The 280,048-nt window shown below is 40.3% G+C and overlaps 36 protein-coding genes and 3 long non-coding RNA genes across 73 annotated transcripts; 18 read left to right on the forward strand and 21 right to left on the reverse strand.

Moving 5' to 3' along the window:
- The first annotated feature begins 4,289 nt into the window (after window positions 1-4,289).
- Window positions 4,290-9,535, forward strand: LOC108611018 (transmembrane reductase CYB561D2). Of its 2 annotated transcripts, XM_089465824.1 has the most exons (5): window positions 4,290-4,522; window positions 6,317-6,343; window positions 8,129-8,520; window positions 8,581-8,773; window positions 8,830-9,535. In XM_089465824.1, the coding sequence occupies exons 3-5, from the start codon at window positions 8,164-8,166 to the stop codon at window positions 9,138-9,140; spliced, it is 861 nt and encodes a 286-aa protein (XP_089321950.1). In that variant the 5' UTR covers window positions 4,290-4,522; window positions 6,317-6,343; window positions 8,129-8,163; the 3' UTR covers window positions 9,141-9,535. The 2 variants fall into 2 exon arrangements, with proteins under 2 accessions (XP_089321950.1, XP_017858939.1); XM_018003450.2 differs by lacking the exons at window positions 4,290-4,522; window positions 6,317-6,343 and adding an exon at window positions 7,531-7,691.
- On the forward strand, window positions 5,023-6,257 carry LOC108611020 (uncharacterized). The gene has a single exon (XM_018003453.2). It carries the CDS (start codon window positions 5,358-5,360, stop codon window positions 6,024-6,026), a length of 669 nt encoding a protein of 222 aa, XP_017858942.1. The 5' UTR covers window positions 5,023-5,357; the 3' UTR covers window positions 6,027-6,257.
- Window positions 9,536-11,384: 1,849 nt separating the features above from the next.
- On the reverse strand, window positions 11,385-20,545 carry spi (spitz). Of its 6 annotated transcripts, none has more exons than XM_089465825.1 (3): window positions 20,330-20,545; window positions 15,922-16,269; window positions 11,385-12,938 (listed from the first exon to the last, which is right to left on the reverse strand). In XM_089465825.1, exon 3 carries the CDS (start codon window positions 12,643-12,645, stop codon window positions 11,911-11,913), a length of 735 nt encoding a protein of 244 aa, XP_089321951.1. In that variant the 5' UTR covers window positions 12,646-12,938; window positions 15,922-16,269; window positions 20,330-20,545; the 3' UTR covers window positions 11,385-11,910. The 6 variants fall into 6 exon arrangements, with proteins under 6 accessions (XP_089321951.1, XP_089321954.1, XP_089321952.1 ...); XM_089465828.1 differs by lacking the exons at window positions 15,922-16,269; window positions 20,330-20,545 and adding exons at window positions 18,765-19,116; window positions 19,187-19,852; XM_089465826.1 differs by lacking the exon at window positions 20,330-20,545 and adding an exon at window positions 17,069-17,202.
- A 217-nt stretch (window positions 20,546-20,762) lies between these two features.
- msb1l (protein) lies at window positions 20,763-22,013 on the forward strand. The gene is made up of 2 exons (XM_018003447.2): window positions 20,763-20,951; window positions 21,006-22,013. Exons 1-2 carry the CDS (start codon window positions 20,763-20,765, stop codon window positions 21,888-21,890), a joined length of 1,074 nt encoding a protein of 357 aa, XP_017858936.1. The 3' UTR covers window positions 21,891-22,013.
- Window positions 22,014-22,125: 112 nt separating this feature from the next.
- Pmvk (Phosphomevalonate kinase) lies at window positions 22,126-23,178 on the reverse strand. Its single transcript, XM_018003454.2, has 2 exons — window positions 22,725-23,178; window positions 22,126-22,669 (listed from the first exon to the last, which is right to left on the reverse strand). The coding sequence occupies exons 1-2, from the start codon at window positions 22,796-22,798 to the stop codon at window positions 22,183-22,185; spliced, it is 561 nt and encodes a 186-aa protein (XP_017858943.1). The 5' UTR covers window positions 22,799-23,178; the 3' UTR covers window positions 22,126-22,182.
- Window positions 23,179-23,298: 120 nt separating this feature from the next.
- Window positions 23,299-24,962, reverse strand: Hakai (E3 ubiquitin-protein ligase Hakai). The gene is made up of 3 exons (XM_018004926.2): window positions 24,499-24,962; window positions 23,948-24,438; window positions 23,299-23,887 (listed from the first exon to the last, which is right to left on the reverse strand). The coding sequence occupies exons 1-3, from the start codon at window positions 24,860-24,862 to the stop codon at window positions 23,375-23,377; spliced, it is 1,368 nt and encodes a 455-aa protein (XP_017860415.1). The 5' UTR covers window positions 24,863-24,962; the 3' UTR covers window positions 23,299-23,374.
- Window positions 24,963-24,993: 31 nt separating this feature from the next.
- Window positions 24,994-28,993, forward strand: Mtr4 (exosome RNA helicase Mtr4). The gene is made up of 3 exons (XM_089465818.1): window positions 24,994-25,134; window positions 25,330-26,585; window positions 26,653-28,993. Exons 2-3 carry the CDS (start codon window positions 25,463-25,465, stop codon window positions 28,725-28,727), a joined length of 3,198 nt encoding a protein of 1,065 aa, XP_089321944.1. The 5' UTR covers window positions 24,994-25,134; window positions 25,330-25,462; the 3' UTR covers window positions 28,728-28,993.
- A 430-nt stretch (window positions 28,994-29,423) lies between these two features.
- Gli (carboxyl ester lipase-like protein Gli) lies at window positions 29,424-37,229 on the reverse strand. 6 transcript variants are annotated; one of them, XM_089465822.1, is made up of 9 exons: window positions 37,152-37,207; window positions 36,097-36,243; window positions 33,911-34,092; window positions 33,719-33,851; window positions 32,567-32,995; window positions 31,080-32,299; window positions 30,650-30,961; window positions 29,907-30,589; window positions 29,424-29,842 (listed from the first exon to the last, which is right to left on the reverse strand). In XM_089465822.1, the coding sequence occupies exons 3-8, from the start codon at window positions 34,084-34,086 to the stop codon at window positions 29,992-29,994; spliced, it is 2,868 nt and encodes a 955-aa protein (XP_089321948.1). In that variant the 5' UTR covers window positions 34,087-34,092; window positions 36,097-36,243; window positions 37,152-37,207; the 3' UTR covers window positions 29,424-29,842; window positions 29,907-29,991. The 6 variants fall into 6 exon arrangements, with proteins under 6 accessions (XP_089321948.1, XP_089321945.1, XP_017858811.1 ...); XM_089465819.1 differs by having other exon boundaries at window positions 36,062-36,243; XM_018003322.2 differs by lacking the exon at window positions 36,097-36,243 and having other exon boundaries at window positions 37,152-37,229.
- A 1,358-nt stretch (window positions 37,230-38,587) lies between these two features.
- Window positions 38,588-41,173, forward strand: LOC108610942 (leucine carboxyl methyltransferase 1). Its single transcript, XM_018003326.2, has 4 exons — window positions 38,588-39,065; window positions 39,715-40,140; window positions 40,197-40,501; window positions 40,574-41,173. The coding sequence occupies exons 1-4, from the start codon at window positions 38,811-38,813 to the stop codon at window positions 40,608-40,610; spliced, it is 1,023 nt and encodes a 340-aa protein (XP_017858815.1). The 5' UTR covers window positions 38,588-38,810; the 3' UTR covers window positions 40,611-41,173.
- Window positions 41,148-43,711, reverse strand: Ku80 (X-ray repair cross-complementing protein 5 Ku80). The gene is made up of 5 exons (XM_018003323.2): window positions 43,560-43,711; window positions 43,399-43,494; window positions 43,093-43,334; window positions 42,902-43,024; window positions 41,148-42,836 (listed from the first exon to the last, which is right to left on the reverse strand). Exons 1-5 carry the CDS (start codon window positions 43,572-43,574, stop codon window positions 41,207-41,209), a joined length of 2,106 nt encoding a protein of 701 aa, XP_017858812.1. The 5' UTR covers window positions 43,575-43,711; the 3' UTR covers window positions 41,148-41,206.
- Window positions 43,712-43,965: 254 nt separating this feature from the next.
- LOC108610943 (alpha-tocopherol transfer protein-like) lies at window positions 43,966-45,780 on the reverse strand. The gene is made up of 5 exons (XM_018003328.2): window positions 45,351-45,780; window positions 45,018-45,261; window positions 44,568-44,943; window positions 44,321-44,495; window positions 43,966-44,265 (listed from the first exon to the last, which is right to left on the reverse strand). The coding sequence occupies exons 2-5, from the start codon at window positions 45,094-45,096 to the stop codon at window positions 44,089-44,091; spliced, it is 807 nt and encodes a 268-aa protein (XP_017858817.1). The 5' UTR covers window positions 45,097-45,261; window positions 45,351-45,780; the 3' UTR covers window positions 43,966-44,088.
- Window positions 45,781-46,226: 446 nt separating this feature from the next.
- Window positions 46,227-48,350, reverse strand: fy (fuzzy planar cell polarity protein-like protein). Its single transcript, XM_018003325.2, has 3 exons — window positions 47,955-48,350; window positions 46,792-47,879; window positions 46,227-46,723 (listed from the first exon to the last, which is right to left on the reverse strand). Exons 1-3 carry the CDS (start codon window positions 48,030-48,032, stop codon window positions 46,666-46,668), a joined length of 1,224 nt encoding a protein of 407 aa, XP_017858814.1. The 5' UTR covers window positions 48,033-48,350; the 3' UTR covers window positions 46,227-46,665.
- A 42-nt stretch (window positions 48,351-48,392) lies between these two features.
- On the forward strand, window positions 48,393-55,337 carry emb (exportin-1 emb). Of its 2 annotated transcripts, none has more exons than XM_018003319.2 (7): window positions 48,393-48,886; window positions 49,518-51,206; window positions 51,379-51,749; window positions 51,815-52,294; window positions 53,075-53,407; window positions 53,477-53,842; window positions 53,922-55,337. In XM_018003319.2, exons 2-7 carry the CDS (start codon window positions 49,718-49,720, stop codon window positions 54,069-54,071), a joined length of 3,189 nt encoding a protein of 1,062 aa, XP_017858808.1. In that variant the 5' UTR covers window positions 48,393-48,886; window positions 49,518-49,717; the 3' UTR covers window positions 54,072-55,337. The 2 variants fall into 2 exon arrangements, with proteins under 2 accessions (XP_017858808.1, XP_089321267.1); XM_089465141.1 differs by lacking the exon at window positions 48,393-48,886 and adding an exon at window positions 49,325-49,445.
- On the reverse strand, window positions 55,329-58,306 carry Naglu (N-acetyl-alpha-glucosaminidase). Of its 3 annotated transcripts, none has more exons than XM_089465145.1 (3): window positions 58,195-58,306; window positions 57,653-57,987; window positions 55,329-57,559 (listed from the first exon to the last, which is right to left on the reverse strand). In XM_089465145.1, the coding sequence occupies exons 2-3, from the start codon at window positions 57,875-57,877 to the stop codon at window positions 55,463-55,465; spliced, it is 2,322 nt and encodes a 773-aa protein (XP_089321271.1). In that variant the 5' UTR covers window positions 57,878-57,987; window positions 58,195-58,306; the 3' UTR covers window positions 55,329-55,462. The 3 variants fall into 3 exon arrangements, with proteins under 3 accessions (XP_089321271.1, XP_089321270.1, XP_017858919.1); XM_089465144.1 differs by having other exon boundaries at window positions 58,137-58,282; XM_018003430.2 differs by lacking the exon at window positions 58,195-58,306 and having other exon boundaries at window positions 57,653-58,182.
- A 939-nt stretch (window positions 58,307-59,245) lies between these two features.
- Window positions 59,246-62,390, reverse strand: LOC108611007 (uncharacterized). The gene is made up of 3 exons (XM_018003439.2): window positions 62,266-62,390; window positions 61,895-62,181; window positions 59,246-61,834 (listed from the first exon to the last, which is right to left on the reverse strand). Exon 3 carries the CDS (start codon window positions 61,826-61,828, stop codon window positions 60,404-60,406), a length of 1,425 nt encoding a protein of 474 aa, XP_017858928.1. The 5' UTR covers window positions 61,829-61,834; window positions 61,895-62,181; window positions 62,266-62,390; the 3' UTR covers window positions 59,246-60,403.
- Window positions 62,391-63,352: 962 nt separating this feature from the next.
- Window positions 63,353-66,317, reverse strand: ms(3)K81 (male sterile (3) K81). Of its 2 annotated transcripts, none has more exons than XM_018003442.2 (2): window positions 66,237-66,317; window positions 63,353-64,658 (listed from the first exon to the last, which is right to left on the reverse strand). In XM_018003442.2, the coding sequence occupies exon 2, from the start codon at window positions 64,508-64,510 to the stop codon at window positions 63,935-63,937; it is 576 nt and encodes a 191-aa protein (XP_017858931.1). In that variant the 5' UTR covers window positions 64,511-64,658; window positions 66,237-66,317; the 3' UTR covers window positions 63,353-63,934. The 2 variants fall into 2 exon arrangements, with proteins under 2 accessions (XP_017858931.1, XP_089321275.1); XM_089465149.1 differs by lacking the exon at window positions 66,237-66,317 and adding an exon at window positions 64,754-64,944.
- Akap200 (A kinase anchor protein 200) lies at window positions 65,013-82,109 on the forward strand. Of its 6 annotated transcripts, none has more exons than XM_018003427.2 (5): window positions 65,013-65,299; window positions 78,215-78,449; window positions 78,531-78,935; window positions 79,012-80,856; window positions 81,861-82,109. In XM_018003427.2, exons 2-5 carry the CDS (start codon window positions 78,261-78,263, stop codon window positions 81,936-81,938), a joined length of 2,517 nt encoding a protein of 838 aa, XP_017858916.1. In that variant the 5' UTR covers window positions 65,013-65,299; window positions 78,215-78,260; the 3' UTR covers window positions 81,939-82,109. The 6 variants fall into 6 exon arrangements, with proteins under 6 accessions (XP_017858916.1, XP_017858914.1, XP_017858917.1 ...); XM_018003425.2 differs by having other exon boundaries at window positions 65,013-65,183; XM_018003428.2 differs by having other exon boundaries at window positions 65,013-65,183; window positions 79,015-80,856.
- Window positions 71,167-76,983, reverse strand: LOC149269981 (uncharacterized). Its single transcript, XR_016269367.1, has 3 exons — window positions 76,823-76,983; window positions 76,649-76,750; window positions 71,167-76,576 (listed from the first exon to the last, which is right to left on the reverse strand). It is a non-coding gene; the product is annotated as an uncharacterized LOC149269981 (long non-coding RNA).
- On the reverse strand, window positions 81,935-84,599 carry grk (gurken). Its single transcript, XM_018003441.2, has 3 exons — window positions 84,466-84,599; window positions 83,616-84,347; window positions 81,935-83,532 (listed from the first exon to the last, which is right to left on the reverse strand). The coding sequence occupies exons 1-3, from the start codon at window positions 84,530-84,532 to the stop codon at window positions 83,330-83,332; spliced, it is 1,002 nt and encodes a 333-aa protein (XP_017858930.2). The 5' UTR covers window positions 84,533-84,599; the 3' UTR covers window positions 81,935-83,329.
- Window positions 84,600-85,800: 1,201 nt separating this feature from the next.
- On the reverse strand, window positions 85,801-120,725 carry Lim3 (Lim3 homeobox protein). Of its 4 annotated transcripts, none has more exons than XM_089465146.1 (7): window positions 119,298-120,725; window positions 88,472-88,648; window positions 88,166-88,375; window positions 87,911-88,103; window positions 87,688-87,839; window positions 87,434-87,628; window positions 85,801-87,102 (listed from the first exon to the last, which is right to left on the reverse strand). In XM_089465146.1, exons 1-7 carry the CDS (start codon window positions 119,650-119,652, stop codon window positions 86,780-86,782), a joined length of 1,605 nt encoding a protein of 534 aa, XP_089321272.1. In that variant the 5' UTR covers window positions 119,653-120,725; the 3' UTR covers window positions 85,801-86,779. The 4 variants fall into 4 exon arrangements, with proteins under 4 accessions (XP_089321272.1, XP_017858921.1, XP_017858924.1 ...); XM_018003432.2 differs by having other exon boundaries at window positions 88,166-88,368; window positions 88,474-88,648; window positions 119,298-120,724; XM_018003435.2 differs by lacking the exon at window positions 119,298-120,725 and adding an exon at window positions 90,433-90,945 and having other exon boundaries at window positions 88,166-88,368; window positions 88,474-88,648.
- LOC108611011 (uncharacterized) lies at window positions 114,501-114,972 on the forward strand. Its single transcript, XM_089465150.1, has 2 exons — window positions 114,501-114,708; window positions 114,784-114,972. The coding sequence occupies exons 1-2, from the start codon at window positions 114,637-114,639 to the stop codon at window positions 114,970-114,972; spliced, it is 261 nt and encodes an 86-aa protein (XP_089321276.1). The 5' UTR covers window positions 114,501-114,636.
- On the forward strand, window positions 114,959-115,660 carry LOC149269982 (uncharacterized). The gene has a single exon (XM_089465148.1). It carries the CDS (start codon window positions 114,959-114,961, stop codon window positions 115,619-115,621), a length of 663 nt encoding a protein of 220 aa, XP_089321274.1. The 3' UTR covers window positions 115,622-115,660.
- Window positions 120,726-125,518: 4,793 nt separating the features above from the next.
- On the forward strand, window positions 125,519-130,595 carry amd (alpha methyl dopa-resistant). 2 transcript variants are annotated; one of them, XM_018003437.2, is made up of 3 exons: window positions 125,519-125,848; window positions 125,909-126,143; window positions 129,255-130,595. In XM_018003437.2, exons 1-3 carry the CDS (start codon window positions 125,769-125,771, stop codon window positions 130,461-130,463), a joined length of 1,524 nt encoding a protein of 507 aa, XP_017858926.1. In that variant the 5' UTR covers window positions 125,519-125,768; the 3' UTR covers window positions 130,464-130,595. The 2 variants fall into 2 exon arrangements, with proteins under 2 accessions (XP_017858926.1, XP_017858927.1); XM_018003438.2 differs by lacking the exons at window positions 125,519-125,848; window positions 125,909-126,143 and adding an exon at window positions 128,401-129,021.
- Window positions 130,596-130,934: 339 nt separating this feature from the next.
- LOC108611975 (protein anon-37Cs) lies at window positions 130,935-133,042 on the forward strand. The gene is made up of 2 exons (XM_018004836.2): window positions 130,935-131,271; window positions 131,333-133,042. The coding sequence occupies exon 2, from the start codon at window positions 131,335-131,337 to the stop codon at window positions 132,907-132,909; it is 1,575 nt and encodes a 524-aa protein (XP_017860325.1). The 5' UTR covers window positions 130,935-131,271; window positions 131,333-131,334; the 3' UTR covers window positions 132,910-133,042.
- A 1,670-nt stretch (window positions 133,043-134,712) lies between these two features.
- Window positions 134,713-141,594, reverse strand: Ddc (aromatic-L-amino-acid decarboxylase). 4 transcript variants are annotated; one of them, XM_089464629.1, is made up of 4 exons: window positions 141,323-141,594; window positions 139,889-140,022; window positions 139,692-139,777; window positions 134,720-137,052 (listed from the first exon to the last, which is right to left on the reverse strand). In XM_089464629.1, exons 2-4 carry the CDS (start codon window positions 139,985-139,987, stop codon window positions 135,687-135,689), a joined length of 1,551 nt encoding a protein of 516 aa, XP_089320755.1. In that variant the 5' UTR covers window positions 139,988-140,022; window positions 141,323-141,594; the 3' UTR covers window positions 134,720-135,686. The 4 variants fall into 4 exon arrangements, with proteins under 4 accessions (XP_089320757.1, XP_089320755.1, XP_089320756.1 ...); XM_089464630.1 differs by lacking the exon at window positions 139,889-140,022 and having other exon boundaries at window positions 134,722-137,052; window positions 141,319-141,572; XM_018004369.2 differs by lacking the exon at window positions 139,889-140,022 and having other exon boundaries at window positions 134,723-137,052; window positions 141,323-141,379.
- Window positions 141,595-147,473: 5,879 nt separating this feature from the next.
- Phb1 (prohibitin 1) lies at window positions 147,474-149,100 on the reverse strand. Of its 4 annotated transcripts, XM_089464632.1 has the most exons (4): window positions 148,945-149,100; window positions 148,283-148,718; window positions 147,794-148,217; window positions 147,474-147,733 (listed from the first exon to the last, which is right to left on the reverse strand). In XM_089464632.1, the coding sequence occupies exons 2-3, from the start codon at window positions 148,712-148,714 to the stop codon at window positions 147,819-147,821; spliced, it is 831 nt and encodes a 276-aa protein (XP_089320758.1). In that variant the 5' UTR covers window positions 148,715-148,718; window positions 148,945-149,100; the 3' UTR covers window positions 147,474-147,733; window positions 147,794-147,818. The 4 variants fall into 4 exon arrangements, with proteins under 4 accessions (XP_089320758.1, XP_017859949.1, XP_089320760.1 ...); XM_018004460.2 differs by having other exon boundaries at window positions 147,474-148,217; window positions 148,945-149,099; XM_089464634.1 differs by having other exon boundaries at window positions 147,474-148,217; window positions 148,985-149,095.
- l(2)37Cb (DEAH-box helicase 16 lethal (2) 37Cb) lies at window positions 148,981-152,142 on the reverse strand. Its single transcript, XM_018004459.2, has 4 exons — window positions 151,703-152,142; window positions 151,509-151,645; window positions 149,888-151,454; window positions 148,981-149,825 (listed from the first exon to the last, which is right to left on the reverse strand). The coding sequence occupies exons 1-4, from the start codon at window positions 152,050-152,052 to the stop codon at window positions 149,198-149,200; spliced, it is 2,682 nt and encodes an 893-aa protein (XP_017859948.1). The 5' UTR covers window positions 152,053-152,142; the 3' UTR covers window positions 148,981-149,197.
- A 244-nt stretch (window positions 152,143-152,386) lies between these two features.
- l(2)37Cd (general transcription factor IIIC subunit l(2)37Cd) lies at window positions 152,387-154,381 on the forward strand. Its single transcript, XM_018004966.2, has 4 exons — window positions 152,387-152,588; window positions 152,645-152,846; window positions 152,905-153,034; window positions 153,096-154,381. Exons 1-4 carry the CDS (start codon window positions 152,469-152,471, stop codon window positions 154,117-154,119), a joined length of 1,476 nt encoding a protein of 491 aa, XP_017860455.1. The 5' UTR covers window positions 152,387-152,468; the 3' UTR covers window positions 154,120-154,381.
- Window positions 154,382-154,655: 274 nt separating this feature from the next.
- LOC108609882 (uncharacterized) lies at window positions 154,656-155,802 on the forward strand. Its single transcript, XM_018001654.2, has 3 exons — window positions 154,656-154,958; window positions 155,026-155,542; window positions 155,619-155,802. Exons 2-3 carry the CDS (start codon window positions 155,033-155,035, stop codon window positions 155,697-155,699), a joined length of 591 nt encoding a protein of 196 aa, XP_017857143.1. The 5' UTR covers window positions 154,656-154,958; window positions 155,026-155,032; the 3' UTR covers window positions 155,700-155,802.
- Window positions 155,803-160,178: 4,376 nt separating this feature from the next.
- On the reverse strand, window positions 160,179-162,427 carry AsnRS (asparagine--tRNA ligase). Its single transcript, XM_018004646.2, has 2 exons — window positions 162,254-162,427; window positions 160,179-162,088 (listed from the first exon to the last, which is right to left on the reverse strand). The coding sequence occupies exons 1-2, from the start codon at window positions 162,285-162,287 to the stop codon at window positions 160,446-160,448; spliced, it is 1,677 nt and encodes a 558-aa protein (XP_017860135.1). The 5' UTR covers window positions 162,288-162,427; the 3' UTR covers window positions 160,179-160,445.
- Window positions 162,428-162,597: 170 nt separating this feature from the next.
- On the forward strand, window positions 162,598-163,472 carry DCTN6-p27 (dynactin subunit 6). The gene is made up of 2 exons (XM_018003779.2): window positions 162,598-162,758; window positions 162,826-163,472. The coding sequence occupies exons 1-2, from the start codon at window positions 162,742-162,744 to the stop codon at window positions 163,364-163,366; spliced, it is 558 nt and encodes a 185-aa protein (XP_017859268.1). The 5' UTR covers window positions 162,598-162,741; the 3' UTR covers window positions 163,367-163,472.
- Polr1D (RNA polymerases I and III subunit AC2 l(2)37Cg) lies at window positions 163,391-163,917 on the reverse strand. The gene is made up of 2 exons (XM_018003780.2): window positions 163,788-163,917; window positions 163,391-163,724 (listed from the first exon to the last, which is right to left on the reverse strand). The coding sequence occupies exons 1-2, from the start codon at window positions 163,803-163,805 to the stop codon at window positions 163,422-163,424; spliced, it is 321 nt and encodes a 106-aa protein (XP_017859269.1). The 5' UTR covers window positions 163,806-163,917; the 3' UTR covers window positions 163,391-163,421.
- A 542-nt stretch (window positions 163,918-164,459) lies between these two features.
- On the forward strand, window positions 164,460-202,906 carry brat (tripartite motif-containing protein brain tumor). 3 transcript variants are annotated; one of them, XM_089464626.1, is made up of 2 exons: window positions 164,460-164,598; window positions 189,794-197,664. In XM_089464626.1, the coding sequence occupies exon 2, from the start codon at window positions 189,926-189,928 to the stop codon at window positions 193,160-193,162; it is 3,237 nt and encodes a 1,078-aa protein (XP_089320752.1). In that variant the 5' UTR covers window positions 164,460-164,598; window positions 189,794-189,925; the 3' UTR covers window positions 193,163-197,664. The 3 variants fall into 3 exon arrangements, with proteins under 3 accessions (XP_089320752.1, XP_089320753.1, XP_089320754.1); XM_089464627.1 differs by lacking the exon at window positions 164,460-164,598 and adding an exon at window positions 180,687-180,839; XM_089464628.1 differs by lacking the exon at window positions 164,460-164,598 and adding an exon at window positions 200,049-202,906 and having other exon boundaries at window positions 189,926-193,154.
- Window positions 169,852-176,391, reverse strand: LOC149269983 (uncharacterized). 2 transcript variants are annotated; one of them, XR_016269236.1, is made up of 2 exons: window positions 170,583-176,391; window positions 169,852-170,386 (listed from the first exon to the last, which is right to left on the reverse strand). It is a non-coding gene; the product is annotated as an uncharacterized LOC149269983 (long non-coding RNA). The 2 variants fall into 2 exon arrangements; XR_016269235.1 differs by having other exon boundaries at window positions 170,555-176,391.
- Window positions 202,907-203,728: 822 nt separating the features above from the next.
- LOC149269984 (uncharacterized) lies at window positions 203,729-204,580 on the reverse strand. The gene is made up of 2 exons (XR_016269234.1): window positions 204,188-204,580; window positions 203,729-204,126 (listed from the first exon to the last, which is right to left on the reverse strand). It is a non-coding gene; the product is annotated as an uncharacterized LOC149269984 (long non-coding RNA).
- Window positions 204,581-205,382: 802 nt separating this feature from the next.
- LOC108611254 (uncharacterized) lies at window positions 205,383-205,968 on the forward strand. The gene is made up of 2 exons (XM_018003781.2): window positions 205,383-205,584; window positions 205,644-205,968. Exon 2 carries the CDS (start codon window positions 205,647-205,649, stop codon window positions 205,785-205,787), a length of 141 nt encoding a protein of 46 aa, XP_017859270.1. The 5' UTR covers window positions 205,383-205,584; window positions 205,644-205,646; the 3' UTR covers window positions 205,788-205,968.
- A 428-nt stretch (window positions 205,969-206,396) lies between these two features.
- gammaTub37C (gamma-Tubulin at 37C) lies at window positions 206,397-208,592 on the reverse strand. Its single transcript, XM_018003778.2, has 5 exons — window positions 208,441-208,592; window positions 208,183-208,385; window positions 207,538-208,128; window positions 206,786-207,468; window positions 206,397-206,728 (listed from the first exon to the last, which is right to left on the reverse strand). The coding sequence occupies exons 1-4, from the start codon at window positions 208,487-208,489 to the stop codon at window positions 206,941-206,943; spliced, it is 1,371 nt and encodes a 456-aa protein (XP_017859267.1). The 5' UTR covers window positions 208,490-208,592; the 3' UTR covers window positions 206,397-206,728; window positions 206,786-206,940.
- A 34-nt stretch (window positions 208,593-208,626) lies between these two features.
- Window positions 208,627-212,552, forward strand: pigeon (gamma-secretase activating protein pigeon). Of its 2 annotated transcripts, XM_018003775.2 has the most exons (9): window positions 208,627-208,803; window positions 208,874-209,275; window positions 209,329-209,630; window positions 209,698-210,906; window positions 210,969-211,201; window positions 211,262-211,476; window positions 211,540-211,761; window positions 211,850-212,013; window positions 212,127-212,267. In XM_018003775.2, exons 1-8 carry the CDS (start codon window positions 208,740-208,742, stop codon window positions 211,972-211,974), a joined length of 2,772 nt encoding a protein of 923 aa, XP_017859264.1. In that variant the 5' UTR covers window positions 208,627-208,739; the 3' UTR covers window positions 211,975-212,013; window positions 212,127-212,267. The 2 variants fall into 2 exon arrangements, with proteins under 2 accessions (XP_017859264.1, XP_017859263.1); XM_018003774.2 differs by lacking the exon at window positions 211,850-212,013 and having other exon boundaries at window positions 208,628-208,803; window positions 212,127-212,552.
- Window positions 212,553-213,110: 558 nt separating this feature from the next.
- On the forward strand, window positions 213,111-233,466 carry drl (derailed). The gene is made up of 4 exons (XM_018003777.2): window positions 213,111-213,581; window positions 230,542-231,910; window positions 232,053-232,349; window positions 232,428-233,466. Exons 1-4 carry the CDS (start codon window positions 213,458-213,460, stop codon window positions 232,537-232,539), a joined length of 1,902 nt encoding a protein of 633 aa, XP_017859266.1. The 5' UTR covers window positions 213,111-213,457; the 3' UTR covers window positions 232,540-233,466.
- The last annotated feature ends 46,582 nt before the right edge of the window (window positions 233,467-280,048 follow it).

The raw sequence follows: 280,048 nt of genomic DNA on the forward strand, positions 1-280,048 counted from the left end.
TTTTTTAATGCGAATCGTGTTCATATTCTTCCAGTTAGTTGGTTGTTTTTCCAGTTGATCGTTTGTGGATGCAACAGAATTTTATTGATTAATATTGCAGAATAGTTGAACATAATTTTAGCATTAAATATATGGCGAAGCGCAAGTGGTATTAATATGTTGGCGCGTACTGTAATTGTGCTTTCTAGTAGAAAGTCTCTACCTACTTGCCTATTTCCCTTTCTGCACGCCTTCGTGCTTGTGCGTGTGTGTGTTCGATTCCCTTGAACAAAGAATGCGAGTACTATGACAGGGTATGGTGATTCTTTTGGTCTCACACGAGCGCAGCATTCATAGTAAAGTTGTTAAGAGTATTCAGTTCGGTGGCGAGCAAAAGAAATGGTTGAGAAAAAGAGATCAGTAACGTTTAGAGCTGTGAGATGTACAGTGCATGAAGCAAACACGCCCATCCCATCATGTTTTCCGATTGGAGATTTCTCCATTGGCCAATCAACATTTGTCCATCTCGCTAAAAGTGGTGCACGAGCATGTAGCAATCAGAAGCAGATATATGTTTATACATATATACGAGACTTGTATATATAAGATATATATTTATAGAGCGCGCTCTCTTACCTTCAGATATTCCCCTACTTAGCTGCACTGCATGTATATGTATACATATACATATATGTATATGTTTATGTATTTATTGTCTATTTGCTATGCTTGCTGCAGGCTCATGCAGTGCAGCTAAGTGGGGGAATATCTGAACGTAAGAGAGCGCGCTCTTAATGTGTTTAATCCTCTCTGAACCAAAAGTTTTGCATGCATTGGTCTCTCAAGGCATTGTGCATTGTACATAGCACAGCTTGCGAGGTTTCGCTAATGGTGTTTGATTGTACTTCGGCTAGTGTCGGCTTGGGACGAAGGCAAACGAAGTTGTTTTGTTGCTGAGCAAAGCCAACAGGGGGAACAAGCATGAAAGCTTTAAAACAGTTTTATTATTATTATTATTTATTATTAGATTTGACAATATAAAGTATAACACATAATTTTTACGAGGCGGTGGAAAGTTGACCACAATTAAAGTAAAAAGGAACTCGAGTACATTTTACCCTCCGAAATTGTACGAAACGTGAGTTGTGTACAAAAATTAGGATTTATACTTGCAGCTGGAATGTGGTCATATAAAAACGGAGTCAGATTGCCAGCTCAGTCTTTTCCGGTAATTCTGAAAATTAAAAAAAAAAAGCGCCCATGATGCACCTGATCTTTGTCGCGCAGCTCTCTTGCTTTACACATTTTACGCACTTTCGCTGCGGGGAGACCTGGAAACCAAGTATTTTTTTATTTTTCAGTCTATTCCATTCCATTCTACATACCCTAGATCTAAACCAGCAAGGGTTGTGTAGAGTAAAGACTGGACAACAGAGGCGGGGGAAAAATAATCAGTACCCTAATTAGGGAAAAGTGAATCATAACTACATCTAAAAACATGTAGGAAGGCTCTAGTCGAGACTGCTCGTCTAGGAGATACCCTGAACCCTCTAAGCTGATATTCTACTCATTCTGCACTTCTTTTATGCACATGCATATACACATGCATCCACACGCACGCATAATCACGCGCTCTGCTGACTGCGCAGCTAGCAGCGACTGCGCTTGGGCTGCGCTGCAAAGTGGGCAATATTATGAGAATTTATTTGTTGAATAATAAATAATAAATAAAACTATCTTTCTGAAACTTTCAGAGCGTGATCATATGGCTAAAATGTGTGTACATTCCACAGCACAACATTCTAGTAGTAGAAATTTTTACAAATTGAGGGCGAAGTGGACGTGGTATCCAAAATCTTTAAATTACAAAATATTCGTATCGATCAACTGTATATACACAGTAAATCTGAGGTCTCTAGGGCTAAATGTGCTCAAATTAGGCTGAAAAAACAAAATCAATTTTTCGATTATTCTCGATGAAAAGTTATCCGACGAGTTATCGAAAAAATATGTTAAACTTGTACTGCGTATGGTACACACGAGTATGCATGCCAAATTTCAGCTCTCTAGCTCTTATAACTTCTGAGATCGACTCATATGGACGGACGGACGGAAAGACGGACAAAGCTACATCGACTCAGCTCGTCGTCCTGATCAAGAATATATATACTTTATGGGGTCTGCGATTACTCCTTCTGCCCGTTAGATACTTTTTCACAAAACAGCTATACCCTGATTTCCCATTTTCAATGGGTTCAGGGTATAATAACAATTATGAACGCTGCAGTTGTAACTAGCTTTAAACTGTAGGAGATATAAACTTTTGTGGTTTTCAACGTGGTTTGGACTTGGGTGGTCAACCCGTACGTATATACAAAATTTCAGGTCTGTAGCATCAATAGTGCCCAAAATATAGCAGAATTTGAAAAATCACTTTATCGTCAGGATGTCCAAATTTCGGCTTTCTAGTTCATCAACTTATATGATTTATGGTATGTCGGAAAATGCATTTTCCGATATGCCATGCTCCTAGTGGGCGGTTCGGGAAAACACTTTATAAATCGGAAATATACACGAGTATGTGTTTCAAATTTCAAGACTATTTTCAATAGCGCCGAAATAAATTGCGTTCATACGGACAGAAAGACTGACGGACGGACAAGACGGACATGCACAAAACCAATATACTCATTTCACTTTCGTAAAAAACATAATAAATGAATAATAAAAATTAAGTTTAATTTAATAAATAAAAAATTAAGAAATTTTCATGTTATTTATTCCTCTTTCATAGAAAAAAATAAATTTGAACCTAAGTCCTACAGCAACAGACAACCGACTACACGGAAAGCTCTTCGCATCGATGGACAAAAAAATTAAAGAACTGTATATAGTAAATCCCTATATGTATCCCATCTTCTAAGATAATTAAAATTTTTAACAAAGTTTACAAATCCCAGCATGCCCCAAACAAACAAAAAATTTTATTTAACCCGTAAAGAAAATTGAATGCCAAATTGAATGCCCAAATTAAGTATATGTATATGTATTTGTAATGGAGCTATCCGATTTAAATAAGTGTGTTTATTTGCCTTTCTATCTGATGTTTTATATCTGTCTCTATCTGCATATCATACATTCTGCCTCTCCGTCCGTCTGCCAAACAAAAGCAAGGGACAAAGAAGAACTAGAGAAGATTAGTTAATAGTTATATATTATATATATTATATTTGATACATTTCGTTTGTTTTCCTCCATTTTTCATCGAGCCCGCTGTTCCAGAATTTTGCCAGTTTCAAAATACTTTTATCCAGATTATTTATCCAAATTGTGTCTCAAGCGTCCGTGCCGAGCAAATACGAAGTAGTTACACGAAGTAGTTTATTTAACGAAAGCCTCGAGTGACTCAACATCTTTATGCTTTGCCAAATTATTCATTCTTTTTGAGGCTGCATTTATTCCCCCTCACTTTACAGAAGGCAGTTAGTTATGAAATCCAAATATTGAATGCTTCTCTCTCACTCATTCGTTTTCATAATGAATGCCCTCTCTTTCACGTAGGTTGTGAAGTGAAGCGAAGCCCAGAAGCCCTCTACTAAAAATCTTAAGAATAAAGGTTGTTTATAGTACAGTAACGTCATACTACCTAGTTTATTTCTAGTGCTATGTTGAAAGTGCTTTATCGTATATGCCTCATATAAACCTTTATTTATCATCACAATACTGTTAGTTTATATTTATAGTATGATGATGAATTGAGCTACTACTGTTAGTTGCTAACATGCTAAATTCGTTAATTCCTGGACGTTTAACAGTTGTTCCGCAGAAATATTTAAAAAAGTTTAAATTGATACCACTGCAAATGATATTTTATTGATCTTTAGTCACATCAAATAGTTATGTGAGTGTAGAGTAGAGCCCTTTCCGATACCGGGGCTGTTTATTATCATAGTACGTGCGCTTTTGCAGTACGATAAGGCTTAAGCACTGATGACGGTGCTCGAAATGGAAATAGTATCGGTAATTTAACAAATAAGTGCTAGACGCATTATAAGTGGCTTAAATCGATGATGACTATGCTACATTATGACCAACAATTACCCTAAGCAAGCGAGCGAGTGGAGTATAACCCGGCTAGCTGAGGAATACTCTGTTCAAATTCGCTCAACTGCATGCAATGCAATGCAATGCTTTCTTTTTTTTTTTTTTTTTTTTGCAATGCTATATTTAATGAGATTTCCTGATTGATCTTACATACAAATTTGACTTATTCATTCTATTTTATAGGTTTTATGGTTTCTTAATACATCAACACCGTCTATATACTCTATTTGCTCAAATTATCAAAGAAATCAATATACCCCACTTTACCGTAGTAAACATGGGTCGATTATATAAGGAATTCATATCAAATTTGAATGCTGGAAACACCCACTGAACGACGTGACACTGAGTGCAGGATAAGCTCTATCTCCATTGCTGCAATAGAAGATCTGTGTCGATTCTCACTGGCGATAAAGAAACTATTGGCAGTTGTTACTGGGTATGTACATAGAGTGCGAAATGCGAAATTGATTGCGCTAGGTGTATATATTATAATCCTTTAAATACTATGCATTTGATTGGTAACCGCAACCTTGCTGATAGTCGGAATATGTACATAAATAATATTATCAAGTAATTTAGTTAATTTAAAGAAACCAACGATTGTTAGTTTGCTCAACTGGAAGATACTGTTTAGAACAGGTCCGAAATACCTTACAGTTTATACCTTTGTGTTATAGGTTGCTTTACAGTTCGGCTAACAACTGCTCATATACAATTCTTATAAGGCTGTACGTAATAAGAAAGATACATTTACCTGAAGTCTATAATAGATATTTATCGAGTTTAAAAATATCGACTTTATAGCGTAAATCTATGGTAAACTTAATGTATTTGATACGAATAGGTGACTGAATGTTAAATTACCCGGCAGCGTCACAGCGCTTTGAAGTAGGACTGTCATAAGTCTTATATACCCGTTCGAACTTCCATGAAGGGTAAATGGTATAAATACGTTTTGCTATCCATAAAGAGGCCCTGAGTTGTATTTCCTTATGCATGAAAGCGGACGGCAATGTGAAAGTTCATTCAAAGAAAGACCCAGTATAAAAGCGCATTTCAAACTCGTAAAATATCCATAAAAAATACAAGTAATAATAGGTTCACATTATTATTGACTTCAAAGTGCAACGGTGAAAAGTGCTAAAATAATTTTGTGCTCGACTAGTAATAAGTCTCTTCAAAAGTTCCTTATTCTAAGGAAAAGAAAATATTTAATAAACAATTAATACAAAATCCTTGGAATCCTTGGAATCAAGTATATCGCCCTCAATATGACCGTAGCAAAAAGCAATTCAACTACCGTCCTGCAGCACATCGAAGCTGGTCTCAACGTGCTCAACCAGCTGTGCATTGGATTCGTAACAATCTGGATCTGCTGGAACTGCCTACGCACGGGTCTCTCTGGAATCCGGCTGCACGTCTGGCTGGTGTCCTTTGGCTTTGTGTTCCTCATGGCCGAGGCCATGATGTGCTTCTACGACGGCAACTGGCTGACTCTGCGCTACACTCGCAAGCGCAAGACGGCCATCCATGTGGTGCTGCAGATACTCGGTGGCGGCATGGGGGTAGCCGGCTGCCTGGTCCAACTGATACGCGACAAATGGAGCATTAGCGTCACCATCCACTCCCGGCTGGGATTCGCCGCCTTCGTGCTGTGCCTCATCTCTCTGCTCAGTGGACTCTCAGCAGTGCTGGCCCGTAGCCTGTCGAAGATTTGTTCGCCGCTGGGCAACAAGACCTTCCACGTCCTGCTCAGCATGGGCGCATTTGTTACGGCCATGTTGGCCCAGTTCTACGGCTACACGCAAACCGGAATATTCAAAGGCCAAGGCGAGGATTTCGTTATCCTTATGCAAGTTGTTACGCTCGTGTCAATGGTCCTAACCTGCATAGCACCGCTGAAGTCGCTATATCAGAAAGCTCTCAGTTTCGCCAGCTAAGAGGAGATACGATTACGTTAAATTTTAGATATAAATAATGTTAAATTTTAGATACAAATAATTTAATTAACTGACTATAATATTAATTTATAACTAGAAAATTAATAAAACTAACTATAATACGAATTCAGCATTGTTTTGATTTCAATGAAACTTTCTTCTAAATTATCCGTTTATATTTTCCATTCCTTATGAAGTAAATCCACAGTTTATTATCTTGAAATTATATATATTATATAAGTCTAGGAAGATAATTAAATAATTTAATAATGTATTCTATGTAATTCCAGGTTAGCGGATCCAGTTCACCAAATTAGGTAAGTGAAGCAGTGAAGTCAGTTTTAGACAAACTAATTTAAATTTTATTTTTTATTAGCTAGCTTAAAATCTATAATATAACGGACAAAACTGAGGTAGAAGTGAGGTAGTGTGTAGTTAGCGTCATCTGCGAATGGAATACCAAAAATATATAAGCTAATCTCATGAATACTTCCTCAGTTTTTCTATGTATATGTATACCCTGATCTTATTGAAAATACTAAATTAGGATATGGAAAATACAAAATTAGGATATAATAGTTTAATTTTCAATGATTAACTTATAGATAAATTCTATAGCTCTTTTACTATTAATTACTATTAGCAAGTTAAGTCTTTTTAAACGATTTCAGTAAAAGAAGTTGAAAAACAAAAACATTTTGTCATTCATGTTAAGTGCAAAATCTAATAAATATCAGATAAGTTGATCTTTTCTCTTTGATGTTATCTCCATGTAAAAATCTCTCATAAAGGTATGTTTTAGTATCCAAACTAAAGTCGGTTCAGCCAAATTTCTTAATGAATCATGCTGTTTTTATTGAGAGAGCTATTCATGCAGTTGCTCACGTTAAATATTAAATATATTAAGGCATTTCTGTCGGTATGTCTAACTTTCTATATATCTGTTTATCTGTGCGCCTGCCTATCTATCTGTACATCAATTTATCTCTGTGTACGTCAGTTTTCTTGAAGTCGTTCAATTTAAACTATATTTGATAACAGCATCGATAGTTGATTGCGATTATGGTTCGTCTCGAGATACAGGGTATATCAAAGCAAAGCACTGCCTAAAAGCAATTCAAATTTGTGTACAGCATCCCCAGAGATTCGTTTTCTCTTGCAATAAACAAATGTATATATATTATATTTAAAATTTAAATGCAATATATATCAAATGGAGGCATTCGTACCCGACTAGTAAATGCCCTGTAATTGTTTTCTTATCAAATATAAATATGCCTTTAATATCGATGCTCTTGCTGGCCTTGATCTATCAATGAATTTTCATATAACTTTTATATTTTGCCCCTATATGTATATTAAAAGTCGACTGTCATGTGATCTATTGGGTATATGTATGCGAATAGCAATATGGGTTATTTGCGGTTTGCGGTTGACAATACCAGTTATAGCTGCAGACTGAGGCGTCATTAATGTCGACTCGACCCCGAGTCGACTTCGCGCTGTACCCATACTGAACTGAGATTAGTGAACTGGCTATAGTCAATGGGCGTACTTCTGACTCGCGGAAAACTGCAATAAATTGTAGCTCATATAAATTGGCTATTGGCTTTTATGATTTCGGCCGACGACAAATCGAAAATAATAATTGCCGTGAATTTGAATGTAACGAAACCCCAAAATAAAAAGCAAAAAAGCACAGTCAGCGCTTTCCAGGCTCATAAAATAGTTGTTGGACGCAATTATCAGTCGGCGAGCTTGTTTTTGTTGTAGCTAATAAATTTAACACGAAAATAACATTATTGTTTCCCCACTGATAAGCATGCCGTACACACTATATCGACCTCCAGATGCTCGACTACCAGATGCCCTCTACTGGGTTTCATTGATATTCACATGCCTCCTCTCTTCTCCTTTGCCAGAAGGGAACATTTCGAATTCGATATCATGCTAAGCTTACCGATATTTCATTGAAATCGATACATATCGATTCGAAACAAACGGCTTGAATGACCTGAGCTGACTTGACTTTTGCTGCTAAATATGAATTTGACGAGCTGAAGATTTATAGCCCAATCTCTCTCTCTCTCTCTTATTTTCAGTTACAGGGTATTAAGACCAAGTATTTAGGGCCACGATGACAGAACATCTCCCGCCGGTCATCAGTAGCACGCAGAAAGTGATCGACTACGGCAGCACAAGCGACTCAGCCAAGAATCTGCTCCCGCAATCGCCTCCAACAGCTCCAACGGCACGAGCCCATCGATCGTCCGCCTTTGTGCATCTGAACGAATCTTCCGGTGGCCATCGATATTCGAGAATGTCGCACAAATTGCCGCTTAGTGAGACCGAGCAGCCGCTGCAGCGCCTGGAATACTCTCTGAATGTGCTGAACCAAATGTGCATTGGATTTGTTACCATCTACATATCGTATCTCACGCTGCAGACGGGCCTCGCAGGCACCAGCCTGCACGCCTGGCTGGTTACCATTGGGGTAAGTTGTCCCTCGGCCCGAATTGAACAGCATTTAAGTTTTCCCCCTGGCATGTCGCAGTTCTCCTTCTTCATGGCGGAAGGCGTAATGGTCCACTATGGAGGCAATGTGCTAACGAACAGCTACAAGCGATCCACCAAGACCACAATCCATTGGATCCTACTGACGCTGGGCGGTGGCTGTGGGGCAGCCGGTGCCCTGATCAAAATGATACAGAAGGGATTTCTGCTGCAGTCCGTCCACGGCAGATTGGGTAAGTGAACGGGATTCGCTCAAAGAGGAACATAAATAATCGGGTATTCTTCCTAGGCATTACCGCCTTTATACTCTGTCTCCTGGCCATGAGCTCCGGGCTGGCAGCTCTCTGCTCGGCGCGCGTTAAGAAACTGATCACGCCGCTGCTAAACAAAACATTCCACAATTTCCTGGGTTTCGTCTGCTTTGTCATCGCCTTAGTCACCCAGTATTACGGGTATGAGACGGGCTATTTTAAGAGCCGCACCAAGGCCGACTTCCAGATCTTGATGAAGTGCATAACGCTTATTTCGCTGGTGCTCAGCAGCTATGGTCCAATGAAGGGGCTCTATCATAAAATAAAATCAATTTCAAGGCAGTTCTAAATCGGACGGAGATTATTTGGCGACACTTTAAAACAGATTTGTGTGATCAGTTTTCCTTATCGCAACCGCGCGACCCTCTGTTATTCAATCTGAATCGAAAACTGCTTTAGACTTTAAAGCCGTGAATTCCCCAACAATACATACCTCATGCCGGCACTGGAATTCCCCCATAAGTAAATTGGCCTGCAGTTCACGGGGAATTATAGATAAGATCGTTTTTATTATTATATTATATAGTCGTTGCCTTTTGCTAGGCACGTACAACTCATTTGTAATACGAATCATACTTTTATGACAGTATCAGCTATGCCAAGAGATAAATGTCTTACACGCACGCTGAATTGAATAGGCTCTATCTTGAAATATATAAGAATAAAATATATTTTTTTAAACTATCTACAATCTTCAATCCAATAACAATTAAGTATGATGTTTAGGCAGCAGAATCGTATTTATAGACCTTTTATATTGTAGGCTGATCCAAAATTTGTCGAAGATATAAGATCCTATAGATATGTTTATATGTATATTATGCACACTTTTTATTGAACTAGAACATGGCTAGATACCTATACATATATATTTATATCTGAAATCTGAAGTTCTATATATTATAGCAGAGATGCAGTGGTAATTCCAAATTTGCAACGCCCCCAGTTGTGATATCAGAAAATAAATATTTATTCAAAAGAGGGTAGAGCACAACTACTATACTCTATGGGATTACTATTACTAAAGAATGTTAAATTCCATAGGACTTCTTCCAGAATAACTCGATTCGGAATCTTATTATATATATATTATATATTTTGATAAAATGTTTACATAGCTGGAATTATCTATCTGTCTTTCATAGCACTTTATTTACCAATATCTCTAGATAAACTAAAATTCTCGGCTTTCGCCGGTATTTAAGTTAAACATGTGAAATTAAAAACCTCTGATTGAGATTTATTCAGACTGCTTCCCGCCCAATTTACCATACCATACGGCTGTTGTACCCTGAATGAGTATTATACAATCGGTAGTAGCTGACTGCAATGCCCATACCTTTATCACCATTTATTTGAGTATTCAAATCTGTCTAGGTTTTATAATCTACGTGCGTACGTACACCCATTCATGTAGACTATCATAGGGTTTGTACATAATTCCAGCAACTCATGATGGCCTTATCTAAGAACGTGAACACGTCGCTCATAAGATTATCATTTCTACTTAACCGCTTATCATTAGTTGGCATTCTTAATTAAACTGAACATTGCACGATTATTATCAATTGATAAAAATAGAAACTGTTTCGTTCAATCAAAATCGTTAATACTGAAGAGCCGTTGTATATCTGTATCTCAAGGGCACAAACAACTTTCTATAGACACCCAGTCAGATAATCAAATGAAAGTGAAAAGCAACTCAGCTAGATGCATTGGATTCGCGATCATCTTCAGGAACTGCCTCGTGAAACCAAGTGTAAGCCGGCCACCCATGTAGCGCTGTAGATAACTGGTGACGACATGGGGATAGGCGGCTATGATAAGTGACCACCCATTCCCGGGATTCGCTGCCTTCGGCCCAGTTCTACGGCTACACGCAAACCGGAATATTCAAAGGCCAAGGCAAGGATTTCGTTATCCTTCGGCAGTTTGTGGCCCTCGATCTCAATATATATAGATAACTGGCAATCATCGGAATATCCAAACATTGGAGTCAGACTCCACTAATGTTCCTGATCCTAATCGTGATCCTGTTATACATACATATGTACAATACTAAATAGTGTTGACAATAATCAAAACTAATGGAAAATCAGAAACATTTACATATAAAGGAGCAAATTTGCCAAGAAAATAAGTCAAAATGAATGCAGGTATAATTAATTAAAGTCTAACAATGAAATATTCGTTTTTGGCAATTCCAGAATTCATCCAAGCACGAGTTTAAAATTGTAAAATCGTTTTTCGTGTTCTTCCCCCAATGTTTCCAGTAAAAGCCTAAAAGTATGTAACGGCATTTTTAGCATCTTGATTACCGTTAATTCAACTATTTTCATACAGTCGAGTCTCGATAATTTGTACCCCGATCAAAAACCGCTATAAATCGAAAAAGTATCGTTTTTGATAACTCTCGATAATTTGAATTTCTGCTTAAATCGAAAAATAACTGATCCCCTGCCATTCCGAATTATCATGAATAACTCATATATGAGTTTCTTACAACTGAATTGCAATCAAAAACACAAGAGAATCTGGGACCTGCTCCCTTGGCATAAATAATATGCAAGTGCAGCGCATGTTTATTTAAAAAATTCTCATTGTAATTCATACATAGCTAGTGCAATAAATAATACTTGACGTGGATCATTGTGGATGTGTTCGTGCATGTACATATATATGCTATGATATACATGTATGTATAATAGTTATAGAGTAAAATAAATATAGCTCTAGCATAAGGTATAATAAAAATACATATTCGATTCACGATAATTAGAGAAGCGAAAAATCTCATCTCAGGTCCAAGATACGCACAAGAACTTGGAATACAGAGCTTGTTACACGTAACATTTAGTAAATAGGACAGTATGTTTATGTGGTATGTATAATGGAACATTAAGCTACGACTAAAGCACATAGAAATTCGTAGTACGCATTTTCGGCATGACATGCATAACGGGCAAGGCAGAAATCATTTGAGATAGCTCAAATATATACTCGTCTATAGCTAAGTGGAAATTCTGTTTTTAGATTTCTGTGTCAGATTCAGTTTGAGTTTAGAGCTTGGTGCTGCGCCTGATGGCGAAGGACATCAGGGCGTGCTCCAGCCGCATATGGTAGGGCAGCTTGCCACGCGTCACGAGCGGCTCATCGCCCGAGGCGCAGCAGCGGTCGCGACAGCACTCGCAATGATCGCCATCGCTGCACTCCTCCTCCTCATCGTCGAGGTCGTCCTCCTGGAGCTCGCGCTCCTTGGCCGCGCGCTGCTCGAAGCGCAAGTAGAACACAAGGCAGACGAACAGCATCAAGACGAGGGCGCACATCGCACCGCTGGCGATGCTGGCCTTCTCGAGCATGGGACGCGGTCGCTTGGGCAGATAGGAGCCGTCGATTTCCTTATACTCGCAGCGCTGACCCATGAAGCCAATGGCGCACTCGCAGCTGTAGACGGGCAGCTCGGCGATCTTCACGGCGAAGCAATGGGCGTCATTCAGACAGTACCAGGCGTCGAAGTTCTCCGGACACTTGTATGTGGGGAATGTGATGTTTGGCCTCGGTGTTGTCGTTGTTGTGGTGGTTCGCATTGTCGTTGTTGTTGTTGTAGCCGGCGGCTGTGTGGGCGCCAATGCAATGCCCGACATGGACGACGAGACCGACGGACGGGGCTTCGGCACGGTGCGGCTGGAGCATGCCTCGATCAAAGCCGGACAGCCCAGGCAGCTGAACAGCAGCAGCAGAATGCCCATTCTCAATCTGTCGAATACTCTTGTGGCTGTGCTTGTGGAATGCATTTGCAGGCTTTTGTTCGATTTCTTTCTATTTGGTTTGCAACTTTGTTTGGTTTCTCTTAAGATCTTACAATACTACTATTTTGTGTGTATAAAACAATTAAATAAAACGATAAACAAGACTATCACAAAGTATTTAACAAATGTCGTTATGCACAGCGAGGCGTCGTCATCAAAGGCTCTTTGGAATTCGGTTCGGTCGAGTACAGTATCTGTATCTGCATATGCAGCAGAGTATCTGTGTCTGCATATGCGTCAGAGTCTGTGTGTGTGTGCGAGTGTGCGGATCGGCGTATCTGTGAAAAAGATACAAATGCATTAGTAAATTGTCGGAAAATCGAATTATTCGATAATCATTAACGCAAATTTTCAAGATTCAAATAAATGTCAGCTAAATGGCATGATAAATAAAATGCAATCTGAATGGCTTATTAACTTGTATCAAATATATAATTAAAGACACAATTTCACTCGAATTTGTTCAATTTTCCTTTCATTTTTGTTGATTTTTTTTTTTTCAATTGTTTCTCTTGTTGTTTTCCGTTGATTATCCTAGCTCATCAAAGCTGGCTGTGATATGCGTCGGGTATCCATATCACAACCACTTGATGAGGCTTAGATAAGCAACATCAAATTTCTTTTGATGCAGAGTTCCGATTGATTTTTTAAACTGATGTTCCACATTATAATACAGGCTGGCCGAATAAGAGCAATAGGAAAAGGAATTGCAATTGAAATAAAAACAGTCTTAAAAACATGTCATTGTTTCTGATTTCATTTGAATCTATATCCTTGTCTGTGATGAATTTGTTTTTATTTAGGCGGTCCGACGATTCCGACTCCTAATCTAGAGCCATCACAATATTATTTCTAATATCTCTCATCTCTCATAGTTTTCTAAGTTTCCTTCTCCATTTACGTTTAGCCTAATATGCAACAGAAATCAGTATTGAAGGAAGGAAAGTTATTTCTTTTCTATTTATTTCCTATTGCTCTTATTTGGTCACAATTTACTTGATGACTTGCTCCAATTCCAGGTCCGTCTTCAACGGGTGTTATTTGAGTGCGAGCTACATTATGATTGACTTGAATTGATTTGATTGATTGACTGATTGATTGATGTACGTTACATTACGCTAAGCTCATCAAAGCTGGCTGTGATATGCTCGCAAAGCTTTCAAAATGCATTTCACAGCCTCTTTGAGAGCTCAGCATGAATGTGGCCAATTCTTATGATAGAAAGAGGAACAGGTATATAGATAGATAGATAAATAGACATTACACACACATATATATATATAAAGTTTGATTTGTAAAAGTACATTTGGAGGGATCTCAGGAGGGCACCATGAATTATAATTTTGTTCAATGATTTATGTAACAGTTCATTTGAACTACGAATAAAACTAGTGCAGATTAAATTATGTTTTTGAATGTATATTTTTTTATGTTTTATTTTTATTATATTTAAAAATATTTGTTATTCATTTTTGAATTATTTTGTATTATCTTTATTATGATACGTATCGTTTTTTTTTTTTACCAGAATTTTTGTTTTTATTTTTTATGTTTTAGGATATCTTAGTTTCTTGTCTTTTTTTTAATTTTGTTTTTTATGTTTTGAATTTTGGACTGAGCATCGTGTCGCTCCTCAAAGCTGGCTGTGATATGAGTAGGCAGAAAAAGCAAACATTTCACAACCACTTTGAAGAATGACACAACTCTCTCTCTCTCTCTCGCTCTCTCTCTCTCTCTCTCTCTCTCTCTTGGTCTCTCACTCGGCCGCGCTCCCGCTCCCGCTCTCTCCCATGCTGTTCGTTGAGTGGAGACTCTCTCCCCCGACCTTTCTGTTAGTCTGCTGCAGTTTAAATATTACTGTTACTTCGTTCATTTCTGTTAGTTCTCACCGCCGGCTTTTGCTTGGACGCCGCACAAATATAAATAAAAACAAACTAAAAATAAAACAGAAGCGAAACCAACTTTATAACACTGGCAATGATGATAATGATGGTGACGACGATGATGATGAGTAGATGGGGAGCGGTGTGGTTGCTGTGCTACACAAATCTGAATGAAGCCGTCCGGCGTTATAGCTTGAGCAAAATTGAATGAAAACAAATATAGCGTACGCTATTTATTAAGCGATAATAATACGTTAACACACGGCAATAACAATAACAACAACAGCAACGACGACGACATCAATAAGCACAGACACTTAAAATAAACAATATGATAATATAACATGATCATTGCACGCCATTAACAGTAAACAATCAATATGCATACACATACACACATAAATAGAGAAGAAAAACAAATAAACGTCACTTATGGCACTGATAAACGCCAAGGTTGCCACACGTGGTAAATATGTACCAAATTTAGTCAACGTAAAGTCTACACATTTTTTTGGTAAACATATCTATTTGCAAATACTTATTATATCAATCGAAATTTGTAACAAATTGTTATTAGCAAAATAAAGATATGATAAAATATAAATTTTTTAATTTACACAAAAAAAAATTGGACTTTTTTTTGCATAAAAATAAAATCTTTGGCTCACATTAATGTAAGCTTGGTACAAGTACAAGTGGCAACCGTGTCAGAAGCCTCAATAATATTTATGTGTATATACATATATACATATATATTTATATATTGCATTTATTTATTTTTTTTTATTATGGCGCCGACACCAAAGCCCGTCAATTAGTCGCCAATTTTATGATAACAATTTCCAAATTTATATACGGACATTAAGAAATTGAATATTTAAACCGAAAAATAAATACAAAACAAAGAAACGTAAATGCAATTAAAAGCACAAATTTCGAGATTTCTTTTCATGCGTGTGTTGGTTTGTATGTGTGCATATGTGTGCGTGTGTGTATGTGATGTGTTGGATTGACAACGTCGCGTCCGTTATTAAAATTTCCGTTTTGAAAATTGAAATCTGCAATGCGAGAGGAACTAGAAGGAAGCCGCACAAAGTACAAGTTGAATAACCATTTTGAACTTGCGCGCGCGTAGGTCAAGATCACCATCCCATTTTACTGTTCTTTTGCGCTGTTGTTACTTTTTCAATAGGTATTTGCCTATCACTAATAATAACAATAATATTAAAAACAACGACGACACCAATAAAGAGCAAAACAAGTTCGTTGATCTTGGTCATTGCCAGTGGCGAAGCAATTGGTAATAAATATTACTAATAGAAAGCATAAACTACATGCAAGACAACAACAACAACAAAGTTTGCATACATATACATACATGACAATTGGCAGCATTCAAGAGAACGTCAACAACAACGCCCGCTAATATTACTGCTTCTGCTGCTACTTCTGCTGTTGCGGCAGCTTCTGCTCGGGTCGTTGCCGTAAAACTGCTTCTCTCCTGCTTTCTCTCTCTCTCTCTCACTCTCGGTCTCTGCCTCTCTCTTTCGCTTTCTCTATGTTTTTATGCTGCCGTGTTGTTTGTTGTTGCTGTAGTTTTCACGTTGCCTTATGCTGTTTCATTCTTGGGCGTCGCTGCTGCCCGAGTTCGTTGCTCGGTATCTGCTAGTATGCGTTTGTGTGTATGTATATGCATATGCATGTGTGTGTGTACATGTTTACAAAACTGTAAGAAAAGCGGTGTGTGAAAACTATGATTAACGTGGTATTCTACCACAGCGAAGATACACCAACACAAGCACACTGCATTCAGACACACATACGCACACAATGACAATTCTGTTGTTCTGCTGCTGCTATCGTCGCTTCTGAAATCTTACCGGTTTTTTTGCTTTTGCGTAAAAACAACGCAAAAAACAAGTCCTACTAGTTTTTGTTAGTGAGTGCGTGTAAAAGAGACAGCAATTGTCTCCACTTAGTGGCGACAACAACCATTTTTCGAGGTGTGTTGGATAGAGTACAAATGTTTGTGTTAGTGTGTATTGGTGTGCGTGCGTGAGAGTTCAAGTGCATGCGCTTGTGTGTGTGTTTATGTCTACACTTCGTACGACGCGTAGGGAGAGTACAATTTATATAAATGTATAAATGTATGTGTATATATATTTTTTTAATTTTTAGCTACTCGTCTGTATGTATAAGCATATATATGTGTGTGTATGCGCGCGGGAATGTTAAGAATTCTAAGAATTTCGCTCAAGCAAACGGGGCGCGGGCGATGCAGAACAAGTACAGGTTATGAAAAATATATATTGACACTATTTATGAATAGTTCTTCAATTGAAATTTCATTTTATTGTATTAAATCAATCCATAAACTACAATTTTCATGAATGATGCACAAAGAGACGATGAAAACCACAAACACCAATAAACCCAGTTAGCAGTTTTTTAAATCCTGAGTATTTCTTTCGTTCACTACATTGAAAAGAATATATATATTTTTGTTTTGTATTTCCATTGGTTACCAAAAATAATTTATATTAAAAACAAAATCACTTGGCATGAAGCCGATGCCGACGCCGTCACTAGCAGCAGCAGCGGCATCGGTCGCTCAGAAAACACAACCGCATCGCAAACGCTATGAAAGACAACTGACGAAAACAGCAAAGAGCAAGAGCAAAGCGTGGCCAGACTGATTAAATGAGAGACCAAAGTAGACGCCAACGCCAACGTTTTCTTTTCTCTTCATATGTATGCATAAGTATGCATGTGTGTGTAATTTAGGCATTGGCGGCCCGCACACATACACCTCCAAATAACATAAATAACAACAACGTACGGTACGGCTTGGGGCCTGTTGTTTTTGTTTTGGTGTTGCCAGAACGTTTCGCACGCTATAGTAGGATCAACATGTTGACATGCCGCCGCCGCCAAGTTTGGAGGAGCTAAATTGCACACAAACAAGAAGCGACGCAGCGCGGCGGTTTAAAAGCAGGTAGACGAACGGGACGAACAGGATGAGGTCCAGACTGGGACGACAACATTTTCTGCTACTTGGATGCTTGTTTTAGTGAATTCGTGGAAATCTTGGTTGATGCGCAGGCGCGCACGTAAACAACATTCCTCGAGGCATTGCATTGAGTCTGGCCTTTTATTTTCTTTATTTTTTTTCTGACATGTTGTGCGCGCCAAAAATAAAAACGAGGCTTTGTACGCGCGCGCCAAGGATTGCGGGGTTGCCAGACTGTCATAGTTATGGAATGCATATAATATTTAAATATTGACAAATATATAACGGCAAATTTCTCTCACACTAAATTCGAGACACATACATATAACCGGATTCAATATTTTATTGATCATAGCTTTCACGCAAAACTAGGATATGTGTCTATGCTAAGTTTTATCCATGTTATCATTACTTAGTCTTCATTCCTTACTAGTTGCACTTGTATTGTTAGGACATTGACCCTGAGCTAAACAAACGCACGCAAAGTATCTCGGAAGAAACATCATTTTCTACGGACTAGTGCAAAATAATCAATACGAATTAAACTGCAAACTTTTAAGCGCTACACACACAATCACACGCATTCAAGCTCAGCGTCATTTGGCGATGACGGGAAAGGTCATGTAAAAAAAAGTTGCCAATTTGAGATTGGGGCTGGGTCGTCTAGTCTGGGTCGCGAGACGGTTGTCAGACTAGACAGCCAATGCAAATTGTAACGGTAATCATTAGACGAGCACACACAGCAAGCACAGGCATTGGCACTCACTCGCTCACATTCGCGATTCTCTCGCGCATTATTTGCATGCCGCTCTCTCAGTGTAGAGTTCGACGGCCTTCTTACGTAAAGACAGCAACACAACGCGCAGCGGCATTTTTCTTCTTTCTAATAAGCAAACACAAAGGGGAACCGGGAGGATTTTGGCGTTGCCACATCGTTCAACACAGAAAAACTCGTTTTCGTCCGCACTCTCTCGCCTGTATTTGTGTCTTTGCAACTGTACAAAAACAACACAAATAACTACAACTATAACCGAAACACGGCGCAGACGCCAAACGAACGCTCCCCGTTGGATTGTCCGTCTGTCAGTCGTTTTGGCCCGCCCGTCACATTCTGTATATGTATGTGTGAGTGTGTATATACATATCGTGTATGTATATGCGTGTGTGTGAACAATTTTTATTTTTCTGAATGTAAAGGAAGTGGCACGTACTGTACATAGCGCTCCGCCGATGCCTGCTGCTTCTGCTGCGACTGCGGCTGCGGCTGCGACTGCTACCGACGAGGCATCAGACTATGGAGTGAGAAAAAATATACAGACGACAACGACCGACGCTGTGTGATGGTGGTGGCAAGCCGAGACGACCTGAACATGGGGCCCAAGCAGACGGGAGCTTCTTTGTGTGTGTTGGTGTGTGCAGCATACCTACTATAAACAGGAAATGGAATTTACACACACATATGTATCTACACACACAAACATATACAGCGGCAAATTGTTGGTGAGCCGACAAGCGGACGTGCTGCTTAATTGACAAATGGGCATAAAGAGAGAGTGGCTGAGCCTGAGAAAAAGAGAGAGAGAAAGAGCGAGTAGAAGCAGACAAAGTTGATTGAAATCAATAGTCACCGTACAAGTGTTTGTATATATGTATGTCTAACAGCGCGTGGAATGTGTGAAAAAACGCGGCCAATGGATGGCAATCAAACGACGCTCATTGCCGTCTATGTTGAATTCTGGAATGTCCAAGTATCTTCTGGTCGCGTGGAGACTTTTACTCTGCCGTTGCTTTTGCGTCAACGTCTTTGCACCTGACACACTCGCAGGCCGCGACGACACACCCTGTACCCAAAATCGACAGCAGCTGCAGTCTTGAAACTATTTAGCTGCTGTTTTCTAACGCTCGTTTGCAATTATAACATGTTGCACAATTAGATCCGTTGATTGCCTACAAATAAAGTAGGCTTGCATATATATGTACATGTTGTGTGTATGTATACTTGCATTGAAAATTATTTACAAGTAAACACGAGCATGTGTGTGTACAACTGACATTGTAATTGTATATGGCGACCGTACTACACGTAGCGTGTAGTTTTTACTCGAAAACAAGGAATGAATGAAATTTCGTTGTTTCCCGTGGAATACATACACATGCACATGCTCATCCGTATACATGCATTTGTATATATTTGGAACAAGAGAGAAAGTCTACAAAGTGGCCGCGTTGCCAACTGCGTGGACAAATTGTTTACTTTTCGCTCGCCGGCTATGAACACCAAGTGGTTTAATTGAATGAAACCAAAAAAATAAAAAATTTTAAAATGAAACAAAAAAAAAAAAAAATTATTGCTACAATATATGGGGTGACGCCTTGCTGCCGTGTACTAACCTACATTAATGTAAGACAAGATGTGGCTGTATAGGCAAAGTAGTTGGCAACATACAAACTAGTTTATTTTACGCGTTGCCTCAAAAGTCTCCGCGCCGAACGAAGCATGGGGAGTGCAGCATATATGCCTGAATATATGTGTAAAGGAGAGGGCTATTGAAAAAAAAAAAGACATATACATGTGTATGTATATACGAAACAAAATTTACTGCTGCTTTCGGTGCCTTATGCAGGGGCTACATACACACACACTCAACGAAAATATAATTTGTCTACTGCGTAAAAATTACCGAAATAATTTTCCCGGCGACCAAATTACACAAAACCGATCATTTATATTTAACAATTACTTTCAGCTCGGGGTTTGTTAATTCCAATAACTTACATTTGGTGTTCGCAATAGCCATTTAAGCTTTCGCCGCTTACAAAATATTTTTCACATACTCTGCACACACGCGCACATTTGTTATAACTAATACTGTTTAATATTTGAGTTGCTCTCTTAGTTCGAAATAATTAAAAAAAGGCACTCAATTCTTTTTTTTTTTTTTTTTTCTTCTTTATTTTAATCCATCCGTGTAGCCAGTTCAATCGAAAAATGTTATATCGATTGTGCTTTGCTCATCACCAATGTAAACGCCGATAGCAGTAGTATATTAGAGTATTGCCAGCATACATGACAAAATATAGTGATATATATTTATACAATCGATATACATATATAAATATAAGTATATCGACGCTAGCAACGTCTCCCGCATTTTTCATTTCAAATACAACAGCGCAGCATTGAAAATTGAAAATTATATTTGATTGCTATGGGCACCAAAGCAACTAAAATGGAGGGCACCTACTTGCCAGACACGCCAACTTTAAACAGATTACGTCTTGCTGGCGCTGCAACTGCTGCGCAGAGATCAACCATAGCGATTTCAATGAGCCCCTGCAGGGAAAATATTGCGACGCTAGATCCACGCTCGCCGAACATCTGTCGCACACCATTAAATGTAAGTGTATACCATATTCATGTTATTAGTTTCCTAAAGACACTTTTTCTCTAGATATTGGCAGCTGAGCCGCAAATATGCCAGATGCAGCAAACGGGCAACGAAAATGCTTTTGCGCAGCTGCGAAAGCGCCTGTTGAAAGGTTTTTCATTGAATGATCCGCGCTCGCCGCAACTCAATCGCACGCCACTGGTACTCGACGAAGCCATTGATCGCACGCTAAACATGGACGACACATTTGCCGATCTCTTCGTGGAGACGCGTGCTCCAGTAGCCCAGCCAGAGGTGGCTACTGAGAGCCACAACAATAGCTCCGTGGAAATTGTTTCTCTGCCCTACGAGCAGGAGGAAACGATGCCCTGTGACATGTTGTTGCATCAGAGAACACCAGAGCAGCCACACATACAGGATCCGCGTTCGCCCACTATTGGGGTAGAGCGTACGCCTATTATCTTTTGTGATGATGATGAGAGCGAGGCGCGTGAAACCCAAATGCTGGAGGAGATCCTTGAGACTCTCACGCTCAATTTAAGCAACGGGAGCAGCATGGCCTCGTTCGTAAGTGCCAGCGAAGAGCCGATACCAGTTAATGCACAGGCCCAGGTGCAGCCACAGTCACAGTCACAGTCCCAATCCCGTCCAGCTAATAAACACTTGGAACGCGTTCGACTGGGCAACAAGCGACGCGTTGCACCCCGGAAGCCTGCACGCGCCAACAAGCCGCAGATTTATGTAGATGCAACCCCAGAGGGCGTGACCAGCACGCCCAAGAGCACGCCCGACAGTCAGCAGCGTGGCCAGCGAACGCCCCTCAGCTGCGTCAACAAGAATCGCATGCACCTCCGTTCGCGTTCGGTTGAGAAGGATTTACGCAAGCCGCAGTTGCACAGCTTCGATGATCTTCAATTGAATTCGAGCATGCGCATACTCGAAGGTTGATGTTTCATTATCTTAAATCTTGCCTTTTATTCTTAACATTTTAGTCTTTACAAATCAACAGCTAAACAGCCCACCAATAACCAATATTATAAATTAAATATATTCATATATTTCAAATAACTAGCTTAACGGTGAATTTGATTTCCATCGATTGCAAATAATTTATCGATGATTTGCAACAACTCGTGCGTGGAAGGTGTAAGACATCTCTAGCTGCCTTCGTTCAAAAAGATAATTGATATCAAAAATATATTTGTTATATATCTATACATATATGAGAAGGCCACTTTAATTAGCTAATCTGTAGCATAGCCATAATTTGATCAATTAGCTGCTCCCCACTCTGGTCGTCCTTATCATTCGCTAGCACATAGTCAAAGGAGCTGTCATCCAAATCACATTCGGATGGCTCGTCATCCACGCCCACAGTGAATTGCCAGCCTCTCGCTTTGCGAGTCTCTGGCAACGACGTCAAACGTAGTGTTTGCACCATTTGGGGGCCGTACGTCTCACGGAACCAGCGTATATCGTTCTTACGGCGTACATCGCTGACAATGACATAGTCCACCTCACCCACGGGCGCCTGCTCCATGGCCGCACGACAAAAGAAGCCGTAATCTCTGCGACGCACCTCATCGCTCCACACGATCATGTCCCGCCTATATTGCTCCTTATAGGGGCCATCGCTGAGCATAGCCTGTATATCCAGTTGCAGCTTGTTCGCCCATTCCTTTTTAATCGGCTCCGAGATGCGAACGATCAGGGCCCGATCTGCCAGACTGTTAAATATATATTTAGCTTTTATGTCCTTTACCTTGTTTAGAATATACTCACCGGTTTAACAATCTCTCTGAAATGAAATCCTTACCACATTTTCGTTTGCCACTAATTAAAAATATTTTTTTCATATTTTCTTAGCTAAGCAACTTTCACTCTTCACTGCGCTTTTTGCTTAAATGACTACGTGACTTGTCCAATATAATTCGACCGTTAATTTATGCGAGACAGCGTGTCAAAGTTGGCATTTTCAGCTATTTATTACATCTTTGTACTTATGTAAATTAGTCTTGTTCTCCTTTTGCCCAAATTTAAATTGTTTACAAATAGGTGTTTTTTTTTTTCTTTATTCAGCTGATGGAAAAAGTTATCGTTATACCATAAGGCACCGCTAACGATAGGCCGAATTAATATCGAAATATTTTGAAAACTGCGCCCGTGTTTCTAGTATTTATTGAGTGTTAAAATTCTAGCAAAAATAATAAAATTTATAAATATAATATACTACTGGATAGTTTTTACAACTATAGTCTTAACCATGTGCAATTGTGGAGCTTGTGGAAAAATCCGATGTACAAAGAGCAATCGATTAAGTTTGCTTTGATCTACATATTTGAAAGTCCAACAAAAGTTTTCCACATACAAGTTTATTTGTACAATAAGTAAATGTATAATAAGCAAAAGTATAGATTCTGTCCATTAAATGACTATCTGTAATATTGCGCTTGCTGCCAGTTGCTGCCGCTGCTGGTGCTGCCTGTCGCGTTGCCGATGTCGTAGCTGCTGTTTATTTGAGCGGCGTTGCCTGCGCTCGCAGCTCCTCCGCCAGATGCGCTGCCACTGTTGGGTGCGCAATTCGGAATAGCTGGCGAGCTAGTCGAGCCCGGTGAAGGGCCAGCAGCCACGCCCGCACTGCCAAATGTGGCGAGCACGCTGCTGTAGTAGGAGGCATCTGCCACTGATTCGGACTGATGCGTCGTGCCCTTCTTGAGGGTCTGGTGTAGCGATGCCTTGCCCTGATGGCAGTCCTGGGCGTTCGCATTGTTGATGCGTGCCAGGTTCGCCAGCGTGAGAGTTGAGTGCGTGTGGCCAGCGGCTCGTTCGGAGGATCCCGGTGGAGGTATCGAACCTATGCCAGCGCGACTTGTGGAACGCTGTTGCATGTGGGCAGCAGCGGCAGCAGAGGAGGAAGAGACGGAGGCGGTAGAGGGTTCGGATAACTGCAAGGGCAAGCATTAGACAGAGATGTGGCATAGTTAGGAGCCATAGCAACTACTCGCCTTGCGCTGCTTATGCAACTCCAGGCCGCTCATCTCCGTCAGCTTTGGCTCCACGCCCGTCGATGCTGTCAGTGGCGGTTGTGGTGCGACGTGCCGGTGATTGATGTGCGCCTGCAGATCGCGCTGCGAGAGGTACGTACGTCGACAGCCGGTGCTGCCATACCGACTACCACCGTGCGTGCACATGAAGACCGTGCCAAGGCCGGATTGCTCCACGCGCAGCACCTTGTCGCTGCAGCGCGGACAGCTCTTGATGGGCTCGGCGCGAGCACACTTGAGACAAAAGACGTGTTTGCAGGGAATCATGCGGCCGTAGACAAGGATGGGTTTGTCGCACTGGTCGCAGCAATGGATCATCGGATTAAGCACCTTTTCACCAATGAGGTTCACTTTGTGGTTCCATTTAAGGCGCAGCATGGGCTCCGGTGGTCCGCGCGACAATGTCGTAAATGTGGGCGCTTCCAACTGGGATATATCCGCTTCCATGTCAACTGCAAAAAGCGCAAATTAGTTGCATTTTCCAGCATTTCTCGGTAAAACACAAATCTTACTTGTCTGTGGTAGCATGGGCGGCGCTACCTGCTGCTGCAGCTGCTGTTGCTGAGGCGGCGGCGTTCTGTCTGCGATGGGTGTTGCCTGCTCTTCGGCCGATGCTGTTACCTCCATCTCGTTTTCTTTATCTAGGTCGTGCATCACGGCATCTTCTGTGTGATCCATGCTGCTGGGACTATCCTCAACGGCTCCGCTACCTGACACAGGTGCAACAACAACGCCAACGCCACCTTCGTATGTCTCTAATGTGCTGCCTGTGTCATCAATTTTTTTACCACGTCCCCGGCCGCGTCCTCGGCCTCGACCCCGCGCTCGAGAGCCACGTCCGCGTCCACGGCCACGTTTAACTTCATCATTTTCCATTTTGCAACTAACCAACTCCTGAAGACTTCAGATATATCAATAGTCTTTCCTCTCTATGTCGCCGCCGCTGTTGCTAAACCATTAGCATTATTTAATCGATTAGTTTTCTTCAAGCATTATCGATTGCATGACAGCTAAAAATGCTGACATTCCTTATTTTAATATGAAAAATGATGACAAATTTGCTGTTAAGAATATTTATAAATTTGCTTGTTTATTGTATTCAATAATTTTAATAATCAATATAAAAAGTATATTTCATTAAAAGAATGGTAAGATTATAAATATTTAAAATGTGTATTTTGCGGGTATGAATTTAAAAAAAAAACACACCGACAAGAATGTTATAATATGTCACATATTATATTATTCTGTTTAAATATCAATGTCATTTTAATTTATTATTTGCAATACACAGAGTGAAATAAATAAAAAAAGAAAATTTAATATAAAATTTTTTATAACAGTGCCAAGTGAGTATTAAATCGCTGCAATTTTAACATTCTGTTAAGTGAACACAAAAATGAGTGATCCGAAACACATGTTTTTCTATACGGTGTGAATAAATCTTAAAACAAGGTGCCGAGAAAGGAAAATATAATGGATATAGAAGAGTTATTTGAGTGCTTTAAGGAGCAGCCGTCTCAAGGTATACAGTTACCGTTACCAGTACCTTTTAAAAAGACAACAGGAAAGCAGACAGAGAAAACTGAGTCAGATGACAACAAACAGCGAAAGGCGATCAAACGCGAATCTGCTGCAGCTAATGCAGATACCAGCGACAAGGAGCAAACTGATGAAAATGATGTAAAGGAAGAGGATACCAAGCGGCAGCGTGTCGATGTAAAAGAAGTAGACGAAATTGCTAATGATACCTCAGACAACGAGGTGAAAAATGAAAAAGAGGACAATGCAGAAGAGTTAGATGACTGCGCAGTGGACGCCCTGCGCGTTCGTATTGTTACCCATCAGCTGGTGTCGCCCGAGTCCTGCACACACGAGGTGGCCGCCCATCCTGACCAGGAGTATATTCCCTTGCAGCCGTTCACGGGCGTGCCTGCTAAGCAATATCCGTTCGTGCTGGATCCCTTCCAAAAGCAGGCAATTCTCTGCATTGACAACTCGCAGAGCGTCCTGGTGTCGGCCCACACATCGGCGGGCAAGACTGTGGTGGCGGAATATGCCATTGCCAAGTCGTTGGCTGCCAAGCAGCGCGTCATTTATACCACTCCCATTAAAGCGCTCTCCAATCAGAAGTTTCGCGAGTTCACAGATGAGTTTGAGGACGTTGGTCTGGTTACGGGCGATGTTACCATCAATCCCTCCGCCTCCTGTCTGATTATGACAACGGAAATTCTGCGGAATATGCTGTACCGCGGCAGCGAAATAATGCGCGAGGTGGGCTGGGTGATCTTCGACGAGATTCATTACATGCGTGACAAGGAACGTGGAGTGGTGTGGGAGGAGACACTCATCCTATTGCCCGACAATGTTCGCTACGTCTTTCTCTCGGCCACCATACCGAATGCTCGACAGTTTGCCGAATGGGTTTGCCACCTGCACAAGCAGCCCTGCCATGTGGTCTACACGGATTACAGACCCACGCCGCTGCAGCACTACATCTTCCCAGCTGGAGGCGACGGCATCCACTTGATCGTGGACGAGAAGGGACAGTTCAAAGAGGAGAACTTTACCACAGCTATGGCGGTGCTGGCCAACGCAGGTACGAAAAAATTATGGGGATATATTAGTGAATGTCTATAGTTATCTAAATAAATCTTTCCTTGAAGGTGAGGCAGCGAAGGGCGATCAGAAGGGTCGCAAGGGTGGCATCAAGGGCCACAATGAAGGCCAAACAAATATTTTCAAGATTGTCAAGATGATTATGGAGCGTCACTTTGCGCCCGTCATCATCTTCTCGTTCAGCAAGAAGGACTGTGAGGTGTACGCTATGCAAATGGCCAAGCTGGACTTTAATACGGTCGACGAGAAGAAACTGGTGGATGAGGTCTTTAAGAATGCCATGGATGTGCTCTCGGAGGATGATCGTCGCCTGCCGCAGGTGGAAAATGTGTTGCCATTGCTGCGTCGTGGCATTGGCATCCATCACGGCGGACTACTCCCTATTCTCAAGGAGACCATTGAGATTCTGTTTGGCGAGGGCCTGATCAAGGCGCTCTTCGCGACAGAGACCTTTGCCATGGGCCTGAACATGCCGGCGCGTACAGTTCTGTTTACGGCGCCGCGCAAATTCGACGGCAAGGACTTTCGGTGGATCAGCTCGGGCGAGTATATCCAAATGGCTGGACGTGCTGGTCGTCGTGGTCTGGATGACAAGGGCATCGTTATACTGATGATTGATGAGAAGGTCTCCCCGGTGGTGGGGCGTGAAATTGTGCAGGGCCAAGCAGACACTCTTAACTCGGCCTTCCATCTCACCTACAACATGGTGTTAAATCTGCTGCGCGTGGAGGAAATCAACCCGGAGTATATGCTCGAGCGCAGCTTCTATCAGTTCCAAAACCAGGCCACACTGCCCGGCCTATACGATCAGGTGCAGCAGAAGACACAGCAGCTGGAGAAAATTAAGATCAAGGACGAGCACAATATCGCCTCTTATCATAACATCCGCGACCAGCTCGAGATCTACGGCAACAAGTACCGCGAGTGGATGACCAAGCCACAGTATCTGGCGTCCTTTCTGCAGCCAGGGCGACTGGTAAAAGTCTCGGCTGGCAAGCACGAGTATGACTGGGGTCTGGTATTGAACTTTAAGAGGAAGCAAGATCTAAGTCGCAGGAACCCATTGGAGAGTGAACCGGGCATTGTCATCGATGTGCTGCTCCATGTCAGCGAGGAGTCGGCCAAAACAGGCGACACCGAGCCCTGTCCGCCCAACGAGCGTGGCTGCATGGAGGTTGTTCCCGTATCCAATTCCCTCATCACCCAAATTAGCTCGATACGCGTCTACTTTCCCAGCGATCTGCGTACGGCTGACAATCGCCGGGCCGTGTTGAAGACCATACAGGAGGCGAAGAAACGATTCCCACTCGGACCACCCTTGCTCCATCCCATCAAGGACATGAACATTAAGGATGACGAATTCCGCAAAATCATGGACACAATCGCACAGTTCGAGCAGCTGCTCGAGGCGCATCCCTTGCACAAGTCGCCGGAGCTGGATCGCATTCACAAGCGCTACATTGAGAAGCTAAAGCTGCAGAATGAGGTGAAGGGCCTCAAGGCAGAGCTGAAAGCTGCCCGCAGCTTGCTGCAAATGGACGAGTTGAAATTCCGCAAACGTGTGCTCCGGCGCATGGGCTACTGTAAGCCGGGCGATGTCATCGAGTTCAAAGGTCGCGTTGCCTGCGAGCTGAGCTCCGCGGATGAGCTGCTCATCACTGAAATGATATTCAATGGCGTCTTCAACGACCTCACCGCTCCGCAAGCTGTGGCGCTGCTCTCCTGCTTCGTCTGCGACGAGAAGTCCAGCGAGGCGCCAAAGAGCGCCACCGAGCTGTCCGGCCCGTTGCGCTCCCTGCAAAGCTTGGCGCGTCGCATTGCCAGGGTGTCCACCGAATGCAAGCTGAATCTGGATGAGGAGAGCTATGTGGAGAAGTTCAAGCCCTACCTAATGGACGTTGTGTTGGCCTGGTGCAACGGCTCCAGCTTCTTGAATGTCTGCAAAATGACGGACATCTTTGAGGGCTCCATCATTCGGTGCATGCGGCGTCTGGAGGAGCTGTTGCGTCAGCTCTGCCAGGCATCCAAGACGATTGGCAACACAGATCTGGAGAACAAGTTCTCCGAAGGCATTCGACTGCTCAAGCGCGACATTGTCTTTGCTGCCTCGCTCTATCTATAGATTAGTTTTTCTTACTTTTGCTACGAATGAAAAATTTGCAAATATTTTACAAATGAATGAGATGTAAAAATGACAGACATTTCATAGGTATGATTATATAGATGATATATATCATGTTGTACTCTGAATGACACATTTTGACAGTAGAACACAAAGCACATTATGCCGAACATTTCACAAATGAGAAATAATAATTTTTATTTGAATAAATGAATTGGACAAACTACATACGTACATACATACAATTAAATAAACTACATAAGTATGTAAATGATTATGGTTTTCTTATGTTCTCGCTCATGTAAACAATAACAAGGCTTGTATAACATTTACACGCTCCACATGAAAACATAAAAAATATTGGACGGTTTACACTGATTTTGTATGGTCATTGAGCTCTATATATGCGACGCATAAAACATATATATCTATATAGAAAATACATAACTATGCAATTTAGGGCACTTAAATCGTATATGAGTACACACATTTAATCCTAGACTATATCCAATTTGGATAAGGCACTTGTGCTCTAGATCTGCGAATGATATGGTATCTGTATATGGATGGATTACAAGTAAAAATGTTATATGGGTACTATACGAACATACATATATGGAAAGTCTTAGCAAATAAATTTTTCCGTTTTTGTTTTTATTACATTCTATATATACTGAAAGAAGATTGGATCATAAATTGTTTCTTTTTGCAGATCTCTAACATTTTTAATTGATTCCTAGCAGGCAAATGCAAAGCTTATCATTAAGAACTTATGCTAATTGTTGTTTTCGATTAAACTTTACATTGTTTTTATGTACACTTGATGATGGTCTCGCCTCTCTAGCTAGCTATAGGCCAAGACTATGCTATGGAATGTCATTGATATGGATTCGTATTCGTTGGGTTATACAACTTAAAAAATATAAAAAAAAAATAAAAGAGAAAACTAAAATAAAATATAAAATGCAAATAAAAATTGGAGTTACAAATAGCTGTCGAGATCTTTTAGATCTGTGTAAAAATAAATTTATAAATAACATAAAACTATGTATTAAACAAAACCTATAATCTAGTTATGTCAACTTTTAATACAGGCGTCATCCAGCTAGACGGAGCTGTCGGAGAGAAGAACTTGTCGTTAAGAATTTGCCTCGACTCGAAGGATGTCTGGGCACTTACCCCCAATGTCGAAGTGGCCAAATTTGTTCATTCGAAGGCTTTGCGTATTCTCTCTAAGCGCATCGCGCGCCTAGAGAGCGGTTACTTAGACGGATGTTTGGGGCACGCCCTCCACCAGCTGCGTGCGTCGTGGCTGTACCGCCGGCTGCGCCGTCAGCGTTGCCGTCGTCGTTGTGGTGCGCGCCGAGGGCACCGGCGTGGTGCTGCGACTGCTGCCGCTGATCACGCTGGCTGGCGCTGCCGGCGTTCGCTTCATTGGCTCCGCTTGCAGCTGCGCCACCGGCGTGCTGGAGAGCGGCTGCAGCAGACGCTTCTCCTCGATGGGCGCTGCCTTGGCTGCCGATCCATTAGTCTGCGAGCGAGGCGTCGCTGCGCGCTCTGACTTTACCAGGCTGCCGTTTGTCTCCTTGAGGGAAATGCCCGACTTGAGCGAGGCTTGGCTGCCCGACTTCTGGGTCATGGCCAGCGAGCTGGGGGAGCGCAGCGACGTGGTGTCCGTCTGGGCTTTGCTGGCCAGCGTTTTGGTCGATGGAGAGTCTCGATACTCGTAGATGTTGTCGCGCGAGCGCATGGCATGGTGATTGGTCACCATGTGCGCATTGTCCACGCCGCGAGGATCTGGCTCTGGCTCCATGCCTTCGCCATTGATGAAGACGTCCTCGTCATAGAACCGATCCGATTGTCTTTAATATAATCGATTTTATTGCATTTTTATTGCCTTTGAGTTAGGCCATTCGACTTACCTCTTGGCGTTGCGCCACATAATGCAGCAGATGACAACCAGCACGATGAGGAAGAAGCACGCAACCGACATGCTCCAGAAGGCGATCTGCAATGGTTCCTTGGGCTCCCACCAGTATTCCGTCGTGGGCGGATATGTGGGCACCAGCACGCCAATCACTGTTGGCAAATACTGCGTCCAGAAGGCGCACTCCGTTTGCCGATAGTTCAGCAGGATCGAAGAGTTGTAGGTGGTATTGATGTTCAGATAGCGAATCTCCCCCTGATAGGCCCGCTGAAAGTGCATTCCGAGCACTTGCTGAGGCGTCGGATTGCTGTGGGTAAATGTGAAAGGAGAGAGTTAACGATATTTGTACTAAGCGATAGTTTCTCTACTAACTCTAATTCCGACTAGTCCCAGTTTCAATGGATTAGAGCTCTCTAATCACTTACCCATATCTGGCAAAGTTCGAATAGGTCTGCATGAAGAAGTGACTCATATTGCGATCGTTATCAGTCCACATGTTGCGCTGCAGATGTTCCTTCTTGGGGAAGAACTCGGTGTCCAAGAAGGGGGCGCCGGTCAGGAAGTAGTGCTCGATGTCGTGCGGATACTTGCGCCATTGGGGCAAGTTGAAGGCCTCCACAGTGGTGTTCAGCACATACATATAGACGGGAATCTTCTGCTCTAAGAGCAGCTTCACCATTTTATCGACGGGCGCACGATAATAGAGATCGCTCAGCATATTGATGTATTGATCGCGAATGATGGTGTTGTTGTTAGGATCGGGCCAGTAGGTGTACATGTACTTGATGGCCTCGTATACCCCATTCGGATTGAGGGTGTAATTGTAGCGGAAGACATGCTCCCGCACCTTCTGCTCAAAGAAGCGACTGTCTATCTCATAGTAGGGCGCCAGGGATTCATTCTGGGCCACAAAGAAGGCCGCTTCCTGTGTGGTCACCCCCGTCATGTACTGAATGTTGCGATTGAAGCGTCCCGTGCGAATCAGAGTCTCGGGTGTCTGGGTGAGAAACCGCCAATCCTTCTCCCGCCAGCCCTCGTACCAATCGTCGCCGGGCAGCGTGAAGTTGTGATCCAGCACCGGGCCCCAGGGGAAGCTGCCGACTTGAGGCAAGAACTCCGCGTTGCCCAGCTCGTAGAAGCTGCGCCCAGTGCGCAGGCAGTTGACCAGCTTCCAGGACGAGTCTATAGAGCAGCCCAGCACTTGGCCCAGCACACGACTCGTATTCTGTGCCCTGTACTTGTCCTGGATGAGCGCCCAATCAGCCAGCGCAGACCCCGACTGGGCGATGACGCGCTTCACTATGTTGCGAGTCTGTGGTGCCACCATCAACAGTCCAGCGGAGGCAGCTCCAGCTCCGGGTCCAAACAATGTGATTGAGTCGCGATCCCCATTGAAGAACTCAATGTTGTCGTACACCCATTTGAGGGCCATTGCCTGGTCCAAGATGCCATAGTTCCCGGGCGAGTTCTCATCTGCTGTGGATAGGAAACCCAGTGCGCCCAGCCGATAATTCAGCGTAACCACAACCACATCGTAGAAGGAGGCCAGCATGTGACCCTGGAACAGGTTGGAAGCGCCGCGCACGAACTCTCCGCCGTGTATGTAGACCATGACCGGATACTTCTGGGCAACGCCAGCGCCAGTCTGTAAGAGAGATGCAGATATTGATAAATGTAGTTATAGATATAGATATAGATATAGATATAGATATAGATATAGATATAGATATAGATATAGATATAGATATAGATATACATATAGATATAGATATAGATATAGATATAGATATAGATATAGATATAGATATAGATATAGATATAGATATAGATATAGATATAGATATAGATATAGATATAGATATAGATATAGATTTAGATTTAGATATAGATATAGATATAGATATAGACTTACCTTAGGCGAATATACATTCAGATATAGACAGTCCTCATCCATGTCCATGACACCTTTGGTGGCACCTGTAAAGCGCACCGGCTGGGGGCAAGCGGGTCCAAAGTCTACCGCTTGGAGTAGCTGCCAGCCACGATGTAGGCGTGGCGGCTTAAAGCGCCCCTCGAATGTGGGCGGCAGGGCGTAGGGAATGCCCAAGAACACGGAGCATTCGCCCATCACGCGGTCCACAGTGGAATGATATGGCCTATAGAACGACTTGGGATCGGGATTGTCATACATGTAGACCTTAAAGCCTTGCACCTGGCCATAGTTCGTCGTGACAAAGACATCCCGTTCCAGAGTCAATGAATCACGGCGCTGCTTTCCCTGCAAATCCTCCCGCCAGCCGGCCAAGACGCCCGGGAACTGTGTTCGAGCATTGGGATCGTTCTGCAAATAGAGTTTTAATAGGTTTTTATTAGACTTGTTGTTGTTGTTGTCTGATACAGTTCACAGTTTGCAGTTGCGGGCGGATGGGTAACATGTGTAATTGATTAAGTCGCAGAACGCATGAAAACTTAATTAAGATTATTGCCTCGATATTGCTCAGATGTCTGTGGATCACTCAAAGCTTCTGCTCAAAGGCTTTCCATTGTTCGCAGCTGGCTCTGGCGTTCTTTAATCGTTTCTCAGTCCGTCGTTTTGGGGTCAACTCTTGTGTCGCAAATTCAATTGATCGGACTCGGAGTCAATTGATTAATAGGTGCGAACAAGTCGAATCACGAATAGCCACCGATAAAAACATTAGGAGAGTCTTAAAATATATCCATGTAGTTAGAATTGATCTCAATGCAAAATACTAATCTCTAGTCTTGGTACGACTCCATAATAGTAAACTCTATAAAACTGAAATTCTTAATGAATAGCAAAAAATTAAATTCAATATTTAAAATACGAATTACATGAAGAGTCTAGAAATTATAGTCTCTAATCATGGAATGATTTACTTTGGCATGATGAGACTTGGCTTATGAGATTTGAGCACTAGAATGCAAAATGAAAATTGTATCAAGATCTATATCGCTTAGTTTCTCTAATGATCTCCATGTAAAAGGCCAGCTATATGACAAATAAAGGAAATTAGAAAATGAATATACCCCTTTCACTACTCACCGGATCAAAACGAAAACGGTCCTCATTGGGCATGCCCTGAGGATATTGGCCAGGTGGGTTTCTGCCGGGATAATTGGCTCCATATCCATTTGGCTGATAGTGTCCATAGCGACGATCGTTGAATGTGTATGTTCTGAAAATATCGAATTCTTAATATGCCCATATTTGGGAATAGAATGTGCTTTGGCTCACCTGTAATCCGGATCGCCGGGATTCGGCCACTGATAGTCCACGCCCACACGCGAATAAAATCGCGGATCTCGAGTTTGAGCGTCAATAGACTGCGGCAGCGATTGGAGAAGAATGATCGATAGACCGATGATCGATAGACATTTCAATTTGTCACGGTATTTAAATTTCTGTGCCATTTCAAACTGCAAGAGAAAGACAAAAAAGAAAGAAGAAATGCGTTAGAAAAAATAAACAAATATTACGAAATATTTAGATATATGTATACAAATAATTATTGTTGGATAACAAATTTAATTCAATGCATTTTAAAATATTTTTGAGAATGCTTTTATAACAAAAATTTAACCCTGTTTATCTCTGCAGATAAAAGAGAAAAATGATATAAAGGAATTCAAAGAAAAATCTTCAATTAACACTCTTTTTGTTTAAGCATACAATAATAAATAAATCTCGGTGCTGAGTAAGAGTGACCAAACTGGTTTTTAAATTACGTTAACTGCGTTATATATACATATATACATTATGTATAAACATATATGTTTGACGGTGTTATGTGGTTCAGTTGAGCGTTAGAGGCGTTCGCTAGAAGTAAGAGAGGCCATGAGACCGCGAGACCGAGCGACCGAGAAACCCGTTTGCCAAGAGAAATATGCGCTAAAAATAAGTTACAGCATAAAATGCGCCGTTTGTGACTTTGTCTTTGATTCCAAATTGGAGTCAACTCTAGGCACTTTTGCTTCAATGGAGGCATTACGATTGCAATGCCGATTACCTACACTCCATTGTTTAGTGGGAGCGTTGAATGTCTTCGCAGCTAATTGGTTAATTGTGTGGTGGAAACAGGTCATGACATTGCCCCAAATGGGTTAAAGTTGACAGGTTAAGAACAAGTTCAGAATTTGAGTCGTATATGTGAAATAGGTAAAACTGTAGAATAAGTTGTGTGGAGATCGCAAGCGTAGAATAATATGATATATATAATGAGTCCACAGAAATTTAATTTAAAGTTGTAAGTAAGAAAAAACGTTACTTTTCTTAAGATTGTGGTCGCGATAATTTCAAAGTAGTAACAAAATACTACCCTAGTTACAACTTTTCTAACCTAAAACTTTACATTTGTGGTGCATTACATTTTAGGAAATAGAAAGGAGAATTACTTATATCTCCCCAAGCGCAAAATATCGGTATATGTCTCCGATATATTATAAGTTTTTAACACCTCAACGAATCGTTAAAAAATATACATTTATTGACCATTGTGTGAAAATATTATAAAAGCTAATTAATTTGTCTCCACTAATGAAATATTTATAGCTAAATAGAAAATTTGTGGATTTAAAAATTAGATTTAATCGAAAAAGCCATCTATAATTAGTAATATTAATAGACCATAATGGAGATCTTCCTAACAGCATATCTCTATATAACAAAATTGAAGGACATTTTATTACAACGTGGAAACATGAGGGATTCTGATATACATATATCTAATAAATTACTATTAATTTTATAACAGTTTATAATAATTTTTTATATAGATATATAATTCAAACAGCCTGTTACAATGAACATTTTTATAAACATTAATTCAGATATATTCCCAATTTGCTAAGTCGCAGACATTAAATTCAAGCTCGCTAAATAATCGAAATTTAATTAGAACGAAATTTCACATTACCAATCGATCTATGGTGTTCCTAATCGGCTCTAGTTCGAATATAAATTATAAAAATAATTTTGAGCCCATTCATAATAGCATCAGAATTTCATTCAAAACGCAACAAAATGTTTACGTACGTACACTCACTCGCACTGATTACTAATTGTTATTTCCGGTTAGCACTAAACTTGATACAGCTCAAATTTACCATCATTGCGCACACCTGTATTCCGATTGCAGTTTCACGTGCCAAACACCAGCACAACTCTACAAACAACAACAATGAGAAATATGTAAACAAATTTGAGCTGCACTTTTGGCATTAGATTGCAACAGCAGCGACGCGTCGTCGACGTCGACTTGGGCTTCGTCGTCAGCGTCAACATTAACTAGCACAAGGACTCACGAACACTTAAACACACACATGCGCACGAGTTGTGGCAGTTGCTGTTGCTGTTGTTGTAGCATGCAAAATATAAAAGTGCATTAACCTGCCAGCGCCACCGACTCAGGTTACGCTGCTAACCTCGACGTGTTGAAGTCCTCTTCTGCTGCTGCTGCTGCTGCTTCTCCTTTTCTTCTAGTATTCTTTTGCTTATTCTTGTTGAAAAGTGCGGAAATGCAAACGCCTGCACAAAATAACGGCTGTCGCCTGTCCGAGCCCTCTTGCAAACTGTTTGCCAACGGTAAAAAAATTTGTAATTCGCTTGCGGGAATTTTATATCAAATTACACGTTATTGTGTATATGTTGTTATTGTTGTTGCTGTTGGTGAATCACATTTAGTGCGCTCAGGCACTTGGTTAGTTTTTATTTTCGCAATCACAAAGCAAACAGAAACAATAAAACGCAACGATAATGTTGAAAGTGAAGCGTTTGCAGGTGTCGTTTGTCTGTGTGCGAGTATCTGACGGTGTATGTGTGTGTGTGCCTGTGTATGTGTGTGTGTGTAGAGTTGGCCCACTGCGCTGCTGTAGTAGTGCTCTTGTTGTTGTTTTCTTGTTGATGCCGCTTCTTTAATCTCACTTGTTTTACAGTTATGCTCGAAATGATGACGTCGCTGCCTGAGTCGACGCCAACGGCGCAACCAGTTATATATGAATATGTATTGTTGGTTCGGTTTTGGCCTTTTTGCACTATCTAATCTTAGCCCTTCACTGTGTGCCTCAACACAATTTGATCAAACCATTTGTAAATGATTAATTCTAAGCGACGAGCCACAAAAATTATTAACTTTCTTTGTGTGTACGTGCCAACGCCCGGAAAAAAACAACAAACACGGCTAACGAAAAATGCAAAGAAAAACGTAAACGTAATGAAATGACCGTTTTCAGTTTTAAGCCAGGCCACAGGTAGAGAGGCACAGCCAGAGCCAGTCAAACGTCAAAACGCAGCAGCAGCAACAGCAGCGTTATGGTTACACCAATACAAATGCAATTGGACGCACACGCAATACACAGAATGGCTTTTGGCTTTGTTAACACTCACACAGTCTGATAAATACACACACACACACATGTAAACTGGCTTACGTGAGCAGCTACGCTTTTGTTACCAACAGTTATTGCTTTGACTCACAAACCTGAGTGAATTTTCGTAGAAGACGCGCGCGCAGCTTTCAGCTCGCACAACCGTCGCTCACGAACGTTACAATCAAACTGAAGCGGCAAGTGGCTCCAGCAGTCGCAGCTAACCCGAGCGAGTGTGGGTGCAAGCAGCGCAATGAGTACGAGAGAGAGCGCGGGAGAGCGGGCGAGAGCGTAGCCACTAGCAGAGAGCGGCAGAGTGACAATGCACAGGAGATTCGAAAAGCGAAGGCAGAGGGAGCTCGCATTGATCTGTTCGATTGATTAAAAACAAATTAATATGCGACCAAATAAGAGAATAAATATTATAGTTTAATATTAATTTTGTTATCTTAATTTTAAGTTATTAATATTATTATTTAAGTTTTGAAGTTTTTCTACTTAAATTATTTATCATATGTTTCTTATATAATCCGTAAAATGAAATCTAAAATGAACAAATATTAAATATTACTAAAATGAAAAATAAATTAAAAAAAAAATTGTTATATACTTCAGCAATAATAATCTTTTAATTATCATAATTATTCCTTAAGAGCCTTTACAATTTTGAAATCATATTTCGAAATACTTTTTCTACTAATTAAATAAAAGCTTTCGAATTCAAAATATCTGAAAAGTAAATAATTGTAAACAATTCTTTTCTTTTTCTTTACTACGAAATATAGAGAATTTTGAAAATACACAGTTCACGCCCTTGACATGGTGTTCAACCCCTTAGCCCAACATACTGCCCATTGACGGAGTTCAAAAAGTCTTCAATTAATAACGTCTGCCTAATTAAGGGCCATCAACCAAAACTTTGAAAACTTTGAACATTGCGACGACGCGTCGTTGGGCAGCAAATAGTTAGTTAGATGCAATTGTCAATCCAGTGAGATGTTTTTGCATGACAAAAAGTCGCACTTTGCATAATTTGCCATTCTATCGTTAGAAGACTAATTCGATTTCGCCAGGGGGTTGTGATTCATTCACCGTCATTGCAAATGCAAAAGCGAAACAACAATTAAAGCCAGTTTACTTTTTGACCCCGACTTATTGAGTTAAAGACTCAGTGGCTTGGGCGTAGCTGACAATTTTAATTATAACAGCCGTCGCTTCCGATGTCAAAGATGCGGGAAACAATTAGAGCACTTACATGGATGATGGAGTTAACTTTGACTTGATTGTGGCACGCGTTACTTATAAATGACTGTGACTGAATTCTCCTTTGCTTGTTGTCTATTTTTTAAAATTAAGTGTCACTGTTGACCTAATAAGCATTAAGTATTTGAATGAGTGCAGTTGTAATAACTTGCAATAACTAATTGTCTCAAATACACAACTGATAATACTTTAAATTTAATGTTGGCGGGCTTTCAACTTATCGATGAAACATTTATCTGAAATCGATAAAAAAAGCGACACTTCCGAAGCTTACCAACACTTGCGGATGTCATCGATGCTTGCAGCTGTTTACGGGCTGTTTTTTATACTCATTTGCATTCACACAACTTGGTCGAGAAAATCAAAGTTACGGAAGAAGCAAAATAATCAAATATAAAAACGATTTTAAAGTGACAAAGTAGTAGAACAAAGGAAACCCGGTTGCCGTCTTCCTCGTAGGCATTTCGCATCAAAAGGTTATAGTAGCCCAATATCAAAACAGCCTCGCCATGGAGCCTCCGTCAGCAGGCGGAGGAGTCGCACATAACAATAGCACACACAAGTTTCATCCATGCGATGAGGCCGTCATCGCCACCAATGACGATGCCAGCGATTGTAAACGCGGTGCTGTGCGCCTTGGCTACTGGAAAGATGACTATATTGGGTTCTTTGTGCGCAACCAGGAGCGAAAAGCACCGGAGATAAATCGCGGCTATTTTGCACGCGTCAAGGGCGTTGAGATGTGCGTGGAGAAATTTCTGAAGGTTAGTCGTATTTACTGCATTTACAGCTGAAGGCTGCTGCACACAACAAAACAAATTTTATGGGACATGCGCGATATGAATATTCGCTGCATCCTAGTGTAGTTAGGCAAACAAATTGAGTATCAATTATTATTAATTGAAATTCGAGAAGTTTGCGTATTTTTTACTTGCTGAAAGAGCTTCAGCAATAAGCGAATTTGAAAAATTATAGCATCTGTTCTTACTGATCATGTGTTATGTGTTATCGATAAGATTCTATTTTAAAGTAGTTCGATTGTAGATGATCTAAGTAATCTCGGAATACTTGTAGCTCGAACTTTTCTTAATAATTATCGATAAATATTTCTTTTGAGCAAGGCTCAATTGATTTTATTTGAAAAGAAACAAGAGATTGAGAAACTTTTTATCGCTCACAACATTTGTATTGCCTTTGGCTCTTGCTTGCCCCACCCAGTTCTCTGAGCTAGGCAGGAGTTAAGGTCGAGGGTTTGCTTGAACTGTGGCATTGAAATTTTCAATGCTATTTCCATCCTGTTGCATTGGCAAAAATGATGCTGATGCGCATGTGTTGTGGTTATGCATCTCGCCCCAGCTACATATATAGGCATATAACCTTGCCCTTCGACTAAACTGACCATGACTATTGCAGAAAACGTCTGGAAATTGCCAAATCATCAACCTTGGCTGTGGCTTTGATACCCTCTACTTTCGGTTGCGGGACACACCCCACCAGGTGAAGAATTTCATTGAGCTAGATTTTCCCACAGTGACCGCGCGCAAATGCTATACAATCAAACGCAATAAGGCGCTGCTAGCCAAAATCCACGACGAGGATGGAGAGGTGCGTCTCAGTCCGACAGATTTGCATGGTCCCAACTATCATTTGATGGGCGTTGATCTGCGCAATCTGGACGAGGTGGACAATAAGCTGCAGCAGGCCGAAGTGGACTTTACGCTGCCCACCATATTTCTAGCGGAATGTGTGCTGGTCTATATCGAGGCTCAAAACTGTCGAAATCTGCTCAAATGGATAGCGCAGAAGTTCCAAGCAGCCGTCTTCGTTAACTATGAACAGGTGAATATAAACTTGATCTTGGTTACGTTCATACTAACAATGGAATCTCCATTAAGGTGAACATGAATGATCGATTCGGCGATGTTATGCTTAATAATCTGCGCAGTCGAGGTTGTAGTTTGGCGGGCGTTGAATCCTGTCTGTCCCTGGAGACGCAAACCAATCGGTTTAAGGATTGTGGTTGGAGCGGAGCACGCGCTTGGGACATGGTACAGGTGTACGATAGCATCTCGTCATCGGAACGCCAACGCATTGAGCGCCTCGAAATGCTGGATGAGGGCGAGCTGCTGCTACAACTATTCCAGCACTATTGCCTCGTTGTTGCCTGGCTTGGAGTTGCCTTCCAGGATCTAGATATTACGTATGTATGCCACATTCTACACAATTGATCATATATATTTTACTAAACTTTGTTTCCGTCTTCATCCAACAGCGTGGAGGAGCTAATGTCCTCACTGAACATTGACTAAAACGCACAGTGCAAAGAAGTGGCTCTTGGCTCCGTCACCAGACATATGTAAACATAATTCTTTGCGTGCACTTGCTTGGAACCTCTACACAAATTGTGTTAACAAATTAATATATTTAATGTTTATCACATACATACACACACATATGCATATAGCTACATGCAATGTATATAAATGGCATTGCTTATTTAACATCCACTTCCCATTCTTAAACTATTAAGTGTACATCTATTAAGATTGGCAGATTTGAAATTGTTCGTTCCTTAAGTCGTTTTCCTTATTAAGTTTTAATTTTTATGCTCCTCTTTGGCTAAATAATTTTACATTTTAAATTAATATATTAATATACATATAAATGTAATTCATCAACGAAAAAAAAAAAAAAAAAAATTTATCAAATGCAATTGTTCAATTGGTTATTTATTCCCTTGCCCCACACTCGTTTCGTGGAATTGTAAATGTATATTAAAATTCATGAAAAACGAAATATATTCAGTGATTGAAGTGTAAATTTGGGCAAAGACAACTTGTTCAATCTTCAATAGTTAAATATTTATTTTTAATGGAATAAGTGTTTAAATGTATTATTGTACGTGTTATATATCACTCTGAAATTCAGCATCATCAACCTCAAACTCTGGTTTTGTATAAAACGCTTTCAGACGCAGCTCATCCTCCAGTGTTGGCTCACCCAAAACGAGAGGGCCCAGCTGCTTCTCCACGACAATGGAATGCCAAAACTCTTGCAGATTCCTCTCAGATGCTTTGGTTTTTAGCTGGTTTGCAAATTGGTAGTACTCCGCAAAGCTGTTGAATTCAAAGCAACTGTCTCGGTACAGTTTGATCACTTCATTCAACTGATTGAGGTCCAATTTGTTGCGGTCCAGCAACGTATTAATAACCACTCGCATTTGAGCAGCTAACGATTGGAACTGAGCGTCCCGTTTGGTAGTATTCAACTCGGACCGCACCTTTTGTAAGAGTTGTTTGTAATCCTGAACCGGTGTCATCAGACCCACGCTATCAATAGTGATGGTATCTTCGCTCTCTTGCTTGATGGCTGGCGCTGGATTATGTTCCTGCTCCTTGGCCTTAAGTTTCTCTAGCCAAGCATAACTGTGCTCCAACGGAAACAGTTTCTTGAGTGCTGCAGCGGCCTGTTTGGACTTTTCCTCAATTGGTTCAGGCACACGCCAAAAGACATCGACGAAGTTTCTTTGTTTTAGCATTTCGTCGGATAGTTCCTCGTCTTTCTTTTTGGAGATAACCTTGTATTCCAATACATCCATCACATTCTGCTCAAAAATGCTGGGCAGCCCATCAAATGGCAGCAGATCATTCTTTCGTCGCTGCCTAGGCTGCTGGGTATCCTTCAGTGTACACTCCAAATCCATACTATCAATGAGGTTATCAACAGCTTTTAGCTGATCTTTGTTACACTCAGTTTTTTCGGTACGTAGCGAGGGAAAATCCCAGAACTGGTGCTGAGCATGATAGGATAACTCTTGCATATATAAGGTGGCCGGACTATCGTCTTTGGACTCTTGCGGAATAAGCACCACAATCCGTGGCGTATTAAACTTGACACTGAAAATCTTCCAGCAAAGTATAACACACTTTTGGGCAATCAATGCCCTCACCAAGGCATCCAGCTTCTGGGCAGATGATGTATTGCCCTTCTGATGCACAAGCATGTACAGGGAGTCGCCACAGAAGTAAGCATCGGGTATACTGCTGTGCTTCACAAAGCCCACAAAGTGCAGACCTGGCGCATGGGCGGGCGGCAACTCAACCAGCGTCTCATCATATGGCACTGGAGTGCCGCCAAGCATGTAGCCATCAATCAGGTCCTCAGGTAAGGGCGTAACCTCTGTGCCCTTAATGAAAAAACGCTCCTCTCGCTCCACCAACTCATCATGCTCGCCCCACACCTTCTTCAATTTGATGTGGCTTTCGTTTTTCATGGCTATAATGCCCTGTAAGCTAATCGAAATCTGGCTGCCAATGTGGAGCTTGGCATTCCAAACCCAGGGCCGCCTATTGGACACCTTGAAGACCGAGGCCAAGGTTTCCTTGAAGCTGCACAATACGGCATTGCAGTTGCTCACCAGCTGCAGAGCATGTTTCTGATTCTCCAGCTCATGGATATTGGACTTTCGCGTGAACTGAAATATGGCCTGAGGCTGGTTGGTCTCGGCATTGTCTATGTAAGCAATATTGTGGGAGCTGAGTAACAGTCGAAAGCGAGATTAGTACACAGTATTCACCTATTCCATAAAACTGTAGCTTACCCAACGATTAACTCAATGTTTTCATGAAGGATTTTGTTACAGATTTTGTCATAGTCATCGTATCTCTGTGTCATGAAGTTAAAGTCGTAGAGAAGCAAAATTCGCTGCCTCGCACACTTCAAGCTACAAATAAATCAATTCAATAAATTCAATATTTATTCATATGTTTATAGTTATCCTTTTAAACTTACGGCTGGGCCGAATGTAGCATAGCAATGGCTACGTCGAGACCATCAAGCCATTCGCCTTCATCGCAGGCTGTCGCATTGACAAACTTGAAGAAGCGAAGCAAAAGCTGCCATGTGCAGAGCTGGGTATTTTCATATTGAAGCACGTTCTGACACACTCGATTATTAGCCTCATATAACTCATTATTGCTCTCCTCACAACCCACTAACACAAAGGACACATAGTCCTTCTTGTCGCTGACAATCTGGTAGAAGGAAATTTTATTAATGTCTATCTGGAATCAATATATATACTTTTAATAGTCTTACTTTGTCCTTTATGATTTCAGATACGCATTTGACAGACTTTAATTTGAATTCCTCGGCGGCGCAGTTTCGTACGTCTAGCACAATAATTAGACACTCCTGCAGAAGTTATAAATATGTATAAAACTCTGCTTGCCTAATTATCTCTGCATTTTCCCAATTACCTTATTAGATGCCATTTAGCAGATTTTGATAAAGTTAAACTTTATCTAGGGAAGCGGCGTAATTTCACAATACACCGCAAGTTATCGAGAGCAAATGTAACTATCGACTTATTACTAAGAGCAACAAATGAGCAGAAAAGAAGAAGAATCAAATTGGCGCCATATATTCACTCATGATTATTGAATAATCGATATTAAATAAGAGACGTTGCAGTTATCTGCCGTTTTTTTTTTGTTTTTGTTTTTTTGAACTTTTTTTTTTGCCATTTTTAAGCCATTCAATATTTTTTCGAACACTTACACAATTAGTTTAATTGAAATAATGAAGTAAACAAATTTCGAGTCGAAAACAAAATGATTACTGTACATTTAACATCTATTCTATAGTAAAGCGAGTAATCTGCTGTTTTAAATGATTTTGTGTGGTACCTTTATTATTTATTTTCTATTGGGTTAGTCTGGAAGTTTTCAAAACTTTAATATCCATTAATTCTATTTATCGTATCTTGAATCATGTCTATTCTCTATTTCAACGCTTTTTATATTGCTGTAACTGTTCCAAGTAATCCGCACTTTGACTTAAATGATTAAAAATCAGATTTGTATCGAGCACATTAGTTGCTGGGCCACCGTATTCTGCCGGCAAATACTCAACTCCAACCATCTCGCGCAGTTTGTTTAAGTGTCGACCATCGTGAGTGAATATCTGGCATAAAATTCGATAGGATTACGATAAAATGTCGGTTTAATTTGACACTTACCCGATCTTTAAAATCCTTATTCATAAAGGGAAGAAATAGCGACGAAGTGACGTGCATGAGAAATCCTCGTTGTATGATATGCACAATTCGCTGGGAAAAGGGCAGAACTGTATTCTTCTCATTCACAATTTTCATAAACATGGGCGAGAACTGACGTAGAAAGTTTCTAGTTGTACTGCAGAAAAAGTCAAGGTAATTAGAGTTATTCAGAAATTCATTCTGGTCTGTCTCTCCCTTCAATACAAACCCCTGAAGATCACAAATCACCGTTATGCCGTTTCTCTGAACTCTCGGCAACATTAACATTGACTCAAAGATGAGATCATCCATTTCGACCAAATGCTGCAAATAATCGGGAAATTCTTGAAATGCATCCACTGTCTTAAAGATGACCAGCACACGTCCATTCTTATCCGTATGGGGCATGACAAAACGACATTGCGTAGCAAAGAATATTTTCGCATAATACTGTACGGGATGCTGGGCCACCCAGGTGGGATGCCTCAATTTAAAATCATAATAGGCATGTATAGCTTGATATGCCTTAAACGTATCCCAGTTGGTGTAATACAGAAATTTAGTCAAAAATATATCATCGGTGCCGACCTCCAACTCGTCAGACTCTGTGAACATAGTGAACAGACATTAAATATCACGGATGTTATTGATGATCATCGAGTAGAAAATCATCTCTTACTCTCTACGAGTTGACGCAATTGTTTGATTTTGAATAGCTGCTCGTCTGTGTGCTCCTCAGTAGAGCGGAGAAACAGCATCTTGATTGCAGTTCTTATAGATGTATCTCTTTGAATTTATTGTCCTATGTTTCCACAAAAAATTGACATTGAATTTTGTTGAATTTTTTTTTTTGTTTTTTTTTTTACGTTTTCAGTGTTCCGACATCGAACAGCACACACAGCGCGCCGAATGCGCACTGATTGCTAAAAAATACAATTGACATTTGATTTGGCTTTATTTATTTATTAGTTTTATAAGCCGAACGCGTTGAACATTTTAATGGGGCACTTACTGTGTTTCGGACAGTTTAGGTTCAATATAAATGGAATGTGCTGTAATTATTAGAGGACGGCCTAACTCCTTGGTTGATTCTTTGGCTAACGACTTTAAAGACACCTGCTAATGATTCTTAAAACGAGGTCAAATTGGGTCCCAAAACTCTTTTTTTAAATCTGTTTACCAAGGCCTTGCAGCGATTTCCCCAGGGCAAGTGTTTGATAAATTGCTTTCACGACTTTGTTATTCCCATTTGGATGGCTCGGCTTTGTAAGTAAGAGGCAAATGGTATTCGTATATGGTCTGAGCTGCGAGCATTGCCCAGAGTCGTGACTATGCTGGAAATGTGCAAATTAGCATTGAAATTGTTGATGGCATATTTGAATTTATAATTTGTAATTATTTTTATTAGATTTGACATCGTCGGGCTCAACACAAATACAGGTTGAAAACTGTTTACAAATCAAACATTTTCCTTATGGGAACGGGACTGGGAGTGTGAATACAATGAATATGGATGACGGGTGATTTAAGATGCGACAGACCAAAACAATTTAAATCCATTTCACAAGTATGTATGAACAAGTACAGTAAACCCTCACAAATAATAGCCTTAAGGGGTCTTAAGACTCGACTGAACGAACTTAGTAACCTGCACAAAACTTTATATATGCGTGTGAAATTGTACTTTATATATGTAGGAGAGTGCTATTGTATGAAGATTTTATTTCAGAGGTCTTACCACGAACCATACTTGTATGGTTAGTAACTCTACTGCTAATACTGTAATATTCAGGTTAATAGTTAAGGACAACGTAGAGGATCAATAGCGTAGACTGCTTATACTTACTTTTTCTTTATAGTTTACTTAACCAAGTTTGAGAGCTTAAACTTTAAAACTCTATGAACATTTTATTAAAAAGTATATTTTTGTTCCAGCACCAGTTCAATTATAAATAAATCTTAAAAGTAATTCTCTACAGTTAGAAGACACCCAATAAATTACTTATATTATGAGCACTTACACAAATTTTACGAAATTGTCTATATATTCATATTTAGGCTAACACCAGTATTACTAAAATAAAATTTGTATGTATAAATAATCGGTCAATAAACCAGCTTAAATTATAAGACATTGGAATTTTAATAGAGCTAAGGCAATTAGGATCAGTCTTATAAGCTCGTATTATACTGTTCAATAAAATCTGTTTTTTCTAAGGGATTACATGCCTCGTCAGACTTTCATATTTAGAATTCACGAACAAATATTTTCACAATTATTTTGTTCTAGCCACGAAATTGTATTGTGCAGTCATACCTATGCTCGTTCACCAGCAAACGCTTTTGTCTTGCAATAGACTAGCATAGACTTGTTTCGCAAGAAATCTAAGAAATAGAAGAAAAGAAACATTTATTGTTTCATGTCAAAGAGAAAGCGGAGTTACTCCACTTACCTCATAGTATGTGTGGGTACTGCCGCAACAAAAAGCAGAAAGATTACATTATTTTGATCATCTGCCTGGGCGTAACACTTGTGATAATCGGAGCAACTGTACTGATCCAACATAACCGTTTCATTTGATGCGTCTAGAGCGTTGCTTTCGCTTTTGGCTATCTTTAATTCGTGGATGTTCTCCAAAGTGTGATCAAAGAACTTCTTAAGCATGTCCAGACGCTGCAAATCACCCACGACAATTCGCTTAGCACTCGACGATTGATGCAGATTTCGTGTGAAGACACATTTACGCGTTTCCGTATTAATCAGGATAATGGCCAATATATGGGCATCGATATCCAGCTGTTCGGGAAGGCTGCGTGGAACACATCTTTCGACATTAGCCAGGAGATTGGCATCATTGCGATATGCATTCATCGCATTTTGATGCAGTTCCCGGAACGCAGATTCAGCTCCGCAAAGAACACACAACGCACTGTTCGCCGAAACTGGGACACTGACAAAACGAAAGGCAATATTTGGACTCTTGTTGGGCAGATAGACGGGCACATCGAGCTGTAATGCGCTTGAAGAGTTAAGCAGAAAGAGCAACAGTTCCCTATCAAGGGTGTCCAAGTCCCACCAGCCTTCAGTGGCTACAGCGATGCGCTGGCCCACAACGAGACAGCAAAACAGCGAACCACAATTGGAGCTGAACTCATTCAAACGATTCAAGAGATGAGCATTTTCCGTTGCCAACAGACAGTCCGTATAGCCCAGGAGGGTTGTGCCAGCACTAGACGCTTCCAAGGCAGCATCAACAATAGGAACATACTTCTTGGCATCTTTCTTTAGGCGTTCCATAAGTGAGGGATGGGCTAACTCATCGCGACTAATAAAAAGTGCAATCCCTCCGAATGCGAGCTCCGCTAGAGCCTGAAGCTGAAGCTCACCCATGCCACGGCCACACACAATCAGCGTGATCGCATTGTGAAAGTCACGCCAAATGTACGTCCATTCATCTGTGTGCGTGGTTTGTAATTGTATGCCGAGTGACTTGAAGAACATGTGAAAGCCATTCAGAGAAGCCACAGTCGAAAAGGGCAACTACAACGAAAGCAACGATTCGTCATAACAAAATGTGGCTTATGCATATGTACACATGTAATTGGTTATGCTTACGTTGTCGCATTCACCCTTTTTGCGTGTAAATATAGGTAAGCCGCCATTAGTTGTTAAGCAATGCAAATAAATCGACATCGTTTTTAAACAATAAAATTCTCTATATCGAAAGTTGTTTATGTTATGGACCCCTTAAAACATTCCTTTGCAATCAAATTAGGGATGAGCTAGTGCTGAATTTGATCATGCCTGTCACGAGACAATTTGTGACAGATACATATGTACAACAAATTCAGTTTTTTATTCTTAATATATGCACATTTTGCCAATTATGATTGTTTGGTACATTTCTATATTATTATTATACAAATACAAATAATAATAAACACAGCTTATTTTTTAGTTTCATGAATAATTGCAACTCTAACTTCGATAATAAAATAAACAACATGGGGACGATAAGCGAGCGATATATGCAACTACAACCGTTTTTTGGTCAGGGTTCCATGTTTGTATAATATGGAAACACTGTGTTTTGTTAATTGTGCCGGTAGATATTAATTAAATACGGGTTGACTTCATAATTTAAAAAATTTAGAATCTTCTTTAAAGGATTTCTTCCTATTTACTTTGTGGTCTCTATACCTTACTTCTGTTTATATAAACTCTACTCGATTCCGGCACCGCGCATGACGCTTGTGGTCCATCCCTGGTTTTCACTACTGAAGGAGAAGAAAAGTACTGCGAAAAAGTTTGTTTCAAACATACAAATTGGTCACAACGTCAACCGTTGTTAACCAAATAGCAAAAAATCGCTCAGCGTGCATGTATTTTGCGACAAAAGATATAAAATTGACTTGTGCATCTCGCAAATGAAAATAAATTTTTTCCCTGTCTGGACAAAAACGTTGTAGTCTTTTCACTCGTTTTGCGCTTTCGTTTTCCACGCTGTTTCTTGGGAATCGTAGGTTGCAACGCTTTTCTAAATCTAGGTAAGTGCGTGTGAAAGTTAATATAAATTAAATGTGTCTAAGAGCGCGTTTAATTAAACAACAAATGTGTTGTACAACAACCCAAAGCCGTGCGTACATTATAGATTTGTGAAATGCCGTCGCAGTCTCGAGATGCGTTGCGCTGCTTTGATTGTATTTTGCATGTGTAAGCGGCATGTGTGTGCGTGTGTATTTGTGTGTGCTAGAGATGAGCCGTATCTGAAATGACCGTGACATGCAGCAATAATGCAGATTTCTGATTCTGCCTGTTAATATAAACATGAAACACGACATTAAACACAAATCTCACGATCGTTTTAATTTATTTGAGAATAAATTTAAAAAATGATTTCAATTTTTGTTCGTCACTTAACTACTAGTGACTCGAGCACTGGGAGATGCTTGGGATAAGTAACAGGTACGCAAATATCGCTCATCTCTACGGTGTGAGAGTGTGTGTGTGCTCGTATGTGCGAAAAAAAAGTAAGCGCGCCACAAGCAATCGTTCATTGGTGTTTGTGTGTACATGTGTGTAGAAAATAAGAAAACATACGTAAATGTATGTAAAAAAGAAATATGGTTGCCTTTATGCCGATAAATGTAATTTTCGATATGTTCGATTCTCCTATAGAGTCAATCCAGGCGACCAGGCGACCCATCAACCAAACAGCAGCTGCCAGCTACCACAGATTTCATCACTGACGCGCATTCCCCACTCGTTTTAGCCGGAGGAGCAAGCGAAAATCAATCAAAATTAACGCGGACACAGCGACTGCTGGTGCTGCTGCTGCTGAGCGACGCAGACGCGAACGCTGCTTTTACTACAAAGCGATGGCGATGTTGAGCTCCGATGAAGCGAGCAAACTGCTCGACTTCAACCAGAAGCTAGACATTAATCTGCTCGATAAGATTGTGGAGGCGCTCTACTCATCGCAGGGTGAGCAGTTGCGACTGGCGCAGGACATACTAACCACACTAAAGGAGCATCCGGAGGCCTGGACGCGTGTCGACAGTATACTCGAATATTCACAGAATCAGCAAACCAAGTTTTATGCGCTCCAAATTCTCGAGGAGGTGATCAAGACACGCTGGAAGGTGCTTCCACGCAATCAATGCGAGGGCATCAAAAAGTATGTCGTCAGCCTAATCATAAAAACATCCTCGGATCCGGCCATCATGGAGCAGAACAAAGTTTATTTGAATAAGCTGAATATGATATTGGTGCAGATCCTTAAGCGCGAATGGCCGCGCAACTGGGAGACGTTCATCAGCGATATAGTCGGTGCATCGAAAACGAACGAGAGCCTGTGCATGAACAATATGGTTATATTGAAAAATCTGAGCGAAGAGGTCTTTGATTTCTCGCTCGGGCAAATAACACAGACGAAGGCCAAGCATTTGAAGGATACGATGTGTTCGGAATTTTCTCAAATTTTTACCCTCTGTTCGTTTGTGCTGGAGAATTCAATGAACGCGGCGCTGATACAGGTCACGCTAGAGACGCTACTGCGCTTTCTCAACTGGATACCATTGGGCTACATCTTCGAAACGACGCTTATAGAGACTTTGATCTTCAAGTTTCTGAGCGTTCCGATGTTTCGCAATGTAACCCTGAAGTGCCTATCCGAAATTGCGGGCTTATCGGCGGCCAATTACAACGATAATTTTGCAACGCTGTTCAAGGACACAATGGTGCAGCTGGACCAGATAATTGGTCAAAATATGAATATGAATCAAGTGTTCCTGTGCGGCAGCGATACGGAACAGGAGCTGGTGCTGAATCTGGCCATGTTCCTCTGCACGTTCCTCAAGGAGCATGGCAAACTTGTGGAAGATGCCAAGTATGTGGATTACTTGAACCAGGCACTCCTGTATCTGGTCATGATCAGTGAGGTTGAGGATGTGGAGGTGTTCAAAATCTGTCTGGAGTACTGGAATTGCCTTGTCGAGAATCTGTACAATACCGAATTCTTTCCACCCACACTGGAGTCATCGAAGCGACAGCAAGTTTATCCCCGGCGTCGATTCTATGCACCAATTTTGTCTAAGGTTCGCTTCATCATGATTTCTCGCATGGCCAAGCCAGAGGAAGTTCTTGTTGTCGAGAACGAGAATGGCGAAGTGGTTCGCGAATTTATGAAGGACACCAATTCGATTAATTTGTACAAAAATATGAGGGAAACCTTGGTGTTTCTCACCCATTTGGATTGTGCGGATACGGATCGGATTATGACCCTTAAGCTATTAAATCAGGTCAATGGCACTGAATTCTCCTGGAAAAATCTCAACACTCTATGCTGGGCAATTGGCTCAATATCGGGTAAGCTTTTAAGTTTTTATAATCTGAAAATCGATTAAATTTAAAAATATTTATTTTAATTAAAACTTGAAAAAGACGAAACAAACAAAATGAAAAGATAATTTAAACAAGAGTTAATTAATCAAAATTAAATTCAAATTAATTTATATATTTTACATTTATCTTTCTGCAGGCGCATTCTGTGAAGAAGATGAAAAACGATTTCTGGTCACTGTCATCAAGGACCTGCTTGGACTCTGCGAACAGAAGAAGGGCAAGGACAATAAGGCGATCATTGCATCCAATATTATGTATGTGGTGGGACAGTATCCACGCTTTCTTCGCGCCCATTGGAAATTCCTAAAGACGGTGGTGAACAAGCTGTTTGAATTTATGCACGAAACGCACGACGGTGTCCAGGACATGGCCTGCGACACATTCATTAAGATAGCAATTAAGTGTCGTCGCTATTTTGTTACAATACAGCCGAACGAGGCGTGCACCTTCATTGACGAGATTCTCAGTACTATGAGCAGCATAATATGTGATCTGCAGCCGCAACAGGTAAGCGACGTGGCAACAATGCACACTGACGGCCTAAATGAAATGGCTTAACTCTTCCTTTTAAGGTACACACATTCTATGAGGCAGTCGGCTATATGATCTCTGCTCAAGTGGATCAGGTGCAACAGGATGCGCTTATAGAACGGTACATGCTGTTGCCGAATCAGGTGTGGGACGATATCATATCGCGGGCATCGAAAAATGTCGATTTTCTGAAAAACATGACAGCCGTTAAGCAGCTGGGCAGCATACTGAAGACAAATGTGGCCGCCTGCAAAGCACTGGGTCACGCCTATGTCATTCAATTGGGTCGGATTTATTTGGATATGCTAAATGTGTACAAGATCACATCGGAGAACATCATTCAGGCCATTGAGGTGAATGGCGTCAATGTGAACAATCAGCCGCTGATCAAATCAATGCATGTCGTGAAGAAGGAGACCCTCAATTTGATAGCCGAATGGGTATCGCGCTCCAATGACAATCAATTAGTTATGGACAACTTTATACCGCCCTTATTGGACGCCATCTTGATGGATTATCAGGTGTGTAAATATTTCTGCTTACAAATTATATATGTATTTGATAATTTGTTATCTTAGTTTTGCATTTATCAATTTCATGGGAATAGATGTAGAGAAACAATGAGGTAGCAGCAAACCCTTGATGTTTGTAAGAAGGGAGAATAGATTAGCCTACAGAATAGTTCAATTTAAAATTACGAGTTTTGCAAACACTGATTAGCTTGGGGTGAAGAAGACGGACTAAATAAATGTATATTTTAAAAATATATATTAAAATTTAAAAGCCTGTAACTTATCTATGAACTCCCTTACTCCGCATTTAACCTACATTATCTAGCCAATATTGAAATGGTAGATAATAGATAGATAATATTTGCCCTACCAATAAGTTACTTTATGTATCACTCAGTTTGTCTCCCAAAATCAGAATTTGAGTGAAATTTAAATTGACAGACGATATAATATGCCTATGTTTTTATAAATTTTTATGTGACCAAGAGGGAATTAAATAACATAAAAATATTAATCTCTTTTATATAAAATATATATTATATATAACATAATTATTTATTAATTATTTTTCTAGTTGGATATTTCCTCATAGGCATGATCATGTATTTTTTTTAGACAATATAAGAAGACAGAAAAGCTTTTTAAATTTAAGAAATTATTCTTATTCTAAAATACTTAGCCTTAGTATAACTACATAAATGTTTCATTACACAAAGATATTCATCTGTAAGATACCTGTAAGCTTATCTAGTTTTGATTTTAATTATTTGAAATATATATTTTTTATAGCGGTGTAAAGTTCCGTCCGCGCGCGAGCCCAAAGTTCTGAGCGCGATGGCAACGATTGTGAATAAATTGCGCCAGCATATCACAAATGAAGTACCAAAAATCTTCGATGCTGTATTTGAATGCACGCTAGACATGATTAATAAGAATTTCGAAGATTTTCCGCAGCATCGCTTCAGTTTCTATGAGCTGCTGCAGGCGGTCAATGCGCACTGCTTCAAGGCGTTCCTCAACATACCGCCGGCTCAGTTTAAATTGGTATTCGACTCTGTGGTATGGGCATTCAAGCACACAATGCGCAATGTGGCCGACATGGGCTTAAATATACTATACAAAGTAAGTTGATTACTTCAATAGTGATTTAGTGATATATGATATCTATAATATAATATTTCTCGTTCACAGATGCTGCAGAATCTTGAACAGCATCCGAATGCAGCGCAGAGTTTCTATCAAACCTACTTTACGGATATCCTTATGCAAATCTTCTCAGTGGTTACCGACACTTCGCATACAGCGGGCCTGCCTAATCATGCCATTATATTGGCCTATATGTTCTCTTTGGTAGAGAATCGAAAGATAACGGTTGAGTTGGGCCCCATACCGGATAATATGATATTCATACAGGAATATGTGGCCTCATTGCTAAAGTCAGCATTTAATCATTTATCAGATAATCAGATCAAAGTCTTTGTCACTGGCCTTTTCAATTTGGACGAGAATGTACAAGCATTTAAAGAGCATTTGAGAGACTTTCTAATACAAATACGCGTGAGTAAAATGCGAAAAAAGGAGTAGAACATTATTTAATTTGGCCTTTCTATTAATCACATTCATATATCATGTTTAGGAGGCCACTGGTGAGGATGATTCCGATTTGTATCTGGAGGAACGTGAGGCAGCATTGGCTGAGGAGCAGTCCAACAAACGTCAAATGCAACGTAATATTCCGGGCATGTTAAATCCGCACGAATTGCCAGAGGATATGCAGGATGAATAAAAATATGCTGAGTAGCTGCTGCTGCTGCTTGCATGATGTTAGTTGAAGCTTGAGTATGCTGATGATAATGATTGATTGATGATTTATGATTGCAAATAATGTATGAGTGTTTTCTCAATTAGAGGAAAAGTATAAATGTTTGTTTGATTGAATGCATATGAGTATAAACGTTATATATATACACACACACCCACACACAAACACTAGAGCACACATAGCCACACACACACACACAAACAGAGGAACATCTACATGCTGACAGTTGGTTAAATTATACGAGAATGTAAGCGGTTAATGTGCGCAATTGCATACCTTAATATGATTTAACATATTTTGCGTACTTTTGCCACCAACAAGCAACAACAAAACCACGTACTCCCTATCCCCAAAACTTAGCTGTAAAACATCGTCGTCTACATTACAAAGCAAACGAAAGATGAAAACTTTATACATACATAAATACTAAATGCATATTATAATAATAATAATAATAATGATAATGTTTGTTTGAAATTTTTAAATGAGTATAATTGTAGAAATATCGTGTATGAATGAAAATGAAAACGAGCGAATACATCTCCCATACTTCTTTTTCCACATACAAACGAAAGAAACAATTTATATTAATATAAACTTTATGTAGTTTGCCCACACACACACATACACACTCACACACACACACATCAAGTAAATGATTAATTTTATGTAAACCACTTGCATAAAACCAATCCAATAAAATATGTACATGTCTGTGTAATGTGCGTTGCAACAAACTGAAAACACACACAAACGAAACACACTTCACACAATTGCAAAACAAACAGAAAATAACCATAGTAATTCGTATGCGTATGATTGATTGATGAAGATGTTTAAATTTTTACATTTAAATTAGTTTGTACAATAATTTAAATAAAAATCAATTAAAAACCCATAAAGTTCATATCTCAATGTATGTACGTATGTATGTATGTATGCAAATTTGTGAATGGGGATCGGAAAGAATGTTTTGAATTGAGGTAGGTTTGTGAGCTAAACCAAGATCAGATCATTATTTTCCTATTGAGTTTAATTTTGAACTATTTTTCATTCGTTTCGTTTTCCACATGAATAGAAATAGAAAACCAACAAAACTCCAAAATAATATTTAATGAACATATCTTAAATTGTTTTTCATTTTTACTAAAAAAGAAATAATTTTTTTTATATTTATAACTCAAACATTATATAATTATTTTTATAAATAAAACGCAACACTGAAGCTTATATTTTTAATTATTATATATATTAAGAGTTTTTATCTGTCAATTATTATAAAAAATGATAATCTAGAGAAAATTATTTTTATTATGAATGATTATCATTTCATCATTTAATGCATTTCTTTATTATTACCACTCATTTTCTCCTGATTTTTGGGATTGCGCTACCTTTACAGCAATTTGGCAATAATTCAGAAAGAGCGTATCTCTCGCATAAGCATTCCATTTCTCATAGATATCGTGTGAGATATTCCACGTGCTCCCTACTGGAGATGTGGGATATGCCTTGGTGTGGTTGCCAAATGGCAACTCAATTTCGTTCTCAACCCGCTGTTTGAATTCGGAGTAATTGAAAGACGTGTGTGTTCGCAGCGCCTGCGTCACAGCCTCCAGAAACATATTCCAACGGGGCTGGAAATAATCGCTCATCAGGCCAGACCATTGTTTCGTCGCATAGTCAGGAACCTGATAATTTGGGCCCCAGGACGTCAGTTGATTCCGTGCATTAAATTCGTAGATTGGACGCTGTTCCTCACTGGGCGCCAATCGCTTGGCGGCCTCCAGCCAGTTGCCCAGTAAATAATGCTCTCCACTGGCTAGTATTCGCTCCATATCGGCAAACAGTTCCAAAAGTTTGCCAGCCAGATATTCCACTCGATTGAGTTGCTTACTGCGATAAGCTGACTTGAGATTGACGTAAAAGCGATCGAAGCTCAGCTGGAGATACTGGCGCGTGATATCCACCAAGTCGTGCTCATAGATGGCACGCCTGTTATCATTTAGAGGTACCGTGTCCTTCGCTTCCAGCATTAGGCGCCAAGCCTCATAGACCATGGTTACATTGTACCAAACCCAAGGATAATGATGTAAGCTCGGCCTTTTGTTCAACGTATACTTTCCACGCATGCGCTCTCGGCCTTGAAAGGCGTAAACGCTATTCCGCAGAAGTTGCCACACCTGCGTTAAGCGCGTATCATTTACGCCGTAACGTGTTAAAGCAAAGTACTCGAACCATTCTTCGAGCTGCAGCTCATCTTGACTCCAGCCTTGCTCGAGAGTGAGGGCGAACAAGGCATAGTTTTGGCCAATGCCTTCGGGCGTTATGCCCACGCCCACCATACTGCTGTTGGGCATGGAGCGTGCAGCTATGATTCCACTAGGGATCAGCTGGGCGGAGCCAAAGAGGCCAAGGTTGCCACCGAAATTGTTCAGCATGCACCACACAAAGGGCTGGCCATAGTAGGAGTGCGTCCGCTCGTATTGCGGAAATTGTTCGCTTTGCAGGTCCAAGGCCAGGATGCGACCCCGTGGCACAGCGGTGAGGTACGCCTCGATGAGGTCATTTGTCCAGTAGACGGACTTCAAGAACATCCAACCCTGTAGCAGCCACACAGCATCAGCATCCACCACTTGCATCGAGTTGTAAATGGCCTTGGCTGTGTATCGCACGTAGTTCGGCTCGGGAACACGTGGCATCATCTCGTTGAACGGATCACTGAAGTAGATGTGATTGGAGCCATAGACTTGAATGACCCGGCGCAAAAACATTGCGCCCACCTGCTGAAAGAGCGGATCTTGCGGCTCAACAAACAGGACACAGCAATAGGGATCAGGAAAATCGTTCCATCGGTCGGACTGCGTGAGGCTGGCATTGGGAAAGACGCGCCGCATTGCGGTCGGCACATATCCACCAAACGCAGGCAGAGCCACGCTCATGCCCAGCTCACGCTGAGCCGCTAGTATCCGCTGTTGCAGTAGTTGCTGCAGTTGCCTGTGTGCAGGCGGCAAAGGTCCACCCCAGCTTCGCAAATTGCCCATGCGTTGCCAGGCTTGGAATGCAGGACCCGCAAAGTGTGCTTCGATTTCCTGTGGCGTTAGTCCCAGCTCTGTGTAGACATCCTGCCAGATCGCCTCCTGATTGGGGGCGATCACTAGATTAATGCCCATCATGGCCATCCAATCGATGTGACGCCGCCACTCATCAAATTGCCACCACACAAAGCTATAGCTCCATATGCAAGGATTTTGATAATAGATAAGCGGACTGCTGGATTTTGAGCGGTGTGTTACATTAGGCGGATCCCAGTCTTCCGGCAGCTCAATATGCGTTTTATACCAATCGAAATCCTTTTTCAGCACATACTTTAGATAATAATGGAAGCCCTTGCATACAGAGACTCCATTTGATCCAGTAATCAACACCTTTCCATTATCTAAGCGAGTTATCTATAATTGAAAATCATGTTGATTTCTTGATTATTCTAACTGAATAATCAGCAGCCAATATATGTATATACACAAGTACAGATTTAGACTCACCTGATAGCTACTCGGGTCCAGAATCTTGTTAACTTCCACCTGAAACCATTGCGATGCTCGAAGTCCAATAACACGCTGAATAAGCTGTTTCGCAGCATCTTCCTGTACATCGGGCGATGTGTCTGGTGCAATGCGCGCTGCCAAATCCGTTCCGAGATCGCATTTCGCCAAGGTCAAAAAATAGACAAATGTCAAGAGTGCACACAATTTGATGCGCCCGACCATGGCTGTTAAAGTCAATGGCACAAGTCTCACTGAAATTGAGCCGGGAATTGATTCTCTTGGCTGCCGCAATTGTTGATAATGAGTGTGACGTTGTGGGGGAACGAAGACCGCTTTAAAGATCGTTGTATTAGTAATTTGTGAGAGCCAATGAAAATAAAATGAGTGTGTCTCGCCCCGGCTACGTGTATATTATTGCAGCTGAATTGTAATTGAATTTATTCAACTGCAGCTGATGTTGCATATATGTATGTATGCTTACGCTATAAGAGTGCGACTGTTTATGCAGTCTGTTAATCTTGCCAATTATATTTACTAACTTGCGCCACTCACTATCCGTCGCTACATTTGAGTTTAAAACGGTAAACACAACACAGCTCCAACAGTTTATCGATGTTTGCGCTCAAATAAATTAAGATTTGTATGTGTACACACTGGAAACGTTTGAGTGAATTCGTGGTGCACAAATTACAATGTATTAACAATTTTTTTAGTTTAAAATTCAATATACATTTGTGATATCATTACCAATGGTTGTAGCTTAACCATGCACTTTGCATTTTTAAATTTTACCCATTTCAAATTCGTTTCTATACTTCAGTTTAAAACTTTCAACACAACATGGCGCTTTTTTCAATGCTTGACGCCTGTACAGTGTACACACTGGAAATGCTTGAGTCGTTTTGTGATCGATACATTCAGATCACTGGGCATCAGTTAGAAAAACAAATATTTGAATTTTGATTTGTGCTATCATTGAAAGGGAGGTTTTTCTAGTAAGAGATAATAATAATAAGCGCTAGTTAAATAGTAATAATACTGAAAAAATGATACTTTTAAATTAAATTGATTTTATTTTAAAACTCTTAAAAATATATTTAGGGTTTTATTTCAATCCGAAACTTTAAAACTTCATTTTGTGTAAAAATGTATAATTAAGTAAAAAAAAATATGTGTGATCGATATTATAAAATATGTGGGGTTGGCTGTAACTAGACGAAAAAGTGGATACGAAATATGGAATGAATATTACTAAAGGTAAATGATATGAATTTATGAGCGCTAACTCTTACTGTTTGATCAAAGAGCCTTGAATAAAGTTGATGTGTTTAAGTATAAAGTCTTTCTTTATGTTATCATTCCTTCCAATTGGAAGTCCACTGAAATCTTTTTTAATGCAGCGTTCCGTTGATTGTCTATTAACCCAATTAATTTTGATTACGCTGAATATCGTAAGCAGCCAGTCGCGAATAAGGCGATACCGTAAACAAGTTTGTAGCAGGCACATAGATATCGTATATACCTGTCTCTTTTCGATTGTACTTGACTTACTATATACTTTTTCTTTTAAGAAAACGAAAATAAAATAAATTTAATGTAAATTAATTTCGCTTTTATAAATATTTTCGCATTACATTTTTATTGCACATCTTTGTCTTAGACCCTAAACAGTAATACAAATAATATTCAAATATTTCTGCATCTAAAATACAAATCCAACAAGATACATGTATATATGTATATATATAGTATGTATAAATAGCTGGACTCATCATACATTAATTTCCAAACAATTTTGGATAACAATAAAGCAATTTATATAAATAAGATTAACAGCGATTTTTGGCAAACATATTCAATATAAAAAGCATTAACTTAATGTTCTGCATACTACAAAATATTTTGGCTTGACTACGTTTAACGAATACATGATGTACACATGTGTACAATCTACATACTTACATATGTCATAAATTATTAATGGCTTTTTAATTAAAAAGCCTAACATGTTGCATTTTCACAAAAAGAAAATTCATTTCGCACATTTCGAAAGCGACTAGCACTTAAAAAAAAAAAACAGCCCCATGTGTGTGTGTGTATGTAAAAATACTTTTGTCTGTATATGTGCACAGTTAAATCTATATAATAAATATAAATATATACGTTAAGTACATCAATTGAAACAACCTGATTGCAATTTTTGTGTTTTCGCTCTGAATACAAACATTTGTGGATTATATTCAAATACACATTTGGCCATAATTTGAATCCCATTCTGGTTTAGTGGGCAATACGTTGAACCCCTTTCTCGTTTTGTTTTGTGGCTTCTTTTCTTATTATTTTCTTATTATTTTTTTTTTTTTTTGTAAATTCGTTGTGCTTCCTTTTTAAACGTGTTGCGCGCATGGTTTCCTTGTCATTTTTATTGTGATTTTCTGTACTTTCGACTCTCTTCACTCGTTCGTTTTCTACTCGTAAATTGAGTATGCTATTCGTCTGCCCGTCTGTCTTAGATTTCCTAATCATTCCAATTGGGATCCTCTTTGCTTTCTGCTCGCTACCTAACTCGATAATTATGCACGCTATTCGTCTGGCCAGATATTGGTTTGGTTGGGTTTAATATCACTTGTCTCATTTCATATCAATTCGGTAATTCGCTGTTCCGTTTCTATTCATCTATTGTATAGGTCCTTTCCCTGGCTTCTTACTCGTTGATTGGCATCCTTCTTAACTGGGCTATTCGTCTATTTACTCGCTTATTGAGTAGGCCTTTCGCATGCATTTGCTGTGGCGCGTGCTGCGCAGCTCCCCTTCCTCTGGTCCATGGTCTTGTTGATGCTGGCCATTGGTGCTAGAGTCGACATCGTGGTTAGCTGCTGTAGAGGATTTATTCAGAGCGTAGGTACGTATAAAATCAATTGTGGAATAGCCTTGAGAGCCCACAATTTCTGTAGCTGGTGTCGCGGCTGCTCCAGCCGTGGAGTTTCTGTTATGCGGCAATGTCGTCGTATCGGATACTTTACTTGCTTCCGGCGTTAAGGGCGCTGTGTTCGAGAGCGAAAGTCCGCTGCCAAAGCTATTGCCTAGCGGTTTGGGTGAGCTCTGGGCAGGACTGCGCGGTTGATCCAAGTCAAGCACAATGTAGTTGACGCCTGGAAAACTCGTTGGGGTAACAGGCTGCGGCTGAGGCTGCGGCTGCTGCTGCTGTAGTTGCTGTTGCTGCGATGAAGAGGCAACCGAATGCTGCGAAGAGTCACGGGGAAGCAGGGGCAGATCCAACCGGTTGATGTTCTCATAGCAACGGTCGCTATCGAAGAGCAAACGATCCACGTTTGCATATAGACGCAACGTTTCAGCGAGAGCCGGCGCTGATTCCTGGGGCGGCATATCGCCCAAGTTTTGCTGATGCTGATGATGCCTACGCATGGTGCTGAGAGCACTATTCGTGGAGGTGGGCGTGGCCTGGTGCGGGGATCCGCAACTGCTCTGCTCCTGCAACAAGCGTTGCATCGGCTGATCGAAGTAGACATTGGCACTTGTGTTGATATAGGCGCCTGGGGTGATAGGCGACTGCAGCGCTCCATTGCTGACCTGGTCGGCATTGACAAGTTGCAGATTTGGCAGCGAATCGGGGGAATCCGAGGTCAAGGCGATTGCATCGCTTGGGTGGTGGTGCTGGTGCGACTGTAATGCGCTTCGTGCAAGGATCGGAGCCGGCTCCAGATAATTGTTGCTATGTGGCTGCACGTCGCTGCGTCCCATCAGCACAGAAACCGAATGCGTGGAATTTACGCGCTCCCGTTCACGTTCCCGCTCCACTTGCGCAAAGGCATCCGTATTCACCGCATTGATATAGCGTTGAAACATCGGATAGAGTTGCTCGGCATTGTGTATGCGAAACGTGTAGATGCCCGGTCCGGACATGCAGCGGCGTCCAGCCTCGAAGGAAAACAGATCTCCATTGAGACCATACCGTCGCAAGTGCTGCAATGCCCACACAATTGGCTCGCAGCCAGGCGACATGAATATCAATTCACGTGGTGTCAACTCCAAGTAGCCGCTGCGCACAATTGGCGCCTCCGGTCCGCTCGGCTGCAAGTGGGCCACACGTACTCGAAAGACATTCTCCTGTCGCAGCTCGCTCAGCTTGTTGGTGCTGGTGATGCAGCCCATCGCGTACTGTAACACCAAATAATGTAAATCACTGAAACTTCAATTAGGCAGACACAATATACACACCTTTGGCTGCCTTCTGTTATCTTTAGCATGGGCACGACGTATGGCATGGGACCTGATAATTTGTGTGGCACTCCATTTAGAGGACGACTATTGCTATTAACTGTTCACACTTAGTTGGTAGCCAATTAAGTACTCTAATGATTTTTTGGCAATTTATTAATTTATTGTTATTTAGTTTATTTCAATTATTTTATTTTGTATTTGCTGCTGCTGTTACAGTGTTCGTATGTTAACTTAACATTTTGCCAACTTGTTTTTAACAGTGCAATTCTTCAAGTACTTCAATCCTTCGTATGCCAAACAAAATATGTGTGTATTATATACTTGTATTAATTTATTTATGTAGGAGATTTGATTAACTGATTAAATACCTTGCACTTGTAAAAGCAATAACAAATGGTTAAAAAGTGTAAAATTAAAAATATAAAACAAACTAACTCTGCTAATAGCGTACTTTTGGAAGTGCATAACAGAATCAGCTGATGATGAATTCATCGTTACAGCTATGAACTATCGACTTTTTTTGCAATGTAGAAAATTGCTTACTTTCTTATTTCCCATCTATTTTAACATTTTAGTAAAAATAGTCAATTTGTATAAATATTATTATTATTAATTTTTTTTACTGTAGAAATTTCCAGAGTAATTCATATGGAAATATGCGTACTGATTCCACTGCTTTAACTATTATCTCGAATTCAGAACTCTCAAATATCTATGTAACCAAAATGTCCTTATGTACATATTTATATAAGCGAAAATGTACGTGAATTTATTAATTGCTTGTGTATGCGAATTCAAATTTTTGTATTGCGTTATGTCCTTGTTTACTTACTGACTGTCGTGCGACCATCAATCTTATCGGTCCCTAAACGATCTTCCCTTTGAGAGCAACCGAATGTCCAAACTAGAAAACCGAATACTCTCCCTCAAAGCGAGAGAAATGGAATATGATAATTCTATAGAAAAACTTCCACTGAGAGCCCAAACTGCAAACACGTGGATCCCTTTTTTCACTCTGTAGATCTAATTAATTCTTGTAAGCTGATATAGCAAAGCAAAAGGCGATCATTATTAGATATCTTTATTTTTATTAATATGCATGCTGAAATAAAACATGCACTTGAATTGCACAATTAATCTGAAAATACATGTTTGCTAATATTTATTTCTTATATTTTTTGTAAATCGGCTAATTTCAATTCAAATTTAAATCGATTAGTCCTTAAAATAATTGTAGTACACGATATTTAAAAGGACTTATATACACGACTATCGCTAGTAATCTCTAAGCATACAACCTGGGCTTGATTATAAATTATCAATAAAAAATGTTCAAGAATTTTGAATTCAACATTTGATAATCGGCATTTTAAATTAACAGAACATACATAAATCGGATTTGAAAATAATCGAAATATATCATCGATGAATCGAATAGCTAATAAAAATACATGATTATTTTATAAATACATTATTGTATTGTCATTAAATGTATCTGGAGTAAGTGTGGACCTTTTATATATAACACTTGATTTTACCAACTCTATCAATCAATGTAATTCTAAATATTTTAAAATTTAAATTAATTAAACTGACTCGCATATTATTTTTCGTATATCGTACCGCCTTTATTGAAAGGCTTTCATGTTGAAAATCTCAAAGCAACCAATTTTAATTTGAATAATAATTTAATAAAATGAACAAATCATTTTTATAAAGGCAAAGATCTGTTAATTGTATACAGAATATCACGCCTTTGATGATGCATTATCGACATATTTCTGTAGCTTTGTGCATAAATGAAAATGGTTGAACGTTTTTACTGTGCTTTTAATTGCACTTAGCTTAACAATAACTTCAGAGATTACAAAATATAATTAACATGCAAGTGCGTAATCAGCCTAATGCGTTTAGCTATAGCATCACGTTCTTTATATCTTAGTCCTATCTACAGTTAGTCTTAATTGCGAGTTAATAGAAGCTGCCAGAGAACTTCCCAAAAGAATCTATTAATAATGAACAGATATTCAATCTCTGTTACCCGCCCGTTGTACCACTCAAATAAATGTCCATCACATCTTTATTTAGGTGGACGAACTGACGACGCTTTGGTATTGGCTGTATATTTGGGAGACGAGTTCCATTCACAGCATTCAGACTGAGCATGGACTCGTCATCATCGTCGCTGCTGGATGATGGCTGCTCCAGACGTTTGCGCTTCGTGTTGGTGCTGGAGGAGACCTCACCGTTGTTAGTTGATGTTGCTGACGGACTATCGGATGTGGAAGAGTATGCCGATACTACACTAGAGCTCTGTGTCTGTTGTTGACTGGTGCTCACATCTGATATGGAATTTGTGGTGCCTGCGGTACGATTTTTAGTCTTTCGTAATTGCACAGCGTGTTTCAGTTTGACCTTGTAGATTTTCAGCAATGTGTCAAGGCAGCTTCCACAGATGAGCGTAGTCCTACGCAATTCCGGATTTATATGTTTGGCGAAACTCAGGAGTTTATCGTTGGTAATTGTTTTGTGTGGAGGTCGCAGTAGATGATTGCCCAGACCGCAGTACCGTTTACGACTGGCTGGCGATGTTCCTTTTGGTGTTGGCGGCATCCTTATATTGTTAAATCAGCCTTAAATTTTGTGTGCTTATACACGTTTAAAATTGTTTTATTGCAACGCTTCCTTTTCTCCCATTTCCCGCCGAATACGAGTTATTTATGTTATATTGTGTGCGACCGCATACGGATAGGTCGAAAATCTAATATTAGATATAAAAAAATACCAAATCAGGAGTGTGCAATTTACGCGTTTATCGATATGTAATGGTACATTGATTCGCAAAACTTCTCTAACCTTATTGAAGTGAATAAAAGTTACCAGCTTTTTACAAAATTAACCTAAAATTGCTTTACGATTTACGTTACAAACGGTAAATTCTTTACTTAAATATTTTGATCGTTAGCAGTATTAAGAGTTGTAAAAAGCCGACAGTTGCGCCACTATTTTAAATTGAGCAGCGGCCAACTCGCCCCGCTTAACTTTCTTAAGAGTGACTGCACAACTATCGATAGATATCAGCGTTTCGCTTGGTGAAGGGAATGAAAATGAAAAAAATGTGCCCATTTGTTCACACACACACTCTGCTTCAACGCATTCGGTTTGTTTGACAGCTCTACGTGAGACAGAAAGTAGTTTAAAAGAAAGAAGAACGAACTGCGGTTTATATTTGAAAAATCAGAATATAAGAATAAAGTGCGTGTGCGTAATATAAGTAACGAGCCAGGTAAATGCAACTTACAATATTCATTTCATTCAAAATGAGTTCGAAAAACGCATAAAAAAAATGGCAATCACGAAATTTGAAAAACCAAGCCAAGCTGTCTGAGTGCCTTTGTATGTGTAAGTGCTGCTGTTGAAATTCTGTATAACGCTTTGTATATGTACATTTGGAGTTTAGTGTGTGAATGTGAGTGTAGGACGAGACTTTGTGAATTATGACTTAAAATCGTGTGTATTCATTAACGTTAAGTGCAATAACAAGTAGTATTGTTCAATAAAGTGAGAAGAAACTTGTAAAACTGCCACAGACAGCTTAAGCAAAGAAAATTCAAAAAGGACGCCATGCTCTTGCCTGCATGTGTGTGTGTTTGACTGAGTGTATGTGGGCTGGATGCGATGACAGAAATTTGCCAAATATCAGCCAAATTTGATATTAATTCTGATTTAAAAATAAATGAAGCAATATATTGGCTGCTATTAATTGCAATGTTAAGAAAAATCATCTAACACATCTGATTGATAATAATATTCGGCATTATTTGCAGCCTTTTTCTCAACTTTGGGTGTGCCGCCTGCAGTTGCGTCGGCGTTGCCACTTCGTCGCCGCTGTCGGCGTCGCTGCCGGTGGCTTTGTATCCGTTTTGGCTCTGTTTCTCTCGCCTTCTCTTTCTTCCCTACTGTATACAAGCCTGTTTCTCTCACTCTTTTGTTGCCTGTTTGTGCTCTGCGTTGCTTATCAACATTCTTCGCTTGCGTGCTTCATTTATCCTTTTACGCTTTGTGCTGTCACTCGTACGCTCTTTGCCCTGTCTCTTCTTTCTTTTGTAAGTGCGTATATATGCATGCACATGCCTGTGTACTGTGTGAGCGAGCGAGTACGAGTGCGAGTTTGTGTGTATGAGTGTGTTGTCTGTGCGACTGTTGCCTTGTTCGTTCAAGTTGCCTGACTTGACTTATTTTCATTGGCGTTGTGTCTTGTCTTTGTTTGAGCATTCTACGCCTGATTACACTTGCCAACACGTTTGCACTTGGACTTGTTCGCTAAAAATATCCTTACCTAATGCTCACAGTTTGTTATACTGAGTGGCTTTTACTTTCCTCGAGTTTGAGTAGTAGACGCCCAAGTCTGCGGATCGTGCTGATGGAAAAGAAAAAAAAGCCGGGATGGACAAAGAGTGAGAGAGAGAGAGTGAGAGAGCGTGCGAGCGAGAGTGGAAGAAGAAATCACCTACCTCTGTTAAAAAAGTATTGCGTCGCAAGCTTGCAGTCAGTGAAGCAACAAAATACATGAGAATAGTTAGCCTGCTGCCAGGCAGCAGCCACCGCCCTAACTGGCGTCGCTGCTTATGTGTGTATGCATGTATGTGTATACATGCCTGTCTGTTTGTATATGTATACGTGTATGGGAATACTTTTGCGTGTGTATGCAGCCAGTACGGTAAATATTCTGCAGACTGCATACTCCGAAACAGCTAATTATTGACCCACGCAATTGAAACTAAATGAGCAAATTAATTAAAATTGAAAATGCATATTCATATGTACATACAGTTTGGCAAGAAAGTGTTAACACATAGGGACAAAATTTAAATTTTTTACTTTGAAGCGAAATAAAAGCATTAAGAATATGCATATTCAATTTTTTTTAAATGAAAATAGGTAAATTAGACTATAAACTATATTAGTAAGTAAAAAAATTACAATATGTTTCCATTAACAAAAGAAAATAACAAAAAACAAAAGAAGTAACAAAAATCAGCTGACAAGAAAGTGTTTACACAACTAAAACAATTAATTCATTATAGTGTTTTAACTACTTTTTAGTTAAAACTAATCATTTTTTTGGCCACCTTTGGCATCTATGACTGCTCCCAAGCGTCTATTCATCGATTGGACCAAGTTTCTTACATATTCCACTGGGATATTTTGCCATTCCTCCAAAACATTGGTTTTCATTTCAGTTTTATTCTTTGGATGCCTCTTAGCGGGTAAAACTGCCACAGAGATTGGCCAAATGTTTTTGATTTCTTGGAAAACGGTATATAATATACTAAGCCGAGCAAAAAAAAGAGGATAGGCTTGAGTTAGAGGTTAAAGGTTAAAATTAAAGGACGGCCTCTTCTATTATCACCCAGGGTAGAGCGAATTACGCTCAGAAAAATGGACGAGAAACCAACTATTTTGATCAGGATGCTTGCCAGTGACCTGAAGGAGGAGTGTAGCATAACCATTTCCCGGGAAAGTGTCAGAAGAGCACTAAAAAGTAACGATCTGTCGTCCCGACTAGCCCGAAAAAAAACACTGATGTCGGCAGATCACGCTCAAAAGCGTCTAATGTTTGCTAAAATGCACGAAAATCTGCCAGATTCATATCGGGATGATGTAATATTTTGCGATGAATCCAAAAAGATGGTATATTATAACAATGGTCCAACTAGAAAGTGGCGCAAGCCCCTAAAAGCCCTCGAGAAGAAAAATATAATACCGACTGTTGATTTTGGAAAGCGTTCGGTAATGGTCTGAGGGTGCATCTCAAGCAAAGCAGTTGGATATCTCTGTTTCATTGAGAACACCATGGATGTTGGACAGTATTTTCACATTTTGCGCACACATTTAGTAACCAGAGCCAACAAATTTGGATTCTTTGTCAATGGCAAACCAACTTTTAGGTTTTATCAAGACAAAGATTCAAATATAAGGCGCATATTGTGAGGTGCTGGCTTCTTTATAACTGGAAAAATGTGATGGATACGCAAGCTAAAGGCCCGGACTTAAGCCTCATTGAGAATTTGTGGGCTTATCTGAAGAAGAGGACCGCAAAGAGGTAACCAAAGAATAAAACTGAGCGAAAAACCAATGTTTTGGAGGAATGGCAAAATATCCCAGTGGAATATGTAAGAAACTTGGTCCAATCGATGAATAGACGCTTGGGAGCAGTCATAGATGCCAAAAGTGGCCAAAAAAATGATTAGTTTTAACTAAAAAGTAGTTAAAACACTATAATGAATTAATTGTTTTAGTTGTGTAAACACTTTCTTGTCAGCTGATTTTTGTTACTTCTTTTGTTTTTTGTTATTTTCTTTTGTTAATGGAAACATATTGTAATTTCTTTTACTTACTAATATAGTTTATAGTCTAATTTACCTATTTTCATTTAAAAAAAATTGAATATGCATATTCTTAATGCTTTTATTTCGCTTCAAAGTAAAAAATTAAAATTTTTTCCCTATGTGTAAACACTTTCTTGCCAAACTGTATATACATATGTATATGTATGTAAATAGAGAATATTATTTGTTTATTTTATTATTGATTTAGCCACTTTAGCAATTTGTGATACAAGAGTTTTCACTGTAGATCTGTCCTTAATGTTGGCTTGGCATTCTGAATCGCACTGAAAGCTCAGCTCGGGGCGGATTGAAGTCGGCTCAAATTACAGACATTTGGTTTTCGAGAGCGGGATGGGGGAAAGAGGATAGTTGAAGGAGGCAGGGAGGGGCTGTCAATAGTATTTTGTTATTGTTTTTAATATTGAAGCGAGGGCACAGTGAACCGATGTTGCCAACTGCGGTTGACTTAAACGAAAACAATTTCTGTGGCTAACGTTTTCAATACCGTTACGTAAAATTCGCCAAGTGCAATTTGTGGTCGACTGCCTTACTGTGTGGCTGACTCAACGTAGGTTACTTATAATCTTAGTGTATATTATAGCTTCATCATTTGAGATATAAGTGCCTTAACCTTAAAATTAATCTTTTGGCCGGGTCGTAGAAAAATGAAGTCTGTCACAGTCAAGTGGAAAGTATTTAAAATCTCTCAAGCGTTCTAGCTGCTGGGGTTTGCTGTAAATTTAGTAGGCACTTTAAAAACATTTGGAATGCCTATACATATGTATGTATATATATACATGTATGTGTATGCCTATATAGCTACGTACGTACATATATAAATACAGTAATCGCTCGAAATAAAATCTACTGAAATTTGGGATAGAATTATGTACATATAAATATTAAGAACAGACGGAAACGAAAAATGCAATATACTCTATTTGACAATTTACGAAGAAAATGTACAGAGTGTAAAATTTTGTATTTACATTAGATATTGCATCTGTGAACAGGAGGAAATACGCTAAACCCAATTGCTCCTATGAATAGTGTAAAATTTACATACATATGTAATATTTAGAGTAACTGTGAACAGAGGTAAATACAGAAAACCCGATGTATTCCTTTGGGCAATTGAAAAAAGATATTTATAAAGATAAGAAAGAGAAATAGTCTATTCAGGACTTCTGTGTGTATATGAAAAGCGAACCATTTCTTATTTGTATTATCTATCGCATGGTTGGTTTACTGAATTTTTGCTTAAGTGCGAAGTTTCAACTACAATAACAAGAAAATTCTATGATATTCTCTAACAACGCAATTTGTGACGATCCGGCAGCATTTCTCATGAGTCGCGACCGCGACCGCTTATCTGCTGCCGACCGATCGGCCGGCCGGCCGGCCTGACCAAAGCCCCTCACTCGCCCACACGGCCTACCGTGTCGGCTACGTTTACGGCTCTCGTTTCGTTTTGCTGCTCATCTTATTGCGCTTTGTTTGTTATTATTGATACGGATTGATTTTTGCTTGGCCTACGAATATTTTTGAATGTGGCATATTTATTTTTGCACACATATACAAACATATATGTACATATGCCATTGCTGCTTATTGTTGAATTGGCATTAATAATAATTTAAATTGCCCGCCAACGATAGCCATAAATAAACAAACACTTCTGTGTGTGTGTACTTAACTGTAAATGTACACACGCATGTATGTAGGTGCATTCATATGTAAGTAGTACTTCAAGTGGTTAGGTTTGATTTTTACCGTTAGGGGGAGGCTTGGAAATGCAGTGCTACGTTGGCATAAATACGAGAGTATATTTGAAGTAACAAACCACAAAATATATGTACATGTGTGTATGTACATACATACTTATATAAATATGTATAAATACGAGAGCAAATGGTAATGGCGTCTGTTCAGGAGATGACGGCGCGGCGAGCTGCTCAAGAACATCTTTCACACACATGTTGAATTTGAGTGTGTGTATGTATGTATATATATGTGTGTATTTGAAATGGGGTGTAAGCCCATCATAACAAGGCTTGTCAACACTTTGGCAACAGCGACTCATATATGTACATATTTACATATTCATGTGTTATTTAATAAATCTGCATTCCTATGAAGTATTCGATAACATTCGCACATATTAATTGATAAATTGATAAGCCATTGTGTAATCTGATTAAATTTGATCAATCATCAAACACAATATTTGTAGCAATTTACAAGAATGTCTCGCAACAGCATTTCTTATACATCTCCCCTTCTGCCTTTCCGCCTCTATCTCTCTTCTCTTCTCCGCTCTCGCTTTTCATTGTAGTGCAGTTGTTTATTTAAAGTTGCTACTGCAACAGTGCCCGCTTGCTGCCATGTGGGGTCATTGTGTGAAGTATGAATGGCAAAATAAAGCAATAAGGCGTGAATATGTATGCATGCGTATGTGTGAACACTTACGTACATACATCCATATGTATGCGGTGCCGCCGTCAAGGCTCATTAGTTTTGTTATTGACTCCTTACGCATTGTAAGCATACAGCAGCGCAACAACAGAATAAGAAGAAGGAAACAACAGAGAGAAAAAAGAATATCACTATCGCTTTTATCGATAGCTCTGATGGTCATTTGATGCAATATTGTTGCCTCTGGAGCCCGCATTTCAGCTGTTGACGCCGCTGCTGGCGCTTCCGGCCTTTCTCTCTTTGTCTACGCCTGTTTCCAGCTCTGCGCTGCCGTCGCTGTCGTCGGCTGCCTGTAGCTCTGCTTACATTGCAAACCCCTGGAGTAGAAGTTTCTTTTTGCTTTCTGCGCTGCTTCTGTTTCGCTGTTGACGCTGATCGTAAGTCGAGCGGCAACCGCAGTCGTCGTTTGTTATTTGAGTTGAACGGTTTGGTGTTCGGTTGTTCTGCGACGAACTTTGTTGAGACATTACGATTCGGTTGATTCCCCCTTGTCCGTTCATTGTGCGTGCTGACGAAAGTGTTTCGCCCGTTATTAACTGCTAACTGTTAATTGTTAATTAGAAGGTCCTCTGCTCATTATTGTGCCAAAAATAAAAAAACAAAAGAAAAGAAAAACATCTGCAAAACGAAGCAGCTCCTCTCCTCTGCTACTAATAATAATTTAGTGGCCACCCGCGCAGCTGACGCAGAAGCACACGACAAAGAGTAAGTACCGGAAATATGTAAGCAGAAGCAGCGGGCGTCGATTTTCGCCAGTCGTTTTGTCTTATGAATTATTTATGGATGTATTAAATAGCCGTTTACAATACCAAAGTGGTCTGGTCCGGACACACAGCCAAAGCGTGCAGCGCATTGAATTTCTAATCAGAATACTCAAGGCGCGCGCCACTTGCGATAACTCACTCATTTCTAAGCCTCCCAAATGGGCGTTAAGCCAATCGAGTGACTAATTGGCATTCGCCTTTGCGTCAACTGCTGCCTTTATAACAACTATTTTTTTTTTTTTTATTGAACTACTCGCACTCACACTCCTTAATTAGCTGCAAAATCCAAAGACAAAAACATAGAGGAAGAGAACACGAACGGATGGCAAAGCCCAGCCAACCGGTTCCACCAGCAATCGCAGCCCACTTTATTTTTTGCCAGCTACGCTTTAAACTTGCATCCGCATCCTTCAGCAATATTTCGACTTGCTTATGTGTGCGTGTATTTCAAGTTTTCTTTTTGATACACTTGTAGAACTGGCGGTCAGGGTTGCCAGAATTTAAGTGTTATACTGCAAAAATACTAGCTAAATTGTGGTTTTAGCTGTAATTCAGCTAGAGTGACAACACTGGCAGCTGCAATTTGAGATGTTGGTCTGCGTGTATCTGTTTAGATTTTACATTGAAATTATTACTCTTCTCTTTTTTTTTTTTTAATGATAAATTTTTATTCAAGCTTACAGAAATGATTTTAAACCAAACGTGAATTTTTTAAAATCGCAATTAGTTAAAACTGAAGATCCGCGTAGTTCAGTTAGTTTATCTACTTTGGCCACCAACCAACTCGTTCGCTTCTTTTATTTTTATCGCATTAAACAGACGCACGTAAAAAATAAGTATATTGTTTACCAAGATCACTTTCTGTAGCTTATCATTTTTTATGGCCTTGTCAGCGAAGCAACGCATATCTAGACTTCACTTCTACATACACACATATTGTATTGGTATGTGTATTGTATGTATGTATGTATGTTAAGTAGTTGCGATCACGTAGCTCCCACACTGAACTACATATAGAAGATTGGATTCAAGAGAAATATATTAGGAGCTAAGCCCCAAATCGTCATTTCTATTGTTAAACTCCAAGTTAACTGTGATTCACATACAGTTGCCGCCTGCACTGCAATATTGATTAGCCCCTTAGTCTTATGGTGTATTTTCTTGTTTATCAACTGTGCGTTGTTTGCTTTGACTCGCCTTTGCCTTCTAAAGACATTTCCTCTCTATTACTGTATTTTCCGTTTATAAATATATTTATTTATATACTCAATTTTTTTTTATCAATGGTTGGGGTGTACTTTCTTTCAGATATCAAAGCAGCGACATAACTACCGTTATGGAAAAAGTATTTGTATATGCACATACATACATATCTATGTTTATATTTGGGATATGTTCGTTAAGCAGCACTATACATATCAATAATAGTGAAGAATTCAGTCCGTCGAAATGCTGACCGGAAATGATAATTGAAAGAATGCTTTCTTTTATTTTTGTTGTCGTTCGCATTGCATTGTGGGTATATGAGTTCTTAGCTTGTAACTAATTGCGGCACTCGTTTTACGTATCCTTTTCATATTGTCGTAACGCATAAGACAGCAACAACAAGAATAACAGTAACGTCGACAACGGCAGCAGAGCTCTAACCAATTATATCCGGTTATTTGAGACATTCTCTGAGACGCACACACACACACACTTACACTCATTGGAAACAGTGAGTGTTATTGCTGCTGTTGCTGTTGTTGTTGTTCCTCTTCGCTTTCGTGTATTGCTGCTTTCTGCTTTTTTGCACAATTTTCTCTGAGTGCTCTTCTCCTCTCTCTTAATTTGTTGTCGTTGTCATTTGCTGCGTGGGCCACAAAATTGTCTTATTTTGTTCTCTTCACAATTTGTGCATTTGCTGTGCTTAAGTGCATTTTATATGTGTTTGTATATATTGATGTATGTATGTATGTTTTGTATTGGCTATATTTAGGCGTGGCTTATCAGTAGCAGGAATGCAAACACACACATGAACACATTCATGTGTATCAAATAGCATTGACAAATATGCAATGCTTGCACTTGTATCACTGTACATAAGAGTAGGTGTGGGTGTGTGTGCGTGTGGGCTTGCGTCTGTATTTTATTGTTGTCCGCTGCACTTCGCTCCTTTTCTTATAATAGTACACTTATACTATATATTTGACACATACACACATACTTATGTATTTGAGCATGAGACTGTCGCCGCCTGGCGGCTGATTGAAGAAATTGAAAGGAATGAGCATCTTGATGCGCTCTTATGTCTGTCTGTCTGCTTGTGTGTATGTGTATGTGTGTATGCGTGTTTGTGTCAGCTGTCAAGTGCGTGCACAGAGGAGTGAAGAGAGAAAAGAGCAGAGGGCTGCTGCTTGAGACTGTGGGCGTTCGTTTGATTAGTTTATAAAAGTTCAATTACGTCGCGTTTGTGCTCTAAGAGCGCGCGCACTTACCACGTTCCCAGCGTTATAAATGTTATAAATGCCCTACACAATTGCACGACAATGCAACTGGAATCCCAACTGGAATCTGTATGGTATGCGCATACAAGCACACACATACACACACATTAATATATTTATAGTGTATTTTGTATGTAGCATGACATGAAATTAATGTTTGTCCAGTTGGCCAGCCCCGGGCACTAGTGTACGCATTCCTGCACAATCAATTTAATTTACGTTTCGTCTGGCTTCTCTGATGGCTGCGATCTTTTAGTGATGGGAGCCAGCGGCAGGGTGGGGCGAATTAGGGAGGGGAAGGAGGCGTCAAATTGAAAGCGCAGCCGCAGCAGCAGTATAACAGCTTAAAGTGTCAAAATTGATAGAGAGCAGACAATTGAACACATGCACACACACACATATACGCCCAAACATACGATGTGTATATACATACATATGTACATAGCTAGCTCTTTGTGTTGCTGTTGTTGCATTTCGAACATGCTTCATTGTTGATAAATGCGCTTTTATTTATAGACGACATTACTCTGCGCCTGTCTTGTTTGCGTGTGGTTGGAAGTGTGTGTATGTGTGTGTGTGTGTATGTGTATGGTCTTTGCTTTCCTTTGTCCCTTGGTTTATAAATTTTCTTTTACTGCACACAAAGATGTGGCTTAAAAGTAATAGCTGTGAGAGGTTTTGGTCACTGTTTGTGTGTGTGTGTGTGAGTCTGTGACATATCAAAGGTCAAGTTTAAATTAAAATTAACTAATAGAAGCTAAAAAGCAATGCCATGCACACAGTCTTTTTAAGAATACCGACGCAGTCCAAATTGAGTAATTTGGCTGTCAATCATTAATGTACATATGTATGTATGTAGAGGTTAAGTGCGATGTAGCTATGTAAATTTCGTGCCTATCGTGTTAATCTTGTAATTACTTTGCATCGCATTTTTCTGCATGTCATGTCGTGTGCCGTCAGTCTGGCAACGCTGTCACATTTTTGATGTGCCTTATGTGGGCCGCGGCGGCTCTCAAGTATTTTCACACGCCCCCCATTGGTGGCGCCGCTGCCCGGCTGTGACGTAGCGTCGACGCAAACGTTAGCGTCGTTGAGCACCGTTGCCATGGCAACGACGACGACGACGACGGCGGGCAATGACCGTGGTCGTTGTTGTTGTTGTTGCATGTTGTGTAAACGTAGTAGTAGTTGTTGTTGTAATCGTAGTAGTAGTAGTAGTAGTTGTAGTAGTAATAGAAGTTGTAGTAGTAGTAGCATTGAAACGCCGGCCGGCAACCCTCTTCTCGCGCATTGTCCTTGCTCCGTTGTCCTTTTTACTCGCTGGATGCGTCATGCCGCAATTTTACTTGCGCTTTTATTCTGCTGTTGTTAATGCCAGCCTGCTTTAGCTTGGTTATGGCGCTGTCTATTTTGGTAAGGGTTGAGTTACGACTACACCTGTGTTTACCGCTGTGTATGTGTGAGTGTATGTGTGTTGGCATATTCTTGCGATTACTCATCAACATTTTTGCATATACATACAAGTGTACATACATATATGTATGTGTGTATACATGTAGATATTCTGTTCGAAACGCTTGGATATTTAATTTGAATTTATACGATCAAATTAATTGCTGCCTCACATTGTTTTCTTTTGATATGTTTTCTGTAAGTGTGTGTGTGTGTGTGTTACCTAGCGTCAAATTTGCTTAGATTCACTTATATTAATCTGGAGGTGAGTCCGAAAACATTCGAAAGCACAGAGGTGGCATTCACTCAGCTAAGGTGTTTGGTGTATTTGATGGGTGGTTGGGTTCATTGAACGGCGGCACAGCGGAACAGCGAGAAGCGGAATGTGAAATGTGATGATTGCTCTTAAAATGTTTCGTTTCAGTTTCGTTTGCCTCGTTCGTATTCAATTCAATAAAGCAATTTAAATACACACGTGTACGCATGGCATGTACGCAACTACAGTGCGACCTCTATGACGACGAACGGTCAATGATTGTGCTGAGCAGTGATTATGATGTGACTGTGAGCATTTATAGAGAAATGTATCTGAAAAAAAGTAGTTATGTTTATACTTAGCAGATTATGATGTGAACTATGAATTTAAAGAAATATTTAAATGTACATATGTATGTGCATTTATCAATAGATTTGTGGCCATAAATTTAATTGAAAAGCTATTCAGAAACAGCTGTTGGAAGCGATATAGACAGAAATATATGTATAAACATGCATAGGTATACCTACTTATATACATATATAGTTAGTATAGCATGCACTTAGAAAACGCCACAAAGGCAGCTTTCGTGCCACCAAAAAGGTCCTCGACAGCCGGTCCTGGTCAAATTTTTTTTTCCTTTTCAACCCCTAAAATTGCAGCAACCTTTCTTTTTTTTAAATTTTGCGCTCAAGCGCAAGCTTCCCTTTTGCTGCCCTTGCCGCCCTTTTGGACTTTCGTCCGTCTCTTGCTACGATTAAAATTCTGTGGTTGGGTTTCTGTTTCATTTCGCCGAGTCGAGGCGAGCCGAGGCGAGTAATTCGATTTTGAAAGTGACGCATAGTACGCCAGCACTAAGAAGAAGAAGAAGTACAAAGGGGAGTTTAATGCCGCGCCCGCTTTCGCTCTCCATCTCACTCACTCACACACAAACAGTCTTTTGCTCTGCATGTGTCAGCCTCTGTCGCCATCGCCGTCGTCGTCGTCGTCGTCGTCGTCTTCGTCATGTGTTGCTTCATAAATATTTCCTGGATTTGATGAATCATTTGCCGGTCAAAACAATTTCATGATAGCTGCTTATATTAGTATTATTCACTTGCTTTGTCTTTCGGCGACGTCTGATAAGCGGATTCGTTGCTAGAGATGAGCTGATTGAGCTACAAATAATACGTATAACAGCTAACCGTTATACGCGTACGTACATATTGTAGACACTGATCATCATAGAGATGTGCATTGCGTACACTTTTGTATGTGTAACTGTGCTTTTATATGTGAACGTGAGTCAAAAAATATTCGCTATCGTTGACATTTGAAAATCACGCAGCGAACGGGTGCAAATGTACCCAAAATGTACTTTAAATACGTCATAGATGCTTGGCTTCAATAATAAATTTATAAATAAATTATAAATATTTAAAAATACAAATTAAAAATAATTTTAAAAAATATTGCACTTAAAATTAGTTTTTGTACTTTTTCCATCATTGAAAATACTATAATTTGCTATTTATAAACAAAAGTTAAATGCACTAGCAAATGTAGCAAATTCGCAGATAAAGCGAATTTCTTATCAAGCAGCCACTTTAATCCTAGAAGCGCTGTCAGTGCTGCCCTATCGTGCAAATTTCCAGAATTTGCTTTCGGCTTAAGGATTACTTTCAATCATGAGTGATTGCTTTGGCCTTATATATAAGTAATTCGATTATAATAGTTGTTTATTTGGGAGTGGCAACGTAATCTGACTTTTCGTTGTTTAGGAAAAACAAAGCAAATGCAGAAAAGCTTTATTCGAGATTTAATACTTATGTATGTACATACATATATATTTACAGTGGCTCAAAGCTTATTTCAACTAGCAGCTACGCTAAAAGTATTCAAAAGGATGATTGACCAAAGCATATTTCCTTTAAGACAAATTTTTAATTTTATTATATTCATTAAATGTTTTTAAAATATTTTAAAAATAAATTTATACGATGTCACAATTTTTGCTTAGGTACTGGTTGAATTAGGCTGTGAGCCACTGTGCCTATATGTATTTCGCATCTGTGAACTGCGTGCCTTATCAGCCCAGCGCAGATCTGTAGATGTATACAAATGCATGTGTACATATAAACGTACATATAATGTACATACATATGTATGTCTATATACTACATGTGTATATATTTTGATTTTCCTTTGTTGTTAGCTGCATTGGAAGTTGGCGTGCATTAAAATGTCAAATGTAAAAATAAAATAGCAAAGTTGATTTTGTGAAGTGTGCGTTGCTATTTCTCGATAATCGACACTTCCGAAGATCCAAACAGATAGATAAATATACACTATAAATACAGAATATACAGACAGAAATGAAAATAAATTAAAACATATGTATTTATAGACATTTATATCTACATATATTGATTGAAAACATAGAACACAAAGAGCCAATTGACTTAATGTTATTTCCTAAATTCTTGTCGCGCATCACCCGCATCTATTTACAGAACCGACACAGAACCAATTAGCAATTAAAGTAGAGGACCAGCAAAAATGGGTAAAGCTCAGAGCAAGCGATCAATTGATATTACCACCGATCCGAAGAAGGTTGGCGAGGGCGACGAAGTCGCTGGCAAAGTTGAGAAAATTGAAGATGTCGATCAAACGTCGGCGGCGCCCGCATTAAATGGCGATGCGGCGACGCCAAAGGAAGCAAACGAGGATGCGGCTGCAGCGGGCGAGGTAAGAAACTCGAACGGGAACGGGAACACAATTACGAAACGAGCTTGAAACGATTCTCCCCATTTCTAAATGTAATTACAGAAAAAGCCGACCGAAGAGAACTCTGAGAACGACAAAGATCTAACCACCGAGAAGAAGGCAGCGGCAGCAGCAGATGCCGCAGCGAAAGGCGATGGAGCCGCCGGCGATGCGAGCGCTGATGCTGCCAAGGATGAGGCAGCAGCGGCATCTGGCTCCCCCAAAGAGGAGGAAATCTCGCCACTGGCCGATGAGAGTATCAAGTCCAAGTCCAAGAAGGATAAGGTGAAAAAGAAATGGTCATTCCGTAGCATATCGTTTGGCAAGAAGGACAAACAGAAGCCAGCCAAGACAGAGGAGCCTGCATCCCCAACAGCTGCTGCAGCAACGGCAGAGACAGTTGCCACGAATGGTGAGGCGGAGCGACCAGCAGACGCAGCCGAAGGAGCAGCCGCTGACAAAGCAGAGGTAAACTCCACTAAAACTGAATTATTATTTTTATTTGGAGTATGTCGATATATGTACTTATGTATATGTTGTTTAGCAGTCAAGCGCGGACGCAACAGCTGCAGCTGCGCCGGCAACGCCTGTGGCTGAAGCCGCCAAGCCCACCGAGAATGGCGCAGCCAGCGAACAGGAAAAGCAGGAGGAAAAGAAACCGGCGAATGGCGATGAGAAGTCTGCGGCGCCAGCAACAGTAAGCGAGGAGCAGACAGCGGCCAAGTCAGAGAGCTCAAGCACCACCGTCACTGCCGAGCCGCCGAAAGTGGATGAGCCAGTTGAACAGCCAAGTCCGATTCCAGAGCCCGTTAGCAACAAGAATGAAACCACCGAAGTTGTTACCAATGGTCATGGCGGTGCAGACGAGCCACAATTGACCAATGGGGACAAGAACGGTTTGGCCGAAACTCCAACCGAGCCAGAGGCGGCAGCAGCATCAGCAACCACCAGCAACAATGTGGACACTGAGCCGCACCACCAGAACGGCACGAATGGAGTGGCTGAGACCAACGAGACAGCCACGCCACCGCCAACTCCTGTCACTGTCGAGTCTGATGCCGAGCAAATTAAGAACAAGTCGCAAATTGAGGTAAAACAAGAACTAGACAACACAAACAACACTGTAAATACGAGTACCACCACAACAACAACAACAACAAGAACAAACGCCACTGAGAACAACACTGAAAAAACCACAGAGACCGAAACAATTGCAGCCGCAGAGTTAGTTCAGACCCAACAAGCCAACTCCCAAAATAACACACTACCACCTAACACAACCGACACAACCACCGACAATTCCGCTTATCTTCCCACCTCCCAAGCGCAGGACGAAGTGCAAGCGGATGTCGCCGAAGAAGAACAAGTGGTTGCCGCTATTATAGCGGCTGTTAGTGAGAGCTCCGATTCCGAGGGTTTTGTCTTGATTGCACCACAGCCAACAGCAGCAGCAGCAACAGCTGAGTCCCCACTTGAACCACCAGCAGCAACAGCAGCTGAGTCCCCGATTTCAGTTTCCCCTGAGCCCAGTGTAGAGCCTCTACCCGAAACACCTCAATTCGTAGCAGAGTCCAAGCCCGATGTCCCCGTTTCTGTTGCCGAAGACAGTGGTGAGCCTGATGTGGTGGCCGTTGAGCCCAGTCAGCCGCCACCACTGCCCAAGTCCCCACCACCGTCGCGTGTTTCGGCATTTGCACTGACCACAGACGAAGAAACGCAGGACAACGAGGACGATGACAAGTTCGTGGAAGAGGAAACAAAGCAGGAGAAGGAGGTTGTGCTACCACCACCTCCACCTGCCGTGGTGGAGCAAGATCCACTCTTGGTGGACATTGAAAATCAGGCGCAAGCAATTGTAAACGAAATCACCGAACAGGCAGCAGACATTGCAACGGAGCAGGATAAACAGAACTCATCCATAGTTGAGGATGAAGGGGAGGACTTAGTCGAGACTATCGCTGAGCAGCTAAGAAGTTCAAGTCCCAAAATCATTACCGACGTGGATGAGGATGATAACGAGGACATTGGGCAAGAGCAGCTTACGGATGCAGCCAAGATCAGCCAGGAGGAGTTGGAGTCCGTGCAGCCAGAGCAACCGGTTATTAATCTTGAGGCGAAGATCATCAGCCAGGAAGAAGAACAGATCGAGGATGTGAAGGATAGCGAGGACAATGCTCATGTGGCAGGCGAATCCAGCTCGCGGGGGAATGATGACAATGAGCCCATTGTACAGCACCTAGAGGAGACGCAAAAGAATGACGTTACAACTACTGATACCGATAATGATAACGAGAACGTTAATGAGAATGAAAATGTTATCAGTAGCAAGCAGAGTATAGATAAGCTGCTTGCGCCTGCGGACATTCAAGTAGATGCTGCTCATCATGAGGTGAATAACAATCGAACTCAATCAAAACTCAACTCTCAACTTCACCACACTTCCCCATAGACATTTATATACGTAAATGAATTTTAACATCCGTCGCTCGCTCAATCGCTCACTCACCACAACAGTCAGAGATGCGCCATATGAAATAATTCAAAAAATCCTGCGTTGGGCTCCTCTATTTCTATTACTGTTATTTTTCCATTGCTCACTGCTATCTGCTCTCTGCTCTTTCTGTGCTTCTCCCATGCATCTCAGTTGTCGTTGTTTATGTAGCAAGCAGTAAACTCTGTTGTTTGTAAATGTTAATGTACCTGACTGCTTCTGTTAAGCTGCAGCAGCTCATTCTGCAGTGTAGTCTGTTAAAGCTAATGCTAAGAGGCCCTGTTATGCTCGCTATGCCAGTAACTAACTGCATGAACTTGTGAATGTATATGTGAATGGAATGTAAAATGGAATGTTACTAAAATCAATAGGCGCGAATTTGTGAAACGTAAACAGTGCTGTTGTTTCTACATGCACTTCAATATTAACAAAACATAAACTCAAACTGACGCCTAACTATATATCTACCCAAATCCTCAAACTTCCTGCACACAAATAAACAACGCACACACACGCACCAAACAAACACACACACGAATACACGCACAAACTTCCATGCACAGAATTCCCAGCCTAATTCCAGTTATCCCATCTCTAACAAACTCTGTTTGGCCGCAGTTAACGCATTTAAACGCAGACTTTACAATCCGTACTTTATTTTAATTTCGATTATTTTTTCGATACATTAATTTTTTTTTTCTATCATTATTTTCGTTGTTTAATCTTTGGCAAGGCTCATTGCCATTTAATCCATAAATTGTTGTTGTTGTGCTTTAAGTTGCTTTTTCTTCCTCCTTGTGTTCATATCCCAAATCTATATTGAATCAAACAATTGTTTCGTATAAACATATATGTATACATATATAAATAGCCAAATATTAATAAATATTCGTTCTTTTTAGGATATCGCTAAGGATCTGAAGGAGAAGAACGCCGCGGCAGATGTTACAACACAGGACCTGGCCGTGACATGCGAATAATACTAATAATTATTATATATTACATATTATTAAAAAAAAAAAAAAAACAAACAAAAAGAAAAATAAGAAAAAAAAAAAACACGATAAATCAAATAAGAAAACAACGCAACGTAAAACCACAATTAAAAGATACAACACGAGAGCAAAAAAAAAAAAACAAAAAAGCAAAAATACACTTTTAACATTTACATATTTTAATCATTTTTGTACGAATTTCATATCCCTAATCCAAGATTACATACATGAGCATATATTCAAGAGCAAATGAAACATACAGAATATACGACTACACTAATACACTAACAAACACACATACACACACACGTCTCCACCTCCAACTCCATCGCCCACCAATAGACGAGGAAACGGTTTTCAAGTGTTGGTCCAATTGAATTTTGATGCTGATGCACCACAAATCACGTATATTCGTATAATCCATTAAAAACACGCATTTATAAGAGAACACACACACTCACCACCCTTTTACACATACTCTCTCTCACACACACATACACATACACGCATACATACCATTATCATATTGATGATCATGATAAAAAGTGAAACGAAACAGAAATCATCCATGAAATGATGAAATTAAGAATTTTTTGAATAATTTCTACTATACATTTAACTGTAAGTTCTAAGAAATTTGTAAAGAATTTTTGGACGAAATATTGGATAAATATATATTATAAAATATAAAACGCAAGTGTGCTCCACTAAACTGAACTTGAGGTTTGATATTGAAGGATATAGATACATATATATGGTTCGAAGAGCAAGAGCAGCTTCTTATGAATATTTATACACTCATACATATATACAAATCGATATTTATATATAAAGAGTAAAAAGTAAACAAGTCAGATTTAAAGTTTTATAAACTTTTGAGTCCCGAAGTTTTTAATGCATTACAAAAAGTATTTGTTAATTTACAATATTTGTTCGATTTTTTGTGTTGCGTAACAAAGTGTTACAAAAGAAAGAAAAAAAAATAATTATCAATAACAGTGATAAACGCTAAAGTTTAAATATTAGCTACATACTAAATAGCGTAACAAAATGTTACTACAAAACAAAATCTACTAAGCTTAAATTGAAGCTTCTAAAGAAAAGAGCGCTCTTTTTTTGCAACTAAATACAAAGGATTTACGAAAACAATTATAATGTAATTAAATAAATTAAAGCGTTGCGCAACGTAAAGAAAGAATGAATCGTAGAAGATAAAGGAAAAATGCTTCAAGTGGCATTCATAGCAAAGTGGTGAAACAAAAATCCGTTTCCAAAATTTAAATCGCGTTGTTGGTTCTCTTAACGAACCACAAAAACAAAATTGAAAGAGCGATAAACAAGTTGGCAGCCCGGCCGTTTCTGTCTTAACAGCTCTCTTAACAGCTGACGAAAAAGCGCTGCTTGTGCAAGTGCAACTGTTGTTGCTTTCGCCGTTGCGCGGACACATTGCGCAGCATAAACACCGCGCCGAAGAGCACGTAAATCGTGGAGAGCAACATAAGCATGGGGAAAGAGAAAACGATGTGCGCCGTCTTCAGCTGGGGCTCGGGTGTGCTGGGACGCAACGGTACATATACTCCTGCAATGGCAAAGCATAATAAATAAATATATATTATTTATACATGTATCAATGTAGCCAAACGTTTTATTGATGCTACTTACCGTTTTCAGTCTTTGAGTCGCAGCGTTCGCCCACGAAGCCAACAGCGCACACGCAATAGCTAAAGCCGTTTTCGCTCTCTGCCCAGCGAAAGCAATTCCCGCCGTTAAGACAAAAGTACTTCATATAGGTATTGCTGCAGGGCAGCTTAAAGCTCAAGTCTTCCGTGCTGGCTGTTGTCATTGTTGCTGTTGTTGTTGTTGCTGCTGCTGTTCCTGCTGTTGCAGTTTCTGTTTCTGGTGTTGTTGCATCTGTTTTCTTCGTCGTCGTCGTCGTTATCATTGTCGTCGTTTGCAGCGTTTCGCTCGCTTCAGAAATTGCGGCGTCTGATGCCAGTTGGGGCGTGCTCTCATCGGGCGGCGGCTCGCCCGTGGCCATTGTATTTACAGTTGCTGAAACTGTTGTGGATGATATTGCTGTTGACCTCGTGGTCGTGATAGGCATGGTTGTTTTTGTTGTTGTTGTCGTAGTTGTTTCTTCGTCATGGAACCAGGGTTCTATGCCTGTGTTGCTGTCGCGCTCCGTTGTCGCAATTGTTGCCAATTCGCCGTCAATATCCAGAGCCGATGACACTTGTAGCATTTGCGCTGTATCGGCGAATATATTCGTTGCAGAGGGCTGCCCATCTAGATTGAGTTGCTGCTGTAGCTCCAATTGGTTCACCAATTGGACGACATGCTCCTCAATTTGCAGTGTTTGCTGGCGCAACAGTAAAATCCGGCTCGAACAACAATCTGCTTGCAGAAGAGAGTGCCAAAAAGGAGGAAGAGAGAGCGAGAGAGAGTGGGAGAGTCATAAATAAACAGCTGCACTGCATTTCGCACTGATGTGGCAACGCTTTTGCCGTGTTACCTGTGACTGCGACAATTGTTGAGAGCACGAAAATTACTTGAAATATTGGCATACATTGAATTTGCATTATTGGTAAACGCACGGAGCGGATGCGTCTCCCTAGTAGTTGGTTAAGACTTAAAAAACAGGAAGTTCTTTTGACTGTGGCTGTGGCTGTGGCCGTTGTATCCGATATGTCGTGTTCAAGGATCGAGCGGCGTATCGGCCGCAAATGCAATTTGGCGTCGCAACAAAAACAAAAACATATTACACATCTGCATCTCACACACAGCAAAACAACAACAACAACGAACTCTGGCTGCGCTTGTTATATGTAGTTTACTGTAAAATAAAAATAGAATATTTTACGACATTTGAGTTTCGATTTGGCAGCACATTTTCTGTCACACATACAAGCACACGCACACAGATAGAGAGAAATACGCATACGCGCTCACGAACAATAAAAACAAAATTGGAAAGAGGGCTTGGGTAGCTTTTTATAGAAATTGAATTGTCTCACGCACCGTAATGTTATGGTAGTTTTTATTAACTGCAAAATTGAGTTGGCAAAACATTATTTAAGCATTTTTATATAATTGCAATCAACTAAATAAGTTAAGTAAGTTAAGGCGCCCTGCGCAGCAAAAAGCTCTCTCGATAGTCAATGTCGTTGCGCGAAAGTTAGAAAAGAGACTGAGAACAACAGAAGACAGGCCACCAAAGCACAACGGCAGAACGGCAGAGCTTCCGAACAGATGTATCATCAGCAAGGCGGCGCGGAGCGCTCTCCATGAATCAAATAGCAGAAGGAGCGTACGATAGAGAGATGAACGGAGAGCAGTGCAGTTCAAAGAAAGCTAAAAGAGAAGAGAGGGCGCTAAGTAATGCTAATGGGATATATTTGTTGAACAGAATTGGCATGAATGAAATAGTAGAAGGAGTGTATGACAGTGATATAGGGAGAGAGAGAGAAGGAAAGAAAGAGAGTGAGAGCAGAGCGAGAGAGATGCAGTCTTAAGAAAAAATCTGCAGGCAACGATCATTGATTTGAGTCATGACTTTGAAATAGAATAGGAAAGTACGTTTATGAGCAAAAAAGGAATGTGAATGAAGTGTAACGGTCGAAGGAAATTTTTGGAGTTTGAAATAAAATGGGATATTTGTTGGAGGGAATAATGCATTTAAAGGGTTTATCTTTATCTATCATAAGAAAAAGAAAAAGAACTATTAATTAATTGCTGTAAAGTTTGCAAATGGAATTAAAAGGCGAAGACATAAGCCAGCACGATTCCTAAATCTTAATTACTTTCAAAGTCAACTATTATGGGGAGAAAAATATGAAAAGACGAAATATTTAACAATTGTTGTATCATTTATTCTTACATGTCAAATAGTAATTAATTTATCGCATTTTTCTGAATTTTTTAAACTTATTGTAATACACAATAAATTTAAAAATTCGTTATTTGTTTTACGTAGTTTGCATTTTGCTGAAATTTCTATTTGCTTGAAATCTTTTTCATGTTTTTTTTTTTTTTGTTTTTCGTTTTTAAATTTTTTGTTTTTGTATATTATTTTCTGTTTATATTATTTGTTTTTAGATATATGTATGTATGTATATACGACATCACTTTTTCGTAATTGATATTTCTCCTATGCAATTCATGTATTCCTATATAAAGCAATAAATAACTTGTTTTGGGAGCTCAGCTTAATAAGTGTTGTGCACTGTCTCCCAATCTTTGTATGACCCTATACAGACTTAGTTTAATTTAAAATGTAGTTCTTCTTGTTTACTATACACAAATATACAATATTTACATTACACTAAAATATCAAAGTTCAAAGTACAAACAAAAGCGGTCAAGGAAGTGGATGTAATCAACACACTCATTATTATTTAAGCCTGTTTGTTTTAAAGCATCGAACATTGATACATATACGAATGTTCGTTATCTTCCATATATAAAAACTCAATGGAATACGGAAACTTGAGCAAATTGTGTTACGTTAGTAAAAGTAAAAAAAAGTAGTGCATATGCGTAAATGCAGTCAGCGAAGAAACAAAAGCTCACGCTGTTAACTATAAAGCTTTTCAGTTGTTACTCTGGCGCCCAACGCTGTTAGCCTACTATTAGTCAGTATCTCAGCACTGTTAACCGTTGTCAAGCTACAGGCGAGCTTTCAAAATGGCGTCGCTAGCGCTGCTGCTGCGAAGTATGCTTTGCTGTTGTTGTCACTGCTGCTGCTGCTGCTGTTGTTGTTGTTGGGCTGCGGCGAGCAGCAGACTTCGCGACTGCATTTCAAAGTAACGCAAAAGGATTTTTGAGTATCAGTAATGTACGCCAGGCGTTGCGGGAGGGTTGGCGGCGGCATTCGCATTGGACGTCGACCCACTACTATGGTTGTTGTTGTTGCTGGTAGTGCTATTCGCATTGCTGCTGCTATTGTTGTTGTTGCTAGTATTATTATTATTATTGTTGCTGATATTATTATTGGTGCTGCCCGAGTCGCCCAGCCAGGAGTCGGGACTAGGCGGAAAATCAGGATAGCCCTGATCGGGACTGGAATCGTTGCTCAGATCCGATACATTGTTGCTACTGTGCAGGCGATGATGCGATTTACTTGCGTGCAAATTAGCACCAACTGCATGATCTGAAAAAGGAGCAGAAGGAGATGCCAGAAATCAGTGACAACTAATAACCAATTAGATATCTTAGGATACATATATACAAATGAAAATGTAGATATTGTTTTATATGAATTTCAATTATATATGTCTCTATGTGTGGTGTACATAATTTACGTAATACCTATATATCCCAGGTTCTGTATATCTATAAATTTATATCGATATAATTTTATTTCGCTGTCTATGCCTATTGATATAAGAATCATTTGCAGTTATCCACTCAATCTACCTCTTCTGTCTATTTATCTAACTACTAATTATTTGACTTATCTCTACCTTTAGATAGATGCTTACCGATATTTGTATAGACAATATTGTCCGGATAGGACCCAAACGTATGACTTTGGCCCGGAACTGGGGGCGAGCGACTGCTCGGCGGATACTGCGAGGGACTGGAGCTGCCATGCATATAGGAGCCGCGTATGCTGTGCGGCGAGGCGCCCTCGTCCAGGCCCAAATTGACGGTGCTGTAGCTGTCGTTGCTAAGATCTGAAAGGAAATCCAAATAAATTAAATAATTGCGATTTTGCTTAGTGTGGGCTATGTACCATGATGACTGAAGCTGTCGTAGTCCACTTTCAGTTCATCCTTGTCGAGGAATTTGTCAGTGCGCGGCGAGCAGTTGCCCTTCATGGAGCGGAAGTATTGGCTCCAGCGCGTGCGTCCTGCATCCTTTTTCAGTCGCTTCTCCTTGGCGCGCCTGAAAAACGGACAAAATGGCGAGTGAGTAAGGTCTGGTTCTTGGACCTACCAGCCCACCATCTAGCCCACCTGTTCTGAAACCACACTTGCACCACTCGCATGTCCAGGCCCGTGTCCTGCGACAGTTGCTCTCTCACATGTCGGGCGGGTTTCGGACTGTTATTGTATGCGGTTTTCAGTGTCTCCAGCTGCTTGGCTGTGATTGTGGTGCGTGGCCGCTTATTGGGCTGATCCCCATCCAGCGAGCCGTCCAAGTAGAGACCTGCACAAGAGCTAACTGTAAAGTAACCCGTCGCATGTGAGGCAGAGAATGAATGAACGTACCCTTCGCCTTGGCCTCCTCGTAGTCGCGCTTGCAGATGAGCTTGCGATCCTCCATCAGATAGAACTCGTCGCCCGTGTTGAGGGTGCGCGAGCACATGGCGCACAGGAAGCACTGCAGATGATAGACGTTGTCCTGGGCGCGACGCACCACCTGGGTGGGCGGTATGCCCATATCACAAGCGGAACACTTCGTACCATAACGTCTGTTCGACCCGAACATTGGCAACGGGGCAACGGGAGATTTTCATTAAACCGGTCAACAAACATCGACGGCCTCGATGCGACAGCCGTTTGAGAAATTTACTTACTTGAAGAAGTCCTCCTTGCAGAACAGCTGACCGTTCCGGGCGAAACACTTGTCGTTCAGCTGGGCGTGGCACTCGCTGCACTGCAAACACTTCGCATGCCAAGTCCTCTCCAGCACCTTCAGTATAAAGCGATCCAGGATCAGCTCGTGGCAGCCGCCACATTTCGGTATCGTTGCTGTGGATGAATATCAATTGAAATCATATATTATCTGTCTATAGTGTATCTCGATCGATGATAGGTGTATATATTCTAAATTGTGGTCGCAGGCTCGTTAGTGTTTCGCCTTTTCGCCTTTTCGATTTACCGATTTGCATTTCCATTTATTTGGTTTTGTTTATATTTTTGGAAAATTCTCTATTAACTTCTCTCGTGCTAGTTTCTCTCGTAAATCAATTCGAAATGAATTTTAATTGAGCTATTTGTTTGTAATTTGAATCTGGACTTGTCGTCTATTTAAAAACTGTCATTATGAAAAACAAATGTAAATGGGATAAGTGTCGGGGCCGGGTCGTAGGCGCTTCTTTTTCTCGATCAAAAGTGGACTTTTAACGGAACGAAGGAGAGATAAGTAATTATATCTTAGTCCAATGATTTGACTATTAAAATATTAACTTAATTACTTACAAATAATAATACAGCAATTTAAGTTAGTTAGCTATTTTTTCTAAATTATTCTAAATTAGTGTTTGGAATTCCTTCACAAGGAACCTCGAACCTTGAATAAAATATTTTTATGTGAACGAACCGCTTTATTTATCATTCCTTTAGATCTTCTTTCTTATATTTACTTTAATGTTCTCATACTCATAAATAGCACAATATTTATTGTATAAAATTGACAAAATTTACAATTTATTTTCATCAACATAGCACTCGTCGAAATTAGTAATACGAAAATATTAATTTCTATTGAAATTTTAAATGGCGACAGTGTGTTTATTCTGCTTTTGGATTCTTGGACAGTTTTTGACTGCACTTCGAGAACTCATCTTAAGGGGATAGCACTCCATCTAATCTTTGTTAATTAATCTAAAGAGGACTTCCATCTATTCACCATATACAATCAAGCATATGGGTGTCTATCAGAGGAAATTAAGGCCTTACACCTTATAGGATTCTTCTTGGTAACGATTTATTATATGTGATTTGTTTTATTTCTAGAGCTCGAAATCACTGAATTTAATATATTATTTTGTTAAAGCGAAATTGTATTATTTATACAACTCAGCTCTAAACTACTTAACAAAACATTGCACCCAATAATAGAAAAATCGACTGCAAATAAATCTGCAGAATTTCTATCATTAAAGGGTTAAATCTCAACTTTTATAATTTCCATAGGGACATCGATATCATCAGAATTATTTTATTAAATTTAAAAATAAATACTGTATGATTTGTTTACAATATGATAATATGAATACTATCAGCTAGTTCTTTCTTAATATTGTAAATTCATATATCCTAAATTGGATAAATAATTCTCTCTTGGATTATTAAAAAATTTGAGTAATTTGAAATGAACTAAATATTTGGTTATATGGTTATAGAAAATAGTGTCGAACTAATCAAAATAGACCGATAAGTGTTTTGCAATATATAAAATATTTACTAAATAGAGCTAATTTTTGAACATTCTATGTTGCTTTGGTTGATTGGATTATTTCCCTTAAGTCAATTTGTAACGATTTAATGCTTATCAAATGATCAATTAAAGCAGTTAAAATGTATTTAGAAACACTTAGTATATATTTGGAAAACAGTTTCCTTTAATTTTCTCTATTCTTGATTTTTGTTTATTGAGTAATTTTCACAGAATATTTTTCTGTTGCATTTGGAAGTTGAAGGAAAATTTATTATAAAGGTACAAAAAGTTTTGGAATATTTTATTTTTCCCTTTTACATTTGTGACTTTAATTGATACCGTTATCGTTGTTGTTTTGTTTTAGAAAACTTACACAATAGAAACTCGGGCAATTGACTTAGGTTAATGGGCGGTACGCGATCGTCACATTTGCCATTGGACAGAAAGTCACTTTTGAACATCATTAGCTTCAAAAGCTCCATGCCTGGGCGATGTAGGATGGGCTAGATGATGGCTAAGAGCGATCGTGCTTCTATACATATATATGCACGTATATTTGAAGGACGCTTTGCTTAAGAAACTACGCACGCACACACATACAAATGCACGTTCATCGTTTACACATTCAACAGCATTCAATGCAATGGTCACATTTTTGGCATTAGGTTTTTAACACATTCCGTGTGAGGATGGCGCATGGCCATTGGCCGACGGCGACGGCGACGATGACGACGACGACGACGACGACGACAACGACGAAAAGGCGATGTAACAACAACGGCTTTACCGTTACCAAAGTTTACAGTTTGAAATGCGGCGCACGAATGACGACCGAGCGCTCGTGGAGCAAGTGCGGCGGCGTCAGCGCTTGGAAAGCAACTGACGAACCGCTGCTTTGCTTTGCAGTCATATGTTGTTGATGGTGGTGGGTGAAGGTGGCACACACACACACAAACCCACGTTCACTGTGTTGCTGTTGTTGCTGCTGTTGCTGACATAATCACGCCAATAGCCCAACCCTTAGAAATCAGACTGCACTTCCAATTGGAAACTGCTGCTGCACCCTGTGCTGTTAGTTATCTGTATATACATATATATGTGTGTGTCTCTGTGTGTGTTATTGTTGTTTTTGTTGTTGCTCATATTTTGGCTGTGCCAGTTTTCCAAGCTTGCCTTTTTGTCTTTTGGCCTGAACAATTGAGTTTGGGTTGGTCTCCCATCAACTACACCAACAAAAACAACAACACGGTTCGCTTTGGCGGGGAAATTGCATTGTAACACATTGCTTTTGCCTCTATCTGTCTCTGTATAAAAGCGCGCGCTTGTATGCGTGTATATGTGAGCGATTCAGTTTTTCGTTTTGTTTGTGTGTGTATGTTTTTTTTTTGTATATTTATGCCTGGGATTGGTTGTTTTGTGTGCGTCGACGTTGCGCCGTCGCCTGAACTTTTCGGGGAGTGGTCTCAAAGCTTTTTCAGCTTTTTTCGCTCACTCGCTTGCTATCTTATAATAGCTCTCTCTTTCGCTCGCTCTCATTCCATGCTCTCATCTCCCTCTCTGCTATATTGTCTGCGTCCAGTGTTGCGAATTTGTACGTGTACTAAAAATATACATAAATATGTTGTCACATACACACGCATACATACATACATGGGCATACAGCACTTGGCTGCCAGTGCGTTATTGTTGTTATGATATGTACTGTTGTGACATTGTTTAACTGTAAAATGACCTTAAAGCTGTTAAATTTGGTGTCTGGCCGTCAAGTTGATCGACTCCCATCACAATACGGGAAACAGTTGCGCGTTAAAATTGATTTTGCCACACACAAGTCCGGCAAGCAATTCGTTTGTTTTTTTTAATGACGTTTGCCCAGCCACAAATGCCAAAATAAGTGCGAGCTAACCTCACTACCAGAATGCTAATTGACTATTGGGGTTTCTTATTTGTTTTTGGCATTTTATTTATTTAATTTTTTTTTTTTAATAATCAATCAATATGGCTTCCAGGCACTTTCGAATCAATGAAAATAAGCAACACAATAGAATCTGTGTGCATTTATAGAGTTTGGGTATTGTGGCATACTTAAAGGAGCGACACAAGAAATGTAATGACTGAAAGGGAAATAAAAAGGAATTTTAATTTACATGCGAGTGACGCAGGTAAAAGCCACATGGTCCCAGCTGTGACCGCTATCGAGTGCGTCTAAAACTGTGAGAGTGTGCTTACACACACACACACACATACACCCGCGCACAGTTGCGTACGTAGGCGAATCGGGATCGGTACAGACAGCTGACAGAGGGAGAGACAGAATGAGAGAGAGGAGAGGAGCAGCTTAAATATGATAGAAACCAAAAAGGCAGCCGTGAAATGTGCGCTAAAGCAGGGATTAGGTTTTCTGCAGCCTGCTTCAGCTTCAGTTGCTGTTGCTATTTTTGTAATTGTATGTATGCATGTATGTGTGTATGCTTTCATGCATTTGTATGTGTGCATGCGACTGCTTGTATGGCTTAGCACTCTTTGCTCTTCACTATGCTCTTCTCTGCTCATTCGCTCGCTCTGCTTTTTGTCTATCTTCAGTATAGCAGCATTAAGGAAATGCTGAGCTTGCTGCGAATGTTGTTCAAAAATTCATATTGCCAAAAAATGGCATTTGGAACTGGACACGCATGCCACCTTGTTGCATAATCGCAGCATACCAAAGAGCCAGTATACAAGATTGAGGGGGAGAGCGAGAGAGAGAGAGAGAGAGAGAGAGAGCGAGATAAATACACACACACTGTAAGCGAGTAAGCTGCCAGCAAGCGAACAAAATGGCTGGCTGTGGAGCCGTTCTCTCATGTCGTCTTCGTGCTGCCAAATTCACTTGGGCTTTAGCCTGTCTTGTAGCTGGCGTTAAAACCTGCTAGCGTCTCGCTTCGTCGTCGTCGTTGTTTTTGTTGTTGTTGGTTTTAAGCTTTCGCTTATTTGCCTTGGCTTTGCCTCCAAACGCCGCCAGCTGGTCAAGTGCTTTAAAGAGTATATACGATGTGTGTGTGTGTATGTATGTTTTTGTGTACATGCATGTGTATGGCTGTGTGTTTTTACTAATTTATGTCCCTACACATGCACTTAAGACAATTTCTCAAAGATTTTAACAGTGCTCGGCTTAAAAGATTTTCAAATCTCAGCAGCCAGCAATTTATGCAATTGACAAGACTTCTATTCATACATTTATTTGCATTTAAATATATACATAAATACAGATGAATATATTTTAAAATTTCGTATTTACCCACTGCTAAAATCTACCTTAATCAACAACATTTTAGGCTGGTTAAGGTTTCATATTCGCAATTTCTCTTTGTTTGTTAGATTTATAAACAATTTATATGCGTTTCATTATTATGATTAAGTCACCATAGAATTTGGAAAAAGAATGCATAATTTAAGCTCTATTTTTCTCTTTTACCTTTGCAATGTTAATTGAATGATATGAACTACAGTTTACTGAATATATGAAGTTCCGAGTCAGAAAGTCTTTTAAATTGTATAATATTTTGATATTATAAAGTAGTTTAAGTTAAAGAGAATTTTTAAGACATAAACTCTTTAAGTTAACAATTATTATGAGATTTCTGTTATCCATTTGGTCCTATTAATGATCGTTAAATTTTTTTTGCATACTTTTAGGGTAAGCGGAATAAATTTATTTAATTAGCTTTTTAAAGAACATGCGCATGCATGCCTACAAAGCTTTGTAGTATCACCTTCAATAAAAATCCACATAAATATTTTATCCCTGTGGAGAGACAGAAGATGATAGAAAATAATCGAAAGATGATAGAAAATAATCGATTATTTTCTATCATCTTCTGTCTCTCCACAAGGATTGAGATCTTGCAAACCTAAGAGATAGAAATATTGGCTAGACTATTAATATTTGATATATTGATAAGCTTTTCATTTAGAATAAACAGAGAGCTTATACCTTAGTAGATGTGTGGTTTCTGTGATTTTCTGTAAATTTTATGTGATAACGGATCTCTTGAATTAAGAAAAGAAAAATGATTTGTAATGAGGAAAAAATTAGCATGTACAACGACACAGCTGTCTCCATTAAAAATTGCCCAAACCGTCGAGTATTACAATTTATCAGAGGTTAAATATTATTCATGTGAAAAGGTGATGTAACGTTTTTTTTTTTTTTGGGATTCAGGAAGGAGATTAGAAGGAGATTGAAATTTGACTTCGTATATATATTATTTTCGATATTACTTTATTCTCTTTCTTTAATTTATCTCGATTTTATTATACTGCCAGCTGAGAAATTAATATCGTCCGCGTATTAACAATTTTATCTTTTTCTTATTATTTTTTCTTAATTTTGAAGAAAAAATATAGAAAATTCTTACCTACCAAAATTAGAGATATCTCAGCTGAAAAGCTATACTGGTATATGTTTCAAATTTCAAGTGCTCTAGCTTTAATAGAGGTGAAATAATAAATATTTATATGGTCAGTCGGAATTTCACAAAATTACTTCGTAAACAGTTTTTTTTTTGCTTTTTTTTTTTTTAGTAAACTGGACATTCTGTTAAAAAATCACAAAAGAAAACTTTGTAAAGCAATAGAGATTCTGTAACATTAATAATACAAGTCTGAATATTTGTTACACTTGACAGAAGACTTCGGACCAAAATGCAAATGGTTTTACATTAAACAAATCAAAAACTTGTTACATACATTTCCATATTAAGTGTTTTCATAGATTCCTTTCGAAAGATAGCTCAGCAATATGAGTAGTATCGAAGTGGTATTTGCTATATATAACATCAGGATGCCTGTGTTTGTGTGACATATGCTCGATATTTGTTGCTATTGGAGTGACAACTTAATTAGCCCTGGGGCTAACTTTCGAGTACCTCGGACAAAATGTCTGTAATCAAGCGAGGATATTAAATAGAATGTGTAAAATGTGGATTGGGGGCATGGTTACGCCTACGCCATTAGTTGCAAGCCAAACAAAAGACCCATTTAGATAAGAGTCGGTGGTCAAATTCATAATCATAATAGAAGTGCCTGGCTATTTATAGAGTACATATATAATATACTATATACATACATGTGTGTGTATGTGTGTGTGTACGCGTGTTTGTGGGATGACCAACTAAAAGTTATTACGAAAGAGCCATTGCACTACGAAAAGGGGTAAACCGTAACCGGATAGACAACGTAGAGTCCGCGATAAAACATTGAAAGCACTCCAAAAGCATTAATAAACCGTCACCAGGTGGGCCAGGGGTAGCAGGTAGCGGCCGGAGCGTAGCGTATGGCGGGCGGGGTGGTTGGCGAGTGGGTGGGCTGGGTTGCCTGGTAAGTGGACACACGTGAACTTTACACCTTGGCCAGCTGTGCGCCTCATCGCGTGTTCACGAGTCGTTTTGGTCGCGCCACACGCATCCATTAGGATTCAAATTGCGCACGCGGTGCCATCGGCCGACTTTTTATGCGTTTTGGCTTTCTGGCTTTGGCTTTGGCTTTTTATGTCATGCAAAATCCATCCGAAGTGGGTAAATAGGGTATATAGCTTTTGTGGAAATGCTTGTAACATGAGAATGGAGGAGGTGTCCAGTCTATATAGTAGATAAGTTTTGATAAGTATATTTAGCTGTTGTATGTCCGTTACTTCGTCCACCTCTTCGTTAGTCCGTTTAGCTGTCTAATGTGTAGCTGTCTCTTTCAATCTCTTTCAATCTATTCGTCCGTCTGTCATTTCTGGTCTGCCTGTTCTTCTGTCCTTCCATGCGTTTGCGATCAATAACAGAAACTGCTCCTCCCGCAACATACTATGCTACGCTATTAACAGCATTCTGTTAATAACATAACTCCAACACCAGTTCTCCTACTGGTTCTCGGTACTTAGCGTCTCGCTGAGTGCTGCGTCCCTCCCCCTCTTGTGACTTGCCTCTCCTGGCATTGACACAAACATATCTATTTTATCATACAATTTATACAAAAAACACAGCTTTCATCTTACCAATAAAGCCGATCTATGCGACGCCCCCACTACGAATAGTGCTAACATAAATATACTAAATTATCAAAACCTTTTCCCATTTGCATTAAGTTTAAGACTAACATCGATCAATTAACACAATAATTTAACAAAATATCAATTACTTTTCCTATTTATATGAAATCGATTAAAATCGATCAAAATGTCCTTTACATGACTACATATCGCATCGCTTTATGAGCAGAACTAATATATATCAATTATCAAGATTCTATTTCTGCCTCTTTTTCGAATTATTCCCATCAAACTCAGAAAATATAATGAAAATATAGTAGTTATTCATCACTAACTATGTAAGAATCTTTTGCTCAGCATATTCACCAGTCGGTCACATCCAACTGGAGCAGTCTTATTGGCTGGATTGCCCTGGGCTTTTTATTTAAGGTCATCAAGAAGCGAAGTTTTGGGTTGGTTGGCCATTGCACGCGTTGCCACTTTGCATGGGGAACAGCACGCGGCGTCATCTGCGCTCGAGTCAGGCCGCATATTATCTAATTAGAGGCACTTCAAAACATTACAAAAACTTTTGCCATTTGGGGCAGCTAACTAAGTGTCTTGTATGCCTATAATGAAAAAGAACAACAAACAACTGACATTTGGTTATGGTCAGGGCTAGTCCATTCAGTCTCCTGTAGCCATTAGCTTGAACTGAGAATTTGCTTAACGTGTTCCGTCTTTTGTTTAGAATTTTTTTTTTTTTTGAGTCTTAACAATTAGCGGTTTAAAAGTAGCAAAAGTAAAATAGCTATTTTCATTTATTGAAATAAGTGAGTTTTTAAGTAGGGCTTTGCGGTCTATAAGACAAGGGAATCACAAATAGAGAGTAAAGTTTTGGAAGCTCTTTGATGGGTTAGATTTATATTTTCTCACTTCATTCTATTTGACTATTTCTGATGTCTTCTCTTTTCATATATTTTATTTTCTGCTATGCCCTGCTATTTGGATTGTCTCTATTTCTATATTTTCTGTTTAGCTGCCTTCATGTATTCGCATGTCTTTTCTTCACATCTCATCTCTTCTCTTTTTATTGCTATTTATTATTATTTACATAAGTTATTTCCCTATTCCATCTTCTATTTCTTCATGTCTAATGCTTTTTTCATAGAATTCATCTTTTCGGGAGTGATCATACAATAGCTGAGATCGGAAGACTGAAAGGCATAATTGGAAAAAAATAATATAATCAGAGAACCCTTGGTAGACTCATAATTTTTCTGTAACCAACGAATTCTAAGAAGGCATTGGAATTGCTTGGGCCTTGTTGGCTGCTTTAATGATGTTGGAAGTCGTCAAAGTTGATTAATACAGTTATCATAGCGAGTGGGCAAGGACGAGGACAACGACGACCCATCAGTTTATGTTGAGCTCGTTCAATTTGCTGGATAATCAATTTGGCCAACACTTTCGCGGCTAGTGACAAATGTTGAGCTCGGACCTTTGGTCGTGTTGGGTATAAACTATTTATCATAAGAGTGCGAGAGAACTATATAGGTCTATGGGCGCGGGTAGCAGGGAGCGGGAAACGAACGGGCAACGCCCATTTAACGCAGCGCCAGTCAGCGCATCTGTTCCAAAGCATTTATCAAAATGTCAATGCAGCACTTAACCAAATCCATTAAGTAACTCCATGGGCACTCATACAAACCGCCGAGCGACCCCTCAAGCAGTCAGTCATTCAGTCAGTTTGTCATTCAGTCAGTTTGTCAGTTTGGCAGGCATTCATTCATCTATTCATTGGCCATAAAAAGCGCGCAAGGCATTGTAAGCCGCACCACCCACTCACCCACCAGTTGTGCCACCCGTTAAACTCCTGCTCCTGCTATTTCCTTTCCCATGGAGTAAATGCGTCCATTTAGTGGCAAACAAGCGACAGATCCGCTTGTAATCCTTTAAGTGTATGCAATGGCAGTAGCTAAGGGGCGGGACACGGACTCGCTCTGGTGACAGCAAGTGCAATAATTTGTTTGCAGTTTCCCCCGTTAAGTGCTCTATTTTGTACAAATGGAAACATCACAGTCAGAGAGCCAGCCAAACTCTCTATCTCTCTCTCGCTCTCGCTCTCGCTCTCTGGCTCTTCCTCCTCTCGCTCTTTATGTGTCTGTTTCTCTTTCTAAATTGAATAGCGAATGCGCGTTCAAGGGTGCTGCTGAGCGTTGTTGTTATTATTTCCCTAACGAAATCAATTCAACAAAGTCAAACAAAAGACGCTGCGGGGTAGTGCTCGAGCACTATGTATGTATATTCGACTGGCATAATATCCGACGCTCTGATAAAGTCAAGTTACGGCCTGCTTATAGCAAACAAATGAGCACTGTGGGCAAAGCCAAATAAATACGTGTTCAAATATGCATCAAGCAAACGAATGAGAAGACGCAGGCTGAGGCCGCATTTATAGTATTCCATATTTGCAGTTTTAGCAATGATTTTATATGTGAGAATCGAATAGAAAGGCGCACATAGACGTAGATTTTAATTTAATGAAAGTGAAACAATTCTGGCTTTGTTAAATGCGAATTTCAGGTAAAGTCAATAGTTAACGTACGTATATAAACTGAAATGTATTGAGTAATATTTATAATAAATAATAATAATTGCCCGAATTTTGAAAAATTTATTTTGTATGAGAATGAACTATACAAATAAATGTATTGAGCAAGCATCACAATGAAAGGAGTTAATGTCTGAATATTTTTTATGAGAATAAGGAAGAAAGACCTCATGTTTGTCTACAATAAATCAATTTATAAATAGTAAATTTGATTATGCAAAAAAAGTACAACTTATTTACATGGCAATCAGAGAGGTATGTATGCAAATAAAGCGCTTCCTTGGATTATTTTAATAAACATAAGGAACCAATTGAGCAAAGTATTATTTTTATAACTTGTTGTGAATTGATATTGAAAAATTTACCAAGAATTATTAAACATCAAATTTTATATCAAAAAACTTTTTGCGCTATAAAGTAAAATCTTAACTAAAGACAAAGAAATTAATTCTTATAAATACAAAATAACACATCAAATCACTTTAATTTTTAAGGAATTGCTTATATTAATAAAAAAAAAAAGAAAAACAAATAAATAAATAAAAAATCATTGACTACTTTGCCCAATTAGTTTACTATATTTTGTAGACTATACATCAGAATGAGTGCCAATTGTACATATAATATATATAAATACGTCAGCATATCGGAACCAGTCCCGTATCAGTTATGACGAAATCCCGCTGTTTGTTTAGAGCAAACCCCACTGCGTGGTCGCTTGTCGAGAATAACCCTCGGTAACCGAGCGGAGGGTTAGCATTCGAGTTTCCTCGTTGGCATTGATGACATATTGGTGTGTCCTGTGTCGTCGTGTGGCTTGGCTGGTTGCCTGCATCCTTACGAGGAGGTGGGGTGCGAGCGAGTGGAGGAAGTCTACTGAAATATTTTTTATTGTTCCGCCGGTCGACTCGCTGGTATTTTGCTCTACATACCGTTAATGTGGAGCGTTTAATGCTTTTAATGTAATAAAAACATTTGCAACGTTTCCAGGGGCGTGAGACACCTTTAATGTGGCCAGACGGCTGCACGGGAGGGGTGTAAGGCCAGGGGTGGTGAGTATAGTTAAGTGGTGCACAGGTTTTACGTTAATTCACTTGTTGCTAGTCTTGAGGCTCTGCTCGTTTGTTCCTGATGCCCTTTGAAGTGGGATCTTGGACAGCGAGAGAGACAGCGAAGGAGGTAAGGACGGAGGTAGGGAGAGAGAGGGAAGCGTTTGTTGATTGCCTGGCAGCAGCTGTGCAAAATATTCCTTGGAGCAACGGCAAGCCATTGGCAAGGGTTTAAGCCCAACCACTGACCTCATGAATAATGCGAGCCGCACCCAGCGAATGGCGAATGGCAGCCAAATAGGCGAATGTGGAGAGAGTGGAGTTGGCACTCCTATGCGAGTGCAGACAGCCGTTGCCAGGTTTATTGTACAACAAAAGTGGGTAAGCCATAAAACTCTGGGAAAGGCTCGCCGAGAGTCGAGCCCTGGCATTTAACCTCTGCCACCGTTATCCAGCCCCTCCCCCTGCCCCCTGCCCTTCCGTCTGCGCTTTCCTTTCCACATGCGGGGTGTAAAATTTCGAAAATACAAAACTGCTACTTTTTATGGCAGCGTGAAGAAGGTTTTGCTACAATATGTTGCTGATTATGCCGCTGGGATTAAGTGTCAGAGAGTCGGTGCTTGGTGCTTGGTGCTCGGTGCCAGTTGCCCGTTGCTCGTTGCACACAAGTCGCAACTCTCGATCCCAGCTCGACGCTACCCGGCTGCATAATGACCTTAATCAATTTTGAGCAGCAACCCCTAAGCAGCAACCCCTACCCCATTTTCGTAACTGAGTAAACTACGCGACTTTGAAAACTGTTTTCAACGGTTCAGCTTCAGCTCAGCTCAGCTTCAGCCAAACTGTTGCACAGCCCATGGACAGCACTTAACTTTGTTTGTATTTCTGTTTAGGGTGTGAGCGTGTGTGTGAGCTGTGTGTGTGTGTTTGATGATATGGATATCCACATCGATTGATGCGTATTGGCACTCAAATTGTTGCTGCGGCTTATGGTGAAAGTAAAGTAAACGCCGCAATAAAAACTAACGCCATGAAACTAGAAACGAGCCAAGCAGTTGGGCTGGCTAACAGCACTGCGTATTAGTGATGGGAATTATAGTGCTGGCGTAATAAGCATAAATTGTGTTCTTTACTTCAGTTGGCTCCGCTGCCTGTGAACGTTCCATACTGTGCAATCGATTATGAATTCCTTATTTAGTTCTTTGAGTCGCTCAATTGAACAATTCGCTCATCAACAGTGGAGAGCAGCCCACGCAACAAATGGAAACTAGAACAAAGTTATTGAACGCAAACAATTTATGCGACACGTTCCACGACATCTTTGCATCTCTTTTTCTCTTTCTGCTCTACACAGTGTGATCGCAGATGACTGTCGCCATTTTATGTTCGCGCTCACTAGATAATATTGTTGCTGCTATTACTCTCAGTTCCTCTCTCAAACGTACATATGTATGTATATATATGTATATGTTTGTGTATGTGTATAGTTATGCATGTGCTTAAATTCAGCAATGCATGTGAATTGAAAAATAGAAATAATATCGAGTTGTCAATCGAATTTAAATTCTTATTTTTGGCTTCATTATGCGAGACATTTATGTGCATTTTCTGCTGTTCATTTCGTTTAATCTAACTTATTCTTAACTATAGCAAATAAAGTTGATGCGTAGCTTGTTTGCCTCTCGGTCAACAGGGACGTAAGTGCTCATCCGCGTCGCACGCGACTGGACGGCTGCACGCACACCGCTGCGTGCCTCGTGCTGCGTGCTGCGCCCTGCGAGCGGATGGATATCAATTATTGGTACCGTTGCACGCAGCGAAATTGTAGCTGCGTGGAAATTCGTCGCGCCCGTTGGAATAGAGTTGTGGCACACAGCTCGACGATCGGCTTAGATGCTTCTTAAGTTTCCATACAATTTGCAGGGTGAAACTCTGCGAGGAGGCCCTACAAGAGGCGCGAGTCTCGCACCCGACTTGGCGGGTCGTGTCAAAACGTTTCACTTGTGCGGCACACGTGCCTGCAATTAACGCAACTGCAGTAACTCAATATGGCCATAGACTGCCGCACCACCACCCCACCCCGACACTCCAAGGAGCTTCGTTTTAGCCCTGTACTCTGCGTACTTGTAGTCCGCAGAGTAATATGGAGACCAAGTACAGCATGTGGGCCCTTGCCATGCCACAATTAGGCCATGTTAACACGAACTCTGCTCTGCACGGTGCTCATAACCGTTAACCGTTAACGGTTAAGAGGGTCGGACTAAACACCTGCGCGTGTCGGCAGACACCAGCAGCAGGAGCAGCAGCTACCCATCGTTGTCTTAACCAGATAACTGCCCATTGCCACGACGAGGTTCATTTCCATTAACCGGCAAAAGGCGTTTAAGTTAATAGCTTGGCCAAAGCGACCCCAAGCACAACGCCCCACGCCCCACGCCCCACGCCGCACACCCCACATCTCACGCCCAGCGCCCTCTTCTTGTACGCGTTGCACTTTGGCTTTGCCACTTTTAGTGTTTCATAATTAAAAATGTTGCTTGTTGCCGTTGCCATTGCCGTTGGTCGTAACAGTTATAGCTGTGTTGGTGTGTGAGTGTGTGTGTGTAACGGGAATCTGTCGCCATCTGCAGCTGCGCCATTTTGTTGCTGTGGTGTGCCGTGCTTTGTCGCCTGTGCCTTTGCCAAGGTGAAATTCTTTTTGGACACCTTTTAATGCGTTTGCTTTTAATTCCGCACGAAGCACTTACGGCCTTACCACACAGTTACACCAACATACACACACACACCGGCACACACCCATACACATACCCGTGCATGGCAAAGTAAATGGCAACAAAACGCCGTTACTTGTCGCTTGGTCTTTGCCTCGTTTTTATTATGCCTATTATAATTTACTTTATGCATGTGATTCTTGCTCTTCGCACACTTCTTGTTGTTGTTGTTGCCTGCCTGGCTGGTTGAGCTTTTGTGGATACATTACTGCGCTTTTTGCTCTTGGCATTGTAATTTCTTAATTGCGGTCGAGCGTGGTGTAAAGGAATGGCATGCAAAGTGAATAAGTGCAAGAGCACAAGCAAGCGAGAGAGAGGGACAGAGTGTATATTACTTGAATTCAATCAGCTCTTGCAAGACACGGCGTTAGCGCTTGCATGAGCTCAGTGCTATGGTTAAGCTACTTGCATTCAGCAAAATAAAATACCTCCTTTTTTCGGCTATTGTTCAAAACTTTTGTATATAAAAAGGCAGCGGCCAAACCAAAAATTAACTGTCAAATATTTTAGTTCAACAATTTGCGCGCTTGGCACAAAAACCCGTACTTGTGGCACATCTATGCTTGTATATAAGTAGCAGCTTGTCATGACAATACGATTCCACCTGCCCCGGCTCCGCTCACTCGCACCCCCTGCCGCTATGCCACGCCCCGCGGCTGAGGCTGTGGCTGCGACTATGGCAGTGCAGTGGCTGGTTAGTGGACGTGCAGCACAATAACTTTTCAATTTCTGGCGCACATTCCAGCTGACGTCCATTAAACAATGGGCACCGCCACACATTCTCTATTTTCAATTTTCTATTTTTACGCTCGCTTTTGGTTACTTTGCAAAAAGCATTTTGTTCGCTCTTTTATTTTGTTGTAATTCTTTGCTTTTGTTTCCTATTTTCTGTGTGTATGTGAGTGTGTGTGTGTGTGTGTGTGTGTGTGCTTTTTTTTGTATTTTTTGCTAGCTTTTTTTGTTGTGCTGCTGGCCAAACAAAAGGCGCGCACTCGTTGGCAGCCATTCAAGCGTCAAGCTAGCTGACCAGAGCACCCTTGACCGGGCGCTATAAAGCAGAGCAAAAAATAAAAGTAACAACAACAACGACGACGTCGACGATGACATGGCACAGCCCTCGCCTCGCTCCCAGCAGCACATGGAGCACATGGTTATCCGCCTCCAATTTTGAATGCTACGACCATCAATCGGGCCTCCTTTATGGTTATGCCAGGCCAAGAAAAATGGGCAACGGCTGCAGCAAGTATTTCTTTTTTTGGATACCCATCGAAAGTGAATATGCAGGGCATATTGTTGGGGTGGCAGTGCATGTAACAAGTCGAATGAAATGTTACCCCAGGCCATGAAGTTTATACATTGAGCTAATATAACGAATATTCGTCTGTCTGTCCATCCGTTGAAACCCATGGAACTGGGTAATTGCAAAAATTCATAGACTAAATATATTTATGTAAAATATTAGAATAAATATCTGTTTATTTCATTAATGCATTTTCTTAATAATGGATTTGATTTGTCCAAAGCTTGAAAAGTTGAAAAGCTAGGGCTATAGATTTTGTTACTTAAGTTTATATTTTGATTTTTTGCTACCCCTACATATGCCTCTTATAAATAGAGATCTAGGCTATATAATGTGTAAAGCTTTAAAGCTGCTCATGGGGTATCTACCAGTCATGCATTTCCGCATTAAAGCATTTCTTGATTTTTTTTTTGCTTGTGCCAAGTGTATTGTGTCTCGAACTGGAACTTCATCAAACGAGCAGAGGCAGATGTAGAGTCAGTGGCAGAGACAGAGGCCGAACGTATACAGAATACGGATTCAGGGAGCAACCTTTTCACATTCATCGAAGCGCTTCACGACTCGGCAAAGAAAAAGGTTTATTGCGGTCTCTATAAAAATACACACTTGGGGTGATTTTCTTTTGAAGCGCGCTTGCACACACACACACACACACGCAAACAAGCACACACAGATCCGGAGAATGTTCTATCTAGGTGCAGGTGGCCGGGGTCGGGGTTGGAGGATGCGTGGGGCGTGGATGTGGCTAAGTGACTGGGGGTGGTTAGGGTAGGCGGTTGGTCTAACGACTTCGTTTGGTGCCCATTTTATTTGCCTGAATCAAGCTGAGCTGCTGCTGCTGCTGCTGCTGCTGCTGCTGCTGTCAGTGCTTTCAGTGCTTTCAGTGCTTCAGGCTGCCTTGCTGCCTGGCTACCATTATCTTGGCTTTGCCCTTATGGGCTTTTGTGTGCGTTTGATGAAGCCAAGATGGCGCCGAACGGTTGAGTTAATGGGGAGTCCAAAGCCAGAGACCAGGGACCAGGGACCAGGGACCTGCTGCTGTTGAAATATCAGCCACAAAAATGGACGTCGCCATATTTATAGAGGGTGAAAGATTGCCGCAGTGTACGCGTGAAAGGGAAGCATAAGGAGAGAAGCCGAAGAGTGAGCGGGAGAGCGAGACTTGCCTAAGGGTTGCACTTGGGGTTGGCTGCCCTTTGATTGGGGGGGACGAGGCTGTGCTTAGTTGCCAATTTGGCTAGGCGGCATTTCTACTACTCCAAACTATGCGCTTTGCTTAACAAAACTCTACAACAATAATTATAATAAATAAATGCGAAATGCAATTTTATAGTCAACTAGCTAGGCATAGTTGTGCTTGGAGTGGAATTTGCAATATTCATCTTACAGGGAAATTTATTATTTATCAATTTGTTATTAATTTAGTATTTTTATGTTATAAGCAGTCGATTTAAGCACTCAAAAGTAAACAGAGTAAATCCTTCAATTATTTATTTTAGAAAAATTTTGTTTTGATCATCATATAATTAATTTATTTAAACTGTTTTCGTTAGTTTTTTAAAATATTTAAAAATTTTTTTAAAATTTTTTTTTTTTATATAACAATTATTGGGTGATTGAAAGATAATATACACATAGAATTAGTGAAACATATAAATAATTATTTGTTTCAATAGTTACAAATAATTGATCATCTATTATTGAAATATCGTTTGAGGGAGATCTAATGACTAGCCCCTATGGCTAATACATTACAATGACTCTCGAATATCTCGACATGTATGGTATCGCCCACCTTTGGAATTTTGTTAATGTTCTCATATACCATGGTGCATTACATTTCCCTTAAATTGATAGGGCAATGTCTTTTTCGTCAGTTGATTTTCTATTATCTTTCTTTAATCAGCTACGAATTGCATGTGTAGAGCATAAATTCCCTTGGATTTATCACTGGTACTTAGTACTTGAATCCAACAACTAGGTACGAGAGCACTTGAAGATAGATACACAGATAGATATAGTGTATCTAAACATTTACAAGCTTCAATTTCTTGCTTAGCTCAGAATTTTATTTGAAATTTTGTTGATTGCTGCATATATCTGTCTTCCTCCCTTTCACTATATATATCTATTATGCACTTCAATCTCAGCGGTATATATGTGAAGCGCAGTTTAATAATCATTGCTGCATGGTCACGTGCCCGGCGCCTCGAAGCGGGCTATAAATTTTACTTAGCTGCAAGTTTTCAGTCGAGATTCCACAGAAATAGGAGACGTGCAATGGCCGGCCATCAACTATTTACGTGACAGTCTAGTCCAGCGCCATGATGCACACATAAAAATGCACACACACACACATGTGCACACATATGTATATGCACATGTATGCACACGTACTGCTAAAAGCCATTTGCAGGCATTTTTTAAGCGCAATTCCCAAATGTGGACAAAAACACTCGCTCCATCTCTCTGCACCTCTCTGGCATTCCCCAGGCTCCACATTGCTTGCATTTTGAGTGCACTCTGTGAGTCACTTTTATTTGTGTGTGTGTGCGTGAGGGGGTCTGCTTGCCAACGGCTTCAAATATGCTCACATAAAATATCATAAAAACAAAAGCTGAGTAAAACTTCTCGCAAAACTGACGGCATTTTCGCACTCAATTAGTTGGCATTAGAAACGCTAAGAACAACAACAACAATAGCAATAGCAGCATCGGGGTAAACCGATGGGATTTGTGTCGTTCCATTAAAGTTTTATTCACGCAATCGACAACAGCCTGAGGACGGACGGGCTTAAGCTAACTCCTTTGCCCCACGTTGTCACACCAACCCAGCCGAGAGCTGAGCGGGGTCGCAGCTGCCTCGGCCCGGCCGATAATAAAAAACAATTTGCCACCCATTGGGCATTAACGACAACAAACGACAACGACATCTACTCACACTCTCGCTCTCTCGCTCACTCTCTATCTGTCGGTCTGTCTGTCTGTCTGTCTGTCTGCTAACTACCCAAACCACTCGACCATTCCATTCCGTTCCGTTTCATTCCGGTGTGTCGTGCCCGCTGCAGTTATTGTCACAAATGGCAACATATGGCCAAATGGTTTCGAGTGGTTTTTCGGGCTTAGCCGGCCGCATGCAATAAAATCATTTTGTTCATTGAACGCTTTCACCGCGCATCGCATAATTTGCGACATACGCTCAAGTCAGCCCGTCCGAGCTACTCCTTGGACTCGGCAGCAGCCTCAGCCTCGGTCTGGAATGGGAAGGCGGTGTCATGCATTTCGTAAATAAAACCATTTATCTATTTAACAGCTTTTGATTTTTGTACGGAATTTATGGAGTTCCATTGAAGCAGCTTAAGGAGCTTCCATTTTTTGTTAAATAGGCGAGCTTGGCTTTACTCTCGTTTCATTCCATAGATAACTTACGACGACAATGGAAATGTCCTTGTGAAGTGGTGAAAATGCAGTTGGAAAAATCAATAGATGTAGATCACGCACACAAATAAGTCTTCGCCTAGTCCTCCTTATAAGTAAGCCGGTTAAATAGTCTGTCGAACTTCTCTATGACATGTCGGGTATTTAGCTAAGGCTCTATGTATGTAGATAGTTTCATTTTCACCATATCAGAGTATAGTTTGATTCTCGGTTGTTTACAATACTAAATTAAGTTTTTTGGTGTGGCTAATATTTGGCGAATAATAAAAGACGTAAATTAAATTTCTCTAGGTATAGACTTACAAAAGTCTATAAATTATTTCAATATAATTCATTAATTACATTAGTAAAAAATTATTAATTTCTATCAAAATCTTGTCACGTTTTAAGTCCTATTTAAGCTAGAAAAATAGGGAATCCAAAAATATATCCATATAGACTAGTGTAACATATATATGCTGAGATCTGATAGTCGTTTGGAAACTGTAAGAAACATTCATAACAGTTTATTGTGTTTCTTTCGAACAGCCAGATATACGCAAAATAATAAGCTATAGATTATCCAAGTTTTCGGCATTCTTTATTCAATCTATTGTAATACTAATCTATATTATGTGTAATTCCTGAAACGTCACCAAAATTAATTTTGCACTAAACTAAATACGAGTTTCTAAAATGTGGTCAAAGGCTACTGTTTGCCTTAGTCTTATCGTACTGCTGCTCTTTATCTAGCCGTGCCCTTCCCCTACTTCTTATACTAGGTCAACTGTGAGTTCTAATATGCAGGAGAGTGAGTGAGAGAGAGAGAGAGAGAGAGGGAGTGGAAAAGAGCGAGAGCTTCGAGGGTCGGTGTGATCAAAGTGCTTAAATAACTTTACTTTAGATTTAATAAACGATTATATTTGACTTAAATCCAAGTAGCAAGCCTTACAGCTACTCCAAGCGCAATCAGTGCCACATTTATATGGCACTTCAGTGTGCTGAGCTCCCCGCGTACCCCTTAGAGGCCAGGCACTGCATGGATCGTGCTTGCAGTTATACAACTCTTGTTGGACATTTTCAAGTGTTCGTTGGGGAGCGAAAGTAGTTCAACATCTAGAGTAAATAGCATAAGCCAGAGCATAAACTGGGCGGCAAGCTCTTAGAACTTTCGACGGGTTCTTTACTTAACAATCGAAACTGTCTAGCTGGGAGTTACGAATCTCAGATCTGGTACGTGTGCGTAGTTTGTTTAGGTGTTTATGTATTCGAAGAGTGACACTTATCTATTTGAAATACAGGGACCTTAACTTATCTCCCTGATAGCCTGATAAGCCGATCGAAGTGCCTCAACTGCTGCATCATATCAATACAATGAAGCAAATCTGCCAGCTCTGGCCATACCGTAAGCACACTATGTATAGATTTTGCGTATAAGTATTTGTCGGCTGGCGTGGTTTCATATAGGGCATATAAGGTTTCCATTCATTAGATGATTCACTGTCGATTCCTAGCCAATTGATAAGTTTCCCAATTATTTTTTTCCGCATTAAAAATAACATACGTCATTATAACCATCATAATATATGTATGTGTAATATAATATCGATAAAATGTATCGATAACCGATTATCATGAATTTCAATCAATGCATAATAGAGTTTGATAGTAGATAATGTATACAAAATGAAAAATTTAAAATAAATCCAAATATCGCTTTTTGGATATTAGTAATCGATAACACATAAGTATTATGACTAGCTAGTGTTATCGATAACAAGGAATGGTGCAGTCAAAGTTCCGGGTATACCATAGTTGTGCACACCAACCTACTATACGTTCGCACTAGCTGACTTATAGTCCCGTAATCAAAGAGATTTCTACACCCAGAGCCCATTGCGTCTGCCTGCGGAGCACTCAATAGTTTAGGCTATGAGATCGAGGAACAATAAATAAAAGAGTTTGTAGTATTTTGCTGCTTGAAATGCCACTTGATGGGGCTCTCGTGAAGTGTAAGACCTAAAGTCGAATCACTCCAACTACGGGTGCTAGATAAGTTAAGTAATCACGGCGATTATTGTTAACTATTGACATAACGAAAATTCGATTGTTTTATAATGACAAAACGCGAAATATAAATTTCTGTTCTAAACAAATCTAAAGCTGCAGAGAGCAAGGCAGAGGGAGTCGCAATTAGCACACCTGCTTAAATAAAATACCAAACATAAATTGCGGTTGACTGGGATCAAAACTCGCTAATTTTTTGTGTACGCAGACACACATACATATCTAAATATATGTGTATATAACATATATATGCTTATTTAAATATATATAATATCATTGTTGATTGAAAGGTAAACACTACAACAAGAACAACGACAACAAAAAAGAAGCTGAAAAGAAGTAGAGGGGTGGATCAGACAAAAAGATTTGCGAATGCAGCGGCTCGGCCACATGCTGGGACCACCTGTTTAGATAAACCCGAACAATGGGCAAAACGATGTGGAAAATAATCTCAGATAGCATAAAAGGCATAAATGGCAGAAAATGTATAAAGGATAAAAAGACTCTACGAGTGGGAGGGAGTTGAAAGTCAACCAGCGAGGGTTGCACATGAAAAGAATTCGCAGTGCCCACGTAGACGTCTAGATGTTAATAGGCCTCATTTAACACTAGGCGGCTATGGCGAGCTATGAGAGCTGCTTAGCAGAGGTCTGTTACCCCAAACTTGCCCAGTTTTTGTCTCTACACCGGTCTCACCTATATCTTTACTCGATATACCATCTATGCAAGCTGCACATCATCTCTATGGGGATCGGTCGGAAAAGTTGAGCGTGTTTTTGTTTTTTGCTTCTTATCGAAAACATTTATGGTACGTGGTGCCAGTGTAAACACTGATGTTCTTCTCCTATAGGCGTATGTCTCGTCTCAATGGGCAAATCTTGTACCATGCCGTTTAAGTGCGACTATCATAGATAACTGAATCGAACATGCTCCCAGACCCAAAAACATGAGTCTGGTACATACACTTTTTACTGGGTTCTTAAACAAGCGCTCTGTATTTTTATGCTATTGATAGGGAATGGGGCATGATGACTGAGTGCAAAAGTGTATAAATTGAAAATTAAAATATTCAAACTATCAATTTTAAATACAAATGTCGTTCATTTTTTTTTTTTTAATCTTTCAAAATACCAAACAAATTTTTTTTGGTATGTTGAAAGTTTAGTAAAAGCTTTTTAGCGCAAAGAGTATTTCTAAAATTTAATTGGGCTTCCGTGTTTATTTGCAAATTATTTACTTGAGTTTGTTATGTTTTAAATAAGTTAAAATCAATGTAAAAAATCTATCATATAAGCCAGATTGCGCCAAATTTTTTACATGCCTTTAATAAATTAAGAAAAAGCTTTTGCAAGAAATCTTGGAAAAAATATATATATACATATACATACATAAATATTCTGCTTTTTGAGTGTGAAGATTGCCTTCTAGTCTAGCACACCCTATTATATTCTCTTTAATTATTGTAGTGGAAGAAGAGAATGCACACGCTCACTATTTACAGATACATATATACACCTACAAACATACAGACTTATAGACAGTCATCGGTATAGGGTAACCGTGTAGACGTTATCGCCGCAGTTGTTGTCCCGTTTTTCAAGGTATCGAGTGAAACGGTGTACAAATATTTACCGTTTGGCAGCGGCGGCAGCTGCAGCGGCAGCGACAGCGGCTTGTTAGAGGAGTATCTGGTAAGTTTTTGACCCGCACCCGACTACCGACTGCGACTGCCACTATGACTGCGTAGCGATAAGCGCTGCTCTGGAGCGGACATGGCCACGCTAATTGCGGAATGATAAAAGTTGGTAACCGCTCCCGGCCATAAGTGAATCGCGCAATTGCCAAGATTTCGACTTTATTTTATTTCTCATTGCCAGCCAAGAGAAAGAAGAACATTTCTATTTGCCTAAACCGGCCCCCAAGGAATACTCAAAAAGGAATACCGCCAGCGTTGCCAGACAACGCAAATGTCTGTCAGTGCTCGCAGCGCAGCTAAGAACAGGGCAGGATGAGGATGAGCAGGAATGGAGAGGGGGCTACTGCTCTTCTGCAGCTTCAAGAGTATTACATAAAATCTAGGAAAAATTATGATTTTCACTTGGCAACACACACACACAGACACGCATACTTTTACGGTAGAAGACAACAAGAGGAGGCGTAGAGCTCTGCTCTCTGCTGCTGCTGTTGCTGTTGCTGTTGCTGCCGCTGCTTAACTGTGAAAATCGTGTAATTTAATAAAGTTCGCTGCGGGATATTGTTTGTATAGAAGCATATTCGTACATATACATACACATACACATACACATGCATACAGGGACGACGCGTATCCAGTTTGTACGCGTACCCCATTTTTGTTCCTTCGGCACTTTTTTAGCCAGCTGCTACGTGTTCAAGGGAGATTCCCCTCTACCTCTCCCGCTCCCACTCTTGCGGCAACTCTGTCTCTTTCCCACTGCCTGCTCTAGCTATTACAGTGGAAGCCAACATTAAAGCATTTGCCTTTGTGCTTCTGCTGTTTATATTTGTGTTGTCTTTGTAAATTTTGAATTTTTCATTTCGATTGCACAGTGGCCCCAAATATGTTTGCATGGCAACAAATCACAGTGGATTAGTTCACATAGTTCAAAAATGTTTCCTTTATGATCAAGATAAGCAAAGTGTGAATTTATTTGTATAGCAGCGGAAAGTAAAGTAAATAGGTTTTCAAAAATAAATTGAAATAAAACAGCGCTTCAGATATTTTAATTTTTGGATGTCAAAAAAATTTACTTCAAATAATAATAAGTAATTATACCAATACCAATAATAATAATAATAATAATAATAATAATAATAATAATAATAATAATAATAATATCCAAATAAAACATAATTACGATATCAAGTAGAAATAATATTATTTTCCACTGTAAAATTTTAAAAATAATTTTCATATCTGTAAGAAAATTTAATTTGGTTTAGGTTTCTTTTACATAATGCTGTAAAAGAAACCTAAACCAAATTAAATTAAAAGAGTAAAAGAGTATTATTACAAAAAAATAAATATAATTACATTTGAGTATTTAACTACTCAAATTTAAAGAAAAGTTGTTAACTATTTAATGCCATAGCTCTATTATACCCACTAGAGCTAGAAGCCCTACTCCAGCTTTACAAATGGCGTCTGCTACTCTTGACTGCGGAAGATTTTGTGTTTGTGATTTTTTTTTTGTTCGTTCATATTTTATTTTATTAAGCAAAAAGGAAATTGTGGAAGTAAACAGTGACTGCAAACAGACACACACATACATACACTCATCGAAATATACTCGCTTACATAGAGATGGGTAGGTGAGGCATATGAGCTCTCCTGGCCTACGCCCTCTCTTAGAGCTCCGCCCGCTCCCCCTGGCAATGCCATATGAACGCCCCATTATTTACTTAACGTAAGTTAAACATTCGCCGGCTCCCTCCTCCTTGGCACGAAATGCTGTTTTAGGAAGGTTAGCAAAAAAAAAAAAAAAAAAAATTAGGAATGAGTGAAAGAAACAAAAAAAGTAGCAAACAGAAATGTTCGCAAAGCGGGGCAGAAGTGACAGAGAGAGCGAGAGAGTGACAGAGAGGGGGAAGGAAGAAAGGGAGGGGGAGTTGGCGCTGCTCTGATGCAGGGAGAGTTGGCTAACCTTACCTGCCAGCAAAGGCAGCCTAGTCAAAGAGCTGTCGTCGATTCTAAGCGCCCAGCTCCGTCCCCTTGAGCCACAACTTGAGCCTCTCCAAGCTGTCTCGCTCCCCGCTTCAGGAGTGGAGCAAACAAACCGCCATGAAATATGCAGCAGGCAGTCCGAACAAAAAATGATTTATGTGGACGCCATGGAAAACAACGAATAAACGAACAACCGAACAACCAAACAACCAACAGCAACAATAACAATAACAACATCAACTGATTTCTCAACTTGGCTCCAAGCCCAAGGCCCAACTTGTTTTTTTCCTTTTTCGTTTTTTTAATGTATTTTCATTTGTTGTTCGGGCCTAGCAATGAAAAATGCGCGAAATCCTCTAAAAAGGCATCTGCTCAGAGGTGAACTGCCAAGGCTTAGAAATCCGAGAGCTGTTTTTGACCCATGCCACAACTGGGCGGGTTAGCAATATACAAATAATGCATTCCTATAAAAAGAAGAATGTTAGTTTGCTTCGCTCTGAAACTTTAGACTGATTTCCTAAACCAAAGAGTTGTGGCGTTATAACCGAAATTATATAAACTAATCATGGTAATTCATTTAATAGACTAATTAAGTAACTGCTTCCTATGAGGAATATATGTTTCTACATCTCAAGCTTTTAATGAAGCCACGAAATTTGTGACAAATTCTTTTTATATGTCAAACTGTTCTCGTCGTCTCCTTCAGTTATTAAACGTTAAGAGCTAAAGTCGTATAACTTGATTGCTTAATTAGAATAAGCCGATTAAGGCTTATCATCATCATTATTTAAGAATTGTATAGTATTAAAATATTTTATACAATTTAATTATTATGATGGAAAGTCATAATTTTTTTTTCGATATAGATATTTTAGGAGTTTTTTTTTATAACTTTCCCGTTCACCTCTAATACATATAATTTGGAAAAACTTGGCTACATTTCCGTCTGTTAATTTTCAGCGTGAGACCCTTGATCTATGAAGACAAATATTTACAGATTTTTCACTTTATTTTCAGTTTATAATTTATATTTGGTTGAAATGTGTATTATATTTTTACTAAAATAATTTTTATTTAATTGTATTCAATTATAATATTTTAATTATTATTAATATTTTAAATTAATACCCAAGTATTTGTTCAGTAGCATTTTTTAAAACTTTTTTTGCCAGCATTTTTTTTTACTAATTAATTAAAATTTGTTATATTCTTAATCAAATAAATTATATTTTTTATTCATCTTTATAGAAATGTATATTGTATATAAGTTTATATATACTTTTTAATTATTTCATTATTCACCGTTTATTGACAAATATATTTATATATATATTTGTTGTATTTGTGTTGTTGCACAAAATTGATTCAGTTTTAGTTTTTGTTTTTTGTTTATTCAATTATTAATATCATTAAATTTATATTTATTTGTTTTTTATTTATAATCCATATTTATAAAATATGTATATATTTAATAAATAATTTTTCGATGTATTCTATTAGCTTAGTCGAATTGCTTTGGAAATTCTGTCTTATAAATTGAATCTTTTAACATATATTTTATATACATATATATGATATGTTATGCACTGCTGCACTAACTTTGTTCTGTAGCTAGTAAAGTAACTATTTAGGCCCCAAAATTATGGCTTGTTAGGGGTGAATTGATTGAAAGAACTATTAGTTATGAATTCGAGTACGGAAACACTCTCGGACTCCAGTGGCAAGCAAGAGAGGGGAAGTACGACCCAGTATAATGTCAGTAAAGGGCTACAAACAAATAGACAACAGAGCATTAAGCATTAACAATTTTTATATTTGACACTCACACAGATGTCCGATGTGAATTGGGCTGCTTACAACGCGTTTCGCTGTGATCTGGCCAAGGTGCAGAAGACTTTCACTTGCTGCACTCAGACGGAGTTCACCGAGGAGGTCGGCACGATAACCGAATTGCAATTGGGCTGCAAGTTCCCAGTCAGTGCTCCAGCTCCAGCTCCACTCAAGAATGGACAGAACTGATGGAGAAGCTGTCGAGCCGCAACCGTTGGCGCACAGCTCGACATGGCCTGTCGCACAAACTAATGACGTCGAGCTCAAAAAGTCGGTTACGATTCTATTCAATGCCAAGGAAGAACATGGCGTGGTCCGGCTGAGCCAGTCGGACACAAGCTTTGAGAGGAGCCAGACCACCTTGCTAAGTGCTGCCAAGCTGCTGCGGCGCAGCCAGTCGGTGCAAATAGTGCCCAAGTCGGCCAGCGAGGCGTACCTAGCCACGGATCTTTCCGAGTCTGCTATGACAATATTATCAGGAGCCACAACCCCAGCCCTCATCAATTACAACGGCAGTGCCTCCACCATTGGGAGCGCCGGACACCTTCTGAGCGATTCCCGTTCCTCGGGCTATACGACGGAGAGCAGCTATCGAACAGCCACAGCTGGCAGCAGCTTTAGCCTGGATAGCTCCATCTACCTGAGCAGGCGACAACGCAGAACCGACAACTTCATTCAGGAGATACACGTGGGCATGGAGCCGAATGCCACAGAGTCACAAGTGCAGGCAATCCGCGACGATCTGCGCAGTCTACTGAGCAACGAGCTGTCGCTGATCCATGACACGTCTGGTGGCAGCAGGCGAGCCGTCTATCTAATTGCCTATCAATACATGTAGGCTGTGTATCAAATATAAATTCCTAAATTTTTAGTCTTACTTCAATTGACGATTGCTTTTTAAATGAGGTTCTTAGCACAGCTCCATGGATCAGATGAAGAAAGGCGATTGGCTAGAAGGCTCAGGGTACGGAATTTACTGAGAGTATTTTCCAGATGAGAAATGGGGCTTGGTTGGAAAGCTTAGGGTACGGAAAATACTGCTCTAGGGTTGTAAGGTGTAAGTAGTTTCATCTACTGGAAATACTACTACTGAAAATTCGACAGAAAGAGAATCGCTTTAACTGGGTTCGAATACTTAGCTAAACAGGATTTAAGCTGTTGAGTTTCCTTGCCATCTTCTCGTACTGATTAACCATCAATTTATCCTTTATTGAAAACCTTTGAAGTCCAAGGTCAAGTCAGTAAGAGATCTGTCTTATATCTATACTATACCCTCACATCAGATATTTGTTTCAGATCAGAGCAAATCTTATATATTCATCATGTTACCTGGTACTTTCAATAGATTCATTTGGCTTGGTCGAGCTGCCAGCTTTTTGCCGTTTGCCTATTAATCTTTGAAGCCTGTAGATGTACTGGCCTGTAGATGCATATAGCTTCCAAATTTGTAGCGTCACTTAAACCAGTTGTGCCCATAGCCGATCTTGACATCATTCGCTTGTTGACATTATGACAAATTACGTGCGCAAAAGGCAACAAAATGCAACCCCCGGCGGAAGGATGTCGAGGAAGGAAACAAGCAAGCTAAAGCGATACGCTTAAGCATTGGTAGGGTGCTGGCTGTCTAGGGGGGTGCACCCCTTGTGACGTTAATAGGAAAGCCACACAAGAACAACTAACGAACGGCACGCGGCGGACAGCGGGCGGGCGGACGGACGAACGGACGGACGGAAGGACGGACGGTTGGTCGAGTGAGCGACAAGTGCGCTAGCCCACAGTTTTGAGGGTTGAGGTAGCAGCGAGGGGTAGAGCGGGGTATGGGTTTGTTTGCCCAATGCTAAGTGCACGAGCCGTAGGCAAGTGGAAATGACAAACATATTTACACAATTTTTGACAGGCTCAAACCCAACATACAGAGCCAAGGAGCTGCGAACGGGTGAAACCAAACACCCGTGGGTGCAGCGAGCTGCCCACTCCTCCTCCTGCTCCTCCTGCTGCTCGACTACACTGCAAACAGAGCAACCCAAACTCGATAAATATGTTTATGTGCAAATAACAAAATATTTGTCGATTGCCGGTTACTTCAACTGCTCAGCTGGGCGTGGCAGGGGCAGCGACAGCGACAGGGGTAAGAGTCGAGGGTTTCAGGTTGGATTTGGAGTTGGGGTTGGGGTCGGAGTTTGAGAGCTGCTTCACTTGGGAAGCACCGCAAGCGCATAATTCAATTTTTCTGCTCGTTTTGCACGACGCTCAACGAACGTCGCTCAACTCCGCTGGGATGTGTCGCAGCATCCAGCCAGGTCTTTGCACTGCTTTGAGTCGCTCTGCTCTGCCCTGGCTGAATATTAGCGCCACGTGTCCTATGCGATGTTGCCTATGCGGTTTCATGGTATGGCCCTGTTATTTATTTGTTTGTAATTACGCGTGCTCTAAACAAAATCCCGACGCATTTGAGAAACGCGCCCAGTGCCAATAGCGAGTGCAGTCCTGCAGCATGCTCTTTTTTCCAATGCTGCGACACGTGCTCGAGCTGGAGGCTGGCGATGTTAAAAGGCCTCCTGCTATTGGAAGAACGGAGAGCAGCTGCTGGTTCTAGGTATTCCCAGCGCATTAGCAACAATAGCCGAGATGCTAAGCCATTTGGTCATTGTCAACAATTTTGGGACTCTGACTTTGGCTTTGTTTTGTCTCCACATCCTCAGCCACAGTTACAGCCACATCCACATCATATCCAGCTGAAGCGCGTGTCCTTCGATGTTATCCTCCGTGTGTCAGTTGTCAACATTTTGGACTGGCTTTTAGCTACGGCCTTAGCTTGTCAATTGATTTGCCTGGGATCAGGCCACGACATGCGAGGCAGGAATCGAAATCATAATTTGTGCTTGGGGTTGCTCGAATGTCTTCCAGCCGGATTTGCGACATAGACAAGCAACAATGAGAGCTAAGCTCTGCCAAATATAAAATAACATGCATCGTGTTTTGCTAACAATTATGAAACATGAATCGAATTAGAGCAATAATCAAAATTGAGCTATAAGCTGAATGGTCTGCTCGAATATATGACAGCCACAGCCCCAGTGGGCTTATAGTATGTCTGTATATCTATCTGTCCATCTATATATAAGTTCCGTTTATTCGGCCTTCTTTCCATCCGGTATATATAATAATATTTATCCCCTATTCCGATTATTTATTTATAAAACGATTTGTCACATAATACAAAAATTGAGTACAATAAAAACGTACAATAAAAAATAAATGTGTGGAAAAGTGTCAAGAGAAGGTGAGTATGAGTATAAAATTCCTACAAAAAAATTCTTACATTGCGATAAATTCCTACATTGCTATATTTGAAAGTCATATCATCAAATTTATTAAAAATATTTCTGGAAGTATACCCACTTATATAAAGTTAACTTCCTTATTATCAGTAAATCCATCTCAAAAACTTGAGACAAAAAGGCTGCTTGTAACTCGAATGTGCATCTCCTTCAAATATTTCTCCTAAGGCCATTATACCTATCCTATTTGTATGTGTTTGTGGAAGAAGCCTAGAATACCTGGAACTTGGAATACCGTGAGATTCTGGTCCAACAGCTGAAGTATACTAATTTTATAATCGATTTAAATATTGATATTCAACTAAATATGTTTCGTGGTGATAGATTTACAAACAATATTGATTTATTATCTGAATTAGCAACTTCCAGGTCCACAGGTGAATGAAGAAATAGTTAGCCAGAACACCTAAGGGCGAGGCTGAGATAAATCGGTCTTATCCGATATATTTGATATAGATGAACTCGGAAATTGATATATCGAATCTCTAATCTCTTCCTAAATCTCCGCTCTAATAACTTTTATAAAGAACAATAAACCACTTTTCTTCATCTTCATCTGTCAGGTTGTCATCTATAGTATATTTAACAGCGAGTGAGCCTTCTTTATGATTTCAGCAATTATATTATGAGTTTCAACGACCGAAACAGCATATGAAATGAGCGAATATGAACGAACGCATTAATGCGGTTAGGTCAAGCAGCTATGCTTAATTGAAAAACACTTATGGAGAAGGCTCTTCGACACAAGTCAGGGTAACCGCACTACTGTGCCACAGGTGCCACACACCCACACACACACACATAGACACACTCACATCGTTTACTATTTATACATACATATGCAAGTCCGACTACAACCCACTTCCATCAGCAATCAACACTTTAGACACATTTCATCTGCTGCCCTAGCAAAAATCACAAAACAACAGCGAAAAACTTGGAATAATTAAAAGCATAAATAAATAACTGTTAGTTACACAGAGGGGCAGATATGTACTGAGAGTGAGAGAGAGAGAGAGAGAGACAGAAGCTGAAAAATATTAGCCGAGACAGGTGCAAGAGCCATAGGCAAATTGCAGATGACGAGCTGGCTTGGCCAATGGACCTAGGAGCTAAGACCCCCGGACCTGAGACCGGGGCAACTGAGAATCAAAGCTGGTGCTTGGTACTCACCCTCGAGCGCTCGATTCCTTGATATTAAAGCCAACACAAATTCCGGATTTGGGTCATCGTGATCACCGACGCCAACCGCAGCATGTTGCTGATGATGGCTGTGCTGGCCAGCGAGCAGGTGCGATGCCTGCGGCGTGGGCGGCAATTGTTGCTGCTGCTGATGAATGTGTTGTTGTTGCTGCTGCTGTTGCTGTTGCTGTTGCTGCTGGTGATTATCCATGACTGACAGCTGCTGCTGCAGATGCTGTGGATGCGAATGTGGATGCGGATGCGGATGTGGATGTGGATGCGGATGCTGTTGATGCAATGGCGGTGGCGGTTTCAGCGTTTGCATCATCTCTAAAGCCAGTTGCATGCACACTCCCAACAACAACAACAACAACAACGAACGGCAGCAAATCGATGAGAACTTCCTTAATTTACAACTGGTATAAACACAGGCCTGTCTGTAGAGCTAATTCAATATCCGTTTCGTCACACGAGTCGTATGCGTAATAATTGAAGAGTATATGACGCACTAGCGAGCAGGCACTTTTCTTGGCACAATTTTATATAAGCCTGATCAATTTCAATTTTAATGGACTGCCCTGTATTTGACAAATAATTACATTTATATATATGTATATTTAAATATAAATATATTATATAGTGAAACACACGCGCGGCTAGCGCGATCCAACCTGGCAAAGAGGCGGAAATGTTTAGTCACGCGGCAGAGATTTTGTTTTTGTTATATTCCATAAGGTAAGGCAGACGGCACTGCCTTATAGATAGAGCCAGATTGGATCGCTCGTTGGTTGGTTGACTCGTTGACTGTTTGAGCACTGCCACTGCCACTGGCACTGGCACTGACTCTGGCACTGTGGCGCACCGTGTGTAATGCGCCGTTGCCGTTGCCGTCGCCGTCGTCGTCGCCGTCGCTCGCCTCGATTTCTTATCAGGCGGGCGAAACGCACGGCGGTTTTTCTTTGGTTTTTGGTACTTCGCTTCGATTGTGTAGCCGAGGAAACCAGTGTGTGTGTGTGTGTATTCTTTGACTATACTCGATGCCTTGCTATATCAATTTGGACTCTTATGTGTGTAGAGGCAGCTTCAAGTGTCTGCTTCGCAATTCAGTTACAAAAACAATTTCAATATAAACGAACCTACAAATAGCAAATAGCTCGAGCTTGTCGCCCTATAATGTAGGGTGCATGTTTTCTTCTTTTCCTCAGAGTTGAGTACACAAACAGAACATGAACAATGCCTATCTGCTTATGGCCTAATTATGCATCAATAGTCGAGCTACTGAAATTATAATAAACTGAACATTGTTTTGGAATCGCTAAAAATTAAATGCTACAAACATATTTCCATGTAAATTTGCGCTGTTGTGGTTAATTAAGACCTGAGCGTTTTCAATATGTTTTGGAAGTGAGAAAAAAAAACATGAACTTTACATTAACTTTACTGCTATTTTCATTTATAAAACTTCAGAATATCCTTTAATTTTTTATTTTAAAATATTTTTTATTCTTAGCAATTTCGTAGGAATTTTTCTGATTTGATTCGCACTATTTGTTAGAATTTTGAATTCGTGCTGTTTGTGTTTCACTTCGATTCGATTTCAACTCAATATTCACTCGAACGCCATTTTGCGACGGCAATTGGCAAACGCGACGGAAGGCAGCGACAAAATGGCGTCGGCGTCGACGGCGGCGGTACAGCAGAGCTTAACGGCGTGACAGTGCACGGCACGGCAACACTGGCAGTAGCTAACGGACGCCTGCTGCGTTTTTGTTTCTTTTTCTTTCTTTCTTCTTCTTTTTTTTTGTTTTTGTATTTATGTATTTTTCGTATTTATGTTGTTGTTGTTGTTGCTGCTGCTGCTATTTGTGGCACTCGGGCTGCATTTTTTGCGCACTTTTTGACGCTTTTGTTGCCGTTGTCGCTGCTGCTGCATCTGCGTCTCGCGTTATTGTTGCAGCTCTTCTTGTTGTTGTGTGAGCTTTTTTATTTGACTTTTACGATACTTTTTATGCCGTTTGCCTTTTTGTGTGTGCCCTAGCTAGTGTGCGTGTGTGGGTGTTTGTGCTTGGGTTTGTGTGTGTTTACCAATTGATCTTAATGTGACACAAATGATATGGTAAAATGCAGGCAGCCAGGCTAGCGAACAACACAACAATGGCGACAGCGACAGCGACAGCAACGGCGACGGCGACGGCGACGTCGTCGACAATTTTTATGCTGTTTTTAGTATGCGCACTGTTATGCTTAACTTGGCCCCACTCGCCCCCTCGCAGCCCGGGCACCAGTTAACTGTTGGCATGCCCTATACCTATATGTATGTAATCTATGCCCGTTCCGTTTCCGTTTCCGTTGCCGATGCCGTTGCCGTTCTCGTTCTTGTTCGTTATGCAGGCGGCATTACAATATTTTGTGAAACCTAAAAGTTTTAGCAGAAAAGTTGTTCTCTTAAGAATTTTCGAGTAATAACTGCAAAAAAGCGCTGCGGCAGCGGCAGCAACAACAACAACAGCCAAAGCTGAAACGAACCAACGCCTGGCGACACCTTCGCTGTGGCCCCAAAACAACAGTCAACAGCACTTAAAAGTCAGCGACGGCAATGGCATAGCACAAATATGAGAAACTTAACTCAAAAGTCCAAGTCAATACGCGCGGTCAACGCAAAAACAACAAAAGCCATGAACAGAAGAAGAAGAAGAATAAGAAGAGTACGAAGAAGAGCAGCAGCAGCGGCAGCAACAACAACAACAACAGCAACAACAATAAATGTAGCAGCAGCAGCAACTGCTCGCCTTCCAGGCCGCAACAAGCACCGCCCCTTTATATTGAAAACATTGGAAATCGTTGATAACAACAAAAGCAACAAGAGCAACAACAACAGCAAGTGCCCCGCCACAGTTGGCATTTTGGTCATGCGCGAGAGTCCGTTATCTTATCGCCAGCGACGCCATTAAACTGGAACTGGAAAAGCTCTGTTGCTTGGGCTGGGTTGGGTTGGGCAGGCGCTTGTACAAGGGTTAAAGGCGTTCCAGCGGCTGCGCACTGCAGCATGCGCAGAGCGGCCAGACCAGTCAATCATTATTTTTACCCAACTCGAGTCACCCTGTGCACACAGACACTGCGTATACCCTGTATGCCTGCCAAGCCACATAAAGTGCATTATGTGCGTTAGGCAATCGGTATTAAGAAAACTGAAATAAACATAAAATATTTTGAATATTTTAACTAAAAATTTCTTCTGCTTAATAATATTTATGCATTGAAAAATTTTATTTATTTATTTTTAAATTTATATTATTCATTTTTATACAGTAAAATACATTCTTTATATTATTTTATTTATTTAATTCATTTCATTTTATTTATTATTATTATTTATTTATTTATTTATTTTTTATACGAAATTTGTTTAGGTAAGCAATGCATATATTTAAATATTGTACAGGGTATTTGTGAGTTTAGCCCTGCTCTTTACTGCTTTCTTCTGTCTGCCTGTCTAGTTTTCCAATAACGGGTGCTTCGTGTTGGCCAGCCCCACCGCCCATCCGTCTGCCTGGCATTTTGTTTTCGCATTTATTTATGAGACGCTTAGAGCGCGCCAAGTGCCACACGCCGCACGCCAAGCGCTTTGACCCAAACCACAATATGATGGACTCTAGTGGAGGACAACAGCTGGTGGTCATATCATAGCCGAGTAGCCCAGCAAGAGAGCGCCTTTTAATATACGGATCACATGGAGCACAGGAGCACAGGGGTATTCAATAGTTGTCTTTATTATATGGAATTTCAACTGCAATAAACGGCGGCCATTTGCTTACCAAAAAAAATGATGCCAAAATAATATGTCAAATATATTTGTATCTAGTTTTTTTTTATGTAAGTCTTTAGTGTTTTTTTATAGAGCTTTTAGGCAAGGTGTTGAGTTAACAACGCGTAGGCTTAGTTTGTTGCAGTAAAGATATCCTTAAGACCTTTCAAACCTTTTACAGATCGTAGGCGCTTTCATAGAGCGCAGAGCGTTAAATGAAAGAGTTATTGACACACTCTAAATAAATAATACTTAGAGCCATATTGTTATTGGTATTCGAACTCTACTTTTCGCTTCATAATTGCCTCATAACCAAGGACTGGTAGTGTATATTGATTGCATAAGCTAGCATTCTTAATCGTCATAGAAGCTATCTGATAATTAAAATTGTAATAATAATTATGAAAATAATAATTATTATTATATTAATGATGATATTGAGAATAATCAGGATATTTAGAAAATAAGTTTGTAAAGACTCTTATAAATTAACATAATGAGATTTAAAATTGAAATTAATATAATTATGATGAAATTTATCATGCAGTCGATATTTAGTTTCATTGTGATAATAAATGAGCATTGTGACGTTGACAGTTATAATGATATTACTATCATTATATTGACAAGTAAAATTTAATCAAATAATGTTGAATATATTAGTCGATCTAATTGGACGGAAAATTCTTCATATCGAAGTCACATTGTAACAAGTGCCACGTTTGCTTGACAAATCGTAAAAATAAATGATCAAGATAATTACCATATGTAATAATAATATGACTAGTAAGAAAACAGTTTTACCTCTGCAAAATTTCGTGACAATTTAAGCACATAAACAAGATAAACAAGTTTTCATCGTAACACGGAGACCAGCCTATGCTCGGCCAATTACGCGTGACATACTTCATTCAAAAAATTAAAGAAACACTATTATATTCGGTCAAGAAAAGATAAAGAGTATATTGGTTTTGTCTGATATCCGTCGTACTGTCCGTCAGTGTCAAACGAAGCCGCAGCCGTAGCCGAAACTGACTTGATACGACTATATAGTCGTGTATATTGCAACCGCCTTTGAATGTCTAGTGCATATATCGCTCATTGGAGGCATGGCCAATTGAGAAAACTATCTGTTACAGCCCTTTGTTGGTATTCACCTTAACCTTAGTTTTAAAATATTGCTTGATCATACATTCGCCAAACCCGTTTTTACTCGAGGCGTGGCAAATCCAAGAATAAAACACAATTATCATTTTTCATACTCCAATAGACTCGCATTCGGATATGATAAGGTGGCCGATGAAGTGTTCATCAAACCGAAAATTGTGATCTTGGAACACATTTATCGACTTGATTCGTCAACAAATACAGCCGTGGCGGACATCAACTGTGTTTTCTGATAGATCATTAATTTGACTAAGCTGAGAAATCAACTCTTCAATGAACTAGCCCAAAACATATTTTCCCATAGTGCAGCATAGTAGCAACGGATCGGACATTGGAGCGTGACCCTGAAAATTGTAGGGCAGTCCGAAAAAATAATGCGAACTTGTGAAATGCACTGACCGTTTGAAGCGGCCCAGTCGTATAATGACGATGATGATGCAGATGCACCACGAGTTCCCAGTTCAAGCTCGTGCTTACAAAATAGACGAAAATCTATTGACAGTGACTGTGACTTTCAAAATTTCGAGCATACTCGAATGACTGGGCGGAACTTTATAGCAGGTGTTTATGCAGCTGGATAGGGGGAGGGGAAGGGCAGTGGGGAAGTGGGAAATGTTATGCATCTGAAAATGATTTGGAGGGACTTTTTGCCAAAGTCACAACAGCTAAGACAAGGTAATAATTATTATAAACCGGATTGTAATAATAATGGATCATCCATTAAATACACTAAGAGAAAAGTTGGTGAGTGAAAAATACTTTTAAAAAAGTTAAGAACTTGTACAATGATATACTTAGATGAATTTAATGCAATCTCTGTAATATATCGCTAAGTCTCAGATATTTTGTGCAGTGTAGATGTTCAATTAAATAATTTCTGGTACTTTAGTACCCAAATATAATTTTACTCAAGTGCATCAAATTTCGCGCAATGTACAGACAAATATTACAAGTTAATATACAAGTCGGTACAGTGACAGAAATAGTATAGAAATTTCTTGCAGTGTACTCGCTTTATTAGACAATTAAACGCATTTCATTAAAATGTCATCGACGATTTTCATGCTATTTTCGTTGTTATTGTCTTGGTTGTTGTCATGCGTCTGTATGTTGTGTGTGTTGATGTTGGTGTTGGCTATGAACTTGTCTTAATGTCGCTACAGCGTTACGAGTTACATAAATCTCGCCAATGATAACGAAAAACTTGCTGGCTGTGCACATTTTTACACATACTATGCAAGTGGCTCATCCAAAAAGTATTGTTTGAAAGTTTTGACCGACTGCGAAGCGAGCTTGATCGAGTCTTTGACATGTCGAAGCGAGTTTCATTTCTCGATTCGAATGTCAACGGTGAACAAGTGCAAAAGTCAGACGTCGCAGTGTATCAACGGAGACTCTTATATTGAATACGAATAGATCACAGGATATACAACTATAGAATATACATATATACGCATACATACTCTATCTATTATAGAGTGTTGTTTAAAATGGACTTTGGTGAATTTCGCGAATTTGGTCACGCTTCCATTGAGTTCATAATCAACTACTTGAGCAGCATACGTGAGAGGTGTGTGTGTGTGTGTCTGTGTATGTGTTATCCTTTTCAAGCAATTTGTTACCTTCACAGAAATGTGCTATCCAACGTGTTGCCTTACGATGTCATCAATCAGCTGCCTAGGCAAATACCAGAGCAACCCGAGCACTGGCGACAAATACTTGAAGATCTGGAACATATTATCCTGCCCGGATTGACCCACTGGCAATCGCCCTACTTTAATGCCTTTTTTCCGTCATCCACATCTGCTGGCTCTATAATAGGAGAGCTGCTTATAGCGGGCATAGGAGTCTTGGGATTTAGTTGGGTGAGTCATAAATATTGTATATGAAAATAAAATATTTAAACCTGACAAGAAATTAAATTAAATGGTATATTCATTTTGAAATACAAATACTTATATTTAGTTTAAAGAAAACTTTAATTAATTATTTAATATTTTTTAAATATTAATTCATTTAAAAAGTGAACTGGTTTTAACATACATTTTGTTTATTAGAGTTTTCTCCACAAATATATATTTTTTATTTGCGAAAATTCGAATGAAGTAATAACACTTAACAGCTTATTTTGAGCACGTTTTCTCATTTCAATCTCAGGATAGCTAAATATATGTGTGCGTCTTCTTAGCATATTTAAAAACCTCAAATTCTAAAATATTGCGTTGGATAAAATATTCTCCACAAATATATATATTTTATTGACGAAAACTCGAATGAACTAATAACAGTTAACAGCTTATTTGAGCACGTTTTCTCATTTCAATCTCAGGATAGCTAAATATATGTGTGCGTCTTCTTAGCATATTTAAAAACCTCAAATTCTAAAATATTGCGTTGGACAAACACGTTTGTAAATGCAAAGAAAAAGAGCTATAAGTTAAAAAAGGAAAAAAGACACACCAGCTGTATTTCTTCAATGAGTCAAGAATGTTCAAATCTAATTGAGAAATAAAAAGCTCTCAAGTATACAACTATATATCGAGCCTGCAAACAAGAAATGAGTTTTAAAACGGTTATAAGAATAGTACACAAATATACATATTGATTCGCCTTATGACACAATCGTCATTGAGTTACTGTAGAAGCAGAGCCTGCAACTTTTTATCGGACATTTCAAGACGGACAATGTACAATGTATGAATGTATTCTAGATGAAATCAGCCGAGTTCGCCGTGGATGTACAAATGTAGTGTAATATAGTATATAGAATGAAAGTTTATTCTATTATTTTTAAAATTCATCCTTACACGATCCTAATATCCACATCAAGATCGAGGTGCATAGACACAGCTCGCAGACTAAAAATTACATTTAAATAATGAAATTTAATTTAATTTAAACAATATTTTTTAAACAATAATATACTAAAAACACTATTCAAGAATACACAAGAACAAATTAAAGAACAATTAAAAATATGGAAAATATAATTTCTCATAGTGTGGAAATGCAGATTTTGTGTACGTGCATAAATGCACAATGACCAGAGTTCAGTCAAAATCATATGTGAAGGCCAACTAGAAGACTCATACCTGTTTTGTTACAATACGCATATATTTCACATTAAGTTAAATATTGAAATTGGAAACGTTTTGAATTGATATGTTGCAGTCAATCAGGTGTCATTCTTTTATTTGGAAGAGATTGTGTTAAGAGAAACGCTGACCCAAAGTCAACTCAAGAGAAACCTGTTGAGAGCACCTACGAATAAGTGAGAACAGAAAGCCAACTACTGCTAATGCGGTACTGTATCTGGGAACAGACACCAATCACCGCATTCGGCTTGAGAGTAGCAATTAAAATCAGAGTTTTCTTTGTCTGATAGTCTTATAATTTTAAATGAAGTGGTAATAAAATTTGTTTATTAGATATTATTGTTTAAAATTTCGTTAAATTACATTTATTTATATAAAAATGTTAGAACAGTCAAACAAAACCTGTTGGTTCTAAGCGCAGCTAAAATTGGTTGGGAACAGTTTGCAGTTGGCTGCTATGAAACGAGATAAATTAACTGAGAAGAGTTGTTACTAAAGTGCAACTGGCAACAAATAACGACCGAGCGCATGCAAATGCGTACTTTATAATTTGATCTTGTATATAGCATGTGAGTTTAAAAAATAAATTTAAAATTATGTCAGATAAAATATTTACTTTCATTTAAATACCAAACCAAATGCCTGACAGAACACTTTTAGCTTTAACAGCGCTGGAACTGATTGGGAACAGTTTTAAAATTAATTTGAAGAAATCGGCAAACCAAATGAGAACAGATGATGATGCCCGTTAAACTCGAATAAAAATTGCAAATTCATTATGGAACATAATCATTTTGAATTTGTTTTTTAGACTAGTTTTGTTGTCATAGCTAAGTAGGTTTTCAACGTCTTTTTTAAAGAGATGCTATTGATTATTTGTGTTAGTAAGCATATATGTATATCTCGGCACTATTTATTCTTTATGGCTTGGTGTCAATATAATTAGACAGGGAGAGGCATTCTCTAATTGTGTTACCTGGATTTGAATTCGTTTCGCAGACAATTAGATTAACCACTGACACTCGGTTGTGGAGTGTTAAATGAGCAATTCTCGGGCGTCAACTTGTGGACAATCGATCGCTCGATCGGTTCGTCGGGCAGTATAAAAGGCAGTTCGCTAGAGGCGCGCTTTGACAGAGTTAAATTCAACCTCGTAGCGAGCAGAGCGACAAAAAGTGTTGCTGTTGGTCATTGGGTGTAAAGGTGTATAGAGCTTTGTAAACAACAAACGAAAAGGCAAACACCCATACAGACAATACGCGAATAGTACAAATAGAAACGCACTAGGCATTACTACAAAATTCGACGTCGAAAACGTGACCGTAGCTCCAAAATGGATGCCCGAGAATTTCGTGAATTTGGCAAAGCGGCGGTTGACTTTGTGGCTGATTACTTGGAGAACATCAGAGATCATGATGTGTTGCCCTCTGTGGAGCCGGGCTATTTGCTGGATCTGTTGCCCAAGCAAATGCCTGAGACTCCCGAAACTTGGAGCGAGGTGCTAAAGGACATCAATCGAGTGATCAAGCCGGGCATCACGCATTGGCAATCGCCCAATATGCATGCCTACTACCCCACCAGTGTATCCTACCCCTCCATTGTGGGCGAGATGCTGGCCAGCGGCTTCGGCATTATGGGCTTCAGTTGGGTACGTGCAGGTGAAATCTCATCTCTTGTTCAATCGAGCTGAATGGAAGCCCTTTGTCCGCATGTGGCAAGTGAAAGCGCCAAAGAACTTGACAAACGAGTTGTTAAAGTCGCAAGCGAGCAAACAAACAAAACAAACTTTATTTATTCATGTCGGGGGACTGGGTCAAGCTTTATAAAATTATCTGCATTTGGGTAAATGACTGAACATATTTTCCCTTTCCGTATTTGCAGATCTGCAGTCCGGCTTGCACGGAACTGGAAGTCGTCGTTATGGATTGGCTAGCCAAGTTTCTGAATCTTCCCGAACACTTTCTACACGAGAATGAGGGACCTGGTGGCGGTGTCATTCAAGGCTCTGCCAGTGAGGCAGTGCTAGTGGCTGTGCTCGCCGCCAGAGAGCAGGCAGTTAGACGTCTGCGACTCAGTCAGCCAGAGCTGAGCGAGAGTGAGATTAGGGGCAAACTAATTGCCTACTCATCGGATCAGAGCAACAGCTGCATTGAGAAGGCGGGCGTCTTGGCGGCCATGCCCATCAAGCTGCTGCCAGCTGGCGCGGATCTTGTGCTGCGTGGCGATGCACTGAAGCAGGCCATTGAGCAAGATGTGGCGGCAGGTCTCATACCAGTCATCTGCATAGCTTCGTTAGGTACCACAGGCACGTGTGCCTACGACGACATTGAATCTCTGGCCAGCATCTGTGAACAGAATGAGGTGTGGCTGCATGTGGATGCGGCATATGCTGGCGGTGCCTTTGCTTTGGAGGAATGCTCGGAGCTGCGTCGTGGCTTGGAGCGTGTGGACTCGCTTAACTTTAATCTACATAAATTTATGCTAGTCAACTTTGATTGTGCCGCCATGTGGTTGCGCGATGCCAACAAGGTGATTGACAGCTTCAATGTGGATCGCATCTATCTAAAGCACAAGCACGAGGGTCAGACGCAGATTCCAGACTTCCGCCATTGGCAGATTCCGTTGGGTCGTCGCTTTCGCGCTCTGAAAGTGTGGATCACTTTCCGCACACTTGGAGCTGAGGGCCTGCGAGCTCACATACGCAAGCACATCACATTAGCTAAACAGTTCGAGGATCTGGTGAAGGCAGACGAACGTTTCGAGTTGATTGCTCCGCGTGCTCTGGGACTGGTTTGCTTCCGGGCGAAGGGTGAGAATGAAATCACATCACAGCTGCTGCAGCGCCTAATGGAGCGCAAGAAGATTTACATGGTGAAGGCGGAACATTGTGGGCGACTTTTCCTGAGATTTGCCGTATGCGGCATGGATCCAAAGCCATCGGACATTGAATTTGCCTGGACGGAAATCCAAACACAGCTCACATCGGTGTGCGCAGAGCAACAGGTGAATACTCGCAAGGCTGGCGAACTATCCGAGCTTACAACCCATTTAAGTGGATTACATGTGACAAATGCAACGCTACAGCGTTAGTTTTAAATAAGAATAAAAGATACTTCACATACATATACATGCAGACAATATTTAAATTAATTAACCTGGTCCAAGCGTTGGCAATGTAATAAAAATATTAGATTTAATAAATGGAAAAACACTTAAAACCAATGATAATTTTTTTATACAAGTTGCAGTCATTTCAATTTCAGCGCAACTGAATAGTCTTCAATTAATGTTCAATTAACTCGATATGCATTTACGATATTGGCAAGTATAACCTCGCAGTGATACCAGAATTGCTATTTAGTACAACAATTCTAAATTACACTTTATTCAATATATTTATCAAAGTATTTTAGTTATATTTTTAAAATGTATCTTTTTTTTTTAAACCAATATTTTTAAATCTACCGCCAAATTTCATATCTAAAATCGATATACTTATTCGATGACCTTTGGTTTAGCATTTGAACAAAAATGGTTGAGCAGCATTGCCAGTCTTAAAAAAATGCATGCAGCTGTTTATTGCAGGGAGTGAAAACTGAATATGGAATCGCAAATATACTTTTTATAATTTTGTGTAAAATTGGTTTTATGATTTGTATTTGACAGTTCCTAATTAAATTAAAATTTTGTACAAATACTTTGTAAGCAAACGAAGCATTACACTTTATCATATATTATTCACTGTTCTGGCATAGAAAAGTGTATTTGGGAAATGTGTCAATCCGATAGTTTTGTTGTAAACCCAAATCATAGAGCACTCGCATTCATAACAAAATTTCACTGTTTTCGCAAAACACCCAGAAACTGATCAGGCCTGTTGACACTTTGATCTGAAATGGTGAGTGCAGACTATTTGCTGCAATAGAATATAATAAATAATGCTTTCCGTTTGTGCACAGTTATGTATAAACTAGCCAATAGGCGCAGCTTATACAATGCAGCAGCACTCCAAGCTGAGCTCACCGGGCTGCAACAGCATGGAAGCAGCCACCACGACTTCAACCATAATCTGGAGTCTGCCAAACGGAATGCCCAGATTGTGATAGTTGGCGGTGGGCTGGCAGGCTTGTCAGCGGCCAAGCATCTACTGTTGAATGGTTTTCATAGTACGCTCGTCCTGGAGGCAACGGAACGCTATGGTGGTCGTATTAACTCCAAGCGCTTTGGCGACACATTTTGTGAGCTGGGCGCTAAGTGGGTTAACATTAATGGCTCCCATGATTCCATGTACGAGCTATTGCGTAATGCCGAAGGCCTGACAAAACAGCTGAAGCAGCCGTCGCCCGTCATTTATGTGCACACAGTGGGTGATGGTAAGCAAGATCAACAGAGCAAGGTGCCAACTGGCATGGTTGAACAGATAGATACGTTGTTCCGAGACTTGTGCCGCGGATTCAAGGTGCGCGATAAAGTGAAGAGTGGCGGCGATTTGCACTCGTTGGACAATGTCATGGCATATTTTCAGTCGGAGAGCGACAAGTTGATAGCTTCATCCTTTAAGCAGCCCGGCGAACAGGCAATAGCACGCGAGATTTTCCAGTCGCTGTTCAAGGACTTCAGCAGCATATTGGGCTGCTGTCTTGAGTATGTGAATATCCAGCATGTTACCTCATGTCCGTTGGAGCAGGAAGCGCATCCGATTTACGTGCCCACTGGCCTGGACAACGCCGTCAATGCGCTAACCCACGACTTGAACAAACAGCAGCTGCAGACAGGCAAACCCGTCGGCCAAATACAGTGGAAGACGCCCTCAGATACGCAATTTGTGGGTTGCCTCGACGGCAGTCTGTATAGTGCCGATCATATAATCTGTACGCTGCCTTTGGGCGTGCTAAAGAACTTTTCTGGTATCCTGTTCAAGCCCATGCTGCCGCTGGAGAAGCTACAAGCCATAAAGAATCTAGGTTTTGGTAATCCAGTCAAAATCTATCTTTCCTACAAACGGCCCATCAGTCGGTGGCTCAAGTCGAATCTACGTCCGTTATGTCCATTACAGCAAGCAAATCCCAGCGCGGCCATTGAAGCAACAGATGCAAATCTAAAGCGAAGCTGGACTCGACAGATTGTAGAAATATCTCAGCTGCCCAGCAGCCAACATGTCCTCGAAGTACGCGTTGGTGGCGGGTACTACGATGAAATTGAGAAACTGCCTGATGCGATGCTTCTAGAGCAGTTTACAATGCTATTACGAAAGTGCCTGTGCAACCAGAATGTGCCCTACCCGCAGGCCATGCTGCGCTCCAACTGGAATAGCTCCGCGTGTTTTCTAGGCGGCCGACCTTATTTCTCCGTCGACAGCAGCGCTCGCGATGTCCAGTCCTTGGCGGCTCCTCTTGGCGATGCAGCACCAACACTCCTCTTTGCAGGCGACGCCACCGCAATGCATGGATTTGGAACCATTGACGGAGCACGTTCCAGTGGCATACGTGAGGCGCAACGTATTATCGACTTTTACAACATGAAGCACAGTGTCTAAAAAAAAAAACAAAAAAAAAAAAAAAAACAAAACTCGTTTCAGAGCCCTAGTCAAAATTAACGGTTAATTCTATATATTAGTTATAAAAATATAATTAATTAAGTATATTTAATAAAAACGAATAGCGTAAAAATTGCAAGAATTTTATTTTATGAAAATCATTCAGTAATAATCCACCACATTTTGTATATAGAGTAATATATCTCGCAAATTCAAAGCAGTTTTTTTTTTTTAAATATTTCACTTTAAATGGAATTGGAGCTGACGTAGCCATGTTGGCACCCTCAATATATTTTATCCGGTCAAGTTCTCTATCTTCTCTGTTACCTGCTCATTCGCAACTAAGCTGCACCTGCTCTTGCTGAAACCCATGGAGTTGATGTGAACTATGAGAGCAGTCGCTTGAATGATCGGTTCGATTCCGTCCATCTGAAATCCGAATGACGAATGTAATGCATATATTATAAAACAGCGTTACTCTGTGCATTTATGTATGCGTGCAATTTAAATTGCCATATTTTTATGTAAGTATTTGAATTGTCGATAGCTCGCGCCATGACTACAAAAAGGTCGCAAAGTCTCAGTATTAAAACACGATACTTTTTTGGCTTGGTATTCTATCGTTTTGTTAGGTGAGCTATCGGATATTTACAATCGAGTAAAATATAGTCGGATATTAGTTTTTTTTTTTTTTTTTTAATACATATAGTATATTTTATTTTGTTAAAATTGTATAAGGTTTAATATTTATTTATTGAAATACATAGTTTAGGTATTTCTGTAATTTTTATACTCATTCACGAAAGTGAATCAGTATATTGGTTTTGTGCAATGTCCGTCTTGCTGTCCGTCCGTCTGTCCGTCTGTCCGTCCGTCCGTCTGTCCGTCTGTCCGTATGAACGCAATCTATTTCGGCGCTATTGAAGCTAGAGACTTGAAATTTGGAACACATACTCGTGTATATCTCCGATTTATAAAGTGTTAAAATTTTCCCGGTCCGCCCACTAGGGGCGTGGAAAATCGGAAAATGCATTTTCCGATATACCAGAAATCATGTTTGTTGAAGAGCTAGAAAGCTGAAACTTGGTATGTAGATCCGCGTTGACCACCCAAGATCACGAGCTATGGCGGATATATCTACGCCCATTGGGGGCGTGGCAAATCGGATAAAACTGTATCTCCTAAAGTTGTAAACCTAGAATGCTGAAATTTTGCACGTCAGCTAATGGTATGATTCTATAAAGTCTGAAGATAAATTGTAAGTCTACGCCCGTTGGGGGCGTGGCAAATCGGACCTGAAGATATAGTGATTTTTTAAATTCTCCTATATTTTGGACACTATTGATGGCAGAGACCTCAAATTTTGTATATACTCGGACTGATCACCCAAGACCAAAAAGTTTTGTCGGATATATGTCCGCCCACAGGGGGCGTGGCAAACCGCAAAAGTTTATATCTCCTAAAGTATAATAGCTAGAAGCTTCAAATTTGGATAGTTGAGTTACTGGTAGCCTCCTCTATCGATTCCCCAAAAATAATTTTTACGCCTCTTTAGGGGCGTGGCATATCGAAAAATACCCTGTAATTTTCACTTTTTTTTAGGGTAAGCATTCAAACTTTGCAGTTAGGGTAACGTTATCTCTTTCTAAAAACTGACCAAAAATGAGGTGTCTACGCCCAGTTGGGGCGTGGCAAATCGGAAACCCCTGTATATTCTACAGTATTAGAACGAAACTTAACTACTAAATTGTTGATGGGATGTGAATGAGTATTCCGCAGTCGGTAACGCCCGACTGCAACGTTCTTACTTGTTTTTATTGCATTTAACTGTCTAGTGCATTGAGCTGTAATAATAAACATGTTTTTTGTAGATATGGGCAATTCTCTAGTGGCGAATGTGACATTCGTACGTTTTTCAGTTAAAAAAATATATATTTTTAAATAAATATTTTTTTATTTTGACTAATAGTGAATCCTTTAGCTCTTAATTAGCTCTATAATTGGTGTCTAATCTGATATTAGGCCAATGTTAGTTTTCAAGATAATCACAAAACCAGGCTACAAAAAACGAAGGTCGCTTTTTAAATGAACAGATCAACCTGAGATTTTAGCGAAACCTTAAGGGACAATTTATTACAAATAATTTTAAATGATTAGAAATTGGCACATTTTTAAAATGTGTTTTATTTGAATCAAAAATATTTAGGTTTTTTTTTTTATTTTTTAGTTTTAATCAGGGTCGAAAGTGACGTGTCGAATGAGACATTTTTGTGCATAACTTAGAAAATATCAAACAGAAAAAAATTTTAAAAACATGTGTTTGGTACATGATTTTCACTTCAGCTTAATCAGGAACTGTTCTGTAATATAACTTGGTAAAGTAGTTGGCAGTCTAAACATCCATCTAGGAGGCTATCTTTGTAGAAGTTAATTTTATAGAGATTGCATGACAAGACGATGTGAAACCAAATTACATAGCCTTAGAGTTCGAGACTCAATTAAAAAAGGCTAATTGCTTTGCGCTCAAAATAAATGAATGATTTTTTGTGTTAGTTATATAATAATGATTAATTAAGCACATTTATTAAATACGAGTAGCGTTTAAAGAACAACAACGATAACAATGATATTTGATGATACACTAATACTCAACAATATTTTGCATATGTGTATGTACGTATGTAGATACTTCAAGCATTTAAATATATTATATATGAACCATGATTAAATTCCCTAAACATGTCAATTTATATGTAGTTGGAACACTAGCTGTCCTTTTACTGCTTTTCATCTGCCTCAGACTGTTCCAGCTCATCGGCTGCAGCGCTGACTTCCTTCCAGGAGTACTCCATGTCCTCGGATCGTGTGAAGCGCGAGCAGACGGCCATGCGTAAGAAGTAAACATCACGTATTTTAGCGGGCACCATGTGAATGTTGCCACGTCCATTAATCCGCTTGAGCAGCGCTTCGTTGCGCTCGTTGCTGCCCTTCAGCCGGAAGCAAACCAAACCCATGCTCACTTCAGCAGCCAGCTCGAAGCGCTTGTCCTGCTGGCAGAGATCGCCAAACTGCTTGGCAAAGCCGCAGTGGCGTCTGATATGTGCCTGCAGATTCTCGACACCGTACAGACGCAGCACGAACCAGAGCTTGAGGGCGCGGAAACGGCGACCCAATGGGATTTGCCAGTGACGATAGTCAGGTGCAGAGCCCTGCATGTCGTGCTTTAGGTACAGGGGATCAACATTGAAAGCGTTTACCACCCAGCTGGGGTCCTTCAGCCACATGGCCGAGCAGTCGAAGTTGACCAGCATCCATTTGTGTGGATTGAAGTTGAACGAGTCGGCCGTCTCGATGCCCTTCATGTGGTGACGGTACTCGGGGCAGATGAATGCTGAGCCAGCATAGGCCGCATCCACATGAACCCACACGTTGTACTTGTTGGCCACAGCACCGCACTCATCCAGTCGATCAAAGGCACACGAGTTAGTCGTGCCCAAGGTGACAACAGCGTAGAAGGGTATTAGGCCAGCAGCCAAATCCTCTTTGATTGCCTGCTCCAAGGCATCGCCACGCAGACGATTGTGCTCATCAGCCGGAACTGAACGCAACTTGACGCCGCCCAGGAGACCAGCTCGCTCCACAGAGGAATGAGCCTGGGCCGAGGAATAGCCCACCAACTTGCCAATGATTGTGTGCTCATCCCACTCTGGATGTTCCTTCTTAACCTGCTGTATCTTCTTGGCCTTGGCGCCCAGCAGAGCTACCAGAGTCGACTCGCTGGCTGTTCCCTGAATCACGCCGCCACCTTTTCCTCCGGAGCAAGCCAAAAATTCAGCTGGCAGATCCAGCATCTTGCCCAGCCAGTCAAGCATAACCACCTCCAGCTCCGTGCAGGCCGGACTCGCTATCCAAGTGAATCCAATGCAAGCAATTGCTCCACTCAGCATGTCCGCTACGATGGCTGGATACGAGTTGGCTGTCGGGAAATAGGCATGGAACTTGGGGCTGTGCCAGTGGGTCACACCGGGCATGATGACTCGCTCAATGTCCTTCATCACATCCTGCCAATTCTCCGGCTTCTCTGGCGCCGCATCCGGTATCAATGGCTGCAAATAGCCTGGCTTCACCTCGGGCAGCACCCGCCTGCAAAGAGGAACAACAATTACATTAGTCTAATTTTATTAGCAGCCATTCAAAAAGCTACACAAAGTGCGAAATTTGATTAAGTTTCAGTGTCGACCCAACAACCACCCAACTCAGTGCTCCTTAAAATCAATATCAATATGATGACAGGGTGTTGAGTGACAACGACACATGTTGAATTATTTTTATATACATATATGGGCTGGAAATGATCGTATAAGTTAAAAAAGTATTAGAATCCTACATAATATACATATTCTAAAGCTCTTAATGTATTCCTGTAAGCTATCAAATTGCCTAGTAGAGAATATAACTGCTCGTGAGACCGTACATATAATTTTGATATTGATGTACACGATATTAAAATGTATACATATCATACATATGTATATAATGGACAATTAAATTATTTTCCTTAGTTGAAAAGAAATAAGTATTTTCATTGTATTTATTTACATTTTAAAACAATACTTTTTCAGTTTCAAATTAAAAGAAAGAAATATCTCTTTCCCAATTATAAACATCGTCAAAAGCATTTTTCCAGTTATCCCAATTGGAAGAAATAAGCCTAGCTATGCTTAGGTGACTTTGATCAGAATATATCTATATACCAGGTCTCTGGATTGAAATATAATGAGATTTATTAGCATATTAATCCACTGATACTAAAATCAAATTATGTCTCGCCCGATAAACTGTAATCCATTTGTGGTTCTAGTGCAAATTCAAGTTCCAAAACTTCGATTTCCTATGCCTCAAAGAGTTTAGCTGTTAAGCTAGTAGGAAGTAGGAATGCTAGGAAGTAAATATGTATATGTATAAGATATTTCACATATAGTTCAAGCTCATAATCTACTTTCATATAGACGGATGATCAATCATGATCATTTTCAATCATTGATATAAAGTTTGCATGCTACAAGATACAAATATAAAATCAATATTCAATAAGTCATTATTCGAAATCAAATAAGCCAAGATTAGAAACGTTTCTTAAAAGTTCACGCATTGAGCTCAGATATTTCCAAGGCAATTCCAACAGTGAATCGCTCAAGAACAATGTACAGGTGAGCGCTGTGGCCGAAGCTATATAACAATAATAATTATAATAATGCCGACCTTGACACGCCAACTAACAGACGGCTAAACCTTATAATGCTGTAATTATTGCCATTGGCAAAAAAGAAAAAAAAGTTAAAACTCGTGAAAGGTCTCAGCTAGAAGGCCGAAACAGGTGAACAAATCTAACTCGAGAAACTTTCCCATTGACTCAGCAGACTCAAGCATTGTGGCAAAAGGTTATTGAAATGTGAATATATATAATAAATATAAATATAACAAGTAAGAAAGCTCTAGTCGAGACTGCTCGACTACGAGATCCCCTGAACCCTTGGAGCAATAGATATTTCAATAATTTTTCGCGTCTTTCAGCTTACGCACACACAGGCATACACATGCACGCATACAGACACACATACACACACACACACACGCATACACCCACAAACGCATACACACACACACATACACACACACATACACATACACACACATACACAAACACATACACACACAAGCACCCACGCATAAACACGCATGGGCTGCAGTGTGCGCTTACTATGAGAACTTAATTGTTTAATAACTTTTTTATGGACGTACGATCTTCATGAAACTTTCAGATTATGATTATAACATGAATATGCATGTAATTGCCAAAGCACAAGTCTCTAGTATTTGAAATACGCTTTTTACAAAAGTGATGGTGAGGGGGTGAATTTAGAGGTGGGGGGTTAATTTTAACAAAAACCGAAATTGTATAAATTGCATGTAAACATACATTAAAAATTTGGAGACTCTAGCAATAAAGGTGTAGAAGATATAATTTAATAACTGGTTTTCGATAAGGTTTTTTATCGATAAAAAAATATCGGGATGAGTTATCGATTTTTAATGATAAACTTGATATGCGCGCTGTAATTACGGACATTTTAAAAAAAATTTGAAGTCTCTAGCTCTTATATCTTCTGAAATCGACGCGTTCATACATACGGACAGACGGACAGACGGACAGACGGACAGACGGACGGACGGACAGACGGACAGACGGACAGACGGACAGACAGACGGACAGGGCCAAATCAACTCAGCTCGTCGCCCTGATCAAGAATATATATACTTTGTGGGGTCTGCCACGCCTCCTTCTGCCTGTTACATACATTTCAACAAAACCATTATACCCTGATTTCCCATTGAAAATGGGTTCAGGGTATAATAATGCAAAATTTGGAAAATTTAAAACTCTAAAATCATTTATGTTCGAATAGAGTCGAAAGTGAAATATACAAATATAAACTAAATTATGTTGGAATCGAAATAGAAATGGAATGTCAGGTATACTTTTTACTTGTAATTTCACAAAATAACTTGTTAACGTTTCTGGACCACTGTGCAATGTATCGATCAATCAGTCACATGCGGAAATTGGAAGAGTGTTACTAACTATAGGTCAATCAGAACGAACTTTCAAATTGAAACCGAAATCGCATTCATATCTGAGGTCAATTCAAGTCAATGAATACGTTATGTATGTATGGAATACATGAAGTGATAATTGAATTGTAACTGGCTCGCCCACTCACCTGTCGCGCACATTCTCCAGGTAATCGGCTATATAATCAACCATTGATTTGGCAAAGTCTTTGAATTCGGGCGCTTCCATATCGATCTGTAAATGCAATTCCAGCAGTCACATTAATTATTACATTTAATTAAATTCACATAAATGTACTAAAAATAAAAATATAATAACAAAACCAAAACCAAACCGATTACTCACCGAGACACTGGGATCCAGTTTATCTACCACCAAAGTGTTAGCTTTTGCCTTATTCTCACTTGGCAAGGGCATCTTAGTATTAGTAGAACCTTTGCTCATGATCAATGGTATATAATGAATATATCTACCAAATGCTGCGTTAGTTGTTAATGAATGCATTTAATGTTAGTTAAATGTAAATGCTGAATAAGTATATGTTAACAGCCGCCAGTATAATGTAGATGTGTAGAAGGCTCTTAGTCTAATAACTAATACTAATCAGTATAAGCTATGTAATGCAAATATGCTCTAATGACAATGAAGCTTGAATAGAATCACAAATTATAATATTAATTAAGTAAAAACATTGCACAGACACCATAATAATCAGTAACACAGTAAAACTTTTAAATATCTATATATTAAGATATTTAAGATAATTAACTGTCTAATCAAGATGTCTACAGTGAATTAAGAGGATATAATTGTTTTGAAGCAGACTACATTAATCCAATTGGTAAACATGTAGAAGAGTAATGTGGTCCAATTACAAAACGTAAGTAAAGTCCATGGGAATTCTACCTAAAAACTTATAGAAGAGACCTACAGAGATCCAACTAACAAACTATATGATATGTTGTTTCCAATTTGCAAAATACAATATTTTCTCCATGGTCCTTAGCCAACCAAATATACTCTACAATTTATGAACAAGTATTAAAATATTTACACTCTGTTTTAGTCTCAATGTATTTTTACTCATCTTATTTGAGGTAAATTAAGCTTTTTAGCATTATATTTTCGATTTTTATTTGGCTAAACTTAACTAACATTTACTTGTTTATTACTTTTGTATTTATCCAATTTTTTCAAGTGTATTAGAATACATGTTTAAGCAATAGAGCAAAAAAATGATTTTGGTTTTTTTTTTGTTTGTTGTTTGCAAATTTGTTTGCTTGACTTCAGTCACAACAAAAACCTTGGGTACAATCAAAAGTTAATCCGCTTGCAGTTACAATTTTACTGTTTGGCATTAATAAAGGTACGTGGAAAACCTTTTGCAAAGCAAACAAGTCAAGACAGAGTTGTTTGGCCTTGAGGCTCAAATGTAAAATAAGTAAAAGCAACAAGTTATAGAAACCAGATCAGAACCAGATCCAACTAAACAAAAAAGTGATAAGACTGACGTTTGGAATGTTGAAGTTGACCAAATAGACAACAAGGCTAATGCTGAATGCTGAGTTCAGTTAAGTTGCGTTGAGTTGAGTTTTGATTTAAATTAAAGCACATCTTAAAAGGTCATTTGGCAGCATATATACGCATTAAGTATACGCTCCATTGCTGCAGTGTGATTATTATGTTAGTATTTTAAATCACATTAATTGCTTAAATATGACCAAGAGGCACACGCATGACAACTCACATATATACATATAGAAACACACACTCACTCACCGTTGTGCACTTAAGTTGACTGCTTTTAATTATTTGCACTTTTTTGTCTTGGCTATCGCTGAGCTTATGTTACGTTGAGTTACGTGACGTTACGTTACGTGGCGATACGCGTTTGCTATTTAGTTAGTCGCTCGTCTATGATTTAGTCAAGAGGTGCCCGCTCCGGCGTCCGTTAGCCAACTGAGTGCTGCTCGTCGTTCGACGAGGCCTTTTAAAGCATCGCCTCGGCTCGCCTCGCCTCGATTCGCTCCGCCTCGCTCTGTGAGCTTTGTGAGCTGCGAGTGCAGCCGCAGGACCGGTTCACTCGCTTCCCTCAATCGCAAATCTCAAAACGCTGAGCTGAAATTGAATAAATTAATTTGTACTATAAAATAACAAGTGCACCTCGGTGTGCACATAATTTAAATATACTCTTGCTAACAAACCAAAAAAACAAACATTTTTTTTTTTTTGCGCACACGCTGTCATTTTCACACAAGGTGCATTACACCTGCGTATGCAAGATGAGAGAATATACATATTTCAGTCAAGCTGAAGACTGAATTAGCTTGCGTATAATCCAGTTTTTAAGACGATTCCCCCACTGTGACTCATCCGTTGTGTGGGGGATTCCTCAAACTAACAGAGGCGACAAACATGAATTGAATAGTAAACGAGAAAGAAGTATGAAAAACATTTCGAAGCAAAATCAAAAAACTTGAATTTACATTTATCGCTCGATTTGCTGGACCAATTATAGAAATTGTTTTTGTAACGTTAACTCATAGATAAAGCAAAAGACAGAGAGAGAGAGAGAGAGAGAGAGGAAGAGAGGGACTACATTAATGTATGCTGACCTATGTATATGCTACGCTCTGCATTATTTGCGCTCTCTATGTCCATTCACATTCCATGACGTCTACTCTCTTTAGATTCTCCGTCTCCTTCCCTCCTTCTGTGGCCAGAAGGAGTTGGCGCCACCCAACTGTTGCTGAGTGTGTGCGTGTGCCTGGCATTTCAACGAAGCCACTTTGGCAAATCACTTGAATGAATCAACAGATTTTTGCCATGGCAACCGTTAACTTTTCTCTTATTGTGCTGTCGCACAATAGCCCACCCCCATGGGGAAGCGTTTCAACTCTAATGAGTGGGAGGGAGGGAGAGAATGTTGATTTTCCTACTCGATGCTGAAGTACTTCTATTTGATTTATGGCTGACTTGAGTTGAAAGGCTGAGGGCTTGTGTGATGGCGCCCAGAAGTGGGGGATTACATAAACGAGCAGACAAAGCTCAAATGGATTCTGTATGCAGTGATAAAATTGCTATTGGAAATATTTAACATAGATAGATAAAAATAACTTTTTCACTTTTAAGCCTTAACCCTAGGCAAACTTCTGTTGAGCTAAGGATACCGAAAAGTTTCATTATTCATAGCCAAATGTTGAGCAATTACAAAAACTAAAGTAGAGCCAGTGCATATAGGTTTTTGTTTAATTTATATTCTTAACTTATTTATACTAAAAACAATCAACAAAGATTATGTTAAAGTTATCTAACAACTTTTCAGAATCTGTGTACATATGTCATATCTCTATTAATTTACTAGTTTAGATTAGTAGGCAATCGAAACATGGCGACATATATTATAAACGTTGATTATTGCTTCTAAATAAAACAAGTAAGAAAGCTCTAGTCGAGACTACTCGACTACGAGATCCCCTGAACCCTTGGAGTAATAGCTGTTTCAATAATTTTTCGCGTCTTTCAGCTTACACAAGAAACACGCACACACACACACACATGCACAAACAATTACATACATATACACACACAAGCATAAACACGCATGGGCGGCAGTGAGCGCTTACTATGAGAACTTAATTGCTTAATAACTTTTTTTGTGGACGTACGATCTTCATGAAACTTTCAGATTATGATTATAACATGGATATGCATGTAATTGCCAAAGCACAAGTCTCTAGTATATGAAATACGCTTTTTACAAAAGTGAGGGTGAGGGGGTGAATTTAGAGGTGGGGGGTAAATTTTAACAAAAACCGAAATTGTATAAATTGCATATAAGCATACATTAAAAATTTGGAGACTCTAGCAATAAAGGTGTAGAAGATATAATTTTATAACTGGTTTTCAATAAGGTTTTTTATCGATAAAAAAAGATCGGGATGAGTTATCGATTTTTAATGATAAACTTGATATGCGCGCTGTAATTACGGACATTTAAAAAAAATTTGAAGTCTCTAGCTTTTATATCTTCTGAAATCGACGCGTTCATACATACGGACAGACGGACAGACGGACGGACGGACAGACGGACAGACAGACGGACAGGGCCAAATCAACTCAGCTCGTCGCCCTGATACTTTGTGGGGTCTGCCACGCCTCCTTCTCCTTGTTACATACATTTCAACAAAACCATTATACCCTGATTTCCCATTGAAAATGGGTTCAGGGTATAAATATAATACATACGTATATATGTATTTTCATGTGTTTACCAACTTTTGTGTATTTTGTTGTTACTTTCTAATAAATAGAAGGAATCAAATACATACTAATGTCCTCAAGATTCAGACGCGCCCTCTCCTCCACTTATTCTCAAAAAAAAAAAAAACCCAAAATAGTTTGCAGCCAAATAACACGTAAAGATAAAGGAATTTTTATACCCTGAACCCATTGAAAATGGGAAATCAGGGTATAATGGTTTTGTGAAAAGTATGTAACGCAGACCACTGGTCAGTGGTTGTATATCAAGTTAGTTGATACAAAGATTTTGTAATTTACAGATTTTGGATGCCACGCCCCCTTCGCCCCCAATTTGTAAAAAACGCATTTCAAGTACTAGAGACTTGTGCTTTGGAATCGTATGTCTACAAAAGAAATTATGCAGCAAATAAATTCTCTCGTAAAAATTGATAAGCACCCATTAGTTCGTGAAAATTTTCAAACATTTTTCCCCGATCCTTTATTGTATATTGAAAAGGAACATTTTTGGGTCATTAATAATGGAACCAAATTTATCATCTGCTTTTCTGCTAATTCACGAAAGTGAAATAATTATATTGGTTTTGTGCATGTCTGCCTTTTCCGTCTGTCTGTCCCTATTAACGCATTTTTTTAATTTTGCCAGAAATCAAATTAGTTGAAGAGCTAGAAAACTGAAATTTGGAATTTAGATCCGCGTCAACCACCAAAGATCAACAAGCGGATATGTCTACGCCCATTGGGGGCATGGCAAATCGGAACTGAAGATATAGTGATTTTTAAAATAATTCTATATTTTAGGCACTATTAATGCTATTACTGATAACCTTCTCCATCGATAACCCAAAAATGATTGTTACGCCTTTTTAGGGTCGTAGTATATCGAGAAATATCTTGTCATATTCACATTTTTTGAGAGTAAGCATTCAAATTTTGCATTTAAGCTACCGTTAGCTCGTTCTATGAACTTACTAAATATCTATGAAGTGTCTACGCTCAGTAGAGAGGTGGTAAATCGGGAAAAACTGAATTTTCTACAGTATTAGAGATATAAACTCAAAACTTAGCTACTAAATTGCTGATGGGATGAGAATGAGTATTCTGCAGTTGGTAACGCCCGACTGCAACGCTCTGACATAATAAATTATTGAAATTCCATTGTATTTATATATATATATACATATGTATATACAAATAAATATGTACATATATTGTTCTTTTTCTAGTAATCTAATTGTGATGAAATAGGAATCTCTAATTTATCTCTTACTAGCTGGCCCGGCAAACGTTGCATTGCCCTCTATATTATTTCTAGGTAAAAAATTGTTGAAAGCTATGTTGTTCAGGCTGGGATACACTGATAAATTTATTAATCGGATTTTCATTCAAGCACCTTGTTGTAAACGACATTCTTCGTTTTTTGGTCGGGTGCAAGAACAAATAATGCGGATCGTTTGCCAACACGTGAGCATGCCACGTACAATTGACCATGAGAAAAACACGCATTTTCTAGATTGAGGCCACAAATAGTCAAAGATTGGCCCTGTGACTTGTTGATCGTCATGGCGAAGGCAAGACGAAGCGGGAATTGAATTCGTTTAAATTCAAAGGGCATATCTGTTGAGCTCATCGGAATCCTAGGAATAAGAACTTCCTCATCTTTAAATTTTCCTTTGAGTATCAACGCGTGAATCACATTGCTCATCAGTTTTCTTATCACCAAACGCGTTCCATTGCACAGTTTTGGTTGGTTTAAATTTCTAAGCATGCAAATCATGGAGAATTGCTCTTTTCATAGCTGTGTTCATTTCTTGACGCCGGTCAAGTTGTTCTTCCATATTGCCCATGAAGTATATTTGCAAGAATTTTTGCTGTGCATCTTCAATAGGTTGCAATGATCCAATGCGATGGCAAATCTGGCCTTGAATCTTTAAATTCAAAGCCATAGTTATAGTTATATTTACAAACACTATTTACAGAAATCTAACAAACTACATTATTCAAAATTTTTTTTTTGGCAGTCATAGAAAATAAAATTTTTAACGTAAATTACCTTAAATATCCGTCTCCAATATTTTCCGCCCCAAATTATGTCATTTGGAAACAGGCATTGTATTTTTGAGTGTTCGCTAGAAAATGTCGTGATTCTAGTGTTTCGCCATAAAGCAGGGAACGCAATGGCTATGGAGACCGCTAATGGCAATGTCACTTTACCACTAAGGCAGCACAAACCGGGCGTTTCACCAGCAAACTTCAATGCGCCACAATGCTGGCAAACAACGTCCATTGGACCAATGCAAACTAAACGATTCAAGCTGTAATCAATGGTGCAATCATATCGAAACGCTGCTCGATTCAAATCAATCCTTGAACCATTTCTTATTGCCATTTCACGGGCTGCCTCTATTTGAGAAGCACGAATTAAGGCCCTTCTTCCCTGGGTACTAACGCGGAGCCTTTCTCGGGCGATTTCTCGCTCTTCGTCAGATAATTGACTCGCGCTATTCCGTTGCCTAATTGCATTATGGGTCCGCCGGGAAAGATTAGATCTTCTAGGACGCGGCATTTTTATTAATAGTAATACTGCCCTCGCACAAAACCATATAAAACAATCGAGAAATATAAATATAAATAATTTACACAAATTTATGTTTGAGACAAACAAATACCTGAACTTTCGAGATATTTAGCTTTTGTAAAAGTCCAAAAATACAATTTTTAATAATTAACTTTTTTTTTTTTAATTTCGAATTTTGAATTTTGAATTTTTTATTTATTTTTGATTGTTAGGTTTTAATCTTTTGATTTTTTTTTTAATTTTTGCAGATTTTTGATTTGAAATATTTATAAAGTTTAAAAGTCCGAAAATATAAAAAGCCAAAAATACATATTTAGCTTTTGTAAAAGTCCAAAAATACAATTTTTAATAATTACCTTTTTTTTTTTAATTTCGAATTTTTAATTTTTTATTTATTTTTTGAACAGTCAGGTTTTAATCTTTTGATTTTTTGCAGATTTTTGATTTGAAATATTTTTCCTTTTGATTTGAAATTTTTTTTTTTTTTTTTTTTTTTTTTTTTTTTTTTTTTGAATAGTCAGGTCTGCTCGAGGTCAGGAGACCGTAGACTGACTGACTACATTTGTTTATTTACTTCTACACTATTGTCAAAACTGTCACTGTTACCAAGCCTACTGGGTATAAAAAAAATTTGAACATTTGGGGAAAAAACCGCGTTTTTCAAGTATTCGGCAAATTTTTTCAGTATTTTTAAGACCCTATACTAAACTCGTTGCGGAGACAAATACAACAAATCAAAAACCATGAAAATTGGTTCAGCCCAAATCAAGTTATAAGCGGTCTTCACTTTTACACAACTTTCTTTTATATATATAGATTATCATCAAAAACCAATAATCCTTGAAATTGTCATTCAAATATAATGTTCTATAATTTCCATTTCGCCGCTTGCATTTTGAAATATATACATCGGGTACGTCGCCTAATAAAAAGAATATACATATATCATGAGTCTTATTCAGCATTAATTGATCAAAATAATATATACACAGCTCCTAAGATCTTCATCGTAAAGTTTATTCCGTTCAACTTCCTGGACTGAGTGTAAGCATATATATTGCATTATAATATTAATATTACAAACTCCAGATATTTAGGTTTCATATTTAATATGTATTTATTGTGTTGAATTCTTTTGTTCACATAACAAATTTTTGAAGAGTCCAGCAACATGTAAATCGATTTCGCCCATTCCGTCTGAGTGCTGCTCAGATGCTCGCACAAATTGTTCAGTTGGCAACAACAAAAGTTGAACAATATATAGGAACAGGTAATCAAAGCACAAAAATGATCAAATGTTGGCTGATTGGTTACTGCGGACGAGCGATGAATGCAAAATGCAGAACACGTTGCTGTGATGTTTGATTTAGAAACAAAATCGAAAGTACTTAATAAATGCTACAGGTAGTTACAACTTAAGACGATGAGGCACGAGCTCTACTGCGCCAGGGTTGAGGGCAGATTCAGCAGGGTGCTTTGTCCGCTGGGCAAATAGGCGACGCCACGGGACCTCGATAGCTGATAGGCGATGTCTTCGGCAGCTTCAATACGACGCAGCTCAACCAGACCATCGCCAGCCTCACCGAACGACCTGGCCAGCAAATCGGCAGCAGCGGCATCACCCTCAGCTGAAATAATGGAAGCCAACTTCTGTTGTTCTGCTTTCTCAACGACAAATCGTGCCTTCTCGGCCTCCTGCTGGGCCACCTGTTTCATTTCCACAGCCTGTGTGAATTCACGTCCAAAGGTCAAGTGAGTCAACGAGATGTCATCCAAGATGAAGCCAAACTGCTTGGCACGCACAGTCAACTCCTGGGACACACGTTGTGACACCATCTAAAGATGACAAACATATCTTTTTAATTTATGTTTAATACAGCAATCAAATTGTTTGAGCTCACCTCACGCTGTGTAATCAGCTCACCGGCATCGAATTGAGCGACAACGGCCTTGAGCACCTCAGGCGCAATGGAAGGCAGCACACGCTCATCGTAATCCTGGCCGAGAATCGTATAAATCTTTGGTAGTTCATCCGGAATAGGGCGGTACAAGATACGCAGCGTAATATTCACATTCTGCAAGTCCTTGCTGCCCGTTATCACTGGAACATTTCTGGGCTGGGAGCGGATATCGAAGATAATGGGTCGCTGCACCCAAGGTATGAAGAAGTGTGTACCCTCGCCAACGACATGCTCCTTTATGCCGGTGAAGCGATCGAAAATCACAGCCCGATGGCCACCATCAACATTATATAATGCGGAGTTCACAACGCCGCCGAGCAGAGCAACGCCGAGACCCATTTGGCCAATGCGGTTAAAGAACTGAGCAGCCATTATACTTAAAAACACAAAAACAGAAAATTATACAGTTTATATATAAATTAGGAAATGTCTATTGTGTATATGTTTATGTAAATCATTGGAAAGCCGACTCAGTTTCACATTTCATCAGATTTATAGGTTAGAACGTCATGTAAACTTGTCAAGTGGACAGCTTACACTTTTATTAAGGTATATAGTATATTTTTCTTGCATAAATATTTACAATCAACAGTTTAACTAACTTTTTAATTGATTCTGCGTTAGTGAAAAATGTATAATTACGTTAAAGTTTTACAATATTGCTCGCTTTATTAAAACCGCACGCAATGAAACGACAGCTGACAGTGTTGAAAAGTGCCAATAGCGGCAATGTGAATGCATGTTGATGATTAGTGCTGCACATTAGGTACAAATATCGATATGTCGATAGATTCCACAATATTTCCAGAAAAAACAATTCAAATATTGTTTCTATAAAAATGTGTCCAGATTCATTTATTGCGTCATCTCCGCACGTCCGGCTCCTTTAGGCATTTTTTTGTTAGTCGAATCCTCCAGCTCCTTTGCCTTGTAATAGTGGGGTGCTACCTCCAGGAGCCATTTGCTTTCAATCTCAATGACCTGACGCATGAACTCCTTGGAGGTGAATACTAGCTCATGATAGAGCACCCATCGTGGCAACTCCTCAAACAACGAAGAATTGGGATGTATCATAACCGTTTGATTGTGCTTAATTGTCTTGTAATTTCCGCCCTTCGACAAACGTGCCACATGATAAAAGTAGCCTGCCGTCGCTGCCTTCCTCACGTTAATTGTCTCCGGCAGACAGCTAACCATATCGATTTCCACTCGCTGCATTAGACCAACCAATTGTTCTCGCACATCTCGTGCCCGTTTCATGGAGCGATATTGTATAAAGTTCTCGTAGCACCATTGCGTACTATAATCCGTCTCCGCCCATTGATTATAGACCTGCAGCAAGCTGAGATGATCGCCATGCATATGATTGAAATTCTTTCGCGCAGTATCAGCGTGTATGATCTTATCCTTAGGCCGGTAGAATATGGCGCTATTAACTGACAGCATGGCCGCTATGGTGACCATCTCCTCAGAGCACTTATACCTGTAGGATAAAGATTTTTACATTTATCAATAAACAAACAAATAAATAATTGCAGCACATACTTTTCGCTGGCTAACAGCATTTTGCCCATCATAGGATCAACAGGAAATTCTGCCATGCGTCTGCCCAGTTTGGTTAATTCACCATGATGATTGAGTGCACCCAATGCGTATAGCTGTTCCAGTGCCAACACTAACGTTTCGTGTGGCGGCGGATCGAGGAAATCAAAGTGTATCAGATCATTAATGCCCAAAGCTTTGAGCATGAGCACCGCATTGCCCAGATTGATTCGACAAATTTCCGGCACTGTATTCTCCTCCAACTCGTGCTTATATGCCCAGGCGGTGTATAGGCGAAAGCATTTACCGGGTGCCGTACGACCAGCTCGTCCCGCTCGTTGGTTAGCCGAAGCCTTCGAGATGGGCACCACCATCAATGATTCCATGCCCGTTCGTGAATTGAAATTGTTTTGCTTAGCGAAACCCGGATCAATGACATAGATGATATTGTCTATGGTCAATGATGTTTCCGCAATGTTCGTAGCAAGGATCACTTTGCGTGCATTCGGCGGCGTTGGCTCAAAGATTTTTGCTTGCATGTCGCTCGGCAGATTGGCATAGACGGGAACAACAATGAGCTCGCGAATCTTGGAGCCCAGGCGCTTGACACGATCCTGCAACACCTCCTGACACGTCTCGATCTCGTCCTGGCCTGTGAGAAACACCAAGATGTCGCCAAGTGGCTGCGTAGCATGAATCTGCAGCACGGACACACAGCAGGCATCAATATAATCCGCCTCGGGTGCTTTCGTATAGAATATGTCCACTGGATACCGTCTGCCGGGTATGCGGAAAATGGGAGCATCATCGAAGAAGGCAGAGAACTTCTCGGCATCAAGCGTAGCGCTGGATATCAGCAGCTTAAGCTCAGGTCGGAACCGTGCTATATCCTTGACAAGTCCAAACAGAATGTCCGTATGCAAAGTGCGCTCGTGCGCCTCATCAATAATCATGACGCTGTAGGAGGCCAGATCTGGCTCAGAGAGGAACTCTCGATGCAGTGTGCCATCTGTCATGTACTTGAGTATGGTGCGGTCTGAAGTGCAGTCCTCGAAACGAATGCTGTAGCCCACCTCGTTGCCCAGCTTAACGCCCATTTCTTCTGCTACTCGAGCCGCCACGGACATGGCAGCCACACGACGCGGCTGCGTACATCCAATCATCTTCTTATCCGCCGTGAAACCGGCCTCAACAAGGTATTGCGGTACTTGAGTGGTCTTACCAGAACCAGTCTCGCCCTCAATGATCAGCACCTGATGCTCTCTTACAGCTGCTATGAGATCCTCCTTAAAGGGATAAACCGGCAACGATCTGCGTGTTTCTTCCAAAGTCATCCGTTTGCGTTCCTTTTCTGTTAGCTCCGTTTCCTTGGCAGCCTTTTCGCGACTACCATCAAGCGTTAGAGCCTGAATGAAATCAATCTGATCGTCAAGCAACAGCTCATATTCCTCCTCAGCCTTGGCGTCTTTGGCACCAAACTGAAAACGCGCCGAGGCCAATTGCTCAGCCTCCCATTTCTTTTGCTCCGAATTGGGCTGCTTCTCAAAGTCATCCACCTCCACGTATTCCGCTACAACATACATAATTTAATACATTTTTCTGTATGATCTGATACTATACTTACATCGTTCGCCTTTCTTAAGATCCTGGGGCATGTGATAGCGCTGAATGCGCTCCAGTTCACGTGCCTTTTCATGCTCTTTAGCTATATTCAACAGCTGTTTCTTGTACTGACGTTCCTCCCGTTCCCGCTTGGTTAGCCTAAGGAAATCTCAAATGAAAATTAAATATGAACACAATCATATGGCAAATACCTACACGCTCTCCTCAAAGAGGTACTCGTCGTCGAGTATATCTGCTTCTAGCTCGGCAACTTTGTCCTCCTTGCGCTTCTCCAAGTACTGTCGACGTGACTGCACGCGCAGATGGGGCACAATCTTATCTCGATCCTCATGCTCTAGTTTCAGCCGCTTGGTAGCTTCTTCAATTGCCTTGCGTCCGCCTGTGGCTTCGACCACTTTGCGGGTTCGCTCCTCATCGCGTTGCTTTAAGCGATTGGCAAACTCATCACGTTCACGCAAATCCTTAATACGGGACTCCTCCTCGCTGTCGGGCTCTTCGGCACTGCTACTACTGCTTGCTGTGCGTTTACGATTTTTACTCGACATATTTTAGTAAAATACACAATTTAAAGCCAAAACAACAAGAGCAGTTGCCGGCTGCTTAGACTAATACGCTGTTCATAATACATTTAATATTGTATATCGATATATGAAGTAAACAAATAGTTATCATTTCTATTTAACGTGCTTACGAGCGGGAGAGACCATAATAAATCAAGGAGATCTTTTATTTTATATATATATATATATTACTTTAATTTAAATTAATTTAGAGAAAATAAACTAATTAAAACACTATTTTTAAATTTTTCAATTATTACCATTCAATTAATATCGCAATACATCGATATTTTTATACCTTTTAAAAAATCGATTACATTTCGCGCGCTACATGCAGCCCTAGCTCTCGAAACGCACAATTCATAAACATATTTCCAGTAGTAAACAACACAATTTTGAGCATGTCTCGTCAATTAAGCTTTTGTCCACAAAAAGAATATGAACTCATTGAATACCCTGGCCGCGTGGTCAACACAGACCGCATGCTGGCCACCTTAGGTGGCATTCTCAACATATCCAAGGTAAGACATAATATAAAGATTAATTTCAGTAAAAATGCTCATTATTTCCTATGCAGGTTCTGGGAGATGAGAAGAAGCGCTTGGAGTTGCGTTTTCATCCGGATAATCCATATAACAAGCCCGCCTTCGGTGACTGTACAGACAAATCGGGTGTTTTATTATCAGTAACTGTGCGACGCCATAAACGCGACAAATCGCGCCCACCTCAACATTTTGTTCGTGTCCTGGGCCATTGCAGTCGAAGCTTCTCATTTGAATGTAAGTAAGGCATACTGACAATTTGAATATGATTAACAGCAGGAGCTGCTACTGGTAGCTCTTTGTGACTTCCAGTACCTGCCGCTGTGGCGCACACCCAAAAGTGAGAGCGCCACTGCCGCAACGGAGCTGAAATATGCACTGGATCAGTTGCAGCCGCGCGATGTTTCGGACGTGGAATATTTCAGGTGAGCAGCACAAAGCATGGAATAAAATGGAATAGAACTAATAAAAAACATTGCCTTGCAGCCGGCCGCATCCGCAGCTGTTTTGCCTGCCAGAACTGTTTGCACGTGTTGACGTCGCGCACAGTGGACACTATCGCATGGATAGCACTGATGATGGAAGTCAAGAAGTGCTGGGTGTAGCGGCCAAGTCTACATATGACAATCACGATGTCGTCTCTTTCAATATGCAGGATACGTTTCCCACTCAGCCAGATGGGCAGATACATAAGCGTCTTAAGGTCAAATATGTGTCGGACGAGCAATTCGCACGCGTTAAAAAACTCTTCGATGAAATTCCGATCTGGACGCGGGTAGCACTGCTCTACGAGTCGGGTGTCACCAATGAAAAACTGAAGTGCATAATACCCTCGCTGGCATTTTACTTCAGCAATGGCCCTTGGCGGACCATGTATGTGCGCTACGGCTATGACCCACGCAAAGACTTTAAAAGTCGATATTACCAGACATTTGATTTTCGCTTACGCTTCGGCTCGGGCGTCTCGGAATTCGTTTACTCCCGCAAGTCGGCAAAACAGAAGAGATCATTAACGACCGCCAACGACGATGTGAAAAGTGAACTGGTCCAAAGCATTGACTATCCATATTTCGATGGTCAAAAGTTGCCGCGGTCTAGGCAATGCATGCTACGATATTGCGATGTGCGATTGCCCAAAATACAGGAAATGCTGGAAAAGATACCCACACCGTTAACCGGTGCTGTTTGCAATGAGCGAACCGGCTGGCTGCCACCTAGTTTTGATTCACAGCTGCGACAGATTGTGTGCGCGATGATCAGTGAGTTGTTGCGTAATCATTATCGAAAAGAGCATCTGACTGCCGAGGTGGAGGCCGTCCCCCAGGCCGATGGCGAAGCCGAAGCCGAGGCTGATGCTGATGCTGATGCTGATGCTGAGGCTGAGGACGAGGAGTATTGCATAGAAGACGAGGAAACTCAAGAAGAGGACATGGATGTGGATGAAACACCCATTGCCGAAAATATCGTCGACAAGAATATTGAACAGTTGCTTAACAATATTACAAACTAATCTTACAAAATTCACAACGATTTAATCTGTGATCTATTATAGTTTAGCAATATACTTAATAAAAGCCTTACGTTATATGTAAGATCAAAAGTTATATATATTATGTAAAGGGCGAAACAGGTTTTGAAATATATATTTGTGCAAATGAGGATTAATTTAATACATGATCAAGCTAGGCAACAAATGTAAATGTAATACGTACTAGCAGAGTTGATAAATTGCTTAAGATGAACGTGACGATTAAAAGAAACCGATCTGTAAACTTTGTCCAGGCTGGAATCATTTAACAGTAATAAAAACAGAGCTGCTCTGTTAACTTAAAATACTTAACATCACTCAAAGTGGACAGCTGTAAAATTTTGTCAGTATTAAAAGACTCAACAGTACACAATTGATTGTAACTATGATTGCAACATGTCTGTTAAATTAACAGAGTAACTAACGCCGCTTTGAGTGAAATTTGAGAGTTTAACAGCAATGTAGCAGAAGGCTCAATTTGTGATCAAAAATTGAAGCATTGCTTCATAACTCATTTTTTGGGAAGAGGTGATTTAATGGTATAGGACGGAGATTTTCCAACCTTCGGGAGTTCCGTTTTCCACAATGCTGGGGAGAAACCAGAAGAAAGCAGGCTACAATTTATAATTCTGATCGATTCTCTGAACATGAATAAAATTTTAATTTCCGCACTTTAACGGTGTTTGTATGTTCAGCAACATTTTTGTATTTTTATAAAAAACAAAAAAAAAATTATTTTATTAGTGTAACCAAAATACAAAAAAAAAAAAAAGGATTTTTTACTCTTAAGTACCTTTAATTGAATATTTAGAAAATTTTTTGTAAGTATTTTTGATTTATTGATTGCTTATATAGTGAGTTCAAATATTTATATACCTACTGATCAAGAGATATAATGGACGAGGAAGAAAAAATGGACGTAGACATTGAAACAGGCTCTGGCTGCGAACCTGAGCACATCAATCAACACGATTCAAGAATGAAAAATTTTATTCGCGCGGCCAAAATATGGAATCGAATGCCATTGCATCAAAAGGAAGCATATCGCAATATATACGACGATACAGAGCACAGTCCAAGCTGCTTGGAGATGGATGAAAGCGATTATGACAGTGAGGACGATTGTCCAATGAATGCTGCTAATGTTGGGAAGGCTCCTCGCTATACACAAAGAAAGAGTCCGATACAGAAAACGACGGTCAAATGCGTCAATCAACAACGTGGTAAGCGCAAGAAGCCGAAAAAATGGGTCAAACCGGGCCCTGTCACAAATAATGCTTATCTGAACTTTGTGCGTACGATTCGCCGAAAATATTGTGGTCTGCAGCCTAAACAGCTAGTAATACTCGCGGCATACGAGTGGAGGAATCTGAGCGACGCTAAGAAAGAAAAATATCGTCGTCAGGCAAGGCAACATTACTTACTATAAATTACATACATCTGAGAACATATAACCATAATCTTCCCTCTTCCACATACAGGCTTACGAGATAAGTGCCATGGAACGCGAAAAACGCGAAACCAATTACAAAAGGCAGCGACGCACTCATTGCCACTGTTAGCGCAACGTCTTCTATTTCCATTTTAAAAGTGCGAAATTTACAAATTTTCAGTGCACTTGACTCATCAATTGGACTGGCAAATAAAAAGAAAAACATTTCAGAATATATTTTTTTCAAATTACGGTATTTTCGTTAGGCATTTGAAGGAGAATTGGTTCTTTCTGCCTGCCTTTCACTCATTAACTCCATGTAAAACTATATGTACATATATGATCTTGTTGATCTGCCCCTGTCTATTCATCTAGATTGCTTGCAAGTACGACTCAATACGGTGCTATTGGTTTGTTTGTTTTTTATTACAAAATCAAGATTTTTAAAATAATATTTTAAAGTGAAAATTTTAAAATTTTCAGTAGTCACAAAATAAGTTTTATTAAAACCATATCAACAATTGGCCAATAAATAAAGTTTCATAAAAACTATATCAACTGACCATTTTCCATAATTAGAGCTTTGTTTTTAGAGTTATTACATGTTTATATCCAGTTTTATTACAATAGTTCTGAATTGTTTCAAGTTTTAATGGGTTTTCCAACGCTTTATCTACCGAGGTTTTTTTTTTTTGTATTAACATTTATTTATTTTATTTAAATAATGCAACTCTAAAAAGACAAATACTGCAAAATTGACAATTACAGAATTGAAAATTACAAAATAAATTAAATTTTAAACGCAACAGCACCGAAAACTATCGATGCTTAGCAAAAAACATCGATAAAAGCAAGCCCGACTTGATCAAATAGGGAATTTCTGCAAGAGATCACAGAGTTTAAATATACAAAACACTACCAATTTTCTTGCATATATAAAACAACAAACGACATTAATTGCAACTGTTGCGCTAAACAGCTGACATATCAATAAATAAGTAAATTATCACTTTATTTGACTGCGACGCAATATCTGATCAGCGGTGTTGAACAGCAACTCGAAGCGACCAAAGTTTTCTCCTTAAACTTACAACAACAGCCGCATTCACATTAAATTAAATAGATAGAGAGCATGTAAGTAGAGCGCTTATTAAGCAAATATATTATTTCCTGCAGGAAATAGTAAAAATAAAAAAATAAAAAACAATATTTTATAGCGACAAATTTTACACTGGAAAAAAAACACGGTCAGCAGAAATAAAGAACGAAAAATGAACGCAGTACAGTTGGAGTCTTGGCAACAAGATATCGACCCTAAAATGGGAGAGTTGAGTACACAAATAGCAGATTTGGCCGTGAGAAACGCTTCAGAGGTTGAACCATATAAAAGGATTGAAATACGTCCAGAGATTAAATGTGAGGAAGATTTAGATATTGTTGTCTCGCTTCCCGACTTTGAGGGGAAAGAGGATACATATATGTCATGGCGCAGAGCTGCGCATGATGCATACGAAATATTTAAAGATTATGATGGCAGCTCAAAGCACTACCAAGCAGTAGCCATTATAAGGAATAAAATTAAGGGCTCAGCGAGCAGACTGTTGGCATCAGCCAATACCGTGTTGAACTTCAGAGCTATTATTGATCGCCTAGATTTGAAATATACTGACCAGCGGCCCATTTACTTGCTTGAGCTGGAGTTATCTATGCTTCGGCAGGGCTCTATGTCGCTTATGGAGTATTATGAGCAGGTTGAGCAAAAACTAGCCTCGCTTATCAATAAAACAATGTTGACCTATCACTCTGAGGTAGCCCGAGTATTCAATGCGAAATATAGGGCGGACGCATTATTCGTATTCATTTCCGGAGCAAGGAATACTCTTCGAAATGTATTATTAGCGGCTGGTCCGAAAGATCTGCCTTCTGCTTTGGCATTGGCCCAAGAAGTGGAAGCAAGTTATGAACGATATTCCTTTGCCGAAACATGTGCTAAAGCTATGGAATTGAGGGCTGCAAAGGAAAGGTCGAGAAAGCAGCAAAGGATCCAAAGAAATAATAAACGCTCCAACAGCTCACAACCTAGTGAGTTCATGTAGGTGGTCTTATCTTTCAGGCTGAAACTAATTTTTGCTGGATATTGAAAACAAAACCGGAAACCTACTTTATCATTTCATTATACAGATAAAGACAGAGAATTTAAATCTTATTGAGCTGGTGAAAAGATGTTAATAAAGCGAAGCAAAAAATTGTGGACTGAATGACACTTCTACACTGGTCGGCATATATATTTAGACATCATTCACATTTCACTATTGGTATTTTTTCTAAGTACCGTTGCATTTAACGAAACTAAAATGAATGCCAAAAACAAGTGCGCACTAATAACTGTAAATTTACGAAATATCTTGTCTATTATGTTTTTTCAGTTCTTTCTGCTGATAACAAACGCCAGAATCCAACGATCTTTGCAGTGGCATACGTACAGTGGCTCACAGCTTATTTGACCCAACGTAAAATAAAAATTTCATCTGCTCATTACTTTTTACCCAATACAAATTTTTGAAAAATTCAAACGTGGGATTGTTATTTCAATATTAAATTAATGGAAAGCATAACTTTTTTATTGATATTAAAAAAAAAAAAAACACAGTAAGAAAATAACAAAAACTAAAAAAAGTCATAAAATCAATGTCACAGCTTATTTTGTCATTGCGTGATTTCGTTGTTTCTAGGCGGACTTTGAGGTGTTGATAAAGAAATTTTTGAGAAATTCTCTGTTGATCCATATATTTATTTCATAATATAGGGTTTTTGGTATTAAAATGGTAGGCGATTAATTTTAGTAAATATGAAAACATATGTAGCTAAACCAATACCATTTATCACATTTATTTTATGAAACAAAACAAACTTAAGCGTCTTAATTTTGCAGGGAAGTATTTTGACAGTCCTAAGTCCTTCTGTCGAAATGTCCTGCTGACGGATGATAACACTTTTCAGTTCCACTCATCGCAGAATAAAGTTTATTTGCGCTTGGACAAAGAAATTCGCAAAAAAAAACAAGTAAGAAAGCTCCAGTCGAGACTGCTCGACTAGGAGATACCCTGAACCCTCCAAGCTGATATTCTAATCATTCTGCACTTCTTTTATGCACACATACATACACATGCATCCACACGCACGCATAAGCCTGCGCTCTGCTAACTGCGCAGTAAGCAGCGACTGCGCTTGGGCTGCGCTGCAGTGTGGGCAATATTATGAGAATTTATTTGTTAAATAATTTCTTTTGTAGACATACGATCTTAATGAAACTTTTAGAGCGTAATCATATGGTGAATATGTGTGTATATTCCAAAGCCCCAAAGTCTCTAGTATTTGAAATACGCTTTTTACAAAAGTGAGGGTGAGGGGGTGAATTTAAGGGTGGGGGGTAAATTTTAACAAAAACCGAAATTGTATAAATTGCATATAAGCATACATTAAAAATTTGGAGACTCTAGCAATAAGGGTGTAGAAGATATAATTTTATAACTGGTTTTCGATTAGGTTTTTTATCGATAAAAAAAGATCGGGATGAGTTATCGATTTTTAATGATAAACTTGATATGCGCGCTGTAATTACGGACATTTAAAAAAAAATTTGAAGTCTCTAGCTCCTATATCTTCAGAAATCGACGCGTTCATACATACGGACGGACGGACGGACGGACAGACAGACGGACAGGGCCAAATCAACTCAGCTCGTCGCCCTGATCAAGAATATATATACTTTGTGGGGTCTGCCACGCCTCCTTCTGCCTGTTACATACTTTTAACAAAACCATTATACCCTGATTTCCCATTTTCAATGGGTTCAGGGTATAAAAAAAAAAAAAAACGTATTTGTAAGCAAGGGTAATCTAATTGCCTACTATTAAAATAGCTTATCTGAGAGATATGTTACTGCATTTGATACTTGATTGAGCGCTGTTATGATAATCAAGCAATAAACACCTAACCTACGACGATCTGTATCAATCTATTCTCATATCTCTATACATTATCTCTTTCTATTAGTTAGTCTTTGCTATCAGTAGAGTAATATATAACAATTCTGGCATTTTTCAATATTTGCTTCGTTTTCTCTCATATCAGAGATTGGCTCGTGGAACTTTTCAAAGAGCTATTGATTTGAAATTTATGTGAACTATCAAAATATATTCCGGCAATAAATATTTCAATCTCTCAATAGGCACGTATAGCTCTCTCTAAAAATAAAATTTTGAGTAAACTGCAAGACCTACATAAATGGCTACATGAAACCAGATATATGCATACATGGATAAATAGGTACATAGACACACAGATACGTAGATCCATGGATACATAGAGAAAAAGATACATAAGTAGATATATCCACAGATATATAGAGATATCGATAAATATAGATATGGATATAGATATATGGCACATACGTAGATGTATGTATATATGTATATACCGACAGATATATACGATCCATAGATTAAATACATGCAAGCAGTGAGTAACAGCAGGATAGAGCACTCTTCTTAGATAGATACAGGCATAGATGGAGGTCCCGTCATAGATATGTATAATGATACAAATATTATGTAGTCGATCAAATAATATTTTTGCTTTATTGGAGTTAACATTTAGCTGAATTTCATTTCAAATTAGCTGAGCTAATTCACAAGCATGATTCTCTTTCATTTGCTCAGCAGACTTTTCTAAGCCTAAAGTATTCGCCCCTATAGGCGTGTTTTTATTATACGTGATCCGGACGTAAGTTATTTAATGCAAAGTATATTAAAGCTTCAAGCGAACAAAGTTTTTTGAAATATAAATGCTATAGCTGAATATTTGATGGCGCGCTTTAAGGCTTGCAGCGATCGAGGAAACGAGGATAAAGGCAAACGTCACGGATGTGATAGCGGTTGAGCAGCCAGCAGAGGAAGCGCTCCAGACCCAGGCCGTAGCCACCGTGGGGCATGGTGCCGTAGACCCGCTGGTCTGTGTACCAGTAGTATGGTGCGGGATCGATACCCTCGCGCGCATAGGCCTTCAATATTTCGTCGTTGTCGAAGATCCTCATCGAACCGCCAACAATTTCACCCACATTGGGCAGCAGCACATCGACGCTTTCGGTGAGCCGTTGGTCGTCCTGGCAGCGTGACATATAAAACGATTTGATCTCAGCCGGGAACCTGATCAACAGAATCGGCTCGTTGATGGTGTCCGTCATCTTGCGCTCGGGCGCCTCGGGTATATCCTCGCCAAACTCGTAGAAGGTGCCATCCTCCTTGGGCACATTGTTCTCCTTCAGCCATTTGATGGCGTCCACGTATTCCATGCGCTTGAATGGCTTCGTTGGTGGCTTAAAGTCAGGGTTGAGCTCCTTCACTATGTAGCCCCATGGCGACTTCAAAATGCGATCCACCACATCACAGATCAAGTCCTCGATGCGATCCAGCAAATCTTCAAAGGTCAAGAAGGGACACTCGGCCTCAATGTGCGTATACTCGGCCAGATGACGACGCGTGCGACTCTGCTCAGCGCGATAGCTTTGTGCAATGGTAAACACATCGCCTAGAGCCGGCAGGCAGGTCTCCAAGTACAGCTGCGAGCTCTGGGTGAGGTAGGCCTCTTCGCCGAAATACTGCATCTTGAACAGCGTGGAGCCGCCCTCAACCTGGGTCTGGACAAGCGTGGGTGGAGTTACCTCGTTGTAGCCGCGATCTAAGTAATGCGCACGGAAGGCCTGCATCACCACGGAGCGCATCTTGAGCACCTTCGAGGTGTTCTCGCCACGAATCATGATGTGCCTGTTATCCAGCTGGACATCGGGATGCGCCTCCTCGTTGAGTATGGCATCGGCGCCGCCCGGTGGTGCCAGGCCAATCAGCTCCCAATAATCCACAATCAGCTCATGTCCACCCGGAGCTGTCTTGCCTTCCGGCACCACTTTCAAGGTGCCGTAGAGCACCACGGTGCTCTCGGTGCTCAGCACCAGCGCCTCGTACGTCTGGCAAAGCAGATCATTCAAGACGCACTGCAGGAAGCCGCTGCCGTCGCGCAACGTGATGAAGATTAGGGATTTTCCCTGCCGGCGCAATCGATGCACCCAGCCGTAGATTTTGACACGTGCATTGCGATACTCGGCGCCCTTTTCGATGCGAATCCTTTGGGCTGCCGGCAAGCTGGCGTCTTCACTGATCTTCACCTTGCGCGCCTCCTCCAGATTCTGGGCACGCTTCTCAGCATCCGCGGCCTCGCGCTGTAGCTTATCGGCATTCTTCTGGCTCTCGCGCACAAATATCTTTTGGAGTTTCTTCAGCTGTGACTTGGCTGCCGGTTCGTAAAGCTGGCTGGCCTTTGGATCCTTGCTATCCACATAGATTGTGGGGAAGGGCTCCTTAGCAGCATGACGCATCGCTTGCAAAATGGTTTTATAGGGATTTGTCTCGCTGCCATCGCCTGACTCATCGCTTCCACGCTTTTCCGATGTAAAAAGCGCACCTAAAATTACCAAACATGAATAAAATGCACAAATAGTAAGACTTTTATCGGCAAATACACAAACACATAAGCAAATGTACACACAATTACATTCATACACATGCATTGACAACGTGGACGACCTAAAATGCCGCATTGGCATTGGTCGTTAAATTGAATACTTACTCATGGTTAGATCAGCCATCTGTTCTGTAGGCATTTTGCTTGAATTATGACAAATTTTTTTCCAAGTAACAATTTTATAAGTTCACAGCTTGCTAGAAAAACTGCACTAAAATTGCATCAGCTTATATGTTGCACACAGAAAGAAGAATGTTGGTGTATTAAGGCAATGGGACTTTTTTTAACAGCGTGGCATAACATTTTCCCTAATATGCACTGATATTAACAGACAGCATGAATTTCTGGTCTAATAAAAAACACTAGACTAAACATATGCAGAAATGTATATAAGTTAAGCTATGATTATATAAATTATATTATTTAATTTTAATAGTTAATTACTTCCACTAGTCTCAGATTAATGTTATTATTAATAACATTAACAATATTTAAACAGCTGTTTCGATTAATACCATATATCGACTAGTCGATTAATACAATTTTGAGCAACAAACGTAAACATCCAGGAAAAAGTAAATACAATTTTTGCAATGCCCGTTGAAAATAAGTATGCATACAAAACAGCTAGACAATAATTAATACTTTACACAAAACTGTAATTTATTTAATTTCAGCGTAAAAATACTGCCCAAGTCGGTGGTATGCGAGGAGAGTACACTACGTGGTGACATCACCTTTTCCGCTGGCTGCGTTGTCCATCCCAGTGCAACGATTATTGCCGAAGCTGGTCCAATTATCATTGGCGAAAATTGTATTGTGGAGGAGTATGCAACCATTGCGCATCGTTTGGCAGACGGCGCCAGCTATGATGCCAATAATATTCTGAGCATCGGCAGTCACAATGTGTTCGAAGTGGGCTGCACCGTAGAGGCGGCACGAATCGGCGACAAGAATGTATTTGAAAGCAAGAGCTTTGTGGGCCGTGGAGTGACCGTGTCCAGTGGCTGTGTAATTGGCGCTGGCATTCAAATGCGTACCGCTCAGTTGATGCCCGAAAACACCATTGTATATGGCCAGCAGGCGCTTCAACGCGAGGCCATCGAGAAACAGGGCTCGCAAACATTGCAGATCGACTTCCTAAGGAAGGTGCTGCCCAACTATCATCACCTACGCAAGCCAAACTATGATCCGAAGAAAGCACGCAGTGTTGTCTAGATCAAAAGTGAAGACTCATTTCCATAGGCTAGCTTATATGTATATGTATAATGTATTAATTAATCTCTACAGCTGTGGCATTAAACGCATTCATCTCTTTCTCAAATGTTTCTATTGTATGATCGCACAGCGCCTCCAGATCCTCCAGACCCCGCTTGAGCAGATCTATCGCACGCTCTCGATGCGACTGTATGCGGAAATGTAGCTTCTGCTCGGTGGGATGTGGTATCGTATAGCCGCAGAAATCGACCTCCGGATAGCGAGCTATAATTGTTTTCAGTGCATTGCCTAGCGTGTGGCCCTCGTTAATAAAAACAAACGTGCGGGAGCCATCGCCATTTTTCTCATCGCCGGCAAGCTAAGACACGCAGACTTTAATTTAGTTTTTAATTTTCATTTAGTTTATTATTTCAGTAAATACCTCTGCTAATGCGCCCATTGTGCAATAAATTCAACAGTTTTTCTAAACAGATTGTTTTCATCAAAAACGTGCGCAGTACTTATCGGAGCTTCTGCAGCCATGGCAACCCTGTGCTGTGGCTATCGATAAGAAATATGTTGCTGGCTTTCGATGTCTTGCAACACTCGTGTTCTTCTTGCACAGACAGCGAGAACACGCTCGAAATTTAATCATTGCGAATTTAAAAACACAACATTGTTGTTATTTTGTAATTAGTGCAATCGTTATTTAGGACGCAACAACGATACGGTTATCAATTTTTAGTGTAATTCAAAGCCTGTAACTGAAAAAGAAGAAACATAAATTGGCAAACCTAACAGAAACACAAGCAGCAGCATAAGCATATTGCAAACATTAAAACGCCGCGAGTGTGTTTGTATTTGTGTTTGTGCAAGTGCATACATGTGGCTATGCGTACGTGTGTGCGCCTGTGTTTGAAATCAACAAAAAGTCGTATACAGCAGAAAAGGCGGCAAAAGAAACACAACAACGGCGACTGCATATGATATGCAAAGCGAGGCGGCAAAAAAATGCAACTGCAAACATAATTATTTGTGCAATGCATTTAACGTGAACGTCGTGAACGTCTTATTGCTCCAAAAGAAAAAAAAAAAAAAAAAGCACCGACATTTCGAACAAGCACAAGACTTTTTGCAGCACTTCGCTTAGTGCGTCAATGCAGACAGGAATAAAGAAAGAAACGGCGAAAATAAACTGCAGTGAGGCAACAATAACAACAAGCACAACAACAGAAACGCCGAATGGAATACAGGTTTGTGCAAAAGCAGCAAATAAATCAAATAAGAAAAAAAAAGTTCAAATCAGCTCTTTGTGTACATAAGTGCACCTAAAGTATATTTTTATTGAAAATATATTTACCAAAAAGGTGTCATTTTTTATGAATTTCTTTTTGTTGTGATTACCACGCCTCCCCTCGTTGTAGTGTATGTACAAAGCATCAGTGTGTGTCTGTGTTTGCGATTCATACATCACACAAACACACACACAAAATTTGAAATTATGCAAATTCATGCACACAGGCAGCCGTTGCGCTGCCGACGCCGAGCGTGCGCAAAGGCGGAAGCGTATACTAGAAGACCAGTTCGCGCTGCCAGCGTTCAATTCTGTTATTCTTTTTTACCCGCAATACATACGCTCCTAAACATATTAATAAGTGTTGTACATAAAAGTGTGTATATTTTATGTCCATATATTATTAGTTTAATAGTTGCTAGGTCGTTCGGTTCTCCAACTTATTTCATATATATTTTATTTTTATTTTTATTTTTATTTATACATGTTCTGCCAGAAAATAATGCCCTGCGACTCATTCGTTTAGTGGTGGTGGCGGTGGCGGCAGCGCCGTCAGCGTCGTCGTCATCGTTGCTCACATCTGTTGTTTGTTAAAGCAGCCTGTCTTTGACTGTTCGCTCGCCTGTCTCTTTGCTTGGTGGTGACTAATGCAAAACCATGTTCCGTTATCTCAAAACGTTTCTCACGTCCCGGTGTCCAATCCAGATCCACACCCACAAACGCACAGCTGAAGCGTGTGTTGTAATAGCGGAGTTTTAAATGAGTGAATGTGTGTGTGTCATTGGCTGGCGCCGTTTCATGTTTCACTCAATGTAATGCGTTCCTCTTACATATACAAACATATTTGCAATTTGGTCTAGCTGCGTTTCGTTCTCTACTCGTTCCCCCCATTGTGCTGTGAACCCTTTGGAAGTGCATTTGCATGTATACATACATACATACATACATACATACATACAATACACATGAATAGCATGTGTACAGTGGTGTGTGTGTGTATTTGTGCTCTTAAGTTCATTACAGCAGCTGCTATATTCATGTTCATCAGCATATGGCAATTTTGTTTAATCGAGTTATGTGGATCAATTTCTTTATACAGAGATGTTAATATGACTCAAAGGGAAATGCAGTATGTCCATATTGTTTATTAGACATATTTCCGAATTTATCTTCATATACAGGGAAATTTATAACCTACACCGTTAGACTCTTCTTAAATCGAAAAAGATATTTGATAATAAACAGCATTTATAGTAGTGATTACAGAGAAAAATATCAACTAATCGGACCTTAAATGTAGTTCGATCCTTCGTTCGGTAATTTTGTTTTCGGTTTCCTGCTGTAAATATTGAGAGGAATATGCGAAACAATGAGAATGAAATGCTCTCTCGCTTTGCCATACATACATATCAATACGTATATGTATGTATGTAAGAACGTAAACATATTTGTGTCTGGCCGGGTCACAGGCTTTTTGCCAGCATCGTTTGCTTGCTGGCTGTCTGGCTGTCAAGGGAACAACGACGACCGCGGCAGACCATGAAAACTAAAAACCCTGTCCGGGCGTCGTCAACACAGACAAGGCAATGGCACATACCACGGCAACATCCTGTGCATCAACCACGAAATAACAAAAAAACACAGCCATAAAGCAAAGAGAAGAAAAAAAAAACCTGTCATCTGCTGGCTGGCGTTCCCTTGCCGCTTACAAGTTTGGATTCGCCCAGACTGCCCAGCCGCCTGCATCCGATACGGCTTCGGCGATATGGATATAAAAATATGTACACAAGTGTGTATGTATGTGTATATGTGTACCTATGGCGAAAACAAACACGAAGAGGACATTGAACGCCATCGTTCGTCCATCGTGAGAGGTACAGACAGGAGGCGGCGGTGGCATTTTCAGAATTCCAAAAATCAACAAAACAAAAAGCAAATGTAGAGAGCAGACAACAGAAATAACAACAAAAACAATGACAATTCAAACAGGGCCAATGCTAGGGCACGTCTGGCAGCACTGCAAAGTCCAGTTTTTGTTTCCAATTTTCTTTATGAAGCTGCATAAGTGATCGACTTGATGCACGCAGAACATCGATAAAATCATTAGGTAAACTATCGTTTTGCATGGATATATTACAACTTTGTGCTTTCATGTTTAGCTACCTAAAAGAGCCTTGTGTATAAGCTGTAAGTATATAATAATAGAGTATATATATTTACGTATAAACACCTATATATGTATATATCTTGGCTACCCCAGCGGCAATGTCCTGTGCAAAACATCATACAGCGTGCACATGCATACATATATACAGTGTGTGTGTATGTGTGTGTGCCTGTGTGCAGTTTCATTTCGTTTTCGTTTCACTTTTTGCCATTGCCCGTTTCTGCTTCCTTCTTTTATTGTTTTACTTTTACAGCTGCCACTTTTTCAACTTGCATTTTTGCCCTTCTCGTTTATTTATCCTCCTGCTGCTGCTGCTGCTGTTGCTGTTGCTGTTGCGGCTGCCTTTGTTGTTGTTGCTTTGTGTTTTTGGCAAGGGTGGAATACACAGCGCTCGACGCTTCATCGCAGCCGTCGCACAAAACAAAAATTTATAACATTCGTACGTCTGGCTTTGATCCTTTTGGGTTTGCTTTTATTATTTTCATTTATTCATTTTGTTTTTTTTTTTTCTTCCTTCATGGCTCAGACGTCTGTCTGGCCACCACCATCAGCAGCGCCACCCCTAGTTGAACATTAGAGGGAGAAAGTGTCTTGCAAATAAATAAATAGTCATGTCGGCCATAATATTAATGCCCCAAAATAGATGGAAGGTGGTGTGCAGAGAGCTTACGTTTGGGGGCGACGGACAGACAGACGACGGCGTTGCTAATCAACCCTCTGGGGCGCTGTTTGCACGACAGCAACAGCAAAAGCAGCAACAACAAGTATAAGATGAAGAAGAAGCAGCAGCAGCAGGAGAAGAACCAACTGCAGCCTCCCCCAAAATTTATATCGCAAGTCGGCTTGTGCGTGGGGTCAATAAACTTTCGCGCCACCGTCTTTCGCCGTGTGCGTGCGTGCGTGTGTTTGTGTGTGTGTATGAGAGAGACACAGCACATGCTCTGGACCATTCCAGACAGAAACATACCAAAAAAGCAGAGAATTGAAAACCGGGTAGCGGCTTGCTTTTCGCTAGTCACCCTCGACGTTTGGCGTGCAGCACGTTCTACGCATTTTTGTGCATTGACCCCAAGCAACGCACTGCCCTATGCCACCCCTACCTCCACCGCCTCCCACTCACCCACACACACACATATACAATGGCAACCCTCGTTGATTTGATTTTCATATGGCTAAGTAGGGGGAGTCGGAACAGTTGGAGCAGCTCTCTAAACCATATGAATTTCGCTTGATTGTGCTTTTATGTTTCTATATACATACATACATGCATGTGTATATGTCTCCATATACGGTCATATAATAAAATATGCATGCACCTTCGATTACACCTTTATGATGTCATAAAGGCAAGGCGGCTTTAATTGCACAGTGGTACAAAATATATACATACATGTACATATGGATGTGTATATAGAATGCCTATATAATACTTTTTATGGGCACTTGGCTAAATGGCTGGGCGATGGGCGTGGTTAGATATTGTAATGCCAAGACTAGCCGGACGGACAGATAGACATACGGGCATTTCCTGTTTTTGGTCTTGACAGCAAATGGCATTTAGCTTCACACCGAACGATTTGCCATGTAATTTCCTCAACTCTGCAACAACAACGAATAACGAATAACGAACAACAACAACAACAACAGGAACAGCTCTACTCAGACAAAGGCCGCAATCAGAACATCATCATTAAAGGTCATTTTCGTAGGGAAGTTTTAGGGGTAGTTTACAGTTTCAAATTCCTTGGGAAACAGCAGGGGTTTCAAGTTATGCGAAATTTCACGCTTTACTCTCTCACTCTCTGTGTCTCTCTCGCTTGACGTGTTGTCCAATATGTAAATGCGATATAGCCGAGAAAGTGGCATTACAGGGCGGTTGTCTCCTGTAAATCTAGATCTTTATGCTTCACAATGTGTATATGAGAAACTTTGATGGGCCCGAAGGGTTCGTGGGAAATTGTAATGTATTTTTGTTTGCCTATCCCAGAGGGGAGGAGAGGCAGTGGTGTAAGGAGCAGCAAGGGTTCGAACAGGTTGCCAAACCCCCCGGATACTTGAGACAAAGTCTAGTGCGGCGGATATATTCTATTCAACTTGATGTTTGCATTGAAATTACAAATTTAAGGTTAAACACGAGGTAGAAAAGGCAAATTAAAGCTATTATTGAAGAAATTCAGCTGCTGCCTGGGACACTTTAATATTTATCTGCCTAAGGTTAATTTGTATCTGAAATTGGTGAAATAATAATCAATAAGATGATGAGTCAAATTTGAAAGCTTAAAGACTCATTAGAAATAGACTAAGGATATGCATACCATATCGACGCAATTACAATATATACTACAGAATCTTTAATTTGTATATCCTTTATTTCGGATTACAAATTCAAGATCAATTTCCATCAGCCTAGTCTAATCGTCTCTCCAAAACTGTACTTGAAGCGTCTATGCTAATACTGTTGAGACATCCATTTTAGGGCGGCTTACATTGTGTCGTGAAACGTGTAACGCATAAAAATACTATTTCCGAACACGTTATACACATAAAGTCGTAAAGCACCATGATCCGAGTATAATATATAAGTTCGTCTGCTTGTATCTATGCAAACGAATCGCTCAGTTCTAAAGCAATCGTTGACTTATCATAAAAATCTTAATTTAATTTTCATTAGCTATACATATTCATAAGTTTAAGTGTTCACTATCTTACTAATATATAACTATTATATAACTCTCTATAAATACAAGATTAGGCTATGATTGCAAAGTCTTATTCAAAGAAAATCAATCATTTAAAGACATAGTTTCTTTTGTTATATAATAATCGTTTTAAATCTATATTAACTTAAATCTAAAACAATTTTCGGATACATTGCTTTTTCCTTAGTCTTGTTAGTGATCTGTAGATATAGCTTGTTAAGTTGGATCTATTAATTCATAAAGCTGCAAAATAATTTATTAGATTTTCTAGGAAAATCATTTAAAGCAAATCGATTAATGAATCGATTTTCACAGTATCACAGTATCAGTATTAACGCCGAAATACTTGTGCTTAAAGTTCTTTAATAAAACGAATACAAAATATTATATTATTACCTCATAAAATCAATATAAAATCTTTTAAATACCTAAGAAGAGCATTCAATCGTCGTTAAACATACGTTTGGTTCCCTTTCTTTTCTTGGAACAGTCTGAGCATGTGATTCAAGGCTCCACATCTTCCGACACAGCTACAAATGCATGCAACATGTGTGTACGTATGTGTGTACGATTTATATATGTACATACATACGTATCACTCCCTCTCTGTCTTGCTGTGGTGTTCTTATTCTTAGCTTGGCGCTCTTGTTTGTCTGGTTTAAGCGCACAAAAAGTTCACACGCTGCTGTTGTCATGTGATTGTTGCAGTTGTTCTTCTTCTTGTTGTTGCTGTTGTTGGGGTTCTGGTTGTTGCGGTCTTGGCCAGACTAGACAGCTGTTGAGACAAATCAAACAATAACATTATGCAGCTCGATTGCTGCATCAGATCCTAAGAATTACAAATTTTTAAGTCTGTTTGCCATATTGAAACAAGTCGCACGCTACAGAAAATATATAAAAATGAATATATAAACATATAAACATATATGTATGCATAAGTATATACTATCAGAGTTTTGTTTTCTAGTTTGCTAGAAATTCGTTTCGCTGATAAAAACAAAGCACAGAACCCAACTCAAATAATATAATATAATATACATCATACATACATATGTAGTTTGTACATATACACTTAACTGTGTATGTGTGTGTGTGCATAATTTTCTTTCTGTCGAGCTTTTTGGATTGTGTGACGGCGGCTGCTGCTGCTGTTGTTGTTGCTGCTTCCGCTTGTTGTTGCTTAGAAATAGAAATGATTTCACAATTCGCTTTGCCATCAAAAACTGATCACCGCAACGTGTGTAGCAACCCTCGCGCCTCCGGCCCCCTCGCCTGCTGTCCGCTCAGGCTCCATTCTCGGCCCGAAAAAAAGCAATAGAAAGAAACACGTTTTTTTTTTTGTCCAGCCTGAGTTGCTGATTTCATATTAGATATATTCATTCTTGTTGCTGTGCTTATTATTTATTCTTTTGCAGCCACAAGCAAAGCACAAAAAGAACAACAAATTGTGGTCTGATGATTCAGCGGCCCAAAGTGAATGTACCCAGCAAAGAAAAAAAAATGTGGCAACGCATTTTCGGCTAGCTAAGCTGTAAAATGTCACGCTGTTAAATAATATTAAGCTGATTTTATTGCTGTATGCAAAGCACTAAACAGAAATTTGGAATTGTAGCAAAAGAGCAAGAGGGACGGATAGAGAGGGCAGCCAAGCAAAGCTGAGCGCACTTGAAGAGCATGGCAATAAAAGGAAGCGGCTGCCTCTCCGCAAAAGCGTCTATTCGTCTGTCTTTTGCTCTACCTTCTTGTTTGTGTGCGAGTGTCGGTGTGTCTATGTGTGCGTGCGCTTGGGATTGTGATTGATGAACAGAAAAATACATAAAGTAAAATGTAAAAGGCTACGCTGATTGACTCTGAAATGCCCTGTAAAATAAAAATGGACATGAATTTTTATTTTATAAAAATGTACATGAATTTGTATTTTACAGGGCATTTTAGAGTCAATCAGCGTACAGGCAGACTCAAAATTAAAATTAGATAAGAATTATTAAAAATAGCTATTTTACCAATATATGTGTAGTTATATTACTGCATTACTCTTCACTCAGTCACTATGAATTATTTTAAATGCATGTTTACAGCAGTGTATACGCCATTTCAGGCATTGCGTACAGGGTAAAAACAGTGCGCAATTAGTTTGAGAATGAGAGAGCTTTAACTCTATGCGCTCTGCCGCGCTGCTGCTGCTGCTGCTGCTGGTGCTGGTTGCTGCTGCGCCGACTGTTGCTTCTTCTTTAATGAAGGTCAATGTTCGTGCGTTGGACGCTGATGCCGACGCCAACGCTGACGTTCTTTTCCGCTGCTTCGCTCCGTTTAGCTTGGGCCTCTGGGTGCTTGAGAATGTTGTTGTTCTTGCTGTTGTTGTAATTGCCATTGCTATTGTTATTGCTGTTGTTGCTTTCGGCTTGTGATAGTGAACTGTTGACGGATCGGCGCACAAGTCGCGAGTTCATCGTCGCGTCGAGCAACCCAAAGAGTCAAAGCCCAGAGCCGAACCCAAAGCAGAGCTTTGCTAATGGTTTTTCATGCTTATTGTGCTGCAGGCGTGTCTGACGCCGCGGTCAGCCTCGTGTTTGTCTGTCTGTCTGTATGTAGTTGTAATTATGTATAACATAATTTAATTGTTTCAATTTTGTCTGCTTGAGAAGGCACCGAAACACTCGAAAGATGTTGCTTTAGCTGAGGGTTTACCGATTTTCTAGGGTAATCAGTGTGCATAGAACACTCCAGAGCCCAAACCCTTTGACCTTTTCGGGCACACGCATTCTCCAGAGCCACACACGCAACGGGTGGTAATAAAAACCATTTAACCAAACAAAATTAATCATATGAAAATAAAAATTAGACGCGTGGTTAAAAATTAAAAAACAAAATAACACACACATCTTTTAAGCAAGTTATTTAATTAAAGATAATTAAATTAAATTATGTATATTTTCAGGGCTTGACAAAGAATAAATCTATGCGTGTATTTTTTTCCAATTTCGATAGTTTCTATTAAATTAATTATCCGGAAGTCTATCAATATGCTTTTGTTTTATAGATAATATAAATAATACTTAAGAGAGTAAAAAGTGACTGGACTTTTTGAACTGAGTGACTGAATTTTTAGATTATTATCTTTAATGGAAACCTCCGAAGGTGTGAAGCCTTCGAAAAATAAATTCATTAAGCAACACAGAATTGTAAATTGAAGTTATTCAATAATTGACTTCAAATTGGATATACTTTAATGTGTGTTTGTGTGTGTCTGCATAATAAGTATGTGAGTCTGCTTATTATTATCTATAGATAGATAGACTTAGAAATTAAAGACATTAATTACTGAATGGCTGATATATCCTAGTTAACTCTAGAATATTAAGATACAACTAGTACTGTTGTCAGATCCCATCAAAATAATGCTTATACCTAGACCAATACGTTCTGAATGTCCCACTGAAATTCCTTAGTCTGAAGGCAAATGTCACCAACGATGTTTCGAACCATTAGCACTTTTAAATTTCTGTTCCCTTTCCAGCTAGACGTTTTCGCAATTCTAATTTTTTCAGTGCACTATAAACTGAATACTTTTGAATCAGCAATGTTTAGTTCTGTATTTCATTGTACTTCATTGGTATTTTTGGGTATGTTATTTGCTCTAGTTGCATCACTAACATTTTGATAGTCGAGGCTTTCGCTTTATTTGTTATTTAGATAGATGAAATGAATTGAGTTGATTTCAAAGAGGTATTGTTGAAGTCGTTTACTACTGCACAGAAATAGAATATTTGCATTGCTTATCCAATTTCTAGCACGAAAATTGGAATATATATAAACTACTTACTATTCGAGAAATACTTTATCGTTTAAGAGTTACAGTATACGCCATGTCCATTGCATTTATAATTCTAATGTTAATAACTTTCAGTATGTGCTCCTAATATTTATCTTGAACTAATCAAGTTGAATTGTAAATATATAATTATATTGCCAGGCTACTTTAACTTGTTTTTGATGGGTCAAATTAATTAATGTAGTAATGTAATATAGAAAGCAAAAGTTTTTAATCTGTATAAACTTGGTAAACTCTAAAGTCAAAAATCTCAGTTTCCAAAGATTTTGTTCAGTATTTATTGGAAGAATATATCTTTTGGCAAACCTTTATAGTAATATAAATAGGCTTTTAAATAAACATCGAATGCTTAAGATTCCCAATATTCCTTTTGAAGGATGTAAGAACTAATATTTAGCGATTCCTAATCTCTCCTTATCCTCATATTTCTCAATAAAACATCTACATTTTTTGTTATCTAAAGATAACAATCTCCCCTTGCGGATTAAAATGTTGTCAATGCATGGGCGAAATATGAAACACATTTCATAAAAAAACGAATCAGGGCTGCTGCTGAGCTCCCATGGGAGAAAGACTGAGTGGGGAAACGGAGTTCAAAGAACGGACGGGAATTGATGCATATGCAAAATACTTCATACAAAGCAAAGTTTTTCAGAAGCGGCGAACATTCCGAGAAAAATCAAAACCAGTGATGCAGAGTTTTGGAGGTGTGGACAACAACTCCATTGAAATTGAGTATTGTCCAAGCTACTCCAACCTGCCATTTCCAGTGAAAATATACTGTCGAAACAAATAAGAATACCTTACGTATGTCTACATATATTATGTATGTATGAACGTACAGATCTACGAATTGGTAGTATGAATAACGTAAAAGTTGAACTCGCGGTTCGTTGGGTTCTTTTTTGATACCAACAATTATGAACGTTGACCTTTTTGCCAAAATTTCCATTGTGAAACGGATGCAAAGGTGAAAGAAGAAACGAACAGAATAGAACAGAACAGAACAGAATCTAATGACAATTGTGAAACAGTGTGTGTGGGAAGAGTTTCGAAGAGGGGGAGGAGCGGGCGAATAGCAAGAGCAGACTATGCCAAATATAAGAAGAAGAAGATGAAGAACAGCAACAACAACAAATTTTCAGAAGCAAATAAATAACCAAAAGGCTAAATACACACATTTTGGCCAACAGCTAAGCTCAAGCAGCAGAAAAGGGGAAAGAGAGGGATTGCAATACATGCAAATATACATATATATGTATGCATGTTTGTATATGTTTTTTTGTTTTTTTTTTTTTTTTTACTATGTATAACCTGGCGCTGACTTTGTCTTTTTGAAAGTTGAAATGCTGCCTAGGCAGAGAGACTCAGGGCATCGGCAGCAACAGCAGCCGCAGTCGCAGCAGAGCTAGAGCCAATAAACGGGTTTGAAACAAAAGAACAGACGCTCCACAGCGCCTTCTCCCGTATTGCCCTCTCCCCACGACTCTCTCTCTATCTGTGTGTGTGTGTGTCGCTCTCAATCTGCACTACAACGGCGCCCGCCCTCGCGGCTGCGACCGCGCGAAGATCATGAGAACAACAGCAGCAAAACAGTGCGCGATGGTGTTTTGGCATAGGAACGAAATGGTAAGTGGAACTGGAACTTGGAAACTCATGCTAGAGGGGGTAATCATTGTGGCATTGAACTGAGCAAGATCTGTGCAGAAGTCTCAATGCGAAGGATGGGAAATGGAATATGTATACAAACAAAAATATACTATGTATAATAATGATTATGTATTAGAAATATAATTACTTTGGCTTAAATGTGTTGCCTTGTGTCTGTCCGTAGCAAATTAGATTTAATTAGTTGCGAAAAGATTTTTGTATAATTTCAACTTTTGATAAAGGCAAATAAATCAAAAGAAATATGTCAAAAAAAAAATTACTTTTAATATTTTCATTAAAAGCTGTTTCGTGTACGCAGCGGAGGCTTCTTCTTTAAGTATTTGTCTTTGCTCAGCTGTGAAATTAACCTTAAGTGACAGTTAGAGCCGCCCATAATTAACGGCATTCATCAATTACATGCATTGCACTCACACCATTCACTATCCACCACCAAACAGCACACAAAGCTTTAAATGCCACCCCACGCATGCAGCGCCCCTTGGGGATGTATAAGCTCTTGTATACCTTACCCAGAAGGCATATCAGTTTAGGTAGGTAAGATGTAACTTAAGGTTAAGAAGAACTCGAAACCTATATTCGCTTCTAAAAACCCATAATACTAATATTTTATTTGTATAGTCCATAGCTTGCTACATTTCGGGTAGGGTATTAAATACACCTCAGTTTGCCGGTCATTCTTTCTTTCCATTTCATTTTTGTCCCAAAACGGGCGTGTAATTAACATAAAGTTTTGTTGGCAGAGGGGGGCTTTGTTTTTATATTTGCGACTTGTTAAAATTAATGCGTGTACTTAAGAGCTTTCCAGCCCCCAATACACACGCATGCACTCACACCCACACGGACACGCACACGAACAGAACTCCTGCCAGCAGCAGCTATAAATCTTCAGACAGTCCTCTGTCCTTCACACTAGAAATTCAATATCTGCCAAATCACTCGACGGTGAGGTTAGCATATAGAAGAAGCAGAAGAAGAAGAGATAGTAGATGGAGAGGGGCAGGCGGCATCCATCATATTGCACGTACAAAATTACATTTGTATGCCATGCGGGTGCCCGTGTCTGCGAACAAGTAGATAGAAAAGAGCGCAAGAGACAGAGCGAGAGAGACAGAGAGTGAGAACGGGAGTGAGCGTGCGAACGCGACTTCCGATTTAAGCTGAGCGTATTTCACCACAGGACGTTAATCACCCCACTAGACGTTGGCGATGGCAAAGCGGCAAATGTAGTAGAAATGTACCGAGCTTAAATTAACAATTCGATGAAATTAAGAAAAAGAAATTTTATATTTATGTGATGACAAATGATTAATGATAAATTTGTCATTAAAGTCATTAAAATTTTACATAAATAGTGTTATGGTACACACATACATGTGTGGTAAAAAAGTTCTATATTATTCTATTCAATTCAAAGTATTTTAAATTTAATTAATTTTCCATTGAAATTGTCATATTTAAAAACAACAATTTTATACACTTGAAATTTGTAATGCACTTTTATTAAATACTTAAATATTTATTTAAAACTATTTAAAAACTTTTCAACAAGTGATTAAAAACTTATTCAAATTGATGTATAAACTCTTATACATATTTATTGGCATTAAAAGCTTGTATATAAATGGTAAATAAAATGGCACAAAAATAAGTTTGTAATTTCAGGTAAACAAAAAATAGTAGTTTTCTAGTTTCTTTAAACTAATAAACTATTTTAAATGATTTATAATTAAATTGACACTCAAAACTTATACATATGTATATGTATGTATTTACATATGAAACATTGGTACACTTTACCTGTAATTTGTGGTACCCAAAACCCATATTATTCTAGAGGTGTCAACCGGGCTGGCGGGCTGACGGGCTGACGGTGTGTTCCTGCTCACAAAAAGCTCGTGTTTGTAATTTATTGTTTATGTTGTTGCTTGTGTTTTGTTTTTGTATGATTGTGCGAGAGCAACAAGTTTATAAATTTAACTGCTTTTGGGCTTTTGATTGTTGTTATTGTTCTTGTTGCCGTTTGGCTATTCATGGGCGACCCTCTCTAAGCGCTCCACACGCACTAAAAGCAACAACGACAACGGCGACGTCGACGCAGGTCGACGGTTAGTTGGTTTATTGACATCGCAGCCGGCGTCTGCGTCAGCGTCTGCGTCGATGTTGCCACTTTTTTCAAGTTCGTGAATTTTTAGCCGTTCGTTGACTTTTGTTTTGTTAACGTATTTATTTGTATTATGTATGTTTCGCTGTGCGCTTGTCCCCAACTAATGTCATTTTACCACTGGTTTCTGTTCTGCTTTGTGCTCTATTATTATTATTATTACTGTTGTTGTTGTTGTTGTTACTGCTGCTGCTGCTTATTTGGTCAGTTGTTTCTTGCTTTCGGAGACCTTAAACAATTTTCGCAACAATTTCTGGGAACGCCAGAAACGCTCGAGCTCAAGCTGGGCCTCAGACTTTAGACTTCAGACATTTCGAGAGACCCGCAGAAATTTAGATCGAGTGGCTGATTGAAATTTCCTGCAGCTTTTGAACTCAAATTTAGCACGAATTTTGGGGTCAGCGCAAGGCCAAAGACAAGAAGAACAAGAAGAAAATGAGCAAGGGACTGCAACGCTTTTGAAAGAAATGTTATAATTAGGCGAAATGTAAGAAGATATCGTGGGCGTTGAAAATTGAGAAGATCTCTCGAATTCGGTCAATGTTGTGGCATGTGCACGGTATAAAATATCGAATCGAATTCTAGAAACTATAAGACAATAAACCACCAACATATCAAATTTATACATAATCTTTTTCTTCTTTTTTATGTGTCTCATTACAGGTAAAAACATTTTGTATCTCAGAGAGTGAAAACAAGGCCTGATCTACTGAGAGCAACAAAGAGAGAGTAAGTCCGCATGCACCAGGAGGGCTGCTATTTGTCTGTCCCGTCGCATTTAACAGCTGTAGCTAAATACATGGAACACTCACAATTATTAGTGAATTGCGCAATCAAGCGGAAAGCGAACATAAATAAGCATTACACTCGTTTGTAAACTGTAAAAAGAATTTAAGCCATCGATCACAAGTCGCTCCCTTGAGCTTTTTATTCCCTCATACTTCCGGCTATTAAGTGGCCTTTGCAAGAGAGCGAACGCAGTCGCTCTCTTCGTATGCCCTCGCCAGGCAAGCCCAAGCCGTGCACTCACAGCCACTTCACACACACACCTGAGAGCAAAAGGAAGAAGGAGTGTAGAAGAGAGCAAGAGAGCGGCAGAGTTGACGCTCGACAGCTGCATTCATTTTTCGGGTACAAGCTGCCTAATTTCCGGTTTCAAGTGTCACTGTATTTTTTTTTCTCCAAAAATTATTGAAAAAGCCATAACAAACGCACATAAATGTACGTATGTGTGTATGTATGTGATAATGTATAACTGAGTGTAAATGACTATATGTGTGTGTGCATGGCCTGCATTTTTGTTGTTTTTATAGTTTTTGGGTTGGGTTACCCTCGCTCGCCTCGCAGCAAACATCTGGTTGCTAGCGTCGAGCATGACAGCTGCTAAAAGGGCCCCTTCTGCATGCATCGTGCTCTCTCTCTCTCTCTCCCGAGCCGGTATTTAATTGGCTGGCTGTGTGTTTAATGAGCGCGCGCGTTCGATTGAATTGTCTGTCAATACGGCAATAAAACTGTTTTGAGGTTAGGGCTGACTAATGCTAAGAATGCAACGTCAGTCCAGCTTAGCAGCCTATTGTTGTTGGTTTTTGTATTTTTATTGTAGGTTTTATATTTTGTAATTATGTATTTGCCAATATATGTAAATACTTGACGCTCTTTTTTGCGCCTTCGTTGATGCTACGGCTGCTGCTGCCGACGCCGTCGTCGTTGCCTCGTTGCCTCGTTGCTGAGCCTCGCCTCGCCCCTTTTTGTTGTTGTTGCTGGCTTCTTTGGCACGTTCGATGTATCGTTCGTCATTGAGGGTTCATGAACCGCTTGCAAGGACAGTCGTCGTCGCAGGCAGATCGATCACAGAGGCTTAAGCTCAAAGCAACTGAAATAAGACGTTCAGATGCCGTGTGCCATTTTCCACTTGTTTCCTGTGCTACAAACACACACAGACACATAGACACACACACAAACATATATACGTATAACACTTGAACCCATAATTCTCAGAAACCAAACAGTGAGACAGACAGAGGGCAGAACAAATAAAGCAGACGCGCGCAGCAAGCAGCCTTTGTCCATTGCCCCTCCACGCCCCTGGTTGGAAACGACAGCGGCGTTGCCACCTCCTGCGTGAGTCACACAACGAGCACCAGACACACACTCACACACGCACGAATTGAAACACAGTTGCACATTTATATGTGTGCATGTATGTATGTACGCACGCAGCGCAGACTCAATCAAAGTTGGCAACGTTGGCCAAAGCGCACAAGAAATCACTGACCTTGACTTTTAACAAAGTTTAAGGCCCTTATAGTTGCCAGCGAACGAACACATAGACACTCACACAATCACAGCATAATTATATACGTGCCGAGTGTGTTTCACTGTGTGTGTGTGTGCGTGTATTGAAGCCAAGCGCGCGCTTGTTTCTAGACTGGTTTATTGTGCGCGCTGCGGCTGCTGTTGCGCTGCGCGCTATTCTTAAGTTTGCTTAACGCACATGACGCAAGCGTCGACGTCCGCTGCTGCTGCGCAGACTTTTACATTTTTCCTATTGCATCAGCGCGTAGAAACTAGCATGTACATATGTATATGTGTATACCTGATTGATTTCTTTATAATTATTATTATTATTATAGCTGTTGTTGTAGTTGTAGATTTAACCATAAAAAGTTGTATGTATTATCTAGATGGCATCAACAAATATCATATTTAAATGAAGCAGCAAATCAGCCGCAAATTATCCTCTACCTCTTCGCTTTTGCCATTCTTATCCAGAGTGTAGCAATGGTATGGTAGTCAATCAGTCGATATGACAATATTGAGCAATAAGAACAATAAACGAGAGAAATAAGAATAACAATTAGTGTGCACAATTTATGCCTACACGCATGTGTGTTTGCTCAAATATGTTTGTTATTGTTAAATGAATAAAGCAATTCTTCCGAATTTGTTTTATTTTTACTGCCGTTGCAAGTTGCAACTCGTTTACTCTTGTTTCCTCTCTCTTACTCTTTATATATGTATGTACATGCAGACATATTCACATAAACTTCCTGCCGCAATGGAGTGCACTGCTCTCTCCTTGCAATTTATGTTTGTTCTGCCTGTTTCTTACTCTCGTGCTTCTGTCACTGTACTCGTTGTGTGCGTGTATGAGTGTGCGTGGGCATGTGTGTGTGTAGGAGGTTGTCAGAGGTCAGTCTCATCGCTGGCATCGCAGTCGCTTCTGGCCTATGTACAATACATTCCACATGTACATACGTTCCATATGCCATTTCGTTGCGCATCGAGCATTTTGTGCTGTGTTGTGGGACCCCGAAACTAGATTTTGCTACCATGCTGCTTTCTGCTTGCTGCTCGCCAGAGCTGCGTTCTTTGTCTCTGTTTTGTGCGCGCCGAACTGGTTGTGTGAGTTTTTTGGCTTGGTGCTGTTGCGTTTCGTTCCGTTTCGTTTCGTTTTATTTCATTTCGTGCCGACTGTTTCGTGCCTTCGAATCTTGTAAAATTCTTCTATGTGTTTGCCCATTCTCATTCAGTTCTTTGCGCTTGCCGCATAAACAACGTGTGCACGCAAGCAACGTCGTCGTCCTCGTTGTGTCCGTTGTCGTCTCGTCCATCATCAACCGTCGCGCTGTGTTGTACGTTTTTACCAACGGTTGTTGCACATTTCAATGTATGTATATGCATATATGTATGTGTGTGAGTTTGCAAAGCAAAACAGCAATAAAAAAGTATTAATAATAGTGTAATAAATAAATAAAAGTGCAGCGCCGCACGCTTGTCTTTTCTGTACGTATGAAAACAGTTTTCCTGTTCCTCTCTACACACGCCATACGACGCCAACACAAGCAGCAGCAGCAATAGCAATAGCAACCGCAGCAACAGCGGCAGAGCAGCGTCGGCGTCGTAGAGTTCATCAACTTGTTTAGAATCGGCGCGCTGAGTACGTGGTACGTGAGTGCGTGGCTGTCTCGTTTGTTGGTGTGTGCATGTACATAGATATACGTGCGTGTGTGTGTGTATATAGCTATATATATATTTATATGCATGCATATGTATATGTTGCTGTGCTGCCTTTTTCCTGCTCTCCTTTTACGTCTCATTTGTCTACGAGTGTATACCGCTTCACTTACTCGCGCTATGTATGTATTTGTTTGTTGTTGGAATACGGATACGGCGCAATGCAGTCAACAACAACAACAGCAACGGCAACAACAATATTTAGATGTTGGTTCGCTTCGTGTGTTTGTTCTTTTTCCGCGCGTTTTGTGTTGTTTGTATTAGCGTTTACACATATTTTGTTATTATTATCTCATTTCTTATTGTTGTCTTGTATCTTTTATGCCGCTGTTTGACGGCCTGCCTACAGTCGCATCTGTAAGTTAAGGCCCAGTGTATAAATTAGTCAGTGCCTAAAGGCTAGTATGTGGTAGCCAAAGATAAACAAGTTTTGACATGTGACGAGGTTTAAAAACCTACTTATATACATACATATATATTTATAGAATGATGATAGAGTGATTTCAAGAGCTAAGCATAAATACAATATTCAAGAATGATTAAATTTTGATATATTCACAAATTAACTAGTAATAAAATATGTCATCAATATACTTCGGATTTAATGTGCTGTTGATTAAAAGTTTTCGGAACTAGTAAATTTCGCCCTTGTGGATTACGTTTTACGTTGATTTCTCCCAGGGCCTCTTATCGGAGTTTACGGATTAATTTGTTCCAAGTCATGCGATTAATTAAATAAGTAAACAGAAGCTTGAGTTTAAGTTTTTCAATTTCCACCTTGCACCACTCACAAATAATCAGATGGACAGATGGCGAAAGGTGCGACAACCTTTACGAGGGGCGCGACCTTGCGCTGCGCCTGCTTGTTTGGCCGCAACTGTATAAACAATGATCAAGATTTTTAACTGTTCTTGGGCATTGCCACCACTGTCGATGCGGAAGAAAAACATGAGTCGACTCGTCGCTCTCTCTCTCTCTCTCTCTCTTACACTCTCTTTTATTATTTTTTTCTTTTTCCTTTTGTATATATTTTAAAATCAAATTATTACGGCAGTGTTCTTTAATTTCACTCACACACCCGCCTGGACTGACGGACAGACCGGCAGAGTGACGAACTGACTGATTGACGACGTGTGAGCCACGCTGGTTTCCAAGTCATTAAAAGATTGCGTTTATATGTATATATATACACATGCGAATGTATGTGTGTGCGCGCTCTTTATTTACGTTGAGCAAAAATCGAAACTCGTGTTTAAAATGTGTTTATGTAGATATTGTATTCCATGTGGGCTGCTTCACGCTTCATATCGCATTTTGTCTGATCGAATAAGGTGTCGCCCTATGGCCGTTACAATAGCATCTAGCATCGTACACTCGCATTCCGTGCGATATTCTACAGTGATCTAAGAAACGCAATTCAAATATGTATGTAAATAATATCTAATACAAGTTTGTATATACATTTATGTATTCTATCGTCACATGCTTAAGATATTTATATGTATTGATGATGATTATGTATACATAAAAAAAATATATATATATATATATATTTTTTTTTTAACATTGTATAGCTTTGCAACACTTTCCGTTCCAATTTCAATCTTTGTGTACCAATTTCTTATATTTTCATTATCAAAAAAGTTGCGCTTGTTGTTAGTTGCCCCGTTGGGGGGTACGAGTTCCACGTAATAGATAAAGAATGCGATACAACCACTAAATATACATACATATGTATATATGTATATAGATATATACACACTGTACTATATGCCAGTGTACACACAGCGAAAAGTGGTACAACTCTAATTGGAAATGTTAAAGTAGATAGTAAATATTTATCAAAAGCTTACACGTAAACGTACCAACAGACACGTACCATTTGATTGGATGCATTGGCTGCAGCGATGCTATAAAGAGCTGCAACTGAACTGTGCTACAGATATGAAACAAGATCTTTTCGGTTACATCAATTTGTGAATCTGCAAGCACTGAAATGTACGCCACTGTACTTGTGTGTGTGTGTGTGTGTGTGTGTGTATAAAGCGCATTGCAATTGAGCGGGCATAATGTGCAAGCACGCCACTGTAAACAGTAGGACAACAAGTACATTTAACTCCATTACCATTAACAGGAGAGTCACAGCCGACGGCCGAGCTCACGAGCCACAGACACTACAGAGCGCAGTAAGAAAGCAAATGTAATGCAAAACGAGTGAAAAAGAATTTAAACATGTAAACGATTGCAAGCAGTGAGATACCATGCAAATAGTGTATGTATATGTAAAGTGGCAAATAATAACAATTAATGTACATCAAAAAGTCAATAATTTATTGTCTAAAATTTCATCTAATTTGATCAGACCAGGTGTATCCCACCCACAACACGTGAGCTACACAAGCTGCTCAATTTAAAGTACAGGGTATTTGAAATGCAGTGCTCGCACGACGTTGACCTGACGAACCAGCAGACTGCAAGGAGAAACGCAAAACAGAGCAGCTACTGATGCAGCCACAAGAAGAAAAAGACAGCTATACTGAGTGAGAGTGTGAGTGAGAGAAGGTGGGAGGATAGTGAGGAGATAATAAGAATTGGTGATGGTAGAGGCAGCAGTTCGTGGAGAGTCTGCGACTGCGACTGTGTTGTGGCTGCGTTGTCTGCTAAATTGGATGCTGCCATTAATGTTGTTGTTGCTGTTATTTCGTTCTTGTTGTCTGCCATTCTGCCATTCTTAGTCGCTTGTGTCGCTGTCGTCTCCTACAACAATAAAACAACTCCCTTGTGTGTGTGGGGGGGTCGTTTGCCATTGTCTTCTTGTTCAATAAAATACGCCGTCGTCGAATGAATTTCATTCAGCAGCTGCTTCTGCCGTCGCTACCATCGCTGCCACTACTTTGGGGGTCGCATGCTGCTGACGCATAGCTCGCGACATCTGAGTTGTTGGGAAAAGGGGGCAGCCAAGGAGCAGCCAAGACGCTGACAATGTCTTTGAATTCAGCGAATTGGATTTGCTTCGACTGAAAAAAAGCAATAAAAATTTGCATCAGACGCGGGTCGTGCACGGCGCTCGCCATCGCCATCTCTATCCAGGCACGCTGCTAGCAACGGCGGCACCTTTTGTCGATGGCCACGTCCATGACTCTAGGAACATTCACAAATACACATGCATATATACATTCACACATATACATCCAGTATACAGTAAGTTCGCTTGTTTAGGTGTATGTGTATCTGCAGCTGCAGCCCGTTTAGAAACGATGGCGCAGGTAAACGGTTTCGTCGTCGTGGTCGCAAATTTCGCATGCTTTGTTCTGTTTTACAGTTTGCGTTTTGTGCTGGGCTTCTATTTTTTGCGCGTCTGTGTCATGCTCTTTGGCTTTGTTGTGGTTGTTGCCTCTGGGTACCATTGAACTCTGCTGTCGTTGCTGCTGCTGCCGCCACTGCTGCTGCAACCCCAAATGGACAGAAGGGAACGATACGAATTGAAACGTTTGTTTGTAATGCAGCGCAATTGTTTCGCTCTCTCTATGTGTGTGTGTGTGTGTGTGTGTCAAAACGAAACAAACTCTAAATGCATTTTTACATTTTGGTATTTTGCGCAGAACTTCTTTTGGCCGTTACGATTTATATTGTTGGCAAAATTTATGGTCTCTGTCTCGCATTCCACTGTTGTTTGCAGTTACCCCATCCCATTTGTTCCTGCCTGCCTGCCTGTCTGCCTGCCCTGAACTTGATATTATTTTTTTTGTTCGCTGCTCCGCATCTTGTCTACTTCTGCTTATTCTGCTGCTTCTTCATCATTCGGCTCTTCTTGCTGTACTTTGCTTCCGTCTGTTTCTCTGCGCACACTTTTCAGCCATGAAATTAATAATCTTACAAATTGTTTTGCATTAGTAATGGCTGCGCAGTTTCTGTTCCTATTCTACACGTCAAACACTGCGCAGACCATGCCCCTCATTCCTCCCACACATTCATCTAGTCGTTGAACTTAATGACCCAAACGCACGCCCTCAGCGCAGAGCAATGCAGAGCAATGCAGAGCAGTGCAGTGCAGTGCAGTGTATTGCCAGCCCATCACTCTGACTGCCTGATTATTATTATTTTATATTAGCTCCTATTTTTAAATGCTTTTACAGGCCCTCTGGAATTCGTGTTGTACATGTTTCCCATCAACCGTTCGAAGAGCCAACATATGGCATAGCCATAAAGCTCGACCCTCTCTCGCGTTCTGTCTCTGTCCCATTCTCTGCCTCTGTCTCTGTCTTTCGCTTTCTTTCATGATAATATACGATTTAACTATCTGTGCCGAGTCCATATGAACATGCATACATATATGACACGAAATTATCAACCTGTACAACCCATGCAGACCTGATTTGCTAATCTAATCACTCGGGTCGTATTATCAATTGGTAATTTAGTACAACGGTTTATAAAATATATATTTATTTATACAATAGTCATTTGTTTTTATTTTGGATATGTTGCTGTCATAGGCTAAATAACGTCTAAATAACAACTACCGCTAAAATATTTATTGTTGCCTCTAAAGTGTCACGCAATAAGTTTATTATTAACCAACCTGTTGAAATTGCTCGGCTATGAAAATCTATGTATTGAGTCAGAACTATATTTTTATATGAATGCGCGATCAATGGCATTACCTGTTATTGGAACTGATAAATAAACAAAATATGTATTTAGTTCTAAGTGAAAAGAAACATTCAATGAGAGCAGAACTGTTCTAGTGATCGGCTACTGTACATGGAAATACTCAGATTTTTACTGAAAGTGAATAATTTTGGAAAACAATGTTAAACTTGTGGAATTTTAAATGCAACTTTGCAAAAAATATGTGAATATGTATGTGTGTACATATGTGTATCCTCATATGTATATATGTATGTGAGCATGCTGCCAATTATTCATGAGAACTTTAATTGCAACAGTTGGCAACACTGTCAAAAAGGCTCCTCGCTGCTTAATAACATATATGTATATGTTTGTATATGTAATACATATGTGTATACATGTAAATATTCGCTGCATACATACATATTTATGTATGTATGTGTATGCACAAGTGTAAGAAGCGTCTGGCTATTTTGTCTACGTGTAGAGAAATTTTTGCTATGCACTTACATAAATTCATTCACACATACTTACATACCCAAATATGCACATACATACATACACAAATGTATGTACATATCTGTTCACATACATATGTTTGTATGCTGTATGCAATTCCTCTGGTATCTGCTGTCTGCGCGTCATTGCTAGCATTTTCCATGCACTGTGACAACAAAAAGAACAAACAACATGCAAAAGGGAAGACGAACTTCTCACTCTCTCCCTCTCTCTCTCTCTTCCACTTTTATTTTTGCAGTTAGACTGCATGCAATCGCCTGGCAAGGCGAGTTGCTCGACTTCGACGCGAAAGTTCTGGTGGCGCCGCCGGCAGCATGGGCGAAAAAGTATGCTCTCGCCCACTCAGCATTAGAAGAAGAAGAAGAAGCAGCAACTGAGAGCGCAATTTGTTGTCATTGTTATTGTATTTTGGTGCGGTCGTTGTCATTGCCCAAAATTGGAAAACATGCGCAAGGCTGCAAAGTGCGAGAGGCAGGCAGACACACAGAGAGCGACAATGAGAGGCAGAGTGAGAGAGTGTGTGCCGTGTTATCGGTTTATCGTTCGCTGTTGCTTCCTGTTACAATTCACTCTCTGAGCACGCAACCTGTAGCGCTGTAGCGCAGCGTCGCTGTCTTCAGGTTCGGCCATGGAAAATTGTTGCTTTTAGTTGGTGGTCTGAGTGGGTGACTGGCCGACGCCATATTGTTTTAAGGGTTGCTCTGTTATGCCCGTGCGCTCGGCGGGGGCTGGCTGGCTGTACAATTTAGTATTTTTTTTTTTTGTTTTTTGGACCGGTTGGGCCGGCATTCAACAGTTCGGCATTTATGCTGCCGTCCCTCTTTGACTCTCTCGCTCTCACACATATGCATAAGCCAAAGGCGCTTGTTGCCGTGTGCCTGTGTGTTTGCCTGTCTTTCCGTGTGCGCGCACTGTAAATATGAATATTGATTTTTCCCAACTCTGCTTGTGTATGTGTATGTGTATGTGTGTGTTTGTCTCAGTGTGTGTTTTGTTTCGGCTGGTAATTGGGAATAATTTTGTTTTATGCAGCCCACAGCAATGTGCAGCGATGCATTTGCTGATGCTGCTCTGCTGCTGCGCTGCTGCTGCTGTTGTTGTTTTTCTGCCTGCTCGTCCGTTTGCCTACAGGACATGCAGAGGCACTCTCTGCAGTAGCAGCGCAGTCGTTGTCGCTGTCGACGTCGACTTCGACTTCGCTGTTCCTGCTGTTGCTGCTCCTGGTGGCAGCTTTACCCGGGTCGCTGAATAATGCGCAAAGTTAGTTTTGCAGGGAGCTGCGTCGCAAGCGCGTCGCGTTTTCATTTACTACGGCTCCGTCTTGTTGTTACCAGGGACTACAACTGTGAAAAGTGCATAGGCAGTGATCATAATAGAGAAATGATATATATGAGAAAAAAATAAATACAACAATGAAATTCTTTAAAAATACAAATTCGAACAAATAGTTAAACGTGTTTTTTTCTGTTCGCTTTTCCATTGCAGCATTTTGTGCGCGCGACGCAATTCATGATTGGCAACTGAAATTGGCAGCACCCGTAAAGTATGAAACAAAACTAATAGACGACAAGAACAACAATCGAGCGGAAGTAACAAATGGAAACAAAGCAACAACAACAATAATAATAATAATAATAATAAGGACCAAATTGGCATTAAATTTTTGACTGCATTAAAAGCGAATGCAAAAAAAAAGAAAGAAAATACAAAAACAAATCAGAACATCAAATAACGGAGACGAGCAAAAAATACAACTTAAAACGGTAAGTCAATGCCTCTTGCACAGGCTCTGTCCGTGTGCGTGCGTGCGTGCGTGTGCGTGTGTCTCACTCTCTCTCTGTGTGTGTGTGTGTGTGCGTGATAAATGTGCACATACATTCAGTCTAGACAGTTGCACCCACCCAACCCCCGCTCACAGTGGCGCAGTCCATGAGCGAACTGCCGCTATTATTTGGGGAGCGCGCGTTTTGTTGCTTTGCCGCTTCACTGGGCGCCTTTTCGAGGGTTGATTTTCGTTCCATTTCGTTTCGGTTTCGGTTTGCCGTTTTGCTTTCACTTCCCAACTTCTTCGAGTGTGGCTTTTGTTGACGGATGTTTTGTGGACGCGTAGGTGTGTGTGTGTGTGTGTGTGTGTGTGACGCTGGAAATGAATATCTAGAAAAGTTCCTTGTTCGTTTGCCGCCGCCGCTTGTTTACTTTTTTGTTGTTATTTTTTTTTTCTATTCTTTGTTTTGCTTTGAGGGGTTGTGCACCCTCTTGGCCGGCAGCAAGTAGTTCAAGCGCCCCCTTGTGCGTGCGCTTATTGCATTTCCTGTTGACGGCTAAAGTTGAAGGAGGGCAAAGTGTGAGTTGGGGGTTTCCAGGACGACGAGTGACAAGAGGGGACGCCTCCCTCTTACAGCCTCGAATTGCGTTAAAAAGCACTTTGTTGCCATTTGCCAAATGTAGTAAAGTCGCTTTCTATGCGTGTGGGAGTGTGAGTGTGAGGGGAGGGTGTAGTCTGGTAGCCCGGTAGCCCGGTAGGGGATTACCGAGGGACAATTAGCTACAAATTATGTTACGAAGAGAAGGTGAATCATAATTTTTTTTGTTAAAGGGGGCACAAAAGGTCTGCAAAACTTTTGCTGACTCACACAAAGGGTGCTACGAAAACAAAGGAATAACGACAGTTATGGTGGGAGAAGGGTGGCATGAGGAGTAGACCTCTAGTTGAGTTGTGTCAAGTTGTAGTTGGGTCAAGGCACTTAAGCTATTGCCTACTAAATCCCAACAAAGTTCTCGCTTTGTTTGGGCCATCATTTTGTTTTTGTTTATCTGCAAATCGTTTAGAAAGTTTAGAAACAAAAGTTTTAGGCTTTCGTGTTTTTATTTAAGATTTAAAGGAGCGGTGGAATTTGCGCGTTAAATTATTTATATTTAGTTTTGATATATAAAATGTAATTTTATCTTTTGAGTGGAAAGGATATACATAGAGCTAGCTAGTCTAATAAACAGTACTATTTTATTAAATTAAAATATTTTAGAAATAGAAGGGGAGGGATATACGCTTTAAATATTTTAAGCATATATGTATATTCGATAAAATAGAAATAGAAATCAAGAATATTTAATTAATGTAGTCTTTTATTTATTTGTTATTTATTTTATTAACACATTTTTTTTAAATATTATTTTTTTATTTATTTATATGCTAATTTTCAGAAATTCCTATGTGTTTTATTATTTTTACTTCTTTGTTCTCTTTATTTTATTTTATTGTTTTTTTTTTTTTTATTTTATTTTTTGTATTTTAATGTAATTAGTTGGCTTCATTTACAAAGGAATTTTAAAGCTTCTCTCTGGTGAAACACGTAATAAAATATGTGGACCAATTGTAAAATAATAATAAATTTATGTAATCAAAATAACAATAACAAATTTTATTCATGGTTATTTTTAAACGTTCTCAACTTGCAGGTGTGTCCAGTGGCAGCCAGAGAGGGAGACACTGTGGACAACTGAATAGTAGTGAATCGAGTAGCAGTAGCAGCAGCGACAGCAGAAGGAGAGGAGGAGACATTCAAGACACCCATTCCCACACACAGAACGATGGCGGCTTCGCCGACTCCGTCGCTGGACTCCATGCGCGGGGCGAACTCGATTGAATCATATGAGCACGCCGGCTATCTGTCGGACTCGCCGCTGACACTGAGCGGGTCGTCGCCGCCGGTGAGCGATTCGGCGATCTGCAGCGATGAGTATATAGCTGGGAGTCAGGTCAGCGTGAAGGTGCGCCAGGATGTGACTGTCATCAATGGGCATCATCCGATATCGGCGTCGGTGTCGTCTAGCTCGTCGGCCAGCTCCTCGTCCTGCTCCTCCTCGTCGTCGTCGTCTTCGTCGTCGTCCAGCTCATCGACCAGCGGCCTCAGCGGCTGCGGCAGCACCAGCAGCAGCGTCCTCAGCGGCTCCAATGTCAACAGCAACAGCAACAGCAATAGCAACACCAATGGCCACGGTCCCGGCGTCATCGGCAGCAATTTGCCCAGCAGCAACAGCAACAGCAACAACAACAGCAGCAACAGCATCAGCAGCTTGGTCGTTGGCGCTGGCAAAGGCAGCAACAGCAACAACAACAGTGGCAACAATGGCAGCAACAACAGCAACAGTGGCAACAGCAACAACAGCCTCGCCCCCGCGCGCTGCACCGCCTGCAAGAGCAAGTGCAGCGATGCTGTGGCCAAGTGCTTCGACTGCCAGAGCTATCTGTGCGCCAACTGCGTGACTGCGCACGAGTTTATGCACTGCTTCAACGGCCACAACGTCTGCCTGATCAAGGGCTTCGAGGCGACGAGCAACGGCAGCAGCAACTGCAGCAACAATCCAGCCTCCAGCGACTTCAAGTACGCGAGTTCACTGACAATGATGCTGCAGCAGCAGCAGCAACAGCAACAACAGCAGCAGCAGCAGGCACAGCTGACAGATGCGCAGCCCATGTCGCAGCTGTCGAAGATTGTGCTCGCAGCAGCAGCAGCAGCCAACAACTCACAGGAGCAGCAGCAGCAGCAGCAGCAGCATGAGACCCTCTACTCCACACACTTGCAACAGCAGCAGCTGCAGATCTTCTGCCTGCGTCACAAGCACGAGTTGCTGAAGTTCAGCTGCCGCACCTGCTGCACGCTGGTGTGCAAGGAGTGCATCGTCCTGGAGCACTCGACGGGCCTGCATGAGCTCGAGAATGTGCAATCGCCCGCGGTGGCCGCAACGAGCAACGGCAGTGGAAACGCCAACTGCAACGGCACCAACAGCAGCAGCAGCACCTCGAGCAGCGGCGGCTACAACGAGACGGCGCTGCAGACGCTGCTAGCCGATATGCGCGGCAAGATTGGCGAGATCGTGTCGGTGGCTAGCAGCGCCGAGCAGAGCGTGACCAAGGTCAAGCAGCAGTACCAGAAGGCGCACAACGAGCTGAACGAGACGCATCAGTTCTTTGCCTCGATGCTGGATGAGCGCAAGAGCGAGCTGCTCAAGGAGCTGGAGACGCTCTACACGGCCCGCGTGAACACCAATGCGGTCTGGCTGCAGCGCGCCAAGGAGATCATTGACAAGGGTTTGGCCACCTGCGAGGCGGTCGAGCGCTCGCCCGCCAACGGCGTCCAGTCGCCGCTGCTGGCCGAGGCGCTGCTGCTGCGCAAGCAGCTGGAGCAGCAGCTCCAGGCGGGCGTCCAGGACATGCAGCTGCCCTTCGAGCTGGAGTTCATGTCCAACTACCAGTCGATACAGGCGGGCGTGCGCAACACCTTTGGCTATATACGGGCCAGCAATGGCGGCGGGCCTGGCAGTGGCAGCTGCTCCGAGTCGAGCCTCAGCCTGGGTCACAGTCACAGTCACCTGGGTCACAGCCAGAGTCACAGTCACAGTCACGCTCACAGTCACGGCCAGAGTCACGGCAAGCAGCCGCCGATCGCACGGCCCACGCAGAGCGCGAGCAACAGCAGCGCCAGCAGCGCGGGCAGCCATCATCACCACCAACAGCAGCAGCAGCAACAGCAGCAGCAACATCTGCAGCTGCAGCAGCAACAGTTGCTGCCAGGCCTGGGCCTGGGCAGTCTGCTCGACAACAGCAGCAACGGCAGCAGCACCAACGGCGGCAGCGTCTATGCGCATGGCTGCCTCCTGCTGGGCGGACGCGAGCGCAATCTGAGCGATCTGCAGCACTTTGGCGAGCTGTTGCCCAAGCGCGCCAGCAGCATGGCGCACTACAATCCCTACGAGAAGTGGAGCAATGGCGGCAGCGACAATCTCTTCAGCACATCAGCCGTCGCCACGCTTGGCGGCGTCGGCAGCGCCGGCAGCGGCAGCAGCTCGGCTGTGGTGGACGCCTTTGCCAGTCTGTCGTCGGTGAATCTGAATGGCAATGGCAATGGCAGCGCGGTGAGCAGCGAATCTCTGCTGGATCTGACCAGCAAGCTGTTGTCCGCCTCCATTTATCCGCCCAAGTCGCAGATCAAGCGCCAGAAGATGATCTATCACTGCAAGTTCGGAGAGTTCGGCGTGATGGAGGGCCAGTTCACGGAGCCGAGCGGCGTGGCGGTGAATGCCCAGAACGATATCATCGTGGCAGACACGAACAATCATCGCATCCAGATCTTTGACAAGGAGGGACGCTTCAAGTTCCAGTTTGGCGAGTGCGGCAAGCGCGACTCGCAGCTGCTCTACCCGAACCGTGTGGCCGTCGTGCGCAACTCGGGCGACATTATTGTGACCGAACGTTCGCCGACGCACCAGATCCAGATCTACAACCAGTATGGACAGTTTGTGCGTAAATTTGGGGCCACGATCCTGCAGCATCCGCGCGGCGTCACCGTCGACAACAAGGGACGCATCATTGTGGTCGAGTGCAAGGTGATGCGCGTCATTATCTTCGATCAGAACGGCAATGTGCTGCACAAGTTCGGGTGCTCCAAGCATCTGGAGTTCCCCAATGGCGTGGTGGTCAACGACAAGCAGGAGATCTTCATTAGCGACAATCGTGCGCACTGCGTCAAGGTGTTCAACTATGAGGGCCAATATCTGCGCCAGATTGGCGGCGAGGGCATCACCAACTATCCCATCGGCGTCGGCATCAATTCCAATGGCGAAATTCTCATTGCGGACAATCACAACAATTTCAATTTGACGATCTTCACACAGGACGGGCAGCTGATCTCGGCGCTGGAGTCGAAGGTGAAGCATGCCCAGTGCTTCGATGTGGCGCTCATGGACGATGGCAGCGTTGTCCTGGCCAGCAAGGACTATCGCCTCTATATCTATCGCTACGTACAGCTGGCGCCTGTGGGTATGTAAGCAGAGAGCCTTCTTCACACACAGACATTGAAAAAAGAGAAAAGAACAAGAAAATGAAAAAACAAGAAAAAAAAAGAAACAAAACAAAAATTATATATAAACATATATCAATGATCAGATCAGAAGAATTTGATCTGTGAATCATTAATAAACAAGTTGGCAATTCTGACTTGCGCGCTCTCTATCCCCCTCCCCCCCTCTCTCTCTTTCTATCTATTTGACTCTCTGTCTCTGTCTATCTGCCTGTTTCTCATAGCATAGCATAGCATAGCAAGAACTCTATCTCTCTCTGTCTCTCTTTTATATATTATAGAAACTTACATTTATATTATTAACTTTTTAAATTATTGTTGAATTTTGTTTTATTTTTACACTGTGTTAAGACTTAATGTTTTTTTTATTTTATATATTTTTTTTATTTGTGTATTACTTATTTTTTGTTTAATTTGTTCACACAAAGAAAAAAATCGACAACAACAACTCGAATGGCGCCTTAGCCGTGCCACACGCCCCCGCGGCAGTTGCAAGTCTCTTTATTTTATATATATATATAAATAATACACAAAAAAAAAAGAAGAAAAACCAGAAAGCAAATCCCTCCACTTTTATTTATGTTCGCTCGTCAAACAAATAAAAAAAAAAAAAAAAACTAAACTAAAAACTTAAAAAAAAATCGAAAGCAAACAAAAAAAGAAAATAGTTTTTAATGAAATGCTTCAACAATGGACAAGTAAATCGTTCGGACATTGAAACAAATATTTTTTATTAATTGTAATCTTAAGTAAAGCGCAAAAACTGTTTTGTTATTATTTTTGAACACATATAAACAACAACAAACAAACAAACAACAAAATGAAAAAGAGACAACAAAAATTTTGATATAAAAATATATATATTGAACTGTTTTTTATGTTTATAAATTATTTTTTGATTGTAAATTTATTGATTACTGATTATTTATATGCATACGTGTATCTTTATTATTAATATTACTACTTATACCTATTATTATTATTATTATTATTATTATTATTATTATTATATTATTATTAAAGCTATTATGAAATGTTTGCTACTTTTTTAACAACAACAACACACAACTTTTTTATACTCGCTTAGTTTTTATGTTTGATTGTTTTATTTTTATTATTAATACAACATAAACAACAACAACCAACAAAACAATAATAATAATTTATGTTTCAAAAAACACAACAAATTTGCCGCTGCTTAATTTATAAAACACAAAAAAAAAAAAGAAAAACTAAAATAGCTAAAAATTATTCTTGATCTAAATTGACCGGCAGAAAGACTATATATATATATATTGTGCATGATCATTTTAATTTATTTATATATATGTTTTAATGTTTGTTTAAAGCATTTCGCTTAACGCTCAAGAGAATTTTCCAAACGTTGTTAAAAATTTAAAAATGAAAAACAAAATATACATATATATAAAAAGTGAAGTTTACTATAAAATTAAAATAACTATTTGTTGATAGTGTTTTACGCATTAAAACTGAATTCCCAAAAAATTAAAAACAAGAATAATGATAAACAAAAAAATAGTTGGCAATCAGCGCAGAAGACTTAAACGATTTATTATAAACAATTACTATTAATATATATTTGCATATATTATATATTAAGTGTAAAACAAAATCTCAACTAAGCGAAACTTTCTCAAAAATTCCCCCAAAATAAAACTCGAAAAGTAAATCAGATCTTGCTAGAAAGAAAGAAGAAGCAGACGAAAAAGGAAATCCAATATTGAGTTGAATTTTGCAATTATTTTAAGCGCTTTGCTATGTGTTCCAATTATTATTAATTATATTCACAGTTCAGAAACGAGTTGTGAATAGCTGAAAGAGGAAAATATAAAATAGTTACGAATAATAATAATAATAATAATATTAAAACAGCAGGCATTAATTAATTAAATTAGAACTTTTTGAGACTACAAAACGCAACAGTAACAGGAACAGCATTTAAAAAATGTTTATAATTTTATTTGAGTTTATATATATACAGCTCTATATATATATATATATAAAGATAGAAAACAAAACAAAAAAAAAAAAAAAAAAAAATATATATATATATATATATATATATATATATATATTTGTTTATTAGAATTTATTTAATTATTATTTTGTTTCATTATTATTTCTTCTGAATTGTTTTTGATTCTTGAAAAATGTTTCATTTTTTTTTTGTGTAATTTGTAATTTTGCATTTTTGGAACTTAACTGTCGTTAAGTGAGATTATTAAATATGTAGGTTATGTAACAGATACACATGCATAGGCATACACACACACATGCTTGTGTGTGTGTCTCTCTCTCTTAATATTAATGAAATGCTTGTTGTAAACTATAAACTAATTGAATTCAAGTACTGTAATATTATATGTAACTCTGTATGTGTGTGTGAGTAGCTGTAATGTAATGGTAAACAAAAAAACAACAACAAAGTATTGTACATTTCTTGTGAGAACTTTTTACTTGACACCAAAACTGAATGAAAAACTGTTGAAAATTTTTTATATACTTAAAAATTGTTAACTGCTAATTGATGGTATTTATTATGGCCTAATATATATATATATATATATATATATATATATATATATATATATATACATAATATTTAATTGTATTTATTATTATTATTCATTAGCGTATTTAAACACTTGCACAACAAGAAAACAAAAACAAAGAAAAGAAAGAAAAAAATAGAGGAGGAAAAACTATATTTGACTTGTGCTTATTTGTTTTTTTATGTTTACTATTAAATTTTTATTAAATTTATTATTACATTTTTAAATGTTACACAAAATGGGACACAAATAACATTAATAATTAATATTAACAACACAGCAACACCTTTCAAATACAAATTGTTGTAAACATTAATTAATACCTACACAAAAATGAAGAAACCGCCACAAAAGAAAAGTAACAAAAGTACATAATTAAATGATTTTTTTATCACTTCTGACGAAAGAAAAAAAAAAAAAAACAAAAACTTGTTTGCTTTGTGTTTTTATTTATCGTTTTCTATGCTGATTTCATTTTTATATATTTTGCTTTGCACCTTAACATCTGTTAACGATCGCCGCTGTTAACTAGCGAGAAATTGACGCGGTTATAATTGACAGAAAACGTATCGCTGTTAGCTAACAGAGAATGTGATGCAGTTAGTTAACTAACAGAGAATGTGCCGCACAGTGGGACGCGGCGAACATTCGAAAATTTTTCTCTCGCTTGCCCGTACTGGCGCTGTCCCTCTCGCCCATATAGAACATTCAAGAAGATGCATTGCCATGCATATGGAAGAATCTAAAATTTAGATACGATATAAACGTATGTTGATAACAATTTTGATGAATTGAGAATCTAATAGACTGTGCAAAATGAATATGTAACAATTTTTTTTAAATATATATATTTGTATTGGTATATATATTTAAAGAACTAAAGCCCAAAAACATATTTATATAAGCTAAATCGTGTAATTATAAAACACAGCGCTATCTATCTATATATACAATTAAAACTATATGCATAAATCCGTATATATATACACATACATACATAAATTTATTAAACATTTTAAGGATATGTATTTTTTCCAAAACAAAGTGAAAAATTCAACTAAAATGTAAACTTTTTATACCGCCAATTAACTGTGCTCTCTTTAATATACATACATACATAGACGCATACACATACATATACATACACATACATATAGAGCGTCTCTTAACGATAAACGATAACTTTGTAGTTCGTGCTGACAATTTGTGAATTTTAACACCCATCTATATATATTTATATATATATATATATATATATATATATATATATATGTTGGAATCATAAAACTATATGTAGTTGGTATGCGTGTGCCGGCATTTGTGATTAGTTTATTTTGGCGCCGCCTCGTTGGAAATTCAAATGCTTCACAACTACCACCAAAAAAGAAATAAAGGAAACAAAAACGAAAAATCGGTAAAGATCGATCAAAAAATGATTGATCTAAAGCATATTTAGGCATAAGTATAAGGGAGTGTTGAATGTGCTGAATGGTGGCAAAAACCGACACGTTTTCATTGTTAGGTTATGAATGTTACACTAATATTTAGACTTCAGACAAAACTGAACTTTCAGCAGTCCAAGTCGGGTTACACACATCTAAGGAATAGGGCAATATATAGAAGAAGGTGAAGTGGACAAAGTGTAGGTATAGGTATCGTTTCGTGTTTGGTTTGGGTTGCAGTTGAGTTTGAGGTTGAGAGACTGTCGGCACAAGTTGAATGATCTAGATCTAGAATTGAGCCCATGGATATGCATAAAAATAATTTTTAACGTAGTTTATATTTTTGATAAATGTTATTAAACAAAACAAATCCAAAATCAAAGCAAAATGATAAGCAAAAGCAAACGCAAACAAAAAGCAAAAAAAAAAATAAAATAATAATAATAATAAATTAATTAAAAATAAAATTGAGATCCCTAAGAAACATTGTTGAGCATTTTGTACGGAATTTAGAATTTGTACATGTATTAAAAAAGAAAAGAAAATCTTTAACGATAATGATTATTGACAAGCGGCTGCAGCGAACTAAATAAAGAAAATTCAAACTGGCTTCGTAGAAGTGTTTTTAAGTATTATTAGACTATATTAGAAAATAGTGAAAGCTAATGAAATTCAGCAAAAATTGAATGCGTATACATGAATCGATATATACTTATGTATGTATGCAGTTATGATTTGAATTTATATTTCCCATTTATGATTTTAATTTTTCTCTAGTAGACAGCTAAAATTCGATAATCCGTCAGCATAGAAAATGGAAATACTCGTAGAATATTTATTCTAATAATAATGAATACATATTTATCTATAAATAAGATTAAAAAATTAAAAAAAAAAAAAAAAAAAAAAAAAATGTTAAATTGAATGTTAGAGAACCCAAATAAGCATGCATGTGTACAGACATAAATTCATATTTATATACATACTTATATTAATAATCATACATGCCAATAAATGTCTGTATGTATATTTTTTTGGAAAATTCAACTATATCAATTATTCAAAGCTTGCTTGCGTAGTTTGTCAGATAACGATAAAATATACACACATGCAATTATACATAAGAATATGTACTATTTTTCATTGTTGTTGTCGTCACTAGTTTTTTAATCTAACCAAACGAAAATTATATATAAAACAGAACAGAAACAAAAACACAAAGATCAATTTGACAAAAACTCGCATATGCAGTACTTTTCACTGCATATGGCTACACTGTGCAGGCAACATGCATACTTACATACTTACCTATATATGTAAGTACACAGGAAGGCGAAATGCATGGGTGCGTGCACGTGTGTGTGTGTGTGTTCTGGTCTCTCAAAATCCGAGCTTTATTCAGCAAAGCTTTTTGTACTCTCTCTTTGATGCAGTGCTTATTCTCTAAGTTTGCTTTCGCATATGAGCAACATACACATACACACATACAAAGCGCAATGCGAACATAATTGATAAACAATTACAACTATGACTGATTTTTACACGAAAACATTTACACATAAATATACATATTATACTACTATATACATACATCTTTACATATAAATATATATATATATATATAATGTTGCTACTATATGTATATGTATATATATAATTACAACTACATACACGCACTCACACACACATACACACAGCGAGCATCTGCAGCTGCCTCAAGTTGCATGTGCGTGCATGCGTGTGCGCGTGTGTGTGTGTGTGTGTGTGTGCTTGATTCTCTATTGAATTAGTAGTGAAACTTAACGGTAAAAACACATTTTTTATGACACTTAACAAAGAACAACAAAATCTTAGACTGCTTCGAAAACGTAAACGTGAAATAAAAATAATAAAAAAAAAAATGTATATTAACTAAAAATAAAAAGCGAAACCTTTGTGAGATAAAAAGAAAAGAAAGAAAAAATGGATTGCGACTCGTTTAGGGAATTTTCACAGCTCTGTTTTTTGGTTCATTGGAAAATTGATAGGCTTTCACTTCCACTTCATCCTTAACTTGAAACTAAACCCAACAGAACTTTTCTTTTACTTTACTTTGCGCGCAAGAGAAATTTAAATAGTAATAATAATAATTATAATAATCATAATTTGGAATATAGAAGAGAAAATAATTTCATTATATTTTCTATTTTCTATTTGTAAGCGAACGAAAAGTTAAACATGCAAAATTATAAGAAACAGAACAACTATTTAAAGTATACATATATATCTATATATATGCATATATGTAGTAGTATGTAATACATATGATATATATAGTATATAATAGATAACTGTTTGTTGTTAGCTGCTTATACTTCCTATTGAAGACTACCAACACATTCATATCCAAGCATTTGTAGTTTGTATTTGTATTTTAATGTATTTATACGCATCTTAAGAAATATTTATACCGTGTACTTTGCTTAAATATACATATATACGTATGTATACATATATGTATGTATTCATAGATCCAACTCGAGTCAAGTGCAGCTTGACAAATAAAAACAAATATAAATATAATAAGAATTTGTTAATGAATTTGCAATAATTTAAACATTTTTTATGTAACTTTTAGAAATTATTTTAATTTTGCTTTAGATTTCCATAGAAAAACATTATAGAGTTTACGTTTACATATGGTATTAACTTTGTATTTTGTTCGACGTTGTTTATTTTTTTGTATTCATTAAAGCTTAAAGATATCCCACTTGTTTTCACAAAAAAAAGTAAAGCAAATATTGCGTTGTTTTATTTATTTTCATCAACTATTTGCACTTTTCTTTTTATTTATTTTCAGTTACGCGTAAAAAGCTAAACAACCTGGCAGACCGATTGCAGCCAGAACATACGAATTTTCTTTTTAATTTTCCAGAGAACTAAATTAAAAAAAAAAAAAACACACACATTTATATATAAAGCAATATATATACATATACTCGTATATATTGTGTATATTTCTTAAACATTTATAGGTTATATCTGAAGCGTTCTTTTTATTCATTCCAATTTTGCACAACAGTTTTTTATGCCCTGAATCCGTTAAACAGGTAGAATATATACTAGTTTTGAGCAACACCTGTAGCCACACATGAATATACTATAATCGAAAGAACTCTAACTCATGAAACTAATGATGGGACTGAACCCTAAATATTGGACAAGAAAATTTTAGCTGATAAGCACAATATTTCAAAACTAATATTGCGATTCGCATATTTTTCACAAATTTATCCTTCAGAAAGAATAAAACTGAAAATTGAGTTGTTCATCAAAATAGTTGTTACTATTAAGCCTATTTGTTTCTTTATGAAAATAGTAGTATCTACTACTTTTAATAGTATTTTCTATTTTTACTTAAAGCTAGATCAACTAAAATAGGGAATCTAACTTGTTCTCGTTATATCTATTTGTTGTTTCCATTGCTTTATTAATGCCTCGAAAGATTAGCCAACAAATAACATGCGGATTCAGGGTGTTTGCTAGTCGGGCACTGCCGACTAGTATACTTTTACTTGTTTTAATATTTGTGTTGAAATTGTTTTCATCATGATTAAATAATGCTAATTGGATGTTTACGTTTTTACATAATTTACACAATGTAATGCATAAATAATTTAAATCAATTTTGGGACTCAATTATATATATACATATATATATGTATATATCAAATCTAGATCTAGTTAAATGAGTCTCTACGGTCGAACCGCACACACACACACATTCATATGAAACAATTTGCTAAGAATTTTAATCGACGTGCATACATACATACATATGTTCATCGTACATCTTTCATCACATTACATTATAGCATTTGCATATATATATATATAGTATACATACATACTTACATACATCATGATCCATGATATCGTCATCTAGTCATTTTACAAGTTATTAAATATTATTATATATCAGCATATATATAAATATATGTATTTTTATAACTATAAAAAAAACTTAAAAAAAACACCAATTTCATGTTAAATGTCGTTACAATTAAGTTGATAAGTTTTAGCAAACGTTTTAAGCATTTTACAAAAGAAAAGCAAAACATTTTGGCATTGATTTTATTTTTATTTCTAAACATTTGAACTCACTGCTAAATGACAGAAGAGGAAGAAACAAGTTGAATTTTCAAATAAAACATAGTATACAGGGTGTTGCTAAATGGCTTTACATATATATACACACACACACACACAAACACACATGAAAATACATATGTTCAAACACACACACACACACATACATTTACAAGTTTTCTATACATACAGTTATTTCTGATCTAAATAAACGATTAAAACAACAACAAATCTTAGTTAAAGTTTTTCGCTCAAATTTTGTTTATTAAAGTGAATGAAAGTTTGTTAAGCAAAAAAAAAAAAAAAAAGAAAAAATACCAAATATATATTACATATATATATACAAAATATATATATGGACTAATGGACTGAAAGGTAATTAATATATCAATGAAAGTGTAGAGATGGGTTGGCATTTAATAAAAAAAAAAAAAATATATATATATATATATATATATATTAAAAAAAAAATAAAAAAACAAATCAATATAAAAAGGAAAACAAATATAAATGTGTAACTTTGAGTGTTGCCCGCACTCTTTGGCTGTTTCGGGAAATTGTTAAATTTATGTTAATCAGTTAAGAAAACAAAGCAAAGATATAAGACGAAGACGAAGACAAAGACAAAGATGAAGAAGATAAATACACACACACACCCACCAAGGCATACTATATGCGCACTGTTTCATATAAAATGCATATAGTAATACATATACTACATACATACATACATCTCATACCAACTCTCCCTGTCTCTCTCTTTCTATATGTATTTTATTCGAATTATTTGTGACTTTATTTTGAATTGCGAACAACTCCAACTGCCAGTTGAGTTCTCTATATTACACACATCCACACAGTACAGTGAACACCCTGCATATGCAACTACCTACATAAACCAAAAAAGAAGCAAATATTTATACCACACACCACAACAACAACAACCCACATATATAAGTACTACAACAACAAAAATTGCATATGAATGGCATTTACATACATACATACATATATTTTTATGTATTCATATTTTTTAAAGAAAAATTGAAAGCAAAAATAAATACATGTATACACAAATATATATACACATATATGTATATATAATCGTAATCGTAATCGAATACCGATGTCATAAATGTGAAAGTTATTAGTAACTCATTAAAAACTATTATTATTACGATTATAATTGTATGCCTATATGATACTATATAAAAAAAAAAATTAAAAAAAAAAAAAAAAAAAAATGAAGCAGTTGAACACTCATTATTCTAATGTGTAAGTGAGAGGCAACATGAATAACGGTAAAAATGAAAATGGTAAAATATATACAAATATTTTTATACACCAAAAAAAAAAAAAAAAAACGAAAAAAAAGGAAAAAAAAAAAATCTGAAATGAATGAAAAACTCATTTGTATGCATTTGATTAATATTATTGTGTACTCGAATAACAGTAAAAAAAATTAAAATTAAAAAAAAAACCAAACTACAACCAAACAGAACTTGAAGCAAATATAAAAGTCTTTTAAATGCTTAGGGGCCACAATTTTCGAAGTACATAAATTAAAAATGAAATTATTATTATTATATTATATTATTATTATTATTATATATTGTATTAATTAACATTTAAAAAATGTTGTGTAACAGTAAATATTAATGACAAAAAAAAAAAAAAAAATCAGCAACAACAATTGTATTGTAAGAATTTCTATTTCCATCACAAAAACAAAAGAAAACTATTAAAAATAAAAAATAAATAATTTTGTTTTTAATAAATTAACCAATTGTTTTCTTGACTGTGAAGGAATGAGAATAGCTTAAAGTAAACTAAATCAGTTCACTTTCAGACTTGTGGAAGCCGACATCCTACATTGGTAAGTTCTTATCCTATCTCAAGATATTGTAATACTTTGCTCTTGAATTCTAGTTTGAATTTGTAACAGGTGAGACTGATATCAAAAATAAATTTAAAAATTAAAATTATTTTATTGCACAAACAAACCATTAAGTCACCTCCTTCCAACTCCTACATATATAGTAGCTTATAATTATAGATTTTTTAAAATTGAAAAACATTAATAGGAGAACTAATTGGACGCTATTGAAGCTAGTTTTCCTGATTATTCAACAGGGTCTGCCATGCCTCGTTCTGCCGAGCACTTTAACATGCTGCTTTCAGTTACTCTATTCGTAAGACAATCTCTAAATGCACATAGTTATGTTAAATCGTGTATACAATACATTTTAGTCCGATTATTCATCCCATTTCGTTTCGATAAAAATCGATAATTACATTGACTTTTTCCAGCTTAACTTATACGCCGTACGACCTAGAGATTTACTAAGAAATGAATGCAACTTTTTTGTATGAAATAAAATATAGAACGACTGCAATATCAGCTGTTTAAAGCGCTCAGAGCACCCTCTGGAGCACCCTTTCATGTTTTGACATATATTTTGAACTGATAATTTTGCAGAACAAATTTCGGGAGTCGCAGTTAGTCTAAGGTCAAGGTCGATGAGTCAAGTGCTGCTGCTGCCGCTGCTAGTAGAGGAGGCAAATGAATTACATCAGTTTCCGTCTAGAGTAAATGCAGTCCAAAGAAGGAGTATTTGTAGTTGAGATCGCCGACAGCTCCGCAGCAGCAAGGCGCCGCAGTCCTGCAGGGGCCACAGGGACCCGCGCATTGTGTTCGATAGCAGCAGTAGCTGCAATCGACTAGGCAGCACTGGACACAGGGTGTCTCCCGGTAGTAGCGGCTTTGGCAGCACATGATGGCTCACACCCTGCAGATGGAATCAACAAAATATATATTCTGGAAGCGAATTATCTTTTCTAGCTACTTACTAAAGGACTAAGTTTGGTTGCGATTTATCAGAAATTAAGACAAACCTATCGACTCCAGGTGTAGTTTGAAACTGAAATATTTTAGAGCCCTGAGGTAAGTTTAAAGCAAGTTAAAGCAAGGCCTATTGAAAAACAGTTTATGTATTTGAGTATATTTAATGAAATCGAACATTCGATATAATACTATATCTAGGATTTCCAAGTCTTGCAATCTGTTTAAAATGTAGCCATATTGCGAAAAGATATGAAGTTTCAATTTGTCTAATAAAATTGGTTATATGAATATGATATGAACGTTGCGAGTTCTCATACATACTTTCACATATGAATATACAATAGATATGCACATAAATACGCACATATACTTGTCTATATGGATACATGCATAAGTTCAGTTCATATATAAATAACGCGTATATCTTCGAGCTTTATCTAATGAACCTACCCACCAGTAAAACTTTTTTGACGACCCCACGCCAACATTAGTCACTCTCCCAATTTTGTCTGAAGGTGACAGAGCTCCCAAAGAATAAAGCCCAATAATAAACAGAATAAAACAAGTAAGAAAGCTCTAGTCGAAACTGCTCGACTACAAGATCCCCTGAACTCTTCGAGCAACTGATATTTAAATAGTTATTCGCACATGCGGGAACTTAATTGCTTAACAACTTTTCTTGTGGATGGACTATCTTCATGAAACTTTCAGATTATGCATGCCTTTGCTAAAGCAAGAGTCTCTAGTATTTGAAATCGCCTCTTACAAATTTAGGGGTGAGGGGGTGGATAAAGAGAAAAATGTATTACGGATTTTCGCTATTGATCGATAACAAAATAACAGGACAAATTATCGATTTTTGAAATAAAAATCCATATGAGCGTATACACGGACCTAGAAAAAAATTCAAGTCTCTATCTCTTATATCTTCTGAGATCGACACGTTCAAACTTACGGACAGGCGGGACGGACAGAGCTAAATCGACTTAGCTAGTCGCCCTGATCAAGAATATGTATACTTTGTGGGGTCTGCGATGATTCCTTCTGCCTGTTACATACTTTTCACAAAACCATTACACATTGATTTCCCATTTTCAATGTGTTCAGGGTTTACGAAAAACTGAAGCTGAGTAATTTGGATGTTTGGATCAGAATCGAAACAGGCCTTGAGATCGAGCTTCAATTTTTGGATAGGTAGGAACGAATTTGGTTGAGATCTTCAGATTTGGTTCAAAATTCGTGTAGTAAGCACATAAAAAGTTGTGTAAAAAACTTACATTATTTTTTTGTTAGGTGTTCTCCTCCTAAAAGCCGCTCAGCACACACAAAATATAACCAAATTTCAACGAATAATATATTCTGATATTGCCCGAAGAACTTGAATTTCACCTATCTCTTAAACGTAAGTATTAACTGTAAATGCGAGGAGTCTTAGCAGTTGAATCAGTTGAATATTTTCAGAATATGTGCTGTGGTCCGGCTGGATGGTGTTCATTCTGTGGCCCACCGTGTGGCGGACCCTGTTGTCAATCCTGTTGTGTTGAGATGTGTTTCTCGCCCTGCACCCCAGCGTTTTTGCAATGTTCCTTCTGCTGTGGCTGTTGAACGACGGCAGACCTGATGGCCCCTGGCGTCGACTGTTGACTGCCGAGGAGCCGGTGGATCAAACTGCTCCCATCTGGTTCGATCAGCAAGAATAATGCAGCATTTCAAAAATGTGATAACAAAAAAATAATGTAAACCAAAAAAAAAAAAAAAAAAAAAAAAAAAATGCAATTGTAATAAACACGAAGTTCATATTGGTAAAACCACGAGTTGGTAACATTTTAAAAGCATTTGATATGCTCAGCCTTATACTCGTGCAAGGTGGGAAAGAGTATATTGTCTCTGTCCATATTAAAAAATTCTAAATTATTGTTATGATTGCTTTATAGAGAGCTTTACAGTCAAGAATTTTGATGTGTTTGAATGTTACCTTTCGAAGGACCCACCTCGTCGGCCTGATTAAGAATGTTATATACATTTATAAAAAAAAAAAATGTTTATACCCTGATTTAACTTTTCATTGGGCCCAATGCAGTTATCGTTTTGATTAGTGAATTATTATTATAGTGAATTATTATTTGTATCCTTACTATGAACCATATTTAAGCACAAGTTTTATATCATTCGCTCAGAAGAAGTTTAAGAAAACATTTTTCAAGAGCGGTAAAATTAACAAGTATACTTCGTATTTATTGGTTGGCTCACACAAGCTATGTATCCATATTTTTCACTAATTTTTAAAATAGTTCGTACTATATAATTTTTAAAACAATCTAAACGGGAATGCGTTTAAGCATTTCTGCTAATGCATGTTGTGTGTGAAACGTTGGATTTAAGATAAACAGCCGGCAATTGTGTATTGTAAAGCTCAATTTCGATAGGCTATACCACCAAGGTATCCGAAAAGATTGAGAGTTCGCTGGACTCCCAAGCCCAAAAAATCCTTGATGGTATGGCTTAAAGTCTTCAATGACTTCTTCAATTTAGACATGGCTGTACAACTAAAAATAGGGAAATGAATGATTGCTTATAAACTTCAAAAATATCCATATACGAACCACTCAATAGACAGCACCCAGAGAAATTTGAAAATTTAATGGTATTTCATATTATTCCTAAAATGGAATGAGGTTGATTTTTGTAAACTTGGCCTAGAATAATGTAAAAGAAAGGCCTACTAGGCTATAGTTTGATTTAGCCAGCTGAACAATGCCTAAGCTGTGACTTTTGCTCCATTCGTCAGCGGACTCCAGTGTCGATAGTCCACCTGTGTGGCAGCTTCGTACTCCTGCACCAGGCAGTCCACCGTGTCGCGGGCCGAATCCAGTTCGGTCAAATCGTCCTGGAACATAGGCTCACGCCGAAACTGATCCAGAAAGGCATTGCGCTTCTTCAGCTTATCATACTGGGCCAATGCACGATTGAAGAGAGCACTCACGCCCGTATGATTTGCCATCATCAGGCCGGATACTTTGTGCGCCGTCTGTACGTAGGGCGAACTGCGCGACAGTGCCACCTGAATGCTTGCCGGACCCCACGGTATAAACTGGGCCAGTTTGCGCTCGCGTATGCGCTGCAACGACTTGTGCACCTGCGTGGGATCCACCTCGCCCTGTATTATGTTCAGTATGGAGATGTAACAGTGCCGCTTGTCGGCGGTCGAGGAGACCATCATATTCTTTGGCTGCAGCAGGCGACGCATCACGTCCAGAACTGTTGTCTTGCGCACATTTGTTTTCGTCTGCAAATGGTAAAAGAAACCAATGATAGCTGAAAAGTAATCTTGATTCTAGTCCATTTACATTCTCACCTCATAATCTGTGATCAGTGGAGTATAGCCAGTCATAAGAAAGTGAAGCTGGGGCGTAGGAATTAGCGGAGCTGTGAGCCCAATCAGATTATTGTTCATATAGGAGGGATAGCGCAAGGTGGTGGTGCTGACGCTCATGATCGTGGACACCAGATTGTTGATCTGGGTGAAGGTGGGCGTTTGTATGTGCAGGCGCTCCGTGGCAATGCGATTCAGGGCCGTGTTGTCCAGCACCACGACACAATCGGCGCACTTAGTAAGCCGCTTTAGAGTGAGTATTGAATTGTAGGGCTGCACGACAACGTCGCTAATCTCGTCCTGGTTTGGAAACACACTGTACGTTTGGATGAGCTTCTTTGGAAAACGATCCGACAGGCGCTCGAGCACGTATGAGCCCATGCCAGATCCTGTGCCGCCAGCTATCGAGTGACAGAGTACAAATCCCTCGAGTGAATCGCTGCCATCGGCCTCACGATCAAGTATGTCAAACACCTCCTCCTGCACCTTTTCGCCTTGGCTAAAGCCAGAAGCCCAGTTATTGCCAGCACCGCCGCCATGTTTGGACAAGTAAACGTTCTCCGGATTATAGAGCTGACAATTGAAACAATTTCAATAAGTTTCATATGTAATTAAATATATATTCACCTTGGCATATGGCGAGGTCATTATATTGTGAATGACGCGGGGCTCCAGGTCCAATAAGACAGCTCTTGGTATATAATGATTGTCATCTGCCTGATAGAAGAAGACATCTTTGCGATCGTGTCCATCGGCCGCAAAGTCTTCGAGCACCCCATCCGGGGAAATGCCATGCTCCAGGCAAAGGCGTTTCCAAAACTCAAAGCCAACTTTTGGGTTAGCATTTAAAAATTAGCACCTTACATACATTTATAATTAACTTACTCTGATTGCCGCATTGGCCCAATTGTAGTGTAATTATTTCACTTGGCATTATCAGTACTCATTTATTTTTGCAAAATGTTGCGCAACATATTGAATATAACGGTGCTGGGAGCCATGTCTTTAAAGATCTTTATGGTGGCGCTGCCACACAGTTAAATATGTATATATGGTCACCCTGCACAGCTGATTGTCGCGTTGCCAACTTTCCGCAATGTTTATTGATTTCTTGAGTGCTTCGCTGAAAATTGAAAATGCTGTAAAGGCGACAATATTTTCAAAATAAATAAATTAAAATTACCATGCTGCGGCAAGAGAACTTGGCTGCCAACTTCTGTGGCCTTTTGGCCGCTCAGGGTTACAAAGGCAAGTGTTGCAGTCGGCTTAGAAAGCATTGAAACCAATCCAAATCATATTGTTACATGTTCGCATGCAGAAAAGGCGAACGAGTGGCGCATTTTGGGCCAGGAGCAGGACGGGTCGCTGCTAACCTCATGGATATTCGAATATTTGGACGAGCCGACTAAGCGCGAAACCTGCATTGGCCACTTCCATGCCACCAAGAAGCAGGTACGCGTGCTCTGGACCCTGCCCGGCTGCGTGGAGATCATCCAGGCGAGCATCAATAGCAGCATTACCTTGTTGTCCTATGTGGTAAAAGCGTCGCAGCGCTATCAGGCCTTTATTGTGGAAGTGCGCAGCAGCGAGGACGGTACGCCCACATGCCTCACGGCCGAGCCGTCGACCCGGCAGATCATGACGCAGTTCCTTTGGCGAGTGGAGAGCGCCACGCGGACCTGCTGGCAGGACAAGCTGTTGGTGCTCACACACGAGGACTGTGAGTAGTCAGTGAATATGCGGTAATCCTGACTTAATAAACAACTTATTCAGCTATCAAGCAGTACAGCTGCACGGTCAAGCAAAGCTCGACAGCCTCACAAACCGGCTGTGTGGAGGGCAGCGCCTGGCGCCTGGACGTCAGCATATTAACCCACGAGACGCTGGCCAAGAACTTCAGCTGGGCGCAGTGGGACGCAGAGTGCCAGGCACTCTACTACATACACCTCAAGCCGAAGGCCGTGAGCCTCAGCTTGCTGGACGAGCGGGAGCAAACAGGCGAACAGGCGGTGCCGGTGCTCAGTCCCACTCTGTCAGCATTTCAGTTCAACGAGAAGCAGCCCACGGAAACAGTTGTAAGTGCAATCGAACTGACGGTGAAATGGAACTTGCATTCAGATTTGTAATTTCCAATGCCGCTAGCTCAACATTCCGCTCAATTTGCCGAAACTTCCCGCGAATGCCGCAGAGGAGCCGCCGAGCTACGATGACGACGCTGTGCCGCTGCGCGTGCACGACAGCTCACTGAATCTGATCATCCTGGCCGATAGCTCGGGCATGTTCTTCGTGTGCCACTATTATCTGTACCAGCCCATGCAGCCGCAGCACGCGCAGGAAAGCAAGGCAACTAAGCAGCAGCAGCAGCAGCAGCAGGATGTGCACTTCGCCTACTCCGTGTCGCTGTTGCATCACGGATGTGTGGTGCACTGCGTCATGCCGGGCGTGCCCTGGCACAAGGCGCGGCTGCTGCGTCCCACCTTTGCGCTGCAGGGCTCGCATCATCTGTTGGTCTCATCAGCAATCTTTGTGCATCTGCTGGACGTGGGCCTGCAGCACGAGCCCACGTGCCATATTGTGTGCCCGGCCGTAGTCAATCGAGGTCCCGATGTCATTCACCTGGTGCCGCTGCGCAAGTGGGGCGCACTAGCCTTCGATGCTGCCACCTTAGATCTGGTCTCGCTGAGTGTGCCAAAGGCGCATCTGATTGAAACATTCCGCAATGACAACTCGCTGGACAACCGCATCAGCATCATCCACTACTTCCTGATTCATTCCACTGACATGGATGTTCTGGCCGAGCTGCTGAGCAGCATATTGGAGCGGCCCCTCTCGCTGGACACCGTGGCGCTGCTGAAGGAGGCGCTCATTGCCGGCAGCTATGCGGCAGCAGTGCGCGGACTGCCCGAGGAGGCAAAGCCGCTAATGCGCCTGCTCCCGCTGACCACGGCGATTGCCACGCGACCTATTCAAGCGCGCGTCGCAGACATCAACGTGGGCATATCGCACGAGGCGCTGCATAATACGAGCATGATGCTATTGTCGCCGCAGCAGCGTTTGTCTCCTTATCGCACAGATATCTGGACACGGCTGTGGGAACTACTGAATGAGTCTGCCAAGCAGGAGCAACCGCGCTTCGCAGCCGAGCAGGTGACGGAGAAACTGATCTTTAGTCTGGCCTGCTACCAGCCGGAGGCGCTTTCCCGCTGCACGACACCCATGACGCCAGATGCAGGCAGCGGTGGCTTTGGCGACTACAGCAGCGGCAGCGCCTTTCCCTTCAGCAGCGAAGTGCTGCCGTTCATTGAGCTCGAGGGCTGCACGGCTAGCAAGCAGGAGCACGTCCTTTCCGTTGTACGTCCAAGCAAGAATTTAGCTTAAAGGAATTCCCATATTTATAGTGTCCTTTCTTTCAGTATTTGCGAGAGCTCAGCGTGCATTTGGTGAAGCATTCCTCAAAGCCGCATTCGGGCTTCCGCTGGCTGAAGGAAACCTTTTTCGAGCGCTCGCAGGCTCCAGCCCATGTTCATGCAGTTGCCTCGCAATTCGTTTCCGCTCAGCTGGAGCTGTCCCGTGCGCTGTGTTCGCTGGTTTGCCGGGCGGCCGGCTTGGATGCGCGCTTGGAGACATTGCGCGGCTTTCAACTGATGTGGGTCTCGTATTTATATAACTGTTTTGCTTATTTAAAATTCTTCTCTATGACCTTTAGTGACCAGATGTCCAGCAATCAGCAGCACTCGCTGTTCCTGATACTTGAACGTTATTGTTTGGCCGTGGAGTCGATTGCCTTCCCGCTGCCTGAAGGCTTCTCCTCGTTCTTCACGTACTTGGGCTACCGCGCCCTGGACTATGACATGTTTTTGCAATACGTGGAGAATCATGTGTTTGAGCTGCAAGTAGATGTCATGAAGGCAATTGTATTCGGTGTGTATATATAATGCAGTTCTCTCACTGACAATGTGACTAATCAAATTTCTTTGCTTGCAGATATCGAGGACACGCCGCAGGGCATCGAGCGTAAGCTGTCGCTACTCTCGGCTCTGCCTAAGCAGCGGGCTCAGCGTTTGCTAAAATGTTGGCAGCATCCAGAGAGTCTTATGATAAGGGGGCGAGAGCATGCGGCCAATATCTTATCGGGTCAGCATCAGGAGCCGGCACAGCGGCGCGGATCTGGTGGCGTTTCACAGTCGCGAATGCATGCCAGAACTGGTAGGAAGCAATTTTATATTCTTGATCATTTGTGACACTTAGCTTAACACATTTTCATTTGCACTCTGTCATCCAACACCCGGTCTAGCACTGGGCAAGCCCCCCACCATCGTTTGTCACTCGTTGCTTTTGGGTTTTTTGCTTATCATTTTAACCACAGCCATTTTAAGCATTGCACGCTTCGTGCTTGTCCAGCGATCCGCCATTTGGTAATCACATAGTTATTCCCAACTGCCGATCATCTTCTGGTTGGTAAGCAGCGCACCTGTTTGTGTCTGTCAGTCTGTGGATTTGTCGTTAAATGTATTTACTGAATGGCTTGTATAATTGTTTCCATTCAATTTTATTTTTCATTTTCTTTGCAGATCTCACGGCTGAAACGCTGTCTCCGCTGGACTCCTTCCTGGACCTGCTCACGGCCAAGGCGAGTCTTAACGAGTTGGACTACAATTTGTTAATAGAAACGACGCTGAGCTCCATCGAACAGTTAACAGTCAAAGAATAGTCACTTCAGATCATTATCCCATTATTCATATAGGTCAAATTGGTGTGTCAAATGTGTAAAAGTATTTGAGAGTACTTAAAATGTCTTAAAATATTACTGTGTAGTCAGAATAGATATGTATGTAAGTCCCTACCTAAAGCAGTATGAGTATCCAAAGTTACATTAATTTAACTATTATTTATAAGATATACTCATCATATGATATGTATTTTGAGTTTAAGCTAAAAGTGCAGCTAATTCTACGATCCAGTCATAATTTATAAAAATAAAATACGCGTAGTATGAATTTCATTATTTATCATAGTTTAGGGACAGTTTAAAAAATACTCCAATGTAGAAGGTACTATAAGGGGTAATGTATAAAATGTATAAAATTGGAATTGCATTTCCCCTTATCAAGTAAACTGTTATAATCTGGCTGTAGTACCAAATATTTACGCTAGGTGGCGCAATAGCATCCACAAGTTGGAGTTAACATAACCATTTGTAGTGTGTCCCATATAAATTAAAAAATTATGTTTATATGTAAAAATATAATATGTGAAAATGTTTATTTCAATGCTATATTTATAATTACTATCTTTCCTTTTTTAAAGTGTGCACATGTGTTTGAATATATCAGCAATTTAACAGAACTGTAACAGACAGACAGAACTGTAATAAACACAATGTTCGGAACTTCGAAAACAGCTGTGCAAGCGGCTCTGTTGTTCGAAACTCGAATGTGCAGAACAGAAGCAACCACTGTAAATGTTAGACTCTGTGTGAATTAACATAACAGAGCGTGGCCATAACAGAGTCTGTTGAAATTATCTGAAAGATACTTCGGCAATAGCATTGTTTTGTTTATCCAGTTGACAGTTTGTGGAAAATCGTCACGGTGCGCGCATCAACGAAAATTCGTCGCGGAAAACCAAATAGCCCAACGAGTATTAAATTTGTCTCGGCTCTTCAGCAGAGCCACGCACGTCTAGGTGTTAATTCCAATTGGAATATGCGCGTCTGAAACTTCCGCGAGGCGAAGTGCCAAAAACGCACTGTGAAATATTGCAAAAGCAAAATGCGCGCCATATTCTAAGATTCAAAAATTGAGCAAAATTCTGCGAGTGTTTAGCCAGTGCCAATCAAAGCGAAGTAAACAATAAACAAGCAATTATTATTTAAACAGTTCAAGTGTGATTTACCAAGCCAATGCCAGCCATGGAGCAGAACTTTAAAGGCCTCTTCACAATCGGATTATTTCTGGCGCTGCTCAGCGGCGGCCAAACGCATTTGAATATATTTCTGAATCTCCACGAGGTGCTACGACTAATCGGTGAGTTGCCCACTTTGCCCCTTTTCGGATATATGAATAGTTTTTAATTTCATGAATGCGCAATTAATTGTCTATCAAATACCAATTAGCTGCAAATTTTGTTGATTCAACTATTTTGAAATTAAATCGCATTTTGATGGCTCGAAGCATAAAATTTTTCGCTGCAAACTGTGTTTGGGTATTAAATGAATTTGAATTAAAAATACATTTTATTCATTTGATAGATATTTGGAAAAATATTTTTATTTTTATTTTTTAATTGAGTTATCTCGTGGGTAATTCAAATTAAAATTGGACTTTCGTTTGAAATGACATATAATGAATTATAAATTAATTGATATGGAATGTAGTTTTCGAACGTTTTTACTTTTATTCAATTTTTTTGTTTATTTTTGTTTTAATATTTTGGAAATTTATTATTTTTTTTTTTTTACTCTTTCGTATGGGTAATTTTATTAGAGTGCCTTCATATTAACACATTGCTTCATGTGTTGTCAGCTCACAAATCAACAGGATTATATTTATATATGAATATCGAAGATAAACTTTACTTTCTGAATACAGAACGCATAAAAACCGAAAAGTGTTTTACGAGGTGCTGCCAAAAACTGCCGTAAAAAACCCTTTTCATGTACATATTCATATATGTGTATATAAAATAAATAAATCTATGTTGGAGAATCGTAAAACACATGCATAGGGCAAGATATGGTTGAATTATCAGAAATTATGTTGTAAAATTTACAACTCTCAGCTTGCTGGGCTGCCTATGCAAACAGGTCGAGTGATTGATGGTAGCTGCCTGCATACACATATATGTACACGCATCAATGTGTGTGTAGGTGGCACATTGGTCTCTCTCTCTTTCGCTATGAGATCGGGCTACAAATCGCGTCAGTTCTGAATAACTGAGTAAATATTTGAAGGAGCGCGAGTGCGAGTGCTAATCAGGCGCTTATCTGGCAGCTATCGCCGTGTGCTGCTCGTCGTAATTCGTGTTCGGGGATTTCAGTTGGTGGTGTTGGTCGGGTTATCGGAGCGCCGGACAATCAATCAGGTTGCAGCAGTGCATCGCCAGTGCTGGTCGCCCGCTGGCAATTGGCGAGCTCGGGTGATCCATCAAATGCTATGGAAATTTATTAGTTGTGTCAGCCGCGTGTCAAACAAAGTCAAATTTTAAGCCACTAATCGATTCGCTTACTGTGTGCGTGTATGCGCGTGTGTGTGTGTGTGTGTGGCTATTGTTGTGTTTATCGTTTTGCGTTGCAATTGCAACTTGCCCCATTGATGAGTGCTGGCTGGGCACCCTCCTTCAATTATCCAGCGTTGACAGCAGGTTGCATGCCTGACCTACTTCTGGCTACCTTTTCGGGCGGCCCTCTCTGTTTCCCCCCTCTCTTTCTCTCTCTCTCGTGGTAGGTGTCATTTTTTAGCGGTTTGTTCAAAAGCTTTACTCCAATACAAAAGCCCATGTGTGTGTGTGTGTCTGTGAGCTGTCTTTGTGTGCATGCGTGTACATCAATTAAATTGTCAGACCACATGAAAAAAAGAGAGAAAAAAAATACACACACACGACAGCTCCGGCATTTGGTGCTCGTTAGCTTATGCTTGTGGATCGGACCGAGCGAGCTGGGTAGCTGCAGCAACTGCTATTGGTGAAGTGGGCTAAAGGACGCTCACAGCCAAATTGCAGCTCTGGCCAGAGTCTATACACACACACATACACATGCACACATAAACGATGTCAGGGACTGGCACAGTGCGGCGGCAGCTCGTTAACGGAATGAGCGACACGTAGAATCTTTAATGGGTTTGCAGCTTAAATGAGACACCGCCAACCAGAGCGTAAATAAATGCTCTTCCCTGCACTGCAGAGCAGAGACTGTGGCTGGCGAGTAATTAGTGATCATCCAAAATATAGAGCATAGGAGTTATCTTCTCCATTGGCACCTCTGTAGTGCAGAGTTTGAGCTTTGACAATTGCTAAGGTCTGCAGTCTATGGGATGTGTCATATACTATATCATTTTATATAGTCTACTCTGATCAGTATCCGGCATCAGCATAAATATATATTCTAAATATCTATTCTCTGACTTGTTAAACTAAATAATAGACTAGTCTGTGAACTCTTCTATTCCCTTTTTTCCCTTTTTCAACCAATTTTATTTTACTTAAAATTTGAAAAAAAAAAAAAATATTTAATTGAGACTAAGTTATTATATTTAATTTGATAACTAACACGTATGAACCCAAAAATAATTGTCGTGCAATTTTTGTTAATTATTAATATTAAAAATAATTGAAGTTCTGATTGGCCAACTAACAATATGCACTTTTAATTTGGAAAACAAATTTGTTGATTGGATTTGTTATGAATGAACTTAAACTAGTGAAGCCACAGGTCGAAGCACTTTTGCTTTACAGCCCAAAAGTTGATTATGTATTTACATGTACATATAAATATAAATATATATTTTATTAAATTTAACTTATTTTGCTTTTGCTATGCAGGGAGTTGTAATAGACTATTGGATGGTGGTTTATAAAAAAGGCAGATAAAAAAAAAAAGATAAAAAAAATTAATAACAAAAAAATAAATAGAATAGAATTTAAAACTAAAACTGTCTCATGGCATTTGGCTAAGGTGAGGTATAATTTCTATATTAAGAGAAAATGTCAAGGGAGGTCTGCTAATGCTAATGGGTATATGCTCTTAAGTCTGTTGTGGCAAATATTGTTAGTGAGTGGAAGAAATACAGTTTGTAGACATATTTGGTTAATTCATCGTTCAAGGGAACAAGAAAATATTCGTTGCCAGCTCAGTGTCGCTGAAATTTCTAAAGAAAATAGTCAAAAGTTGATCTCGATTTGCTATGCAAATAAAATTGATGAAATGTGCTACAAGTTGCTTGCTGAGTAAATAAAATATATATTCATAATGCATATGTTGGCATAATAAAGCAGCACATAATCAAAATGCAGCAGACCTTAAAATGGAATAAATATATAAATAAGAATGTCGAAAATCCTTTTATAATCGAACACGCTTCATGGGTCACTTGATGCTCGAGCTGAGTGCCCTGTCTGGATCTCTGCATATCCCATCACGATGCCATTTGGGAATCGCAAGTCATGTAAGGCAGTGTATCAACAGCTCTAATCTCAACCCATCGGCGAGCGATTGACAATCCCAACTAGGCAATAGCAGGAGTAGCAGTAGTAGCAGCAGCAGCAGCAGCAGCAGCAGGAGACTGAAAGATTTTTTTTGTTCAATGTTGCCAACTCACGTTTAGCTAATAAAACGGCAAAACATTTGGCTAAAAATACACAAAACGCATTTATTTTGCCAAGTAATGTGAACTCAATTAGTGAAAAGCGACGACAACAACAACAGCAACAGCAACAGCTGTGAATATAAAGGAAAGCCTTTTAAGCCCATCGGGGAAAATCTTGGCGAGAAATGCGCAACGTGCGTGCCGAATTTTCGGTTCAGACGACTTTGCCACACAGAATAATTAATAAATGCAAGTCGATAGACGGCGAGCGGGGTGCAGAAGGAGGACGTGGTTTGAAATCGGAGAGGCGCCGCTTGGCATGTTGCCGTTGTGGCAGCAACTGTTGTTGCAGTTGCCATTGCCATTGCTGCTGCTGTTGCTGTTGCTGTTGGGATGACGACATTATAAACAACTCTAGAGCATGTCGTTAGCATGTCTGACTGCCTAGCGGACGAGAGCTGTGGCACAGAGTGCGTAATTGGCAAATGAATGAGAGACGCAGACGACGACGACGACGGCGATGGCTTCACAGTCACAATATAAAGAGAAAGAGATAGAGTGAGGAAGAGCGAGAGCGGGAGCGGCGATGATGCAGCTAAAGCGTAGGCGAAGCAAAATCTCAGCTGCATTTCAATGCGCTTAATTACGAGGGTGGTTCGGTGGCTTGGCCGCTAGGGACCTGCCACTTGTCAGCTGTATACATCTCTCTCTCTCTCTCTGTGTGTGTGTAGCTGCCACTTAGCCATGACGGCCACACGTGTCAACGTCAGCATTGCTTGCAACATCAATTCCACCTAAAGCCACCTACAACACAATTGTCCTCCTCCTCCTCCTGCTGCTGATGTTGTTGTTGTTGTTGCTGGCTCTTCATCTTCATGCAAGTCATTGGCCCTTCGTTGCGTAAACAGTTCACACTTCAGCAAACGGTCATGGATTGCTGGCCACGCCCCTTTATACACGCCCAAATATACGGGCTAAGCCAATGCATCAGTCACAGCAACAACAACAACAACAAGGAGCGACGCCCATTTGCGCTTAATTAAAACGCTAAATGTTCTGCGGATGTTGTTGTTATTGTTGCTGCTGCTGTTGCTTTTGTTGTTGTTCTTGTCGCTTGTGACAAAAATATAAATCAAAACAACAATCACAGCTCTAACGTGTGCATTGGATAATGAATGCATAAGCCAACACAATGTCAACAACAAAAGACTTTCTTATTTCATAACATAATTAAGGTGCATAAATTATTTTGATGCTATGCGGGATTGAATTTAACAATTTATTAAATTTATCAAGATTGAAATTTGAAAACTATTTTCAAATTATTGAGCAAATACAGTTACTCTGGTTAAACAAACTTCTTTTGGAATGCAATTTTGTTATAGCTAAAACTAAAATATTTTGAGCTACATACATTTAATTCGATTTTTTCGTATATATTCAATATTAAAAATATTATCATAGTTCATATGGATAAATATCGTTGTCCAAATTACAGATATAGATCTATCGATTCAGCTCAGGAATAAAGCCTACATTTGCATCCCTAATGCATCTCATACATAAATTTAGATTAAATTTAATACAGACTAAATCTGATGCCAGTTTGTCCAATTAATTATAATCGAGTAACACGTAGTACCATAAGCGCAAATAAGCTATTTATGTTTTGGGTATTCGCCTAAGGTTTCATTATGATTGCATCAGCTGCGTCGTCAATGCTTGAGAATGCTTTAATCTTAATGTAATCTTACTTATTATTATAATAATAATTTTAACATAACAATAATAATGTGCTTGAAATTTACTATAGAAATTTTTAATTTTTTAAAAGTATATCTAGGCTTCTATTATTTTATGAAGTTTTAAATCTGTTATAATAATAATATTAATAAATTTTCAATATGTTTTTTTTTTATGAATTGATTATATATTTTTTTTATGCTAGAAATTCATATATTATTTATTGAATTTATTATTTAAATATTTTCAATTTGGGCATTACAAAATATAATTGATTTATTATCTCAAGTTTTAAATTCTTTTTTTTTCTACGATTTTCTGATATTTTTTTACGCTTAACAGAAATATTTGCCAACACATAAATGTATTTATTAACATCAATTTTTAATTTATATGACAAGTTTTGTGAAAAGTCTTTCATAAATAAATTATTGAACTATTTGTAATTGCCAAATTTGATAAACAGCCTCATTTACCATATATGTATATTTAAAATGCAGTCCGAAATTCGAGCTTCGACTTTTTCATATTTTTTTATTGAAGCTCGTTGACGTTGACTTTTATTAAAATTTATTCAGTTTCGGAACATATTTTACATTTCCACTTAGCAATTAATGAGTTCCAGCACGCACACAAACAAACATAAGTACATATGTGGATATATGTATATTTGTATGTATTATAATAGGGATAGAACAGTTGCAGTTGTAGACCACCCCCAAGAGACCGAGTCGCATATCTCAAGTGGCGTTCCCCAGACTCGGGCTCCGCCTCGTTATCAAATGAATTTAATCAGTTTCAATTGTTTATGTTTTAGTTTCTGTATAAAAAGTGGGGGCCTGTCTTTTGGCATGATTGGTAGCCTCTAGACACGAAACGGAAATCAAGCCGAAGGAAACAGAACAAAGTGGGAAAAGCCACCCAAACTGAAATTCCGCTTTCTAGAGCCAAGCGAATGGATTGCACAATGCTCAATTGACTTGTTTGGAAAATTTTGCTTCTGCCTGTTTTTATAGAGTTTTTCTCTCTTTTATTTTGTAATAATCGCTGCATTAGCTCGAACAATTAACGGCACTGACAAATTGCTGCGCCCATTATGAGGCGATTTAATTGGCGTCTCTGATGGCCAGCACATGTGGGTCGTCAAATGCTCACTGACACCTACTTGACAACGATGTGGCAACTGTGGCTATGAATAGATATCCAAATTTTGATATTGCCCAGTTTCGAACGGGGACTGGGACGGGGACTGTGACTGTGACTGGGGCTCTAAAGATAAATTGCGCAACTGTCCGTTTGCATTCGAAATAATATCGCATAAATTTATAGCTGCCTAATCCTCGGACTGTGCCAGTGGCAATGCTTAAATTATGTTAATGGCGCAGATAATAAAGTACATGATATTTGCATTAGGAAATGCGGCTTCAAACAATATCCGCATTTGGGCCATTCAAGGATAAGCCAGAGCCTCGCCATGTCTGCCATTTAGCGTAATTAACTTGTGCTTAGGCAAATGCTTTCCCACAATTCGCTCGCTCGGTTGCTTGCTCGGTTGCTTGCTCGGTGATTAGGTGGTCGGGGGCTGTTGCATCTACAGCTTAGCTGCAACAACTAACTTCTAAATAAACAACGCAAGTGACGCGTGCTGCCCGCGCTCCAAGCATTTGTATCTTGTACGACTTTATGCTGCTCCTCCCCCTGCCCGACCCGCGCTCAGCCTGTCTTCCGGCTGCATCTGCAAAGTGAGAAAAGTCGCACACAGCAATGACAAACGCTGCCAGCCAGAGGGGTAGCTACCTTTACAACAACAGCAATAACAACATTGAATAGCAACAACAGCAACAACAACATCGCTACTTAATGGACCAGAAATGCGCTGTGCAAACACAGAGCCAGTTCCCTTGCCTCCCTTGTCTCCTTTGCCTATGCCCTGGACTTGCTGCTGTGCCGTGCCGTGCTCCTGTCCGTTCCTCTACCAGTTCCCATATATATTTTTTAGCTTGCTTGTCCTGCTACGTCTCTCTTACTCTGTCTCTCTCTTCTTGTCTCTCTCTCTCTCCACTCGCTGCTCGTCCTGCTGCGTATGCAAACAAACGAAGCCCGGAAGCGAAATACGATGCGACGGCAACGCACGAGGCAGCCGCCAGCACTTGAGCACGCCGCAGCAATGCCACCCCACCACGTTCCGCACCGCATCGCACCGCACCGCCCAGCCTCGCCCCCATTCTCCGCCACTCACTTTCAGCAGCTAGCCACGCTGTTGAGGGCTTCATTTGAAACGCCACCCGAGGGTGGACCGCGACTGCCGACCCTTAAGCTACTGCTTTAGTCCCTGTCGCAGTCGCAGTCGGCGTCGCAGTCGCAGTCGCCGTCGATGTCGTCTCATATTTTTATTGCCGAGCGAATTCCAAGCGGGCGCCTCACCCACCCTCTCTCTCTCCATCTCTCTCTCTCTCTCTCACTCTCTTTATCTGCCTCTCACACTCTTAATGAGACCGTAAATTATTTTTTATTATTTCGTATTTAATTTTTTCATTGCTGTTTGTTTGACTCACATAAAAAACGAACGGATGAAGGACGCGTGTTTGTCGGCCATTTGATTTCGAATTGATTGTGGGAATCGGATATGCGGATGCAGCCAAGAAAGGGGTAGCTGCATCTGAAGCATTAGGGTTAAGATGTTGATTGTGTGAGAGGATATATAATATCTACATAAGCTTTAGCCCAACTTTGCTAAGCAGGACTTGGAGAAGATGAAGGCTGTTAATTGGTCTCCTTCATCAGTTAAAAGAGACAGCGAATCCGGGACCAACATGTATATACCATTTATTCTCTTTGTAAGCCTCAACTGAGTCTTGGGTATTTTTCCTCGTTTTTGTGTGTCGAGTGCGTTGCTCTATAAAGGTCTATGCCACATGGAACTGGAACAGTTGGAACAGCAGTTGTCCCATTTTGTGCCCCATTTTCCAAGAATTTTAATTACTTTTCGTTCAATTACATAAAAAAACATTGGAAACTTGTTTGAAAAACAAGCGCAATAATTTTGCCCCAGTTCATTTGCTCTATTTGTCTGTCCGCGTTTCTCTCTCTCTCTCTCTCTCTCTCTCTCTCTCTCTCTCTCTCTCTCTCTCTCTCTCTCTTTGCTCATCATCTATTACTTTCTTTCTCTGCTGTAATAAGTATATACTTATAGATATATTACCGATTGCAACATATTGGAAATTTTCACACGCCCGCAGCCTTGGGCTCGGTGTTCCATTGCACTCCAGCAACCCTCGTACAGCTTCCCACGCAGCTCTAAGTAATTTTTCGGAGAGGGAGCACTTGAACGGGAGCTCAGGGGGTCTTCGCCGCTGATTAGATATTGAGTAATTAAAAACTTGGAGCATTGTACTCGAGGCGTCTGATAACCCAGTAATAGAGATTAAAGAAAATATAATCTAAATAAAAATTACTTTGAGAATAGCTGAACCCCAGGGGAACATGAGTCATAGAGTGGACAATCTAGAGTTCAATAGATGCGCAATCTATAATTGTTTATTTTAGCTTGACCCACTTCCGAGATGGTACCCATTTCCCATTCCCCATCTCCCCCATTGTTGATAAGGAACAACTGTCGGCAGACATATGCGAAATGTTTTTTTGAATTGCGCGCTAATCAAAATATAAAATGGGTGCTTGGCCTTTGAGTAAGACTCAGCGCGGCATATAATTCGTGCCTTCAATCAAACCGAGTGACTGATTGACTGACTGACTGACTGGAAAACTGACTGATGACAGCGCCGTGGCCTGGGGGCGCTCCGTCTGCGGTAATTTCCCTGTCACGCGTGATAAAACGCGCACATGGCACATCAAGCAGGAGGATCGCAATCGGGGCAGGGGCTGGAATCGAGTCGAGTCGAGGCGAAATTATGTGGCAACAAGTAATGCCCAAGGCGAGTCCTGATTATTTGGCGGGCCGTTTTAACTTTAATTAAGCGCTCAGTGCACACTAGAGCAGCTGCATACATATGCACATATCTGTATATTTTAAAACATATTCGCATTAATTTCATTTGCCGGCGAAACATAACGCCTGGGCTTAGCCAATTCGTTCTAGCGCAAATGCGATTCGTTCTGGCCTCTCCATAGCGCATTCACTCGACATTCATTTGCCGCCGTACATTAGTCGCGGCTATTATCGTGTCTGTCTCGCTCTCTCACTCTCTCACTCTCCCTCTCTCTCGCTCTGTTTATTATCAATTCTCATCTTTTTGTAAGCCCCTGCCAGGCCAACAAATACCGTGAAATATGTGTGCGAGTGTGTGTGTGTGTGTGTGTGTGTGTTTTATAGACATCTATTTGGACAGACTAATGGCGTTGAGTGGGTCTTTGAGTTGGGTGTGAGAATATTAGCAACATTATCATTAACATATTTAAATGCGGATAAGCAAAGCGAGCAAAGCGAATAAATGAATTCGAGCACCACAAAATGCGAGAATTTATAAATAATGAAGCTGACTGAATAAAGATATGAAAGGAGTTCAGACTCAAAGCGGAATTTGTGTTCAGGCATAAGCTGAAACCACATTTACTCAAATTTATGCAAAGAGGATTCAAATTGAAATATGTTTCGAATATTCCAATTGAATCTGTTGTACGAAATAAAATAAAATACAATTAAAGATGAATTACATTTTCCACATGGCCAAGTCTTGAGTATGTTCTACACTAATTGTGAGGATTAAAATTACATTTTAAGAATTGCTGTTGTTGCTTTAGTCTCCGATATGACTATCTATACTAGATCTAATTTTATATGCTGCTAATTGGCAGGGGCAATGCCTGGCCTGGGGTTGCTTGCTTTGACGATGCTTGCGGCACATTGTGGGTCAACTCTGCCCTATTTCGCATTAGGTGTTGTTTTGAAGTCATTAAGCTATGCCTTGCATACATAGCATGGACAACACCAACATAACGTGCAGCCCGCCCTCAGCTCTGCCTCTAGCTGCTCCTGTTCGGGTTTGTTTTGTGGGTGGTCCTCTTCAAAAAGTTTTCGCTTCGTCACGTTTACAAGATGATAAACCCCTTAACTACTTTTCAACGTAAACACCCGATAAAAACCAAAGCCAAAAAAACATGCATATATATATATATATATAAACTTATGGCCCTGTGTGTGTGGTGTTTTTTTTGACCCATAAGCAAAAAAAATACGTTGTCATAAACAAAGCCAAAAACTTTTCAACAAACAGCAGCGGACAGCAGAGTTTGAGGAGGCAATGCGTCCACTTCAGTGGCTCCGCCTACACACACATACACATGTAGCCACAGGCACACATGCACACACACTCACACACATAGATTCGTGTACATGTACACACCAATGCATCCATGCTAATCTCTCTTACATTTGGTTGTGGAGACCTGGAACTGCCACAGGGGCAGCGAAACGGGATTGTGTGAGAGGGACTCAACTGGGGCTTGGGCCTGGTCCTCGGTCTGGGACGGGTAATGGGCAGCGTAGTAGCACTTATTGTTAGCACAAGCATGAGCAGCTGGCGACCAACTGCGTTGCCTTCTCGGCCGGCCGAAAAAGTCAATACGAAGCGCTGCTCACTCGGTCAGAGTCATAAATTACGCCATCCCGGGGGTGCTATTGAAAACTCTCTCTGTGTGTGTCTGTGTGTGTGTGTTGTTGTTGGTGTTGTTGTTGTTGCCGTTTGTTTGTTTGTATTGGACTATGGCCCCTGAGGTGTTGGCTCGAACAATTTGCGCTGTGCTCCCTCTGGCTAGTGTCGCTGGCAGAATCGTCTCGCAGCTCTCTGTTGTTCGGCCATGTCAAAAGTGTTCATAAATTCCAGCTCTTGGCCCGAAAATTCGGCACAGGAAGTTCTTGTTTACTTAAGCGTACACAAACTCACGCACATCTGCAACTTTGCCGCAGAATGTCTTTTAACGGCCCGACCCGACAGCGCTGCTCCGCTTTGGGTTGCGTTGGGCTATGTTCGGTCTGGGCCACCCAGGCAGTCACTCCGTCTGTCCGTCCGTCCGTCTGTCCGTTAGGCCGTCGAGCAACTAGGCTGCTTGGGCTTTGACCACAGAGGCGCATGCAAATCAAACCACAGGGCACATTACAAGCTGACCCAAGCAGCCAAAGCCGCAACAAAACTCAACTAACTGGGCCACTCTAAACCGCACCAGCGAACCACCCTGCACCTCCCCACCACAGTACCTGCACCTGCTGCAAGCTCTGCCAGGCTTTATGGCTATCCATAAATTTGATGGCAGCGCCTAGACACGATTTGAGACCCCGCCAGCTCTGTCTGGAATTGCGTCCAGAGGTGATAAAAATTTCATTACATCACGCAAGAGCGTTGCCCGAAATTGAAAGAAAACTTTACACCGGTGCCAAATTAATGGCCAGCATTCAGCCCGACTCGGCTCGCAATCACAGTCGGCCACCACCTGATGAACGACTGTGGGTGGCTCACGCAATGGTCAGGTGTTTGGGCCTGGACTTTTGGCTAATAATCACATTAACTTTTTCCGATAAACACATTATATTTCGGAGCTCTCTGATTTTACGAGCTAATAATTTGCACGTCTTGTTGTTGTTGCTGCTCGCCCGGACCCTTAAGAGATTTATATATATACATTTATATATATATGTGTGTGTGTGTGTGCACTAAAAGGCAAGCACTTCAGAAATCGGCTAGATTAATTATGCGTTTATCGTGCCGCCTGAGTGCTTTGACCTAAATGGTCCTTTCAAAGCGCTAATTAGCAATGCTCTCAGCCGAGCTCTACCAGGAATTGTTCTCTCTCCTTAAATGTGAGTGCGTGTGTGGCGGTAGAGGCGTGAAGCGGGCAGAGGGTGCCGACGTCTGGGTAGTTTGTATTTACATTTTAAATTGAAAACGCAACTACAGCTCGTTCATGGCAACATCACCATAAACGTAATGTCTTTTTTTATGGTTTGTCATAGAAATCTACAAGATCATAATTTATGCAACACCCGCTGGCCGCTCCATCCCAATGAGCTTGAATTTATAGCCAGGCCCAGGTCCGGGCCGGCATCATCGATGGAGCTGAAGCCGCAGTCGTTGAGGTGATAATATAAAAGAAAACACATAAACTGCAAGACGGCCAGAAAGGGTTGAGGGCTGGCGACGTTGATTGCGTCTGGCCTGGAGGCAACAACCGTGAGCCGACTTGGACAGAGCAAAGGCACAGAGACAGGAGACAGTAGACAGAAGACAGGAGAAGGAGAAGGAGACGGAGACCGAAAGACCGAGGCAAATAAATTGCAGCTGCTCGACCAGGGCGATGAAATACAAATAGAAATACTTGGCAGCTACCGTTGGCGTTGCACGTTGCACGCTGCACGTTGCGAGTTGCTTGAGTTGCGAGCTGCACGTAGAGTCTGACTGGCAATGAAGTTGCCAGAGAGCATCGTGCACTTCACATGTCCTTTAGCTTGTTTGTCTTTCACTCTGACGCTCCTCGGCAGCGAGCTGAAGTGAAGTTGTTTGGCCAGACAGAGAAACGTCTTGCTAACCGAGCATTCGAGCATGCAACCCAAACGAGCTAGCGAATCATGACCATTTGGGCATAAAAATTGCCTTGCCCTGACTCGCCTTCGTCTGGCCTCGGCCTCTGGCTGGGCCTGGGCCTGGGCCTGGACCTGGGCTGGTCTCGACTTGTCTTCTTGTTGCATGAGAGCTGACCTTCTATGGCTTGGCCACTGAAGTCTGTCTGAGTTACCTGAAGCTGCGGGCTGACTTTGTAGTGGTGCGATTTAATCAGCTGCAAGCGCATCATCATTCCATCGTTCCATCATTCCATAAATCTGGCTCTTGACTTTTGGCTTAGCCAGCTCGTCTGTGGCACGACTTGGCTGCGGACCGAATCAAATGTGAACAAATTGAATTTGCTTGAGTTATGATTGCCCCCTGCTAAAGACATTAGCATGTGCCCTGCCTGCCCCGTTTCCCATACTCAAATTTGCAGCTCATAAAAAGTTTGTCTTTTTTTGCGCAGACCGAGATGTGGAGTGGAGTGGGGCACTGGCGGGAGAGATCATAGTCACAACCCTTGCAAGCACATACGCAACCCCAAAAAGGCCCTAAATCAGCATCAGCTTCAGCTCGGTGGTCACCAATGTCATCATCAGCCGCGGGCAGAGACATAAGCAGAGGCAGAGGCAGAGACGGAGGCAGAGACGGAGGCAGAGACTAGCCCCAGACAAAAACTCGTACATACATTGATAATAATAAAAATGTCTGTCGTCTGCCGTCTGCCGCCCAAAGTGGGAGTCGGACACTGTAATGGTTATCTCTGACTCCGGCTCTGACTCCGGCTCTGGCTCCGGCTCTGACTCTGGCTGTGTGGCCTAGTCTTCCGTCTGCGTTTAATGCACAACATATTCATGTGTCAAAAGACAATTTCGGATTTATGGCCTGCGAAATCCCCGGGCTGTAGTCCGACAACGGCGACGGCGACGGCGATGGCGGCGGCGACCAAATGACGCATAGTGGGCGGACGGAATGGAGTCCGTTGCATTAGCATAGGGGAAGCAAAAAAATATGTTAAGAAAGCATAAAGCGATATCCACTAGCGAGTAGGCGAGACATACATTCGCTCAGACATACATTTAAATCTCGCTCAGCTTTTTGGTTTTGCATAAATTAGGGTTGAGGCCCCGCCGGACTGGCGTTCCATGGGAGGGATGCATGGTCCCGTCGTATCTGGGGCGCAAAAATTGCCATTTTATTTTATTTTTCTCCGGTTTATTTTTTTTCTTCTCATTTTTTCCTTTTCTTCTCGTCTTTGGCACATAGAAAGTTTTGGTTTATGCGTCTGTTCTGGTATTTTAGGGTTGTAATTGAAATTAAATAGATGTCGTGCCATGAATTCAAATCGGTCTGCTTTTGCCTTCTTTTTTTTTAGAATTCGATGCATAGCTAAGCATGTTTTAAAGAGTTAAAGCAGCTAAAAGAAAAAGTGAAAAAATGTATAAAGTTTGAAGGGTCTTGAGCAACGTTAAAGTAGAAAGTTTTTACTGTGGGGATTCCATGTCAGACTCGAATAATCAATACGTAATCAGAGTTAGTTTTCGGGTCAAGGAAATACAAATCATGGAACAGTCAAAATATCTACAGTAAACAGATGATAGCTCACATAACTACTCTTTAAAGCCCGCAAGAGCTTTCATACTATAAATCAAAGCTCATAGAACTTTAAGAAACTCATTCGGTAGAGCTCTTAGCCATATCAGCTGATTGATACTCGGAGCTCTTCACATCCTCCACTTAGTCTGGCGCTGCCCTTCCCCAGCAGGTTGTCGATTTTGCATAGCACCTTATCAACATCATGGCACACATTACTCCTATCTGCTATCTCTGCACTCCATTCTCCTTCGGCCTCTGCTTTGCTCTTCATGCTTTGGCAATTTGTAGCTCTTTAAGCATATTTTCACAGCATCTTTTGCGCTTTTTGGGGCAACTTTTACTTTTTGTGGCAGAAATTTATGTCAGCGACGCTTGACGAAGTTGCCGGCAGGAGCCGAGCGTGTCGAGGGTGTCTTTCTCTTTCCCTGACTTGGATAGGGAAAATCGATTTCCTTCAGGTGATAGAGAGAAAAGACAAAGGAGGAAATTGAAAGAGAGAAGAGCACTCAGGTATTGGCTATTGTCGGAGTATTTAAGGAGTTTGGGGCACTGACTTCATTTGTTCAGCAATCAACTCTAATTAGCGCGCTCGGCACTTGAGATGCAAAGTGAGTTGGTTCGAGGTTTCTGGCGAATAATTTGCTATTATTTGTCTATAATTGGGGTGCGTGGGGTACGCGAAAGTTTTGATGTCTGTGGAATTTAAATTGCGTATGCCAGGCGGCTGGGTGGGGTGGGTTAGAGAACACAACTTTAATGGGACAAATTTGAGCAACAATTTTTGTATTTCGCTCTCCATTAAACGTGGCTGCCAGGTTACATGTCTGGGGCCCATTAACCCTTTGGGCGCTATCACAACTTGGCTATCTACCTTGGTTCATTATGCGGCGCAGTATTCATATCTGCAATACGTCACATTTCTGCACCCACACATACACACACATACATGCACACGCATCACGGCGTGGTCCACCAGCAGCCGCTTTCACTAATTACATTTTCAAAGTGCAAACGAAGCGTGCGAGGAAAGGGAGCGGGAACGGGAACGGGAACGGGAATGGGAACGGCAACTAGGACGTAGCGGGGCTTGCTTCACTAATTAGTACGATATGTATATACATATATATATGTATGCTGAGGCATAGGTACAGTCGGTGGACGCATAAGTGGCATAAATTAAAATAAAATGTACAAGTATAAAATGTAACTGCGACGTCGACTGCGATAAAAATCTAAAATAAACAGGCCGCGCTGCGGCTAGCCGCGGCCTCATGAACACACTGAGGCATGCAACATTTGTGCAGCAACGGCAACGGCAACGGCAACAGCAACAGCAACAACATCAACATTAATTAAGCATAAACATTTAACCTGCCCCCGGGACACGCCCACGAACAGAACGTCGCGTGCACAGTTCGCGCTGCCAGCGAAGGGTCCCGCTCTGTTCTCTGCTTTGTTCAAGTCGCATTTTATAATTTTGATTGATTTATTGAGCCGACACCAGAGCGGCAAGTGCCCAGCGGCATGTGGCAAGTGGCAAGTGCAGCCAGCTCAGGTAACAGCGAAGGCGCCAGATGTAGGCCCTTGCCCAGAGGAGCAACTCTCCCATGTTGCTCCAGCTAATTTAATTAAATGAATTGAGAAAGGGCAACGCGCGGGCGAGCAGCGATCAGCGGAGCTGTCATAACTATTAGATATACACATAGACATGGATACAGAATGCGATAGCTGGACAGGTGCCTAGATAGACCTGTAGATGGGGTAGATATACCCACAGCCCGCAGCTCAGTCAGTTTACATGTGAGCGCGTCATTAACATGACATGCAAATGTTATGCGTTCCAACTGAAGCACATGCCATAAAAATATCTCTAAAGTCTGTTAAAAGTAACTTACAAATTTGTATTTATTTTATATAAATATGTTAAAATTTGTATAAAAATATGTAAATTTATATCATACATATGCTTAGAATCTCTTTCTCAACAACTTCCTCGCTTGCATAATAAATGTTAATGCCAGCTGTTAACTAACATAAATGTTATGCAGATGAATCTAAAGTGGTCAAAGTTTAAAAGTAGAAAAATTTAGATATGGAAAACTAAACTATAAACTAAATCAAGATTTAATCGACATAAAAATATATATAAATATATTTTATATGATTTAAAATAAATAATTTCCATTTTACATTAGAAAACAAAATCCAGATTTAAGCACACACAAATATTTGAATTGCATTTTATATTACTTCAGTAGGATATTAAGCCTTTCCAGCTCCACCACTTTAAGATGAAAATCTTCGTTTCTGGCCAACTTGTTTGTCGTCTTTGATTGATTTTTGGGTGGGGAGAAAGCAATAAGAAATTGTCTGGCATTTGGCGCTGTTGCTGCTGGGGGGTTCAGCTATTTAACTCGTTCAATATGTCACCGAAGTGTCTAAGTGGACAGATAATGCAGAGTCTAGTGGCAGCAGGCAGCCAGCCAGCCATCAGACAGCAGTAGGCAACAGGCGGCGGGCGGCGGGCGGCAGGCGGGCAGGCAGGCAGCAGCTCCTTCCATTCCTTTCTTGAAGAAAATCAATTTGACAAAGTAAAGAAAACTGTTATCCCTGGTGATTGATTGTGCAGCCGAGTCGAGTGACTGGCCAAAAGTTGCCCAGCTTCGATTGGGTCACCGAGCGTATCATTAATTTCCTCAGCATTGGCGGGTTGAGTTGAGTTCGGGATGCCGTGTAAGCAGCCATTTGGTACATGCATCTAAGTTTTTTGTCTTTCATTATTCTTGCAGGCGTTTCCGCGGAGCTCTACTATGTGCGGGAGGGTGCCATCAATGACTATGCCCTGAACTTTGCGGTGCCGGTGCCGGCGAACATCAGCGATGTTACCTTTACGTGGCAGTCGCTCGTGGAGCATCCTCTGCCCTACAGCATCAATGTGGCCACATCGGATGTGGGCGTGCTGCCACGCCCACTGCTGAACATCTCGCGCATCGGTAATGTGCCGCAGGAGCCGCAGACGTGGGGCGTCAGTCTCAAGTGTTCGGGCACGCGGGCCGCCGAGGTAACCGTTACCATCAGCGTGGAGGTTATACTGGACCGGGCGACCAACAACAATACGAATCTCATCTTTAAACGGAAGAAAATTTGCTTGAAAGACGAGCCGAACGACGCACGCGAGGAATACGACGACGAGGAGCCACTGCATCCGGATCTGACCGGGCACGACGACATCCACTACACGGAACACAACGAGGACACTGCTGAGCACGTCATATCCGACGGCCACTTGCCCACCAATGTGGAGCATGGCAAGCCGACGGAGAGACACCGTGTGCTGGTGACCGAGCCAACGGTAATTGTGGGACGCGGTGCTGGTGCACCGGGAGCGGGAGCGGGAGCGGGAGCAAACAACGATTACGATCCAATGTTGCGGGAGACTCTAGTGCCACCCACTAGCGGACTCATCACATTGATAGTGGGCGGTATTTTGGCCTTGGTGCTCGTCTCCACACTCATTCTGATTGCCTACTGCGCGAAGGGTCCCTCGAAACGGCATCCCTCAAACGGTGTCCATCTGATCAAGACCTCCAGCTTCCAGCGTCTGCCCACAATCTCGTCCACCGCTCACAACTCGATCTATGTCTGCCCTTCGACCATAACACCCACATATGCGACACTGACGCGGCCCTTTCGCGAATATGAGCATGAGCCTGAGGAGTTCAACCGCCGTCTCCAAGAGCTGACAGTCCAAAAATGCCGCGTGCGCCTCTCCTGCCTCGTCCAAGAGGGCAACTTTGGGCGTATCTATCGCGGCACTTACAATGACTGTCAGGAGGTTCTGGTCAAGACTGTGGCGCAGCATGCAAGCCAGCTACAAGTAAATCTGCTCCTCCAGGAATCCATGATGCTCTACGAGGCAACTCATCCCAATGTAATGGCCGTGCTTGGCATTTCCATCGAAGACTTTGCCACACCCTTTGTGCTGTATGCCGCCACGGGCAGCGTTCGTAACTTGAAGACCTTCCTGCAGGATCCGTCGTATGCCCGAAGCGTGACCACCATACAGACAGTGCTAATGGCTTCCCAGCTGGCCATGGCCATGGAGCATTTACACAACCACGGCGTTATTCACAAGGACATTGCGGCCCGGAACTGTGTGTAAGTAGAGCTAAGCCCTCATCAACATTCAGCATATGCCTGGTAGAGCGACCTAATCGCCGATTTGGTGTTTGCCATTTGTAATCCTAATGTCTAATCGACCATTTGCAACCCTCTGCTCTTTGACCTCCGCTTCCTTCAGCATTGACGATCAGCTGCGCGTCAAGTTAACTGACAGCGCTCTCAGCCGTGACCTCTTCTCTGGCGACTACAATTGCCTGGGCGACGGGGAGTACCGACCCATTAAGTGGCTGTCGCTCGAGGCATTGCAGAAGTCTCACTACAACGAGGGCAGCGACGTCTGGTCCTTTGGTGTGCTCATGTGGGAGATGTGCACGTTGGGCAAGCTGCCCTATGCCGAGATCGATCCCTATGAAATGGAGCATTATCTAAAGGACGGCTACAGGCTGGCACAGCCCTTCAACTGTCCCGACGAACTGTAAGTATTCGGTGGGGGAAAAACTGTGAGGTGAGACCCCAAACTCAATGTCATTCGCCTTTGCTCTGATAATTACAGCTTCACTATTATGGCCTACTGCTGGGCCTCCATGCCCGCCGAGCGACCCTCGTTCAGCCAGCTTCAGATTTGCCTATCGGAGTTCCATACTCAGATAACCAGATATGTTTAACCTGCGGTAATGAAGCACACAAAGACTTGTAAATACAACAAGAGGCGACGTCGCAAGATTTCACAGCAAACGACGTCCGCAACACTGTTTCCAAAGACATATTTAAATTATAGCGCTTAAGGGGCGCCTAAGTAAACGCCAATTTGGGAGATATAGATACGAGTGTGGGCCCATTGTTGTCCCCCACAATAAATAGTTACTTATTTATGTATAATGTGGGTGGTAGTCGACCGAGCAGATCAAAGGAAACTTCTATTGATTAGCTACCCCCATCTATAATTAGTCTTTAGGATAGTATGTTACGAATTGAAGGAAAACATGTGACATTTCAATGCAAGAAACGTAGTAGTTCGACGTAAAGCCCCCATGAAGAAACCCCAGTTAAAGCTCCTTCTGGAGAGCTCTCACGTAAAGCACTTGCATAACTTAACATTATATAGATACATAGCTAAAGAGATTTAAAACGATCCATACAAACATATAGTACACCAACCTAGGCTAGGCATATACGAGTTCTTCGGGTCACTTTGTCGTTTATAAACAGCAGCAAAAATATATATATATATATATTATGGAATATCTATGTAAATGTATTTATATGTGTATGTATATGTATGTCTAAGACCGTAGTGCTAGTAAACTCGAATCTATTGTATTTAACTAATGTTAACGACGACATGTCATGTCGCAAACCCAACCGTGCACTGTAGTACTTTCCCGAAAGGAGCCCGACGACATTTGGTTTTACTCTTCCGGCAGGTCTTCAAATGAAACAAAATGAATGAATGAAAAATAAAAGTTTTGTAATATACTTAAGCATTTCGCATTAGTTTTAAGTTCCACTTATGATTTCAAATTTGAAGAATGAAAGAAAAAGAAAAACGATTTCAATAAACGTCCGTGCATAACATTCAAAAACTATGAAAATGCATTTGTGAAATGGAAATGGTAAAATGGAAAAGGGGCAAATGGGCAAATGGGGACGACAGCAAAGTAAAGTATATATGAACCTTTATTCGTGTGTAAGTATATCGCTAACAATTGAGCCTGGCCACGCCCATCACTTACCCTAAAACAACTTGTACTAAGAGCAATGTGTTGTTTGGGTTTCCACTATGTTGAGGCTGGCACAAATGCAGGGGGTTTGGGCTAACCATCTGCAATCCACACACGCACACACACACACACATACATACACATACATATTCAAGTGAACACAGCCCCGAGCCAATCTCTTTGGCAGGCCAAGCGTGCTGGCAACACAAAAGGCATGTAATGCCAACTGCCTATTTGAGGAGGAGGCGGCCAGGTGAGCACTAGGGACCTAGAGTCGGAAGGGGCGGGGCGTAGGGTCTGCCCACACACCTGTACGTGTAGTGCCTGTCTAAGCGCGTGCAGAGCTTATGAGGTATACGCTATTTCATGGCATGCCCTTTGATGGCTGCACTGACACTACTTAGTTTTTTGGCACGTCATGGCGAGGCACGATGTGTGACTGTGTCCTTTTTAATATGCCTGTCACAGCGACTAGTTTTTGGTCCTGCTGCTTGCCGGCTGCTTTCTGGCTGCTTTCTATGCTGCTCTCGCAGCGTTAACGCTGCCAATGTCTTTAAAAAGCGCTCAAAGAGCACGCCGGGCACGTTGGGCACGTGCCACAGCAGAGTTGCTTGGCATTTAACTAAAGCCACTATCCAAATCAAAAGCTAATACGAAAAGCAGTTACAGTAAGGCCACGGCATAACGACAAGGCCCAACTGTGAGCTTAAAGTGTACAAGATTATAGGGAGACGCTCGAAATTATTAGTATTTGAGTTGGGATAATGTCGAGTTGAATAGCTTTAAGCTCTTTTTATCGGACTATTAGCGCCAGAATTATGTGTAACAGATTGCCTTGGGCTAACAGTTGCTTAACATTGTGTTTGCTGTTAATTAATTTGTTAATGTTTATGGAATATAGGGACTCTGATTTTCCACAGTATTAAATTGATTCCCTTTCAGTTGTCCTTTCAAAAATAGGCGGCTTTTAATGTTTTTCTTTTTAAATATTTTACAATGTAGTATGAAGTCTATATCATAGCTGAAAAAATTGTTTGTATACCCTGAATCCTCTGGAGGGGGGAATAATAATAGATATAATGGTTCTGTTTGTAAGATGGACTGTTTGTTAAACACAGATTACATAAAGGATAAACATACATTCTACATATATTGTTGATCAGTACACTGATCTGAACCGATATAATCATGTCTATCCGTTCGCCCTTCCGGTCGAGTAAGCGCAGCGAGCTCGTAAACCTTTTTTTTTTTTTGTATATTTCCTTCTATTAACTTCTCCATTTCTTACCAATATTTTTAAGTAATAGAGAATATACTTCGCTTACATATGTAACTGTATTTAAAAGGTGCTGTAAGATAGAGGATATTTTTTAATCAGGCTGTCTCGAGTACTTTTACTTTTCTAATTTATAATGAAATTTATAGCATGTTAAATTAGGTATTATTGCGAGATGGAAGAGAGAATAAAAGTAGTTTCCAATATACGTATATAGAGTATATATTTGTATATAATAAAATTTGCAGGAAATCTTGTTAGGTATTATTGAGAGATATAATAAAGAAGAATTAAAAGAGTATCCGAGATTTATATACTGTATATATTTGATGTATATATTTATTATTTTGGTCAAGCCAAGTAGCTGCTTAACATAATGTATAAAACTGGATGGTTAAGCTTGCCACAGTTAATATCCGCTGGTCCTTCCGAATCAAAGGACCAATTAGATAGATGCATTTGCCATTTGGCTGCTGCTACTGCGATTAAAAGGGAATGGAGTAATGGAAAAGCCGAAAGGCAAACTTTGAACAGTTTCGTTTCAATCAAATTAAAGCGCTCCGGCAAATTGACAAAAGATATTAAGTTATTAAAAACAACGCGAGTCGAACTTCAATTTTTATTTTTTGCGTGCGCGCCAGCCAATATTGCCATAAAAGTCACACACAACTAAAACAGGACTACGTGGTGGGTGTGGTGGGGTGGTGGGGTGTGGTGGGGCGGAGATCATTGAAACTTGAGCCACAGGAAAAACGAAATGGAATATGGAATGTTGAGCAAAAAGGGGCAAAATTGAAAAAACAAAACAAAAACAAAAGGCAACTGGCAACTGGTAACTGGCAAGCTGGGAACTTTGTTGTTGGTCAACACTCTAAGCCAAAAATCAACAAATATAAAAAATTTCATAGCACGTGAGGCAGCATTTCAATTTTTCAGTAGCTGTGTTTGTGCGCGCAAAAACAGAAAAACTTTGACAGTACCGCCCCGCTTCCACTCTCCATCTCTCTCTCTCTCTCTTATGGCTCATAACGACCACGCCCACAACACTTCAAAAGCCAAGAGCAACAAAATGACGACAGGTAGTCGTCAGTCTGGAGTTCAGGTCCCCCACGGAGTCATTGCCAGCCCTGCGGCTCCGCCAGGTGATGTTTGAACTTTCAACGGATGAGCTCGACCAGGTTCGTTTCGGCTGAGCAGGATGAGGAGGGTTGCGACTGCAATAACTTTCTGCTCCAATGTGGGTCGGCTTGGCCTCAAAAATTGATTACTTTGAAAGAGCTCGCGACGAATTTTCAGTTTAAGTTTTTCTTCTCTTTTGTTTTTTTTTTTTTGTTTTTTTTGGTGGCTATTTCTCGAAGCTGTTGATTATGGCCAGAAGGCATTAGCGCAAATATAAATATTTACCTTTGAAATTATTATGGCCAAGTTTTCTGATATCGCTGGCTAACTGTGTACCCGCTCAGGCTCCACTGATTGTTCTAAATTGCAGCAAAGTTTGATGTTTTTCTGATTGCAAAACTAATTAAAAAGTTGATGAAACTCATTTGGAATTGCTTTAAAGATTGCGATTGTCGTAGTCGTAGTCGTAAATGTTATTGTTGTTGCAAGGGTTGTTGTTGTTGTTGATTTTCTTTACTCTTCTCTTCTCATCTCTTATGGTTGTCAGGGAGTTGCTCTCAGCAGTGGCTAATCACAGTTGGGCTATTGGCAACTTTTGAACTTTAAGAGCTCACATAATCAATGTCCAAGTATTTGACTTGGATGCTCTCTCTTTCCTTCTCTCCTTTTTTAAGGCGTTCGCCTTGAAAGTTTTGTAGCTGAGAAATGCCAAATGCAAAAATTGTTTTTCAATTTCTTTTCTATTCGGCAATATATAAAACACGCAGCAGGAGCAGTAGCAGCAGCAGCCGAAAGGAAAGAGGCAAATGCTAAAGCACCGGCAGCAGCATTAGCATACAACTTTTCTTATTATTTTTTATGTGAAAAATTTTTCGAAAAAAGCCCGTTGGGAGGGAAGGGTCGGGGCGAGGTCGGGGGCGTTGGCTGAAGCAACAAACTGCAAAGCTAAGGAAGCGGAAACGGAAAGCATACAACGCAGACAAACGCCAACAAATTCGATGCTGGCTAAGAGCTATCGCCCCACTGCCCCCTCCCCCTTCCACATTGCCCTTTTTATCTGAGCGGCAGCTTCGATGAGCCAGCGAAGGAGCAGAATCAGGCAGAGGAAAAGAGAGGAGGCCACTTGCAATTGGTGGATTGGAGTCGATGTCGAAGGCGAACTCGAAGTCGAAATCCGACCAGACCAGACAAAAGTGAAAACGTTCGCCTTCGTCGCGCCAGAATATATAATAATGACATGGAAGGAAATCATTTTCATTTGCCAGCCAACGCCTCATTGCTATCCGCGAGGCCAGAGCTCAGCCTCAGTCAGCCTCAGTCAGCCCCATCTATGGAATGTCGATTGAAGTTAGCTGCAACTCGACGTTGGGCGCTTCATTTGTCGCAAAGTTTTATTGAATTACTCGGTCGTGCCGCGGCTCCGCCGTGCACAGCGTTTGATGTGAGCGACATGCCGTAGAGACAGCGTTGCTGATAATGGGAGCTGGCTTCCGTCTAGATTATCACGCCTCTGAAAATTCATTAAAACTTTTCTTCATTTGTTTTTTTTTTTTCGTTTTTGGCACTGCCAATCGATTGTGTGGTCTTCCCAGTTACCCGCCCTCCTTCACACATGCTCCCCGCATGCCAGAGCGTGGCACCTGCATTCATTTTTCATCCAGCCCAACAGTTTGTCGTGTTGCCGTTTTGCGCCTTTGACTCGCCTTTGACTTTCAGCCAGCTGTCATTATTCATCCGAAAATGTTTTCGCTTAGCTGGCGAGCGAGTCGAGTTTCCAGTTGCCAGTTGCCCGTCCAGCTAGCCAAAAATTTCCCACATATGTCGCCAGCTAAGGACTGCGGACTGCGGACTGCGGACTGGACCAAGGCCCACGTGTGATTAATTGTTGCAAGTGCTGCTGCCACCCGAAACCGGGGCACGCCGAACCCGTTTGGGGAATGGCTTGAGTTATTGGCTTCGACACAAAACTTTGGGCCACTGTCACAGTCGACTCTACGATTAGAAGTCCGCCTTGGCTGTTTTATGGTGCGACATGGCGTTTTTGGCGTACGACTATATTATCTTGTAGCCTTGCCAATATCCTATCAATTATTTGTCAACTTGCCATTTATAATGTTTAATATAGTTTCTGAAATGCACCCAAGTGAACTATTGGTTAGATATTCAATATATTTATAAGTTGTTCAGGCTATAGTAACGGCATCTTGTCAGAGCTTCCCGGACGACGCTAAAACCATATAATTTAGACAAACCGGAATTTTCGTCGCAGCGGAGTCGTTATTAACGGATTCTACTGTAATTCGAATAAAATAGCTCTTATATTAAAGGATTGGGAAATTGAAAATAATACTAATTTATATCTGTAGTTATACATGAAATTGAAAAAAAAAAAATACTAATTTATAATAATGTTAAAACTAATAATAATAATGATATTAACAATAATGAAGATTATAATGATAATTATTATAATGATGATAATAATAATAGAGAGAGACTGATAAATAATAATATTTAATACAAAATTTTATTGACCTCCCATACTAATTTAAGCTTTTTCATCAAAAAGTTTTATTAAAATTCCAAAATTAGAAAAATCATAGCTGTCTATAAGTGTGTAGGAGTGTGTAGAAATACTTGAATAATATGCAATGTGATTTAATACCCAAAACCCGTTGAATATGTGAAATCAGGGTATCATGGATTGATTGAAGTATATGTAACAGGCAGAACGAGGCGAGACTGGAGAGAGTAAAGTATTTTTAATCAGGGAGAAGAGTTGCCCATTTAGTCCTGGCTGCCAATCTCTGAGCCTACATGCAAGTTATAAAGATTTTTTTTAATCGATAACTAATGGAGTTTTAATTTAATTGGGGCGAGACTTTCCAAGTTTTAGCCTTAGTATCGTGTGTACTGTAATTTGACTTTTGCTTTATTTTTGTTACCCGCATTAATCTTACCATGTTATCCTTCGAAGGTCAGTTCCAAATATAGTCGATTGTGAATGAGTTGGAATTTTTCTAAAATTAAAATATTTATCCTAAATTACATATATAAATAATTAAGCATGACCTCTTAATAAATGACAAAATTTTTAAGATAAAGTATTTCACTATCAGTTGTTTAGTTAATTACCATCTTCTTTAAGATAGGTTTCATGTATATCTGTATTTGTATCTTTTCACCAAATCGTTTGCAATTTTGTAGAGCAGTGTAGCATTACTTTTCAAAGGCGCTGTGCTGCGAACGCCTACAAATTTCAACATCAATTTGTCGAATAAGCAACTTAATCATTTGCCATTGTCAAAGGGGGTTGCCATTGCTGTTGGTGTTGCTGTTATTGGAGGAGGCCTCTGGGCAATGCAACAGAAGCGTTGCCAAGGCATTCATAGAATAAAAATTATGCAGACTGCTGTCGATGTGGATGGAGTGGGCCTTGTGCAGCTGTGGCAGGAGGGAGGGAGGGGCGGCCCATTGAAGCGACAAATGTGGCCATGCCACTTGCTGCCAAAATCAGCAAATACACACACATGCACACATCGCACACACATGGATATGTTAGCCAAGTTGTTGGCTTTGTGCCGGCTTCGACTGCAGCTGCACAAATTTGTCGGCTTTCATTTTTGGCTATCCGCTTGAAAGCCAGCCAGCCAGCCAGCTAGCAGCCAGCGAGCCTGCAAGCATAGTTGTCTGGTATCGCCGAGCTGCCACATTGCCACATTGCCGTATTGCCACTTGCCACTTGCCACTTGCTTTTATGCAACAAATCATTGGCATAATTTAAAGCTTTTGCTCAGTTCTCGAGCTCTTTTCTCTTGTCTCTCGACTCTTGCATTATTATTGCTGCTGCAGTTTTTGGGGGCATTATGGGGTTAAGTGCGCACAGCACAGCCACGGCAACCAGGCAGCCACCAGCCAGGCATTTAGCTTGTCTGCCAGCTGGGCTATCTGCTGCTCTCTATGTATGATTATTGAATGTGGTCGAAGATTAATGATGCCTCTGTATTTGCCTTGGTCTCGGCCTTTCTCTGTCCTGACTGTGTTCTCAGCTCGGTGTCTGAGTCTGTCTATCGCATCCAGTTGCGGCATTTGCTATTCTCTAATATTGTCTAGCTCGCAAGGGTAATCCCGTGCCCCAGCTGTGGGTCGACTGCAACTGCTGCACAATATGAATTCAAGATGTTAACGTAAAGCCGATTAGCCATAAGTAGGACTAGAACTCCAGCCGTAAAGCCTATTATTGAACGCAAGCCGAGAATTTAATTAGATAATAATTAAAATAAGGTCATCAGCAATTAAGCTGCATGCAAGCCAAGCATCAGTGAAATGTTCAACATGTCTTCGATTATACTTAACAGCGATTATATTATGTTTACGCATATACACAAGAGAGAATAACTTCTCATATTGTAAACTGCGGAGCTTTGGAAATTCTGTTTTGCAAAGTGATTGAAATCCATTGACATTGATGAGCATTCATATGGATATAATTCAACAAGTACACATATTGCAGTCGGGAGTGATTCATTGCATAATATTCATTGAAGGACCACAAGAAGTTAAGTGTATTTAAAAAATAATAGTTTTTCGATCTATTCATGGACGTATCAGATCCAATGACCAATTCGATAGCTTTAGGTCAAACATTTTCTTTCCGATTGGCCAATTTTCCTGTAGAGGTTGATATATATATATTTGAGAAACAGCTTAACTTAACTGTTAAATGCTGCAGCTTTCAAAACATTTGCTAAATATAATATTGAGTCACCACGCCTCTATATATATATATATGTATATTTTATTGACTTAGTCTTATAGTTTGCTTAGTTTATTAAATATTTCTAATTATTATATATTTCTATATAGATTTTATTAATTTCGTATAATATTTCAAATTGCTCCAGAACCTATAGTATTTGCCATGCTACGCATAGAATTTTCGTATTGAAAACACATCCAAAATATATCATAAGACGATGTTATCAACGAATATGAGTTCTAGCTTTCAAGCCATATTTTTTCACTTTCTGAACGAGTAAAAAATGTGTAGAATATCAATAAAAGTAGCTATTTATTTGATTAATTAATTGCTTCATAAACTCGCTTGAGTGACTTTATATTAATTAATCTAGATATTGCAGTTTCCCTTGGTTTAGTATAAATCTCAAAATAATAATGATTTAATTCTATTCTATTTATTAATATATTTATTATACTATATTATTTCAAATGGATAAAATCATTAAGAACCTAGATTTTTAGATTTTGCTTTTCTTTTGGGCATAGAGGTATGGTTTGTTATACTTTATCAAAATTTGGTTGTTAAGATTTTACATTTACATTATATGGATTCTAGACTTAATTTCTTTAAAAGAAGTTTTCTCAATTCTTGCTAAACACTTGAGATATCCTGCCAACTAGATTATTTACCAAAGGTAAAATCATTTATATTACTCTAATATACATAAACTCGGCTAACAACACTGTTCTAGGTCACCTGAAAATCCAATTTATTATTTCGTAACTTGATTCGTGTGGTGAACCGAAGTGGAACCTGAACCGCAACCGAAATGGGCCAGCGACAAGAAACACATATGAAGTTTGCTAATAATAAGAGTAATAATAATAATAATAATAATGGGAGTACTCGTGCAGCGTGCAATTTAATTAAATTTTTGGCCCGTCGTCCTACGTGAGAGCGTCGAGCTGGGCGCAGCTGTGGCTATGGCTGAAATACCTGAGCTTCGGCCATTGCTCTGCCTCATTCTCAGTATCTGTCTCTGTCTCAGTCTCGCTCTGTCTCTTTCTCTGTCGTTTTTTTAACCTATTCGCTGGTGACATATGCGACGCATAAATTAAACACTCCATTGAGGCGGCCTACATGTCCATATCTCCACATCCTCACAAGTCCTCACGTACATTCAGGAGAGCATCGGCAGGTGCCAGTGGCTGGCTTTTCGCCATTAGTTTTACTGCTAGAGGAGCGGTCGCTACTTAAGACAAATGCCTAGCGCTACTTTCTCTACTCGCTAACGGTGTGAGAGGTGTATGTCGGTTTTATATTGTCCGTCGGACTGCCTGAGCTTAAGCTAAAGGAAATTTGAGCTATTTAAAGTATTAAGTTAATCATTCCATATCTATTATTTGGTTTACTTACTGCTAATGGGATAGGAATATGTTTTCCTTGTCCAGGACCTACTTAATTTTAAATATATTCCTCCAATCTAATATTTAATATCTAGCGCTGCTTTGTCTACTCGCTACTTTTGGGAGAGGAGTATAATGATTTTATATTTTCTGTTAGTAAAAATTCAGTTAGCCTGAAATTTGACCAATTTTTAAAACGTATTGTATCAAGTGAATCATTACGAATCTGTTAAGAATATACTAAGAATAATTACGAATCTATTAAGAATATACTAAGAATATAAATATAGATGTATTCTGCCAATCTGATATTGAATTTCTACTCGCTAATATTGTGAGAGGAATATATTGGTTCTATATTAATCGTCATGCATGAACTTACGCTAAAGGAAATTTAACTTATATAAAGTATTGGGTTAATCATTCCATATTTATTATCTTACATGCTTACTAGGCAATAGCAAATAGGACAACAATACGACTTCCTAGTCTATTCAACTTTAAAAATCTTCCCTCAACTAAGAGGTAGTTCCATTATGGGACTCCCGCGACCTCCTGAAGTTGAGCTCAAAAGAGTTTTCAGACAAGTTCTATCTGCCGTGGGCGAGCATTGCGCAGTCATTTGAATCGGGCCACTCAAACTAGTTTATTTTATATATTTATTGATTTCAATTCAATTATTCTCGAGCAGCGCTGCAACGGTGGCAGCATTCCTCGAGCTCAGCCGGCTGGCATGTGCGTGCTGGTTAATCATTCCGAGCATGGAGACGCTGAACGTTGTCTCCATTTGCCAATGCCAATGGGTGTTCGCTCAAGCCAAACCCAGTTCAAGTGCACAGAAAGTTTCCAGGTCTCTGTGCGTTCATAGAAAAAAGTGTTTCTCAAGGCTTCTGTGGTCTGCGACAACTGGGATTTGATTGCGTCAGGATGCAGTGGGTGGAGCGGCAGCAGCAGCAGCAGCAGCAGCAGCGAGGTCTATCCCCTTCCTCTCCTACCATCCCCCACGGCTCTGTTAAATTGAAGCGTCTATTGCTGAAGTCGTGCATGGAGCAGAGTTGGCTTTTTGTGTTGTTCAGTGCTCAGTCGACTGAGCTGTGGTCCTCGGACTTGCTGTGGTCTGTGACTATGGCACAAGTTTATCAATAAAATGCTGTGGCACACAAAAATACACGAGTTATTTCTTCTTTGCATGGCTGCATTGGACCCGGGCTATCAGGACATGCTTGACTTATGGCCACCGAAACTTTTTGTGCCATATTGAGAAGAAATATTTATGTGGCTCCGTTCGGTTCAAATGGCATTTGCAAGTTAAACGAAGGTTTAAAGAGCAGACCAATATATATAGCTTATGGCAGAAATGGCTCCATCGATCCTTCAGCTGTCAATGCTCCTGCGAAATACAATGCTTGGTTTTCCATAGCCGGAAAACGATACTCGAGATCTCGATTGCTTTAATGAAATCACAATGCAAAGATCTCTCAGGTAACGAGACTCGAGTAAGCCCCTGTGTAGGTGTCTAGCACTCATTGATAACTCAATTAACATGTTACTTCCACGAATTATAGATTTTGCGCTCGAACGGAGCATATCTTGCATCTGGTATCTTGCAGCTTGTATCTTGTATCTTGTCTCTCGTCTGTTGTATCTTGTATCTGCGAGCATGCTGAAGAATTACTCATACTCATATTTCAGAGCTCGTGTAATTCGATGCGAGGGCTGTGTGAACAATTGATTGGAAAAAAGGATTCAACTGGAGGCTCGAACGGCGTTTGTTGTGCTGCTTCGGCTGAGTTTTTTAAATGAATTCTCAATTGAAGCGTTAATCCACTTTGGGCTCATTCATTCATTGCCCGCTTTGCCCGAGGGTCACAAATGATTGCACGCACATAATCGGATTTCGAGGCCCGTCTCCTGCAGCACTGAGGCCTTCTTCGCATCTCTGCTTTTGCCAGAGCCGTGGCCAATTGCTTGTGCTGCTTCCATATTTAGTGACAATGACCCATTTTCGTAGCGCTAGCCCAGTTCATGCTTGTTACTTGGGCCTAAGCGAAATTGTGCATAAATTAAAAAAATGTTCCATAATCTAAACTATAAGCCAATCAAATGGTTGACCGAACACCTTGCCTTCTATCCATCATCCGGGTAAATTCTCCTCCCACGCCACGCCCGTCCCTCCCTTTGGCTATGTATTTTCTCAAAGGCAAAATTGATGACAATGCGGCTTGTCAACGCCTCGTCGGCTTCAGTGGCTCCTGCTCCTGCTCCTGCTGCTGCTGTTGCTGTTGTTGTCGGGCTTCCTGCAACAAAAGATAAAAATTTCATTAAAACCATTATAACTGCCGAGGTAGATGCAAAAAGAAGAATATGTATATGGATAGAGCTTGCTAGGTTGAGCGAGCTCGCATTTTAAAATATGTTGGCAATATTCGCTGGCAGAGGGCGGTACACTGTGCATACATATATTTTAGGAGCTAACTGTGCTTAGATAAGACGTTACTTTTAACTACTATCGTGGAGAACATCTTTGTATGCAGGTATTTCGAGGGGTAATATATATATATGGCCCGTGTACCATATACATGCGCTTGTTTATTTATTTATTCATTCATTTATCTTTTGACTGATTGATTTAATAATTTATTTATATATTTAATTATTTATTTTTTTATTTATTTATTTATGATTTATTTATATTTTTTATTTTTAACTTATTTGGTCACTTATTTATAAATATATATATTTATTTAATCATTTATTTATTTATTTTATTTTTTCATTTATTTATTTATGTATTTATTTACTTATTCACTTATTTAAGTTTTACAGCATTGTTGTAATCTTTGAATATGTACATAGATATTATGTATTAAAAGTATTCATTTACAATTTTATTTAAATTATAAATTTATTTCCTTGCTATTTATTTATCTATTTTTATTTTTTTTTTAGGATTTTGGTTAGTACTGAATATAGATACGTATTTGATTGTTTTTGTTTGTAAGTTCCCATTAATTAAAGTTTTTAACTGAGACAAGATACTATCAAAATAAATACTAACCAAGTAAATCGAGATATTCAATTCTATTGCCTCTATAACTGAACCACTTGAGCATAAATCATTTAACGAATAGTGTTCTCTCTCTCTACTTAAGCTCAATTGCTAATTGTATGCTGCTGATCGCTTAGGTAATTTGATACATTTTCGAAATTCGTATTCGATCATAAATTGTGATTTATATCTATATATCTATGTCTTGCCCGCAATTGGAACAACTTTGCTGAATGTAGCGCAGCGACAATCTGATATACATATGTATATTCCACACATGGCCAATACAATGTATTCACCACGTATATAATATCTTTTGCTCTGCTCAAATTACCGCTATACACACACACACACATACACACGTATGCACACATACAAGCGCTTACACAGACGTCTAAGCAAATATTCGCGCTGTGTAAATATCCTGTCACAGTGCCCAGGCGCTGTTGCTGTCCTTGTCGCAGTGCCTGTCAGGGCTTCGCTTCCATTTTGCATTTTCCATTTTCAGTTCCCCTCTCCACACCTTCCACCTCCCATCCCCCTGTGCTCTGCCCAAATACGGGCGCTCTTTAGGCTTTTGTGTGCCACGCGAGCTCAGCGAATGTCGTGCTGTGCTCATACACAAATATATAGACGTGTGTGTGTGTGAGTGAGTGTGTGTGTGATAACAACCCAAGGATTATTTCGCATTACTTTATTTTCACAACCGCTTGCAAGTTTTGCGGTACTTTGGCTTGGTCTCGCCCCAGCCACGCCCCTTGAGGCAAGGCCCGCTTATAATTTACACGCTGATTGCGCGTCGGGATTATATATAATTTCCCGCTCCCTCTCTCACCCTCCCTCTCTAGCTGACTCTCTCATGCAATCGCCATCAACACTCTATGCCAGCCCCGCCCCAGTCCTCTCGGCTACCTATTTATCCACCTTTATCTGATTTTTGTAACTCTGTGTGCGGTTTTTTTTTCAGTAGCTCCCTTTTTTCATCTTCACACGTTTTTATGAGCTTATGAAATTAATTGTGCATTAATGTGTGTGTGTGTGCATGTGTGTGGACCTTTAGATGTGATGGATATGGCGCATTTGATTATGTTTTGGCTAAATAATGAAATTATCTGGCAATAAAGCGTTATATATACGATATACTCACAAAGAGGTAGAAGCGTGATTTTCAGCTTGCCTAAATGATAATGATGGATGAGGCAATAAGAGGATTTGCTCTATGCACATATTAGGGGTAGAAAGTCACTCGAACGGACTTTGTAATGTGCCCAGCCTCACCGAAACGAACCTGACGTTGACCTAACACGGGAACCGCATTATTCCCCAACTGCTGCTGGCACAGCTCCATCCAAATATTCCATTACAAACAGAGTAATGTGTTGGCGATTTGGAAACCGTCGATCGGACGGACCACCATGTGGGTTAAGTGGCCAACTGCGTAACCATAACCTCGACCATTGACAAATATTGGAAAAGCGTCGCATGTTTGCCTCCCCCGCCTCCTCCTGCTGCGGCTACTCTGGCTGGCATTATCTGAGCAACGCTGTAGCAATAATTAACGACTCGGCGACCGCGACAAAGGCAACTGAAACATAATACAAATAATTAAAAATAGCCCGAGTTTCGAGTGAGTGAGAAGGTCTAGCCGGCTGCTCGGCTGTGGCAAAAACAATTGTGTCAATAGTTCACCCGCATTTCAGTCGAGAGGACCAGGAGATAAACACACATGATAATGGATTGTGATAGAGAGGGGAGTAGGGGGAAGGGGGGAGGAGCAGCAGGGGAACAGCTGCTGGCAACTGTCAATGACTCGAATGACTCAAAACTAATGCCAGACAATAAAGGCATATGGGTGTGGGGGCAACGAATCGAGCAGGCACAGTTGAGCCTGGCTCACTTGAGCCTGCCTCAGTCGGAGCAGAGGCAGAGGCAGAGGCAGGGGAAGGGCATTCATTGTAAGGTGACACCTACTGGCATCATTTGTTTACACAATATTGGATATTGGATAGGCTAGATGCAAAGGAAATGGGCATTAGCATGAAATTTGTAAGGCACAACACGCACTCAAGAAACAAAACGAGACGAAAGCAAAGCAAAGGAAAGGAAAGGAAAGGATCAGGACTGAGCAAATTTATGCAGGCGACAAATTCAAAACACATGTCCTGCAACAGCCCCTCGGCATATGTATTTGTACGTGGAAGCAATCAATTGTTTATTTATTGTCTGTTACTTGTTTGCTTTTCTTTCCAATGCGTTTCCATTTCTTTTGTCTAACAATCCGTGCGGACCCCCATTGCGAGCGGACCACACCAGCGTACACAGACAGTCCGAGTACGAGTCCCGACTTGGCTGAGTGCTCTAGGGCAGGTGTCGGGAAAGGTAGACTCGGATTAGCGCTAACTGGGCGAACAGCTTCATCTGTGGATTGGCTCATTTTACGCGTATTATCCGTGCTCATTATCTGGGCAAATCGCTGGGCATTGTCTTCAGACTTTAGTTCCAATTATGGCATCAGTTTCCATTGTCGGTCATCGAGCCACACAGGACGATATTCTCGGCCATAATGGGTAATTTGAGTTATTCCCATCGGGCAGCCGAACAATGCACGCCCAGCGTCTATTGTGGATGGCACAGGTAGTGACTACAGTGAACTCTCCACGAGAGAGATATCATGTAAAACTTGAATATTCGATTAATTTATCAGGCATACCAGTGTAGTATATGGGGAGCGCAACAACCCTTGCTGCAGCACTCGCTGTCCGAGTAGGGAGAGACAAGGACACGCGTGTGCCCAGTGCCAAGACGTATAAAGCAGTATAATCTCTCATTACAACTACCACAAAGGCGAATCGAGCTCAGTCTGTGGCATATGGGACTCCGGCGACTCCGGCGGCTCCTGCTGCTGGCACCACGAATTTATAGCCCCTGCAGTGCAACAAGCACAAAAATTTATAACTCAACCATAATGAACTCATATTTTATAACGTTTATTAACCCATTGATAACCGGCCAAGTGCTTAACGGCAACTGAATTTATGCGTCTGGCAGCCAGCAGCCAGCAGCATCTTACGGCCTGAGGATGGGATGGGGCGGGACTGGGGCGGTTCGGCGTAACATCCTCAACGTTTGCCGCCGCAAAGGGAAAGGGAAAGGCAAAGGCAAAGGCAAAGGCAAAGGCCTTGTGACAAATAAATGTCATATTAATGTCAGAATCCCAACAGCCAGAATTGATTTGCTCTGGCCTCCTCCGCCTGCTCGCATTCAAATCTGTGGACCTCTCCCCACCCCTACCCTTCGGCTTGCCCACTCCATTCATCCTGCAAACCCATCTGCCGTTGCAAACGGTTGCCGGGTTTTACTTGCGGCTTTTGGGTTTCCAAGTGCGTCTCCCCCTTCTGTGGTCGCCTTTAGTTTCGTGCATGTTTCACTGGCTTTGCGCTTTATTTGGAACTGCTGCGATAAGCCTCTCTCTGTCTCCCTCACTCTCTACATTACTCTCTTAGTGAGTGGCAAGGGCTATGTGGAAATTGGGTGTATCTAATCGCAGATCATTGTGGTAAATATGATACAATTATGAACTTATTCTGAATGGACCAATACTAACACGATTTCTTAGGGAGTGTAAATTCAACGATTATTGCATTTTATTGGGGACTTAATTTGGACTTAGGCAAACTAATATTACTTGGAGCCAAGTAAGTAATTGTTGTCATTTCTATTATATTTCTAGACTTGTACTTGTATATTTCTGGCTTGTACTATATTATTATGTTTTTTATTTCTTTATTTTCTTAGACTATATACTATTTATTTATACTATTGCCCATAAGTAATAACCCTATACTAATTATACATAAATTATAGAACAATATAAGAGCTTAAAGATTTTAGAAACGTATAGTTTTATTCAAGCCTGTCGATATTAGAAGGTATTTTTTATATGAACGCTGGTATATATAATTAACAAAGTTATATTCTTAAGCTCAAATCTCTTATATGGAATTTCAAGCCAACGTTATATTGTTAGCATGCCATATCGGAAGTCGAAAATCTTCTCGCTCGATCGAAAATAATGTAATAATCAAAATCGAATAAATTTATCTATATTAATTTAGGGTTACAATCAAGCTAAGATCATCTCTCATTGTGGATATGTACTCAATGTATTTAATATTATTCTTATATACAATATTATGCAATTTAGATATTGGGCTTATCATAATTAAATAAAGTCATTATAGTGCTGTGCAGTGCAATTTAGCAGTACAGTCATATCCCTGGCTAGATACCGAGAATCAAACAACGCTTAGGCAAATCATTTCATCCCTGTCTAAGGGCTTCCCAGTGCTCTACCTGAAATGGTACGCCTTTGTCTGGCTTCAAAATATTTTGCTGTCGCCCACATTTGGTTTTCATTTCACACTTTTGCCCGCTCTCAGCATTTCTCATTTAACACATCCTCCGGTTCGCTCGGCCCTCGAGGCACTCACGACGCACGTTAGTCGTTTCCGGTTCTCGTTCTGTCTGTCCGTCCATTTGTCCGTCCGTCTGTCTGTGTGTTTGTTTGTTTGCTTTAGCTCGCTTGTGCCCAGTTACTCGGCTTTCCCTGCTGGCCAGTTGCCCTTTTGCAAGCGGCATCAACTAAATATTCCCCCGTTGATCCACGGCCCGCAATCAAGCGTTACTGTTGTTTGCTTTTCGGAACTGTGGTCCATTAACTGACGGAGCTGCTGCAGCCGCCGGCGTCCGAATGCCGTTGGTGACTTTTCGCACTCGCCTCGCTCCGAGGCAATGCGATGCGAGGCAAGGCGTTGCGGCAGTCACGTGTCGCGGGCCGTGGCTTAATTCTATCTATGAGATACAATTACAATTTTTCAATATTTTTGCGCAGCGGGAGGCTGAGCTCAGAACATTCGGTGCGTATTCGTGGGCGTTATTATTTATTTATAGTGACACTTTATTGCAGCGCAGCAGCCGCCGGCGCCGGCTGCAGGATATGCACGCAGGACACGCTCGAATGTAATTGCGCACTTGCGGCGTCTTGGTTACACCGAGAGACTGAGCAGCAGCAACAGCAGGAGTCGGAGTAGCACTAGGAGGAGTAGACGATGAGAATATGTTGCATCATCGCTCGTCCGTGGCCTTAATGTCCTTGCCAGTTGCCAGTTGCCAGTTGTCGGTTGCCAGTCGCCTGTTTAATGTTGCGTTGCGCACTGCACGTCCTTCGAGTCCTTTCGCCTTTAATTTAGTGTGCGGCGTCCTCCCTTCGCTCTACACTCGACTTGCCTCTCGAGGCATTATCATAATTTTTCAATTTATTAACAAAGTCAAAACAGTTTAGCTCATCTCCCGTTCCTGGCGAGCCCTCAACCTCATTTATTATCTGTGCTACACGAGCAAGACTGTCTCGGAACGATGTCCTGCGGTGTCCTGGCCTGGCTTGGCCTGGCATGAAATGCGCGCTAAAATGCCTTTAATTGTTTCTTATTTATGCTTCCGTTTCACGTCATGTTCGGGTTTGAGTGCAATTGTTTTTTGATATGATAATGGATCGTGAAATTGGAATTCGTCGACTTAGTGTGCTTGGGAATCGAGACCTCCAGCCTCTGCCCAAATTTAATTCCCAGCACTTTTTTAAAACGAAGCCCACAAGTCAAACGCTGATGAAGACAAATTTTATGGACCATATGCCGGACCATGGCGATCAAATTATTCATTTCCTCTCTCGGCTCTCGACGGAATTGAAAAGAACACAAATTTTCGTCAACTATGTTTAACTATGTCGCGTTCGCTTCGAGAGCCTCTTCAGACAATTGCAGCTGCATTTAATTGATTGAGAGCAGCTTCAGTTTAATTGACCCAAAATTCGAAGATTCAAATTAAAGACACTCGCAAATTGGCGTAGCGAGCTCTTTCGGATTGGGATTGGGATTGGGATTGGGTCTTCCTCTCTAGGCAGGGGCGCCCACGTCACTGGAAAATAAGAAAAAACTTTAACACTCTAGCTCTGTGAGTGCAAAGTTCTTGTCTTGAGCTAAGGCAAAACTCAAAAACCGAAATCCAATTTGCAAGTTTTTCGAGTGCACACACGCAAAATTTCTTCGGCCTGATGTTTACCCAAAGCCCGAGACCAGACCAGTTTTAGTTCCTGCTCTCGTACCCGTTCCCGTTCCCGACCCGATTCCAGATTCCAGCACCGTTGACAATCACGCACGATTTCAGGCAAATCTAATTTAAATACGACTACACATCAGACAAGGGGGCAGGGGGCGTGGCTGGCTGGCTGGCAACCTTTGATGGGATAGAAGCCCATCAGAGAACTACTGTTCCGACTGGCAGTTACTTTAGTTAGTTAACTGTTTATGAACCGTACCCCGGCCGTCATCATGGAAGGGGCGTGGCCGGGCACTTTACACTTTTGTGCGCCAGCTCTTCTAAAGTAATTAAGTGTTTTTCCACATGATGGCTTCATAGACGCCAACGGGCAGAGGTAGAAAGTAAAGGCAGGAGCAGGCGTAGGGCACCAGTAGGGCAGGAGCAGGAGCAGGAGCAGGAGCAGTGGCAGGAGCTGAGGCACAAATAGGGTCAAAGTGGCAGGGGAAGTGTTGCCAGGCAGCCTCTGTGGGCAGACAGCTTCCGCTCCTGTGTTACCATACTCCTGCATAGCACACTCTTATAATTGGTTTAAAAAACGTGAAGGAAACGTGAAAGCAAAGTGTTTGCCGGGTTTGATAGTTGCAGATAGTTTGCTCGCCCGTCAGCAGCTCTTGACGCTCGCCCGCCACGCCCCTCATACACTTTTAATAAACTTACTGGCTCAAGCGGCAGGCGCAGCAGGAAAATCATTAATAAACTATTAAGGTATTTCTTCAAAGTGCTCGTCCTGTGCCAAGGCTTTATTTAAGCGAGGGCGTAACTCACAAACTTTGGCAGACAATGCAACTCGATCGGGGCAAGCCGCAAAACTTCCTTGATAGCATGAAACCACGGTAAGCCGCTTACGTAAACGGGATAATGGACGATATTGCAGATTACGGCTAAGACTTGAACCAAATAGGTTCTCATATGCATAGTCCACTTGTAGCTGGATAAACGTTGTCAGCCGGTGCTCAAGGGAAGACTCTTACGTGGCATATTGAAATACCATAAGTGAAGATAAATTGAATTAGCTTCCATCGTTGAGGAAACATAATGTAGACTAAATTGTCGCACAGTGTCATGTATTAGTAGTCCAACATAGTAGAGTGAGCCTAATAATTATTGGGCTTTACTTAGACTAACTAATTTCCGGCAGATCCTATAAAGGTTTTTGAAAAGGTTACATACATATTTACATATATAGCTATGGACGTGCTGTTAACTGAGGCCCACAATTCAGAAGGGAACTACCCCTGAGCGCCTCTACTACGTTCTTTAAATTAATTGGAAAATACACTTATTTATGAGAAATATTTATTAAAAATTTAATTTACTAAATATATCTCTCGATTATATTATTATACTGATCTTTACTAAATCATCATTTTAAATATCCATGATTCTTACTTGAAAAAAATAAAGTCTTGGTCTTGGTTCTCTAGAAAATGGCAATCATTTATCTATAATATATATTTTAAAATAGAAACTAAATATTCAACACATTCTCTGACTTAAATGGATGTTTCACGCTGCTCTTCTAGTCACCAGGCAATACATAGGTTTTATGGGAGGCATTATCACTTTTTAGCGCTAATAGATCCAAATGCATATTTTACGAATACGAATGGAGTCGCAAGTCCCATTCCATTTGCCATACAAAATACATTTGTAATCAGAGCCAATTAATCTCATGCCAGCCACGTACCCGGGTCCACAGCTCAGATCGGTGCTGCTTGGCTGCTGCCGTTGTAGTTGCTGTTAAAAATAATTTCTGTTGACACAAAGATTGAAGGCCCCGGGCTGACTGACTATCTGGTCCTGCTCTGGCCGGTCTGAATCAGGGTCTGTGTTTGGTTCGAGTTCGCTGTGATCTGCGATCGCGACGTGTGCATAATTTATGCCTTCGATCACATGAAGACATGAAAAATGTCGCCACAAGACGCCTGAGCGATGATGACGAGTCGCGGGTTGCGAACGCGATCGGACCCAATGGATGAATAGCCATGGCCATAGTTGAGCAGTCTTGCCAAATGCGGCGGGACCGGCTAAGGGCATCGGGCCACGGACCACGGGCCATTCGCGAGGGGGAATCGGAATCGAGCATAAATTAAGTTGACAAGCTCCGAGATGCGGTAGTACAAACGTGTTTTGTGTAGTTCCGCTGCACCGGCCCCAAAGCAAACGAGCAACGCACTGAGCCCGCGTCCTTCCCTCTGTTGCTCCCTCCCTCATGCTCCCCTTCGACCAGCGTCTGTTTAATGTGTGGACATAATTTTCCTGTCGCATTCAATTCATGACGAGCCAACCGACGACGACTCTAAAACAACAAACATAACAAGTAAGAACGTTGCAGTCGGGCGTTACCGACTGCGGAATACTCATTCACATCCCATCAACAATTTAGTAGTTAAGTTTCGTTCTAATACTGTAGAATATACAGGTTTTTCCGATTTGCCACGCCCCAACTGGGCGTAGACACCTCATTTTTGGTCAGTTTTTAGAAAGAGATAACGTTACCCTAACTGCAAAGTTTGAATGCTTACCCTAAAAAAATGTGAAAATTACAGGGTATTTTTCGATATGCCACGCCCCTAAAGAGGCGTAAAAATTATTTTTGGGGAATCGATAGAGGAGGCTACCAGTAACTCAACTATCCAAATTTGAAGCTTCTAGCTATTATACTTTAGGAGATATAAACTTTTGCGGTTTGCCACGCCCCCTGTGGGCGGACATATATCCGACAAAACTTTTTGGTCTTGGGTGATCAGTCCGAGTATATATACAAAATTTGAGGTCTCTGCCATAAATAGTGTCCAAAATATAGGAGAATTTAAAAAATCACTATATCTTCAGGTCCGATTTGCCACGCCCCCAACGGGCGTAGACTTATAATTTATCTTCAGACTTTATAGAATCATACCATTAGCTGACGTGCAAAATTTCAGCATTCTAGGTTTACAACTTTAGGAGATACAGTTTTATCCGATTTGCCACGCCCCCAATGGGCGTAGATATATCCGCCATAGCTCGTGATCTTGGGTGGTCAACGCGGACCTACATACCAACTTTCAGCTTTCTAGCTCTTCAACAAACATGATTTCTGGTATATCGGAAAATGCATTTTCCGATTTGCCACGCCCCTAGTGGGCGGATCGGGAAAATTTTAACACTTTATAAATCGGAGATATACACGAGTATGTGTTCCAAATTTCAAGTCTCTAGCTTCAATAGCGCCGAAATAGATTGCGTTCATACGGACAGACGGACAGACGGACGGACGGACAGACGGACAGACGGACAGACGGACAGACGGACGGACAGCAAGACGGACATTGCACAAAACCAATATACTGATTCACTTTCGTGAATGAGTATAAAAACACTTGCACGTGAATTGCATCACAGATGCTGCAGCTGATGCTGCTGCTGCTGCTGCTGCTGCTCCTGCTCTGGCTCCTCGACAGCGTCGTTTCGTTTCGCTGCAGTAGCTGTTGGGGCTGATGGAGCTGACGGAGCTGATGGAGCTGATGAGGCTGATGTCGCCGATAATGGCCATGGCAATGTGCACACGTTATATGCACATTTGTGCGTACTTATATGGATAGGGGAATGCGAGTATTTGATTTGGCTTCATTTCAATTGAATTGCAAAGTGTTTGCGCGTTAAGGTGGCTCCGGAATGGAACTTTCACGGAATTCTAGTCTCCTTCAGTTGTTATTTATAAACATATAAATATCAAAGTATCCTCAATGACTTCCCCTGCTTGATGGTTCCCTTGAGTAAGTCATTAAGGTTACGAATTCCGACAGGAAATAATGTTAAAGTGCTCGACCTTAGCTAATAAGTTTTATGTAATTAATTGATTTAAGTTTGTAGTATAATACTTATACTTATACTTATACTTATACTTATACTTATACCTAAACTTATACTTATACTTATACTTATACTTATACTTATACTTATACTTATACTTATACTTATACTTATACTTATACTTATACTTATACTTATACTTATACTTATACTTATACTTATACTTATACTTATACTTATACTTATACTTATACTTATACTTATACTTATACTTATACTTATACTTATACTTATACTTATACTTATACTTATACTTATACTTATACTTATACTTATACTTATACCTAAAATTATACTTATACTTATACTTATACTTATACTTATACTTATACTTATACTTAGACTTATACTTATACTTATACTTATACTTATACTTATACTTATACTTATACTTACACTTATACTTATACTTATACTTATACTTATACTTATACTTATACTTATACTTATACTTACACTTACACTTATACTTATACTTATACTTATACTTATACTTATACTTATACTTATACTTATACTTATACTTATACTTATACTTATACTTATACTTATACTTATACTTATACTTATACTTATACTTATACTTATACTTATACTTATACTTTTCATATACTTTTTCTAGTGGTGGCTTCCGTTAAATTGTGGGTCGTTGTTTGTCGCAGTTCTTATTCCTCCCACTCTTACATACACATGCACACGGCTTACATACACATAGACGCGGCTGGCGGGACTGGCGACCCACGTTGCATGCCAATTGCTGATGAGGTTTTAATAATGTTTTCACTTTGCCATCGTAATTCTTGTTGCCGGCACTTGCCGCATAATTCGATTATGGTGCGGCAACTTTCAAGTGACGTCGTGGCACAGCCGGAGGAACTGCCTCTAGTGCGACGCATCCGCGAAGCGGCGCTGGGTTGCAATTTAATTAAGTGAAGTGCAAGCCGACGAGGCAGCTGGGCGGGGGCGGAGGCGTAGCTGAGGCAGAGGTGTAGAATGAGCTAAAGTTGTCGCTGTTGCAAAAATGCCGCCGATCAGCCGCGATTATCGACAGTGGTTGTTGCGGCTGGTTGGCTGCACCCACGCTGCGTAGAAGGAATGGTCTGGGGAATCGGAATCGGCAGGGTTCACCGTAGTCGCTCTCGCCACGTGCGGCTTTCGCCTTTGATGCACTGCTAGAGAGAGAAGAAGAGAGCTCCAATCAGCAGCAGCAGCAGCAGGTTGTCGCCGGCTTTGCCAGCCACGCCCACGTAATTATCGCTATCGTTGCGAACTGCACGCGCTGCACGCGCGCCTGGCGTGGGCTTTGCTGCCTTTTCGACGTCGCCTTCCTTGCGGGAAATCCGTTGCGTTGTTTATGGCCCCAGTGCTCTGCCCCGATGCTGGTGCTGCTGATGCTGCTGCTGCGGCTGCGTCTGTGGCTTTTTGAATGCCACAAATGCCTTTGGCATGCCGACGCCCCGCTGGCTATCAATGACATCGACGCCACACTTCAAACACTTTAACCTTAGCCAGCAACTATTGTTGTTGTCGCAGTTGCTGCAAGTGTTGCATGCAGTTTAATTGTTGCAGTTGCAATGTCTGCTGGGCATATTGAAGCCCAATTTTGATTTGTCGCCTCTTCAAATTAATTATTGATACATGTACATATATGTATGTCTGCTCGCTTCGTGAGGCACTCTGCACAAGAGTAATTATAGAGGTTGGCAGAGTGGGCCTAAATTAAAACTTTATTGCTCTCTATATATAGGTTTTTGTGGGCTGTCAAGTCCATACACTCAGTAGGTATATATGTATGGTTGGTATATGTATATATATGTATTTATATTTCGGAATTATAAAGCACAATAAATAATAATAAAGTAAATGAGTAAACTAAAATAAAATATTAGAATTATTCCATGGAGATGCAAGAAATATGTAGAATATAGAAAAACCTATGATATCATAATATAATTATTTATAATATTTCCTATTCGTACTTGACTTAACTTCATTCAATTTAAAAAAATCTGTTTTCTTAATTTTTACTTACATCAAATAATTTCGCTCAGTGTAGTGAACTTTTGCCGCTCTTCAAGTGGTTTGAATTAGTCGCTTGCCGCGCGTTGACAGATTTTATCGCCTCGCTCATAGTCGTTCTCTTTCTGTCGCCCTGGTCTATTATTATCTATGGCTCTGCTCAGTTGTAGTCCTAAATCAATTGAGCTGGTGGCCCCTATCGCTGACGGCCTTTTGCCGCCACTTTGCATTCGCAATTGGGCGGTTGGCCTATTGACATTCCCACTGCGATTTGTTTTCAGCCCACTTGACAGGTAATGGTAATGGCTGTGCCGTGTACTCGGCTGCCAGACAATGGCGCTTTTGTCCTGCTTTTGCTTCTGCTGCTGCTTCTGGTACGGCGAGTGGCAACCCCTTTGCCCCGACCACCCTCCCCTTGCTGATTGTCACCATGCTGCGGCCGTGACAAATTGCTTTAACATTGATTTAAAGACAAAAACGCGACGCTGAGAGGCCAGCATTTCACACAACTGCCACGAAACGTCACTCAGACGACGCCCTAATCCGAATCGCAATCTCAGTGCCCCTCCCACTCTCAATCCCACTCCCAGCCTCACTTCCAATCCCTATCCCAATTCCAAACTCGATTGCAAACGGAGCAGAGTGAGCGGCTGGCCGCCCTCCCGCTGCGGAGTCATTCAATCGATTTGGATGGCTGAGGACGACCTTGTTGCCGGCGACTGAATAAATTGAATGCGTTTTCAATTTTTAATAAAGCAAACCACAAGAAAAGCAAAAAAAAAAAAAAAAAAAAAAAAATCGCAAAATTATACAAAAAGCTGAGCAAATGCAAAAGCATCGAATTACGAATTTTAACCGCACATCAGCGACGGCAACGGCGGCGATGGCGACTCGACGACGCTGGCCATTATCCTTGATTTATGTGTATCCTGCTGCTGGTGCTCCTGCTGGCGCTGGTCTATCCTGTGCTCTCCTGTGCGTCCTGTTCGCGCTGGGCTTTGCCATAAACAATTACAGCCAGCCAGGCAGCTGCGGCTTTTTCGCATGTCCTGCCAGAGTCAATGTTGGTCTATAGCTTGCTCGCCCTCCCCCTCTATCCCTCTCTCACGGTCTCTCGCTCTTTTCCACTGGCTTTTGCATTTTAAAAGCAATTAGCAGTCCATTTTTTGGTCATGTTGTTTTTGCTTTTCTTCCATCGTTTTTTTTTGCGCTGGCGATTTTCAATAATAAAAGAAAGCAAAAGTTGTTCGTTTGCGGCCTGTTTGCTGCTTTGTTGTTGCTGTTGTGTGTGTGTGAGTGTATGTGTGTGCTTGTGTAGTCGGGCAAAAAAATGTGCTGCCAAAGCTAACAACAAAATGGCGCGGTCACGTGACGAACAACGCCCCCTGATCCTTATGTGCTCTGCCCTGCTCGCACTCTCACGCTCTCTGCCTCTCGCTGGCATTTACTCATCTTCTTTGTCTTGTTGTTGCTGTTGCTGTTGCTGTTGCTGGCGAAGCACATCAAATAATATTGAAAAAGTCCCGTTCCATTGTGGCGGCTCGTCGCATCTCGTTTGTTATAAGTTATGCACAACAAAAAGCAATAGTAATGCAGAGAGACAAGTGAATAGAGAGCGCAAGCACGCAGAGAGAGGTAATGGCGAAACAGGCAAACAAAAGAGAAACAGACATGCGAGCATGTGTGTGTGTGTGTGTATGCGTGTGTAAGTGTACATAGGATGAACTGGTGCGTTATTTACATGTCAATGAATTTTGTTTCGCGATTAGTTTGCGTCGGCTTTTGTCTCAATTAGTTGCAGCAATTCAATTACATCTGCTTTGTGCTGCCGTCTGTGTCAAAAGCTGTCAGCTACAGCACGGCAGAGCACTCGTAGCAAGAGCGTGTGTCGGAGCAATCAGCGTTCATAGCATGCCTTTGATATCTGAGGGAATCTCTTATGTAGGGAGAATAATTAATTTTTATTATTTCTGGAAAAAATGAAATCAATAATAAAATATTGAATGAGGATAATGATATTTGTATTCAATTTAAATTAAATCATCATTCAACAATATATTTATTATAGTAATTTCAGGCATATATTTACAGAAGAAGGCAACATCAGTTGGGCTAACATGTTTATGTTTCAGTCTCTGCCCGAACAGGTGTCGGCAACAGCGCTCAAATTCTTCAAGGAGCTGGCGCCAATTCCATTATAAGCCCGTGCAAACAGGCACCCACACAAACAGCACATCATTCATGCTGAGCAACGCGGCGTCAATCAAATGATTGATCACTCGAATGCACAGAAATTGCCACAGCAGGCAGTTAGTGTCTGTCTCTTCGTCAGCCTGTTCGCTTGTCCGTCCGGCAGGAGGTAGAGAGCGGGCTGGCAGATTTTAATCTACCAGAGGCGCATTAATAAAACAAAAAGTCTTGGGGAATGGGGGAATGGAGAAGGAGATAGAGAGCGGGAATTGGGAAAACCAGTCAATTAGTAGTCATTTTGATATGGCCACAGAATCGAGTCGGGTCTGACTGGTTTATGGTGTGGGGCAGCTTGATAAGACAGCAACGGCATTTACGCTACAAATACTGTATAAATAGATAATAAATTGTGGGACGGCCTACTTGGAGGCAACTGCTGAGGCCGACGCAGTGACTGAGTCGGAGAGGGAGATAAAGAGGGAGAGGAAGGCTTTGGCTGAGGCTGACCCAGCTAACGGCAAGTCGATTTCGGACTGGCACTGGTTCCATCCATCAATCAAGTCTCAACTATCCCAGGGAATGTAAATAGTTTTGGTCGATCCTGGAGAGTGGGAGGGAGGTCAGGGGCAGTGGAGCGGGCATCAATTATGCGCCTGTCTTAATATTTATGAAAATTGATTTCGACGGCACTTCGAAACACTCGGATGTCAATGTCAATTAGGGGCAGTGACGCCTGCCATGGCTGGCCGGGGGCTGGGATTAGGCAACCAGCAGAAACCAAATAAGAAATCGACGTATTCGAAACAATTCCGAAAAGAAAGCAAATAACTGTCGTCGGTAGCGGGAGAAAGAAGCCTACAGACACTGTTTCAAACTAATGCTCGGAAATCCCATTTGTCGAGTGACACATGCACAAAGGTGAGCCCCGAACGGAACACAATGGGAAGCCACAAAGACCAGCTGTAAACAGTTTGCAGCTAAAATCTCTTTAATTTATTTTTAAGCGTTTCATAATATGAAGTTCTCGAATCGGAATACCTCATTATGGGCACAATGGGCGAGGTGTTGACGAAGGGGAATGGAAATTGAAATGGAAATGAAAATGGACATGGAAAAGGGAATAGGGAATGAGAATGAGAAAGAGAAAGAGAACGAGAATGGAAATGCAATGGCAATGACAATGCCAATGGCAATAGCAATAGCAATAGCAATAGCAAACCCGAAAATGAAATTCAAACAAGCCGAACGAGCAACTGACATAGATTTTTAATCCGGCTTCGTGCAGCGCGCTATTGAAAGGTGCAAAAATCCGAGCACAATAGAGCCAGCTATATTGAAGAGAAGTAGATGAGGTAGGTGAGAAGAGGAGAGGGGAGGGGAGGGAGTGTTTTGCGCGAGTTGCCCAAAGAAAGGGCCAAAGAAAATTCAATCAATGCGACAGCTTAGAAATGCGTTTGTCATAATTTCAACGAATGATTGCAAAATATTTCTCATTTCTCAATTCTCAATTCTCAATTTTATGGAGCTGCTTGCTTCGATTTTTCTGTATTTCGACTGGAAATGAAATGAAATGAATTTCTTGAGATGCGATTTGATGCTGTGGCATTGCATTCATCCAATAGCCAGAGGCGTGAAAGCCAGGGAGAGAGAGAGAGAGAGAGCGCGACTGGGAGAGGAAGATGTTGACAGCAGCCCAATGCCGTGTTGGACAGTGTTATTGACATAGATTTGATGTGTTGAGCACAGTGTGAGCTTTGTCTGGCGATGAAGTGGGACGTCTGCGAAGGCCTTCGAGACATTCGCAGCTGCTGAATTTGACAGACGCCTCCTCGAGTCGACGGGGACTACCCTCAAGGCCTATCATAAACAGTATCGCTTAAAGGTGAGTGAGTCAGGTAACTGAAAATTGTTAGACTCAAATAAATGTACTTCCCTTAATAATCTTAATTGATTCGATCAAAAATTTCGTTTAAAAAACAAAATCATGTCCGTTACTAACAGTGCTTGCTGTACCGCTAGATCATTGATTTCTGATAATAAAACTATCAGCAGTGCAGTCGCAGCCGAAGGAACGAAAGAACGAGAAAGGCAAAAACTTGAAGCTGTACGCAGTCCGTCAGTCTGGATGCGAAGATGGGAAGCAGGGTATAAAAAACAATAAAAGCTCAATAAAGGCAAACGCTTATGGCTTTTAAACGCTGCGAGGACGACGAGGTTGACGGGAACGAAAAGCCGACAAAGTGCTGAGGCACAGGACCAAACACAGGACGAACCTAGACGTAGTTGGCAAAATGACAATAGATTTGATTTTCCAAGGCAGGAAGCCGAATGGAAAAAGGGCAGGGAATGGGACAGGGAATAGGAATGGGAATGGGAGTGGGACAGGGACTGGTACTGGGATTGGCATTGGCAGGCAGCAAAGGCCAAGACACAAAAGCAAACAATAAAAAAAAAACGAAGAAAAATAAAAAATCGTTTGAAAGAAATATAACAAAAATTCAAGAAGCCAGGCAGCAAATAGTTCAACAGACAAAAGAAACGGCCAGAGCGAGCAGAGCGCGGGGCGGGCAGCGGGAGGGCGTGGCATACACAATAAGCGCACATTTAAAAGTGTCAAATATCCTTTTTATGCGCTTTGGCCCCCGACCAACAAACACTTTATTTTCTCTTCTCTTTTTTTTTGTCACGATGCTGAGCAGCAAAAATTGTAAAGAAATGTTAATGCGATTTGATTTAAAGTATGAAAAGGCAAGATGAAGAGCAAGATGAAGCAGCAGTAGCAGCAGCAGCAGCAGCGGCAGCAGCGGCAGAATGAGGACAACAGATCCCCGGGGCAATCTACGAGGCTGGGCATACATTTCCATATTTAAAGGTTACCCAGCTGTCAGTTGTTTATGGCTTCATCATCCGACTGAGCAGGTAGCTTCTGGCTCTTCCACTGCCCCTGGCTCTGCCCCTGGTCCAGCGTTAAACAATTAAGCGTTAATATTGCAGGGCTGACAGTCCCCTGTGGGAGCGCGCTGCTATTGTCCACTTGCTGTGACATTAATTTAATCCTTGAATGCATCTTTGACAGGAGCAACAGCTCAGTTCAACTCGACTCGTCTCGTCTCGCCTCGGCTCGGCTGGACTCGAGTCAGCTCGTTTCAATTGAACTCAACTTGGCTTAGCTCGGCCCGGCAGCTAGCTCGTTAAGACTGAAAGACTCTGCTCCCATTCAGAGCTCCTAGTTCCCAGTGCCCATTCCCATTCCCATTCCCACCTCCCTTCCGATTCTGTCTTTTGTCTCTGGTGCGTCGACTGGTGCCGGCGTGTGGCATTGTCAAAGGAATTAGTTTTGTGTTTTTGATTTGCACAAGGAGCACAGATGACGGTGCTCCATGGCCAGGGCCAAGCCGGGGCCAGGGCAGGCCCACAGCGGTCTGTTGATTGCTTAAATAAATATGAGTCTAGTTTCGGGGCGTGCATTGGACAATGCCTTTGAGTCTTTGCATTTTACATTTCATTTTAGTCGAGCGGTCGTGCGGCTGGCTGGGGGGGAAAGCAATTTGGTTGGCGGCTGGCTGGGGGGGAAAGCAATTTGTGTTTTGCCTCTGACAGTTTTGGGCACTTTATTAAAGATATTGCTGGAGCTGAGAGCAGCATAATGATTGTGTTAAATGTCGCCTGATATGCGTCCAAGGACTGAAGCGCCTGGTAGCTAAGCAAAGCCCTTAAGCCTTATTATAGGATTACGTTGAATTGAAATAAATGAATGAAGTTTCATCTGTGGTCTATTCTAAACTCTAATCTCCCCATGGCATGGAATGGAATGCGTGGTGTTCTGTAATTATTGATTTCTTCTAGTTTAAGAAAATTTGCACCTTAATTTGTACGTTAAAAAATTTGAGGTATGCCCTGAAATCTAAATTGATTTTTATCGATATATTTTGATTAGTAGCCTGATGATGGTCAATAAAATATCTTTCAAATTGTTATTGATTTTTTTTTTAATATACATATCTGTGCGATTTCGCGATTGTACTGTACAGACTTCAAATTTGTTTTAGCAGCCTGTGAAGGTGTATTCTGCAGTCGGTAAAACCAGACTGAAATATCCTCATGTGTTTTCTTTTTCATATTTGTACTGGATATTTGTTTGTTAAGCTTTTTATATACTTAGACTAGAAAATCGGGGTATAATGTGAACTGGAAGAAGGAGGCGTTGCAGATTCAATAAATATATTTATGATCAGGGTGGCGAGCTGACTTAATATATAGCCAAGTCCGTCTGTATGAGCGCCAAGATCTCAAAAGACATAAGAGCTAGTGATTTGTATACCATACGCAGTACGAGTTAATCTTATATTTTTGATAGCCCATCCCATTTCTTTCTTATCGACAATAATCGATAAATTGACTTCGTTTTTAAGAGATACTCTTAGATTTACAGACTTCAGATTCGAGGTGCAGTCTAGTTTTACCAAGGTGGACTATGTATATTTATATATTTATAATTTTCAATACTTTATTTTGTAAAAGTTGAAGTTTGCAATATCATCCTAAAATTTTAAAATTTTAAAATTGAGTTTTTTGTAATTATATTTTAAGCTTTTATAATACTCTAATCTTTGGGTTAAGGAAATGGAAAGGTAAATATAATAAATTATCATTATCATGATTATAATTATTATCATTGTGATTATTATTACTTATCTGCATCGATAACAAACGAGCTCTGCTATACCTAGAAGTTGAACGGAATCTTGGCTGTCGGCCAGTGCGACACCTTCTGGCAGTTACTTCGAACCGGTTTGATTGATCAGCTGTCGCATTTACATGGCAACAATCATATTTCAATTGGACTCTAATGAGTTGCAGCAGCAGCAGTAGAGACACCGCAGAGACCCGCAACCAGGGACAAGTTTTCAGTCCAAGGTCTACTTGTCCACTTGTCCACTTGTCGACTTGTTGTCCGTGTCGCAGACGGTATGCAAAGAGGCAGCGGGACAGCGGGGCATCAGCTGAAACAGCAGCAGCGACGGGCAGAGCAGACACAGTTATTAATTAATTAGCGAACGCTCAAATTAATTGCAACCATTTGTTGCACAGTCAGAGCGGCTTGAGCCGCTATGGCCTGGTCGATCGATCAAAGCGAGCCACGCATTGGTGGTTTGCGGAGCCGGTGGGTTGGTTCAGCTGCCACTGGTGACGGCGATGGTGACGGCGGGACAGGCGCGAATGCGTGGGCGTGGCACACATTTGTGTTCCCCACAATATGCGCTGATTGCCCCGAAACTAACCAACACCATTTCGCACCACCTCCCGCTTGATACACACACAATGAAAACTTAATTAAGTTGTCAGCTGGAATCTGTAGGAGGAGGAGGAGGAGGAGGAGGTGGAGTTGGGGCAGCAGGAGGGGAGCATCATCATAAAATGCTCATTATGAACCAAAACCAAACCAGAACGAAGCAAAGCAAATCAAATGGCAAGTGGCAAATGGCAGAGCTCAAGGTCCTAGGCGCTTTGGTCGTTGTCACCCTTTCGTCCTTGCTGACAATAAAAACAGTCAAAGAGTCATGGGCGCCAGCTTTGGTCCTTCGTCCTGCGTCCTGCGTCCTGCGTCCTTTGGCATTCTCTTTCTGTTTGTGTTGCCTACTAATTTGAATATAAACAAGTTCTGCTTTCGGCTTACCAAATGAAAATGTTGCGTACATCCTTTGCCAGATAATTTATGCATATCAACGTTGCGACGCACCCCTTGCCCCTGTCGAGCAGTCCTCCCCTGCCCATCCTCACGCTTTCTGCCTGCTGCCACTAATGCAAATTTATTTAGACATTCTGACTCCTTTTTTTGTATTCCTGCTAGGCGTTAACTGACATTTGTCGCATTTATTCATTGCGCTGCCTGCACTGGGAATAGAACTTGAACTGCGATAGAGTCGTAAGCTGTGATTTCCTGGTGGGCTGATCTACACAACATATGACTCATTTTTTCGCCTTTACGCAGGGTTGAATGTGAGTTCATTAGAGAGCTGTTCTGCTTGGCTGAGTTGTCTGCCTGCCGAGAGCTGAATGGATATTGGCTGTCAGCCTGTATCCTTTGGTGCGTTCTGGTCATCAGGTAAACTTGATGATCCGAGCTGTGAAACAAGTTGGCAAACAACATTTTAGTCTACGCATATTCCACGTGCAACTTGGTAAAGTCTTCAATCAGTTAAAAGCTTATTCCGAGAATGGAGATAAGAAAAAGTGAACTTATCAACTTTGCTCTTTTGGTTAAACTCAATTATGGTTATTTGATATCTTCTTTGATCTGCATTGCATATTTTACTCTCTTTTGAATTTCATTACTTGAGACATCTGATAAAGGAAGTTTATTCTTTATATATGTATACCTCTCGGCATAACTTAAAGCATAGTTCAATTGCGATTTCGCTTTTTCTGCTCATCCTATTTGCAATTGCAAGAAGATTTGACCTACATTACGCAGCTTGAGCAAACAGAACTCAAAGAGGGAGAAAATGCAGCAAAGTTGCCTAATGAACTCAAGGTTCACTCTGCTTTACTTTATATACTTGCTCGAACTTACTTAAGGCTGACGGAGGCGGGGAGTGAGTGAGAGAGTAAGTTTGAGAAAAACTAAATAACCCTTCGCAGCTATTTCCAAATTATTGGAGCATTAAAATTGAAATGATTATTGTGTGTTTTGGTCGGGCAGCAGCGAAGCAGCGAAGCAGCGCGCAGCCAAGAGGCAGTCGAATGAAAGAGCTGACGAAAAATGAGGGAAAATCGCCCAGCTGTGATAGGGTGGTTGGGTGGTTGAGTAAAAGAAAACACGTTCACACCTACCAGGGCGGGCGGCGTAGGTCGAGCTGCTGCCTGAAATTCGTGGTGCGAATATAAAGTAAATAAAAATACGAAAACATAAAAAGCAAATTCGCATTTGCAAATAAATCAGAAGCAAATCAGCTGCTGACAGGGGAAGTATTTATGGATCAGTGTGGCCTGAGGCTCTTACCCGCTGCTCACCCTCACCCTCACTTCCCCACCCCCCCACCGGCCTCACCCACATCGCTGGCTCTTTGTCGCTTGTGTTTGCCCAGGACCCAAGACCCAAGAGCATAGAACAAATTCGTAAAAATTAAGAAACAAATCGAAAATCAAGCACGGAGCAGGAAGCAAACTCGCTGGCGCCACTCAATGCTGCTTGTTTGTCCGGCCTTTCACCCTCGCTGACTTGGGGTAGAAATGCTGTTTGAATTTTTTTGCATGCATTTTTATGGCACATTTTCAAATAAATTTGCCAAGAGATTAATTCGGACCGTTTGGCAGGGTGCAAATAAAATTTTCATGAACTCCTTGCGCCCATTCCAGGCGCATTCTGTAGTTTGCTGCGACTTGGGCCACGCTAGATTTGGCAATGTGTTAAATGTTCTTGAAATTTCAGCTGCTTGCCCACTCGAGTGGCATCAAGCAGCTGCCAAAGTTGGTTAATTAAGATGTCAAGGTTGCGGTTCGTTGCTGTGGGGCTGGCAACCAGGGCGTGGTTGCAGGAGGGGACAGGGAGGGGCGTAAAATGGGGAGATATTTTGTGAAGCAAGTCTTATCGCTGGCAATTGCTTTCACTGTTTTGGGTCTAACAATTATTCACGGCTTCTTTTCAAAATGAAATGATACCAATCGACAGCAGCACGAAAAGAAAGAGACAATTGTCGCTGGTATAAGACTTGAGTGCTTGTACTTTGAGGTTAGAAAAGGCATTTTTATGTTGTAGGTAATAAGGAATATTTTCTATGAAAGATAAGACATGATGGATACCGTTATTTCTATCAGTATGCAAAAAGAAGCGGCTTAAGTTTAAGATTTCTCACTTTTTTCTCAAATACTTAAAGATACAGTCGTTTATCTATCTTAGACCTAGATTGTCTTCTGTAACTGAATTCTCAGATTCAACTCTTTTACATATTTGATAAGCAATTAAGTTATAAATAAATAATAACAGATCTGATTCGCAACGCCTCTGTGTCTTACGCTTCCATTAAAAATCCATTGGGATTTATGCTGGTTATTTAGGGAGTCCAATTGAAATGCAAATTTGCAAACAGTTTATTATCTTTTAATGCGCCATCGTTTGCGATACAAATACAATTCGAAATTCACGCAGAAATAATGCGTCAAAATTATGAATTCAACATTTGCCAAATCAATGAAAATTAATTTCATAAGCAAAAACAACAGAAATCCCAAAAAGCAAACAAATGCCCTCGGCTGGCCATTTGGTTAGTTGGAATGAGTGAATTGAGTGAATTGACATATCTGTTCGCGAATGAAATTACATTTTCATTATTTTTAGCTCAGCTTCAGCTTGAATTGCAGATAAAATGGCTTTTTTCCCCCTTTTTTCCCTCTCCCACTCGTTCCACCCCCCCCACCCGTTCGCTCACTCTCTCTCTCTCTCTGTGTGTATGGAATGCACAATGTAAAACAATTATAAATGCGCATCCCATTTAAACTCTTGTTGTATGCATTGCTGAAATACCCTGTAATCGATGTGATGGTGAACAAGGGTATGCTGGACTTGGGAGGTAGAGAGAGAAACATGGGAAGAAGGAAGACAAAGTGAGAGAGAGAGAGAGAATGAGAGAGATATATATAGAGAGAGGAATGGTGATAAAAAAAGAGAGAGAGAGAGAGAGAGAAAGGATGAAACAGCGAGTGTCATAAAGAAAAACAAAATAAGATAGAGAGAAATTTAGATAATAAAAGAGGTAGAGATATAAGGAAAAAATAAAGAGAGAGAGAGAGAGAGAGAGAGAGAGAGAGAGAGAGGGAGAGGAAGAGAAATGAATATGTGTCCCACAGATTCCAAGTGTTAGTTCGATCTAGAATTGAATGGGTGTACCTGGCAGAGTATCAGTTAGTCCTGTTTACTCTTGCATTGCTTGCTGCCTTCAGTTTTTGGACATTTGGTGAATTGCATGGAAAATCAAATGATACTCGGGCCGCATATCAAAGCGGCGCTATGAAATTTCCTGTAAATCAAATGAGTTTTAAATTTTACAATGCTCTAACCAAAACCAACAATAACAACAGCATAGAGAATAAAGTATGCAAAGCGGGCGAACAAATAAACAGGCTAACAAACGGCAGAACCCGCCAGATAGCCAGACAAATAAACGGACATATTTACAACTGCATTTGCCTCTATGGCATGGCAGCGAATGGAGTGAATGGAGTGTCATCATGGAGAGGCGGACGTGTCCAGGCGGTGTCCTGGCGGTCGGCAGGAGGAGCGCAATTTGTTGGGCAAACTAGAAGGAAACCGAAGCGTATTTTGTTTTGCTACACTTTGCGCATAATTATTTTTGCATAATTCAGCAGACAGGCCGATTGCGAGTGGAAAATGATAAAAATTTAGTTAGAATTGAGGCAATAAATAATAAATGCAAAAACAAAGTGGGACAGCGGGACAACAAACAAACAAACAGCAGGCGGACAAGAGGAAACTGTTGTCTTTTCTGCTCTCGCAATTGTAATTTATGTAATTTCCCCATCAACGGGTGGATGGGGGCTGGAGGCTGAGGGGCCGAAGGGTTGAGGAACGCTTTTCAATTGAGCAATGCTGCAGTTGGCGCCTTCAAGTCAAAGTTAATTAGACGCCACAGACGACTCTGCGTGTGGTTGCTGTTGCATACCCTCTGCGAGCTCAGCAGAAGGGCATGATGAACTAAGATAGTGATGAGCTGTAACATGCAGATTATGCCCGACCAGGAAGTAACTTGTACTGATGTGTCGTGGGTTGTATATGTATCTATGTTTTTTTATCTATCCTATGTATAATATCTGTCTATCTAAACTTTTTAATTCTTAAGAAGAGGTTGAGACATATATATAAGACTAGACGGTTTAACCAAAACACTTTATAGTCAATGATCTTTAAATAAATATAATTGTTATGCCCTGAAATAGGGTCAAAAAGTCGAATCCATATATTCTTGAGTAGGACAACGAATTGGGGCGCTCGTTGCGATTGAAGGTAGTGATCTGGTAAACCTTTAAGTCGGTATATTTCGAAATTTATGTATATTTATATCCTTTCTGTACAAGGTCATAACTTCTGACGATATTTCTTGCTATTTCCTTAGTATCGACTGAAACCGATAAGTTAATTGGTGTTTGAATACCATCAAATATGGAAATATTGAATTTGTTGGGATGGCTGAGATGATTTAAACAGAGATTCTGAGTATATCCAAATTTCTAGCTATTCCGCATTTAAAAATATTTCGAAAACTATATACAAATTCTAGAGACTGACATGCACAGTCACGCTCTGAAAGTTTTATGAATAACATCGATCTACAATAAGGTTTAGCAGAGCGATTTCTTGCGTGTATTGTGAATGTGTGTATGTATGTGAGCATTAGCTCTACTAGCGGTTCAGGGTGTCTCTTAGTCTAGCAGTCTCAACTAGAGCCGTCTTCCTTGTTATTCATTCACTTGCGCTGTTATCTCAGTCTGCTGACAGAGAGACAAATATGACTAAGTCAACTCTGACGCTCTATACTTATACATATATTAATTATTTTAATATATTTAAATTACCATGATATATTATGATCTCTTTACTACAAACACTGTGGGATCTCTGACTGCAGCTGATGGGAGGAATACTTTCTAATTGAGATATGGTAATATATATTGTAGTAGATTTCAAATTTGGATCTTGGATCTTAAAGCCTTTAAAAGTAAAGCTGAAACATAGCTTGAAACTTAGTCACTTAACTTTCGCCTGAGCATAAAGTTGGTTCACTTAGAGTCGCGGAATCATATCTATTAGTATTCGCATTATCTATTAATATTCGCATTCATTCGCTTGTCTGGGTTAATGACTAAACGATCGACAATCAATGGATACTTGATCTCTCCTATCTGTCAAATTTTGACCTATGCTGGCTATAAAGATGATAGATTCGTGTGCTTCGTGAAATACTATGAAAAAACACTCGCACTCACACACACACGTGTATCATTTTCAGCTAATGCACTTCCGTTTTTGTGGTCTTATTTCCAGCTCGGAAATCTGCATAAAATAAATGCAAATGCAGCAGAGCGGAGTAGAAGAAGAAGGCGAGGTAGGGGAAGAAGCAGAAGAAGACATAGAGGGAAAAGTTGAACCTTCAATTTGGTATTTATGTTATTGAACTCGCCAAGATTTATGAGAGTATCTACTCAATTTCTATGTGAAAGCAATGTTCTGCAACGAAATGGAAATTTATGTGCGCCATATAAGCCGAGGCTAACGGCACTCGGCGGGAGGAGCTCAAGTGTTTCTCTTCGCGTTCGATTTAAGGCCACTTTCACCGCATAAAACGTCGTAAAGTTTACGCCGTAAAATCCAAAAACGAGAATACGAAAATAGCAAAAAAAATACCAAGTGAAATGTAAAACTTTATAAACCGCAAAAATATATACATATAAATAAGTGCAGCAGCGACCAAGTGGCAGGTGGCAGGTGGCAGGTGGCAGACAGGTGGCAAGCACGCGTTTGCTATTCGCATTACCATGCCTCCTGCTCTAGCCGTGTCTCATTGCCACTGCGAGATCCGAGACCCATTCGCATACACATTTGCATTTCTTTTAGCGACGCTGCGGCCATGTTGCCTCTACAAAATGGCGTTTGCGGCGCGCCAACAAAATGGCGGAGGCGTCAACGGAAGTTGCTTTTCGCAGCACACCAAATAAATTGCAAGTTATTTGAGCAAAAGTTGCTGCAGTTGCCGAGAGCTCACCGCTCCGGGCGTATACCTAAGACCGCAGTGAAGACATCGTCCGCATCGCTGCAGTTGCTACGTGTGCTGCATGCCCGACGCGCCCCCGCATCCTCGGCCCTCCCCTGCTGTGTGTCCCGTGTCCTGTGGCGGAGCAGTGCTAAATTTATGGCAACATTTATGTGTCGTGTCGCGTGCGCGGTAAATACCGGAAATGCCGGAAAGAAGTGCATAATAAATGACGTTATTAACCCACATGCACACAGCCCACCCACCACGCCCACGCCCACGCCCACGCCCAGCCCTCACATATGGCCAGGCAGTGCTCCAGCTGCTGCGATGCAGCCATTAGGTATGCAAGTGTCCGACTGCAGGCAAGGCGCTGTAACAGCTTTGCCTGCTATAATTTGGCTATCGATGCAGCATGTATTTCATTTCAACTTCCTCTTCTTCTCCTCCACCCTCTCTTCTCCTCTTGACTTGTAGCTTATTATTTTTTCACTAAAAGGTACCCCAAAGGCTGCAGAACCGACTCCAACTACAGCTCCTGCTCCAACTCCCACTGGGCTTGCTATCGCAACGCTTAAAATGAAATCAGCTTCAGCTAGCGCCACTTGGCCACTTTCCTTTGTTGCTTTCCCTCTTTTCTTCTTGGTTCTCTGCTCCGTGGAGGAGCCTGCAGCGACGGTGGCTTTAATTAAATATTTTTTACTTCCGCCTGAGCCTTTGCCCTGTTGCTGGCATCTTTTGCTGCCTTTCACTTTTCATTAGCGTCTCTCGAGTGGCGCATAATGAGCGCCACGCGGCGTATGATTAATATTTTGGCGTCTTTAATTTGTGCCGCATTATGATTACACATTAGCCATTAGAGCTGCGCTGGGGCATCGCTTTAAAATGCAAATCACGCTTCGGCCTAACATGCCACATATGTGTATATTCAGCCTGTTGCCCCCCTGTCGGAGCCGCCGGAACAGCGGCCATCGCTCTTATTTACTTTTGGCCGAAATTTGAGCACAGCTGCCAAATACATTTCAATATTTACGTTATAGCCAACATCCAGCACCGCCCCGTCGCCCAGCCGCCCAGCCGCCCGATTCGATATCCATTTGTGTGTTGGTCCCGTCGGCGTGTAAAATGTGCAAATTACCTAAAAGAACCGCAGACGAACACAACGAGGCCACAGAACAAATTTAAATAGACATATTTTTTCGTCCCGGCTATCCCATCGCCCCATGTCCCTTCGTCCTACTCCTCACTCGACCGCTTCTTCTTTTTTTGTGGCTTTCATTGCCAGTTGTTGTTTTTTAGCTCGTGGTCGGTGCCTACGAAAATTTACAATATCTAGCGTAAACTGTTCGTGGCTGCTGCAAATTGGTGCGGGTTTTGGATGGGGGCTACGGGCGACACTCCAGATGGGCATGAGCGTATTTTGTATTTGTATTTTTAGCGCTAAAACAAAATAGGCGGTCCAATTATTTGGCGCCCTTTGAGTGCGCTGCGATCGCATGGCATATCAGCATTTCCATCTCTGATGCTGAAATTTTAGAGTAGTCCTCGAGAGAGAACACCTCCAAACGAGAAGAACTGCAGAATGAACATCAGAACTCTAGTCTAGAGATAATAGTTCATATAAAAATGAAAACTAATGAAAATGACGATGATCATAATGAAAATGGTAATGATTATGATCATTATAGAAGTAATGCTAATGCCAATGAGATTGAGCATGTTAAAAATTATGCTAATGATGAGTGTAAAGCTAATGCGAATGATATTGAAAGTGGTACTGATTATGATCATGATAGAATCAGAAGAAATAATAAACATAATAATGAAAATTGTAATGATTGCCTATGAAAAAGAGTAATAATGATGCCAATAAAATGAAGTGATAATTATTATGATAAAGATATAAATAATGGTAACACGATTATGCTGATGAAAAAATTAATGCCAATAAAATGAAATGGTAATTAAATATACAAATAATGGAAAAGCGAATAATAGAGAAAATGCTATTGATAATGATAATGCTAATAATATAAGTAATGCTAATGCTAGTGATATTGGAAATGGTGATTATACTAATGATATAAGTAAGATGTAAGCCAATGATAACGAGAAGTGTAATGATAATTGTTAGATGATGAATAAAGTAATTATAATGAAAAAGTAATTATTATGCTACAGACATAAAATGGCAATGAAAATGAAAATGGTATTGATAATGATTGGGATATTGCATTGATATGATGCTAATGTCAAGCTCATTTTGTCCATAGCCACGGTACTTTTGAAAATGATATTAATAATCATAATATTAATTCTTATCGTAATGAAGATGATACCTCATCATGATTATACCTCATTGGACTACATACAAAATCACTCAATTATTGATAATTAAAGGATTAATACTTAGCATTAACTTTATCATTAGGCTTAGCATTAAATGCATTAACTTAACCACTTCATTACTATAAAAAAATATTGCATTAGATAACTTGTGCTCATTAATGAATAAGACAACTTTGATAGGCATCCACTCTAAAGAATCCTTATAGCAATTCAATTAGCCAGTTCACGTACTCTGCTTATGTCATTTTCATTTCCTACCACTCGAGAGAGTTGGCCACATTTATTTTTGCGGAGTTTTCTACAGTTTTATTGGTTTTACTGTAGCGCAACATAAACAACAACCAAACTGAGCGCAAGGACAGCTCAGTTGCGGCATCTTTACCCACACTCTGCTCTGAAGTTATTGTTTGGTTATTTAAGAGCAATTCAGCCATGTTTAGATATTGATAACAACCATCTAGTCGGACAAATGGATGGCCGGACAGCTGGACATCCGGACTAGCCAGACAGGCAGCTCGGCAGCCATATAAACGAGGATAACAATTTTAGTTGATGCAATTTTTGCTATTTTTGCATATCGCTAACTACTCTGGTCTGGTATATGATTGCAGTCTTTTTGGGCAGAGCTCTAAGCCATGGGAAATTGTTTTCAGTATTAAATAAAATAAACGTTGACGTATAAATTGTGCAAATGTTCAGCCAACAATAAAAGTGGATGGGAGGGCCACTCCAATTTGACAATGTGTAGCAAAAATAATTGCATGGCTGCGCAGGCTGAAAAGTTTGCTGGCCAAATTGAGGCTAGCTCTCGAGCTGGCCAGAACAACAGAAAAACTGGCCAAAGACGCATAATATTCTAAAAATTATTAAGTATACAAAATTTGTAGTTTATGGTTTGACAGATAAGTAATGAAAGTCATATTATTAACAAAAGTTATTACAAGTTACGAATTGAAGGTCCTCAAAAATAATATGTATGATAGCAGATTGTTTCAAATATGTATTTAAACTATTTATTCTAATTAGCATTTAGTATTCATTCGGATTATATTTTATAATCATAGCCTATTACATGCGCATTTAACCCCTTTATTAAATGGCAACACATGGAGCGGGTATCTCACAGTCGCATACTTTGGAACTGTTCAAAAAGTAGATGAAGAGAACTTTTATATTAACTTTTATATTTATTATATTAATAGAGGAGCAAGCTAGCAGTGGAAATAAAATATTCTTTGAACGTATCTTAAAAATATGTAAAAATAACTTTCAGGAAAATTTTGATTAACGTTTACATCCATTTCACGAAGGATCATTTTATACATATTTAGAGAGTATATTTTTTAGTACTTGGATTCACTTTATTCAGCATTTGGCAACAGTAGAAATGGGTATAATAGATCCGATGCTTCAGTTAAATAATCATATGGAATGCTTGAGTCTTAGCATTTCATATTTCCTGTACATATTGATATGTCACAACTATATAGAGATATTCTCTTCTAGGAATTTACATAGTTCCAGCAATCACTTTGCTCTAATGGAATATCAAAACTTTTGCTTGCCCAAAAAGTGAACTATATGTAATAAAAAATCAAAAATTGTACTCAGCAGGCACTTAGCCACATCCTTCGGGCTATTTCGCTCTTCGCATTCGGTCTTTGACCAGTGGAAATTAAAATTTACATAAATTCAAATATATTCCACATCTGACTTTATATAGAGAGAATGTATATATATATACTATATATATATATATATATATTTAAGTGCCACTCTGTGACATTTATGGCAGGAGACGACGTTGCCGAAACTGTGTCAGTTGCGCGGTGGGGCAGGGTGGTGCGGAGTGGTGTGCTGTTGGCGCTGTTAGTGCAGGCAGAGCCGTTCATCATAAATTCATGCAAATATTCTCTGCAGCCTGCAGTGACCAAAATTACAATTATGACAACCGCAAAAAGGTTTTCTGGTGCACCAACAAAAAGGCGAGCTGGAGCTGACTGAAGGCAGAGCTCGGCGAGCGTTCATAAAATGTTTAACGCGATTAAACGTGCTGCAGTGTGCGGTGGCGCAGTGAGTGAGAGATTGAGAATGATGTGAAAAATGTTAAATATTTAACAACTTGATGAACTTGCCAAACGAAACGAAACGAAACGCTGCGAGGCCGAGCAGTCAACGAAGCGTGGCTCACTCGAATTCCAGCCAAAGTCATTCGCTTGTGAATTCTGGCAAATTGTCAGCATTGGCTGCGATTGAGTTACGTCGAGAGCACCATTCTTCAGTATTCTTGTCATAGAGAGAGATAAAGAGAAAGAGAGAAAGAGAGAGAGGGAATCGCCCATTGCATTGCAACATGACATAATTGCATGCCCAGAGAGCTACAGCAGGAGGAGAGGGCGGAGCAACGATACTGACAATTAACCATGGCTAACTCTGGCGAGGAGCTGCCTTCACCTTTACCTTCGCCTTTGCCTTTGCCTTCGTCGTGGATCTGCTGTCAGTTGCTGTCGATGGTAATTCGAAACGTGAAACCGCAAAATCCAATTCCCAGACAGCAGCTTTTTTCTTTTTTTCCTCTTTTATGTTGTTGCCAGTTAGCAGTTACCTTCTCCATTACGTTGTGCACTCGTCAGTCGTGTGTGGGCGTGGCAGTGCAGTGGATGGAACTCTTGAACATTGTTTGCAGCTCTGACATGTTTTCCACTACACTTCATTGATTTGTCGACTTGCTTACAAGTGCATTTAGACAATCAATTAATCGACTGCCAAGCCAGCTTATAGCTCAGGTGATGAGCGTTGTGGGGGGAGAGTGGAAAGGTGGGGCAGCTTAGCTGAAGTGTCCAGTTTGATTTATGGTATTGAGTTACGTTTGCACATATTTGAAATAGCTCGCAGTGCATGTACCTGTTACCCAGGCATTCATCATCTGGTAATATTCTTTAATACTCCTCTCTTACCTCGAAGCCCTAAAGCTGCCAGCAGACAAGTACCACGTCACACCTCCCCCTCCCACCTCCCACCTCCTGCTACCCACGACCCAAGTCCCAATTTCATTATGCGATTATAGTGTTTGCTATACAAGGGATTTGCTCTCAAGCACATATAGAGCTTCAGTTCTCGGTTTTTGACTATCGAAATTTCAATACTAACTGGATTCGGTTTCACTGGGGTGGCCCCTGATGCAGATTATGCGGCTGGAGTGAAGTAAATGAGCTTAAATCGAAATTTATAAAAGCTTAAGCAAAACAACACTGAGATGTGCAGCTTCACTCGGCAGAACAAAAGTTCAAACTGAAAATTATTTTTCACACCTGATGTTGAATAATTTACACTTTGAGTGCATTCGAGCTAAGCATAAAAAAGTGCTAAATATATTTTAGATATAGAAATATTTTAAATTTAATTTTTTATTCAGATGTAATAATATATGATAATACATAATATATATTTTTTGTTTAATAATTTATAGAAATTCAAACTATTTTGATATTAATTTATATGTGTACATATAATATATATATTTATTTTTGTTTGGCAGTGGATGAAGATATTTCCGTTTATACATATATAATGTTTTAAGTTGAAATTTATAAAAAATAAGAATAAATTGTTTTTTATTTATTTTTCTTTGTTAGATTCAAAATTATAAATGATGTTTTAAAGTAAAATTTAATTAATATATAAATACCGTGTAATATAAACTTATACATATTATATATTTATATATTTATTGTTGACGAAAAAAAAGAAAATTAATGTTTTTTTAATGTAATTTGAAGTATAGATTTTTAGTGAATAAAATAACGCCACTGCCTTTAGCTTGGAGCGCTTGTTATTTAGAGCCAGAAACATATTTGATAACATTAGATATGAAGCCTTCTAAAATGTAGTCCCAAGTCAATCACATTCGAGGGATTATGCAAATTGGAATTGTGCTCCAAACCCTAACTTTTTTTGCTTCACATATCTGTGGCAAGCTGAAGAGTGAACTTTTCCAATTAGCCCGGCTCGATCAAATCAGCCTGAGTGTGTGCCGAGACACAGCTCATTTCACATCACATGTGCATGTCTGTATATAAGTGTGTGGGGCGACTGTTAATAAATTAAATGCAACATTTATTGCTTTATCCAGGACTCTCTCTGAGGCACCTGTGTTTGGCCATGCAACTGGTGGCCAGGTGGCAGCACCCAAACGTGGCAACTGGGGGAGCTCGGCTACCATAAAAGTTTCATAGCCATCGACGTCGTCGTCGTCGTCGTCGCCGTTGCTATTGAAGCCACAGAAGGCATTTTGCATTTTGTAGCACATTTTATGGGGCTCCATTGTTTGGTCATTGCCAATGCCATTGTTGCCACTCATTGTTGTTGCACGCTGTTGTTGTTGCTGGCGCTGCTGCTGGGACATATTTACCTTTAGCTGGTCACGGGTGTGGGCACACTTTTTATCGCACACACAGACAGAAAGAGAGAGAGAAAGAGAGAGAGAGAGACAGACAGATAAAGGTTAAAACTTTTTGCTGGAACCGAAAAGCGAAAAACTTTTGCACAATTCACTTAACTTTTCGGGCAGCCGCAAGTTTTTGGCTCATGGAGTCGGCGACGACATTGCTCGTTCCACTCATTGGGCTGGAGGTAACGCATTTATTGCGCATTCACCTCGCCAGCAGCAAGGATGCCACGAGACCTGCCCACACAGACACGCCCACCCGGCCACGCCCACCCAGCACAATAGATCATTCGACGGCTGTAAAAATATGCGCAAAGTTGGCAAAACTTTAGATGAAACGAGGTGAAATTGTTTGCAGCAGCTCAGTTGCATTTACCGAGAGCTCACTGTATTTCGCATCTAGTTATTTGTCATGACGAGCTTAAATACATTAATGTCTAATTCTTCAAATTCAACGGGCACTTGGAAGTGCATCAGCTGCGGAGTCCGCTCGACTCCGACGGAAAGCATGTGAAATGGTCCAATTGAAGAGGCGGAACTGCAATCCAGAATTGTGACAAATCATGCGCTTCGTTTGGCTAATGGCTCGACCCGCCCATTCCCGACTCCCCTCTCGATCATCGGACTGCTTCCCTCTCCGTTGCTGGCAATTAAACATTTCGCTTTCTCCACACAAACTTCATTAGAAAGACAACAGGGGGAAGGAAAAAAAAGACACAAAGAAGAAAAAATAAGAATAATAACAATAAATATTATTAATGCTGCGCATAGAAAAAACACTTTACGGCTTTGCCCCCGCGGAGAGTCGAGCGCATTATTTCAATTAAACTCATCAGCGAGGGCCTCCGCTGCAATTAAGAGAACCACACTTGACTCCAGCTCCGACCAGAGTCGGCCCTGCCTCGCCTCCCCACCCTTCTCTCTCTCTCCCTCTTCTCCATCTCCCTCTCCCTTGGCGAGTGCGGGCGTGCAGAGGCTTTTTATAATCATAAATATGATGTGTGGTCGTTATATCTCATACTAATAATGCAGGCAGCACTCGGCACTCGGCACTCTTCTAAATGCATCGCTGCCTTGACTCTCTCGCTTATCGTCGAAAAGCTAAAAATACATATAGATTATTCTCTCTAGGGGGGTTGGATCTACACTAAGTAGAGATCTAAGTAGAGGGGGAGAGCGGGCATGATGTATGTGAGATAGTTTAAGATAGTTTAGAAGATCAAACCAAAGCACGCTTAGGTTTCTATGTGAACTCTTTATGGATCACATATTTCAGAGCTTACTCACGTCCATATGCTGCTTCTAATGGCCCTAAATCAAATCCCTTCCGGCTGCAGCCAGATGCGGAGTATGCCGAGTAGCGGAGCAAGACATATGCGTAAAGCCGTTCGGATGAACGGAAAGTGTTTGCAAAGCTGAGCCGGAACTAGCAAGTTCCGCCGCAAAAGATTAGCAGAAAAATATTTTATGTTTCGCATGCTCCAAAATGTCGAGAGATAAAGTGTAAAGTGCACAGACGACTTTAAATATTAAGCGCCACAGTGGAGACTCAATCATAAAAGTGCACCGCATTGAGATAGTTTCTCAAATATGTGGAAAGCTTGAAAATTATTTATATTTAGGTTTAATGCTTCTTTAATCCTAAGAGAAATCATTTTTGGTACTTGTCAGACATATGTTGAGAGTTTGAAGAAAAATATTTCAGAAACATTTTAGATTATTTTTAAAGCAAATAAATCTTCATAGTTCTGTTAATAATATAGTACATGAAACATTTTTAAGCTAGAATCATTCATTTTAATTAACGAAATTCAGAAATCAAGTCATTCATTTATTACATTTTTTAGGTTAGAAAGAGCGCAAGAGAAATATATTAGCAACATATAATCATTTAATATTAATTATTATATTACCTATTTGCTTTCTCATCTGCGGACAAAATTGCTATATAAATGTCTACATCGATGAATTATACCACAACAGCTTCATATTTCTCCCTCAGGCTAGACTGTTGTAGAATCGTTCAGTCAATAATTGAAAAATTCAATTTAAAAAGTTTAGTTAGCAAATTGCCGTGC

The sequence above is a fragment of the Drosophila arizonae genome, chromosome 3 (assembly GCF_054131065.1).
Source record: "Drosophila arizonae isolate 15081-1271.41 chromosome 3, UAZ_ARI_1.0, whole genome shotgun sequence".
NCBI lineage: Eukaryota > Metazoa > Arthropoda > Insecta > Diptera > Drosophilidae > Drosophila > Drosophila arizonae.

Excerpts from the sequence above, each read along its gene's own strand:
- Naglu (XM_089465145.1), bottom strand. The coding sequence starts at position 57,877 with ATGGTCGGGCGCATCAAATTGTGTGCACTCTTGACATTTGTCTATTTT. Across the intron at positions 57,560-57,652 it reads TGGACCCGAGTAGCTATCAG|ATAACTCGCTTAGATAATGG; the intron begins GTGAGTCTAAAT and ends TTTCAATTATAG.
- brat (XM_089464628.1), top strand. The coding sequence starts at position 189,926 with ATGGCGGCTTCGCCGACTCCGTCGCTGGACTCCATGCGCGGGGCGAAC. Across the intron at positions 193,155-200,048 it reads CGTACAGCTGGCGCCTGTGG|TTACGCGTAAAAAGCTAAAC; the intron begins GTATGTAAGCAG and ends ATTTATTTTCAG.
- msb1l (XM_018003447.2), top strand. The coding sequence starts at position 20,763 with ATGGGCACCAAAGCAACTAAAATGGAGGGCACCTACTTGCCAGACACG. Across the intron at positions 20,952-21,005 it reads TCTGTCGCACACCATTAAAT|ATATTGGCAGCTGAGCCGCA; the intron begins GTAAGTGTATAC and ends CTTTTTCTCTAG.
- amd (XM_018003437.2), top strand. The coding sequence starts at position 125,769 with ATGGACTTTGGTGAATTTCGCGAATTTGGTCACGCTTCCATTGAGTTC. Across the intron at positions 125,849-125,908 it reads TTGAGCAGCATACGTGAGAG|AAATGTGCTATCCAACGTGT; the intron begins GTGTGTGTGTGT and ends TTACCTTCACAG. Across the intron at positions 126,144-129,254 it reads GAGTCTTGGGATTTAGTTGG|ATCTGCAGTCCGGCTTGCAC; the intron begins GTGAGTCATAAA and ends CCGTATTTGCAG.
- LOC149269982 (XM_089465148.1), top strand. The coding sequence starts at position 114,959 with ATGGACAGAACTGATGGAGAAGCTGTCGAGCCGCAACCGTTGGCGCAC.
- LOC108611011 (XM_089465150.1), top strand. The coding sequence starts at position 114,637 with ATGAATTCGAGTACGGAAACACTCTCGGACTCCAGTGGCAAGCAAGAG. Across the intron at positions 114,709-114,783 it reads GAAGTACGACCCAGTATAAT|ATGTCCGATGTGAATTGGGC; the intron begins GTCAGTAAAGGG and ends ACACTCACACAG.
- LOC108611020 (XM_018003453.2), top strand. The coding sequence starts at position 5,358 with ATGACCGTAGCAAAAAGCAATTCAACTACCGTCCTGCAGCACATCGAA.
- Gli (XM_018003322.2), bottom strand. The coding sequence starts at position 34,086 with ATGGCACAGAAATTTAAATACCGTGACAAATTGAAATGTCTATCGATC. Across the intron at positions 30,962-31,079 it reads TCGAACTTTGCCAGATATGG|CAATCCGACGCCTCAGCAAG; the intron begins GTAAGTGATTAG and ends ATTTACCCACAG. Across the intron at positions 30,590-30,649 it reads ATGTGGCGCAACGCCAAGAG|ACAATCGGATCGGTTCTATG; the intron begins GTAAGTCGAATG and ends ATTATATTAAAG.
- drl (XM_018003777.2), top strand. The coding sequence starts at position 213,458 with ATGCCAGCCATGGAGCAGAACTTTAAAGGCCTCTTCACAATCGGATTA. Across the intron at positions 213,582-230,541 it reads CGAGGTGCTACGACTAATCG|GCGTTTCCGCGGAGCTCTAC; the intron begins GTGAGTTGCCCA and ends TTATTCTTGCAG. Across the intron at positions 232,350-232,427 it reads TTCAACTGTCCCGACGAACT|CTTCACTATTATGGCCTACT; the intron begins GTAAGTATTCGG and ends TGATAATTACAG.
- pigeon (XM_018003774.2), top strand. The coding sequence starts at position 208,740 with ATGCTGCGGCAAGAGAACTTGGCTGCCAACTTCTGTGGCCTTTTGGCC. Across the intron at positions 211,202-211,261 it reads TTGCGCGGCTTTCAACTGAT|TGACCAGATGTCCAGCAATC; the intron begins GTGGGTCTCGTA and ends TATGACCTTTAG. Across the intron at positions 211,477-211,539 it reads CATGAAGGCAATTGTATTCG|ATATCGAGGACACGCCGCAG; the intron begins GTGTGTATATAT and ends CTTTGCTTGCAG.
- Phb1 (XM_089464632.1), bottom strand. The coding sequence starts at position 148,714 with ATGGCTGCTCAGTTCTTTAACCGCATTGGCCAAATGGGTCTCGGCGTT. Across the intron at positions 148,218-148,282 it reads AGCTGATTACACAGCGTGAG|ATGGTGTCACAACGTGTGTC; the intron begins GTGAGCTCAAAC and ends TGTCATCTTTAG.
- emb (XM_018003319.2), top strand. The coding sequence starts at position 49,718 with ATGGCGATGTTGAGCTCCGATGAAGCGAGCAAACTGCTCGACTTCAAC. Across the intron at positions 53,408-53,476 it reads GCTTAAATATACTATACAAA|ATGCTGCAGAATCTTGAACA; the intron begins GTAAGTTGATTA and ends TCTCGTTCACAG. Across the intron at positions 53,843-53,921 it reads ACTTTCTAATACAAATACGC|GAGGCCACTGGTGAGGATGA; the intron begins GTGAGTAAAATG and ends TATCATGTTTAG.
- Ku80 (XM_018003323.2), bottom strand. Across the intron at positions 43,335-43,398 it reads CTGAAATCATAAAGGACAAA|ATTGTCAGCGACAAGAAGGA; the intron begins GTAAGACTATTA and ends TCCTTCTACCAG. Across the intron at positions 43,025-43,092 it reads ATGCTACATTCGGCCCAGCC|CTTGAAGTGTGCGAGGCAGC; the intron begins GTAAGTTTAAAA and ends ATTTATTTGTAG.
- LOC108610943 (XM_018003328.2), bottom strand. The coding sequence starts at position 45,096 with ATGCTGTTTCTCCGCTCTACTGAGGAGCACACAGACGAGCAGCTATTC. Across the intron at positions 44,496-44,567 it reads GTGATTTGTGATCTTCAGGG|TACAACTAGAAACTTTCTAC; the intron begins GTTTGTATTGAA and ends CTTTTTCTGCAG. Across the intron at positions 44,266-44,320 it reads ATAAGGATTTTAAAGATCGG|ATATTCACTCACGATGGTCG; the intron begins GTAAGTGTCAAA and ends ATTTTATGCCAG.
- Ddc (XM_089464629.1), bottom strand. The coding sequence starts at position 139,987 with ATGAGCAAAGGTTCTACTAATACTAAGATGCCCTTGCCAAGTGAGAAT. Across the intron at positions 139,778-139,888 it reads AACTGGATCCCAGTGTCTCG|ATCGATATGGAAGCGCCCGA; the intron begins GTGAGTAATCGG and ends TTGCATTTACAG. Across the intron at positions 137,053-139,691 it reads CTGGAGAATGTGCGCGACAG|GCGGGTGCTGCCCGAGGTGA; the intron begins GTGAGTGGGCGA and ends TCCTCTTTGCAG.
- LOC108611018 (XM_089465824.1), top strand. The coding sequence starts at position 8,164 with ATGACAGAACATCTCCCGCCGGTCATCAGTAGCACGCAGAAAGTGATC. Across the intron at positions 8,521-8,580 it reads CCTGGCTGGTTACCATTGGG|TTCTCCTTCTTCATGGCGGA; the intron begins GTAAGTTGTCCC and ends GGCATGTCGCAG. Across the intron at positions 8,774-8,829 it reads GTCCGTCCACGGCAGATTGG|GCATTACCGCCTTTATACTC; the intron begins GTAAGTGAACGG and ends TATTCTTCCTAG.
- LOC108611007 (XM_018003439.2), bottom strand. The coding sequence starts at position 61,828 with ATGGGCTGCATCACCAGCACCAACAAGCTGAGCGAGCTGCGACAGGAG.
- Akap200 (XM_018003427.2), top strand. The coding sequence starts at position 78,261 with ATGGGTAAAGCTCAGAGCAAGCGATCAATTGATATTACCACCGATCCG. Across the intron at positions 78,936-79,011 it reads CAGCCGCTGACAAAGCAGAG|CAGTCAAGCGCGGACGCAAC; the intron begins GTAAACTCCACT and ends TATGTTGTTTAG. Across the intron at positions 80,857-81,860 it reads TAGATGCTGCTCATCATGAG|GATATCGCTAAGGATCTGAA; the intron begins GTGAATAACAAT and ends CGTTCTTTTTAG.
- LOC108610942 (XM_018003326.2), top strand. The coding sequence starts at position 38,811 with ATGGAGCCTCCGTCAGCAGGCGGAGGAGTCGCACATAACAATAGCACA. Across the intron at positions 39,066-39,714 it reads GCGTGGAGAAATTTCTGAAG|AAAACGTCTGGAAATTGCCA; the intron begins GTTAGTCGTATT and ends TGACTATTGCAG. Across the intron at positions 40,141-40,196 it reads TCTTCGTTAACTATGAACAG|GTGAACATGAATGATCGATT; the intron begins GTGAATATAAAC and ends ATCTCCATTAAG.
- Lim3 (XM_089465146.1), bottom strand. The coding sequence starts at position 119,652 with ATGCAACTGGCTTTAGAGATGATGCAAACGCTGAAACCGCCACCGCCA. Across the intron at positions 88,376-88,471 it reads CAAGGAGGACTTCTTCAAGT|CGAACAGACGTTATGGTACG; the intron begins AAGTAAATTTCT and ends CAATGTTCGGGT. Across the intron at positions 87,629-87,687 it reads CGACAGCTTCAGTCATCATG|ATCTTAGCAACGACAGCTAC; the intron begins GTACATAGCCCA and ends ATTTCCTTTCAG.
- Hakai (XM_018004926.2), bottom strand. The coding sequence starts at position 24,862 with ATGGAAAATGATGAAGTTAAACGTGGCCGTGGACGCGGACGTGGCTCT. Across the intron at positions 24,439-24,498 it reads GCCCATGCTACCACAGACAA|TTGACATGGAAGCGGATATA; the intron begins GTAAGATTTGTG and ends CGCTTTTTGCAG. Across the intron at positions 23,888-23,947 it reads AGTTGCATAAGCAGCGCAAG|TTATCCGAACCCTCTACCGC; the intron begins GCGAGTAGTTGC and ends TTGCCCTTGCAG.
- gammaTub37C (XM_018003778.2), bottom strand. The coding sequence starts at position 208,489 with ATGCCAAGTGAAATAATTACACTACAATTGGGCCAATGCGGCAATCAG. Across the intron at positions 208,129-208,182 it reads TGACCTCGCCATATGCCAAG|CTCTATAATCCGGAGAACGT; the intron begins GTGAATATATAT and ends TTCAATTGTCAG. Across the intron at positions 207,469-207,537 it reads CACTGATCACAGATTATGAG|ACGAAAACAAATGTGCGCAA; the intron begins GTGAGAATGTAA and ends TACCATTTGCAG.
- Mtr4 (XM_089465818.1), top strand. The coding sequence starts at position 25,463 with ATGGATATAGAAGAGTTATTTGAGTGCTTTAAGGAGCAGCCGTCTCAA. Across the intron at positions 26,586-26,652 it reads GGCGGTGCTGGCCAACGCAG|GTGAGGCAGCGAAGGGCGAT; the intron begins GTACGAAAAAAT and ends CTTTCCTTGAAG.
- LOC108609882 (XM_018001654.2), top strand. The coding sequence starts at position 155,033 with ATGGACGAGGAAGAAAAAATGGACGTAGACATTGAAACAGGCTCTGGC. Across the intron at positions 155,543-155,618 it reads AAGAAAAATATCGTCGTCAG|GCTTACGAGATAAGTGCCAT; the intron begins GCAAGGCAACAT and ends TTCCACATACAG.
- LOC108611975 (XM_018004836.2), top strand. The coding sequence starts at position 131,335 with ATGTATAAACTAGCCAATAGGCGCAGCTTATACAATGCAGCAGCACTC.
- AsnRS (XM_018004646.2), bottom strand. The coding sequence starts at position 162,287 with ATGCCTACAGAACAGATGGCTGATCTAACCATGA. Across the intron at positions 162,089-162,253 it reads GATGGCTGATCTAACCATGA|GTGCGCTTTTTACATCGGAA; the intron begins GTAAGTATTCAA and ends TGGTAATTTTAG.
- fy (XM_018003325.2), bottom strand. The coding sequence starts at position 48,032 with ATGTCGATTTATTTGCATTGCTTAACAACTAATGGCGGCTTACCTATA. Across the intron at positions 47,880-47,954 it reads AAAAGGGTGAATGCGACAAC|TTGCCCTTTTCGACTGTGGC; the intron begins GTAAGCATAACC and ends CTTTCGTTGTAG. Across the intron at positions 46,724-46,791 it reads GTACCCACACATACTATGAG|ATTTCTTGCGAAACAAGTCT; the intron begins GTAAGTGGAGTA and ends TCTATTTCTTAG.
- grk (XM_018003441.2), bottom strand. The coding sequence starts at position 84,532 with ATGCAAATTCAATGTATGCCAATATTTCAAGTAATTTTCGTGCTCTCA. Across the intron at positions 84,348-84,465 it reads AACAATTGTCGCAGTCACAG|ATTGTTGTTCGAGCCGGATT; the intron begins GTAACACGGCAA and ends TTCTGCAAGCAG. Across the intron at positions 83,533-83,615 it reads CGACTCAAAGACTGAAAACG|GAGTATATGTACCGTTGCGT; the intron begins GTAAGTAGCATC and ends TTGCCATTGCAG.
- LOC108611254 (XM_018003781.2), top strand. The coding sequence starts at position 205,647 with ATGTGCTGTGGTCCGGCTGGATGGTGTTCATTCTGTGGCCCACCGTGT.
- spi (XM_018003451.2), bottom strand. The coding sequence starts at position 12,645 with ATGCATTCCACAAGCACAGCCACAAGAGTATTCGACAGATTGAGAATG.
- Pmvk (XM_018003454.2), bottom strand. The coding sequence starts at position 22,798 with ATGAAAAAAATATTTTTAATTAGTGGCAAACGAAAATGTGGTAAGGAT. Across the intron at positions 22,670-22,724 it reads TCAGAGAGATTGTTAAACCG|TCTGGCAGATCGGGCCCTGA; the intron begins GTGAGTATATTC and ends TATATTTAACAG.